Raw genomic sequence first — 288358 nt, 5'->3', positions numbered from 1 at the left:
GTGCACAGAGGAGCTGAGAAGAGGACATGGATGAATGTCAGGAGAAAACAACATGAAATAATGAGGAGAAATGTACCCACGTACAGAAGGGTTTAGGACATTCATTACTAATGTGTAACAAAGACAGTTAAACATAGATAGATGGAAGCTTTGATGAGCTTTTATCGCATAGCTCTTTGTGCCTCATTAACCATGAGGAATAAAAGAAGAGTGCAGGACTCCAAAGACCAACCTACACAAACTGCTGATGAGTGATGGACTGGAGGAGAAAGGACGTGGTGCTGCTATAGGCTGTGGGGCAGTGCAGCAGTGCAGTACCTGGGGGAGCCCCTGCCCTGCCCTGCCCTGCCTTGCTGCCACCCCAACCTGCACCTGGCACAGGGGACCGTCCCCATCACTGCCACAGCAGAACGTTTCCCTGCACAAACAGCTCCATAGTTAGACCTGAAGGTTTTAATTTGAATGTGAGAGGGTTTTTTTTTATTATTTATTTTTTGCATCTGGAGTTCATTTGTTTATTTGCTTGAGAAGATTAGAAATGTCTCAGGAGAGCGTGTGTTCTTACTCATCCCCATTTCCTACCTGGAATTACATTACCAACACTTCCTGCAGCCTTCCTGGGGTTTAGAATTAGGCCATGAATATTGATACTGATCTCCTTCGTGAACCAGGGGCTGGGAGGAGGAGGGTGGGTGCAGGGGGTGGCAGGGCCGGGCTTCCAGCAGGGTGGAACAGTGTAACAGGTCACTTGCAGGATTAAAAGCACACCAGCAAACCAGAAAGTTGGCAGCAGGGACAGCTGATGCTGTGCTTGTGTTGTGTATCTGAGTCGCTGCAACAACGTTTCTGTGAATCACTTTGGCAGCTAATTGTAGCAGGCCCTGTTCCTGAAGGGAGGAGATAACCGAGCAGCTCCAAATAGGTGCTTTCCCCTTTACCTCTATGTTTACCTTCCTCCAGCTGCCTGGTGGGCTCCCACCTCTCCTTCCTCGCTCCTCCTCCTCGTTCTGCTATTCTGTTTGATTTGCTCATTCTTCTGATAATGCAGTGAAGTCCTCACTGTGAGGGAGGGAAGAAAGGAGCTTCTGATTTTCCATAACCTCCTGAGGGACTCTAAACCCACTGAGATAGCTCTGCTTGCTGTGGCTCTGCTGTTACTCAGAGAGCAAGGACAAGGAGCGGCCTCACCCCCAGGCTGCCCAGAGGCTGGAGGACAGCTTGCTGTAAAGGCCAGAGGTGGAAATACTCTGTTTTTTTTTTAGCAGACAGAATAGCTGTCAACTTTCCACTTCATATGACTCATACATCCATACTGGCTTTCTGTTTCATCCATTTTCTCTTTCTTTGCCTCCACCTCATTTTCTCCTTTGTGTTTCTTCCATGCATACAGTGCAGCACCTTTTCCCTGTCAACTCTCCAAGGCTGGTGCCCATGGTGCCATTGCAAGGCACTGCCATGCTGCCCTCCCATTGCCTGCTGTGGCACTCAGCAGGCTCCTCCAGCAGTGCATCACCCCCTGCCAATCCCTCCTGGAAGGAACCACCTGCACGCACACAGCTCTGTGTACTTCTTCCTGGAGAGCTCAGCCATACCAGTGCCCACCTGTTTCTGCATTCTGTGCATTTCCCATCTCTTCAAATGAGCATCATGCTGGTATTAAAGCAGAATGGCCACATTTTATTTGTCCTGTCTGCTTTCTGGAAGGAGAATAAAAGGGAGAAGAAACGTGGGAAGTGAAATCTCTGCTGAGTTCATAAAAGTGTGGAATGGAAATGTAGAGCATCTCTGGTCAGGGAGCTGTTCTCCATGTCCCAGCCATTGAGATGTTGTAAGCATATGTTACATCATGTGGAGCACACCCACCCTTTTGCTGCCTAAATTATGTATGGATATAGAGACACAGTGAAAGCTCCCCATGAACTGGGGAAGCTGGTAAAGGCTGGAAGAGCCTGAATGCTCATTAAAGGAAAGTAATGTGAGCAGTACCTTCCCCTCTGAGGGATGCCACTCAGATGGCACAGGGTGGGCTCACTGCAGATACACACAGCACACACGTACCAGATTGCTGCTTTGTCTGCACTCAGCTTTGTGGCATAACCACATTTTGGTGCTCCTGCACATCAGCACTGTCACTGCCCTGCCCTCACCCTTTCTCCCACCTGGGGGGCAGTGAGCCCACATGCAGCACAGCTTCATGATCAGTTGCAGGCTCCTTCGTTTTGCTGACATTAAGGCTTAAGCAATAAACTCCAATTCTGTATTCTGTCAGTAACTAACAACTGCTGAATTATCTTCTTCCCGAGGCATACATCATTGGAACCCATTTAAAGTGCCTAATGATATATTAATGGAGCATGATTTCCTAGTACAGTTTCTGAACTCCAGACACTGGCACCAGGACCAGTGCTGCCAATCAAACAAGTGTGTAAATAAAGGTTAATTGGATGTGCAGGAGGAAAGAGCCAGGACATCAGGTTTGTTCCCACCTGAAGGATGCCCCATCCCTGGAGGCATTCAAGGCCAGGCTGGATGTGGCTCTGGGCAGCCTGGTCTGGTGGTTGGAGACCCTGCACATAGCAAGGAGTTGGAACTGGATGAGCATTCTGTGATTCTATGACTCTGTGAAGCCCAACATCAGCCCCGCTGCCCAACAGACACAGCCCATTGAGCACACCCCTCCTGTGGTCTGAGGAAAGTTCACAGAACCATTGGATAGCTCTGGCTGGTTGGGCCCTGAAGTGGTGGGGGTCCCAAATTCTCAATTCTTGCCACATCTCCAGGAGCCCCCTCTGACAACGCACCCCCGTGTCTGCATGAAGTGCTGCTTTGCATGAGCTAGGGCTGCATCTCGGTGCACGGGGGATTTTATTACAGAAAAACTCCACCCTGTTTTTCTAAATTCATTAATGTACCTTAAGTGCCTCTTCTCCTTCAGAGACTCTCGTTCTGACTCCCGGCTTTTGTTTAGTCTTTCGCTGCTAATTAACCCTCCTGAGCCATTTGCTCCCCGTTCTGCTCTGAAGGCCTGACCTTTCATTGGAGACATCTGATATTTTCAAGCTCTGATTAAAATATTTCCATTAAGTGCTTTTTCAATGAACAAAGGGCTTTTGACATGACGAAAAATGCATTAGCTGAAATATTTGGGTTTGCTAAAAACGTATCAATTCCATACAAAATTGCATTAATTACACAGGCAAAAAATATCCTCAATTAAAAAACTGTAACTCCACAAGGAAAGGGTTTTAGGTTTTTGTTTCTTATTTATATGTTCTTCTGAAGTGACAGCATGGCTGAGGCTGGGACACCCCAGGTTCCTGTGTGCCCAGAGCTGTGCCCAACCCCACCCCCTTAGGTTGCAGGATGAGGGGAAATGGTTTTAAGTTGAGGGAAGGGAGATTTAGGTTGGACATCAGGGGGAAGTTCTTTACAGAGAGAGTGGTGAGGTGCTGGAACAGCTGCCCAGAGAGGCTGTGGATGCCCCGTCCATCCCTGGAGGTGTTCAAGGCCAGGTTGGATGGGGCCCTGGGCAGCCTGGTCTAGCATTAAATGAGGAGGTTGGTGGCCCTGCATGTGGCAGGGGGTTGGAGATTCATGATCCTTGAGGTCCCTTCCAACCCTGGCCATTCTGTGATTCTGTGATTCTGAGATCCTCATAGAGGAGCCCTCAGGCTTTGATCTGCCTGCTCTGGCACTGCCCAGCCCAGCAGTGATGCTTCATGCTCACATCTAATAGCAATGACTGCAATTCAGAAAATGCAACTGAAATTAAACCCCCCATGGAAAAACAAACAAACAAACAAAAACATTGGTTTTGTGTGTTGTTATATTTTGGCCCAAGATCCGAAAGGAATCACCACAACAAGGCAGACCTGTGGGGGGTATGGGGACAGAGATATTAGGAGGAAGGTCTTCAGCCAGAGGGTGGTGAGGCACTGTTCACAGGTTGCCCAAGGAGGCTGTGGATGCCCCATCCCTGCAGGCATCCAAGGCCAGGCTGGATGTGGCTCTGGGCAGCCTGGGCTGCTGGTTGGTGACCTGCACACAGCAGGGGGTTGGAACTGGATGAGCACTGTGCTCCTTTGCAATCCAGGCTGATATGATATGACTTCCCATGGCAGGGAAACAACCTGGATTCTTGCCCTTAGCTCTGGGTGTGGAGCTGAGCCCATGGGTCTGTGCATGGTGATGTTCAGTGGTTAACCTTGCCTCCAGCAGCCCTTCTCTTTTCCGCTTTCAGGCACGCATGTGCAGGGCTGCTCTGCAAATCTAACAAGCTAATTTACAGGAAAAGGAAGCCCTTGAAAAATGATTGGTTGGCACTAAAACACCCCCAGCTTTATAGTATCATAGAGTGATATCATTAACCAAAATGAGCAAAAGTCTGGGAACAGAGCAAAAACAAAGGGACGACTCCAGTAACAAAGGGAAGAGACAATGAAGGCACTGCTGCTGGTTTGTAACACAATGCTGACATGGGCCGCTATTGTGTGCTAATGCCATACCATCAGTATGTCTCATTGTCAGTGCTGGTATTGTGACAAACACAATGCTCATCAATCCGCAGATCCATGGCCATTTGAGAGGAACTCATGAGTCTCCCATCTATTTTTAATGGAAGATGTAACTTGTCCCACATTTTCCATTCCACATCTACATCTATGGCCCTGCTTCCTGTCTTTGCCTCCTTTCTTCTGGTTGAGCTGCACATTTGGGTGAATTCCTAGCCATTTAGAGGCATGAACAAAATCTGAGTTTTGGGAGCAGAAAAGTACGCATGTCCAGGACTTAAGGCTTCTCCAAAACCTGCTCAGAGAAGAAGATGAGCTCCAGCTGAGCAATAGGGCAGTGTGTGGGGCTGCACCTCTGGCTGTCTGTTAAGCTGCCCTAAAATCAACTGTATGCCTTTACATTTTGCTTACAGAAGCACTGCAGCTTTTAAAATACTTGTATTGATGGTAACAACAGCAGTTTCCTCATGGGTGAGGCTTGTGAGGTGTCCTGCTTATGGATGTAACTGCATTTTGATACTTTCTCATGCTTTAAAATATGTATTGTTCGTTATAGACATTGCTAAAAGCCCCCTCAGGCACGAACTTCTTCCCTTTCCCTTTTGCAGTATTTCCCCATCGATGTCTGAGTAAGAGAAACCTGGCAGAAGTCTGCCTTGTTTTCGGTTCTCCGTTTACCCACAGGAAAAGTCAGTTCTTGTTTAGCTGGAAGAGATGCTGTGATATGAAAGCCCAGAAGAAGAGAGCACACAGCAGTCTGGTGTTGGGGCAGGGCTGGGATGGGTGCATAATTAACACGCTAATTGTCTTCTGCTGGAGCCACCTTCCCACCTCCCTCACTGACTCCAGGGCTCTTCTTGGGAGTGCATCTCAGTATAATCACAGTCTCTGCCTCTCTCCTTTAAATTTATTTATCTGGCACTCCCAAAGCAATAGGATTTCCCTTGCATATTTCAAAATCTGTTTTAAATAAAAGTGGGTGGGTTTAATCTCTTTAGATATCTATTTTTTTTCAGCATGTGGTAAAATAAAGGACAGATAAAGAGGTCAAACTCTTTATGGATTTTCATGTTATTCAAGTCATACCATTCCAGAGAAAATAAATCACAGTCAACAGAGTGTCATCTACTCCTCAACCATCATTTCATGATCATTATAAGCATGCTCCAAGCATATCTCTAACAGCTCAGGGATTGTCATCCACAGCAAATTCCTACCTGGGATGTGCTCAAATACAGCAATCTGCTCTTCTGGATCATATTAGACCAGGGAATGCTCACAATTCCTTGGAGTTACATTACTATAAGGAAAGATTAGCCTCGTATAACATTATGTCACCCTTTGTTGTTCTCAGCTACACTAAATGTAAATCACGTCTCACTCACAACAATAATTCAAACAGAAAATGCAAAAGAAAAAGAAAAGACATAAATAAAATAATAATAAAAAAAAGATAGGATATATAGGGACACAGTGCTTTTGAAATCTGGTTTGAAAGTTAAATACCTTTATATCCAATGCTCCGAAACTACTCAATTACCCAAAGAATTTCTGTGAAATAATTCCATATACACCTTGATGAACAGCACAGCTGTTACTCAGCTGTAGTAACTTGGAGCCATTGGAGGAGCAGCCCTTGACAGAGGTGCTTCCTTACAGCTACACTCTGACATAGCAAAAAGGGCATCAAGGAGCTCAAGTAGGTCTGCTCACAAGAGAGAGCCAAAGAAAGTTCTAAAATACAACTTACATCTTAAAACAATTGATGCTACTCTGTGTATAAAAAGGACTTATGATAAAACTGAATTAGAATCATTATGGTTGGAAAAGACCACTAAGATCATCAAGTCCAACTACCGACCCATCACCATTATGCCCACTAAACCAAGTCTCTAAATCAAAACCGAATTAGAACAGAACTGGAATGGCTAGATTACTTTGCAGGCTTTTAATCTGAAGCACTGAGGCAAATCCTTCCAAACAAAGGACGCTTTCTCCAGCCCAGGAGCACACACGCCTGTACTGTGACAACATGAGCCCTATACCTGCCCTTACACATCCAGGGAGCAGCCAGCTTGCCCCACAGCCTGCAGACAGAACACAACCAGCACAGGAGGGCAGCAGCATCCAGCAGCCCCCAGCAGTACCCCCTCCTAGGGGCACTCCTAGCTGCTCCCACTGAGCACAGCGCAGGGCACCTGTTGTGACCAGCTGTGCAACATCAACTGCTGCTCTCCAGGAGGCTAAAAAAGGCTGGGGGTGGCTGTTGGAGCAGGTAGGTGTCTTGTGTGGTGGTACAGGGAGATCTGGTATGGAGAGGTGGCAGGCTGGGGGCTACAGGACTCAGTGGGTGCTGGGAGGACACGAGGATGTGCCATGGGAAGGCTTCTCTTGGGTTTCTTACCAGGTATTTCCCAGCCATGCTGTGTCTCTTTTTAGACTTCTTCTCTGGGCTTAAACTAAATCAAATGGGGCAACAGCCTTAGCTCAAGCTCGAGTTAAGGTGGATCTTGGAGATTATTTGGACCTATATGTGTGCTTGAAATACTCTGAAGCTGTTATAAATTCAGCCTATGAGGTTCTTGCTGAGTTTCTTTTTGCACTTCTGCTACGCATCCCAAGCAGTTCTATTGTATGCTGTGTTTTGTACTGTGACCTATGTAGCACTGGCAAAATACCTGCTGGAGCTTCAGCGGGTGTTGTTTCTCAGAAGCTCAGTAACAGTGCTCCCAGTGGTGGTGCTCCCAGCACAGCGTGGGAAGGGGGGGAAGAGCAGGTCCCAGCAGCTCTCACAAACTGGAATTCTGACCCATCCTGCAGTGCAGTGGCACAGAGGCGGCCCATCTGGGCAGTGCTCTGCCTGTCCATTGGCAGCTGGGGGAGGGCGGCTGCAGCACTGCTGCCCTCCCACTCTGTGTCTGTCGCTTCCACCTTTTCTTAGCGCAGATTCTCTGCTACCAAGAAGTAATACTAAATGAGAGCACAAAGGTCTGGAGAGGGTCAATGGGGCTGCTGAGGGAGACTTACGGCGAGAGGAGAAACAGCTCCAGCTCTTACCCTGATGAAAGGCCAAATCCTGCTTTTTCCTTATAGCACAAATTAATCCCCAGTGGGGAACAACCTGGGTTAGTAAGAGCACTAACCGAATCTCCCGTGTACTGAGCAAATCAGCCTTTCCTTCTCCAAACAGCACTTTGTACAGATGTGTAAATAGAAAATGTTGTTTTGCTTCTCGAGGGATCTATTGTTTGGTGGAACAATAATAATAGTTTCCAAATGTATTTCAGCATTAAAGCATGTGTATTTCTGCGGAGATTGGCTTTGCTTACAGGAACACAACCTCTCCGTAATTACCAGGAAAGCTGACTCACTCTTCAAGGCTTGTCTGTGAGAGCCAAGATGGAGTGCTGCAAATTTCAGGCTGAGGAAGCAGCTCTGATGCTGCAGCCTCACTGCTTGTGGGGCTTTCTAGATTCCTGAAATCATCTTTATTTTATCCCTCAATATTTCATGGCATTCACGTGAGTTATGCTGACAGAATGCGTCCCTGGGACTTACAGTCAGAGGAATAATGGGATAGGCCAGCAGAACAGAGTGATACACAGATGTTTCTGTGCACCCAGAAGAATAAATGAGAGGTGGAATTGCTTGATGAGAAGAACGTGATACTGGAGGAACGGGATGTTTTTCATGTTGTCAAGACCAATCTTGTTTTTTGCTTGAACAAAAGTTAATATCCTGCAGTTTGCATGCAAACAGGCTGATAGCATTCTTGCTTCCACTGTTGCAACTGTCACGGCTTGGGGCAGTCAGGATGGGTCTGCTCTGAGCATGCCTGCTGAGCCTGAGCTGAGGCTGCAGGGAGGGAGGGGGAATGCAAAACCTGAATGCTACCTCTGGTTGGGAAACAATGAAAAAAGAAAGGAAGCTGTATCCGGGATGTTAAGCTGGTATCTTTTCCCTTCTTTTGAGCAGAAACAAATTGCCTAATTCTAAATAGCAAAGTATATCAAACCAGGAAATAGTTCAAGAGGCTTTTTTGGATGAGACACGGCTGAGGTGGATCATAGAATCATGCTGTAGCAATACCCACAGTCCTGTGCTCCCTGGTGCCACTGGCCCTTGCAGTGAGCGGGCCCCAGTGGTGCTGGTGTGGGATGGCCAAGGCTGGAACATCCGTGCTGTGCTGCACAGCTGTTTCACGGCAGCCACCCCTCCGTCTGCTGCTGTCTCCTGCATTTCTATGAAACTGCTGCATGTACAGGCTCTCTACTGTGTCCATTTTGCTCATGCTAGTCATAGGCTGTAATGCCCATTGCCATAGCATCAGTCCTTTTAGGAACTGGTTGAGAATGCTCTTCCCCAAGGGATGATTGCCACACGCGGTCAGGCACAAGCAAGGAAGTGCTCAGTTCCTGAGTTTATCCCACCCTGCTCACCCATCTGGTTCTGGAACACAGAGCCAGGACTTGTCCCATCTCCACTGGCGTGAGGCACAGTCAGGTGCCTGGTGTGGGAGTCTGGAATGTGGAGGGCAAACCATCTTATACCAGGTCAGCGTGGCTCCACTCCTCTTCCATAAGAGTGGCTGATCTACTTGAGCAGGATTAGAAACATCCATTTCTTTGACTCTGAAAGAATCATGGAACTGTAGTAGTTGGAAGAGACCTCGAGAGGTCATGGAGCCCAAGCCCCTGCTGAGGTGGGTTCCTACAGCAAGCTGACAGAATCACAGAAAGGAGGCAGTTGCTGCCCTATAACTTGAAACAAGGGCATGGAGCAGTTCCCCACACCTGCAGACAGGACAGAGCAATGGAAAAGGCTGTGGGTACCACCCATCTCAGGCCAGAGGGATGAGCAGCAGGAGGCTGTCTGCAGAGCAGAGCCTGCACAGGGCTCCAGGGGGGGCAAGTCAAAGGGTTGCTGCAGGGCCATGAGTGGGGATTTAATTTGACACTTCCTGTGCTTCCTGAGACTGGATTATACTGGCAAGAGTGTTTTCTGAAGGAAATGAAAAGCTGATAACTGGTGAGATATTACTGTAAAAATCTGCATATAATGAGTCCTGCATCGAACGAACTGCTTCATTAATAGAAATGATGTCTGAGCCAACGTAATGAAATTTGTATGTCTTGAGTGTTTGCTCAGCAATAATTTATCCCTTAAGGAAGACAGCACAGAACAAGTGTGGTGAGACTGTGACCACCCTCTCCTTCTGCTCATTAACAGAAGATGAGCCTGGTGGGAGGTGATCAGGAGTTGCCAGGCCAGGTGTGCTGGAGGACATTAGGAGATTTGTGCTCCACTTCCATGCAGTGACGTGAGATGGAGGTGGGGACACATTCAGGCTGCTGAGTGCTGTGGGTGCCTGAGCTGCAGTCCTTCATAACCAACCCAGTCTAGGGTGTGGGGAGCTGAGGGAAAAAGTGCCAAGCATGCAGTGAGAGGTGTTGGAGTTCTCAGAGTTTAGGAAATATTTGCCAGATATGTGTTCTGGTGTTTGGAAGACAAGGAGTGGGACTGATGGCTTATTGAGGCTAAGGAGTTCTGGGTGCTCCTGAAAACAACAGAGGGCAGCTCCAATGGCTGTGGTGCTTTTGCAGTGGTGGAGAGATGGGCACCCCCACGAGCAGAGCCTGGCCAAGTCAGCCTGATTCATTAGTAGACAGTGCAAAGATAATAAATGATACTGGATACAACTTCATACCAGCTAGCTCATAAGTTCATTGGGAAACTTATGAGAAAGACAGCTCTGTGTTAATTCTTTCATAAATATCAGAGAAAAACATAGGAAAGCTTACAAAAACTCAGAGCAATCCCTTTCAATGAGCTTGGCTAAGCATGAAGACTATCTATCTCTAAATTCTCTTTCATTGTAAAGACCAAAGCAAGTCACAATTTATGTTCAGGATGCACAGGAAATTCAGCTTGCTGAGAAAATGTGCAAGGAGGCTTTTATAATGCACCCAATAAAAACATTCATATGAAAAATGAGATAAACATAAACTTGAAGCTAAGGTTGTAGGAGTATTTTTACTTCCACTTTTGAAGGTGGTCCAAGTATACTCCAGCAGAAGATAATGCTTTCCTATCTGCACCATGTCTATCCACGCTTGGCTGATGTAAAAAGCAAGCCAGTTGCAGGAATCGAGTAACAGCTGTTGTCAGGGGAAAACAGGCACGCACAATTCTGAGCTGCTAATGTAACGTGAAACAGCAGTGGGTTGTGAGCAGTGCTGTTGTGCTCATAGCCACATGAAACCCTGCATGGTCGTCTGCAGGGATGCAGAGTGGAGTCCATCTCTCGGCCCCAGGGGAGCGGGGCTGCAAGGTGAGACAACCCGAACAGCTGTGGCCATGGAGGTGAGCTCTGTGTCACCGGGCTTTCATGTCCCCTGACTCGTGAGCACACGTCCCTCCTGGCCTGGAACCCTCAGTGCTACACCAGCCTGCAGGCAACGGCCTTGGTTTTATTTGTTTGGTCTGCAGACAAGTTTTCAGTGACTGTGGTTTCTGAGGCCAGGAGGTAGAATTCACCTTTATGACTGACAACAAACAGTGATTTCTTGGGGGAAAAGGCTCAGGTGAAAGTGGATGGTAGTTAATGCCAGTCATGGAGATGGTTCTTAACGACAGTAACCACTAGTATTCAAGGAGGAATATGTAATGCTTAAAAGTGCTTTAAAAGGGAAGCCTTGGGTCCTGTTTTAGAGCAGTCCTTAGCTCCTAAGAAAGCACTGCTGGTGTCTGTGGCTGGGCAGGCTCTGACATTGTGCTGGGGAGCTGGTGGGTCTCAGAGCAGTGCTGTGCTTGCTGCAGGGCTCCTGCTCCCCCTGGCTCCCACCAGCACTGGTTGCTGGTTGTTAACAAGGATGGCGTCAAACCCGGAGAGGTCAGTGGGCAGCCTGGGTAATGACCCTCCCACCTCTGTCACAGCCAGCGCTGAAAGCTGGTTTATGGCTCTTATTTGTAAAGCTCCTCATGAAAAGCAATTTCATAATATTATAAAGTATACGCAGTTTCTTTTTTTATCCAGACAGAATATAAAATGTAATCAGGACTGTTTAACCTGCAAAGCAGTGCTGATCTGTATTAAGTATATTTTTGCCTTTGGAGCACTTGGAATGTAATTGCGTAGCAGCATTGCATGCACCATCCTGCTCTGATGAGAAGTGATGTGGGTCACTTAGCTGGGCCCTTGGAAGTGCTGCTGTGATCCTGGTGCTCTTGCATCATAGAAATCTGCCTGGCATATTTTAAATGTTTATCTATGTAATATATATATGCACACATACAAAGCAAAGTTCTGTGGCTGTGCTGAGTATGCCTTCAGAGGTGTGGAATTTACAGTACCGGGATCTGATCCTCTTTCAAAGCCCTCCCAGGAATTTCTGCAGTGACAATGGATGCTTTTCTTGCTATTTATTTTCCCATTTCTAGTTCAAGGTGACATTTTATTGCATTCCTTCTAGTTGAAAATTTTCTTTCCTGATTATGGATTTTTCTGGGTCTTTAATGAAGTAATTTTAAAATAATTTGCTTCTTGTGTCTGTTTCCACCACTATAATTCAACTTCTCCTCCCTTTAAGAAATAATGCCTCGATGGGTCTGTACAGGTATTTATTTGCTAATTAGAGCTGCTCTGTCCGCCTGCATGGAAAGCATGATGTCAGGCAAAGGTTCCTAGGCAACAACCAATAATCACAATAGTCATTACTTCACCTGTATCATCACTGCCACCAGGTCCAAACTTTTTCCTCCAGGTTTCCTCATTATATTTAAAGAATAAAGATACTTCATTACTGAATGGAGGACAACAGTACTTCCCTTCCCCTGGCGCAGGAGGCTCTCTGGGTGTGAAATGTGACAGTGTCTAGGGGGGATCCTTATGGCAGCTGCTTGTGTGGATTTCATCCCTTAATTGAGAATAGATGTAAAAGCTCCATGCGGAATCACGGAGGCCAGAAGGGACCTCAGAAGATCATCACCCCTGCTAAAGCAGGCTCCCTCCAGCAGGTTGCATGGGAAACATCCAGGTGGGTTTGACTATCACCGACTCCATTTGAAGTCTCAATTTAGGGAGGGTGTTAGGTTGGTACTCCTGGGCTACAAAGCTCATAACTCCTGGGGACTGATGAATAATTAAACAGCCTTATCAGAAAACAGAGGGGTTTTGAATAAAGGGTACCCAGTGAGTTATAAGTCAAGATATTACTAAAGAACATTTTTCCTCTTAGAGGCAGTAAGTGAATGTAACCTGGCATTTCAGGGGAGCAGAGCAGCAGTAACAGTACAGGTAATACAGACCTCCTGCTGTGCACTGCGCTGGGCTCACAGCCTATGGCTGGAGCTGCTGGCACTGGGCTGTGAGCAGAGCTCCTGCGTGCCCTCCCTGACCTGGGCTCCAGCCATGCGTGCTTCATTAGATTAAATCCACAGGCAAAGCTGAAAGTTTCTGTTGTCATTTATTCCCTGTTACCATTTATTCTCCAAATGTTTTGAAATGCAGGTGAAAACCAGCAAGTCATCTTCTGAAGCACAATCTGTTCCCGAATGTTTTGGGTTACGTCAGCTGACTCAGCAAAGCCACACTTTCCCTACAAGGCTTACTATTCTTTTCAGCCTGCAGAGCAGTGGGTGGATTCTCCTTTATGTACAGAGCCCCCTGGGCTCAGTCTTACTCCAATTCACACAGAAAACTCGCACTTATTTCCAAATGGCATGATTGAGCTGCAAGTTCCCATTACGGAGCTGGCTCTCATCCACTCTCAATCATCGCCTCAAGCCCTGGCAGCACTTAACCCTAGAAGTTCAGCTCTTGGTTTGACCAGAGGGCAGAAAAACATCGCCCACGTTTTGAGCCCAGGTTGAATATTTATTTTTGTGATGAGCAAAAGAGCCTCAAAATGCTATTCGAAAACTGCTGACCTCCAACAGCCACTTCATGCCTGGCATCTGCATTTAGAATGGATTTCCTGAGTATAATTGCAGGTTCAATCAAATGCTGGTTCCCGTTGGGGTGCTGGTCTTGAGAACAAGACCCTGGTCCTTTAAGGGGTGATAGGAAAAATAACTTCTTATATAGTTTTTAAAAGAACTGCGTAACGCGCTCTTTAATCTGCCAATTTCCATTTTCATAAGTCTTTTCTCCACAGTTATTAAACATCTTTAAAATATAATTTAAAAAATGTAATAACCTTTGTCATCTGTTCTACAGCTTGCCTTCAGCCACTGCACTACTTGTGAGTACAGAATTTCAAATTAAATTTACTAATCTCGCGGAGAAAGGACACTTTAGAAAATATTGCATTCACAGTTTATACTGCTGGAGCAAGCTAAGAACAACTAATTCTATCGAGTAACAAAATAAATTATGCATTCTCTCTCCTGCTTGAGCTAGAATATTTCACAAAATCATTCAGAAAGCTCCTCATGTAAAACCAAAGGAAAATACCAATTAACCACAGGTTCCAGCTATGGATGAAGAGGGGCTGGTTGTGCTTATTTCTAAATAGCAGGACAGAGGCTAATTATTTCTGAGAAGGGGCTGTTGAGAGAGACTGGAGGAGATCTTCCTCTCCTCAGTGCACATTCCAGCTGGGTCTGCTTGGTCTGTGCAGGCAGGGCCCCATCCATGGATCTTCATGCAAACACATAAGAAATGGAGCTGTTAGCATTTGTGTGTCTTCACACGTTAAGTTGAAAGAAGGAATACAGCACGAGCAGGTGTGATTTTAAGATGTTGCAACTGAAATGTACTGTGACCAGAAGAACCTATTCCCAACATTCAAATTTTCCATAATTTGAATGGCTCTGAAAGCAAGGTGCCAATCCAGAGGAGCTGAGCTCTTCAAATAGCAGTTCTTGTGATTTCTTTTCCTGTTGCACAGATTCACTCTATGAAATGTGAAGAAATGTGTAAGCCTGCTGCGAAGCCCTACTCTGCATGGGTGCCTCTGGCACCTTGCTGGGCTGGGGGCATGCTGGCTGTGGTAGCCACCTGAGCCTGTGCCCTTTGTTGTGGGGCCCTGGGGATGTGCCCTTCATTCCAAGTACTTGCTGTCAAGGTTGGGGTGCTTTTCTGTGGACAACCCCAAATCTCCCCTTAACCTGAGAAACATTCCCAAATGTTACCGAAGGATGCCCACAAGGCTATGGCAGATTTGCTAGCAGTGAAATTCTGATGAGTGGTGGCCAAAACATTTATAACATCTGGAGAGAAGTGCAGGAAACGGATTTGAGACCATAAGTGACATCTCCCTTCCTCCTTGCTTTTGTCTCCACACACCAGTGTCACTTTGCCTCTCAGAGTTAATGCTCATAACCCACGTGGTCCTGCTGACACAGAGCGCTCAGCTCCCTGTGTGCTCTTTCCAAGTCAGGCTCTCAAGCTGGGATAGTGCTTTGAGATGACATCAAATCCACCCAGGAATACACTGGAGGCATTTATTTTTGCCATCATATCATTTAACAAAAATAAAAATCATACGTATACATCTTTTCCATGTAACAGGGAAAAAAATAAAAAGAAAAAGAAGCCCCCAGTGCTTTGAAGAGCTTTTTATAAGAATGAAGTCAGAAAACACAATCCAGCATGGGAAGTCTTCCCCGATGTTGTTCTCACGACTCTGTTTTGATGTGGCTGTCTTTCTGTCCATGCTCTGAGTGGGGGGCTTAGAAACCAGGCAGAAATAAACGGGGAGGAATCAGCAAGCTGCAAACAGTGCTTTGTTTTGTCTTCCCATTCAGCCTCCACCTGTTTGGCCCCTGGAGCTGACCTTTATTTAATTGGGACGAGGCTGGAATGATATTAGAAAGCATTAGGTTCCCGTGTCTCTTCCCTGTGCTATTTGTGAAGAAAGCACTGTCCATCTGCAGGGCACATCCCTAGTTTGGCCTGGTGGCTGCTGCCTCTCGCCAAGGCTCTGACTGAAGCTTCAGAAGAAGGGGAAATAAAATTCTCACACACCCAGAAAATTGAGCAGTGTTTCTCACCGAGGTGGCATTTGGAAGTGTAATCTTCAGGTACTCTGTTCTGAAGGAAGAGATTTGTAAGAGGCAATTTCCTCACTCGTAGCCCCGTCCTGCAAGCACACCGCACTGAGCTGGGAAAGGCAGAGCTTGTTAATGGAAGGAGGGGAGACTGTGCATCAAACGGGTGCTAAGTGCAAGTGAGCAGCTTTTGGGACAAACAGTGCATTGCTGGCTATAAATGCAGCTCTCATTTGTGTGCCAGTGATGATGCACAGTGAGCGTATTCACAGGTGTGTGTGCTTCACGCCGTCAGGGCACAGGAGGAGGGCAGCTTTTCACAATCAGCTTCCTTTATGTTCCCCTGTGGCGGCCTCAGTTCTCACAGAATAGGGTTTTTTGCAGAAAAGGTGCTTGAAAAAATACTCTTTAATGAAATGCTTTGGGGTATGTAATCAGAATTTTTTAATGATTCATGTCATAAGTGCAAAGAATTTTGGCTAAAGTGAAAGGTAAGATTTTTTTAATCATCAACATGCTCATTATTCACTTCCCACTCTAAGCCAAGACAAGAAAAACAGCAGCTTTCTGATGAAAAGGAGAGAGATCCATCAGGTCCCACTCACTTTTCATGAACTAAGAACTGATGTCAGTGACTGTCAGATTCAAGTGATTTTCTCCATAAATCTCCTCTTTACTTGCAAAAAGGAATCATTGTTCCCTAACACTGCACAAGCTTTTTGTTCAGGTTTGCTGTGTATAAAATTTAATGAGAACAGGCACAGAACACATCAAGAGCCGAGCATGTGTCAGTTAGGAAATGTGTGTGTTTGAAAACCTTTTCCTATAATTATCTACATTTCCACTTACCTACTCAGGGCTGATGAGGGGAAGGGGGCTGGGCATCTCCTGGAAACAATGGAAATGACAGCACGAAGTGCCTGGCTGCAGGAACTGTCAGCGCGTGGGGAAAATGAGAGGAACTGGAAGGAGCTAAGACAGCTCCTAAATCAATTGTCCCCACGGCAGTGTTATTTTTTTGGTCTGAAGTTTTGGGGTACCGTTTCTTGACTGACTGCTGCTGCTGACTGCACTAATTGTGATCATCCATTTTGCTGCCTGTTTGCTGTGCCCATCTGTTGTACCTGCTTGCACTCTGACCCCATCCCAGGGACACTGCAGTCTATCTTCCTGTTGCTGTGCCTGATGCGAGTGTGGTGGGCGGGCGTGTGGGGTGGGACAGTGGGCTGGGACACTGGGCTGGGATGCCTGGCTAGAATACTGGACTGGGATGTTAGGCTGGGACACGGCTGGGATGCTGCTGTCTAGAATGTTGGGCTGGGATGTTGGGCTGGGTGTAAAAGAAAAGAGATGTACCAGGCAAGAGGAGGCTGAGCAGCTGGGAGCCCTTCTTGATGGCCATAGCTAAAACAAGGAGCACAAAGAAGGGTTAGCTGGTGAATGCTCACACAGGAGTTCTTGAAGGCTTGGTGTTCTTGTTGTATGGATCGTACAAGTATAAAATTCAGCTTTTGTTATGCTATGTTTCATCATCCTTACTTTTATTTGTGAATGTTCTTACAAAAACATCAAGATTCCTCTATGTTCTTAAAAGACAGAATGCAATCAGAAAGCAAAGAGTACGAGCAAAAGGAGGCACTGTAATTTTTAGATGATGTTTGAAGCAATTAGAAATTCCTCCAGTATCTTGATTCTACATGAGCCTTTTCCAAGGAATTCATTGGGAACAAAAAGTCACCTGTTGGCTGCTCTCTTGATCTCTTGAATCTTGATCTTGAGCCGCCCGTTTGTTGTTCACCTTGAAGTGGTTTTTGAAATGTATACCAGTATTGTGTTTTAAGCACAGCAGTGAATTAATAAAAAAAGAAAGAGGTCATGCCCATAATTTGTGTTTGGCATTACAGAACTTGCAGCTTGTCGATAGCATTTGAAATATTTCTTTCCAATCTATTAAGGTATTTAATTTAATGTTAACCTCAAACAGTTAGGGCTGGTAGTCACCACCAAAAGTAAATTAATACTGCTGTTTTGCAACTCATTAATTGCTATGGCTGAATTGAAACAGTAGCTCAATAAAGTCAAATTTTGATTTTCACATTTCCCAGGCAGGTTACAAAGCTGTGTGAAATCTTTTGCAATTAGAACAGAGTGATCTTTATGAAGAGCCCTGCGCTATGCAAAGCAAAACTGGCCTTGTTCTCAGGTCTCTGATTTACCGTACTTCATTTATCGAAGTGTGTACATCAGAGCAGAGGTAATTTCCCATAACACGAGCAGGGTGTGAGTACAATGAAGCCTAGAAGGTAAATAATTGCAACCTTTTTGAGATGCTTTTGTGCAGTGACGTTTTATTGATGTTTCTTCATCATCACTCTTAGCCAACTACAAGAAAAATAAAAGAGGTGACCAAACGCCTGGGAAACCATTTCAGAAAGATTATCTGAGCATTTCTGCCTTCCATAAATTTGACAGAGTGGCAAATGTGTGAGGGATTTCTGCTTCCAAAGGGAAGGCATCGTAGTAAATGATGCAAATTGGCAGGATTACAGAATATAATGAATCCAAAGAAGATTTTAAAATATAATTGGAAAGGGTGTCAAAGAAAAAAAAACTTGTTAGTCTGTTTTATCTGTTAGTGGGACTTGAGCTTACATCCTATTAAGAATTTGAGCCGTGCCAGAGAAAAAGAAATGAAATGTAGCGCCGACACTTGTGAGCACTATTACTGAACAATAAACTGTGCAGGGGTGACTGCAGAAGATTTGTCACGGGTTTTTCATTGTTCTTTTACTCCTAAGGGAAGAGAAAATCTGTTTCTTAGAATTTTTTTCTCTGCATTTTGACTTCTGCATTTCCTTATGCTAATCAGACTTGTGTGATGTGAAGTACGATTATGGAGAGTGAATTACCGCTTTCAGCTGCTCCGTCTCTCGCCTGCAGGAAGCAGTGCTAACGAGCAGCACCGCACGGCCTGGCAATGAAAGTGGCACAGCCTGCAGCCCCTGCCCCACTGCTCCGTGCTCACCCACACAAAGCGCCCCTTCCCTCTGCAATCTTCCTTCTTGCGTCACCAGAAAAGTGCACTGTCATTCCCTCTCCTCCTCCTTTTTCCCAGCACCCACCCTAAACCTGTACTAGAAAACCTGTCCAGAAAACAGGTGATGCCTCCTAGGAATGTGAATAAAGACATGGGGAGCCCCAGGCTGAAGCTCTGTGTGCAGCACAGATGGACCTGTGCTCTGAGAGCGCATCAACGGTGTCACTGTGTCACTGTGATCAGCGTGACAAGGCGTGATGTTCTTCGTGCCAATGTGGCCATTTTGGGTAAAGAAACTGAGAATGAGGGTGGGCTTCAAAAACATTGCTTGAAATGTTGCTGTGCTCTCAGCTTTGGACAAACAGGTGTGGTGTGCTTCAGGCAGGCTCTGCAGTGCCCTGCCAGCCAGTGACCAACTACAAGCAGGGCAATGCTGAACGCCTGGAAGCTGCAAGTTGTTCTGCTGAAATCAGGAGGCATCGTAGAAAAGGGCGACTTCAGTGGGAGTACTGAAGGTGCTTAAATAATAACATGAAAGTGAAGGTGAAAAAATGTGTCTTGGAGAATTGTGTACTGAATCACTCACGCAGTGAGTGCTGCTTCTTGCAGCGCAGAGAATTTTAACTGGTTAACATGCTCCAGAGATTCCTTTAAAAACAGTTATTCTTTAGCTCAGGCCAGGCCTGAGATCTTGTCAGAGAAGACAAACATGCAATTTTTTATGGACAATATTATTATAGAGTCTGCTATGACAGAGCAGCAAAGCTGGATGGTAATTCACACAGGGCTCAGTGTACACCTGTTGATGCTAGCAGCTGCTCTGAACACAAAGCCGGATTCCCTTTTCCCAGCAGGTTTGGAAATAGGGTTTGCAATCTGTGAGAATAGGTTGGTTGGCTCCTGTCATGCCCACTGTTTCTCCCAGCGCAGTCCCAATACAAGGGAAAGGTCAGAATGTTTGCACCATCCCCTCCTTGGCCCCGGAGGAGCTGCCTGAAGCTCCTTTCTGATGCTCATAGGAAAATACAACTCTGAAAAGGAAAAGTGAGACCTTTGTCATCAGACCATTTCAGAAAACTTGAATCTATTCTCACTGTTTTTTGCCAAGGGCAGGAACGCTGCCCATGCACCTGAGGCTGCTGCTATGTGAGAGCTGTGCCAGGCACCTCATGGGCAGCAGGAAAAGCCCAGGTGAGACCAGCATGTGTTTCTTTGGGAATAAAAATGAAAATGAGATAAACCTTTAAAACAGTTCGAAGCGAGAGGAAAACCGATGGCCAGCGAGCTGGCAGAAGCTTTGACCTATAGGGATCTTCCCCCCAGTCGTCTGCAATAGTTGAAATGGTGAATGTGAATTAGTTTGTAGGCCTGTAAAAATTAACTGTCTCAGAAAAAAAAAAGGCCATGTACTTAATAGAGAAAACTCTGAACAGGGAGATGATGCTACTGTGATGCTGCCTTAGCAGTAGCTGATGCCATTGCAATCCAGTGTTCTTGGACTGCTGCGTCTGTTTAATGAATGGATGCATTAGTTCCCTATCAGACTATTTTAGAAATATTCTAGAGATAATTCCTGACAGAATTCCCATCACTATTGCCTTTGTCATGTGTTCATTTGTTCGTAATTCTGCTCGTTATATGTAATTCCGGTTCCTTTCCAGTACAAATCTTGGAAAGAGTGGAAACAGAGAACACAGAATGTTGGAAACCTCTCTGCAGCATTTCTGTTATGTTATGTGGGGAGAAGCAAAAACGGGCACAGCAAGAAGGAAGATCTGGATGATGTTCATCAGCTTTGGGGCAACATCAAACCTTTCAATGAGCACAAGTCTTCAAATGATGTTGAGTAAGAAACAAGTGTTTGGCCATGTAAATAAATCAACATCACAAAAGTCTTAATGGAGAAACGAGGGTGAGAGAAGTGTAGAAAGAGGTGGGACTGGCTGAGAGTGGTGATGGTGAATGTGAACATAGCAGGAGGAAAGCAGCTCTCAGGGCAATGACAGCAGTGTTTGTGGGGCTGGGGACGATGAATCACAGTGGGATGATGAAGAACATTCCAGTTGGCACCGCAATGCAGTCTGCACCCACTGGGCCAGGAGAGCCACAGGGAAAACTTGGGCTTCGTGGGGGCAATTTGTTCCCTTGTGTTGAATCTTTAATTCTGACAAGAAAACACATGTGCTGTAATACCAAAAGAAACTCGTATCAAAGAATAATTATTTCACTTTTTCTTAAATGGTTGGGTTGCAAATAGGCCCAGGCCTATTATTCCTGCTGAAGAGGTTGGAAAAATTAATGCCTTAAAGCCAACTTTAACTTCAGTGCAAAATATGCAAAACCGATATGTAAATGAGTATGTAAATTGCTTAAGTGAAAAAGGTAACAATATAAAGTTGAATTTGACCTGGCTGTCATTTGTTACGAGTGACGGGTAACATTATTAATACACCATCAAATTTAAATGGTAGTAATATTTATTCATTGTGTCTCTACTTCTGAACCACCTACTACACCAGGTCTTTAGCTCTGAATTATCTAAGACTGTAATCATTTCTACAGAGCACGGTAAACCACTCGGACTGTAATTAGTGTTGTAACTGCTGCCTTGGAAAAGTGACAGCAGTAAGCATTGTTGCTGCTTTTAAAACAGATCGGGAAAAATGATCTGATCTACTGCAATCAGTTCTGCTCTCAGTGGTTTCTGAGTACGTTATGAATCAGAAGGTAATTCTGATATGCTGTCACGTATTCTGTTGCAGGGCTTGTTAGCCACAGTGCGCTCCTGGTGCTGTCCCCACATGGGGCTCAGCCGGGGCAGCAGGTTGGCTTTGGGTTCAAACCAATCGTTCACTGCCGACTGCCTTCTCACTTCCCCTCCTGCACAGCAGCAAGGCTTGGTACGCTAAGTGGTTGTAAGTATGCTGTTTATACACAGAACAATGAGCAGCAGATGCCCATTGATAATGGTAGTGTTGATGCAGAGGCTGCGTTGGAAATGCGTCTCGAGTTGCTGAAGATGCAGAAAAACGTGTATTTCTTATTTGAATGAGTTTTACCTTTTTATCTAGAGACGGTGTAGAGCTGAGGAGTCTCTCAAAAATGCCACGAGCCCGAGCAGCACCATAAATAGAATTCTGAATCAAATGTAAATTAAGCTTTCTGCTGCAGTTCTGCAATAATCCATCCAAAGAGGAGCAGAAGCTAAAAACTATAATAACAATGGGATAAATTATACAGTCCCACAATTTTCCTAGCGCTGCTGTTAGCATAACACTAGATTGATGTTGTACCTATTTTTATTTTTTTGCTGCTGGAACAGTCTTTGTCAAAGCAAGAGGGCATATGGCTTTTAGTATCTAATGTATTTTGTGCAGTATGTGGTATGCTGCATTCATCTGACCTTTTCAGAATTTTTCATTTCCTTGGTCTGGTCACCCTAGTCCTTTGCAACAGGTTGGACTCCTCTTTTAATAGGAAAAGGAGGAGAGCAATGGTCACCCACTCAAAATACTGAATATTAAAAAGGTCAACAGAGTGTGGCACAGCAATGAGAAAATGAGACAATGCAATGCCAGATACCTCACTGCAGTAACAAAAATTGTTGCAAGAAGAGAAAATGTCACAACACGAATCTATTTTTGGGGAGGGATGGGGCCTGCTGTGGTGTGCATCTGTCCTCACTGCATAGTTACAGCCACATTTGTGCAGGCTGTACGAAATCTTGAGCAAAATGAGGTTGCGTGTGCACCAAAGATATTTCCTTGTGATCAAGTTATAGTTGTGCAAATTATGCTGGGAAACATGGGAAATATACAAATTCTGGATTGTTTTGCATTTCCTTTTCTCTGTGCACTGTCTTGGGAATGACTTTTTCCCAGAGCTCAGAGACAAACCTGTTTAATGGCTTGCCCTGCTCCTGCTTTCAGGAATATGCCCACCACAAGCAGCTCCATGGAGGTTCTGGTCCTGGTCCTGCCTTCTGAACATGGGGCCATAGAGCCCATTGATGGAGGAGGTGACCACCTGCTCCAGAATGATCTGAGCAATGTACTTTCTTGACCACACCTGATGGACACGTGGTCTTCAGCAGGCTGCCTTCCTTGATTGGAATTAGCTTTTTTCTGTATTAATATTCACCAGGTTTTCATTTTCCATTTAGAATATTTGAGAACCAAGATGGCGTTTATAAAAACCCACTTGTAAAATTTGTCAGGCTGATTGTAAATGCACAAACAGGGTTTTATGTGTTTCCAGAGAGAAGTGCTATGGTAACTATTTATTTTGCCTCGGAAGGATAAGTCAGTATGTGATAAACATAGATCTGAGGTGCCTGTCTGGCTGCACCCTCACTTGTAAATGGAAGCCCATGGCTACAAGGGATTGCTATTTTGAAAATCCAAGTCCCAGAATTAACATAAATAAGCTACAATTGAAAATGGGATTTCTTCCCACCTGAGGCAGGAAGAATTAACTTGCAGGAATCCTATCTGGCAACAAAGGCACTTCTCCTTTGTGTTCTCAGAGAAAGAAACAGCATCACAAATAAGTTAGACGAAGACGTCCGAGCCGTGTGGTTTTATTAGAACGTAATGGGATTGCGCTGTAGGGCTGTGGCAGACCCAGCACTTCTTTCACTGCACTTTAAGCTTGGCTGCTTATATTTCCACTCGGGCAGTTATAGCTTCCAGCCATCCTTGATGGAGGTCATATCTTGTCATCACTTGCATGCACAACTCCTACCATCACCAGTGAGGCCTGAGTAAAATGGAGTGGCATGGGTAGCCCCAAATTTGGCCTAACAACTTGGCAAACCGGCGTAATCACAGCTCAGTTCATGCTCCTGAGCAAGTGCCATATGCAGCTGCCTCTTAAAAGCAAACAAAAAATCCCAGCAGCACGAGGTGCCTCCTGTTCCCACCTCTTGAGCAAACCTGCTGGTGTGAGCCCAGCCCAGCAGCAAGTGGTGCTAACAGCATGCTTTGGTAATGCTGGGCACACGGAGTGCCTTGGCAGGTGGTAAGATCAAAATCATCAGTAGAAGAGTTGCTAAAAGCATCCCAGCTGCCCAAGGCCACTCTTACTGGGAACCGTGACAGAGCTGCACTGGGTGTTGTATGAAAGTTGGATGGGAAGGGCTCTTCCTCATGACTTCAAGAAGTAAAACTGTAAGCAGGTGGTTAGGAGAAGACCAGATTAAGTTTGAAACGTGCCTGGCCTCACTTGTGTGGAAGACATCCTGGACCAGGCCCTTACGCTCTGCCTGTGGGGCTGAAGGACCACATGGCACTGGTGGGGACCAACCAGAGCTAGCAGAGCTCAGGGTCAGTGCTGTGGGATGTTTCAGAAACAGCATTCCCCAAACTGCTGAGTGCAGCATTGTTAATTCTCCTTGCTATTCTAGCCTGCATTAGTGGGTCTTTAAGTCCTTTTACATTGAGTGCACTTAGCAGTGGCTGTAGGTTCTCCAGCACAGCACTGATAAGAGCCGTACAATCCCCAAAGCATTACAACAGCAATCAAAAAGGAGTGTGCAGGTTTCACAGAACACAGCCAACACTTCAGGGCCCACGTGCAAACTGACGATCAGAGCACGCACACCCTGAGCTCTCCCTGCACTGCACTGAGCTCTCTGCTGACCCAAACCTGGAGGGTAACGGCACACGTGCTTCTAAAACACAGTTATAGGAATCCAAAACACTGCAGTTTACACCGCCTCAAGAAGTTTAACTATATAGATCCAAGCACAAAAGAGCAAATGGCTTCCGATACGATCACTGGCTTCCCGTTACTACAGCAGAGAGGGAAATGGGAAGATAGATGTGTGCTGGATGGCAGGACGCAGGCACAGGGCTGCTCCTGGGGTCTCTGCACATCAGCCCACAGGATACCAGGACACAGCAGGGAGCTGGCTGGTGCAGGGATCTGGCTGGTGCAGGGATCTACCTGCTGTAGGGAACCTGCTTTGGCAGGGGGGTTGGACTCGATGATCTCTGGAGGTCCCTTCCAACCCCTACGATTCTGTGATTCTGTGATTCTGTGATTCTGGCTGCTGTCCCCGAGGCACAGCCTGCTGCCTTGCAGCAGGAGGGCAGCATGGGCGGTGCTGCATCTCCAGGGTTCCCCATTTATTTCCTGTACATCTCCCGCAGCCCCAGCTACTTGTTTATCCACTTTCAATCCCATTTTCCAGACTCCAGGCTAATCCTAAGCAAGTGCTCTTATTTTAAGAACATCATTGCGCTGAATGACACATCCTTCATTTCCTGTCATAATAATTTCTAATAAGCTTTTTCCATTATAAAAGTTATGTGAGCTTTTCCCTTCTTGCTCAAGGTATTTCTGGTTGCTTATTATAGCTGGGAGATGGACCAGGCAGAGGTATGGGGAGTGAGATGGTGCCCAGCACCATGGGTTGGCTCCAGAGTTTGGCCCTTCCCCACTCCCACCTCTTGCCTTACCCTGTGCTCTGTAGGCATACGAGCACCCCTCACCCAGCCCAGTGTCTCCTGGCAGAGCTGCTGACCATGCTGGCGGCCACAGTATTTTGCAGAGGTCTTACTGTCCTGCTTTTCAAATGCAGGAGGACAGTAAGGAATTTTTCACAAGGTGGGTCTGATCCAAAGCCAAAAGGCAAGCAGAAGCTTACCAGCCCCTTGGGAGGACTTTAGATTGAGCCTTTCTAAACTTTTCTCTTCCTTCCCTGCTGGATGTTAATTATGACAGCTTGCAAGTGAAGAATTTTGTTCTCAGTCATATCCCAGATTCATTCTCAGTATAGATGAATGGCAAATTATTCATTCCCTCTCATCACAGTGGGGTTAGGATCTTTGGTATGCAAGTGATAATATTAATTGCCTGGCGTGTGGTCTTCTGAAGAACAGAAGTTAGAAAGAGTGAACCCACACCCAAAGTCATTAGAACAGTGCAATTCATTATCCGTGTGTGATTATTCCTAATGACACAGTAATAGACTCCATACTAACAACAAATACCTTTTTACAAGCTTGGTGTTTTTCTCCATCACCCTTTTCCCTCTCTGGAGCTCAGTGCCACCCCAGCACAAGCACCCCGGGGCAGATGGGTGCCCCTAGAGCTGCATGGCCACGGCTCAGGGCTGCGGTGGCAGAGAGGCCAATCGCGCCGCCCGGCTGCATGCATTTCTTGTAACTGCAAATGCTCCATCTCCTTTCAAAATCCAGAGTGTCGCTGATTAATTATAGCATGGCCGCGGCATTTGCAGCTCGCCTTGCTTCCAACGCCCCGCCGTGTTGATGCGTCCTGTGGGAGCGCTGCTGCCCCGCCGAGCGGTGGGACCATGGAGCGCTGCGGGACGGCACCTGAGCAGGGAGGTTCTGTTCTTTCTGGAAGTGTGTGCACGGACACTGGGAGGGGGCAACGCTCCCGTGGTGAATACAATGAGTTCTTCAAACAGCTCATAAATCAGGAGTCACTTGGAGAGGGAGGCACTGCATCTCCTGTTTCCCCTGGGCTGCCAGCTGAGGCTTACATGAACGTTCTGCCAAGAGGAGGCTTTTCTTTTCTTTTCTTTTTTTTCTTTTCCTTTTATTTTTTTTCTTTTAATTTTTCTTCCTTCTTTTCTTCTTCTACTTTTCCTTTTCTTTTCTTTCCTTTTTTTTTTTTTTTTTTTTTTTTTTTTTTCATTTTTTCCAAATGACCAACTTCTTGCTCTTAGTATAAAGACATTTCTATTGGTAAGGGGGATGAGGACAAAAAGGAGTGGCTTTGAACTAAAAGAAGAGATATTTAGGTCAGATGTGAGGAGGAAATTCTTCACCCAGAGGCAGTGACGCCCTGGCACTCCTGCCCACAGCTGTGGGTGCCCCATCTTGGAGGTGCCTGAGGCCATGGGTGGGTGCTGGGCTGCCAGAGTTGGGGGGAGCACCAAATCACTGTGAAACCCCAGAACTGAACCACAGCTTTGCATCCTTGCAACAGGAGAGGAAGAAGGCCAGAAATATTGCTGAAATCAGGGAAAGGGTTAGAGCTACTTCATTTCTGTTGGCCAACTGGCAAGAAATTCATTTCTGCCCCTTCTGATCTTTCTGGAGCCTCAGCTGCTCACCAGGGCTCCTCACTGCGGAGCAGCCCCCATCTCACCACCACACGTGTTGGTGAGGAGCACACTGCTGCATTCAGTGTCTCTGGGCCAGTCTCAGGTGGGGGAATCTGCTCTTGGAAAAAAACATCTGGGGATATTTCAGCACTGTGGTCCTTTCTGTACAGTAGGGGCACTGAGACAATTCTGGTATCACAGTGGGATACAAAATGATTTATTAATGCCAGGAAAATCTGCACCCTTGAATATATCCCAAAGCTAGTTTGAAGGTATCGCGGCAGGGTCATTACTGCCTGCTCTATTAGCAGGACCTGGAAATAGATATTTTAACTTTAATTGAATTTCATATAAGTTGAACCTGGCCTTTAAGAGAGGTTCCATTTTAATTTATTGCAGACCCCGACACTTGCTTTAGGCTCACTGATTTAGCCCTCAGTGCTGCTGAAGACTTTTTACCCCAATTGCATTCTAGCACTGAATACAGAAACCTTAACTAGAAAATCAGCATGTTTTTGCTTTGGTGTTTTCTAATTTAGATGTGTCTGTGCCCGGTAGGAACCAGGTGTCTGACTTCTATTGCCTGAAGTTATTCAAACTGTCTAGCAGCTAACCGGGTTAAATTGGCAGTTCGGTGTAGAACAGAAGTGTGTGTCCTTGTGAGTGCACAGTGCAGTGCTTCCACACAACTGGGAGCAACACTTCTGGGATGACCTCCAGTCCACCGCCAGAGGCTCTGTGGATGCCTCCCATTCCCCAGACTCATGTTTTGGGGAAGGCTGCTGTAGGAGCCCTTGGGACCACAGGGTTTCAGATGTGGAGAAGAACGGGAGATTGAAATTGGCAGGAACTGAATAAATGGTTTTATTGGAATGTTTTGGCAGTTTAAAATTTTTTCTTTATGGAAAAGGGAAGCACGAGGTTTGGGTTTTTGGATGCAAAAGTTTGGTGGACCATCCCTTTCAGTATGCAGGAATGGTGGGGAGGTGAGGGCTCAGAAGCACGGTCAGAGCTGCAGGGGACTCACACCTCTGCCACCTGCCTTCCCTGGGCTCGTGTGCCTCCTGCTGGAGCTGGGCAGGATGGGAACCCCCTCCTTCCTCCTGCCTGGATGGGGCTGACTTAGGGCCTCTGTCTTTGGTCAGTGTAAATCATGGGGTGATTGGTTTTGCATGACAGTGCTGACTTCTGGAGAATTCCCTTCCCTTTACAGAAGTTTTCCTGCTATGGACAGCCAAGGTCATGCCGGAGAACATCTGAGTCCTGCTCATTTCGGTGGCACGTTCTCCAGCACTGAGCAGTGATGTGAATTTTGGGCTATTCACACAGCAGTTCTTCAGCTGTAACACTGAAGCATCCTGGATGCTCAGCGTTCTTCCAGCTTTCCCTACATTTCTCAGCTGGTAAAGGGGGATTCAGGTGGGAAGAAACAGGTGAGGTTCTGAGGAAACCTGTCAGTGCACCTGCAGCTTCACAGCGAGCTCTCAAGGCACTCCGTTTGTGGAAGGCGCTCAGCAGCAAAGAGCAGAAGGATGTATTGCTGCTGTCTATGCACACGTGTGCAGCAGCATCCAGCCCTCTCCCCACCGCCTTGTGTGGCTGTGCAGAAAAGCAGAGCAGCCAGCGGGGGCTGTGCCATGGGGAGCAGCCCTACAGCACCCGTCTCATGGCACATAGCAGCAGAGCAGGGTTAGGGATGCTGATGGTGCCGTGCAGCCTCTGGGCATGTGAGATGTACGTGTTAAATTATGCCACAGAAAAGCAAGTTAACGCATTAAACACACTGGAACTGTTTTTAACTTGTTTGTTTAGAAAACAAATATCTATTCCATATTACATTACATTGCTGAATTATTTATTTACAGCTCAAAATACCTGTGTTATTTGTGCCGGCTGCTATTACAAACACCAAATTAATGTTCATTTATTTCTCCACTTACGCCGTGGAGATTGCATTATGACTTTATCAATTGGCTTTTCTTTTTTCAAAGAAACTTATTTCAATCCAATTTCTAATGTCATGTTACAGACAAATGAAAGCAAAGGCCCCCCGTATTGTACGTGAAATCTGTAATGCCGTGGCTCTGGAGTAATGCCTTAAACAATCGAGCTAAATATGTCAAGGGACTTTTTAATGCGCCGCGCTGATGAAGCAAGAGTATTAAATTTATTCAACCATGAAGAAGACTTTGATTATCATACACCTCAGCTGTGCTGTTATGTGTTGACCACGAGGAAAAAAATAATAGAAAATGGAATGTGATTAGTTCCTGATGGGCTGAAATGCCTTTAATACACCTAACATGGAGGGAATTCATATTAAGAGCTTCCATCAAGATTTTTTTTCATATCTACCCCGCAACACAATGAATCAGTGTCTCCAAAGTGTGATAATGTTCTTATCAATATCTGAATGGAAACATATGGGATGCTGCAATCACTGCGATTTTATTGTTTGCTCCGTTAAGTGAGACGTGCACTGAGCTCCCAAGCCCTGTAAATACCCACACCAATATTTACTTTGGAAAACAAAAGCCGTGATTTCTTTGTGCCTTTTTTTTTTTTTTTTTTTTTGTCAATAGATTTGATTGCACAGATTTGGAAAACTGATTAAGTCACAAGATATTAAAAATTATTTTTGAGCCGCAGCTTAACAAAAGCCTGTTTTTAAGAGCTTAGTAGAAAAATGTCTGTTACACGTTTGAGTGAGACACGATTATAAAACGCATGAACCATTGTCAGCACAGGGAAAAACTACGAGAAAGTTTAAAAAGGTAATTATGAGTCACCTGGTTTGGCAGCACTGTGGTACTGGTTTCTGTTTCCCAGGCAGACGCAGAGCCAGAGAGCTTTGGAATTACTGCTAATGAAGGGCCCAGCTCCTGCCTGCATTTACATGGGGATGGCTGCAGCTGTGTGGTTTGCTTCCTTAGCAAACTTCCTTCACACATATTCTCTGAGTGGAGATGTGAGGGACGAAGCACAGAAATTCCACAACTCATGAAGAAGTGTGAAGTCGAGTTTAAAATGTTGAACGCTGTTAATTGGTGTGCATCGTTTGTAGAGGCAGCAGAGGTGGGATTGCAACGGGAATGGGAAACCAGAGGAGGAAACAAAATCCTGTGTTCAGGGCTCAGAGCCAGGCTCTGCCAGGGATGGGAGGCCCAGGGGGAAGATGGGGTCAGGATGGCTTCCCACAGGTGTGGGGAATAGGGCAGAGCTGCCATGTCCTGCAGCCATGGGGCTCTGGCTGGAGGTGGCGGGTCTTCGGGAACTGACTGGGAGCCCACTGGGTCTCATGTATGAGCGATGGGAAAGCACCAGGATTTGTGTATTTTAATGGCATTTGTGCTGAAGATGATAAATGCAGTCTTCATCTAACAACTCCCAGGTTTGCTTTTTTTTTTTTTATGAGAGACATGCTTCTGGTTAAAAACGCTTGCAACATTAATAACACCTTGCTGTAAGGAAGATTGATATACGCAGCATAGATACTCACACGGTGTACATTGCCTCTGGTAGACATGCAATATTGCTTTTGCCTTCAATATTTGGGCTGAAGATTGGAGTTCATGGTGTTCTTTCCCTTTCCCTTCTCAGAAGAGAAGTGGTTTCCTTGTGCTTTGCTGTTGCCTGCACAGATCCCGTGTGGCTCTTCACCAGAGCAAGATCCTGTAGCTTCACATACTTCGGGGGCAAAGTCATGGCCCAAACATCTCTGTGCAGCCTTGAGCTAATGGGAAAACTGTGGGGCCGGGTTCTCACCAGCAGTGATCCCACCTGCAAGTGCCCTCTGCAAATGAGCAGCACAGCATGGCACGGTTCAGTGGCACGCAGAGGAGAGAGGCAAGTTGTGCAAGACTGGTGTTGTACTTTATTCTCTGATGACAACAAGAAAAGCTTTCTTCCCTGGCTGTGACAAAGTCCCTTTGAGATTAATGAGGCTGCTGCCCCAGCATGCAGCCCTTGCTTAGCAGGGGAAACCAGCAGTGGTGCTGCTCGCAGTGCCCCGTGCCACGTCTGTGTGGTGTTGGTGTGCTGCTGTGGTGCTTCGCTGTGCTGAGCCCTGAGCAGCCCCTGTGCTGCAGAGCAGAGCCTGTGAGCCCCTATGGGATGAAGGCGCAGGGAAGCACCGCGCTCAGCAGGGCGAGGGCTTTCTCCTCTGAGAAAGGTGCCAGGCTCTCTGAGCAGTTTGATGGCTAGAATCATAGAACTATTACGGCTGGGAAAGACCTCTGAGATCACCAAGTCCAACACCAGCCCATCTCCACTGTGCCCGCTGACCACATCCCACAGATAGCAGTTAGGGCTATGCTGGGGCATCCTGGGGCATGCCCAGCTCTGGGATTGTTGAATTCGTGTTGTTGGATTTTGCAACAGGGCTCAAGACAAAAGGAGAGAGAAAAAAAAGGACAAATCCACAGCTCACAGAATAATATTTACTGATTGAGAGGCATGCGGCGTTTTTAAAAAAATATGGGGAACATCATTTGCAACTTGTTCTTGTGAAAAGAGAAGTCCCATGACAGATTTCAAATATTTGGCACAGCTTTGTAACTTTATCAAAGAAAAGCTTCAAAGTGAGAACTCAGTTCTGAAAAAAAGGGAAAAATAGAAACCACAACAAAATCTGAGATCAGGATAATCATGTTGTACCATCAAAAAGGTACAGTTTTTGTGCTTTTTGTGATATTTTCTGTGTGACAGTTTGGTCTCAATGGCACAGTGAAAATAACTTTCTTGTGCTATGATTGACAGGAAATTTAAATGCCAGCAAGCAAATGCCAGTAGGGAAAAACCTCTCGGCTCACATATTGCACACCTTCATGTTAATGCCATATTGGATCCAACAGGTTTCCTTGTGAGTTGATGGGTAATTGGACCCATATGGCACCCAAAAAGTGCAATTTTGGGTTTTCAGCATGAGAAGTTACCTGGGAAACTGTCTTAGTTTGGATAGTTACCAGCATTCAGCACCGCTGCCAAAGAGGGAGAAAGGAGTAAGCCACAACTTGAGGACCATGGGCAGCACGGAGCAGTATGTGCACTGGGAGAAACCCTGGTGCTGGCCTGGCACCATAATAACAGATGTCAGCTGCTTTCTGCTGCAGCGGCGCTGGGAGCACTGAACAGTCCATAATTAATACCACTGTCTTTTTCAGTCTTTCCACATTTGACTTAAGGATTTATAAGTTGTTATTTCTCTGACCTCCTCACATGACGTGCCCAGGCGCAGGCAGGCTGCATGCATTGGGCACAGCGGCTCGGGACAGCACAGAGGAGGGCTGGACAGCACAGGAGACACCGAGAAGCAGAAATATCTGCAAAGAAACCCCGGCCTCATTGCAGGCTGCTGACTTCTGGGCTCCCCTGGGCACACTGGGACACCTACTGTTTGGTCATGGAGCCCAGTGCTCCTCGCTATTGCAGCAGTGGGACGAGACCTGTGCTGGGCGCTGTGCTGGGGTAATGATGTGCCAGCTCTGCGTCCCACAGCTGGGGAGCAGACTTTGGAATGAGAGAAGAATAATTTTCCATGTGTGTGTTTCAGTGTGCTCATTAGTCTGCGAGCAACAAACAGGCAAACATTCCTGCTTTTGGCTTGTTTTGTCTATAAAACAATAAAATAACTTTAATCATAAGAAAGGAAGGGCCTACAGCCTACTTTTGTGATATGGACTTTTTTTATTAGGTCTGAGGCTGAGAATTGCTCTTGTTAAGAAATATTGGTTTATTGCGGAGAGCTCAGAGATGAGATAAGGGTGAAATACCAAACGTGCACACATGGCTATGGAATGTGTGAGAAACTAGAGTGATAAGGTCTTGGGAGTAGGTTCCTGTTAAGGTGATGGAGATGCCACCCTGTATCATATTCTCTGGAGAAGCTGAGGAAAATTGTGGGATAGTCAATTAAAATTGGTGCTGCTGTGCCCAGGCTCAGTTGTCTAAAAGCAAAGTGTAATAAATAACATTCCCCTTTGCTTTCTGCCAGCATGGTGTGACTTTGCACACAGCGTTTGGGGGAAGTGGTGCTGATGGGCTGGTCTGGCCCCACAGGGGCAACTGCGTGTCAGGAGGTGATGGCCCCACGGAGCAGTAACTCCGAAATGTGCACACGTCCTCCTGATGAGCTGAAGTTTTGGCCTGGGCATGAGCTTCCCTCCCTGTCCCAGCCGCCTTCCCAGGGGCCATCCCAAGGACATGGGCAGGATCGAGCAGTGGGCCCAGGAGAAGCTCATGAGGATCAGCAAGGCTAAGTGTGAGGGCTTGCACCCTGGTCATGGCATCCCCTGCTATCAATACACACTGGAGGACAAAAGCATAGAGCACGGCACTGCCGAAAGAACCTGGCAGTACTTGTGGATGGCAGCTGGACAAGAGCCAGAAATGTGCCCAGAAAGACAAACATATCCTGAGCTGCATCAAGAGCACAGCCAGCAGGGTGAAAGAGGGGATCAGCCCCATTGCTCTGCACTCTGAGACCTCATCTGGAGCACTGCTCCAGACGTGGGGTTCTCAGTACGGGAGAGACACGTGGAGCTGTTGGATCATGTCCTGAGGAGGGCCACAAAAATGCTCCCAGGGGTGGAACATCTCTGCTATGAGGACAGACTGAGAGCTGGGGCTGCACAGCTGGAGAAAAGAAGGCTCCACGGAGAGCTGAGAGTGGACTGTCCTTATCTAAAGGGGCTGTAAGAAGGAAGGGGACTTTTGGGTAGGGTCTGTGGTGATGGGATGAGAAGAAATGGTTCCAAACTAAAAGAGGGGAGATTTAGATTGAATATAAGGAAGAAGCTGTTTGTGATAAGAGTGGTGAGGAACTGGCACAGTACGTCCATAGATGCAGTGGTGCCCCGTCCCTTCAGACACCTGAGTTCAGGAACGGGGCTCTGAGCACTGCTGGAGCTGGGGCTGTCCCTGTTCACCCAGTTCATTGCAGGGAGTGGGAGCAGATGGTCTTCAAGGGCCCTTTCCAACCCAAACCATTCTGTGACTTCCTGACCCACCCCACCGCTCCCACCTGACGGGGCTGCAGGCACTGTGTGCCCACGTTCCCACTGGTGCTGTGGGTGAGCAGCTGGCGCAGGGCAGGATGCAGGCACGGAGCAGCGGTGCCGGGCTGTGGCTGCGCTCCGAGGACGTTTCCGCATGTGCTGAGAGAGAACCGCTGTGTTTGTCCTCAGCCCCCACGAGCACTGCAGCGGGCAGGTTTTGTGGCGAGATGAATTGGGCACTTTAGTTAATGCTCCCATTATGCCCACACAAAATGCTGAACAAAGCCTCCCCATCCCTGGTGCTGCACTAACGTTATTTCTCAATTACTTTTTGTTAAGCAAATATGTAGTGTGCTTTAAGTGCTGCATCCAGTAATTATGTTGAACTCTTCAGTTCTGCGTGATGGCTTTCTTACAAACCCCTTCATTATACCTGTCATATGAACTTTAAACACTTGGCAAGGCAGTAAGATTAGGCTTGAAAAACACAGAGATTATTTTTACGCACACCACCTGCTCAGGAACATTTGGGAGCGCAAAACTCAATGGAATGGAGGCATCCCACGTGGAGAAGATAGTACTCAGAGTGTCTTTGGTAAATAGCTTTGTATTTCTTATAAAAAGAGACAGAAGTGGAAATGTTTAATACCCGTACACACGTAGGTTGTCTGGGAGGCTTTGCTGTTTGCACCCAGCTGCAATTTATGTGCCAGGAGCTGCTGGTGTTACAAAAACTGTATCTCGGTTCTCCTTATGTCGAGGCACAATTTTAGACACAATTCCAACAAATAATGCCATTTCTCATTCTCAGTAGTTTCAGCAAATAATTTTAGGGATGACTGAGTTCTTTCAATAGGACGGAGCCACTATACAATGTGACTAATTAAGAAAGCTAGCATTTAAAAAGTGTTAAGGTACTTTATAAGACTAACTTTAAGAGTGCGACCAACTCTATGGAGAATTTCCTTCTGTTTTGCAGACGTACATCTCACTCAAAATCAGCTCTTCTTGAGGATGCTGTTCCACCGTAGCAGGGAAGGACAAACACAGAGTGGTGGGGATGCAGCACTTCCAAAGAGCGCAGCTTGCTTTGCAGCTGTAATGACAGGAGAGGAGCTCCATCGGCGTGGCCCTTCTGCCCAGTTCTCTCTGCCCATTAGAACAGCCCAGCTCAGAGGGAGGACACTGCCTGGCTCCCTCTGTGCAGCCCACGGGCTCTGAAGCACTGATAGGTGCACAGCTCTGTGTGTGGCTCAGCTGTGGCTAATTCAGGGGATTCAAACACTTCAAAGCTGCAATTTGATTATTTCCTGTATGTTAGTTACATTTCAAAGCCAAATTATTTTTCAGTGAAAAATCCTATTGTCATTTAAATGGCGTTCATTTTAAAACATCAAATAAAGTTCAAAAAGTTTTGTGTTTGAAACACTGAAATCAAGTATTTCACTGGAGCTGACATGTTTCATTTCAGTGTTTGTAATGGAACACTTTTGATCCTTAATTTCCAAAGAGCTTGTCCAAATAAAGTCATTAGTGCCTGTTCTCAAAAAAAAAAAAAAAAAGAAAAAAAAAGAAAAAAAAAAGTATGACTTATAGAGATTAACATTCTGACAACATTTCAATTACATGAAAGCAAAATATTTTTGTTCACTCTAAAAGACCCTAAAATGCATTGCAGATTTCAATTTCCTTTAATTCGGATTTGAAGGAGGAAAAGAGTTTTGTTGAAATAGAAAGCAGGGGTCCTGCGTGGATGCTTCGGAACAACGACAGGAAACTGGGCCAGGGGCAACAGTGCCCTGCACTGCCCTTCCTGCTGTGCTGCCGGGTCCCATGGGTGCTGTTGTCCAGAGGGAGCCTGCAGTCAGCTCCCGGGGCAGGGGGATGGAGCAGCTTGCTTCCCCTGTGGTCCATGTGCAGCTGCCCCGTACCACAAGGGCAGCATTGCACGTACAAGGGGAGGGAGCTGGAATTGCAGCTGGAACTGCAGCACTTGCTGCTTGCAACAACAGCTCGCTGCTGGAATTAAGAGAGGGTGAAGAAGTTCGGGGTGAATGAAGTCCTGCCCGAAGTCTGTGAATGCTGATCCAAAAGCAAAGCCCTGCACCCTGCAGGTCGCTGCCTGCACTGTGCTCTCCCTGCTCCCCACGCGCCGGGCGGCGTCAACTGAGCGAGCGGCTCCCTGCGCAGAGCTCTGCATTGCAGTCTGCAAACTTAATTTAAACAAGTGTTTCCAAGAAATTCCGTAGCAGGAAGGGACGTTCCTCTGACTAAAGTGATTACATTGGCAAAGTCTGAAATCAATTAAGTGTTGCTTTGGGTCTTTATTGACCCAATCCACCATAAATCCGGGCCATTATGCAGGCAAATGTTGCGCAGCGAAGAGGTGGGAATGGCCAGTAGTGCCCAATAGCACTGCTCAGATGGGGGCTAAGCTGAGTGCTTGAAGAGGAGCCCCTGTCAGCCTCAGGAGATGCATCTGGCAGCAGAGCAGTGCCAGCACAGCGCACATGTCGTCCTAGCACAGAAGATATTCGCAGCAATGACTTAATCCAGCAATCTGACAAGCACAGCGTGCCTCCTTGGTCTTCAAAATCTCACAGCTCCTTAAATAATAAAAATTTATCTTAAAATATTGTCTGATATCTCTAAATAGGGATCACTAGTTTAAGCTCCTACAGGGTTTGGTCTGTGGCCTTTGCTGCTGCAGTGATGTGTGAAGTTGGTTGATGAAAACTGGTGGTAACATTTCCATTGGGAGTTGTTTTATGAGGAACTGAGTCTTCTATAAGAAACAATACGCTGTTTATTCATCTGAAATCCTTCTAAAATGTACTTCTGCACAAAAAGAAAGCCAACGATTTCTCCAGGAGTTGTTTTCTGTTACATTTTCTAGGGGAAATGTTGATAATTGTACTTTCTTCTGTTTTTCAGTCACGCATCCCCCACACGAGGAATGTACTCTTTTAAAATGTATGCCGTGTTCCTGTTAAATACATTTTAGGAATGTGTGTGCATGGAAACATTCCTCTGCACTGATCTATGTCACTGTATGGTAATGATGGAAAGGGAACAGCCTCCTGAGCACCAGAGGTGGCTGTGCACCCAACGCACTGATGGAGCATTGCTTGCAGCGCTCAAGGCAGAATTACCCAGCGGAGTCAGGCTGGGGCTGGAAATTGATCCCCAGCTCTCCACTGCGGCATTTGTGCCATTATGTAGCTTCCTAACTTAATTAATGGCTTGAACTTTGAGTTCTCAGAACCTCATTGATTTGGAGCAAATGCGCTCTATCAGTTTACAGAATACAAATCACACCTGGCAACAGTTTTTATTAGATGTCTGCAGCCTGGAAGCCTACCTCGTGCCATGCCAGAAACAGGAGCAGTATGCACTCGTCTGAGCTGGGGAAAAGGAATAGAGAAATTTGGCCAGCAGTGCTGGAGGTTGGCCTTTGTTATAGAGCTGCTGGTTGGGCAGGTTGTGATGCCCTGCGGTGAGCAGGTTTGGAGGGATGTCAGCAAAGTGGGTCTCCTTGCCAGCAGTGGGCCGTAGTGAGGCTTCAGTCCCAGCTGCTTTGAAAATAATAATTGTTATACAAAACACATAAAGGAAGATTGTGTCCTGAAAAACACTTCAGAAAATGACATCTGTCTGAGTGTCAGGAAGCCTGGAATAAAGATGTACAGCCTACACCTACTCATCTCAGCATATGTATGTGGCACCTGGCAGGTCTGGAGATATGAGAGTCCACCAATGCTGGCACAGACTGTGGAGCCAGTCCCATTTCTGAGACAGTGATAGAATCACGGAGTCACTGAAATGAAAGGGACCTTTGGAGGCCATCTACTCCCACTCCCCACAATGAAAAGGTACATCCCCAGCTCACCTGGTGCTCAGAGCCCCATCCCTGACCTCAGGTGTCTGCAGGGATGGAGCATCACTGCCTCTCTGAGAACCCTGTGCCAGTACCTTGTCACCCTTGCCATAAAAAACTCTTTCCTTGTATCCAATCTAAGTCTCTCTTCTTTTTGTTTGAAACCACTTCCCCTTGTCCTGTCATCACAAACCCTGCTCAAAAGCCTGTCCCTTTCCTTCTTTCCGCCCCTTTTGGTACCGACAGTCCACTCTCAGCTCTCCCTGTAGCCTTCTCTCCTCCAGCTGCACAGCCCCAGCTCTCAGCCTGTCCTCGTAGGGAGGTGTTTCATCCCTGGGAGCATTTCTGTGGCCCTCCTCTGGATGTGCTCCAACAGTTCCGTGTGTCTTCTGTACCGAGGACTCCACATCTGGATAAAGAACATCAGGTGAGGCCTGAAAGACCTTGCACTTGGTTTTAATGGCTCTCATGAGGTTCTCCTGGGCCCATTGCTTGAGCCCATAAAAGGGCAGAGCCTGGTGACACAGCCCGGACAGCTGGGTTTTCTGCAAGCTGCAGCCAGCAGGAGACATAGTGGGAATGCAGTGTGGGGCAGGGCTGTGTCGCCATGCCCTTGGTGCTGGGCTGTGCAGCAGCCACCTGCCCTTGGGCTAGCCCAGTCCTGAGCCCTACGTACCGGAGCCGCCAGCTGCCAGGGAGGGAGAGAAAAGTCAATTATACAAGCGAGCGTTGAAATAATCAAATTATTTTTCACTTAATTACAGCTATTCTGGAAAACTATCAAATGATTGCCCTACTTTAAAAATCTTTGACAGTACTCTTTTATGAGGAAATTCATGTATATTAATGCCATTAACGGGAATGATCAGTTAGATAAGGACACATTAATTATATCACCATGAGTGTCAGGCTGACCAAGAGGAGAGCACATATCCATCTCACAGGGACAGGGATGGGGCCATGTGAGACCGCAGGATCCAGGCAGGGTCACAGCTCTGCCTCTGCAGGGCAGGGACACATGGGGTACCTGAGAGCTGAGGCACTTCAGCTCAACGAAGGAGAATGTTTAAAATACAAATCATATGTGCTTCACACGTAAATGTTTTTTGGAAAGATGCCCTAATGGCAGTTAACCACAGGGCATCACCATTCTGGATCAGCTTGGAAGAACTAGCACTGAAGCAGAAAATCGTCAATGGGTCTAGAGACTGGAATTAATGAACCAACATGCCTCAGGGAGCTTGTGATGGGAACAAAAAGTTCAATACACAGACAAAATACAACCGGCAGAATTCATTTCAGATCCTGGGCACCTTGCCGTCCCCTAACCACCATCCAAGGAACCCCCTTTCTGCCTGTTGCTGTTGATGGCAGACTTGTGCTCTGCATGCTGCTGGTGTGTGCGGCAGGGCTGGGATTCCTGGATGTGCAGCTAGCAGTGCAGCCAGGCTGGGCCTAGGAATGAGGCTGCACTGGGCTGGGTGCTTGGTGCCAGGTGCTGGGCACTGTGTTCTAGGCATAGGGGGCTGATCAGTATATGTTAGGCACTGGGAGCTGGGCACTGGGAGCTGGGCGCTTGGTGCTGGGAGCTGAGTGAGTGCCCCACACTGTGGATGCTCAGCACAAGGCAGCACAGCAAGGACAGCAGCTTCCTTCAAATCATGCATTAGTCACCATGACTTCGTTATCCACACATGCTTCTGCTCCCGAGTAATTCAATTTGATCCGGAGTTAAGGATAGGAAATAGGCTGATGTGCTAGCTTTAGTGCCTGCGTGGTGCGGAGATTGGGCTCTGCAGTGTTTCCACAGACTGCTTGCTTTCTTCTATGTGAGCGTGGGGAAAAATAATGGAATTTGCTGCTGCATTTACTGCCCTGTGTTTTTAAATATAATCTCTTAGACTCCATTTGTGATATTTGGCTGGAACTCAATAGCCCGGGCAATTCTAGGAGCGAACCAGACCTCCAGCCCCTTCCTACAGCATGCTGCCTGTGTGCCTGGGCCACAGCTCTGCCACTTCCCACCACCGACCTGCAGCCCCGCAGCTCCCAGCTGCCATCACCTGCCTTCCTTTCCTCATGTTGGAGATGTTCTATATCTGTAAGCCCATCACTGCGCCTATCCCCATGGATCCCAGCACAGAGGATCTCCAAAGAAAGACAAGAGGTCACACTGGAGGTGAAAATGCCTTGGGTCCAGCGGTCAGCAACACGCATATGTTCCTTGCAAGGCTCTGATGTCTGGCTTCCCTGCGTCCCTCTGCTGCAGGCACCATAGGGGACAGCTGGCCTGAAAGCATCCTCTCCATTAACTTCACCCCATTACTCCTACTGATTTCTCTCTTCTACCACTGTAAACAAATCTTTCACATCCGTTGTGTTTATGCCCTTCCAATATATTTGTTGGCTGCTGTGCCCCTGGAGCATATTTTTCAAGTCAGTGCAAGTCCAAGTTTTCATGGTTAAGTAAGAAATGAACGATGAGTGAGAGCAAAGCCTTCTGTTAGGAAGTAGACCAAACTGTGTACTAATTGCTGCGCACAGGAGGTGAGGTGAAGTGATGTGGACATGCTCTGCTGTGCCCTGGCCATGTACAGCCCATGCACCCAGCAGGGATGGGCAGAGGAGTGTGCAATGGGTGCTGTGAGGAGTTAGAGCAGGGCTGCATGGCCCAAAGAGGGGATGAATGTCAATGCAAGCAGCAGGATGTGTGCTTCAAGTGCCAGGGGCCAGCACAGTAAGCAGTGATAAAATCACATCTCTGGGAAAACTGCACTGTGTGGGGAATTATATCACTGCTTCTCCAATAGAAAATCTGGGATGCAGAGTGTGCTCTTGGCTCTGGGCTGCTGATGGCTGCAGCATCTGCCCCAACTGCAACTGCGGCGCTCAGCAGGTTCCCCTGCAGCATCCCTTGCCCCACTCCCAGCCCCACTGCATGCCAATGGAATCCCATCCTGGTAATTTTGGATTTTTTTTTACATTATTTGGTAGAAGCTTTCCACATAGCAGAGGAGGACCCCTCCCTGCCAGGACAACGCACGAATGTGGGGCTTCAGGGCTGGCTCTGGGTCAATGCTCACTGTGTGCTGGTTGCTCCATAGCTTTCTTGTTTCCCTCAAACACCTGAGGCTATTGCCATGGGGTAATTCTTCTCTTATCCTCCAAATTCTTCTGCCTACAACAAGTGGCAGCTGCTGATGAAGTGACAACAGAAGCCAACCAGTGGCAGCTGCAGGTTGTCAGCTGGGGTGACGGAGGGGCTCAGAAACTTGAATTTCAATTTGAAATTATTTTACATGGAGAAACCATGAGTGATGGGGTTATAACAGCAGCTGACAAATATGACCACATCACTTCACGTTTGTTTCCCGTTAACTAACTCTGTCTTTCTCCCTTCTAATGCCACATACAATTTTGGAGTCATGTTTCAGCTAAAATCTTTAAACTTCCTGAAGAGGTACTTCCAATGTTTTGTTTCTGCACAGCAACTAACACAGAGGGTCAGCAGCTGACATCGCTATCTGCAAACTGTAATTCACTGCTTTGATTTAATCTCAGGAAAAATGGGTAAGCGTGATTGCACATGACATCCAGCTTCCCTCTGTTGTCAGGAGCATCCAGAATGCATCTGAGTTATCAGATGGATAGAAGTGCAGTGGGCTGTTCAGCACAGCCATCCACTCCGTGGTCTCCGGAGTTTCGCAAAGGGCCTTTTCATGGGGTCCCACTCATAGGTCCAATGTGAGACACCTTTCTGGGTCTGCTGCTAACATGGAAATTCGTGTTTTTCATTTGAAAGTTTGGTACAGCCTAAACAAAATGTTGCCAGATTTAAGTATTGCTTGTTTCTGCTCTGGTGCGTCTCACTTCTGTTCCTCCTTTGCAGTTTTTAAGGGTTCCTCCCATTTTGCTTTCACTACCTAGAAATCTGAATTCTGGAGGCTTTGGAAATGAGTAGCGTTTGGGCCCCCGCCATTCTCCTGTTGCTGAGTGCCCATCCCTGCATTTCTCATCAGCAAACATTTAGCTAATATGACATTAATTATAATTAGAAAATGGTGGAGCCCACAAGCAGTGACACCGTTCTCTCTTCACAACGTGGCAAATATTTCTGATGAGAGGGCTCTCATAGTTCATTACTGAGCAACTTTCAGAACAATATTTGTGTTGAGAGACTCTTCCTTTCCTCCAGGTAGTTAATAAACAACAGTTCATTGTCACAAGCTGTGTTTTAAAAGGTGAGGCTCCTCCTCCAGATGAATGTTGCAGATAGGGAGATTTGCTATTAAAAAGTAATTGGTGATAGTTGTGATAGATAGCCACAATAATCTGCTCTCTAGAGGATAAGAAATCAGCAGGCCTGTATTTTGCTGCAGAACTGCTGCCATTCCCCACAGGTGGCAAGGCAGCACGCTGTATGCTTGTGAACCTGATTTTATTGGTGATGTGTCAGTTGTGTCCAATGAAGTGCTGCAATATTGCCATGCTTTCCAATCTGCAGTGTAAAGCCCACCCACCTTGCTTGCAGTAAGATGCTTATTTGTGCCTTGTCCTTAATTTGTTCAGAAGTCCCTGTAATCCTCTGGAGGTTATAATTCCTGACCTTGAGTCCATCTGGTCCGTGGCTGTTTATCTCCACAACAGTAGAATCATAGAATCATAGAATTGCTCAGGTTGGAACAGACCTTAAAGATCATCAGGTCCAACCACAACCTAACCATACCACCCAACTCTATCAACCCTCCGCTAAATCATGTCCCTGAGCACCACAACCAAACAGTTTCTAAACACATCCAGGGATGCTGACTCAACCACTTCCCTGGGGAGCCTATTCCGGTGCTAAACCACACTTTCCGTACAGAAGTTTTTCCTGAAATCCAACCTGAGCCTCCCCTGGTGCAACTTGAGTCTGAACTAGACTAGTCCTGCAACTAGAGCAGAAGTCTGTGCAGGTAAACCCATCTGAAGCCGATGCACTGTCACCTTCCATTGCTTTTTAGCACAAACACTCCTCAAAACAGAAAAATCAGAAAATATTTTTTGTCAGTGCAACAAGAGAAGCAGCTCATTAAGAATCAAATAATATCTGTTTAACATTCCAATTAAAATATATTTTGACATAAAACCAACTCTCTAGTTCACTCCGGGATGACAAAACAAGAATTCAGAATTAATTATGCTTCTCTACCATATTTTGTCTCATTGCAAATTGAGGAAAATCCGATAAAAACTGCGTTTTTATTAATGCCCACATTTGGCATTTCCTCTGGAGGTGCCACAAAGCAGTGAGAGGGCCGGTTGCTGCTCATACAACTTCCCTTGGCTAACTGTGGGCTGGGAGCAGTGCCTGTGTTAGCTCACACTCCTGGGCTGCTCTGTGACACCTCACGCTGGGCAGTGCATGGCATGCAAGGAGCTGCTGGGAAGCGCTTCGCTCCGTGAAACGAATGTCTCGCCTTTTAAGTCCTCCTTCTAGAGGCTGAGCAAATGCAATTGAAGTGATAATCTTTAGAATTTAAATACCACAGAGAAACAGTAACTAAATTATCAAATTATAAGTGAAGATCAGTTATTCCGCTTCAACCTTTATAGTGAAAATTATTTTCTTGTTGAAAAAAAAATCAAAGAGCCATTACTATTTTCCTGTTTTTTTAAAGAAGTAATGAGCAGTAAACTCAGGCAATTATTCACATGCAGTTATTAAATGTCACTGTTAAACAACGGCATGCTATGAAGAAACATCAATTCATGGCAGAAACTTGGGGCTGCTTTCATACTCGGTGAGCTCTCATTCCTCCATGTGATGCCTGAATAATTTTATGCACAGCATTTCAAATAAAGGCAGGATTTTTGTGCTATCTGTTTGACGATGAGTTTAATTGAACTTCTTCTTGCTCCATCTCATGCGCTAATTCAACCAGCGAAACCCCCCGTGCGCTCCTAAATGATACGAAATTAGATACTCTGTCACATGTTAAACTTGATATATAATGACACTAAAGAATTTATATTGCTTTTACCAATTCACTACCTCCGAGTTTTCAGTTCGCTTTCCCACAACAGCAATTACTCCAGCAAGAGCAATTCTAATGAAATGTCACTCTTAAGCACCAAGGAAGAAGGTCAGGTGTCCAAGGAGAACCTGCCCAGATCCGCAGAGGGGGAGGAGGACGGATGACCAGAAAGTTTTCTGCAAGTGCTTTACTCTGATGTTACCTAACAGTAATCAGAGTGATGACAAAAATCATTACTGTATTTATTTCCTATTTAAGCTCTGACGGAGATTTCGGAGTCCAAAACAAGGAGAAGACTGGTTTTGAAGAGCAGGTGATGACTACACAGAGTTCACAAGGAAACGACATGAAATGTCAGCTCAAAACAGGGAAATACTTTTAAAAAGAACATGCTGAAATCTGCTGGTGTGTTTCGTTGTTTGGAGGGGAGAACTGAGAGCATGGAGAGTGGCAGCAGAACCAGGATCCACTGACCCTCCCTTAGTGCAAGCAGAGGGAAGAGAGTAAGAGCCTGGCATGGTTGCTTTTGGAAGTCACTAACTGAGCTTAAAAATGACCTGAGAGACCACTGATACCAAACCACAATGAGAACCTGAATGTCTTCTGCTGAGTACTCTGCATTATTATGAAGAGCTCCAGTCTGAGGGACATTGCTGAGAAATCTGATGCTGGTACAGTTCTGGGCATCTCTAATACTTCCAAGGTAGAAGAGGGTGTTTTCCAGTTCATCCACGGCAAACTGTATCAGTCCACATTACCATTAGGGTGGTCAAACAGTGCAAGAGGTTCGTAGCCAAGTGGATGATGCCTCATACCTGCCAGTGTTGGACAGGCTTTGGGTAATACCTTCCATAACATGCGTTAACTTTTGGTTAGCACTGACAAAGTCAGGCAGTTGGACTCAAGGATCCCTGTTGGACACTTCCAACTGAACTGTCCTGTCCTATCCTACTCTATTCCGTTCTGTTCTGTTTTGTTCAGTTCCATTTTGTATCAGTTAAGGAGTAATTTATAACCGAGCCAAACAAATGATGGTAGCTTGGATTCCAGTGATCACAGCCTGTTTACAATAACAAATATTATGGAAATGAAGTTCAGACTTCATAATGTAAACAAATCATTAAAATTCTGAAGCCAGCTATGATCCTTTAAATAAACACATCCCAAAGTACTTCAGAAGGTCACTATGGGGACACAGTGATTCAGGAAGAAGGCTACACTCCTAAAAGATACCTGAACCAAAGCAGTCTCAACTGACCATAGGAAAACTGCAGATGGAAACAAATGGAATAAACGGAGTTGCCAATTTTCTGCTCAGAATAATTCCAGCTTTGGAATTATTGTATTTTGAGATGGAAATGGAAACCTTTTCAAGTGGAAAAGGAGGAGTAACTGTGGCAGTCCACTTCTGGGATTAACCCAGCCAGCACAGCCGTGCTGCGGGAGGATGCAGCACTTTTCATTCTGATATCAAGTCAAGATACACATTAAAAGACACTTCCAAGGTTGCTCTTCAAGAAGCCTGGCTATCCCAGTCCATCAAAATATCTCAAGAATTTGAGCTTCCTGGGAGGTGTGGGGCACTGGTGCTGGCCATGCTGCACTGGTGCTGCAGAATAATGGCAGTGCTGATAAGGGCCTCTGCTCACGGACTGATGGAGAGTGGTATAAATAATGCCAATTAAGTAGTGTGCACATGTAACAGATCCTGTCAGACCAGGCTGACGTCTTCTTTTAATAAGATTATGAACTTGGTTGATAAAGGCACTGGCGTTGGATGTCTGCACAGCATTTGAATTGGTACCAGATAACATTTTAATTAAGAAACCAGAATAATATAAAGTGCACCTAATAAATATGCAGTTCATTAGCAACTCGTTTACTGGTGGCTCTCAACGTGTAGTTGTGTGCTTTCCAACCAAGGTGTTCTCATTCAGGGCACGATGGCTGGCTCAGCCCAACCAGCCATGTTCCTGCTGAGTGCAGCCCCTCCCAGTCTTCTGATCTCTGTCACACTATTAGGAAAAGATTTTAGGACTTTAAATATTTGGGGAAACTGTTTAGAGAGGACTGTGATCTTTCTTTCTCAGATGTCATTCTTGCACAGATACTTTTTATGAGGACATTCAGGGCTGGTTGCTCAGGTAGCAGTGTCAGTGTGGGTTCAGCTGCCAGGGCTTTGGTAGCTTTGGTACCGGTGGCATCCCATCCCACAGGGAGGGGTTACTGCTGACCACCAGAATGTGTGCATGAAAGCCACAAGGCTGGGTGCTGCACTCATCATTCGCCTCCATCTGCCCAGAAGGGTGGGGTAGAAATGAGTGATGAGAGCACGGACTCTGCTGGCTGCTGAGGAGTACAGGCAAAGGGGTGTTGTGTTCCTGTCCTTGCTGGAGAAACCCTGCACAGAATACAAAAGGATTGCAGAAGAGCAATGTGTGAGAAATGACGACGTGGCTAATTTTCCTCCATTTGTTTTGTTGTGTTTTAGGCAGTGACCCATATCATGCAAATATTACACTAACCATGAAAGATATTGAATGCAAACTGCTCTTACACAGTTATTTTGATATTGTACAATATGCTTAATAACAGATTCATTTAGAATTTGATTGATGCAAAATCGTTTCATCTTCTTGCTGGTTGTTTCCAGATGATGAGTGCGAGTCTGAATCTATTATTATGGCAATCCATTAGACACGCCCCAGCCTTCATTTCTCCCTTTCTGAAGGTTTGTCTGTACATCCAGCTATATGCACACATACTGACATGGATGCTCTGCACCTGAGCAGCCCTGTGGACTTTTAAAGAAATACACAAGGAGTGGGGTTTGGTAGCTGCGGAGGTTTTGTCTCTTAGTTCAATATGACAATTAGACAAGGATTTATGGGATGTCTCTTGAATATTTGCAATTTTTTTTTTCATTTTAAATACAGCACATGAGACTATGATTTAAAAAAAAAAAAAGGTGCTGTCATTTAATCTGATGCTACAAAGAGTGGTTATGAGTATGGCAGCACGTTGCTGGAAAAGGCATTAGATCGCTTGCTCTTTTTGCAGAGATGCAATGTGCAGTAGCTTGCTGCAATAAAACAGTCCAGGATTGCTAAGGGATGAGTAACACTATCCCCAGCACCCAGCACTCAGCACCCAGCACCCAGCCCAGACCGCCCTGAGGTGCTGCTTGGCACGGGCACTCAGGGAATCTGAGGTCATTCCAAAGCTTCTGTAGGCTCAGTTCTGTAGGCGCTGCCCTTCAGGACAGTGGCAACAATGAAGGTCTGATTTTCAGTGTGACAGCATAAATCATAGCCGGAGGCAGTTGCTTAATTAAAGCTGTGCAAATAAATGTCCTTGGTATTCTGGCAGTTCCAAGACATCCAGGAGTCATCTCAAGCCAAATGAAGTGGTTCCTTTAACCCTTTGATACTCTTTGGTGTATTGTGTGACAGTTTTAGGCATCCCTTAAGCACTGAACCAGTATGAGTGTGGCTCTGCAGTATGGAACAGAGCAGGAACTGGGCAGATTGTCATGGAAGAAAGGAACAGATGGGGAAGCTATATTTAGAAAATAAACAAAAAGGGGTGGGCAACGAGGTGCTTATGTGTGAGAGATTTGTGCGATGTTGAGCTCAGCAGTTCTTCTTATTCCCAGGTAAGTAGAATGGCCACCCCATATCAGCCACCTCCACCATAGAGATGGTCCAGGGCTGGGTGGTGAATTCTGTGTGCTCCAGAGATGGTGATGGCACTACTGAGAGAGCCTGGGGTGGGCAGCACACATGCGACCTTCTGATGCTTTCTGATAAATGTGCCGCTTTCCTGCGGCCACCCTGCCAGCCTCAGCTGAACATTTTGCAGTCTCTTGACTTCCTGATGTGCAGGGGGTGGCTCGTGTGGTCACCTGTCATCGCCCCGTGTCATCACATATTGTCAGCACGTGCCACTGTGTGTCATCACTTGTCACTACTTGTCATTTTCACGGGTCATTGTCACGTTATCATCATGTGTTGTTATCATGTATCATCACGCTTTGTCATATGTTAAGTGTTGTCATGTGCCACTGTTATGTGTCATCATCAAAGGTCATCACATGTCATTGTCATGTGTTGTCATGTGTCGTTGTCACGTTATTGTCACATGTCATATTTCATCCCATGTGTAATCACTCGTTGCTAAGTTTCATCATTACGTGTCATCACGTATTGTCACATCACCACATGCCAGTGTCACGTGTCATCACATTGTTGCATGCCATCACTGTGCGATGTCACGTGTCACCATGCATGTCCCCATGTATGTTGTCATGTGTTGCCACTTCTCAGGGCACAACAGAACATTTTACTCTCTGTTGACTCCCTGATGCGTGGGAGGAGCAGAGGAATTCCCCAATAACACACCATGCATTCCTCCCAGCGCTGTGTCCACGTGCTATTGCAGGCAGGCTTCCCCGCCCATGCTGAGGGCGGACCTCTGCCCTGTGCTTCCTATAAGACAGCTCAGAAAAAGCAGCACTGCTATATTTATCCCTCACCGCCTCTCAGCATCATCTTCACACATGAAAGCACAGTATGATTTGAAGCAAAGTGCTTTCATTTTAAACAGTTTCGAAATCAGAGTTACCAAAATGTGCTATCATTTGACACTCGCAGCGGCGTCTCTGAGCCCACTGCTCCTGCTGGCGTTTGCTGAGCTCGTCTTTGTCCCCCAGTGTGACATGGTTGGAGCAAGGGGCTCATAGCAGGCTGTTGCACTGATGAGGGGCAGGGCAGGGAGAAAAGCTGCCATCAAGTATTGGGGTTCTGCTGAGTACCGTGAATGCTTAATATTTTTCTGATCAGTGATGCCATGTGATGGAGCTCACTCCTGGGATCCTGTGCCCTGGGACTGCAAGAGATGAATGGCACAAGCATTTGTGGTATGAATTTCAAAGTGATCTTCTCGCCCATACTCCGTGCATGTGCTGGTATGGATGGTGCTACATTTTGTCACAAACTCTTTTGCAAAGCACAAATTCGCTTCCATACAGTGGACTTCAGTTTAGCCTGCTGCATCTTAAAAGGTTTAATTTGGGAAAATTAAGGAGTTGAAAGGAAGTCATATGAAAGACAACCACCGAGCGTGTGACTTCATGTGGGCCATCTCCCACATCCAACTCACAGCTTCATTTATCTCCTCAATTCGTAACACGCATTTGACCTCAATTAAACTCAATCAATCCTATTACACTTCACCTCTGCATTTGGCTCTTTGTTTTACAGTGCACACCGATATATTACAAAGAATAATTCCAATTATTCTTTGTGTGTGCTGATGGATTAGAGATGACACATGGCCCAGAGGAGGGCGTTTGGAGAAAAAGGGGCAGATATGGGAATGTGGCAAACTCTCTCCCATAGTTAAGAACCGCTATCTCTGCCAAGTTCCAGAGCCCGAGCGTGCTGCTCTGACTTTAAATTAGGGAAGAAACTGCTGTAAACTCAACTGTGCTCTTAAAGACAAAACCGAGACATTCATTCCAATGGCCCAGTGCTGCAGGAGCACACCGTGTGTGTTCCCACCAGCACTGAACCCAGCAGAACACAACTGCGAGGGCACAGACGGAAAAGTTTCTTCACAACAACATTTAACTTTCACTAGTGAACATTTGCAATGATTTCCTTATTAGTTCTTCAGAAATACAGTAGCTCTGAGGCTGCCCTCTCTGGCTTAAGGTAAAGCAAACACAAATAATAGCGTTTTCTTTTTTATGGTGCAGGCGAGTACAGATTCACCGGTGGAATCACCGTGATTTATGCCAGCTGTAGTTCTCACCCACAACATTTAGCAGCTTTTATTACATATTTAATCATCCCTTTGAATATTTCCCCTGATCACTGCCCTTCCCTCCTGGGATGGATTCCTGGGCAGCCAGCACTGACACTTCTTGCACAAGAATATCAAATGTTTATAGCCATTTTTATATGAGTCGATCTGAAGGTACTTAATGCCTTGGAAAGGATTCGTCACCTGGCTGTTACAACAGAGTACGTCCTCTGTTCAGACCTGCAAGCATCATTTAGCACCAGTTTGCCACACACAGCTACAAACACAGCGGAAATTTAGGCAGAGCCCAGAGGACATCACTCCTGCTGGAGGCGGGCTTGGAGAGCTGCATTCACTCACCCCTTCCCTGGGGTGTCCCACTGTGTGCACACACTGCAGCATCAGAGCTGCTGGTTGTGTCTCAGTATGAAGATGGGCTGTACCTACGTTGTGGGGTGGGCTCGGCCTGAGATCCCACCATTATGGGATGGACTCAGCCTGAGCTTACGTGGAGCAACGTGCTCATGCGTGATTATCCACATCCTTCTTCTCCTGCAATTTGCTACTTTGGGTTAACTAAGTGAGAAGCTTTATTTTTCAAAGACATAAGCCAATGTCATGCAATTAAGAAGAGAAATATTTCCCTGCATTGCAGCGTGTGTGTAAGTACGAACGGAGCTGGCCATTTCCAAGGCTATTTCCAAGGCTTTAATAGACTTATTTCATGGTCTTTCTGACTATTGAGGGAACGCAGCCTAATAACCCAAGGCAAACAGCAGAATGTGTTTCTGATAATGGCTTGGTTTGGAAGCTGTGATGCCAGCATATGCTGTTCATCCAATAGACATACATCGAGGGATTTCCTCATGTAAAAGTAGTCATTAATTCCTGGCTTGTTTTAGCTAGCTCCACTTTGTCATAGTATCCCAACATCTCCGGGAGTTTCTAAAGAACTGAAATGCATTTTGCCACCTGGAAATGTCCTCATATTTTCTTTCAACAAACAAAATACTTGTTAATTTTCCTATATGCAATATGCGTTTATACACCAGGAATACTGAGAAAAAATTGCTCTCTGTTTTTTTCAGCGGGGACTTCTGGGCAGAGTACTCTGTGTGGTACCTTCCGAGTGAACATCTTGGATTCTTTCTTAATCTTCCATCTCTAAGGTTTGCTGGGTTGAGGCTGTAGGGGCCTCTGGGAGCCAGCAGTGCTGCAGGGCAGCTTCAGGAATGCAAAGCAAAATGTGGAGCCAAAGAGACACTGCAGCCATCGCGATGCTATTTTGTGACATTTCTTTGCCAGGTTTATAATAATAAATGGTCTATACAGAGCTGTTCTGTTCTATGAGAACATTTGCTGAATGACATAAAATTTGGAGCCTGCACTCCATCCTGTGCGTGCACATCATGCAGCTCTCAGAGCAAATCAGGCAGCAAAAATGTGGTTCAGTCAAGGACCTGTTCTTGTGTTTTAACACCTCTCATTTCCCCGATTCCCATCCTCTCCTCATGTTCTCTCTAATCTTTTTCCCATCTCACACCTTTCACTTTCAGGAAGGGCCAATTTAGCTCAGCAACACTCCTACAAAGTGAGTGGAAAGGAGAAATGAAAAAGCCAGTCATAAAGATGGAGTTACATACATTCAATATGTAATGACTGTACTTAAGATGTACTTAAAGACAATGGGCAGCACCTTCATTACTGGGTTATTGCTTTTTATGGCGAAGTTGCCCTATTGCCAGGAAATAAATCCCAGAATCTCATTGTAAAATGACTGTGATTTTTCTTTCACGAATATCACAAAAATAATCTCAAAAAAAAAAAAAAAAAAAAAAAAAGATGAAAAATTTTAAGCAGAACTGAGAACAGTAAAGAAGTTCTGCATTCAAAATTGGCAGGTTTTTACTCTTGGAAATATCAAGAGATGTCACGGGATCTCACTCAGCACGAGAGCATTTGTGGCAGGGCAGGGAAGTGGAGCTGGAGCGGTGCTTTACGGACCTGCTGCTTTCATCCTTTCCAACTCGCCCCCCATCTCCTATTTCAGTTTCTCGTTCATTTTTAATTTAAACGTGTGCTTGACAGAAGTGTTAAAAATGTCATGGAAATAAATTGTCACTGATACATTTTAAATTTATGTTTGCTTTAGGAGAGCTGTTGGCAGGCTCCGAGACACTATGACGCTCGTCTCTCTTCCGAAATCAATCAGTGATGGCAAGGCAGTGCTGGGACCTTCGGCTCAGCCCCACTCTGTCCTGCTGGGGGAGCAGCCATGGGCTGTGGGGCAGGGCGGGGGTCAGCACGGAACAGAGATCATTTTCATTGTAAATACTGGGACATATGGGCGACAACTGGAGAACTTTTAAGTGGAGATTTCAGCTGCATCTCACCGTAGCACTTAGTGTAGCCAAAATGCCGACAAATGAAAAATAGCACTGCTTCTCACAACTGCAAGGTCACCAGCAATTGACAGTATGAATATATTTACATACGCTTGCCTCCTTCCCTGTGAAGAGAACGTCTCCATGTGGAGGTGATTTGTCGCGAAGATTTGATGGTTGCTGCCCCTAGAGGGAAATGAGGTGTGGGCAGCGACATGCCAGTGGCCAGGGAGGGGGATGCTGTCATGCAGGTAGGGCACACCTTGGTCACAGGAACCTGCATGCCTGCACAGTGCAGATATATGCAGGAAGGCTGGGATGAGCAGTGAGAAGGGCCTGGGACAGGCTGTGTGCCAGAGCTGTCCCTGCAGCCCTGCAGAACCCTACTCCAGTGTGCGCTGTGCAGTGCCAGCTGGGGCTCACCATCCTGTGCCACGCACAGCTGCTCCATCACCGCCTGCATGAGACTCATCTCTAAGGATCACACGTGAGAACCACCTGAAGGTGCAAAAAGACACAAGCAGATATTTAGAAAGGTGGCTGGAATAAGAATATTGAAAGCATCCCTATGAGCGAGCTCACAAAGTGCCGCGGGAAATTGCTGCCACAGTCTCTGTCCGCTTTTCAGAGCAAATCATAATGAAATGTAAAAGAAAGGAAATTAGAAAATTTGAGGGGTAGAATTTGCCTTTTGCTTTGTAGCTCATACCTATAAAAGTGGTTAGCACAATTTTGTGCGTTACCCGGGGAATGTGAGCGTGCATGTACTTTACCTGGTTATTATTATTTCTAGCAGAAGGCAGCCGTGCCACGCTGCAACCCACGAGTCCCAAACGATCATTATTAGCAGATCAAATCCCAGCCCATGAGGAGCATATTAACACCACAATTTTCTGGTATGTCTCTAATAACACTGACAGACAGTGCAGTGCACAGAGCAATACAGTACTGCTGCTAATGCCCCAATAAATTTAAACTGCTTCCCAAGTTGTCTTATGGAATATTCATTACTGTGCAAATTATACAGCTCTCAAAGTATTGTACCCACCTTTTCCTTTTGACCTTCTCCAGGCAAGGGGTTTTGTTCAGACTGGATCTCAGGCCCCCCTGCTGACCACAGGCTGGCTGACAAGATTTGGCAATGCACAGTCTGTCTCCAGGATATAATGCACCTGAGTTTTAACTGAATGCCTGAACGCCATGCTCTGGACCACCTTCCCTGCCTCCCTACCCCTTCTCCATTTCCATCCCCATCCCCATCAGCATCTCCTTCCCCATTCCTTCTCATTCCCATCCCATCCCCATCCTATCCCCATCCCATCCTGTCCCCGTCCCACTCAGCTGCAGCATCTCATGGCAGTGGCACGAAGGGGGGTGTCTCCTTCTCCACGCTCTGTGTCTGCCAATCTCTCTCATTTCCAATTCCTTGTCTCTGCACTGAATGCAGATTTCCTCTCCAGCTAGTGAGGCCCACACAGAGCCATGATACATCCTCGAGCTGTCATACCTTTCTTGTCAGCGCAGATTGGTGTCCTCACAGCTTTCCTACACACACCGCCAAACCGTGCACTGTGCCTGTCCACTAGGCTGAGTGTGGGACCTTAGACACAAGCCGTGATGCATTGTGCTGCTTATTTTCTCTGCCTTGAATTTCATCCACCGCAAAAGTTCAATTTCCTGCCATCCCTCCCACTGCTGGAGCTTTATGCCTCAGGTGAACAAACACTGGCAGCAGTGACCATCGGCTCTGCTTGAGCCCAGGCATGGCAGCAGGGCCTGGGGGCTGCCCACATCTCATCCTGCTGCTGCCTGCAGAGGGAGCGGTGCTGGCATTGCTGCGTGCTGCTGCTGGGCATCTTTGTAATCCATACAAAGGCAGAGCAAGATGAAACCACCAAATTCCTTCTCATTTGTGGCCCAAATCAAGACCTGTGCCCCACTCCTTGCAGACAAAGGACAACTGTCTGTAATCACTGTCTGTAATCACTGTGTTGCTCAGTCGCTGCCACTTGGTAATGAATAGTCTTTCAATGGCTTCCTGGTAGTTTATTGTAGATTATTTGTCAGCAGCTCAAATCTAGTTACTCACTATTGTGCCATTCTGCTCAACGCTCACCAACAAAGAGCTCACAGAGCCAGCAGGAAGGCTGAGTGACCGCTGCCCATCACAAGTGTCCATGAACTCTGTGATTTATCCAATGCAGTCAATATCTCAGCCCAGAGTTCTTGTCTAATGTGTTCTGGAGTTCATGGATGAATTATATATGAAAAGTCTTTATTCTAAATATGCTACCTTTGTGTGTCTATGAGAATAGCTCTTTAAAGGCATGAAAAGCAGAATTGAAATCATCCTAATACTAAAGTTTATGAGAAGTTTGATTTTTCTCTGAAGAGCTGGCATGTCATTATTGCAGCTGAGGTTCTCTGGTCTACAACTCTTTGTTTTCATTAAACTGTAACTGAAAAACAATGCCTTGGTGGGAATCAGTCTTTTCTCCAGCTGAACGAATGTCTGAAGCACCCTCTTATTAAACAGGATCAAGTGGTTGTTCCCAGTGTTGTAAAATGGTTCGTGAAGCTTGAGCATTTTTGTCAGGATGCGTAGTACTTCAGGGATTGTTAGCCATCACAGGTAGCCCAACCAAGATGTTAGCCACCATTTGAAGTGCCAGCTGCAGGATGGGTGCTCCCACAGCTGTATTTTCACCTTCCCATTCTCACTAATTTGATGCTGTGTCTATGGGCATGCCAATGGAAGCGCTTCCCTTGACTTGTTGAACAAAAATCTACCTTGACAGAAAAGCTTGTGTGAAAAGAAAGCATTCTGAAACCCAAGAAGTATTAAAATAGAAGCACTTTGAATTGTCTGTTTTGTTTCTTCTCCACGCAGAGAGAAACATTTGAATGGCAAATGTTTGAGTTCAGTGAGGAATGCAAAATCTACATGCTAAAAGAAAGTTCCCTTTCTTCCCCAAACCCGTAGGTAGAATATTTCATTGGTTGTGCACACCATTAGCCTACACATGTTGAAGTCAAGAGGCATTATATGATATACATTGTCATTTATTTATACATAGACTTTTAAGTTCTAGATTTCATAGAAAGTTTCACGTAAATTCCTGGCCATGACTTAAGTTACAGGGGCAGCTCTGGAGGTGCTGCAGTGGGAGCCACGCGGTGCAGGGCAGGGCTGCAGGGGATGATGCCCTGCAAATGCTATCTGACCTTCGTGCCAGGGCTGAGCAGCGCTCCCTGGTGATTGCTGGGCCCATAACTCAGCTCCACACTGCTTGGGCTGCTCGTTATCCCACCGAGCAGATCTTAACACCAACGATCTGAATGCTTGTCCAGTCCTTGCCATTATATAAATTATTTTCCAATATTATCCCAGGCAGAAATATAGTGGCATATAAGGAAACACGGATGCTTTGTAGGAGAGGGTCATGATAGATAAAAATGATAATGGGCACTGTAGTGCCATAATCAAAGTCTAATTGTCTCATTAATTAAGAGCAATATTCGGTTATGTATTGGGTCCTAGAGTGATTATGACTCAAATGCCTACTCAAATGTGTGAATTTATCTTCTGGCTCACGGTTTTCAGCCAGGCAAAGCATTTGGTAGAGGTCAAAAAGTTCAATTGCTGCTTTAAAATGAAGTTGAACTTTAGGCATGAATAATCACCGATCTGCTGCTCAGCTGCATGGGCTCGGATGCCTGTGCAGTGTGGGGAGTTATCAGCTCAGCTCTCAGCCTGCCCTGGGAAAGAGCTTTGCTCTCCTCCATGCATGGCTGTGGTGTGGTGTGGACCCCCTCCTCACACAGGGCTTTACCATCTATGTGTCCTGAGCCCCACAGCAATAGCTGTCACCTCTCTCCTCCTGTGTCATTGCTTGGGGTTCTGCTCTGACACCTGGCTCTCATTTGGGTCCCATCTGACACCTGGCTCTCACTGAAACACAGGGCTGCCAAAAACTGGGCTGCAGACAAACTATGGAAAGGACCCCGACCACTCACCAGCCCACTTCTCCATGTCTGCACCAAAATTGCACGGACAAATTTCAGTGCAAACACCTGAAAGTTCTGCCTCCACCCCAATTTTCTGACACTGACCAAGCTAATTTTCAGAAGTTCCCTGCCAAATACGAAAAGCTTGTAACATGGGATGTTCTGAGGTAATTAGATCAAGATTCAAGCAATTTGCTGTAGGGCCTGAACTCAGATCATCCTTCATGTGTCTCTTTGCTGGATCTGTCTTTAAATTAGATTATAATGAGCTTGGAAGCACTATTAATAATACAGCAAGTCGTGGTAGAGCAGCGTTTTATTTCATTGGTATAATATGCACCAGCACACTGCTTTTGCTTATATGAAGTTGGCAACTGCCTCAAGTTTATACCTTTTTTAATCACAAAAATCAAATAGATGAGTTTCTAAAAATTAAAAACACCTGAACTCATTTAAAGTAATAAAATGGGCTTAATGCACAAAGTTTGATAAATTATTCTGAAGCAGCATGACTTCTGTTTAGATATCAGCAGGGTGCTGTCCCGGGAGGTTAATTTATTTAAGGAGTGAAGCTCCTGGTTTTGATGAATGTGGTGGAAGAAAAGAAGTTCTGATGCTGCCCCTGTGCTTCCCAGACCCACCTGGAGTGCTGCGGCGTGTTAACAGGGCTGGGCTGTTCTGTGATTCAGTGACTATTGCAGTGCTTTACTTCAATGCTAGTGAGAGCGGAGGTTTTGCTTATGGACTGGAAGCTGTGCTGTGGGGCTGTGCTATGGGGCTGGTGGGGCCCACAATGAGGGATCAGCAGTTCTGTGGTGTGAGCGCAGGAGTCGGGCAGGAGAGCTACCCATGTTCTGTAATGAGGTTTAAAGTTTGATTAATGACCTGGGTACAGAAGGAAGGAGTTTGCTGATGAAATTTGCTGATGACACAAAATTGAGAGGAATTATCAATACAGGGGAGGGCTGAACTACTATACAGAACAAACAGGATGACCTTAAGCACTAGTAATATAATTGGGACGAAACTTAATAGCATGCAATGCAGGATGTGCACCAGGGGTCTGGCCAGCTGCAGAGGGAGCAGAGCCTGAGCACAACAAACAGCTGTGCAGTGCTCAGCGTCCTCCCCCTCTGCAGGGTGGCACTGCCCTCCCCTTGCTCATCCCCTGCAGCTCCTGGGGTCTCAGGGGGACCTGTTGGGAGAGGAAGGGCAGCAGATACCAAATCTGCAACCTGTGGTGCGACCACCACTAGCAATGGTGACTTGACCAGCACTGCGAGGTAAAGTACTTGTGATCAGCTGCACACCTGTAACCAACTCTGATTTGTATCGTGTTTATAGTTTTGCCTATTATTTTCTGTAAATGGAGAAGAACCACAATCGATGTTGATTCTCCTATTTTCTTTTATTCAAAAAATTAAGCAGGGCTGAAGTTGCTCTGAACTGAAGCTTCCTGGAGCAGCAGAGAACGTGGTGTCCTTCCGCACGGTGGTTCCCTCCCACTTCCCACTGCCTTTAGAAAATGACCATTTCTCATTGCTTTCCTCCTAATAAAAATGTCAAAAAGAGAAATAGACCATAAACAAAAATGCTCTTGGTTTTACCGCTCTGTAAAGAGGAAATAATTCAAAATCAAGTGTTTGCATGTCACAGAAGATGGAGATCACAACATGCTCTCTGTCTGTGCCAGGAGATAAGGCTGGGATGATGGTTTTCACTTGGTGTGTATCTGCTGCGAGATCAGGAGAGCACGGCCAGAGCTGGGTCAGCAAGGCAGGTCTGAGCATGGCTCAGCAGCTGAAGAGGGGCTGATGACGGAGCCCTGGTGGGTTTGTGCTCACAGTCATTCCCAGGGAGGGTCACAAGAAGGCCTCCATCAGCTGTCTGAGCAAGTCCTTATGCTTTGCATACATCACCAGCACAAACTTACTCCCAAGGATTTCGAGTGACATAAACACCAGCATAAGTGATCTTGCTGTTTCCTTTTTCTCACATACGGGAATAAATATAGATTCAGAGAGGGTGAGAGACAGTAAATTAAAATTGGTAAAAGAAAATGTTTCTTCACAAGTTGTGCCACTCATTGCTGAGAGAAAACATTAGGAGCATCCAATAGCAAAGAGAAAATGGTGGCCCTGGCAGATCTGGGGCAGCTCAGGAGCCAGGGCTAACAGCAAAAAAGAGAAAAACCTCACACCTCAGACACGATTCTGGGCCAGCAGAGAGCCCTGTCTGTGGGACAAGTGGTGCAGGAGGCTGTGGGGCAGCATGTGGGTGCAGCCTGCTTCACGGAGCACTGAGATGGGGACTTGTCCTGATGCACACCCTGCCTTCAGCTCTGTCCCCGCTATGCTTTTATCTTACCTTTCATCGTAGAGCCGGTAAAAGATAACTCAGGCTTTCACAGTTTGACCTGAATCTGCAAGACTGGCAGAAGCACGCATCTTCTGATCTCCACTCCAAACAATTTGATATGCAGCTCTCAGGGAGTCTAAAAAAAGAATCCTTTCATCTCAGTTTCCTGAGGTCTTTTTTTTTTTTTTTTATCATATTCTAAATTCATAGATAAAACTCCAGACGATTTTATTGGATTAAGAGTGACCACAAACAACTCGCAGTGCCTCACTATGACGTTAATATGCTCATAAATGATAAATTTGTTCAGTATTTCTCTCATTACACGGAGATCACTGCACTTAATCTCGCGCAGACTATCTGTCTGCATTTCCCTACACACACGTGTGTGCAGGTATGTTTATCTCCAATAGCAAAATTGAGCAGAACAGTGAATTATCCTTTTGACCAGGGGATGAGTCCACCCACGGTGTTGTGCTCTTCCATTGCTCACAGATGTGAGTGGCCCAGTCCCCAGGCACTAATTCAACTTTGGTTCCTAATTTCACTTTGCCAGGCAAAGGGAGGTTTTTGTTTTCATTTTAAATAGATTATGGCTCCAACTTTTATTCTGCTGTTTAAGAGCAAGAATAATTACTATAGTAACCTCACAACCCGATGGCACTCTCTGCCTGCAGGAGGAATCAACCCTGCAATTAGACGTGGGGCAGAATAAGGAACTTCTTCTTCCAAGTGTCAGTATTTTGTTCAGTACGTAGATTATGATCCCTACTTCAGGGAAGAAAAACTGGGAAGAAAGCTTTGGTTTTTAATCAGTGACATTATCTAGCGGGGTATAAAAAGGAGCTTTTAAAAACACATTATTTCTGCATCGCTTTGACATGACCCAACCTAATGGCACGAACATCTCAGCCATAAAGTGTAACACTTTGAAATAAACCTTACCCTTCTTAGGGCTGGTCCCTCCTTCCTGAGTTCCTGCCAACACGAAAAAGCATCCTGCCAATGTCTGCGGACAGGAACGTCACAACCTCCTGGGTTATGAGCATTACGCAAACACATTGCATGATACAGAGATCTTCTGAGAAAATGGAAGGAGATCTTCCTCCAGAACACATACAAGTCTTATTCACACCCATACGCCTCATGAGCAGCTGCCCTTTCTCCAGGCTGGCAGGATGGCCGACTCTCCTCCCATGGCAAACCTTGGTGAAAGTTTGGATGCAGTTTCTCAGGGTGGCTGGAAGCTGTTGTGTTGACTGGGGAGTTCTGGTTCACTTCTTTCTCTCTCTGAGGAGGGAACAACATACGATTTGCTCCCAGGGGCTTCCCCTCCTTGTCATCTGTAGAAAAAAGGGGAAGGAGTTTCCTTCTGACACTGGTGGTAATTAATCACAACCATGAAGATTCGTTCGCCAGCAACCCTGAGCAGTGACTGCAAACGATCATCTAGAGATAGGTCTGGAATTGCTTTATTTTTCTTTACTCCGCAGTGGTGTTCCTGGCCGACTCTGCCAGGTGCAATTACATTTGTCTTCAGCGTCTTGCATCTTCACAGCACTGGAAACCGAAGAAAATTAAAGGATAGTGAGTTTTGCCTAATTTCACTCCACTAAGAGTTTCCAATTAGAAAAGCATAAATTGATCCTCTTTGCTTTAATATCTTGTTGGGCTTTATTTTTTTTTTTTCTCCCTGGATACAGATAACAGCTGCATTTTAATTCATTTTAATTCTATTACCATACATAACCATCGTGCACTGTGATAAGTATCTCTCCCGTACACAAATGCCTTTAAGAACCAACCATCAAGTACTTATTTAACCTCATTGCCAATTGAAATAATAGCATTTACTGTATGTGTTTATTTTGTCTCATTTCTGCAGCAAATTAACTTTTTTACACAAACACGCCACTGTTTCTTTTCCCATTGACATGCTTCCCAGCAAGGCTCCACTCTCTGCTCTCATTCCCCAAAGGATTTTGACGTCTCCATTAGCGTCCCACTCCACTCATGTTACCAGATTTTTATTTTCAGTATTATTATTAAATATCATTAAAATGTGACAGAAAGTTTTACTGAGCTGAATGGGATCGGATCCCTACATGAAGTACAATGTATTTAAATTAAGATGTGGGAGAAAATTCTATCTTTTAGAAAATAAATGCCAAGTTTTTACATAGAAACATGTGTGCTGCATTATACATGCTATATAAATGCTAAAAAGAATAGAAGGTTGTTTTTCTCATTTTCCAGCTCCAACTGACAGATTCTTTCCGAGTTTGGCTGTAAAGTTAGGCAAGTTAAACCAAAGTATAATAAAGAATCTTCCAATACCAAAACCGCCTTCCCACCCCCATCGCCCTCGATGATTTTCTTGGTGAAGCAGCTCCTGCAGAGTCCCAGCTGGTTCTCACAGCTGGGCAACGGAGCAGCCTGGCTCCCTGTGGAAAGGAGGGGCCCTTCAGAAGAAGGCCTTGTTTTTGTACATTCCGCTTACATCCAGCAAAGTTTATGTCTGCTTTCAGGAGATCATCACTGATCTTTGCGATTAATAACTTGCAATCACAGCACTAGCCTTTTCCAGCTGCCAAAGGAGCTGATGACAGCAAATTAGTTAATTACCGATCTAATTAAAGTATTAATATCTTCCACGTTGGGAGGGGATGCACTTGTGCTCTGCCTCTGCACTTATTGCCCCCAGGCTGTGCACAGCCCATGTGCTCCAGCAGCAGCAGCAGATGGCCCTGCTGGCACTGCAGGGGCTCAGGCCCTGCTCCCTGCAGCCAGGGCCAGCATGGGGCTGAGCACCAACATCCTGGGTGCACAGAACTCCTTTGTACCTTCTGGGAAAGAGCATTTTCCCAAAGAGCTGGAATTCATGGCTTGGGTGGTGAAACAGAAAGTGCATCTCCATTCCCCTCTAGGAGGAGAAAAGTCATACCAAATCAAAGTAGGTCCTACTTCTACCCAGAATAATAAATATAATTGCTAACATACAGCTGAGAAAAGTAGCATGAATGCGAATACTCAGAGTAGGTATTGACCCACACAATGGGGAACAGATTCTGATTTCTGCATGTGGAGACACGGAGCTGCTCCCATCTGGGATACCAAACCTGTTCACATTTTCTTGGTGGTGTAACATTTTCTCTGTTTTGTGTTTGTTTGTTTGTTTGTTTGCTGTACTATCACCAAGGGAAGATACTCTTTGCAGTAAGGGTGAGATGGTTTATGGTCAGGGCGATGGAGCACTGGAAAAGGTTGCTCTGAGAGGTGGTGGAGTCCCCTTCTATGGAGATATTCAGTACCCATCTGGACACCCACCTTTGAGAACTATTGTAAGGAACCTGCTTTAGCAGGGGTTGGACTCAGTGATCTCTTGTAGTCCCTTCCATCCTCTGCAATTCTGTCATTCTGTGAAGATGAAGTGTAACATAGATAAGAATAAAGCACAGCATCCTCAGGGAGCTCAGGGCTGAGGGTGGGGATCCTGCAGGCACCGTCCCTGTGGTGGTGGTCAGGGGCATTGGCCATCCCCAGCCCAGCCCTGCTCCCACTGACGCCCAGCAGAGGATACGGCTCTCACCACAGCAAAGTTCTCCTCTTCAGTTTCGCTATTGCCCTTCTTGTCTTCTGGAAGAGGTTTGGTTTTTTTTTTTTTCCTCTTTCCATTTAAAATGTAAAAGTTTGTAAAGTTTTTCTGCAAATTACTAAACATGTTCATGCATTCCTGGGTCTTCACCTCTTGTCACAGAAAATAACGAAATGGAAAATATAACCATATGGAGGAGGCAGTAATAACGGGATAAAACACAGCTGACCTCTTATCGCTTTCACTGGAAATTAGCATTTATTTTTTTTCTCATTTGATGCACTGTCATTACAGAGTATGTGTGTGTTTTAGTATTTTTATTAATAAACATGGTAATTTAGCAGCCAGGTTAATGGCAGTTTTAATGAGAAAGAATATTAATTGGAGATGCTGGGGGATCTTTGGCGGTGAGGCTTTCTCCTTAGCATCTCCCTCACCCCGTCCTCGGAAATCCACAGCATATGTGCCAGGGGCTGGGGGTTTGTTTCAGTGTTGACAGTTAATGCACACAGCTTGTACTATTTTGTTTCATTTTACAGAGCCTTTTGCACAAATACGGATTGGTGCCACCCCAGCCCTGGGATTTACAGATTGCTAAATCTTAAAAGGTTTGCATAAACAGGCGTCTTGCTATTGATAAGACAGACAATGTGACCATCTGTCTTTCTTCTGCAGCCAAATGGAAATGACACAGAGTATGGGTCTCGTCATTTAGAGACGAGTGATTTCCCAGCTCCCGTTAGCACTGACTTCAGCTCCACTGCGCAGCGCATCGCTCCCATTTCCCGCTGTTCTGCGGGCTGCCCATCCTGCCTCGTGTGCCCCACTCCTACCACAGGCCCTGCCAGCCCACACTGCCCCACAGACATCCACCTTCCAAAGGCAAATAAAAGCCGACAAAGCAGATCTGTGGAGCTGCTGGTGCTTAGGAGAGGCTGAGTGCGTGGCAGCAGGTCAGACGTGCCGTGGAGATGCGCTGTTGAGCAGCAGGTTTTCTCCAACTCAACAGGAAAACAGAAGTGCTTTAACCAGTATGCAACGCGAGCAGATTTATGGTGATTGTGTGATAACAATCTACACTGTACAGCCATTCTGACAATATTGCCTTAATGCTGCCGTCAGAACATTACAGACAATAATGGTGTTTTCAGGCTCTCCGTAAATCTCGCCTGGCTAATAAAGTGAAGCTGAGAATGCAGCACATAGCAGTTCCCAGCTCGCTTCCTAATTGGTGACGCTGTTTTACGATCCCAGCATTGCTGTGCACACAGAATACTGCATTCCACCTTCGGACCGCTGCTGGCACCACACTTACAGCTCCGCCATGCTCCCAGCCTGGCAGCCCTTGGGCACACTGTCAGCTCCAGCACTGCTATTTCTCTTGTCAGGTCCAAAGTCAATCTTATTTTCCTATTTATAATGGCGATTTAACTTGTTGTTTGCATGCTCCATTCTGCCAATAGCTTCTAGGCCAGAATTCCTTTACGCTGAAGATCAGCAGTGTGACAGCTCTACAATGGTGCAAGCAGTTTGTGGGTGGTTACACCTTTGGGTATGTGGAGTGCATAGATTGCTAAAGATATAGCAAAATACATAAATAATCAGATAGAGACCTCAATAGATACATATATAAAGAAGTAAGGAAATGGAGAAGCTTTGAGTAAGAAAGAAATTGTTCAGAAATGCAATAGATGCTCCCAGGTGAGCAGGCTGAAGGCTCAGCCCTGTCCATGCTCTCCAGCAGTCCCCACAGTGCGAAGCCCACCGGGGCAGAGCAGGGCTGCAGCAAACTCCCATCTACAGCACAGGCACTTCCCAAAGCAGTGACACCACCTTCCTCTCCTCTGCAAGGCTGCAGACCTTCAAAGTGCTGATGGATAAGGGCTGGACTTCCTATCCAAGTCTTTCTGACACCCATCTCCAGGGATTAATCAAACAGCATTACATGTTTCCTTTAACAGATTTTTGAAGGAATAAATGACTTTAATTGCCTGACTCGTTCCAAATGACATAAGGGCAATTGTGGATACAGTCGGCTGGAATAATCAAGCTTACTCGAGCTTTTTTTTAATCTCCCATTTCTAAACTGCTCTGTTCCCTGTTGTGGTGGTAAACTTCAGGAATAAGGGTGGGGGGAACAATGCTGATGCTCTGTTATCCAAAGTCACGCACAGCAGCACCTCAGCAGGAGTTCCTCACCTCACAGCTCTGCAGGTGCCACCAAAGGCAGAACCGTGCTAACTTTCCAGTGCCAACGAGCCCTGATGTGCAGCCAGCAGCTCAGGCAGGCTCTGCTTGGCTTACGACAGGATCACGGGCTGTGCCTGCTTACTGCTGCAGCCCCCACAGCCCCCGCCCTGTATGGTGCACCCCAACCCTGCACAGCAGTGTGGGGGGGAATGCCTGGCTGCAGCTGCTCATCTGGTTTTACATCTCAGGTCAGCGTTTTCTTTTTCATCTCACAAGGTTTTTGCTGACTTTTAGCTGTGAATTAAAGCAAGGCAAAATGATTAAATCAAGCAGAAAATGGCATGAAATCTTTTTAATTTCTCCAAAGTGAAGCGGATCTATTTCGCTTCAACCTAGAGCAAGTTTTTGTTCAGCTGCAGAGATGAAAAATTGTTATTTGCTCAAAACTATTTTAAATCTTTTTCTGTTTCCCACCTCTGCTGACGACTGCCTCCGTAGCACAGCTCATCTCCGGGGCGACCCAGCATCCCTGCAGGAACCATAGAATCACTGAGTTGGGAAAAGCCCTCTCAGCCCCTTGCCCAACCTGTCCCACCATGCCCACCATGATCACCTCCCTCAGTGCTACACCTCCACCTTCAGGTGCCCAAAACAGGGACTGCACCACTGCCCTGGGCAGTGTTTCTGATCTGAACCACACAACTTGAATTCTGAGGAGAAGACCTTACTCCTCCCAGGTCTGTCCCTCGGAGGCTGTCCTGAGCTCAGCACGCTGCCCACTCTCTGCAATTCAGGCTCAGAGAGAAGTTGGGTTTCATTTTTGTAGGTTCAAACAGGACATTCAGAGATATCTGCACTGTAATCCAACAGAGGACCCCCTTCAGAATTGGCTTTTTCTTGAGCCGTGTTACCAAAGCAAGCTCACAATCCCAGCTGAACAGACGCCAAAAGAGAAGCTTCAAGTGAAATGCCCAGAAAATTAGATTAATCAGAGTTGATAAGAATCAAGCCAGACAATTCTGCAGCGTGAATATGACTGAAAATTGTAAGATAACAGATAAAGCATTCCAACGACAATATCTGATTAAAATAAACAAGTTATTATTTTCACAATAATTTGTTTAGCAGTGTCACACTGCGCTCTGAGCAAGAACCGACAAAAGCATCTTTGTGATTGAATCACTTTTTAAAATCCTATTAACATAATTTGATCTAACTGTTTTTGAGGTGTCCCTGTTCAGGGCATTCATCCCTATGACAACAAGACTGTTTTTAAATGTTTCAATTATTTTGGGATAGAACATCCTTAGCGGGAAATGCTTTGTGTGATATGCAAAAAATTTCAAGAATCATTTCAGAGAAAAGTAATGTTCAGATAATCCTCTACAAATGGCTTTGGGCTGACAAATGTGAAAACAGCCTTCAGGCTTCACTTACAAAACATGAAAGCCAGAGGTTCCCCAGAAGCAGGACTGAGTAAAGCATCATTTGGACGTGAGGTCTGGGCAGCGCCCAACACTACCATGTGGGACAGCATTATCTCCCGTGTGTCTGCAATGGAAGATGCCCAACATTTCCCATTCTTCATACTTCCCACAGAAGGCTTCTGTAGGCAGATACTTCCTGGCAAATCTGAAATATGTTGATTCAGCACTTGATTTCTGAGGTAGGGATTTCCAAAGGGGAAGTTCAATTTCTTGTTGAAGATTAATCATGTCAATTCTTCTTTGCATAAAGACAAAATAAAAGGCAAAAATGACAAAATGCACTTTGCAGCCCTTCAAGTACAAATCCTAAGTTCCTCAGCTGAAAAAAAATGTATAGCATACTACAGAATTAAAGTGTAATTTACTATGGAATTAAATTAAGCTAAACTAGACAAAGAAAACTTGCGTACTGAACAAGGCTCCACAAATTGTTTAATGACAGCTAATTGGCATTAAGAGATAATTTGAACTATATTTTTCCGTCTATTTCTGTATGGATCAAATTTGAAGAGCACGTCAAGCTACTGTGGGTGTTTCCTGGAGAACCAATCCCCTCCAGGCATCACCACGTGCCTTTCTTCCATAGCTCTGTGCATTCCCACCTGTTTGGCTTCCACTGAGCTGCGCTGGGCCCCAAGGCAGTGGCACAGCAGCACCGCGGCTGCTTGGACGTTGGCCTGGAAGCTCCACACCTGGATGTGACCATGCCTTTCCCAGCCTTCCATCCACATTTATCCAATGGTTGAGGGTCTTGTTCGGCTTCACACGTGGGGCCTGGAGCTGCACGTGTGCTGTGCCTTTCTTCTTCTGACCTTTTCCACAAATCAGCTCTCATTAATTCCTCTGAGCTATGATGAGGTGCAGTCATTAATTGTCACATGTAGCATAGTACCATGCATTCCTGGTCTGCTGTTTTGCACCTGACCACAAAGGACAGATTGCCCGTCTGCACAGACAGAAATGTCAAGCCGTAAGTTATCCTTGGATTAGCATTCAGATCTAGGGATTGTATCCATATGAGTTAGACAAATTGCTTTGTTTGTTCTTCAAAGAAGAGAAGGACTGGTGACAAGCAGCATAAATTGAACCAGGAAGATGCCTATAAAATGATCAGTGAAGTACCAGAAAGCATTGAGTGAAATTCATGGAAAAAAGTTTATGTTAATAGTAACCCAAGGTCCCAGGGCCACGCTGGCTGCACTGTGGGATGGCAGCTTCACAGCTGTGAAGCTGAGGGACAGACAGGAAGCCAGCATCCCACCAGCACCATCCCACCCCTCTGCCATCACCGTGAGCATCACAAGAGCTGCTGGCTCACAGTGGGGCCGGGGGACGACCTGACTGCATCCCTGTGAACATTTAAGGACCAGCATTATGTATTCACTTCTGCTGGATTAAGCTGATTTACAGTGTGCTTTAATGAAGTATGTTGCTATGGTGAGACTACTTTCAAGGGCATCTGTTAAAAAAAAACAGCAGAAGAGTAAAGTGTCCAAATCAGATCAATGAGAAACCAATTCCTGCAGTGTTGTGCTCACTTTTGGCCAGCTCTGGCTTACCTGGGCCCAGGCTGGGAGGGCAGACAGAGCCCTTCACTACTGTCCAGCTTTTGGTGACAAGGAGAGGTCAGATGGAGTGGGATGTGAGGCCAGCAGCCACTGAGCCGTAAGGAACGCGTGGTCCTGGCCAGGATCTGAGGCTGAGAGCAGCACAGGGTGCTGCAGGTTCAGCCATTTCCTTTATCTTCCTCTCCAAGGCTCCTTAATTAACTTTTCCATTATGTACCTTGATTAGATTACTTCTCTGCCTCTAGGCTACTTTTCCCACTTTATCACCTCCTTAAAATGCAGTTGCGTAGCTTTCTAAATCATATAGCATAATAAACATTAGTTTTAACTATTTCTTTCAAGATTCTAACACCTCTGTTGCTAAACACAATGCACACAGAGGAAAAACAGCTGTTTGTCCTCCCCACATCCACTGCTCTCACCCCACTCTGCTGCACAGTTCTCCTTCAGAGGCATTTGTCTGTCAGCATCCAGAAAGGGGTTTAAGGAAGCAATGGGGATGGCTGCAGTTAAGCAGAGCATCAGCCCTGAAGCTGAAGCACAGCTGCCAGTTGAGGACCAGCAAACCCCAATAGAAGAGGTGGAAGCTGCTTGTCTCAGACCCAAACACACCCTCCTCTCCAGATTTCTTTTTCAGCTTTTTCAAGACAGTAAAAAATGTATCCCACTAAATGGGGACAAAAAAATGTACTCTTGAATACTATTTGTAGAAGAGAAGGAGGAGGCAGAGGTGGGGGAGGGCTGCAGCCCATGGCGTCCTGCAGTGCCAGGATCCATCCAAGGGACCCCACCTGAGCAAGGGCCATCCCAGCTGATTTCACACCTGAAGGAAGCATAGCAGTGAAACGCAGAGCACGGAGCAGCCTGGCCGCCTCCTACTAGGGCCAAGTTTAGCTCAGCCTTTCCATTTTTTAAACCTTAACTGCCTTCAGTTATTTAGAAGCTCCTGAAAGGCTCTCAGGCTGAAAGCGGCTGCTGTGGGTGTGGGCAGTGGAGCACCCGAGCTGAGCAGACAAATGACTCCCACTGGCCCTCCTCCTGTGCTGCCCCAAAAGGTGCCGCTTGGCCAGTCTGGAGCAGTCACTTCAGCATAAATCACCCAAACGAGGTCAGATCCCCAGCTCTGCACCTTTGTTTGGAGGCTGAGAGCATTCTCTGAGTGTTAGAAAGAGCACAGGCACTTTAAAGAGGAAGAAAAATGTGAGCGTAAAGCTGAAACATCAGAGCTGCAAAACAAAACAGCCATTTGGGCAACGGGGCTCTGCATCACGACCCGCTGGCTCACTGGCTGCTGGGAAGCACAGCTGCCGGGTTTCGGGTGCTGCTGGGCAGTCCTGCTCCCTTTCCAACAAGTGCCTACTTTTTTCAGCAGCTATTTATGGGACTTTTTGATTCAGCTCTCAAATTTCCATCAGAACTTCATTACATGATCAAAGTAATTAGAAAGGTCGAGGTATCTGCAACACAAAAGAGCAAATATGAAGGTCCTCTCCTTCCTGTCACGGGGAGGTCGCAGCTGTGCCACGCAAGTGATGAGACCTCAGTGAAGGAGTGATGTGATGGCCGTAGGTGCAGCTGCAGAAGGGCATCTTCCTCTGTGCTCACAGGAAAAAAAGAGAGAGGGAAAGAAGTCCTCAGCCCCCTTAATAGTATCCCTGGTGGCCTTGGCTGTGCTGCAGACCTTACTCAGCACTTCATTACAGCCCTGCTGAACCTGTGCAGGGAGCTGTACCCAGCCACCGCTCCGGGGTATTTCTGTTATTAACGCTCACTCCTCTTGCTGCCATTGAGACTTCAGTAATAGTCATATCCTTGACCAACTAATTTGGAAAGGTCAAGCCCAAACTCAGAAATGCTCATTAAGATTTTATTGGCTATACGCTCAGAGCAAAGAGCGGGGCAGAGCCAAGTGTTTCTCCTCAATGTGGGCGCCGTGCGCTCCGGCTCAGCCCAACCCGCTCCTGCAGGTGTGCGTTCTCCCCTGGCAACGTATGCTATTTCTCTAGGTAAAATTGAAAATCCCACTGATGCATTTGCTACCTTGACAATATAATTTCTCACTGTTTGACCACAAATTCCATTTTACTCATTGTGGTTTCAGGATGACATGTAGCACTCCATAATGAGGGCTATTTCCAAAGGTGCCCTGAACTCTTTTCCCCTTGCCTCACTGCAGAACTCAGAAGAGCTGTTACATATTCCCTCTCACGCTCTCTCTTCCATAGCAAAACCGGTCCAGAGGATCCATCCCTACCACCTTCTACTGGCGGTGTGGGGCCCTGAGCACAGTGCAGAGAGACTGCTGTGTGCAGCACAGCGGGGCACCGAGCCACTGAGGGTATTATGCACACAGGTGATGAATACTTTGAGATTTGTTTTAAGAAATATTATGGATTGGTAGGGATAAATGGATATAAAGATCAGAGAGTTCCAATGAGAAATAACTGAGATTCCAAGGATAAATTAAATACATTAATTGAAATGTATTACCCACTCTTAAATAATACATGATTTAGTTGGCTGGTGCCGGTACATTGTCTATCGCAGCCCTATTTTTCACTCAGCCCCTACTGGTTCCTCAGCTTCCCCTCCGCCATAGCTTTGCTACAGCAGCTCTGTCCCATCCCTAGCAGTGGCACAGCTGTACAGAGCAGGTCTCAGAGGAACTTGGGCGGGAGGGGACTGGGCCTCATGGCAAAGCAGCTGGGAGAAGGTCAGGAGAGCAAGCACACAGGGCTCCTCTCACTTCTCCCTATTTATCTCTGTCGTTTCCAGGGCTGGAGGCCCCTGTTTGTTTGCATCCCCTATGACTGGTGTCTGACACAAACAGACCTCTATGCCCTGAAGATGTGAAATACTGAGGGTACATGGTGGGTGAGTATAAAATGCAGTGTGCCATGAGCAATAAAATGAACCCAGAATGGGAATAACAATTAAAAAAACAAAAACACCTAAAACTGTTACTATTTATTAGGAATAAGAAAATAAAAGCTACTAAATGAAGGCATTCAGGTTCCACATGTGTAGAAGTGGGTGCTGCTTTAGAAAACTGGTCTTGGATATCAAGCTGCTGCAATGAAAACTTGCTATAGATCTTGGAAAATACATCTCAAATTCAGCAAGAGATGTGGGTTTCCTATCAAGCGCTATGATTCCTCCACTTAGGGATAATAATCTGCATTGTTCTCTGAAAGGAAGATGTCAGCAGCATAAACCAAGTAAGTAATAGGCACTTCTTAGGAGTCACAGGGATAATGGCCCACAAGACAAAATGAGGTGGGTTATTTTTCATCATGAAATACTCCTGAGAGTTAGGCAGTCGCTTGGGCTTTCATCCAGACATTGCAGACCCAAAGGAATTTTGTTTGAGTGTGACAGGGAGCGGGAAAGGTTTCTATCTCATGAAAATTCATTGGAAATTACATTAGTGTTGCTGGGAAGGCAATAGCATCTAGCTAGAGTAGCTGCACTGCCTAATTCATATATTCCCCATTTTACTTCAGTCTATACTATACTAATGACCCTACCCAAAAGACCGCAGTACACTGAGGAGTGATTATACCACCTATGTATCTTGGCTTTATCGTAAGTCAAGCAGCAGGTGCTTACATGTACATCCTCTTTTGACAGGAGAAATGAGGACTTGAGTTGTTTTCTCCTAAGAAAATCCTTTAAGAGCTGCAAAGACTGAGGCACTTCCCCGTAAGTAGGGTCTTGGAGTCAAATGGGTCAGGATGGGATGAGGTGTGGTGTGGTGGAATGGGATGCAGTGGGATGGGATAGGATGGGATGGGATTGGATGGGATGGGATGTGGTAGGATAGAGTGGGATGAAATGGGTTGGGATGCAATGAATAGAGTTGGATAGGGTGGCATGGCACATAGCATGGCATGGCATGGATGCAATGTGATGAGGTGGGATGGGAGGTCAGCCAATACTGTACGGCCTGGGGCTCCCAGCATCTTCAGGCTGTCAGATTTCCACCCTATCTGCTTTGTCCTTCTGAGTTAGCTTCAACAGAGAGCATTTTAATCCACACAGACTTGTAAATATTAGCATAGAGTGATAGCAAAAAGCCTTGGAAAGCATACAATATCAATAAATTAGTATTTGAAAAATAGCTTGCACATTCTCAACTCTTTTAGTAGAGCAAGAATACTAATTTTTAAAATGCGCGTAGCTTTGGGTTTGCTGTATACTTAGGAGAACGCTGAGGAGGGTGGGAGCCTTCCAGAAATCTGGAGTCTTCAGAACACAGCGTTCCTCAGCTGCTCTGCCCTAGCTGAATGGCTGTGTGCTCCCCGTGCTCTGCCTCCCCCTGCGCCCTCTCTGGCACAAGCTTCCAGCCCTCCCTTTGGCACACACACCCCAGGCACCCCAGCAGCCTCCCACAGCGTGTTCCTATCCATCACTTCAAACCCTCATAGCTCTCACAGGAGAGAAAAGAGAGCCCTTCTCAGTGTGTGCGTCCTGGCACTGATTGGGTCAGCATCCTTTCAAGTCCCTCACCCTTCTTTTATCCCATCCCTTCTGATCCCACTGGCTTTGCAGAGGTGAAAAGTTCCCCTTCTTTGCAAAGGGGAGCCACAGCCCTAACCCACAGACATGCCTTGAGGTGCAATTTCTGGATCATGATGGAGTCGATTCTGAACTGAGATAAAGAATTTAAATAACACTTTTTTGTCTTTATTTCTTCACAAAATAGCCTGTTCATACCAGACCTTGTGCAGCTGTGCCTGGCTGTTGCCTGCCCAGGCACCAGGGCACCCCAGTGCTCCCCGCACACCGACCACATGGGTGGTGACACAAACCAGCGAGAGGTTTGAGGGACTTCTTGCAGCTAATGGGCAGGCTGCAGTTATTCATTTGATAAAGACACCCCTTCATCTCCAAAGACCTTCCATTTGACACCTGTTGTGCCCACACAGACCATCTTCCTTCGCTGCTGCTATAAAGAGTAGCTTTATAATTGACTTCAACAGGAATCAGACCACCTTACATCTACACACACAAATAAAAGATCGAAAAGACAAGTGATGACCTCAATCTATTCTCCAAACTTTCATCATTGCCCTCTGCAGCTTGAGTCCTCCTCTTTCAAAGCTCACCCAATATTTAAAATTCATAGCATGTGTACACACACACACGCACACACACACACACAAAAGCAAAGCCTTAAATGGCACAAATCAACAAATATGGTGATGCATTATCAAATTAAAGATTAGAAATAGAAATGTTTCTTGTAAAGTATAATCCTTGCCTTGATCCATGCATTCAAAAAAATCAATAAAATAATGTGCAACAACCATGCAAGGCTTCTTTTAATGACTTGTGTCTTAATAAATACCATATTCATTACAAACCTTCATCAAAATATATTATCTACACTTGCCCATGCTACTTTTCCTTGATTAGAAAGCTTCACCTTGCTAAAGCATGAAAAATGGATAAGAATGGAATGGAATACAAAGGGGCTGCTTCTTATTTGTCAGCCGGCAGGTTTGCCCTTTTAAAGCAGATATCAAAATTTTAAATGTGATCTTATAATAGTAGCAAATTTCTGCTGGAGCCATCTGTGACAGATGCGGGGGAGCTGCAGAGTGTTTGGACATTCTCATATTGATATCAGAAACGTCGCGTGTCTTCCTGGGCTCAGCAATGACTGTAATTCTGCCTCAGGGAACCTAGCGCAGGAGCTGAAGCCAAGAGGGAATCATTAATGCTTTGCTCCAGATCTGCAAAGCTGTGGGCAAAGTAGAAACTGTGGACTTACGTTTGGAGCACCCTGGGCATGAGGCGCTGCCACCAGCTCTGCTGTGCCCGCAGCACTTCTCACTGCAGCCAGAACCTGCGAGGATGCGTACCTGTGGGTTTGGGGTGCGGGTTTGTTTGCCTTCTGGTCGTGCTCTATCCTCTGTGAGACTGAATGAACTCTGTGTTTGCTTACCTGAGAGCCGCCTGACTCCATTTTCCCTCTGTGATCCATGAGCACAAGCACCAGGAGACCTAATTTCTTCAAGATATTTACCAGAAGATTTAATAATGATTGAATTGGCTTTATTGAAGAGAGACAGCATTTTTTATCTTAAACAGTACCTGAGAACCTTCACCCCAGCTGCTTAAACCAATTGATCTGATAATAAATTCTACAAAATGAGCAAACAGCCAATATCAAGCTAAGCAAAAAAAGCACATTACCCTCCTGAAATGTTGTTACCTAATTAAGATCAAACATTATTGCCACCCACCAATCTTTTCTGCCTTCCTAAGTGGGGCCTTTTGGATCCATTCTGCTCAGAGAGCCGCTCTGTTCCTGCCTAGGGATGGAGACCCCAGGCTTTCTGCTATGGAAGGAGCCCCCCATCCTTGGGGATGGGATGGGGCTGTCCAGGTGGTGTGTGGATGGGGCTGTCCCTTCACCATGTTTCCTCATCGGAGCTCAGCTCACAGAGGTGAATAGAAATGAATAACCAAGCTGAATATTGCAATGAAAGGTTGCAGCTTTCCTTTTGAAGGGAGATAGGTGATATTTTGATGCAAAACGCAATTTTGCCTCCAGTTCACCGTGAGCAGATTCCCCCTTTGCCAGCCTGCCCCAATGGAAGGGATGCAGCCCCGTGAGGCCCAACCAGCTTCCTGCACACGTCCAGCTCACACTTTTGCTGGGGTGTTTCTGATGAGCATGAGAAAGTTACCAAAAAAGAAAGTGCAAATCAAGTTCTGTAGTGCTTTTCTTTAAAGCCAGAGGATGGGATTAGTGCAAGTCACACCCCCTCTCCCCACATTTGCATCTGGAGTCCTGATGGCACTTGACTCTGAAATCATTCCAGTAAAGCGGAAAATTAATATTCTAATATGCCTACTTCTCCAGCAACAAGAAATAAATAAAGTGGAAGTAGTAGAGAAGAAAATGTTTTAGTATCAACAATGTATATGAATATTTATTGTAACTTGCCTTCAGACATCTGCCTACCAGGGTGCCTGTTCACTCCTGTGTACTGACAACACGGTGGGATCCACAGCAAGAATTATTTCCATATTATATAGAAAAGTGGAAGATAATTAATTTTCCAGTCTTCTGGCTGATGTTTCCCAGCAGGGTTTGCCTGAGTACTGGCACACCCACACATCACACTGTGGGGTCAGGAGCACTGCAGGGCAGGACCCGGACCCCTGAGCCACAGCCCAATGGAGCAGAGGGCAGAGAGGGCTGTGGAGTGACACCCATGGGCTGCAGTCCCCAAGGCACAGCCCTGGGGGTAGGCGCAGAGTAGGTGACAGCTGGACGGATAAGGATTGTCACAGGGACAGCCACAGGGATGGAAAAAGAGGTAAGGCAGCAGTGGGGACAGCTACTGGCACAGCCACGGGGCAGTCACAGTCACACGGACAGCCTTGGGGACAGCAGCGGGCATCATGCCCAGGGTATGATCTGCGCAGCATGTTGTGCACCCAGAGATAGGCACAGCCCCATGGCATCCAGCAGCACCATGTTTTCTTGGTTCTTTCACAGAATCATAGAAATATGGAATCATTCAAGTTGAAAAAGTCCTCTGAAATCCTTAAATCAGCCCCTGTCCACCCCCCAGTGCCTACTGCCCACATCCCTCAGTGCCACATCCCACAGCTCTGGAACACCCTCAGGGATGGTGAAGCCCCAACCCCTGGACAGCCTTTGCCAGAGCCTGATAAAAATAATTCGTTAGGTGATAACTTACATATCTTTGGAATACACACATAATCTCACTTTTCAGTCTGAAAGTCAGATGTTTACAAATGCGTTTATTAATAGTAATGCCTATATTTAGATTTCCATTGGTACAGATAAAGATGTTTGGTTAGGGCCTACTCCTTTCTGAACCCCCCAGCATTTGGCCGTGGTCACAGGGCATTGGGAGGAAGGAGTTCCATCAGGGCTGGGACAGGTGATGCTGTGTGCTGCCATTCTGCGCTGGCTGTGGGGCAGCACCTCTGGGGCCCACGCCTGCAGGGTTTGAAGGAGACACTTCTTCCCTCTCCTGCTTCTCGCACCACACAGCTCTGTGGCTCCCAGCAGGAAGCACTTCCTTGCACAGATTCCTCCCCGGCAGCAGGAAACCCTCATGCAACCCTCCACGCTGCGCTTTTTTGGGAGCACGCGGGCTCCCTTATAAACCCAAGGCACAGCACTCACGCTGTAAGGTACATTATAATTAAAATACAATCTAAAAATTCTAATCTTATCACGCCGCTAAATAATTATGGCTTATTCACATTTTTCCATATTTTAGCGTCTGCACTTTGTGATGACTGAATATACAGTAGGAGTGAATCACTCGTTTCCAAGTATAAAACTTGCATATCGTACGGCTGAATAATTCATATTATTCTTGTTCAGCCCAATTTCTATTTACATTCTCGATACTGAAAAATATTCTTCAAAGATGAATTTCAGCAATTAAAATTTAAAGACAGAATTTGACAGTGTGCATTATTAAATCATCACAGAGCTGTAACAATGCCGGCAGTGCCCGGTAGCAGCTGGCAGTGATGCCAGGAGGTGTTTCCAGGGAGGTCATTGTTTTCCAAAGCAGACTTAGCAGGAGTTTTGCCACCTACTTTTATGACACATGAGAGCTGCACGCCATGCTCTCCCCTGTGATGCTGGGGGCTGCTGCTTCTGCCCCAGTGCTCTCCTTGCGGGGCTGTTTGCTTGTTGCTTTCCTGCCCATGCAGAGAGGGACCAGTGCAATAAATCCCAGTGCAAGTGTGAAATGATGCCAGCAAGCAGGGTGCAATCTCTATCTGCTGTGTTTGTAAACAGAAAGAAAATATCTGACATAACAAAGCCATTCCTGATTACATGTGCGTTACAGTGTAGGTGTAAATCAACTAAAGGGACATCAAATATTTGAAGTCAGGAAGCTGGGGGTGCAGCACGGCCAAAGGGGGGCCCATGAGCAGCCCTGCTGCACTGGTGGCTGTGTGAGCACACACTGACACGTGGGATGGTGCAGGGGGTTATCCCAAGGAATGCCAGCCCCCATTGCATGCAGAACAGTGGTACCAGCAAGGCTGGGCACTTCTCTATGAACAGCCTGTGGCAGAATGAAGCTTGCCACGATCCTTAGTCACCAGCAGGTCCACGCTTGCAGAGCGGGGTTCTACATGTTTTATGCATGCTTTTGCCTTACGCACAGCCCTGGTGAGCACATGAGCACCGTGATGTGCTGGACATTATTCATCAGCTGTTGCTGAGACCCTGCTTTTCACTGTCTGCTGATAACAGATTCTGGAGCCCTCCTCAGTGCTCACTGCACCTCTGTCCTCAGCGTGGGTCGGAGCTGGGACACCTGCAGTGCCTGAACCAGCTGCAGCACATGGCGTGAGCAGGGGTACGGGTACATGGGTACATAACACACTCTGGGTTCATTCTGCTTCTCTTCCAAAATTCAGCCAACATCACGGCCAACTTTACTGAACTGTTTGGTGACATCTGTGTATTTCCACAGGAGTGGATCCTAAGGGTGAGCTCAGCTGGGATTTTGGCGGCTGGGAGCCCAAAGCTCACGGTGTGCCCCGGTGGGATGTGACTCTCCTGTCCCCCAGGCTTCTCGTCCCTCCTTTTCCCACCCAGAGAGGCTGTCCCACATCTGCACTGATTGTCAGCAGAGATATTTCCTTCTATTGCTTTATTATCTCCATAATAACGTTAAGAAATACCGAAATCTCTATATTTAAATTGCTCTGGTAAAATATAATACATTAATCATAAATAATTTATACCAATCTGTCCTTTCTTTTTACAAATGGAGACACCGCACCTCTCAGCAGTGTCATAGTAACATCCTTTCCATACACTGTTTCTTTGTATTTCCTTATAAAAGAAAAGGAGAAAAAAAAGGGAGAGAGAGAGAGAAGGAAGAGGAGCTGAGCATTTCTCTTCTCCTCGCTCTCCGGCAGGAACAATCCCCAGCAGATTTCCTCAAGCCCAGCTTTTAATTTTACGTAGCCCTGGCAGGTGAAGCACAGAGCCTGCTGCCGGCGGCTCCAGCTCCTGTCAAAAGCACTGCCATTAGTGGATCTTGTTTTATGCCGCTCAGCTTACAAGAGTAATGACAGCAAATGCACTCCTGCTTTCAAGAGCGGAGTTGTATCATACACAGCATTCTACTCCATTTCATGGAAGTGGCTGGGTGTAATTTTAATTCATTTTCTTCCATTATATCTTTTTCCTGGATTGTTTATAATTCGCGGCTCCTCTACCCCCACCTAACTCCCTGTGCAGAGGAGGCCCTGCTGCTGGCACACCAGCCCTCAGGACCACACTTGGTCAAGCAACAGAAGAATGCTATCAACATTAATGATGATTTTTTTCACTATCCAAACAGCTGTTTTCATGACATGTGTTAAATCACTCGCGTCAGTGTAAGTGATTCTGCTTTATCCTCAGCACTGCGAGGTGGAAGCACTGACTGCACAGCAGCACATGCCAGCAGGCGGTGGGCAGGAGGCAGCAGACAGCAGGCAGTGGGCAGCAGTGCTCCTGACCAAACTGCTTCCTCTGTCTGGGGCCCGAGGTTGGGGTGCTCCAGAAGGAGGGGAGCACAGCCCATCCAGCTCTTGTTGCACTGAACCACCCACTGGGACAGGAGGAAGCAATTGTACAAACTGCACAGAAATGCAGCTAAAGTCAAGTGAGCAGCTCCTCTTGCTCCAAGGGATGCTCCCTATCCTGCAAAAAAGGGCTTCTTTATAACCCACACATCCATAAAGATTACACAACACAAAAGAAATTCCTTTTCCCTCAAACACAATCAAAGGTTTTATTTTGGCATGGGACATTTTAATGGAGTGAGAAAATTTCTGAGAGCCTGGCCTTCCTTCAGAGAAAAAACATCCCGTTTTTGGCAAGCTGTAATTGCAAAGCATCCACTGCCTTTATTCCACAAAACCTTTGGTGACTGCGAGCCCCTGTGGGGAAGACAGGGATGGAAATTTCCAGCAGAGCTGGGGAAGAGCAGAGTTTTTTTGTACTGTAACTTTCAGAGACACTTTGACAGACCCTAAGCTGGAAAGCTAAACTTTGTTTTCCTTTTCATGCTCCCCACATTAAAAAATAAAAAAAAAATCCTGCCCTCAAATGTTGGGAGCTTGTTTTCACCAGCAATGGTAGGAGTTGCACACTGATGTGAAGAATAAAGTCTGATCTTACAGTACATTTAAATAGCTTCTGAAACATAAGCAACCCTAATTAACATTCTTATGGTACTGGAATTACAACAAGAAAAGCAATTTAATCTGTAAAACCCTATTTGCCACAATGACAATGACTAACAGAGGAAGAAAACGTTCAGAGGAAAAGAGAAGAGGGAAGGGTAGAGGAGAGGCATCTCTAGAGTTATGCCGTTAAGTGGGAGATAAAAATATTTTGGGGAATGCTGGAGGCAAAGCAAGGCAATTGGGAACTCCTTTCTCAAGTATTTTATTCTATGAGTTCTGTCAATTCGGGCCTCTGCTTTCTCTTAATCTTTACTAAAATTGAAACAGATAAGAAAAGAATAATGCTGCGATACAAACAAAACCAATTCTTTTGATTTCTGCCTCACCTAAATTAATGATCATCTTTATATGTGCTTACAAAGTGGCAAAGATTTTCTATATCATTTCTGAACAGTTTCCAGGGCGCTAACGATACTCAAAAACTAGGAAACTGTCTAAATGGCGATCATTTCTGCACACCTCCACCAAAGCTGGCTGCAGTCAGAAGGCCCAGGAGGGAGGTGCTGAGCAGTGGGCTGCAGTGATCAAAGCAGCAATCTGAGGGAAGCACAAGCAATTGGAGATCAATTTTCCAACCCCAAGGGGAAGGAATTATGCTATTAAAAAATAGTTCCCTTCTTTTTTTCCCCCTGAACATGATTTCAATTATTTTTTGCTTTCAAGCTTCTCTGCCCTGGACTTTTCTCACCCAATGCTTGGTCCCCAGAAGAAAAGTCATGGATTCTTATGCAGATTTTGGAACATTCCTTTTAAGCCCAGGTGTAAAAATGCATTGAAATAAACCAGAGCTTAGAAAGACATGCTAGCAGCTGTAGGAAGGCTGGCAGTTACCATGCATCCTTCCTTCAGGGGTTCCAAATGAAGTTGGAGCGTGTACCTGAAATGAGGGCGGCTCGTGCTATGGTTGTATGGGCTCCACATACAAGCTGGAAAACTATGGCCAAAAGTTGCAATTTCTACTGTGCCGTTTCTGTCGTGGATGAAACTATTTGGGTACAGTCCCCCAAATCCTGGACAGAGGAGAGAAGCAGCAGCTGCACACAGACAAGGCCCACGAGCATCCCCACCCTTCCCGCACTGCTTGCGGGTTCTGCGCTCGCTGCCCACCTGTCTTCATTTGTTGACTCCGGTCGGCCCATCTGATGGAGACCCACAGATTTAAGTGTCCCAATGGTTATTTTTAAAGTTAATTCTCCGCAGAAGGATTTCTTATTAACGGGAGCACCTGGCCATGGAGGCCTTGCTCATTCTTCTGAAATACAGATTGATGATGATCGCGTTGCTTTGCAGATGCCACTGTGATATTTATTCAAGTGATGTCTTCCATGCACCGTGCATCATCTCCAGCTAGAAAACTGCATTACTCTTTAATAAATACTTTGCCTCTGATGTTTTGGTGTGAGAAGATTTGTGCACTGATTACCTCTCTGGGTGATTTGTTTGAGAACCACTTGCATGCAGAGCCATGCAGAGCTGCACGTGAGGAGCAGCGCAGGGTTGCTCCTGATGACCACCACCCACCCCTGCTGGATTTTTGTTACCTGCACGCTGAGCCCATCACTTCTGCACCTTCTACTTGTTGATTTTACTGATTCAGAAACTTGTTTACTCTCCACTGGTGAAACTTCACAAACCGTGCAGAAAGGGTTTAGGCTGAGTAACAAGAGGGGAATATGTCCTGGAAGGTGAGCCCCACAGTGCAGGCAGCCATGCTATTCTTGCCTTGTGTGTTGACCTGTTGATTTTCGAAAGGCACACGACATTCATTTATGAAATGGCAGCCCTTAAGTTCTGAATTAAATTGAGTAGGCTGAATTATCTAACCATTAAAGAAACTTTCTAACATGCTCCTTGCTATATACTGGTTTCGGTGTTGTTTTCTTTTTTTTTTCCTGGTAACAGAGGAGACATTATATTTCCAGTTTTGGATATAATTCAATAGCAAACTCTACATTTTGTCAGGGAATATTAAGGCAGAAATAAAGTTATGACACCTATGAAATACGAAAGAATTTATTACTGCTACTTTAAAATGTACTGTCATATTTAGACCATCTTTTCAATCCCAGCTAATCAACTCTCGTGGTGTTCAAGGAACATTTAGATTTTGTACTGAGAGACACGGTTTAGTGGGAAATACTGGTGGTCGGAGGGCGGTTGGGCTGGATGACCTTTTTCCAGCCTTGGTGATTCTGTGCCTGCGTGACAAATGCTGCATTTCAGCAAATCAAATAAACCTCTGTATCAACCCAGCCCTGCCTGTCTTTGTGAGGCTCAGGAGCCTGTGACAGCAGGACCAGCAGGGCGTGCAGGATGCCCTGGGGAGACAGGCACCTGTGCTCATCTGTCTGCCCACAGAGCACCCCTGTGTCAGATGGGATTTTTGTTTCCTGCCAGCTAACAGGTAAAAGCCACAGTCAGGTTGACTCACGTGAGGAAAGTGCTCTGCATGGGTGCTGCTGGGCACAGAGGGTACCTGCAGGGCAAGGCCTGGCCAAGGCGGGCCCAGCACCAGGCACACCACGAGCTGAGCCCCAGGGCTGTGCACAGAATGGGCTGGAGCCTGAATAGGGGCATCCCAACACCCGGCAGCCCACATTCCTTGGGGTGCCATGGGCCTGCTCTCCATCAGCAGGAGCCAGGGTGGGCAGCAAGGATCGGTGCTGCACGGTTGCAGCCAGGACGTCCGTGCTGCTGCAGGTGGGCCACAGCTTGCAGCCAGTGGTGCTGCTTTGGATCAGCTGCACAAAGCTGGTTCTGTTCCCCTGCTGCTGTGTGCTTGTGGCCAAACGCAGCCACGGCCGGTACACAGAAAGTCGGTTTATATTGCTGTGAAAACCACAGAAAAAAATTGTAGTGTTCACTGCTAAAAGGAAACCTTTATTTCAAAGAGCTCAGAAGTGGTTTGATGTTTATGTCGTGAGATATGTTGGGAGCTTTGTGAGTTAATTAGAGCTTCAGGTTTCATTCTGTGGCCAGTGATTTTTCTTTTTAATCTACAGATACAGAACAATATTTGTCAATGTAAAGTTGACACAACGATGAAAAATCAGGGATATTTGTAGGTTGGCCAGCAACCAGGTACTCACTGCAGGGATGGCGAGGGCTTTAAACATGCCAGTAATCCCCAATTAATGATCTCATCCCACCTTTGGGTTAATGGCAGGGACAAATAGCAGGGCACATCTGGCAGAGCTGTCGTGGTTAAGGTAGCAAAGGAGTTACAGAGCTGGCACAAAAATATCTCACAGGGACACTTGAAAGCAGAACTTCCCTCTTTGTTTGTTTTTCCATTCTATGTGTTTTAATGTAGATTAGGCATCCTAGCAGATTTTTATATTATTTATTGTTTTGTAGGATGGAAATCAATTCACACAAATTACTGCAAGGAAGTCCCCATTGGTAAAGCTCTTGCTAGGAAAAGGTTATTTGTAATGACCAAATTCGTCACTGTTTGGAATCTCATAAAGGTCACAATAGAAGGTTTTCACTTGTTTTAAATAAAATTCTGTATTTTAAGAAGAAACGTGCTTAACTTTCATTTCATAGAAATATCAAACCTGTTTGCACTGTAATTTACTTTTTGAGCTCTTGACATTTACCCAGCTGCCTGTCTTTGGAGAACAATCTCTTGATTTGGCTGGGAAGCTCTCACAAGAAAACTGTCAATTACAAATTACAGCACGACTCTGCAAAGAGCCCATCTGCACCGAGGCACCCTGCGAGCCTGGGCTGGCTCCATCCATGGGGAGCAGCTCAGCCCACGGGGAGCAGCTTGATCTGTGCTGTGCTCCCAGCTGAGGCCGCTGGGCAGAGTTTGTGTCTGGTAAACACGAGGTCCTCCTGGTAGGCTTTGCCTTCCTACTAATTAAATGTTGCTCAGAGTAACAGAGTGAATGGGACGATCTGTTAATTTGCACGGTCATCCTATTTGCCATATGAGGAAGGCAGAAAATGGTTTGTAGGTAGGGGAGCAGCCTGGAAAACCCCACATTGCACCTCACCCAGGGAAGGGCAGCTCCTGAAGTCCTCCCTGTGCAGGAAGGACTTGGCAGGGACACGAGAGCTGCTGCCCAGGGAACCATCAGCCCATTACAGCAGTGTTTGTTTTCATGGCAGACACACAGTGCAAGTATTTCACATCTTGCACAGATAAAATTCAGCCCTCTGAACCACAGGTGCAGCGTCGGGGACCACAGAATTGAGGATGGTGCCAGCATCCCTGGGGCACGGGATCAGCAGCCACCACAGGGCCGGAGTCACAGCACCACGTTGCTGCTAAAGAAGGCTGCCTTCAGCAGCTGAATTACTTTCCCAGCGACCTGAGCCTTTAAGTAATAGCCTTTCAAATTGCATATCAGAGTATTGGAGGTGTATGCATCAGGGCTTAAATCACATTATCAATATAGCGATGTGCCTAGGGAGCAGAGTTACTCACACTGAAGTCATTGCTGTGTTAGGAATAACAGTATTTAAAAATCTAGTGCTAGATTAAGAAAACGACTGAGTTAATAGGAGGCTTATTTAAACCATGCAAGCCAGCTGAGAGAATAGGATCATTCCAATTAGCTCCAGAAATACATCTGTGTAATGTTTCCATCAGCTAACAAAGGAGAAGATAAAACCATTCTGTCACCACCACACACGCTGAGTACCTAAATAACAGTTATTTTCTCAGGATAAGTATTGGAGGGTAACTGTCAGCAGCTGCTAATTAACCCCCTCACGTGCCTGCACACCCAACTTGCTCCTGCCCTCTTTGTGCTGCTCCCCCAGGACACAGCCTGCACTGCTGGCCAGACCCCTGCCCTTCCTCCTCCTCAAAGATCAGGGCTGTCCTTATACCATTGTACCACCTAAGAGAAGTGGGCCATCTCAACCGTTTGCCCTCCAACTTGCTCCTCAACCACAGCCTCTCTGCTCAGCTCCTTGCCCCCTTCTGAGCAGCAGGGAACACCCCTGGGCCAGGTGCAGCACATCAGCATTAGGGCCTGCAGCTGGGTGGGAGCAGTGCTGGGCTGATTTATTCCCCACCCTGTTTGGGGGTGCCCTGCTGGGGGAAGGTGTGAGTGTTTGTGCTGAAGAAAATGTGGCATGGAAAAGAAGAATGTAATGAAGCTTACTCCAAATATCCCCAAGGTAAGTGCTGTATGTGTTTCTATTATTTTTTGTGCTGGCTGCACTGGTCTAAAGGCTCAGTAGAATTCTAAGTAATGAGTAATGTAGGAAATATCCAAATAATTTTCTGGGACGGTATCTCTGATAAAGCAGATTTTATTTGCAGTTGCAATGGCCGGCCTCCTGCAAGCAGGAGAGCACACAGACAACAGAGTTACCTCTTTTATTCCCTATTCCCTGACGCTTCTCTCGTACTCCCCCAGTTCCTGATCAGCTGAGTACTTCAGGTTCACAATCTTCTCAACACTTCACTAAACATGGAAACACTGGACAAACATAAGTTTTTGCAGCATAAGTGTCAATCTGCAGTTAATTAACTTATTCCACATCTGATCGTTATTTTGCAGATACCTGCTTGTCCTCCTTTCTACAAAGATAAGCTTGGGAGAGAGGCAGGGGAGGATCCTGGTGCCTGCCTTCACACCCCAACCTTCTCACGGAGTGAGACAGTCTGGCCTTGTGTAGAGGCCCTGACTTCTTTGATGTTTGCTAAATCTGTCTGTCTTTTGCCGAGTTTCTTATCCTAAGAGAACAGCTCTACAGTATGTTTTCTAATCCTTAGCACGCTATACTCGCATTGTTTGGAACATTTGACAGCTATTACCATTTTGCAAGAAAGAATTAATCACATAATTCAGTAATAATGTTTCTAAAACACGCCGCTAACATATACAGTATTTTACTTCTTAGATCAACTATTCCTAAGGATAAGTTACAGAATACAAATGCATTATGTTCTACTTCTTCAAACCAGTTGCTGCTTTTTAATATCAAATGCAGAAACAACATTCCATTCCCACAGTAATGTTAAAGCTACCTTTTTCTTGCTTGAAGGAAGATTTTTCTGGTGTGTGTGAGTGGAAGCTATAAGAAAAATGAAAACCATTGCTTCTTATTTAAAGGAAAAAGGCAAGATTGAGGTTGGTTTGGAACAAAACTGCATTGCATAAACATGGAGGGCCTTACATTGCTGGTGAAACACCTTTTCTGTTGCTGGAAAGACTGTAGGAGCACTGGTGTGATTCTCTCCTGACTTAACATGGTGGTGTTCTTGAAGATATATTGGTTTGAATTTAGGTGATGTATGGTGCAAAAATCACACAAGCGTATGCTATAATCTCAGAGTAGTCACTGCTATATGCACATCATAATGGATAAATAACTGATGTCAAGTGCTTGTGTTCAGAATTGATTTGGAATTGGGCACAACAAGTGGATTCTCGGTCTTTTATTCACAGTTGCTGATGGATTTCAGTACGAAACGGGGCGGTGCTGGGGTTAAAATGTTGTGCACGCTTTTTCCTTCCGCTGCCTCGTGTGACGCTTTCCATCGCTATAACAGAGCCGGGGGGCTGCTGGGCCGTTGTGCGGGGCTGCCCGGACCCCCAGCCAGCACTAAGGAGGGGTCAAGGAAGGCGTGTCGGCACTTTGTCCGTAACAAAAGCGTTTGTAATCTCTGCTCGCCGTCGGATAGGTCTTTCTGTCTTGATGCTCGGTGCTTGCGGTCCTCTTCCTTTTTATAATGGAAACAAACGGAGAACAGTTTCTGCTTTGCCCTTCCCTGTGAGCGTGCTTCCTATTCAAACTGGTATTCGCAAGCTCTGTGCGAAGATATTTTTCTTAGCTGAGTCTAATCCTCCCCACTTGACTTTTTGAAATGCCAGGCATCTCGGTGATTGAAGACAAAGAAGCTGAAGGTGCCACAAGTGTCTCTAACGACTGTGCTTTACCAGGCAGCGGCGGCTGCGGTGCGCGTTGGAGATGCGGGGCCTGCGGCTCTCCGCGCCGGGTCCCGCTTCCTTCGGTGCTTAAAGCTGCTTTGCTGGGTTGGGTGGAGTGCCGTGTGTATCTCCGCGATGCAAATTGCCCTACTTATCAACCACAAGACTTCATGAATATAGCTATAAAAATAATAACAAAAATGTCAGGAACTTGTTCTTCAGCAAGCTGGCTGAACAAACGAGCAATCTGTTTTCCACCTGGGAGATATCGTCTACATCTAAAGAGAGCTCGCAAAAACGTTTTGTGCGTGTATCTAATTAGCTTATTCTTTCCTCCAGAATGCTCCCGTTTGGGATGGGAGAGATACGCTTTGACAGCTCATTTGCTGTAAGTTAAGTCTGTGCGTTATCTCTTGCAAATGGTGAGAGGGAGCTAAGGGGAAACGGTGCTCCTCAGGCTGGGGGATGCCTGGGCAGAAGCCCGTGGTGTGGGAAGGTCTGTGTGGGCTCTGCTTGGAGGCTGTGATGGCATCGAGGCTCTGGAGGCTGGCAGCCCCACGTCCCCCTGTATTCCTGGCAGTGCTGCTCTTGGCTGCGTGATGCTGGGTAGATGGAGGAGGAGGGGGTGAGAATCCTTGGCTAAACTGGTTGCTTTCAGATGTTTCTCCCTATGCTTTCGCTTGTTGACAAATGCGCACTATTGTTTGTTACAAAGGCTGTGAGATGTTAGAATAGCATGGAATCTGCTCTGAAAGGGAGAAAACGTTGCTTGTCCTGGGTGTAGGTGTGCAGCAAGCTGATTGTCCCAGAGTGTGATGCTCCTTGGTCACTGGCATCCAAGGATTTCTCTTCAGGGCCCATGGGGTATCTGCAGAGCCATGGTCAGTGCTGCTACTTGGTCTCTGTAAGAGTTGTGGCAAATCTTGAAACAAAGCCCACGGGGATGAGAAGCAGCAGCTCTCCTCTCCCAGTGATGCTTTGCACACTGTGGTCCCTGCACCCTCAGACACTCGAACCTGGTTCAAAGCACAGTCAGTTGGTGGGGGTCACTCCTGAAGTGGGTGCAGTTCAGTGGGTACAGCTTATTCAGTTTACAGATAGGAAGGGCAGCCATTCTTAGCCAAAGCGTTAATTGAATAATAAAAGGATGATGCTGTTGCAAGGAGAACTTTGCTCTGGTGGAAGTTCAAGCCCACAGCAGCCTGAAAGCATTTATCTGCAGCGTGTGGTGGTTGCAGATAAACATTTTACTTTAGTTTTTTCCCTAGCTTCTCTCCTGTCTCTCTGGAGCATTGCTTTAATGGTAGCTGGGAGGGGGGTAGGGCACAGCTGTGGCTTGGGTGTCAGCCCAGTGCACACCTGAGACCCCTTAATGATTACTTCCAACCAAAGGAAAACTGTTTCAGAAAAGGCGAGTCTGCCACTTTACAGCAAATGTATCCTGTGCTCAGCTTGGTGCTTACAGAAACAAAACTAAAGGCAAGTTAGCTGCTAGCAGAGGAGAAGAGCCCTTGATTTCCGTAGCCATTAGGCAGTGGGGTGTTCCAGGAGCACAGTGAGTGTGTCACGAGCCCGTGGGTCAAATTCCCAGCTCTAGTGTGGGGCTGTCAAATGTGATGTGATTTTTTTTTCCTTTCTAAATGGTTTCAAAAATCTGCTCTGTTTATCGCTACCGAATCACATCTATGAGAAACCCTGGTAAACTACTTCTTAGTGACCTGCTTAATCTAATAATGGTGGGAACAAAGCCAACAAAAAGAGCCTTTTGTTTTGAACAATGGGAATCTAACACAGTGGTTTGAGCTTAATGACAGAAGTAATTTAGGTGTAAATCGCCCGTCTGAGGAGACCACGGTGCATCACAATGAGTGCTTCTAGGACCTCGGGCGGTGCCCCAAAGGGAGTCCTGCTCTGCAGTGCAGGTGCAGGACATGGCCTTCCTCAAACATGATGTGCCCTCTGCTCTTTGGGCTCTCACCTGATGCCTTTCATAGGCTACCTCATTTAACTTTCCTAAATTAGCATGAAGTACATAGAGATTGATATATTTATGATAAAATGAATGCAGCATGGCACTGTATTCACGGCTCACTCCTACTTTTAAGTGGCCCAATTGGAAATTATAGTGACTATTCATGCCCAAGAAGCTTCACTTTCTCATCTCCTTCGCAGTAGAGCTCATTGGTGAGGTGTGTGGAGGAAAGCCCATTTTTCCCCAGCACAACTAAACTTAAGTGATGAACTTAAACATCGAAGTTCTGCACGTAATGACGACAGGCTGGCACGCAGCTTGCACAGAGCTGGTGTATGGCATGGCCTGAAGGCTCTGTGGGCAGCAGTGCCATATGGCTTCCTGCAGCTTCAAGTCATCACCTTTCAACCAACGTATGATGCCTATGTTTGGATATCAGTCTTATTTGAGTGGCCTAGAACTGAGGCTTGATGTTGGTCAGTGGTGGGAAGCAGCTGTGAGCCTGTGAATTCCCACCCACGTCCCTCCAGTTCCATGGGAGACCTGCACTGTGGCTGGGAACCCTGCTATCCCTTCTGTCAAGCCAGCAGTTTTTTCCACTCATTATTTTGGAGTGGGGAGTTGAGAACAAATTACATGCTAATTATAGCACTGCTTAGCATCTACCTCTTCAGACTGTTGTGCTCAGGAATGAGGCTGTCAAAGTGATGTTAACAAATGAGGATGTCTCGCAGGAAAAGAGCTCTTCCTTGTACACATCTTGTATGAAATCTATATCTTCTAAGGTATTATTTTGGCTAAGAAAATTATTCCTTTAGTTTACCCGAAGGAAAAATATGTAAACGTTTATAGTAGAAGCCTACAACAAAGCATCTGGATGCCAGGGTGAGGTGCGTGGTTCTGCTAAGCACTGCTTGCTGTTGTGTGAATACTGTCACGAAGTCCCTGGAAAGAGTGGTGTGAAAACGCCGTGTTAGCAGTTCAACGGGTCAAGCTGAGTTCATGGTCAATACCGTATTGTTTTTCTGGGTAGTATGGTCATAATTACAAGGTCAAGGAAGACTCATTTGTTTTTCTTCAGTGTAAGGCTTTTTTTCCTTCCATTCAGTTAATTGGTTTTAAATTACACGTGAATCTAGCAAAAGAATTAGGTATGTGTGGAAAGGTTAAGAAAAGGTTAACATATCTTCGGGTGGAGTTAAGCCTTTGTCCAAGCACTTAGACACTGCTGGGAAGTGCAGAACCAAGGAAGGGCTGCTCGGTGCTCACGGCTCCTCTGGGTTATGGCTGGTGCTGCTGCCATGGCAGAACAGTGCAGCTCGGGGCAGTGCTCAGTCGGTCTGGCTGTGTCTCATGGGGGTGTGCAGCAGCCTGGGGAGCAGCAACGTGTGTGTTGTGAGCGTGGAATTCTGGGCACAAGTGGGCATGATGTGCCTGCTGGTGCAGGATGAAATGCCTTTGTTTTGTTGCACGCAGTGAGGAAATGGCCATATGAACTAGTTATGCCTTTGCAAATGTTTTTCAGTTCTGAATGATGGCACACAAGGAAAAATGAGCGGTGTTACATAAAAGCTCTTGACTGGGAGGTTTGCTATCAGTTCACACAGAGGCATTTCCCGTTACAAAAACACAGCAAGGTGGAGCCTTGTACCTATTAAACATGGCAGTGGGAAAGCTGTTTGCTAGCAGACTCGAAGACAGATGTGAGAAGTGTGGCTGCTGCAGGCCAGCTGGGCCCGACTTGTTCTCTGAACTGCATTACAGGCTTTGGATAAAGGCTTCATTTCTAGTGCGCTCTGATCCTGGTTGAGGGGACTGGGATAAAAAGTAATAAAAAATGGAAAGGTGAGATGTACTGAATGTCTGCTTCCAGGCTCTAAGAGCTAAGAATTAATGTGAAGGTGGGAGTTTGTCAATTGCCATAAGTTATAACAGTTTACTTTTCCTTCCTTTTTTCAAAGGAGAAGGTGGGGGGAAGGGGAACCTCACTGTGGCCTTCAAGTGCTTGAAGGGAGTGTATAAACAGGAGGGGGGATGGCTGTGGATAGTGATAGGACAAGGGGGAATGGTCTTAAACTGAGACAGGGGAGGTTTAGGTTGGATATGAGGAGGAAGTTTTTCTGCCAGAGGGTGGTGAGGCACTGGAACAGGTTGCCCAAGGAGGCTGTGGATGCCCCATCCCTGCAGGCATTCAAGGCCAGGCTGGATGTGGCTCTGGGCAGCCTGGGCTGCTGGTTGGTGACCTGCACACAGCAGGGGGTTGGAACCAGATGAGCATTGTGCTCCTTTTCAACCCAGGCCATTCCATGATATACAGTTCTTTCATTTGCAAATTGAGTATTTGACCAGGAATGAGCTGTGGCTTCTAAGCTTCTGTTTGTTTTTCCCCAAGATACAGTAAGTGCTGCAAAAGGCTTTCATGGCTCAAACCTCAGCTCAGCAAGTTCACAGTGGGCTTGCTCTATTAGCTTACAAGCTGCATGTAGTGAGTGAGCTCTGGAGACAAAACTAACAGGTACTGCATTAGGGTGGCTGAGAGTGAGCATGAGCTGAAACCTTTTCTGGAAGGCACGCAGGGAAAGCTGCCCCGGAAGTGCAGAGCTCCAGAGGTAGTGCTGAGGGCACAGGGCTGCACACCTCAGGTCTATGGGAGCCCTTCTGGAAAAAGATGGGAGGATGGAGGTTCTGAGCAAAGCTGCATTGCCTCTTCCTGTGCCAAGTTAAAAGCAGATTGCTATCAGTTTGAGTGCATCTGATGAAAACAACCTTATTCAAGTGAGTTCCATGGAATTATTGCAGCAATCATTGCTCACTTTGTAAGGCAGTGCTTTGCCACACTCTGAACTTCAGGTGTAGTCCTTCCAGTGTTTAGAGACAGATGAAGCTGGCTCCCATGCAAACACCTTGCAGTGGTCAGTCAGAAGGTGTTAGGAAGAAAACATGCCCTTAATTCAGTGAGTTCTTTGCTGCCAGCTGTTACCGTAGAGTTGGGCTGGGTGTGGAGCTTCTGCTCACCAACATCGAGCTACCAGCAGAAACGTGCCTGTGTCAGAGCAGGGAGCAAAGGCTTTTTCCTTGCAAAGCAAGCCACTGTGCTCCTGCATTTTCAGACCTGATGTGCACTCAGAGCATGCCATGGTCTGTTACATTTGCTAAAATTTCGCTGCCTTTTTGTTAGGCTGCAGTATTCTTCAAATGCAGGGCAGAGAAAGCTAATGTGCTGTTGGCTTTTTTCCTGAGAGGTGTTAAAGTGCCTTTTGGATGCCCCATAAGTACTCTGTGCTCTCGCTTTTGCTCAGTACCAATCCCAGCTTGACCCTGTGCTGCTCAGCTCCCAAGTTTGACACTTGTAAAGCATTTTTCCAACCAGGAATTTGTGCTTGTTGGTAATTGTGCTTGGTGCACCTGGGTGCACGCAGGCTGAGCATTGCTCCCAGTGCCTCTCTGCCTGATCCTGTTCTGTCTGCAGCTCTGCAGCTGCAACCCGGAGTTGCAGGAAAGCTAAAAACATAGCTGAGCATCCAGCAGATGACAAAGCACACAAATGAAACCTTAGGAAAACTATCGTGCTAAAGCTGTTCACCCAGTTCTACAGGCTTTGTTCGCAGATGGTTTTATTTAGATCTATGAGCTGGTGTAAAGTGATGAAAGCAAAACACTTGTTGGATAAATCACAGCACCAGAGCTGGGATTGTGTGAACTCTCCAATTAAACTTGACAACTCCTTAAAAAATTTAATCCCACAGACGCAGTATGACAATTCCCAAAGTGCAGAACAAACGTGGTATGTTGGATTCAGCTGTTTCCTCGCAGGACTGTCGAGTCAGCATCATGCTTAACTAGTAGAAGGTGGAGGAAAAGCAGTTAGCATGTTGACACCATATGTGCAAGTCTGTGTGTCACTAGGGTGCAGATTGAAGTAATTTGGAACTTAAACGTTTACCAGTGGGCTTTGTTCTCCTTCTGTCTTGTAACTGATAAGGGCAGCCTCAGCAAGGTTCAGAAAGCCTTACAGTAACCGACAGCTTCTCCATTTAATGGATAATTTCAAGGGAAAAATAAAGCCGGGAGGTCAGTTCTTACCTGCTACTGGACAATGTCCTTGTGTTTCAAATACCTCTCCATTTAGTTCAAGTGTTTAAATTAAACTTTCCAGAAACTGTGGTTTGATTTCTCCCCAGGTATCCGAGGCGTTCCATGCTGCGGTGAGTTGGGCAGGCAGGTTTCTTGTATTTGGAGAGCTTGTGAAAAGGGAAGTGAGAAATGAATCGCACCAGAGGGGCTCAGTCTATTTTTATTAGCAGAGCAGCATGTGAATACAAAGATCTATGAGAACCTTTGAGTCATTAAGGCTGGAAAAGCCCTCTGAGATTGCTGAGCTCAGCCCACCCCACTGCACACATCCCTCGGTGCCACATCCCCACAGCTCTGGAAGACCCCCAGGGGTGACTCCTCCCCACCCCTGGGCAGCTGCGCTTTGGAGAGGTTTTCCCCCAGCGGCCAATTTGACCCTCCCCTGGCACAATGTGAGGCCATCACCTCCTGTCCTATTGCTGATCCATGGGAGCAGAACAGACCCCCTCTTGCCCCTCTTTCTGGGAGTGAGGGGCAGAGCTGCAGCCCCAGCAGTACAGAGGGATGCTCACCTGCTGCTCTGCTGGGTGGACAGCAGGCTCTGTGCTGTGTCCCTGTGCCCACCTGTCCCCACGCAGCCCCCAGCCCCATCCTGCACATGGCCCTGGGCAGCTCTGGGGAAATGGAAGCAGAGAGGGAGCAAAAAACATCCAATATAACTTTCTATATCTAAGCATTATGAATTGGAGGGAATTGGTGTACTCAGCAGGCTCTGCCAGCTGTCTGGAGCAGGACATGTTTATTTTTTAGCAGTCAGTGTGCTTTTGTGCTGAAACAGAGTGATACCGAGGGCTGGCGAATGGACCCTGTTTTGCTTTTCATTTTTTTATTTCTAAATGGTCAAACCTCATAATCTGAAATCTGATGATAAACGACTGCAGAAACATGCTCTGTGGGCAGAAACCCCTCGCTTTTCTTTGCTTGGGTGAACTCGTAAGGATACATTTGCTGCGGACTTGCAACTACATGATAAAATAAGACACGGAGCAACTGTTACAGTTCCACGTCCTTCCCTGTCCTGTTTTCTGAAACAGCCGTTGCTCCATAAAGAGATTGCGTGCAATGGGGAGGATGAATTTGCTCGTCTGCCTCTGTGCAGTGCAGGGATCGATGCAGCAGCGCCTTCCATAGCTGAGCTCAGTGGCTGGGGAGGTGATGTGATGGGGGCTGTCTATGGCTTGGGGTGGGACCACAAAGTCATAAGTGATGCTAATGTCATGGCATTGCCACGTCCGAAAATGCTCTCAAATTTTATGTGCTTACTAGATTTAAAAAAAAAAAAAAAAAAAAAACACTTGCAATTAAAAGTTCATTATTTATCGATACTTGCCAACTACTTCGAATAACAGCATCTAGAGCATTGTTTTCATTGGAGTTGGGTACAGATGCTGTTTTAGTTGGGGTTTGCCATTGTGATAAGATGTCTGGAATTTCACTTTCTTTCCTCACGTTGGTAGCAGTGCAGAGACAGGAGGCTGTCCCCTAGCTGGCAAAGTAGTGTTTTTCTGTACCTGATGAATAGTTTGGTGCAAATCATAGTGAAAAAGAAGAGAAAATGCAGTCTATCAGAGCAGGAATCACTGCAGGTTTGACCTCTCCATGTGGCTGTGCTTGCAGCTTCCAGGTGTGCTGCTGAGTGCTGTGGTGGGCACAGGGCTGGGGGGGGGGGGGGGGAGGAAGGGGGGGGGGCACCTGCAGTGCATCCTCTGCTGAGAGTGCTCAGGTGCTGCAGGGAAGGGCAGACTGGGTCTGACACAGCTGATGTGCTCAGGTGGCTGGCACCTGCCCCAGCTGGTGGTGAAGATCCTGCTTGCATAGTTTATCTTTCCCATGCTTACTGCACTTGCTGGGATGTGATGTTGGTGTTGGAATGGGATCATAGATTTGTTAGTGCTGAAAAAGAGCTCTAGGATCCCTAAGATCAACCTGAACCCATACCTCCATGCCCACTGACCACGTTCCTCAGTGCCACATCTCTACAGCTCCGGAACTTTGACACTTACATGCAGTTCAGTGCCTGCAGCACACTGTAGGTCAGGCTGGCACTGCATGAACAGGACATTTGTGTCTGTGCTCCAAGTGATTAATGGCTGTAACCTGCGCTTTCAAAATGCAAAAGCAATTAAATCTTTTTATGTACGCTCCTTTTCATAGGAATCAATAGACACTGAAGTGTCTCTAAAGCTGTGTTTATATTGTATTAAATCAGCTGTAATTGTAAAACCTTCCTGCAGCACCTGTTCTCAATTTGCTGCTGTCCTTTGGTGGCAGCTCAGAATGGGTCCCCTGCCCCGCTGTCAACATGCCTCTGCTGGGCTGTGTGTGTTGCTGGTGTCCTGGCTAATGGTGAAACCTGAAAATACACATTCCCAGGGGATTTGTTTGGAGCACTGAGCTTCCAGCTTCTCCCTCACTGACTGTCCAGGCTCTGGGCTCAGCTGAAATATCTGCATGTGGTGCTGAGCAACCTGCTCTGATGGGAGCAGCTCACGGGTGGTTCCTGGATCAGAAACAGTGCCCTGGGTGTGGTGGAAGATGGGAGTGTTGTCTCCTCCCTGCTGAGCTGCCTGGCCCTGCACATCACAGTGCTCCATTACCTGCTCGGGGCTCACCAAGCACTTGTTGGAGAGATACCTGAAATAATGGAATATTTCTGAAATCGCTTACTTTATAAAACAGCCAATATGGATTTCTTTTTTCTTTTGAATGCTATTTTAGTGTGAACTGGAAATTGCATTTAAATGAATGTTTAGTCTGTGAGCCACTGAGAAAATCAATAGCAAACCTAACAGGATCTCCTTTATTTTTCATCCAGCTCTCTCTTTGGAGATAGGGCTGGAGCTCCAGAAACAAACACCATTGGAGCTCTTCCCTGAATTCTGCTGACAGCTTTGTGTTGCACGTTGGAACTTGTGGTGCTCGGCTCCCAGGTTGCTCCATACAGCCAGGCTCTGGCTTCCCTGAGTGCCATTCCCAACCCCTTCGCTGCAGACACTTCTGCCCTTTGTTTTGCCCTTTGCGACTTTCTAGCTCTCCTCAATTCATAGGATCACAGAATGGCCTGGGTTGCAAAGGAGCACAATGCTCATCCACTTCCAACCTCCTGCTACGTGCAGGGTTGCCAACCAGCAGACCAGGCTGCCCAGAGCCACATCCAGCCTGGCTTTGGATGCTTCCAGAAATGGGGCATCCATGAACTACCTGGGCAAAGTTACTTCTTTACAACATGCTTAGGATTCATTTCATTAGGCTCCAAAAAGTGCTTCATATCTTTCAAACGTGTTTATTTTCCAAATTTGGCAGGGGGGGCTGAACCTCTGCTGTTACAAGTAATTGTGTTAAGCATCTGGTCCTGACCCACAGTTTTTCTGTGGCAAGTTAGGTTAAAACAAACAAAAAAAAGAGCGCTCTGCTCTGACCCTCTCTGGGCCACCATCCAGAGGGCAGCAGATCCGTGTTTCCCTTCATCCTTCTCTTCTTGTCCCCTGTCCCCTTCCTCAGCAGTGGGGCTCCTGTGCTGGAAGCAGGGCACACACAGTGCTCATCCCACATGCCTCTGTTTCTTGGAGTGAACGTGTTGCTATTTAGTAGAGTGTCTGCTTCAGGAAAAAGAGAACACAGCGCTGCCTTGCCTTAGCAAGTGATTCCCTTCTTCATGGGATGCCTATAAACTGCAGTGAGATCTCTGCAGCCCTGCGCTTGGTTTTGTGCTGGCTCTGGTCACAGTAGCAGGGCTCACTGGGGGCAGCTCGCTGTGCTGTGGGTCTGTGCGATGGGGCAGAGGGCCTTGAACTCAGCTCCTGCTCTGCCCACAGGGAAAAATGGCATGGGGCCCTGGTTGTTGTTGTTTTGAATGAGAAATGCTATGTTACAGAATGCTGTTTGGTTTTGTTTTTTTGAGAACTACTTCTGTGTTTATTTCTCTTCACATGGCGACAGCTTTGTGCAGATCTGAGTTCTGGCACCCAAAACAACTCCAGGACACGGGAGCCTTCACATGATTTCCATTATGTGCTTTTGGCATTGTATGTGACATGCTTATTGGTTGTGTCTTTTTTTAAAGCAATCCATCTTCAGTTCTGTTCAGAAAATGTTTCTATATAGAGATAATGTTGATAACATCAAATGCATTTCTAAACTCTCAGAATATGAATGCACATATCACTTTCACTCTTTCCTGACGTTCCTCTTTGAATGGCTGAAGGCTCACAGGAAGCTCGTGACATCCCCCAAACCTATATGAGCTGACTCATCGGGTGCCCTGTTCACTGACTCCATAACACACATGGTTGTCATGAAAGCATGAAGCAGCAGCTCAGCCCAGCACCCAGGGAGGTGGAGCAGCCGTCTCACACAGCTGGGGATGGGGCTGCCTGAGCCGTGCTGCAGTGGGGAGCACACAGCAAACACTGCCATTATGGTCCCATGGAACGCCCTCCTCTGAAGGATAACTGTGTGCAGGGTGCTTTGAAATAGCTCTTCCATGTTGCTGTTGCATTGCTTTGATAAATAATTCTTTGTTTTTAGGAAATGGTCTGATAGCTCTGTATCTCCAGCCTTTAAAAGCTGAATTTACACCCAGTGGAGTGGGCTGCGGGGCTGTGGATTCCAGGGTTTGTTGGTAGTGGGGTTAAAGCAACAAAGCCAGCTGAGAACTTATGTCTGAGAGTGGGTGAGCTCACTCCGTGGTGGGAAAGCTGCGAGACAGCATCTTCAGGGCCACATAGAGCAACAGGCTGAGGTGCAGCAGTCGGAGCATCTCATCTCATTTTCTCCATGTCCAATTTGCATGAAGGTGTGACAGGACCCAAGTGATTTGGACGTGACTTTTTCAATATGTAGTTTATGTAATCTAGTTCATGAATTCAGCAGGAGAACCTGGGAGGAGTTGGTTTCTTTGCAGTCTGAACTCTTAGAGACTTCTGCTTTGCATTACTGCATGCTTTTGTGTACTGGAGGCTGCTGAGTCTGTTTGTACTCCCAAAATACAGCAGAAATCCTACAAGTCTGAAATTGGAACTGATAGAAATATCAGTGGCTTAAAAAAAAACCTGCTTATACATCTGTACTACTTTGTCCTGGGTAATTAGTAGACTCCTGGTAACAGAGGAGGAATACATGAAGATTGTGTCCATATGTTGCTGTAATGAAGCAGCTCTGCAGCCCAAGAAGTCCTTGGGCTCTCTGCCTCTCATTTGCACCCACCAGGCCTGTATTGGGTTTAGGTTTCCCCACTCACCAGGGGCTCCTTGCAGCAGCTCAGCTCCCAGCCGGGGGGGCTGAGGCTCTCCCCATGGGTGCTGTGTTCAGTCTGTAGGCTCATCTGCACCAATGACCCGATCATGTTAACTTGCTCTAACAGCTTATGCAAATGTGACAAGATTCAAGTTGTTGACTTAAAGTAAGCAGTGCAATTTTGCTGCTTTTCCCTGACTGCACGTCACAAAACGCTCTTTTGGGGTATTTATCTTGACAGTTATAATCCAACAGATATCAGTTCTTCCTGTGTTGTTCAGAATTCCTGTTTCTTTGGGTCTGTTGGAGAGAAAGGACTGTGCCTTACTGAACTACTTAGAACACGTTCAGTTGCTTTCTGTAAACCAGTTAAAATCTTTTTCAACCAGTTCTGAGAAATAAGTGATGCTTACTCATTGATGGAAACTGACATTTTTATACCAAAGTGTGTTTTAGATGTGTTTGCCTCGGATGGGAGTTCTGGAGAATGCTCAGCTGACTTTACTGGAGTTGTCTTGAACACTCTGGTTGCTTTCTCACTTTAATAACATTAAGGGAGCTTACAAGTTAATGTTGCTGTGAAAGGAAAGTGTTCTGCATTTTGTTGGAACGATGTGCAAGTCCCAAAGCTGTGTCAGCAGGCAACAACGCACATTTGCAGAACTGATTGTTTCTGGTTCCATTAGCTCTGAGTGTACGACATCTTGGGTGTCTTCTCTGGCAACACTCTTGATGTTCTTAGTTAATAAGTTGCATGTGTTTGCACAGATAAGTGTACAGACAGCACGTACGTTCTTGCTGAAGCACAGTTGCTTTTGGAGCGCGGACTGTGGAGAAGAACTGCTGGAATTCAGCCTTGGTGCAAGCTGCAGTCACACAGGCTGACCTCTCCTCACCCCAACCTCCTGCCAGGAGCCATAGGGAGCAGTGAGGTCTCCCTGAGCCTCTTCTGCCCTGCATGAATGCTGCAGCTCCCTCAGCTGCTGCCCACAGTTCTATGCCCCAGACCCCGCACAGCATTGCTGCCCTTCCCTGCACAAAGTCCCTCTGAGACTGCAGCAGATCCCACCCCCAAACCCTGGGCCATCCCTGCTGCTGTCTCCTTGGCTCTCACATTCCACAGTCCGACTCTTCTGCTCTTTTACTGAATCCTCCAGCTCCAAGCTGGACCCCATGCCTGCTGCCTTCCCCCTGCTCTCTCCATGCCCACCATTGCCCTGCAGGGTTGCTGTCAGCAGCATGGCCATGGGAACATGGGAGCAGTGAGATTCCACTAAAGCAGGTAGCAGGCAGTGAGCAGGCCCACATATGGATTGCCAGAGAGCAGACATGGGATTGTGCTTGCCTGCGTAAATACAGCCCATTTGCCTTGATACTAATGCTGTTCTTAATGGACATGGGAGGGACTCTGAGAAGAGATGGGGAAAACAAACAAAAACAGAAAGGCATGGCAGTAAATCAGGAAGTAAATAATTTACTCTTCTCAGAAATAGATCTTAAAAATTGCATTTCATTTTTTTTCAATAAGAGAGATGGATGCTATTAGGCCTAGGCACCTGTTACTCAAAATCTAGACTGGGAGAGAGCCAATCCTGGACTTGCACTTGGTCTATATGATACTCCTGCTGCTGCCAACAATGAAAACAAATTACAGTTTCAACCAGCTGCAGGAATTTACTGAGGAATAGAAGTTTCTGTGCTCTGTATGCGTTTCTGAGCTTTATTTTAAACAGAAAGCAAACAAACAGCAAGCCAGCTCTATTTCCTCCTGCCAACCCTCGCTCAATGTGAGTCACACTTGCTTTCCTTCTCCTACTCTGGTATAGAATCACAGTTACTTTTTTACCTCTCGGGTCTCCATGATGGTTGCAGAGGGCAGCATCTAAACCTTGGAAAAGTGTAATAGCTGAATGATTCAAGCTAGATAACACAGTTACTGTTCTATTTCAGTGCTGCAGAGAAGCAGGATGTCTTCGTGAAAGACCTCTCAAAATTTGTATATTTTACTGTTTTTATTTTTCATATTGAGCATGTTAGCTTTGTGTGGCCAAGGACACAACAGAATGTGCTGTGGGCCTTCACTTGGTCCCCTTCTTGGTCATTTTAGGGCAGCACCCACAGGCAGTATCTGCTGGAGCTAGCTGCCCTTTTGAAAGCATGTGCTGCAGAGGGGTGTTCTCAGGCCCGTGGCTCAGCATGGTGCCGGCTCCTGTCCTGCTTATGAAGAGGAGCAGACAGGGTACAGCTCATGTGAGGCTGTCCCTGAGGGCTGGTGGCAGCCCTGCAGCTGTGGCAGTGGGGTGGTGCTGGCTGAGCTCAGCAGCAGCTCATTGTGTCTGCTTTGGCACACAGTGACTGTGAGAGATGCAGCATTGCTGTTCAAAGAGATTTGCGTTCTTTCCTTCCCTAATTATAATAATTAAATGATATTTAATTACAAGACTTCAAGTGAATATTTGCTCCATCTCATTAACTGATGAGATGAATTAATGGCTGAGGGTTGGAGCTAGGTGATCTTTAGGGCCTCTTCCAATCCCCATCATTCTGCGGTTTGTTGCAGGGCTCTGTTCTGTTTGGAGCACTGTTCCCGTTGTGCACAGTGTTGTGGATGGAAGCATTCTGGGCTCCTGGATTTGGGTATTGCTGTGTGCACCTCAAAGCTGCTGAGCAAACAGCAGCTTGCTGCCACATGCAGCTGTGAATGGCGTTTCCCAGTGTTCATTATGCAGGCTGTCATGTGCAACGTTCTCATGTTTTGTACCTTTTCCATTTGTGCCTGAGCTATATTCAATAACTTTACAAGTGTCTGCAGTTCTAAACATTATTTCGAGTTTTATATTCAAATAAATGTGTTTAAGCATATAAATGTCCTTGTCTTCTATTGCATGCTGCAAAACAGCATCAATTTTCTCCCCTTAGAGGCTTGGTGGCTCACAGGCTCTATTGCTGAAGGCAAGGTCCTTCCATAGGAGCTCACCTCTGACCCTGTCCCTCTGCCTGCAGCATCCTGCAGTGTGTGAGGAGGGTGAGCCTCAGCCATCCCCTGCTAGAGCTCAGCCTGCCTGCAGCCCCTGCTTAGATTAACATCACCAGAGTCCATTGAAGGTGCTAATGCACAGACAGGAGCAAGGTCACCCTGCAGGGCCCCAGTTTTCTCTTCTTAAGGCCGTATTTGCTAATGAAATATGCTTGGTGCCAGTGTCTCTCCTCTGGGCTCTGTGTCCTATGGTCCCAAATTCCTCCTGCTTCCTTCTGCTGTGGCCATTAGGTTGATCCTCAGCATCCTTCGCGAGAGGTGTTGCATGCAGTGGGACATCTCCTCTGTGTGGCTTTTTGAGGGTGGAAGCAACGCCTAAGAGGGCAAGAGCTGTGCATGTGAATGTGGATTTGCTTTCCATCTCCAACTTGAAGGCTGAGGATTTTCTTTGGGAGTCTCACTGCTTTGGGCAGACAAGGCTGAAGTGCCTTGTAGAGTCTGGGGAGAAACTAGGACTTGTGCTAATGCTTCTAGGATTAAGAATAGATTGAATGAGGGAGTCAAGGGCATAGATGGGGGTAGTTATCAATGTAACCTTCTCAAAGCCTGACATGGGCAGTTCCAGTCTTTCATCTCCCTTCTCCATTGGTTGCCCTTAAGAATTTACAGCACAGTTAAAATAGCATGTTTGCTACTGAAGACCTGCAAGTTCAGAGAGCTGGATTCCTACCTTGAGTACTGCCCCTCCAGTACTGTGCAGCTGCTCTTGGGGCATCTCTGTATCTGAGCTGCTGCGTGGTACAAGTGGTGAACTCTGGCCTTCCTGTGATTTCCTGCGTGTGTGTGTGCTGTCAGTGTCTGTACTCCCCCAGCACTCCCACTATCAAACCTGAAGGCAGAGCCCAGCCAGCTGGTGCTGAGGCCAGTGCCACTGTGTGCCAGCCTGGGGATGGGGCTCTGTCCTGACTGCACACAGCTGTGGAGGGGGACGTGTGTGAGCTGGAAGCGTGTTATTAAACTGTGCTTCTCTTCTGTACAAGAAATGTCCACGAATCTTTCTATATCTTCAAGAGGAATGTTAAATCTCTCTCTGTATTCATATATATATATATATATACACACACACACACACAGATATATATGTATGTATATCTAAACAAACGAAAACCAGGGTATCAAAGTTCAGAGAACTGTTGCGTATGGATAATGAATGAGAACTGCAGAAGAAGAGTCTATTCTGATCTGCCAAATCTGGTTTTGAGAAGCATTCCTAAATGTGGGAAGGAGCTAGAAGAGAAATGTTGTAGGAAAAGCATAACTGCCATCAGGGTTTCAGATGATCAAAGCCTTCCCTTGAGAAGTCTGTTGTGAGATGCTGATGCTGTGTCACATCTCTTTGTGCCGTTCCTGAAGTAAAACCAAAGTATCGTTGATTTTTGGGGATATGAACAAAATTTTGCTTTCTTTAAGTAAATCTAGAAGGTAGAAACATTGCTGCTTATTAGGAGTTTTCCCCCTAAAATATGTATCTTAACTGTCGAGATGCAGTGTTCATTACTGCAGGCAAAATGAAACCTGCGCGCACTGAATTGCCTCTGGCTAGCAGATACATTTCTAGGGTACACAATATTTTAAGCAGGTAGCACAGAACAAGTCTGCAGGCCAATCTGTTTGTAACTAATGAAGTATTCACAGAATGCTTCCAGCAATAGGATTGTAACAGAAGTCACCTGCCACTCAATGAGAAGCATGCAGGTAAATTTTAAACCGTGATCTCTATGGCAAGATATTTGGAATGCAAGTACAGATAAACTCAAACTGAGTTATTGCGAAGATCTCTGGACTGAAAAGTCCATCGGTTGAGTATGCTTTTTAATAAGGTGATAGATTTGATGTCTGAGAACCATGGTTTGTGAAGAATTTGAGTTTTAGATGGCCTTGAATCTGAGCTCGGTCAAGGTAAGACTTTAATTTCATTTCTCTGTCTGTAGTGCAGGATTGGTGAGAAATGCTTCTTTTCTGTAAAGAGCTGTAAGATTTTCACAGCAGTGTTAACAAATACTCCCGAGTTGGAGAGCCCTGCCTTAAATAATGCCTTCTTTCACACCTCCCAAGGACTTCCTTTGAAATCTGTGGCACAATACCAAACAACAGAGACCAATCTTGCTGTAGTGTGTGGTCCCTATAAAGTGCAGGTCTTCCTCCATTGTACAGCCTATTTTTAGCTGAGTCTCAGTGTTGCTCCGCACCAGAAAGGCGGCTCTGAATCCCAGTAGCTTCAGAAAAGCCTCTTCTGTTTCTCTTGCTTGTGACGCCAGCCCGACTAGATCACATCTAACTATTACTGGTAAGAGCGGCCCCAATAAATAGGAGAGAGATTTCTTAGCTCATACGGGTTAGAAGATTAAGTGGGAGAAAAGAGAGTGAGTGACCTCACTTGATTTGTTCTCCAGCTGCTGCTGATCAGATTCATTGCTGCAATTCATGTTGTAATGGCTGCTGGGCACAACCTGGAGGAAGCCACTGATGACTTCAGACTGAGTGAGGGTGTGTGTGAATGCCCAGGCTGAGCGCTCCAGTGGCAGAGGAGTTCTGTCCTCTGTCAGGTTTCACTGATGGGGGCATTAAAATTCAGAATAGATGCAAGCATCTGGAACCGTGGAAGCTGAAACCCAGCTCTTCTGATTCCTCCCTGCCCCCTTTTGATATCCTGATCCCTTTCTTTTCACTTGGAACTTTGTTCCAGACCTAAAGCAGAGGTCATTAGGGAACCCAGCTGCAGATGTACCTCTGTGATTTGCTCTCTTTGAAGAGGAGCTCAGCGCTCCTCTGCAATGCAATCCTGAGTGCTGAGATTGCCTTGGCTGCACAGAGGGCAGCCCAGCCCTGAGAGTGTTTGCTGAATATTCTGGGGCACCCAAATAACCCGAGCAGAAGTTAGCAGCGCTGAGATTTTTCTCCAGTGTTTATAATTATGACAAGCAAGATACGCAAAATACCTTTTGGGGTTTGAAATAAGGTATTGTTATTACCATCGGTTATCCAGCTGTATGAAGACAGCTGAAAAAAGTACACATTTCTGTTCATTTTAATAAAAATATATTAAAACACTCAGAGGAGATGTGCCTCTAACCTGAAACGCTGCAGGAAGCCATGCAGATAGCTTGTTTTTAAATTTAAATTGATGTGGCTTCAGTATTAGGATGGCTTGGCATTAATGGCATCTATAATTATTAATGTTTCTATAAATACACAGGCTTTTTTGCTTTTATCCACACAGACACCTAATGTGAAGGCAATCGGTTTCCTAATGCTCTCTTCACCTCATCTGCCAGTACTCTGTTAAGTACTGATAGCATCAGAGCAGGTAATGAACTCAGCTTTGGAGAGATAATGGTGTTTATCACACTGACAAATGCGAGGACCTTATGGACAGGTCTGTGTATTGCTGCACAGTGGCACAGGCATCTTGGGGCAGAGCTCCTGGATTCTCAGCCTGACACCCAGAGCAGATGAGTATTGGGGCAGTGGGATGACAGGGCTGTGGTGTTTGGGGAGAGGTGGAAGTGCAGAACGGCAGCAGCCTGGAAACAGCACGTTCCAAATGACAGCAGAAGACAGAATGAGAGCTGAGGATACGGCTGCTCTGTGCCTCTTCAGAGCCTGTGAGCTCTTGAGAGGTCAGCCAAAACCTGTCTAAGTGTTACTGCAGCCTGGTGATCTGTGTGTGGCCCTGATGCATGTTGCAGTGTGTTGTGCTGGAGCTGTCAGTGCTCCTCAGTGCCCAAACTCGGCTGTGGGTTGGTGTCACCAAGCAGTTGTACGGCCCTTTCCTGCTGACCTTCCTATTCAGATGAACTCAGCTGCTGAAGTGTTGCTAATTGTGATTTAAAGACATTATTGCCGGTTTAAACCTGGCTGTTATGTAGGCAGCATCGTGCCAAGAGATGATTATCTCCTTTCTCTCCCAGTGCCCGGAGCGTAGATAAGGAGATCTGCTTGTTGCCTGTCTGAAGGATGGCGCTGCTGACGGGAAGCCGATTGTGCAACGCTCCACCTAGCACTGAGCTGTTGGTCAATAAAAGCCAACAAATCAGATTGGAGTTTTATGGGATTAATTTCTAGCAGCTACCACTAACCGCTCCACCAGATCATGTTCCACTTTGATTGCTTCAGCGTATCTGAGCCGCTGCTGTGGCAAGCGATCTGTTACAGCACTGTGCAGTCATTTTACCTCACCTACCTGGTGGGAGTTTCTCTGTCCTTGTCTGCATCGCTCTCCCCTGTCCTGCTGCAGAACTTGCTGCTGTTGCTTGTACAGTTTCTGCAATGATGTCCTTCGTGCTTCACAAAGTGCTGGGATGATTGCAGCGATTCTCAGAGGGGCTGCCTGCTAGCGAGGATCACACTGTGTGTTTTGAGCATGATTTTCATCAGCCTCAGTGCCGTGGCAGGAAGGGATGCTCGGGGCTGCTGATCCTGCCTGGCAGTGCAGCATGGGCAGAGCCATGGGAAGCACGAAAACCTGCTCTGTTCTCATTAGGGATCGTTATCGGTGCTCACCTCCCCACAGCTGCACCCAACCTGCCCACACCTTGAGGACTCTGTGTGCCTGGTGCTGAGATGAGGGTGTGACCGTGAGCGAGGGCTTGCAAATCTGTTCAGAAGTGACTCTCAAACTTCAAAAATAAATTAAAAAAAGAACAGAATCCTGTATTGATTGCTTTCACTTTATCTATTGCATGTCCCTGCAAAGAAAATATCATCAATCAAAATGGTGAGATGAATGCAGTGTTGGGTTAAATTCCAGTGTTTTCAGTTTTACCTCGTTGGGATGTTTCCAGAGTGAGGTGATTCTTCTCATTGCTGAAAACTGCTGATTCTTTCTTAGCTTTTAAAGCAATAATCAAAGCCGCTGGATCAGAATCTTTATTACAAGTATTGTTTTGTAAAATGCTATTCCTGGGTAAGTCCTTCAACATAAGAAAGGAATTAACTCGTCACAGAGCTCATTAAATGATGGATATTTTCAAAATGGATTTTGCCACTTATTCATGTTTGAAATACATATTGATGCCAAAGATGAAAATCTTTCTGAAATCTGAGGAGGAAAAAATCCATCGGGAAATTTGCCGTCAGACGCTCGGTCTCTGTGGCATCCCAAAGACTAACAGAATGTCACTGGCTGTTAACCCAAAGGGGCCCAGGGAGAGTCTGGGGGCCTTCAGGCACCTCCTCTACTGGATGGGGAGCGCTGGGAGGTTTGGCTGCAGTGCCCTGCATCTCAATCTTGACATCCAAGGGGATATGTAAAATGATAGCAGTATACTTGTTATGTTTCAGACAGAAACACAAATGACCTATTCAAGAACAGTATAACATTTTTCTCAGTGTCAATTCCTAATTAATGAAAGTGAGAAGACAATTATAACAAGTTTTTTCAAGGGGAAGAAGTGGAGGATTTTGCTGTTTGTAAACCTCTGGCTCGGATGTGCTGCACAAAGAGTAGTAAGATGATGGTGTAAAACCAACAGCAGATACAGCTGACCGTGTGATAGAAGAGCCAATTCACAGGTTCATGATACAGCTTGCTTAATTAGATTACATACAAAGTACTGCTTAGGATCTGAATAGAAATAAATATATCAATATTGGAGCTGTGAACTCAGAGCATGTTACATTGGATGATGCAAATCATATGGCAGAGCACTGCCAGCCCATCGTGTGCCACCTCATCTGTGCAGCACTGGTGCATGGTGCAATGTGTGCAAGCTGTGCTGTGTAACCAACACAATGCAGCAACTCTCCACAACAGTTTTACTTAAAATTATGGTGTTTTTCCTACAGATGCCAATAAGGTGTTTTTTAATCAAATGCCTGTTTTTGTTGAAGCCAGCTCTACTTGTGGGACCCGCCTCTTGTTTCAGCCAGTTCTTCCCACTGAATCACTCTGTGCAGCCTTTGGAAAAGGGGTTTGATGTTTCTGTATCTTTGCAGCACTGGCTGTTGATAACTATTGCTGACTTTAATATTTCATAAACACATTGCAGTGACAATATTGTGCTCAGGTCATCTGCATGGTCACAAATGGAAGATTTAAATGTCTCCTATCAAATATGCTTTGGATTTATTCAACTGAAATGTTAACCAAACTCGAGTGTTTAACTAGAATAATGAGAAAGGTGAGAGGCTTGGGTTTTCTCTGCCTATAAAAACCACACTTAGAACTCTTTTCTTCTTTCTCATGGCTTTACTGCAGTATATACACTTGCTTTTTTTAAGTAGTACAGCACCCTAATTTAAGGGCTGACAACCTAATCATATGTGATTGATAAGCTTATTTTGGGTGAGTTACCAGAATGCACACTGGAAAGCTCTTCTTTTTGGTGTGTGGAAGCAGCTCCTGCAGTGCAGCAGTGCAGGACGTGGTGCTCCTGCAGCAGCCAGGACTGTCAGCAAGCAGCAATAAAGCCATCGTCCTGCAGCAGGAGAGATGCTGCTCAGAGAAGGACTGCAGCTGAAGGTTTTGAAAGGTCTTGTATAACACATACTGAGCTTTTCTCAGCTTTTCTTCATTACGTGATAAATGGTGTCAAGGAGGTTCCTAATTCCTGGTTGCTTAAACCCCAGTTATCTCTTCTTTAAAGTTTCTGTGTGATGCTGCTCAGCAGCAGCAGCGCAGAGGAGGTAGAGTCGCACAGTTTGGGTGCCAGGCTCACTGCAGATGTGTCACTGCTCATCCATCCCATCTCGCACACAGGACAATATTTGTGACATGGCTTTGTCTCCTCACAGAGCAGCCAGCACTGGAACGCTGGGCACGGCTCCTCCTGCTGAGGGAAGCAGCCCGTGAAAATGAAGGAACTGTCTCAAAATAGTCAAGGCTTGCTGCTCCAAGGCCTTGCAGAAGGCATGGAACGTGCTTTGTTACCCTGCATGACCTTCCTTCTGCCTGTCACAAACTTAGGAATGAAATACATAACTTTTTTGAGAAGCTGGGACAGCATTACTGTTTCTCACTATAGATTTGCTTTGGCACACTGAGCTGGCCCGGCCCATCACCTCCCCTGCCCTCCCTGTTCCTCGCTGTACTCACGTTAATTTCTCTTCTCCAATTGTATCTAGGTTTCCTAATGCTGTGCCACCTTCAATTTAAATTTCACAAATAAACATCCCTGTACGTCCGTGCTGATAATTTAGGAACCAAGTGCTGATTATTGTATTTCTGCTATGCCTTAACTTCTGGAAATTGAGTGTAAATGACACGACATTACTTTTGCAGCAGAGGTGTTATTTCAAATCGCTTGACTAATTATTAACAAATGATGAAAATTAGAATATCATTTCCCAGATTTTGCCCTGGGCAAACCCACTTCTCCCAGCCTTTCAGTGTTTGATTTCCTGGAGGTGTTCAGATGCTGCTGGTGGTTGTGGCAGCTGCTTGTTCTTCTATCCTTCCACACAAAGGAAGGAGCCATGACCAGGATTTCTAGGATTTCAGTTAAGCCTTGAAATTAAGTCTTAGATTTCTTACAGTTCTAAATGCTGCATTGTTTAGGTTGGCTCTTCTCTTGCTGGTCTGTCAGTCTCCAACATCAGAATATGTCTATGTGCCAAATAATCACACTACTGCGTAAGTTTGCTTCGTCTCTGCTTTATTCTTGGCTAGGTTCATCTCACCTATGCATTAGAGCTAATTCTTTAGGCCATAAGTTTGTCCTTCCTTTGTGATGCTTTCCAAAAGCACCACTCATGAAAACCAGTAGTTCTTTCTTCAAGCCAACCAGGTTGACTGAATGCTGAGTTTGAATATACCTTCTAAATTGAGTTTGTGTGTCTACGAAAAAAAAAGTTACTGCTGGTTTTGTATCTGCAGACATCCATTCTTTGAATACACAGCGAGAAATCCACGGTACGAGGAGGAGATGGAGCAGTACTGGGGCTGCTGCTGCAGCACGGATTGCTGCGCTATGTCGTGGGTTTCTGTACTTCAAAATAGATACAAGAAGTTTGGAAAGGCTCGAGGAAAATAAAGGCTATAGTGATCTGAGGTCTGAAAAACATGTCTTTGAAAGCAAGGATGAAGAGCTGATCATTGCTACCAAGCAGTTGTGTGGGAAAGGCTTCTGATGCCATTGAGATTCTTTAGCTGAAGGCATACCCAGAGCTAATATAAGAAGCAAAGCTTCTTCAGAAAAATGCTGGAAGTGTTTGACATTTCCAATAGGAGCAACCTACCTGGAAGCATCTTAGATTCTCAGACGTATACTTTTTGTTTATTTATCTTTAATTAATATTTAATTTGGTTTTGAGCTAGCCTAGTTTCCCATTATTTTGCATTTCAGATTGAATTTTGGTGTCTGAAAAAGCATAAGCTCATGTTGCAGGTTATTTCTCAGAAGGAGCACTAGTAAGATTTTGGTTACTTAATGTTATGACATCACTAGGAACATTCTGCCATTTGGACCTTTGTCTTCACATCAAATACGATTGAAGTCACAAACTGTTTCTGAAGGTGTTTGTGGTAGAAGCACGTGAAAATATGAACGTATCTGGTGATATAAGCTTAGAAAAAAAAATGAAACCACCATGATTAAAAAAAACAAAACAAAATCATGCTGAGGCTTTAAAGGTTTACACTTGATACAAAGCACTTCATGGCGCTGTGGTCAGGTAAAATGATTATGCTGGTATTTCAGGTTGAACACAGCGCTTTTAAACCTTCTCGCTAAGTCAACAGAGATGTTCACTTTTAGGCTAATAACGTCTATCTCGATCTTCTAAAGTTCCTCTGCTTGTTACTTTAGATTTATTGTTTGAGAATCTGCACAGGAGTGCTTTGTTGGCAGGTGTTACAGCAGCGATCGGGTTATTTGGAACAACTCAAAACGTTTAAATGATGTTGAAAAGCTTTTCCTCACACCGTAGCCTTGCAAACAGATTGATTTATCTATATCACCCTCAGTAGCAGACCCCACGTTACATTTGAGTAAAATTTGTTAAGAGTATTTCTTCCGACTGGCTCTGCACGAAGCGTCTGTTTGTGTGCGTAAGCGTGCACAGGCAGATGAGTTATGTACCAGAAATAAAAAGTGTGTGCGTTGGCAAGATGCACTTTTTTGATGCGTGAAGCTTATTTTGTAAGCCAACCATACATGAGCAGATTGTGGTTCATTTCTCGCGGTTATTTCAGTTTATTTGACGGATACCGTAGCTTTTTAAAGTGCCACATTGAGGATGGACTGTGAGTATTCAGGATACGAGCCATGCAGTTGGCCTGAGATGGGTCAGATAAGTCATGCTTTGTGGTGGGTATTCTGCTTGTTCTGCTGTTAAATCTCATACAAATTCCTTATTGTTCAGAAGGATAATTGGTCTCTGATAACATGACCATGAAATTCCATTTCCTCCCTCGGCCATAAGCGTGGTCAGAGTTGGATTCATTTTCATTGCGTAATTTGTGTGCATTTCCTAGTGATGTCAGAACTCTGTTCTTATTATTGAGTACAAATGGAGCAGGTGAATTTTCGGTTAATGGCGCCACGAGAAGCAGAGATTGATTTCCCAGGGAAGTGACCAACCTTCCTGATGGCTGATCTGCATCCACCACAGCCTCTCCTCAGTGGCTCCGAAACCCCTGTTGTTAGTTGAAAAAAGTGACTGATATGCAAATATTGTTTCCTCCGGACTCCAGCAGTGCTGTGATTTGAGCATCAGTGATGGAAGTGCTATAAGGCACTTCTTTGTAACAGCTCTTGGAGATTTACAAAGTCACTATCCGGAGGTTCCTTGGGCTTTTAATCCTAATACCTGGGGAGAAAACATGCAATCCACACAGACTTCCCATCTGATATTTTATTAATGAGATTAAATGAGTAAGCTAAATTATACATGTAAATCAAATAGAGAACAGAGAGGGCTGATACGAAGCCAGCACGTTAATCAGGTTATCAAGTTGGGTTATGTGATACTCTGTGATCAGTGGCCTCCGTCTTATCGCTCAGAACAGAGGCTGGGAGCCCTTGCAGAGGGGATTACTGTGGTACTGGGGGAAGGTTGTGCCCTGCCACCAGCCCCACAACAGGGATTGTACCATCAGGCAGAGTGTCCCAACACCACGACCCCTCCCTCTCTGCATTTGCAGCCTGTCTGCCCACTCCACGAGCTGTGGGAGCTGCTCTCCCAGGGCTGAAACGTCTGTGCGAGTGTCGGAGGTAATATAGACAAAATGCTCCCTGGTGAGCAATGAGATCTGAACACAGAAGTATGGCCGGGGCTGTCGAGCACAGATTCACAGGTTGTCCGCGCTCGTTAGGCTGCGGCACGTAGCACATCCCGTCTGCTGCAAGTTGTAAACTCAGGCTGTGATAGCGAGGGATCTCCGTGCAAGCTGCTGCAAAGCATGGATCTCTCGCTCAGGGAATGTGGTTTAGATCTGATAGTTTCAGCAATGGCTCATGTGTACATCTCCTGTCTGAAAAATATCCAAGGAACAACTGTGGTTTGTTTGTAAGTTTGGAATATGTCGCATATAAAACAATATTCATTTCATAAGCTGACCTTCTGTTAGTAGCAAGGATGCTTACCGCAGTAACAATTTTGTACTTCCCTGATGCTCCAAATGCATTTGTTGATAAGCACTGCATCGTGCTGCTTGTGTACCTGCCTTGAGCTGGCAGAGCTGCACGCTCCTGCAGGGTGCACCACACGAGGTGCTGCCAGGGGGCTGTGTGCCAGCTGCTTAGCTTCAATTTATGTCAAGTGACCTCTTTGCGTAATGGTTCACTGTGATCCGAAGAGTTCTGAGCAGTTAAACCATGTCCGTGCTTTTCTACTTTCTGCAGAGTTCTTCTCTGTGAAGCTCCTTGTGGGTATTTTCAAACTGCGCTTACTTGTGTGTCTTAAAAATAGGAAAATGTAGGCTGATCACAAGTTGACAGTAATATCTATGTATTTGGCATCAATATTAGCGAGCTTCTGTCATCTGGCAATTATTTCCATAGTATACCATATGGCGAAGAAAATGTTTTCATTCACCCACATACGACTGCAGTTATTGATAACCCTGTGCTGCACACAGCCCTATCCCACAGCACTGCCTCAGCCAGCAGGGCCCCCAGGAGCCCACGTCCTCTGCCAGGGGGAGCACCCAGGGCTCAGCACAGCACCCCGTGTTCTGGGGTCCTCCAGGGATCTCCTTGAGCTGATCGGTAGGGCCCTGGGCCACTGCTGCTCTTCCTGCTGTCTCTCTAAGTGCTGATAAAGAAATAGTTCCACCTCTTTTCTTTACGTTCCCCTGTGCTGCTGTGTGTCCCTGCTCAACTGATGGACACCCGATGAAAATGACTTACACCTCATGGCCTCAGCTTGCAGCAGCATGCACACAGAACCATAGAACGGCCTGGGTTGCAAAGGACCACAATGCTCATCTGGTTTCAAGCCCTTGCTATGTGCAGGGTCGCCAACCAGCAGACCAGGCTGCCCAGAGCCATGTCCAGCCTGGCCTTGAATGCCTCCAGGGATGCATTCTGAGTATTTTATTGAGCAGTTCTGGACATAATCACAGTCTGGACTATGCAGAAAATGGAAAATGCACTTTATGGAAATTTCAGCATTTGCTTTCAACCGTGTCAGCAAGAAACACCCACCTGAGTACCATGGCTTCTGAAATTATCTGCGGGAGAGATACTTATTTAAAAAGACACCTCTGTTATTTCAGTACTCGACAAAATCATTAGTTCCATTTTTTTCACATAAGATTTAAATATAAAAGGTAGATGTTTGAAAATAGACATACGAATATCTTTTGTTTGAAGATGTGGAAGTGGTGTCTGTGTTTTCTCAGGCCGATCACTTTCTTGGCTCTCCCTGCTCCCACCCCTCAGATGGGATTCACAGAGGCTGCATTCTGTGAAACCTCCTCCCCACTGGGACTGGTGGCCCCAGAACCCAGGGAGAGCTCTCATGTAGCGCTGCACAGAAACACCACAAAGGGCTCTTTGGAATCGAAAACTGACAGATTATTTGTTGCCTTCTGTTGTTTGTTCCAATTTTAGACAACTTGAGCCACGTGTGAAGGATGCTGAGCAGTCTCTGGGTGCTTCTCGGGAGGCTTTGCGCTGTTGTTCTGATTTGTGTGATGTGTTCGTGGCAGGAGAGGGAGGCAAAAAGCAGAAATATTAGGGAAGGTTACTGGAGAAGGTTCATACAGCAGCCTCGAAGCTTTTCAATTAAAATTTGAGAACAAGGATTACCTTTGGGAAGGCTTTATTCATTACCTGTCAGTTTCTAAAGTTCTCTGACCGTTGTAAACCTTCCAAGGAATTTGTGAATTTAGACACAGAATCTGACTTAGAATACAGAGCAGAGTGGGGAGGGGGTGGCTTGTTTGTTTCATGTTGTTGGTTGGAAATGTTCATTTTCTGAGGTGTTTCCCAAAGTTCCCAAGCTGCCTGCCGTGTGCTCGGGAAGCAGGAGCAGGGCTTTGCTAGCATGGATGGTGCCAGGGCAATGAGCTCCTGAGGATGGTGCTGGACGAGACAGCCAGCAATGAGGTGGGAATAAGGCAATAATTCCCAAAAGGTATCTCAAAAGGAAAAGTACACACAGCAATGGCCCATCTGATTGTCACAGAGCTCTGTAGAACGCTGTGACTGGGGCTGTTAGCAAAGCTGCCCTGCTGCAGCACAACTCCTGGGCCAGGTATGCCCTGGGAGCACTGCTGCCATGGGTGCTGCTGGGAACCTTCACAGGCAGCACAGAGCAGTGCCAGCCCCCACAGAGCCTCCAGTGTGGCTGCAGTTGGCAGCCAGCTGTTGTGTGCGAGGAACTCCAAAGAAGGAAACCAACCCGGACTCATGCAGCACCACTGCTGTACTGGGAGTGCTGTCCTCCTCCCCCATGGAGCCACTTTTCAATGTGTCCACGTCTGCTGCCAGGTCACTGTTTTCTACTGCCCTCCTGGGCCTGGGGGCAGGCAGGGACGCTCAGCTGAGGGAATTCAGCTGCTATTGCCTTCCTGGAGTGCTCTGATTGCTGTCAATCAACAACCAGTGTGAAAGCCAGGGCACAGAAATCCGAAAGAGAACAAAATAATATGAAAATTAATCTGGGCTGTTGTTGATTGAGATCTATGTGGTCTTTTGTGAAGTTAATAGAATGTTATTCTAGACATGGCTTTTGTCCTTATTCGAAGAGGAGCAAATGATTTGTTTGTTCATTAAGGTCAAGCAAAGATGACATCAAATGACTCCTCAAGATCACAGTGCTCTCCCTAAAATCGGCTCTGAGCTACCACAGCGAGCCTTGTGCTGGGTGACCCAAGCAGGGTATGGCTGTGGCTGGCTGTATGTGAGCTCCGTGGCCCCGCAGCTCTGCCTCCTCCTGCCAGCAGCCCCACATACTTGCAAAGCTCATCGTACCTTGGGAAGATCTTTTCCCCAAAGTCTGAGAAATATCACTGATATCACTGAAGATCACAAACGCGTTTCAAAGTGCTCTGTTATAAATACTTGAAAGAAAACCTCAAAGATTAGCAAATGTTAGAGCAGCTGCAGGGAGATACTTGGCGTGTGTGTTGCAGCAGGAGCGGTGTTGCATTTTGGGCTGCATTCGATGGATCCCAACTCCGGTCGTTCCGCAGTTGTTACAAAATGCCGGCACGGTGCACTTCGTTCGGGTGATCCCCCGGGGGGAGCGGGGCACCGCGGGGCTCCGGGGGCCGCACGGCGCCCGCAGCCGAGCCGTGCCGAACGGCTCCGAGCCGATGCGGGCCGGCGCGCGCTCCCGCCGCCGCCAGGACGGTTGCCAGGCAACGGCTGCGTGGCAACGGGCTGCCAGCCCGGGGGCCGCCCGCCGCCGCGGCGCGCAGAGCGCAGAGCGGGCGCGCTGCCCGCCCGGTAGATGGTGCGGCGGCCGCCCGGGAGCAGCCACGCGCCGCGCTCGGCCGCCGACCGCGGGCAGCCCACGGGCAGCGCTCGGCCGCCGCCGGGCCCAGGGGCAGCGCGGAGCGGCGCGGAGATGGTGCCGCTGGTGCGGGGCGCCGGGGGCTCCCACCAGTGGCTGGCGGCCGTGCTGCTCGGCCTCTGCTGCCTGCTGCCCGCCGGGCGGCTCGCCGCGCCGGGAGGAGACTTCCCCGGGGCTGCCGCGGACAGCCTGGTGGTGCGGAAGGGGGACACGGCCGTGCTCAGGTAGGAGCGGGCGGGGGGTCGGGGCTTCGGGCCGGCGGGTGCTGAGCGCGGGGCCGTCCCGAGCCGCCCCGCCGTTCCGTCCTCGGTCGTTGTGCCGCTCCGTGCCCGCCCGGCGCCGCTCGGTCCGGCTCCGCTCCGCGGCCGCCGCGGAGTTCCCGCTCTGCCCGAGTCCCCGTGCGACTGCCGGCGTTACCCCCCGCCCTGTCCTGCCCTCGTTGCTTTCCCGTTCTAACTCTCTGCCCGTACTTTTGTCGCCGTTCCGCTGCCGCACGCGATTTCTCGCTATTCTCGGTGCGATCGCTGTGCCGCTTTGCGGAGCTGCCCGAGCCGCGCTCCTCCCGCGTGTCCCTCGGCCCGCCGGGCTGCGTAGCCTTTGAACGGCTCTAAACCCGCTGCACCGGGCCGTGGGGCATCTCCTACGGAATTCGGGCTCGCTGGCCTGTCTGCCGCTGCTGTAGCGGCTCCCGAAAATCCAGCGGCTGTCCGCGTAGGGCTGCCGGCAGCGCTGTGCACGCGTGCCCCGCTCGCGCTCCGTGGCCGAGCCGAGAGGTGGCCGTGTCTGCGCGCTGTGCGGGGAACGAAGGCAGCGCGGAGCTGCGGGCGCTGCGCGCTCAGCCGGTGCTCGATGCCGTTAGCGCGCAATGAATCGCCTTGAGCAGCACCTCGGTGCCGAATCGAACGGTGCTCTAACGGTTCTCTGCCGGAGGTTGTCAGCTGGAATCGGTGCGGATTTCTGGGCCTGCGTTTGTTGGAAACTCAGTGTTTGTGCAGCTGGGTGGGTTACATAAATAGGATCGGGCTCTGGGGATCAGAACATCGCTGCTGTCTCATGGGCGAACGTCTGCTCAGTAGCGAGATGCTGCTGAACGGAGCGCAGTCGCTGCTCGACTCCGGAACAAAGCAGTTAGAGGGAAATAGCACGGTGTTGTGTCTGTGGGTTCTCGTTCTTCTTGCACTAAGATTAATTTTTTCATTTCCTGCGCTTTCTGTGGGCTTGCTCTCAAGTAGGAGTTTGGTTTGTTTTCAGCTGGTAATGCAGCTTAAAAGCCACTTGTTTTCAGGTGTATCACTAGAAGAACAGATCGTTACACTGTAAATTGCTGAGAGTACAGGGCAGCGAGCGTGAATCCCTCCAGAGAAGTGCTTTCCGAAGAGCACACTGGAGATGTGTGGGGTTGGGTAGGGCTGTGTGTCTGGAATCTCTGGGTGCACATCGCTGTGCTCCTCAGAACTGTTCCTTGTTGCACATCTGTACCATAGATGTGTATGAGAAGCAATGGAAGCAATGCTGCTGGTTCCTGGAGCGCTGGACGCTGACAGCTGATGTAGGTGCAGGCTTGGTGAGCCGGCAAAGCAGTGCAGGGGCTGAAAGAGGAGTGTTTCTTTACAGCTCCCAGCCCAGCTCCTCTTGGTTTCTCCAGCTGGGGGATGGCAGTGCCCCGTCCTACCGGCACAGCTGGGTTCCCAGCACCGGGCTGCTTTCCTCTCTTCCTCCCCTTGCTGTGGGAGTGAGGGCTGCAGGGAGGCACCTCTGGCCCACACACACAGGCAGCTCTGCATTGAGAGTATCTGCCGATTGTTTTTTAATTATTAATGATGAAATACGGGAGCCCTTAGAGTGGCTTGGAGTCAGCGTTTCCTGGTTGAGGGAAGGTGGCAGTGGTTTATGGGATGCATGCGTGACCCTGTTGTGCTGTGGATGTGCAGTGACAGCCTGTGGGACAGAGGGGCTGCTGCTCCTGCGGGTCAAAGCACAGAGGGAAGCATGCAGAGCGTGGCAGGGGTGCTGTGAGAAGCTGAGGGGAGCACACCTGCTCCAGCCCTGGTCCCTGTGTTCGCTTCTCATCGTCTTTATGAGAAGTGAGGGATGAAACATCCTTCAAATGCTGAGGCTTTCAGATAGAAGCCTCCAAGTGCTAACGTGAGGTAAAGCAAGTTGTGTGGATCCTTGATTGATCTGTGCTGTCCCAGTGCTGTTTGTTTCACTGCTGATTGAAGTCTTAAGGAATCCTGTCTGTGATGCAGCTGTTTGGTACAACAAACTAATTTTAGGAAGCCACTTGTTTTCAGGTTTATCGCTAGAAGAACAGATCGCTATGCTGTAAATTGCTGAGAGTACAGGGCTGCAATTTGTGTCCCATGACCCGTGTTTCTCTGGTGACTCTTTTAAACATGTCCTGTGCAGGGAGGGGTGCAGCCCTGGGTGTGCAGTGACCCTGTGGCACTGACAGCACTGTCAGTGCTTCAGGAAGAGGTATACAGCCCAGAGGAGCTTGGGTGAGGCCCCATCCCCTCCACAATTTGTAAACAAAAGTTGCTTGAAGTGTCTAAAGTGCAGAGCTGAAAATGATCAAAATGGCTTTTTCAAGCAAGCAGCTTTTTTCTCTGCCTTTTTGTTTTTTTACAGCTCACAAACGATTAAAGCAGATATACCTGATAGTCCTTTCATAGTGTGCAATCACAGAAAATTAAGCTTCAGAGCTTGACATCTTTTAAAAACAAAAGATACGTTGCTGCTGTCTGATCATAGAATAATTTATTAAGTATATACTCTAGAATACATGACATGATGCAGCTTTTTCCCTATAAATGTTTAAGTCCCAACGCTCCTTAGTGGGATGGATGTTCCCAAAGCATTGGGTGAGAAGCTGGGTGCTGGAAGTTGGCAGAGCCTCTGCAGCCCCGCGAGGAGAGATGCAGCACCCCACACCCAGGAGGAGCAGCCCAGCACCAGGACGTGCTGGAGGCACCCAGCTGGGAAGCGGCTTCTAGAAGAGCAACCAGGAGTCCAGGTATCCCAGCAGTGCCAGCAGGTTTGAGGTGATCCTGTCCTCTGCTCAGCACCTGGAGAGCTGGGCTGGGTGCTGGGCCCGCAGTGCAAGAGAGACCTGGAACTGTGGAGAAGCCTCAGAGGTGCTGCAGGATGTGGGGGAAGAGGAGAGGCTGTAAGAGCTGAAGCTGCTCAGCCTGGGGCAGGGGTGGTTTAGGAGGATCCCACCTACAGCCATCAGGGCTGCAGGGAGGTGCAAGGGAATGGAGCCAGGCTCTGCTCAGCAGGGCCAGAAGCACTGGGCACAACGTGGGGCCCAGGAGGTTCCCATGAATATCAGTGCTGAGCACAGGGTCAGATGTGACAAAGGGCTGGGGAGGTTGTGGGTGTCCTCCATGAGATGTGCAGAAGCTGCCTGGGTGGATACTGGGCACAAGCTGCTGGAGGCTCTGCTGGAGCACGGCTGGAGGAAGGTGGGCACAAGGGTCCTCGCCAACCTCAACCTTCTGGTTCTTTGAATGCTGTGCAGGAGTGTGGTATGTAGGCAGCGTAATGAGTTGACAAACATGGACGGCGTTTCACTGGATCTTAGAGCAGCAAGCAGAGGCAGAAATGTCCCCACTCTGATATTTATGAGCGTAGCTGTAATTCTGAGGAGAAGAGGCCCACTGAGCAAGATCCTCAGGGAGCCGCAAAGGTCGTCATGCAGCCAACAGACCTTGCAGGCAGCCCTTGGTGTGGGGAGGCAGGAGCAGTGCTTCTCACTCCTGGCTTCTCCATGTGTTGTGGTTTCTCCATTTTCTCTACAACTGGTCTCTTGTTGGCATTAAGAGCACAGACGTGTAGCAGGCAGCCCATCTGAAACACTGCCCATCTCTTTTGGTGGCTGCTTCCCAACACGTTTTAAAAGAGATCCCTTTGGAGTACAAAAGAGAGCTCTTCAAATTAGGTAGTGCCTAAGGTACCTGAAAGCTGATGTGACCAAATATTTGGAGTGGCTTCTGTTTTCTTATGGTTCAGGTCATAGATTCAGCTTTGTTTTCCTTTATTTTGCTGATGTTTTTCTCTTGGACACACAGTGCCTTTGCTGAAGAGTGAGTTCCCTAGGTGCGGGCTATTCTCTGATTAATCAGTGAGAAATTATACATGGACAGAGGTGTGGAGATGCGTATAAAGAAGTCATCAAAGAAAATGAAATGAATTCTAGCAAAGAAAATGAATTTATGCAAGTGCCTCCCAAGCTTGTGTCCAGATGTGAAGTGTCACAGCATTCTATAGCATAGGCTTTGCAAAACAAGGGGTTTGCAGTTTTCTGTCTTGTAAAATATGCTTCGAGGTGTGTTAATGGCTGTCAGGCTCACTGATTTCTTTATCACCATTTGACTGGTGCAGGCAGTTGCTAGCAGAACACGTGTTGTTCTGTGTTTTCTGCCCTCCTGCTTGCCCTCTGGATGCGCCTCATGGCAGTGTCTGACCTGCTCTGAAGTCATTCTGGCATAGGGATGGATTCTGCCTTGGCCAAGGAAGGTTGGCAGCAGCAGCATCTCAGCCCATGCCTCCAGTTCCTCTGGCTTCCCACACATCCTGGTTTTTAGACCCTGTATCTAAGTGACTGGGCTGGGGCTGGTGACTTCTGGGCCCTGGGGCTTCATGGCCCTTCTCTTCTGACAAGGGCTGCCCTTTACAGCAAACAGTCTTTGCGAAAGAGCCACAATGGTCATGGAAAGCTAGCAACAAGTCTATAAAGTGTAGTTCATCTGCCAACACTCACACTCCTGAGAAATGGGCATTTGGAATGCTGGGTCTGCGGTTGAGTAGCAGGAGCATATAAAGTGCATATGGTGTGTTTAAATATTAAGAGGCTACATATTTTAACATTCCAGTCCCTCAAATTCACATCCATGCACCAATGTTGAATACAGTTGTCTGCATGCATGTAGAGGCACAGATTTAGGGGGGCAGGTAATGCAATAAATATGAAAGATTTCTTCTCTCCTTTACGATTTCAGATGGTCCGTTTCTGGCTTTCATGCTCTTTTGGTATTCTTGTGCATCTCAGGATCATGAATTATTTGGCTGTGTGAAGCTTTGTTCCATCTCTCTGAAATATAGCTGTGTTATGTGGAGATCCACAGACGCACACACAGACACACACAAACATCCCTGTAAAAGGAGGCTGTTCTTTGGGGACGGCTCTCACGTTCTACAGCCCTGCCTGTTATTAAATAAGCATATGTTGGCACTTGCCTCTTGTCTGTGCAGTTAAAATAAGTGCATTCAGAGTCAATTGAAATAATTATTTTAAACCATTGTGAGTGTTTCAGATGTTATGCAGAGGAACTAACAAAAAAAAAAAAGGAATGAGTAAAGAGCGAAAAACAGAGCTTGTTCTAAAGAATTTTCTGGGAAACAAAACACAGACATGAACTGCTTCTTTTAGCCATCCTGCGTGAGAGCTGATCTGGTCCCACGCTGTGTGGTGCAGGCAGGGCTGGGCTGGCTGCAGGCCTTCAGGTTGCATTGGCACGGCAGGGCTGAGCCTTCAGGTTGCAATGGGCACAGCAGGGCTGAGCCTTCAGGTTGCAATGGGCACAGCAGGGCTGAGCTTTAAGGTTGCAAAGGGCATGGCAGGGCTGAGCTTTAAGGTTGCAATGGACATGGCAGGGCTGAGCTTTAAGGTTGCAATGGGCACGGCAGGGCTGAGCCTTCAGGTTGCAATGGGCATGGCAGGGCTGAGCTTTAAGGTTGCAATGGACATGGCAGCACTGGCTGCAGGCCTTCAGCTTGAGGGGGGTTCAACCAGCAGTGAGCAGGAGCAGGGCAGGTTGCTCTGGCTGGGTGCAGTTCTGGACAATGCCGTGTGCTCTTGCAGGTGATGGTGGCAGCCTGGCTGTGGTGACCTGCCTTCTCACAGCTCAGGAAGGCAGCTGGTGTTCAAGCGGGCTGTTCTTGGGGCTGCATCTCCCTGCCTCATCGCCTGCGAAGATAAGGCTGAAAGAGCAACCTTTGTCTTCCTGTGAGAGCGCTGTTCCTCACAGGAATGGGGAATTTCTGTTAAATAACGCTCTGTTAAGGCTCTGCGTGTTGGCAGGGTGGGGGTGGGCTGCAGGGCCCTCTCAGTTCTGGCTGTCTTTCAGCCTTTGAGAAGAGACGATCAGTACGAAATCCACGTCCTTGTGGGAACAGAAAGGTCCCACTTAGAAGCACAGGAAGCGGCTCTACGAATCTGTAAATTTTCCATTTTCCCCGACTCAACCCAGACATCAATTCAAGGTTCATTCTAACACAGTGTTGTGCTTGTTTTAAGTTATTTCAGTTTGTAGGCAATTGGTCCCTTCTTTGCACTGATCAGGCTCACGGTATTGCTGGGTGTGTGGGGTGGGCGTGCGGGGACATCCATTGCATTGCTGGGTGTGTGGGGTGGGTGTAAAGGTACATCCATCATATTGCTGGGTGTGTGGGGGTGTACAGGGACAGCAGCGTGGCAGAGGCTGCACAAGCTGTCTGTGCTTGCTGTGCTCTGGAGCCCTTCCTGCTCCCACCCCAGGATCTACCAGGCTATCCACCATTTTTCAACTCTGCAGGAAGAGCCTTTCCTCCTCCAACCAGATGCACGTTGTTTTCCCGAGATCAGAGCTGTGTGAGCCACCAGCACAGGCTGGGTTCATAGCACACCGCACACTCGTGTAGATGAAGATGGAAAATAGCCCCAATGAAACGTTCAGCCCTCCCAGCGGTGTCTCATGGTGCTCCTTCAGTAATACTTCCTTATACACAACTGTAGGGGGCTCAGTAGGTGTCTGCAGTAACTCTGGCTTTGCACGGTGCATTACTTACAAAGCCAGCAGAGATTTGGTGGTGACTTCATCGTGAGTGTGGTCCAGCACAGAGTTCAGCCTGAAACGAGGCTGCTTCAGCTGCTAGCGGTGATTCTGCAGTTTTTGAGCATCTTTGTGCTCAGTGTTGTCTCTGTCTGTGGGTGGCTGTGGGCATATGTGCCAGGGTTGAAGTCTTATGTCATTGTGAACAGCCAAAGTTTTAGTTTTTATATCCACATCACTCTCTCAAAAATATGAGTTGAACTAGAACGCGCTCTGTTTTATAACAGAAAACCCGTCAATCTGTTTTAAAAGATTTTCCCTTGGCAACAGCAGACAATCTGGTGGTCAGACAGCCAAACAGCTATCATTAGTCATGCATAATTAAAACAAAGAGAGTATCCAACTGTTAGCAGTATCAGTTTTGTCTCGAAAAAATCTAATTAGCATACAATGCATGCAGAAATCTCCCGCAATTTTTCTTATGCAAATATAAATGTAAATGATGGAAATTCTATATATTCACATACAACAGGCTGGGTTTTTTTCTCTGCTTATTTAAATATACAGGAATAAGATATCTGTCCGGCTTAGTACAGCATCTCTGGTATGCCTGCTACATTTACATAATGCAGTTCTGTCAAAAGGATGCAGGAACTTCATTCCCTCTACAAAACACAGGCATACATAATTTACTATACAGTTGTATGCCTTTGATACTTCGCTGGGCGCATCCTAGAAATGTTTTTAAGCTGAATATGATTTATCCTTATCAATCAGCGCTTGAGGACAAAGCCCTCCTTCTCTGGCCCCCTGATTCCCATTGGGCGCAGACACGGTTGTGGGTTTGTTCCTGATGTGGAGAAGTGCTGCAAACCCTGGTCTATTGGCTGCTGGGGAAGGGCTGCTGTCTCCATCCCAGGCTGGTGCCCACGCTGCTGGCTGGGGGCCGCGTTTCCTGGGGGCACGGCCTGCCCAGGAGGTTGCACAGAGCTGGGAGGTGCTGGGATGGCCGCAGGCGGGTTGGCAATGGGAGCTGGTGGGAGCAACCCCACCCACATGTTGTAACAGCAGCTGAGGAGCAAAACAGCGCTCCGACACAACGCTGCTATTTCTCACTAATTGGAGATGGTACCGTCTATAAACCACAGGTCTAGAGGCACGCTGAGGCTTTGCTGCTAGCTACAGGCTCGGTGTACTTAATTAAGCATGAGTGACACAAGGCAGTTCTCTCTAAGGAAAACACAACTGAAGAAGGGAGGGAGCAGTTTCAAACAAAGTTCTGGTTGATTTAATGTGAATAAGGTGTGTGTGGCTGTGCGGAAAGCAGCAGCAGCATCCCTGCAGGAGGCTGGGCTGGAATCGGGCTGCAGGACGTGCCCTGCCCTGGTGGGCTGAGCTGAGCACAGGGTGCTCAACCTGCTGGTGTCAGTGGTGTCTTGCTGTCCCAGAATTACAGAATGGCCAGGATTGGAAGGGACCTCACGGATCATGAATCTCCAACCCCCCTGCCACATGCAGGGCCACCAACCTCCACATTTAATACTAGGCCAGCTGTGTTGTGGAACAGGTTCTACATTCATCCACCTGGTAGCTGTGTGCATACAGGAAAGCCCTTACCTTTTCTTCAGTAAAATAGTTTCATTTCTGACTAAGATAATGGATATATATGTAGGCATGCATCGGAACTGTTCATAGACTCAGTGCTGGGTTTCTCTATGAAAGCTGTTAATTTCATGTAGCAGTTGGTAGTTTCTCTGATTGTATTTTGCTCTCTGGGCTGTGGTGAGGGTGGGTGCCATGTGCAGGCAGGAGGGATTGCTCTGTGCTGCTGTGGAACACCAGTGCTGCTAGAGGAAATGAAGCAGTATCACTTAAACCAGTTCTTTCTCTGTTTGCTGTGCCCAGTTGTCCAGAGATTTAGAGTCACAGAATCATAGAATGGCCTGGGTTTCAAAGGACCACAATAATCATCCAGTTTCAACCCCCTGCTATGTGCAGAGTTGCCAACCTACTAGACCAGGCTGCCCAGAGCCACATCCAGCCTGGCCTTGGATACCTGTTGTAGAGGACAGCCTGCATTCCAGCAGGTTCTGTGTGGAGCAGAGTAAGGCTTATGGAACAGTGCAGTGCGCCTGCAGTCTGAGCAGGCAGGCCGGTGTCATCCTTGTGAGAAAACTGCCACAGCTTTTCCAGCATGTTTGAATAACCAGCTGTAGTGCTGAGATGTCCATGGATGAGCTTTTGCCTCCGTTTTGTGAGTTCAGGTCTTGACTAAAGCAGTGACAATTTGCAGGGACAATGCAGTGGAGCGTTTGGTTGTCCTGGGGCAGAAGGCATCCCTAGGAGACGTGGAGGTGTGCCCACTCCCTGCCTTGCACATCCAGTGCATCCAGCTGGGAGCAGAGCATGGGGAAATGGCACCCGGGTGCTTTGAGCTGTGCTCCAGAGTTCACAGAAAACACGGTGGGGGAGGAGGCAGCTCCACACGTGGTGTTTGCTGGTTCCGTGTGGCCGTGATGCTGCTCACTCAGGATGTTCGGGCTGACACAGGAGCTCCAGGCGTAACCCCGGCTTTTGATAAACTGTGGGCTCACTTAATTTTAGAACAGAGCTGCGAATGCGTGATGGGAAAATGAAAATGTTAAATATCAAAGTCAATATTTTAAGTGAGTGGTACATCGCAGTTGGAATAAACACATTTTTATGTTGTGTGACATGGTTCAAAATAAAGTGCATTTCATTACTGATGGAGTTCAGTACCAGATGAGGCCATCCACAGGCACAGTGCAGAGCAGCAATGAGCTGCTGCTGGCTGGGAGGGCTGTGTGCTGCCCAGATGTGCACATTGGCTGAGTGAAGGTCAGCAATTCTTTCTGATGCCAGAGAAGAGGAGAAGAACTCCCTGCTGTTGCTGTTGTGTGATGGAGGACAGCAGAGGTTTGAGTGCCTCGGGTGAAGCACTGAAGGATGCTCATTTTCTATAGTGGCTTTTCTGCCTGTTCCAGGAAACCCAGAACCAAAGTGCAGAGGAGATGACAGCAGGCAGTGGCAGGGCTGTGTTCCAGCTGTGAGGCTGCACTGTGCAGTGTGAGCTGTAGCATGGGGTGCTGCCTCCATCACTCCTAGCCCAGGGTGCTGTGGGCTGTTGCAAGCACACATGGGGCTTGGACAAAGATAGCTACGTAGCCAAGAACAAAGACCCAAGTGACTCTGCTTGCAGAGAGCTTATTGGCTTCGTTTCATTCTCAGAGTTGTGCTGACTTACCTTTGAGTTGGTGCAAGAATTTTCTACTGTTTGGCTTCGTGCATGTATGTGGGGCTGAGCTGACGAAGCAGGAGTGACAAGACTTGCTCTAACATGTTAGTTTGATAAGGCACTCTTTTAGCTTAATTGTAACAGAAATTGGGAAATGTCCTAAAGGAGTTTGAACAGTGCCAGCTGACTTGGAGGCGAATCACAGGCGAGGTTATCCTGGGGTGTGACTGCCTGACATCTGTAGGAGCTGACTGCTGCTCAGTAAAACCCCCAAATAACGTGATTTCCTGGGCTGAAGCAATCAGCAGTTTTCAGAGGCAGAGGGAAGGACGGATGTCTTGGCAAAATGAAGCAGATAAATAAAAGTGCTGTCTTCTTTCTTTGTTTACTGTGTCACAGAATCGGAAAGGCTGAGTTCTTCTGTGAGATAAATGAGTGCAGCCTTATTTAAAGCGTGGTTTAAAATCGGTAACTCTGTCAGGTCTGCAAGCAATTATTTTGGTTATTCTGTTCCTAACCATGATAGAGTAGCAGCTCTTAATGAGGGATTTGGATCAGATGAACTAAATTAGTTAAAAATGAGCACAGCTGTATATGAAGGTCTCGGAAAGGTCTTACATTATTAAATTGACTTATTTTGGAATGTATTCTGATGAAGTATTGAGTTATGTATTAAAGTGCATAACTAAGCTGGGATGAAAAATGCCATGCTGGTGACAGTTATAATTACAAGGCTTTTTGAGGATGTGGTGTTGTTTGCAGAACAAAACACCACATAATAAGATAGCATTAAGACATTGATGTGTACAATATTAGTTCTGATTTTGTTATGTAAACTTGATATGGTCATATAATATTTAAAAAATTGGTAGTGCTAAAAAGCAGTTATGTGCTTATTTTGATGTGTCATGTCAGAATTATCTTGGGGATTATGCGTTTATAGCAATTAAATCAGTAAGCTGACGACACTACGTACTTTTTGTATTTGTTGTATTTATAGAAATGTATAGAATCATATCATAAAACCATAGAATGGCCTGGGTTGCAAAGGAGCACACTGCTCATCCAGTTCCAACCCCCTGCTGTGTGCAGGTCGCCAACCAGCAGCCCAGGCTGCCCAGAGCCACATCCAGCCTGGCCTTGGATGCCTGCAGGGATGGGGCATCCACAGCCTCCTTGGGCAACCTGTTCCAGTGCCTCACCACCCTCTGGCTGAAAAACTTCCTCCTCATATCCAACCTAAACCTCCCCTGGCTCAGCTTAAAACCATTCCCCCTTGTCCTATCACCATCCACCCTCACAAACAGCCGTTCCCCCTCCTGTTTATCCGCTCCCTTCAAGTACTGAAGGCCACAATGAGGTCTCCCTGCAGCCTTCTCTTCTCCAAGCTCAACAAGCCCAGTTCCCTCAGCCTTTCTTCATAGGAGAGGTGCTCCAGCCCTCTGATCATCTTAACGGCCCTCCTCTGGACCCACTCCAAGCGCTCTGCATCTTTCTTGTGCCAGGGGATCCCAGGCTTGGATGCAGTACTCTAGATGGGGCCTCAATATATAGAATATTTAGAAGTGTTTCGCTGTCTGGCTGTTACTTTGGGTCATCTTAACACAAGTGGAGCTGTGCTGCAGCACTGAAGTCATTGTTTAGGGTTGGACTCATCAGCTCACTTCTCACTTCTATCGTACCCCCACCCCAGCAGTGCTATATTGTTAAAATTCACATTTGAGAGAGTTATTAAGTAAATCTGCAATGAAATATTAGAAATGTCATTGAAATGCTCATATAAACAGTCAAGAAATCTTTGATTGGCGGTATTTGAAAGTCTCTTGTATGACTGTTCTCATTGTATGGTGTGTAATGAGATTTTGGGTAGTGGGCAGTGATAGGAGGAAGCTGTTCCAATCCCTAAATCCTTTGAGTATGGTTCATAAAGGCGTGAGAGCCACCTCTGCTGCAGAAATGAGGGTCAGATTCTCTTCAGAAAGAGAATTCTGTCCTTTCCTGTTCAAGTTGATTTAATTGTTTGGAATTTTTAGTAAGAATTTTTATGTTCTAAAGTTACACAATGTCTTGAGAATTGTAGCTTACAGCATCCAAAGAATTTGGAAAAGCCCTTCAGAAGATTTCGGTGTGTAGAATTGCACCATGTCCCATTAACTGCGAACATCCTTGAGGGCTGATTCTGGAGAAGAGGGAGCATGAAGCAAACTGTTGATCAGACATTTCAGCTGGAAATGAAATGATCGGCGTCCTGTTCCAATTCCTACGTGCCTCTGCCCCCTGGGATTTTGGAAACCCACATGTAACAAACCAAACCCCGTCTACTACTGAGATGTTTGCTGGCACCTGTGGGGGCTCTCATGTCAGAGGGCTCTCTGCTTTTTTCCATTCTTTAACCTCATGATGCTGCTTTCTCATTCTGCTGCTTTCTCATTCTGCCTTGCCCTCCCCGGGTTGGAGGACCAGCAGGGCACACCCCCATTGCTTCTCTCAGCCTTGCACTGCTGGCTTCAACCCCAGAGCGGTCACAGGCCATTCCCAGGCTGGGAAAAGCAAATGACCCTCTGCATCTGGTGGTCATCAATGGCTCCATGTCCAGGTGGAGGCTGGTAACGAGCGGCGTCCCCCAGGCGTCTGTCTTGGGACCGGTGCTCTTTAACATCTTTATCAGTGACATTGATGGTGGAATCGAGTGCACCCTCAGCAAGTTTGCTGATGACACCAAGCTGAGTGGTGCAGTGACATGGTTGAAGGACGGGATGCCATTCAGAGGGACCTCGAGAGGCTGGAAAGGTGGGCTGGGTGAACCTGATGAGGTTCAACACGGCAAAGTGCAGGGTTTTGCACTTGGTCCGGAGGAATCCCAGGCATCCATACAGACTGGAAGGAGCGGTCCTTGAGAGCAGCCCTGTGGAGAAGGACCTGGGGATCTTGATGGCTGAAAAACTTAATATGAGCCAGCAGTGTGCCCTTCTGGCTTGGAAGGCAAATGGGATCCTGGGCTCCATCAAGAGAGGGGTGGCCAGCAGGGACAGGGAGGTGATTGTTCCCCTCTACTCTGCTCTTGTGAGGCCCCGTCTGGAATACTGCATCCAAGTCTGGAGCCCCCAGTATAAAAAAGACAGGGAGCTGCTGGAGAGGGTCCAGAGGAGCCACAAAGATGATCAGGGGACTGGAGCACCTCCCTATGAGGACAGGGTGAAGGAGCTGGGCTTGTTCAGCCTGGAGAAAAGAAGGCTGCGGGGTGACCTCATTGCAGCCTTTCAGTACCTAAAGGGAACCTACAAACAGGAGGGGAATCAACTCTTTGAAAGGGTAGATAACTGCAGGACGAGGGGAAATGGTTTTAACTTGAGGGAGGGGAGATTTAGGTTGGACATCAGGGGGAAGTTCTTTACAGAGAGAGTGGTGAGGTGCTGGAACAGCTGCCCAGAGAGGCTGTGGATGCCCCGTCCATCCCTGGAGGTGTTCAAGGCCAGGTTGGATGGGGCCCTGGGCAGCCTGGTCTAGCATTAAATGAGGAGGTTGGTGGCCCTGCATGTGGCAGGGGGTTGGAGATTCATGATCCTTGAGGTCCCTTCCAACCCTGGCCATTCTGTGATTCTGTGTGATCTGCCCCATGGCTGCAGAGCTTGGTGTACAGCCTGGGCCCACAGTAAGGGCTGGGGAAGGGCCATTAGTGTGGGGCTGAGGAGGACTGCTGGGATGGGGCTGCGGCCGCAGGTGCGGTCAGTTGCAGGAGCCTGGCTGCTGAGCAGATATGTTATGAAAGCGGCCTAATTATGATGAGCAATTTTCCCCCTGGCTGGAACAATTGGACTAGAAAATTGTACTAGACTTTTCATTCTGAGACTATTAAATAGCAGAAGAAGAGAGAGGGAGATATATTTTTGTCACAGTTACCATTTTTTTTTTTTTTAGGGTAGAATTTAATTTGCAACAAATTTAATTATCGGGTTTGATTTGTGACTTCTCCCCCTGCACGCTGTTTCCAGGGGCAGGGGGTGCTGCAGAGGAAGTGGAACATGGGGATCTCAGAGGTCTTTCCAACCACAGTGATCCTGTGATCCATGCACACTGATCTGTCCCTAGGCAGTGGTTTGAGATGGGTCCTGGCTTTGCAGAGCGCTCCCTGTCATGTTCATCAAGTGCAGCAGTTTTGTTTAATTATTTCAAGTTAATATGCGTTTTTTGATAAATATCAACAGTACTTAAGTGGTAATATAAATAACGAATGCTGTAGTTTGCTTGGTATTACTAACTACAGCCGCACCAGTGTGGCTTTGCTGCCTGGCATTTATTGCCTCCCTGTAGCAACAACCTCCTGTCCCCAGCAGCAGCTCACCTTTCCCTCCCACCATCATTTTACCATTAATGTTTGCAGCAATGGAGCTCTTCATGCCCAGAGAACACATTATTCTGTTTATGAAAATAGTAATAACCCAGAGCACTGCACATATATCTGGGACTTAATTCAAATAACTCTTGAAGCATTGCTCTTCCAATGGATTATGCTGATTCCTGCTTTTTTATTTTTTATTATTATTATTAGCTAGGTAAAGTGAACAGCAAAGGAGATGATTTTATAGAGCAAAATTTATTCCTAAATCACTCCTAGAATTACTGTCCTGGAAGGCACACTTTTTAATATTTTAGAGACATCTGAATGCATTTTCTTTTTACAAGATTAACCAAGTGAAGGATCACAGGGAATCATAGAATCACAGAATGGCCTGGGTTGCAAAGGAGCACAATGCTCATCTCATTCCAACCCTCTGCTATGTGCAGGGTCACCAACCAGCAGCCCAGGCTGCCCAGAGCCACATCCAGCCTGGCCTTGAAGCACGCAGGATGATGGCATGGAGAACTGCAGAGTGAAGGTCCATGGGCAGCACATGGGCAGCAGTGAGCTCCTTGGTAAGGGCTGAGTTCTGGTGCTGAGCCCCAGCTGAGCAGGGGCCCAGGGCACCATCCAAGCTCTGGTGCTGTGTGTGGGTAATTAATGTGTGCACCAGGGCTGCTGCAAATCGCAGAGGGAGCTGCTGTCTCAATAAGATCACATTTCACTGTCAAATATTTTTGGGGCACAGTGCTTGGGAACCGTGAGGACGTAGAGCAGAAGCAGCCACCAAACAAACGTAGGCATGGGGCTTCTGATGTTGGGTGAACGTGGCCGTGTTTGGAAGCGCTGTGCTGCTCTGTGGGCTTTGGCAGAGCTCTGGAATCTGAGATGAAGGGAAATGCATCGTAATAGCTCAAAGCAATATTATTTTGTATAGTGGCAAACGATGTGCGATATTTACGGTTCATCAAAGTTTATGTTACTTGGAATGCAATTTCTGTATAAACGTTTGCTGTCTTTGGAGGAAACTCGACGTGTTATTCATAAGCTCGAAGTGGGGAAATGACAGTATCCAGAGCACATCTGCCAGCAAAAAGTTTGTGCACGGGAGATCAGTACAAATACATTCACAGCAGAATAAAAGGCTTTTTTTTTTTGTTTAAGAACATTAAATTGACTACATATGTGTGCTGTTTAATAATGCACTTCTATACCTCTGTGCTGGCAGAGTCAAGAATGCTCTTTCCTGTATCTAGCTGGATAAGAGTTGGTGATCTTCACCTGTAACACAGCAGGAGTTCTCTGGGCAGGCTGTTGAAGATGCCAACCCATTTGTTAAGTCATAGTGCTTTCTGTTTCCATTAGAATAACTGGTTGATGATAATGATTCATAGAATCATAGAATGGCCTGAGTTGAAAAGGACCACAACGATCATCTAGCTTCAACCCCCTTTCCACAAGCAGGGCCACCAACCACCAGACCAGGCTAAACTTCTTCAAGCTAAACAAGTCCAGTTCTCTCAACGTTTCTTCATAGGAGAGGTGCTCCAGCCCTCTGATCATCTTAGTTAATGAGAACGCCTCAATTAACTAACAGACACCTTGAGCAGCACTTAGGTGTCATTGGGGCCATCCTCGGTGAGCGATGCCTTTGTTGGGTTGGGACACTCATCAGAAGGAAGAAGGGCCAGGAGGGAGCTTTGCCCTCAGGGTTGGGGCTGTGCTGAGGTTCTCCATGCCAGGAGGAGGGCACACGTGCTGCACTCTCATCCCACAGATGCCGTGTGTGTGTGCAGACGTGCATGCTGCCCATTCTGCTTTGGCACTGGTTTGGTTCTGCCAGCAGGACTCAGCACTGCAGTACAAAGCTTGTGTCTGCAAAGCACTGGCTGCTGCTTAGCCCAGCAGGCTGATGGGGAGAGCCCCATCCAGAAAGCTCAGTGATTCTGGGATGGTGGGCACAGCGCTGGGCCGGGGCAGCCGCGCTCCTCAGCATCCATCCATTCTCCAACCAAAGTAAGTGACTGCTCTTATGGCTCTGGAACATTTCCACCAGCACGGGTGTTCTTTAAATAGCACTGGCTGAGTGAAGCTATGAATTTGTGTGGCAGCTTGATGAAGTGTAACCTGGTCCCACACTTAGTTTACTTTGAAATTGTCAAACGTTTTCATTCCGTCCCATTTATTTTAAATTAATATACAAATCCAATTAGATTATTTAAGGGAAAAGGCAATTTTTATTATCTTCATCGGTGTAAACTCAAATTCATATTTGAAGTAGTTGTAAATGACGAAGCTGTTTGTGTCAGGATGAGAATCTATGGTACTTGTTAGAGTGATGCATCATGGAATGAAGAATTTGATCTGTTAGCGATCATCTTTAGCAAAAGTTTTGTTGCAAACTTCCTGACTGCATGGTTTCAGGGAGGAAGGAACCAGAAAAGACAGTATGTGTGTGCTTTGCACAGCTTTCTGGGAGGACTCCATTCTCAACAAAGAGGGATTTCAGCTGCAGAAAGTGCTTCAGAGGTGGTTCTCAACTTTGTGAGAGATGGCAAGCGAGCTTTGTTTCAAACACTTGAAGACACTGAGCTGCTCTGGGGTTTTTCTTTTCTGACTTACTGGTGGTTCAGATCAACCCTAGTGAAGATTTCAGAGTTCTTTAAGCACTCTGTGCTGGGCACGGCTCGCTCCGTGTCAGTGCAGTGCTGGTGGAGCAGCACCAAGGTTTGTGTCCTGGGCATCAGGAGGTCAGGAGGGGTCGGCAACTGCTTAGCTTCTTTGAAACTAACTGAGAACACAGCGTAAGGATGTTTTGTGAAGTCGTGGTTGAAACAGTTGCTTCTTCAGGAAGTTGCTGCAGTGAGTTTGTTGGGGAAGTTGGCCACAGCGGTTTGTTTTCCATCACAGTGGAGGTGGGAGCATCCTGGTGGTACCATGTTCTGCGACCACAGGGCTGGGCAGGAGCTTTTCTATGTCACTTCCAGACTCGTCTCATTAGCTTCTCCTGGAGCAAGGCAACTAAAGAACTACTTCAGGTTGGGTGTAAGAATGGACCTGCTGGTTGGGGTTATCTGCCTCTGTTCCAAATGGGGTTTCTTTGGGGTACATCTGAGTATCTTTCCAAAGTAAAGATTATATTAGTCTTCATCAGATATATTCTGATCACTGCCTAGAGCGCTGTTATCATCGTTAGTGTCTCATCACAGGAATAGATAACAGGTGTTTGTTATGAATTATACTTTTGCTGCATCAGAAACAATGCAGGAGCATCAGTTTGCATTATGGCTATGGATTTACGGGCAGTGCTAAGTTATTATTTATTTCTTTTCTTAGACCCACACTGTAGCTGTTTCAATGATTCACTGACTATGCTTATTAATTTTAAAAGCTTTTCTTAAATTGTCTTTTAATAATATCTTGAAAAGAATCTAAGTGACACGGGAGCCTGCAGCCTATTTTCTGGAGTAGTTTCGGCAATTAGCAGCCTGAGTGGTTGTGAATCTCCTGCGGCTGAGTCACTGCTGATGCTGAGAGCAGTTCTGTGCACAGGGCTGTGGGGTGTGTGGGGCTGAGGCCGGGCAGCAGGCATGGCTGGGGATGTGGCTGCTCCATGTCCGCCTCCATCCAGCTCCTGCAGGTAACCACAGCTCTTCTATCCCCAGCATTTTTCCTAAATTGATGTCCAAACGCCCTTGGGGCCGTTCATTTTCCAAAGCAGCTAAAAGTTCTTGTGCTGTTCTTGAAGGTAGAAATGATTATAGATTGGTCAGTGTACCTGGATATGCCAAGTGTTGATTATTCTGTTCTGTGCATAGTAATTTTCTGTCAGAAATAGCAAAAAAATGGCGACTAACTGAAAGGGCCAGAAATGTGAAATATGATTTATGTTCACTCTAATATTTTATAAGAGAGACCTGATCTGATCCCTGAATGTGTTTAACCCATCCTTGAATGTGTTTAAAAACCGTTTGGATGGTGGTGCTCAGGGCCATGATTTAGCAGAGGGCTGTTAGAGTTGTGTGGTTGGAGTGTGGTTGGACTCGATGATCTTTAAGGTCTTTTCTAACCTAAGCAATTCTATGACTATGATTCTAGGATGGGTTCACCTATGTTCACTGATGGAGATGAACCTTAATTTGCTGCATTAGCTGCTCTAATAAAGGGAGAAACAAAAAGTTCCAGAGGGCAATCTGGGTCCTGGAAACTGAAATTGGATGTCTTGGGATGCACGGAAACATCTACATCCTTAAATTAAAGTAATTCGTAACCGAGGAAAGGCTGTTAATTTATGGCCTGTGGGACTGGCGGTGTAAACACGATGAACCAATCCAAAATACACACAAATGCTCTGCAGACACTCATTTCCCACCATGTGACACATGGGGACGTCAGAGCCGCCGAGTGCTGTGTGGGCAGAGCTCAGCGTGTCCCATAGGAGCACCCACACTGCGTGTGCAGGGGGAGGGAAGGGCATGCAGCCAGTTTGCACTTTGTGTGACCTGTCACCCAGCTCCAACATCACCAGCTGCACTCACCTCAAACGCTTCTTGACTTGTAGATCTCAGTCCTCTTTTTGTTCATGTTCTCCCCCTCAAATATGTCTTGTTTCCTCTCCAGCACCTTCACCTGAGCCCGTGTTATTTGTCTTAACACTCAGGTCATCAGGTAGCAATAACCAGCCATGAAAATGAATGCTTCAATTTGGCTGCTGCCCGCTGTAACGGTGACAGAGCCCTGCTGTGCCTGCATGGCCCCTCGGGCCTCTGCTTCCAGCTCTGCTGCCACGGTTGCAATTATGGAGAGGAAAACAATGAAGAGGGAAAGGAGAATGTTTCACCATTTTAATGAAGGCCAAGGCACGTGGCACTCCTTATATTTCAAAGAGATAATTTATTCCCTAAATCACTTTCCCTTTTGAATGTGAGTAGTAGTTGTGCATGAAAAATGCTTGCATCTGATGTGGAGGTGAATGAGCACTGGGAGAGGTGCTGTGGGCGTGCTGGTAAATATGCATTTTATGGTGGGTGTGCCCACGTGAGACTTCAGCTTTCAGTAAGGTTGAATCCAGTTCATGCTGTAATTTATAAATTCCAAATGTGTGAATTTATGTATGAATGGCCAGAGTTAGACTGTGCTTTGAGTACCAGTTGAAGGTCATGCCATATTTCACCGGAAAGCTAATTTTCCTGATGTATATAATAAGGTTTCACATTTGATCTCAAAGTAGTGATTACTGTGGCATTTCAACAGTCTATTATTGTGTAAATAAATGCAAGTATGTAAATATTTTTCTTGCACTTGATGAAGCAAGCACTGTTTCTGTTACATAACGGAGAGCTGAAGATGTAGGTGAGCCCAACAGCATCCAGCTCAGAGGAACCCCAGGACAGGCTCTCAGCAGGATGAAGCACAAGTTGGTGGTCCTTCCCCACGTAGGTGCCTGGGCAGCCTGCTGGAGCCCTGCTTGGGGCACTGCCACATCAGGGTCCTTCCATTGCCATGCACCATGTAAAGCACTTCAGTGAAGAATCCGATAGATGGGAGTAATCAACAAAAGCAATGGATTCTTTGTATACTTTTATGAGGAAAGAGCTGTTCCAAATCTGTGCCGGTTCCTTCAGATGTGCCTGGCTGGCTGCGCACAGTAAACGCTGCCTGTTGCTGCTCTTTGCTTCAGTACTATAAAAATCATTGGTTTTTCCTTAAAAAAACAAAAAAGTAGGTCAGGTTGCAGTATCAGTAGGGCTATGTTAAGTGGATTAAGGTCATCTGAGAAAAATCATCAGTGTGGGATCAATACTGAGTCTGGCAGGAAAGGGTATTTCCATCGCTGCCCATGGAGTCCACCTGGTAAATAAAGGCATTCAGGTGCTTTTTCTCCCCCACAGCTATTTATTCACGTATCCTCTGTTTGCAAACCCACCAATCCTTTCTATAAATAAACAGGTGAATCTACCTTTAATCACCAATTTTATCTTTACGCTGGGGGAGGCAGTACTTCTTAGGGCTGGGAACAGAAGCGATGGTCTCCTGGCCTGGGCACGTATCTGAATGCTGCCAGTAAGGCAAAAAATGCCTGGAGCAATCACTGTTGCTCTGTTTTCATGTTCTTCTGGGCTCTTCCTTAGCTAGACTTTCACTTTGTCACCGACCTGGATAATGAATGCTAGGAGAGCCGTTAGCCAAGCAGGCTAATTGGAGGGGACTGCATTGGTGGCAATTAGGGAAGAACAGTGGAGCAGATCGATATCCTCCAGAGCAGGCCTGCTGTCCTCTGGGGATCTGCCACAACAGGGCTGCTGTGTCACAGAGATTCAGGTATGGCCCATTGCTGGCAGTGATTTATTGCTCTAGCTTATATACTTAGCTTATGCACCTGCTGGCTATCAGATGTATATTTTGTACAGTACAGTGCATTAGATATCCAAGTACCAAATCTTGACTGATAACCTTCCAGCAGTTTCAAAATGCTGCAGTGGTTGTGTGTGTATGCTGTATTATTTTCCCCTGTAAGAATGCAGCACGCACATACATGATGTGGTGTTACAGTTGTTAGGAAGGTGCTTACACCTTGGTTTGGAGGATGAGCACCATGATGCCATGGGACAGTACCTTCCTGGTCCTGAGGGCACTGCAGGGATTGGGCAGGGACACCTGGGGACACTTTGAAGCATCTCTGCAGAGTGCTGTGATGTTTCCAGTGCTTCTGAGACTGCTGGGTGCTCATGAAGCTGTTCTCTGTACTGTCGGGTGAGAGATGGGTTCCCTGCCTGCTGTCCGCGTGGTGCAGCTGAGAGAGGGGTTCTCTGACTGGTGCTGGTGTGGCTGTGCCTGCACAGCCCTTCCTGGCATTACCTAGGGTTAATGAAGATATCCCATAATCCTGAGGATCCAATTTACTAGCTGTCACCATTAATGTAATCTCTATAGAAGTAAAACTCTGGGTTTGACATTAATGTGGATGTAGAGAGAACCCATTTCAGGTGAGAGTAGCAGTTCAGTCTGTGAGGTACCTGTGGCTGTCACAGGTGAAAATAGTTGCTAATGAAGTGTGTATTAGTCTGGGGCAGGTAGAGAACTCCCCAAGTCTCTTAGTTTGTTGAATAATTCATTAGCTAGCACTCGTCACCCACTGACTGTCATAGGTAAATCCCACACTGGAGCTGCTAATTAAAGCTGTGAGATCAGGGAAGCTACTAACAAGATGCTAGGCAAGTACTCCAATAACTCAGAGGTTCAGTTTTAAGTGTATGAAGTTTTATCCTTGGTTTTCAAACCAGAGTAAGGGAATGCTGATGAATTTACCCTCGTTATGAGAACTAATTAGCAGCTGTTGCTGCTGATGATGCTGCAGTGAGGTGCCCTGCAGAGCAGCCCCTAGGGCTTGGCCATCTCATGGCTGGGTGTCACATGGATGGCTTCTCAAGGAGGGAAAAGCACTGAATTGTGGGTTTTATTGGCCAGTTTTGGATGAGCGCGTAGCCATAGACTTGTGTCTGCTCAAGAACACTTGTTCCCGTGGGATGGGACATGCGCTGTTGTGAAGTGAATCTATGGAGTGTGCCTATGGAATGAAAACACGGCCGTATAGCATTGGGTAGCAGGAATTAGTTCTTGTTGTTTCTCCTGCACGGTGCTGCAGTTTGGCAGCAAGGACAGCTGGAGGTGACCCCGGCCCCTGCTGTTCCTTCTGCCCCATGCAGCTCACAGCCTGTGACACTGGGTTGGGCACAGGACTGGCTTTAGGGAATGGGCAGTGAAGGGCAACACCTCGGCTGTGCTTCCCGGCCTGGCTGTGCTGCTAATGTGTGGCACAGCCCCCAGCTGGGGGGGGGGGGGGGGGGGGGCGCTGAGAGGCAGCAGCGGGTGCTGAGGTTATGGAAAAGGGCTCTGTAGCTGGCAAAGCAAGCAGAACTTTAAAGTGCTTCAGCTTTCCAACCCCAGCAAACCCTCAGCTCAGGAAAAACAAAGAGATGTAAACTACCATATAACCATTCTTGGATCATAGGCACCATCAAGTAAATCTTTTGATAAATTCTCTGTGATGCAGTGTGTTCTCAGTTTCCTGAAGGGATTCGAGCTAATTCTGTTTGCGGCTCCCGATTGAGCGTGCGTGTGCCTTGTGTGCTATCCCAAACAATTACAGCTGATGAACAAACGCCGTACTGCAGCGCTCAGTCATCACGCAGAGCAGCTGGCCAGCTGTCAGCCCCTCCAGATCCCGATGAAACCGTGAGTTTGGAGAAGTTGAGCGCATAATGGTTCATCATTTTCTTTGGGATATCAGCAAATGCAGAACAATCAGCGAGGTGATGTTAGGCAGGCTTCCGTCTGAGGCTCTCTGCTAGTTGCTGTCCTGACTGATTTACAAGTTGGCCCAGGAAAGCTTTGTGTTAGCAAGCAGTACTCAGTGATGCGTGAGCAGATGCTTGCTGGAGGACTAACCCAGTGGCGTGCTTTCCAGGAGAATGTAATTCCTGATTGCATTCATTCAGCAGGTGACTTAGCACTGACTGAAAGCCATCTGACCAAAGCCCCTTTACGATTCGTTTCCTGTCAGTGTTCAAGTAGGATGACAAGTAGGATCAACAAGGAGCAGGTTGGCTGCAGACCGTCTGCGTGCTCCTAGAGTTTCCAGCTGCAGGTTGTTGAGGTGGGGCAGGACCACATATACCCAATAAACAAGGTGCTATCAATTCCCTGTGTATGGAAACTGTTGAGTCACGGCCTTAACCACTGATTGAGCACCTGGGGAAGGGACCCAGTCAGCCTTGGGAGCACAGGTGAAGGCAATTCACTGATGTGAGTGGAAGGAGTGCAGCCTGGCTGCACCTCTCCTAGAGCTCATTGAAGGGCTGACTGACGGGGAAAGGATCCCTGGTTGGAGATCCCTCCTTTGTGGAGCTTTCCCTGCAAACTTGGAATCTTCTGATACAGCTGAGCAATTTTCCTTCATAGCACCTTTCTGTTGTGCTGGTCCTTCCATCATCGCAGCTTTGTTGTAACGCCTTTCCCGTGGTATCGCCCTGCCCAATTGCAACACTGTGTGCCAGAAGAATCAGCAACACAACCAAAAAGGTAAACAAACTATCGTGTCTGCTAAAAAGAGACATCAATGGATCAGGTTTGGCTGGATATGGAAAGTTACTTGTGTGAGGAGTTTAAGGATGAGTGGTTTTCTGCTGCAGTTCTTGTGGCAGAAGTTCAGAAAGTTGGAGGGAAAGTGAGCAATGGTTACGTGCAGGATGGGATCAGCAGTGCATGATGTAGTTGTTGTCTGGGTCTGTGCTGTCAGGAAGCCAAGCATCCTTTCAGCTCCTGTTTTCAACGTAGGAAACATAAAAACCAACCGAACAGCTCTTGCTATTAACAAAGAACGTGCAGGATCCAATTATTTTAATTATGATAAAGATGAAGGAGCTAAAAGCAGCAAGCTGCAAGTGGTCTTCTGGTTTTGAGTTTCAAAATATCATTTCATGGGGTGTTCTAATAGAAAAAGAAAAGAAACTTCAGTGGTGTTTATTTATGCCTGTAAAGAATCTTAGAAAATTATAAAGTGCAGTTTTAATAATGAAATGGTCTCACAAAGCTGAGGGAGCCCGATACCCCCCTGCTCTGCACAGGTGCCTACGTGTGCAAAGTCCTGCCCTCATTTTGCAGCAGTTTCCATGCCTAAGGCACAAAGAAACGGGCCTCTTGCAGAACCCCTTTGTTGTCCCCATGACTAAATTGCCCTGCAGCAGAGATGTGTTGCAGAAATGTTTAAATCATGGGACAGATGCAGTTTGCTCTTCAGGACTTTTATGGCTTTCATGCATCTCCAAAAAGGAGCGGAGATGTTTTCTTTCACTTTGATCTGCTGAGTTTTTTCTCAATAATGAAGAGATTGATAAAGTCCTGATGTGTTCCAACGCCATGGGGATGTGGGCTGGGCAATGTGGGCTGGGGGTGCATTGTTGATCTCAGAGGTTTTCTCCAACCTGAACGACTCTGTGGTTCTCCAGATGTAGGAACTCACTGTATCTCAAGCTTTGTTCTAATTTCTCTGGATCACTGATTTTTCAAAAGCAATGAAGGCACATCAGTTCACGCTCACCCTGCACTGCTGCTTTCCATGGAAGCAATGTCTCATCTACCGAGCCCCGCTGTTCAAGCCTTGTTCCTTCAGTTGGAGAAGTTAAAATGAGTGCTGAGCAGTGCTTGTGGTGTGCTTTGCTGCCACAAAGCGACCCATGCAGCTGGCTCTCAGTGTGAGCCAATGCCCAAGGGGTGGCCGTGCTGCCCCACAGCAGGCAGGGCTTTCCTTGGTGTGGTGCAAGTGTTATTTGTGTGCAATGAGAAAATGTTACCATTGTGCCTTTGTGATAAACTACATTGAATTGTAAATGAAACGCATGTAGATGTGATTTAAAATGCAAGTAGCTCTCAGAAATCAATACTAGCTATATAAAATGATTTCCAAGTGATAATAAGAAATAATCCTTCAGAGAAATATTCATGACAGTCACGACGTGCTGATTTCTGCCAGTCGCAGCCTGATTGCATTTACAGTTACACTTGTGGTGCTCTTGATAAACCCGCAGTTGGAAGATGGCACAACGGTTTGAGCCAAGTACCCCTTTGAAACAGCCTTAAGAACACAATGCAGGGCAAAGCCCACACCTCCTTCTCATGGCTGGCCCCAGGGCAGGGATGAGGGTCCCTCTGCTGTCGAAGCATCATCCATCAGCAGTGCCTGGTGGTGGATGAGGCTGTGGGGCAGGAGATGGAAGCAGGGCCTCTGCCTTACTGCTGCACATGGGGCCGCCCAGAAGAGCTTTGCAGCCCGTGCTGTTGTTCTCCTGCCTGGCTCTTGCCAGTGGAAGATATCTGTGCTTGTGGATCCAGGCCCTGTGCTTTTGAGAAGCACACCATCGTTATTCAAAGCTGTGGATTCAAACAGAGCTTGGCTTGCTCGAATGCGTTACGAATAGCAGATCCATGTGCCTCGTGCTCTGCTCTGTTCTAATTCTATTAGGTTTTGAGAAGACCGAACGCTTGGGTGCCTATATTATGAACATTTATGTTGTCACATCTGCTCCATTTATTTTTTTAATTCTTCTGGCAGCACAGCATTAGGCTGTTCCTTCTCACCTTGTTTCGTGCTGGCTCCGGAGACTTCAGCTCTTCTTTGTGGAAGCTCCTCTCTACCCAAGGACCCATCTCTGCCCCCCGGCACACGACTAGGCAGAGTTTTTTATTTCAAGATTACATTTAAAGCACAGAGTAGATTTTAAACATCATTCTTCATCAGTAGCAACCAAATGGTGTTTGGAAAATGAATTAAATAACTGCAGAAACCTTGGAGGGGTGTGAAAATTTGCAGATGTTTTCACACGAGAGCTTCTTTTCATACGATAACACATTATTAAATTTACACAGCACCCCTAAGTGATTTTCAAAGTGAAGCTTCATTGCAGAACAGATGCCTGCTCCACTTCCCCCACGAAATCCAACCTCTCGTGAATATTTGTATCTCATCCTCTTTTCACCACATCCTTCTGAATTCTCGTCGCTTACATCTTACATGGAAGTGCTGACCCTCTTCCATGCATGTGTTTCTCTGGTGGGGCATTTGGTGCTGTTCTCAAGATGGATGTGTGCCTCCCAAGGGCTGTGGTGCTCCAGTGACCCCAGCGTGCTCTGTTTGCCAATGATTCCCTCTTTAGGGCACTGCAGCCAGGCATGGTGGGGTGGGGGCTGTGTGATGCCAGGATGTGGTGGAGAGGAGCTTCCACAGGCTGCTGCTGCTGGAGATGAAGTTGGTATCTTCTCCTTCTCTTTCTTCCATTCTTCTTCTTAATATGAGGATTTTTATTTTGTTGATTCATAGGTTATCTAAATATGAATAGGTTCACATCAATCAGCTCTGCCAGGACTGCAAAATGAATATAAATATTGTGTTCGGTACTTTGCGAGAAGAATGAGTGTGTGTCTGAAATGTAAATCCACGCTCTGCAGCCTTTGCTCACGAATCCTGAAGCCGAACTCTTTAGGGTTGGTTTTTTTTTTTTTTTCTTTAAACATTTATCAATTATTTTGCTGTGAGGTTCTAAATTGGTTTGCTAGAATTTGTTATCTCTGACTTTATGTTAATTTCTCAAGGATGGCAACAATCAACTGTTACACAAAGTACAAAAGTTGGAAATGAGAAATCTTCCCTCCTTCTCTGGGAAGGTTTGAAACGTGTCTGGTCTGTTCACCTTTCCCGTTATTCAGTGACCAAGTCTCACATCATATAAGCAGTGACTGTTCTTCATACTAATGTACATGGAGCACTGGGGAGGTGGTGGTGCACCCATTACAGTGCAGGCAGGGCAAAGGAGGTGAGGTGCAGGAGGGGCTTCACCATGCAGAGGTGCTGGGATGGAGAAGAACATGCGGAGCCATACAGGTGCACACAGAGCTTATACAGAACATACGTGCTGCTTTGTAGTGGCTGCCATTGTCATTAATTAGAGGTTTCAAAGCTGTAATTAACAGCTTCCCACAATTCCTATTTGTGAGAACAGAAAAAGATAACTCCTTGAACCTAAAATCTCCCTCTACAAAATGGGGCCCTAAATGTTGATTGCAGAAGACTGGGAATGGAAGAGGCCCTTTGCCCCAGCTGGGCACAAGGCACTCCCAGCACTGCTGTGCTGCTCCCATTGCTGGGCATCCTGCAGGGTCTCACATCCATGGTGCAGCATCTCCACAATGCTCCTGTTTAATTTTTCCCATTAGGACTAATGACAAACAACGCGCATAAGAAATCATTAGCAGAAAATACGGCTGTTGTGCCTCACGTTTGAAATGATTGAAGTTGGTGTTCTCGACAAATAAGGCGGCTGACCTGTTACTAATAGAGATGATTGGTGTTAGTAATTAAAAGAAGATATGAAACATAATACATCCTCAAAGTACCCCTGCTTAATTTCTCTTCCCTCATTTGAAAACCTTTCTCTCTTGTTCAGATTGTAAGAATTCTAATGGAAATATTTTACTGCTTTTTGAACTGAAAAATAATTTCCTAACCTTAACCATAAAAGCTCTTGGAGATATATGGGCTTCTTTACGGCGTGAGAAATCCACTTTATTGCTGTACCTTTGTCATTTAAAAATTCCTTGATGTTGGAAAGAAAAATGATCATAGATGGTGCTCTAGAAATACCGGAGCTGCCACACTCAGCCTCTACCTCTGTGCCACATCATAAAAAAGGGGCTTTCCATTTGTCTGGGCACGAGGTCTGCCCCTTCCCAGCCATGCTGTGTGTGTAGAGGGGTTAGGATTAGGGTTCCTGCTGCAGGATTCCTGCTTCCAAGCAGAGGAGAGGACCCCACACAGGTCGCATGCAGCACGAGGCCAGGAGCTGCTGAGCTGGTCGTGTAACATCGGTGCTGTTTGCTAATTATGTGCTGTTAATCAGGTCAGCAGTCTGGAGTGTTTTGACTTCCAAAGACTGGAATATCAGGATGATGATTTTATAATATTTACCTTTTGCGGTGTATTTAAACTTATTTTTCCTATAATTTAAATTGCTATGGGTAAAAGGAAGTATCAGCGACACGCACTTGTTTTACTGATCTGTAACACAGCCATTCTCAATGGTTCTCATGCTGCAAACCAAGTACACTTACAGCGTGTTTGCGCATGTGGATTAATTCCTTTCGATCTGGAGCTTGTGGCAGTGTGATAAAAGTGGTGTTCTGTAATCGGGCTTCTCCCTTACTGATCTTCAGGAGGTTCATTCCATTCCCAGGCTGAGCTCCGGGCTCTTAGGGCTTTTCAGCTGCTCCATCCTTGCTCCATGGAGGCTGATTCCCAGCAGTGTGCTCCAGGCCCTCCTTTTTGCCCCCACATTCACACATAAATAACTGCAGTTGTTGTAAGCCTTGGGTTAGTCTGTGAGGGAAGTTGCAGTAGGTGACTTTCTGAGCAGCTTGCATTATCTGATGGCTCTATTCTATACAGCTTTCTCTTCAGAAGACTCATATTTTAAAGGACTCATGTATTTTTTTTCATGTAGTAGATGTTTATTGAAGTATTGGAAGCAGGAATTTATATTCCCTGTTATGTTAATGTCAATGTGAGCTTGTGGTTGCTCGCAGCGTTTGTGTCATGTTTATCAGCTGAGATGACACGTTACCACCACCCTTGGTGCAGCATCAAATTCTAAGTGCTGTTTCCCAGCAGATTCCCCGAGGCTTTGCTGGGCTATGTTGGAAGAGGCCAGGGCAGCAAGGTGAAGGTGGGCAGCTCTTGCTAGCAGTGCAAATAGGATGGTGAGAGCAGGGAGAAAAAGCATTTGGAGAGTCATAGCAGGGGGTGCGGGTGGGGTAAGTCCTGAAGTTGCTGAGTCTGGTCCCTACAGGCAGTGAGAGCTGAGCATCTCAGCACTGCGCAGCAGTTGGTTTTGGTTTTGGATAGGAGAGCTGATCTCTGAGTGCCCTCTTGTAGTATTTTTGGTGGTTTTTTACTCTGCATTAATAGAAAAACTGTGTATGTTGAGTGCTGTGCGTTGTGAGAGATCAGTCCGCACAGCCTTGGGCACTCAGCTGCCCAGACATCAGTCCTACGCTGTTCTCTCTGTCAGCCTGCCCAGCAGAGCAGCCCGAGCTTGTATTTCAAAGCCTTGAGCATAAAGACAGATGGCTGTTTCTCTCTGTGAGGATCGTCTGAGCAGCACACAGCTTCCGTTTGTTTCGCTGGGGATTGAATCTTGCTGAGGAGCTGCTTCCTAAATTTGGCTTTTGTCTTCGGGCACTTTAGGTGTCGTGTTTAACCTTGCTGCTAATGCACCCTATGCAGCAAAAACTGTCAGCAGTGGAATGGGCTTTTCTCTTACTTAACGCTCACTGAAATTTCCTTAGCACCTGAATTTTCCATTCCTTCATACAAATCATCGCAGTGATTTTTGTAACATACCCAAAAGTTTTGACTTGTGTCACAGTAGAGAAGATGCAACCAATCTTTATGATCCAAAGTCAAAAGTGGGTACTCTTGATATTGTGTTGCATTAATTAACATTTGGATTTGTTCTCTTGGATTAATTTTGTAAGTAATACTTGAACATCCAGAGAACATCATGCTATGGGTTGGGCTCAGCATCTCAAATGCACCACTGCAGACCCACCGTTTTGTTCTATGGTGTATTTTTCAATGCTGCCATTGGAACGCACTTGCATTTTTAAACCTCATCTTCTGTACATCAGCCCATGGATTGTGGCTGATTTGAAGGTCCTCTGTCATGTTCACAAGCCTGAAAAGTAACAGTCCTTCTGTTGCCTGGCAATATGTGTAACATACACGTGAAAGCAAGAAATCTGTGTGCTTGCTCAGCTTCAATTTGACACCATGGGGGCAAAATTTCATTTGGAGATCTTACCCTGTTGTTCTGAGGGAATACAACACCAGTCTGGTTTGCCATGGGCTGGAAATCAAATTATTTCACCCATGATACGAGCAGAGTTGTGCTTTTCCTCCTGTTCTTCCAAGGCTGCATGCGATGTGGGAAAAGCATCGTGCACTTTGGATTTTCACATCTGGCATTGCTTGTGCAGTTAGGAGCTGGGTTTGCTGATTGAAGCTTGCACCTAAGCCTCCTCTTGCACTCTTAATGAGAGCAGCACTCACTTGGCTGTGATGTTATAGCCAAGCACACCCTTAGGTCATAAAAGAGCCCTTAGTTGTGGTCTGCCCTGCGCAGGTCCATCAAAACTTTTCTTTGGGTCCTCTGTGGCTGTGCCAGGCCAGCTGCACTTCCTGCAGGTACAGCTGGGCTGTGGATCCATGCTGGTGCAGATGGGCTGTCCTGCAGTGTGGGCTATGGGCCACAGGCAGGTTCTGAAGGCTGCATCCCAAGTGCCCCATCTTCAGGCAGTTCTGAACCCATTCTGACACTTAATTGTGACTTTTATTAAGAAAGAAAGTGCAGTGGGACAGCTCCAGGATGCAGGACGTGGGGGGGGCAGCCACCAGGGCTGTGGGTCACAGTGCTCCTCGTGGGGAACGTGTGCTGCTCCAGCACCAGCAGGAGGGCCAGGAGGGCAGCAGCCACCCCAGTGGTTTTTTTCTTCCATTGCTTAAAGAAGTCAAAGGCTTCAAAAATGAAATACACGAGTCTGTGTTCACATCCACTGCAGTCAGTGCAATTGCAGCAGTTTAAAAGAGTGAATCTTACTTACTCAAAGTACAAAAACATGTATTATACATTACTGCAGGGCAGACCGTTCTTTTTCTGGGCAGAAATCTAGATAGCTTTCCCCAATTTCATCCGCTTCAGAACTTGTAAGAGAAAGATCCAGCAGCACAGACATCTGTGTGGGAGGTGCCGCGGGGACCCAGGTGTATCCCTGCTGAATGAAGGCTGCTTCTGGCTGCAGGAAATGAACAGTCCTTCTCCTTCCTCCATCTTAGCTCTTTGCCTTCTGAGACTTTTGTCCTTTCCCATCACAAAGTGTTTGCAGTGAGCCTGAATTCAGCACGCTGTGAGCCAGCAGCAGTGCTGCTCCTTCCTGCTAGCTGGAAGAGAAGTGTGCTCACAGAAATGCTTGCCTTAAGAGCGAGCTTTAACAGTATTGTTTGTGTGTTCAGAGGATCTTCATCCATCTGAGCCCCACCACTCAGAGCCAGCTGCTGGCCCTTGCTGTCAGCAGGGCGGCATTGAGTGCTGCAGGGGGGGTAGGGCTGGGGATGATGTGCAGAACACCAGCAGGAGCTGGGGCAGATGGGTCTGGTGAGAGGGAGTGTGTCAGTGTGGTGTGCGGTGCCCTGTGACAGTGCAGAGGGTGCTGAGGGCTCCAAAAGTGTCCAAGGAGCTGCAACTACAGCTTCTCCTTCTACCAGCACCATTAATAGATCCTCCTCAGCCTGTCAGATCGTTAGCACTGCATGGATCGGTTTTCCTTTTCTGATTGCCGGTCTTATTCTCCTACCTCCTACTTTGATCTGGGTTTTCACTTACGGCCTAATCATTATTAAGTGAAGACAACTGAAATGCCTTGTGTTATCTTCTTTCAGTGCGAGCTCTCATTTGCTTTGAAGTATTTTATCAAAACCAACAAATTTGTAATTGGGCATCTTTACTTCCTGTAAGGCTTTTTTTTTTAAGAAGCTTTGCTCAGCAGTTTTTGCTGCTCGCTCCTCCCAGGCTGTGCAGGGACAGAGGGATGGCGAGCAGGAGGCTGTGGGTGCCTCGTCACTGTGGGTTCACTCAGCACAGAGCTGGGCTACACTCTGTGACCCTCTGGGCAGCAGCACAGGGTTTGACTGGGAGATGTCCGAAGGTCCCATCCAACCAAGGTTGGTGTTCCTCGGGGGTGAAACCATGCTGCTTTTCAGCTGCTTCTTCATGTTAATTCAGATGGCTTTCATTGAGAAGTTCACTTATTTTATTCCTACACCATTATACAATGGAACAATGGTGCTAGCTAAATAGCCAGGAAAAAATAAGGTGTGGGGAATTGGCTGTGATTGCACAGTGGCGGAAGAAAACTGTATTTTATTGGAAAAATAATAAGTATGGATTGGTTCTGCTGCATGGAGCAGGCTAGCCTTATTAAAGCAATCTAACTACATATATATATATTAAAAAAAAAAAGGTAAGTATTTGTAGAAATGCTGCAAAGAGGAACTGGGCTCGTATTGTCCATCACTGGCAAAATGCAATTTTTATGCCTAATCCTAATTCTCCTTACGTGCCTGAGAAGTTGCTCAGTGTTTGTTGGGAGCCTCAGTGCTCTGCTCAGAGCTGAGATCTGCCAGGCTGCTTTCACCAGTGCTGGGCTGGGGGTGAGCAAAATCAGGGGCAGTGCTCAGCAGAGCAAAATGCTTTTTGTGAGCGGGGAATTTTGGAGTCTGCCACACTGGGGAAGATTTGTGGTTTTCCTTTTTCCAGAACAGCTTTTGGCTGCTTGCTTCTAGTATTGTGCCATAGCTGGTGCTGCCCTGTGCAACTCCTGCCTTTGGCCCCTGTGCTCCCCACACCCCAGCATCGACCCCCATGGTGCATCCATCCGTGCCCTTTGCCTGGCCCCCTCCCTGGCAACACAAGTTGTACAAGCTAGTGTAGCTGCCAGATGTTAATTATTGAAAATAAAATGGAACTGCCTTTGGATTATTGGCTTAGCAACTAATTGCTAATTGAGTTGTTGTTGAAACAATGTCCTTTAAATAAGTGCTGGTTTGGTTGTATTCAGTGAATTATTGTCCTTTCCTGAGAGGTGTTATTAATCTCAAATCACCATTTAAATGCCTGGATTTGCAGCGAGCCGTTCCCAATATTCTGGATATTATTCACGTTGTTAGGTCTTAAAGCAGGATTTCTGTTGTGGACACCTGATGTGTGTATCTATCAGTGCATTAATTAGCACTCAGCACCAAAGAACAGACACTTCTGGCTGCGTATCCTCCATGTACCCTTCACAAATCCACAGCCATGTTTTCTCCAAGTTAACCTGGAGTGAAATAGAGAGCACGGCCCGAACTTCAGCACTGAGAGCACTGTGCTTCGGGAAGCTCTGAAAGCACGAGTCTGACAGTGAGGATTCCCATTGATTAGGCAGATAGTAAAATAAATTAAGAAATCCTTCTCGGCACAGGGGAGTGTCTGCAGAGTGAAACAGATTATTGGACATAAAGACCAAATCTATTGGGTATTGATGATGGAGTTAAGGTACTGCGCTTCTGCAAGTGAGAGCACAGCTGCAGATGAACCCAGATACCTGCAGGCTCAGCATGCCAGTCCAGGCTTCCTCCAAATCCTGTCTAAATTGTATCCAGTGTTTAGATTTGTCTTAGTATGGTGTATTTTGCCCTTTTAACTTCTGTGAGGAATGCAGACCTTTTCTGCCCTTCTTGTGTTTGTGCAGCTCTCGGCTATGCAGAAGGTGAATAACTTACTCCCTCTGTCTGCACTGTAGCGCTGGGATTGATGCACAGCTGCTGATACAGCTCTCTCTTCCACTTCCACCTGGTACTTCATTGGCAAAAATGGGGAAGGATCCGGCACGTGGTGGTTAAAGAATGGCACTGCCTGTAGAGGAGCTGCTGTGTGGTTTCTGCGAGGAATGTTGCTGTTTTCAGTGGAGGAACTGATGTGCTGCTTTGGAGGATTTGGCCCTTCGTAACTGTAAAGGTGTCACTGAGATTGTGGTAACTAAAATGTAGCTTCTCAGAATCATAGAATGGCTTGGGTTGAAGGGACCGCAAGGATCACTGAGCTCCAACCCCTTGCTGCTTGCAGGGCCACCAACCTCCATATCTAATACCAGCCCAGGGCCCCATCCAACCTGGATTCTTCCTTTAACATAACAGATTAAAGAGAATAAAAACTGCAATAACCTCCTTTCCAGGACGTACTGCTTCATGTTAAGTAACTCACCAATGTGACGTTGTGCTATGTGTGTTTAATTCTTGGATTCCTGGCCTGGAAGTGAAGTCCTGATGGCTGTGGCACTGCACAGTGCCAGCCCATGCTCCATACCTCAGCCTCAGTTGTGCTGTCCTTCCTGGCATGGGCTCTGATGGCAGCCAGATGAGAACTGCTCAACACTTAGATGGCTTCCAGAGGCATGCCAAAGTTCTCCTGTGGGACTGAAGTACAATGTATTGCCTTTGAAGTATTGTACTTAATGCCATAAAAAGAAATTCTGAGCTGGGAAATTGGTGATGATCAAGCAGCTTGCTCAAAGGAGACCTGAAATTTTCCTAATGGTCTCAGAAAATTCTGTCCTTTTAATCCAGCTCCCTTTCTTTGCAATTGCTTTTAAACATGGCTTCTGCAAAGGTTTTTCTGTTCCAATCACTTAAAGCCCCATCTCTAACGGAGAGCTCAGCCAGGATCCTTTTTTCATTATGCATTCCTTTAAAAAAAATAATAAATTGCTTTTCTACCCAAGTCAACGTGTGTCAGTTACAAATTCACGGTATCTCTGGGTTGAAAGGCTTGTTCCTTGTGACAGGTGTCAGATCTCCGGTGATGCAAATTAATATTAAAGAACAATAAATGAATGGCAGAGGAGATCTTCAAAATCTTCTTGCCTATGACACTCAGCCGTGGACCTTTGATGCCTATAAAATATGAATTGCAACGAGGCAAATTATGGGAGGATGGAGTGCACTGGTATGTGAGCAGCAGGAGATCCAGCTGACAGGCTCTGAGAAACTGACCCAGGCGTTTCAGCTGCCACCTGGGTGTGCCAACAGCCTCCATGCAGGAGTGGTACCCTGCAGCTCAGTGCAAGAACCGAAATCACTGTTGTTGTTGCTCAGCTCTTACTTACTACTCTTAATTCTGTTTCTCTTAATTCCACTATTCTCCTCTAAGGAACCTGCCCAAAAGGGATGATCCCCAGTGTTCCCTTCTGCACAGCTGCACTGTGCTTCTGTGTAAGTCAGGGCTGCATCCTTTTACAAATGTGTGTCTCTAAATACTACTGTTAGAGAAGACAGCTTTTATAGTAAAAAACATAGAGGCATAATGAGGACTGGAAGCAAGCAGAGAAAACAGCACTAATTATCACGATGAGTCCAGCATCTTAAGAAGGCTTCCACTTCCCAGCTCATCGCTGCTGTTATTTCTGATGCGTAGCACAGGTGTTGGCACCTCTGTCGGTGCAGGCCATTGCTGTGGTCTTTGGGCTGATTCATCCTTTTTTCTCAGGCGCTGGCATTTCATGGTCCCGTTCACCTATTTGCAATGAATTCTTAGTATTTCTCTCAGTGTCAGTGGGAAAATCTGTCGCTGTGTGAGTACTGCCTATAGAGATAGGTTAGATATTAACAGGAGGTTTTTCACACAGAGGGTGGTGAGGCACTGGAACAGGTTGCCCAAGGAGGCTGTGGATGCCCCATCCCTGCAGGCATCCAAGGCCAGGCTGGATGTGGCTCTGGGCAGCCTGGGCTGCTGGTTGGTGACCTGCACACAGCAAGGGGTTGGAACTGGGTGAGCATTGTGCTCCTTTGCAACCCAGGCCATTCTATGAGACTTGCTTCTGTTGGAGTCTCCCCGAGCTCTGTGCTGTGCGTGCTGCACCGTGAGGTAGCAGAGGTCTGTCTGAGTAGCGTTTTGGGGTTGGTAAGTGCTGGCATGGCTGCGTGCAGAGCTCTCAGGATGCCACATCCATCACCTGCACGGGGCTGCAGGCACACAGGAGGGGCCTCTCAGCTCTGCTCTCCATGTTGAACTGCTCTTGCCCACAGAAAACACTTTTACTGACATCTCCCTCTGCATTTCTAGCAGCTCTGCCCTTCTCTGGGCTGATGTGAGGATACTGAGGGTAGCAAGCTGAAGCTCTCAGCACCTGGCACATCCTGAGGTCTGTGGCCAGCGTGCCTGCAGATCTCCATTTGACTCACAGTGTGTGTGAGCACAGCAGGGATGGTCCTACGCTGCGTGGCTGGCAGCGCTTCCCACAGCTGGGTTTCTGGATGCCAGTTGTACACAGCGTACCTCTGAGCATTCTGTTTAGCTTCTCCTTATATATTTTTAATGGCATAACTTCTGCATTGCTTCTGGTCAATAACCCCTTTACATTGTTGGTCATCTTTTATATATGATGCAATGAATTAAACATGGAGGAAAAAAATCTTTTGAAATATAGTTTCTATATGTGCTTCTCAAACGTAGATCTGTTTAGTGAAACGAAATAAGATAAAGTAAAATAAAATATGAAATGAAATCTCCCTGAGGGGACTACATTGTATCGCAGAAGTTCAGCATAAATGTGTGTGTAACTAAGCCCAGACGTTGAAAGAAAGAAAAGGAAAAATAGCTACTGCTCACCGTAGTCCTAATTCTACTTTATTTGCAATATCAGCTTTATTCTATCTCATAACTGTTTGATTAAATAGTAGTTAATGGTAGGAAATGAAGTCTCTTTAGCAAGAACTCGGCTGCGCTGACTGGGCTGCGTTTTGTTCTGGCAGTAGTAAAGGCTGTGCTGGTGTGGGAAGTTTGGGTGTTAGGAGAAATCTCTTCTCCAAAGAGTGGTCAGGCAGTGGCACAGCAGTGGGGGTCACCGTCCCTGGGGGTGATCAGAGCTGTGGGGACGTGGCACTGAGGGACGTAGGGGGGTGGGCACGGGGAGCTCAGAGGGCTTTTCCAACCTGAATGATTCCATAGTTCCGGGGCTGCTGCTGTTGGGTTTTCTTCTCATTCTGCTTTCATGCTGGTGGCTGTGGGCAGCGCGTTACAGAGTGGGTGTTTGGGGCGCACAGGGCAGCGCTTGGTTGGTACAGAAAGTCTCCCAGGTGCCTTGGTCCTGGTACAAAACTGAGTTATTTTGTCATCCTTCTCTGTTCCTTATATTTAATAAGCTTGAGGTCTGGGTGGGGAGACGTGGGAGCTGGGATGTGTCCCCAGCCTGGACAAAAGCCCTCCCCAGGGCATCTGCATGACTGCTGTGTTCCCAGCTGAGGCAGAGCCAGGCTCCCACTGCTCACTGCTTGCATTCTGGTGCTCATCTGAGCACTGCGTGATGTTGTGCCTGGTGTCCATCCCCTTTCTGCATGACAGACCCTTCTGTCACTGAAATTCTCATGGCTGTGGTGGCCTCATCCTTGGTTCTGTATGCAAATTAGGCAATTACTTCATAGTATGCAACTGCACACGTGTTTTTTGCATGGATAGTTCCAAAACTTCTGCCTCAGGTGTTAAATGCTAATCTTCTCCCACACATGCCACTGAGGTATTTATTTTAATGCACTTTCTCACATATGTTAAGGCATACACAGACACATAAGCAAAAAATAGCATCCCTTGAAAATCCAGCTCCACATTGATAGATAATTGCAATTTCCCATAGGAGAGAAGCACAGTTCTTTTTATTTTTATTTCTGCTCTGTAGTTTGCTTTGTAATGGGAATAAGCTCTTTTTAGAATATTTGCAATAAAAACCTTTGAGATTGATGAAATGCCTTGGGGTCCTCCTGGCCATTAATCAATCTTGGCAGCCCCTTATTGCTTTGAACAGCGTAAGGCAGGAGTGATAATCCTTTAAATATAATATGTCCCTTCAATATAATGAAGCATAAATACTGGAACGGTGATGTAGAAGTTAAGTCTTTTAATGATGGCAAAGTAATAATATATTACTCATAACCGATGTGCCATTTCTAAACTTCTGACAAGCACGGATGCTTTATCACTTATGTGCAAACAGTATTTACTCAGAAAACTATTTACCATTTATTTCTAGTTAGAAAAGAAAAAGAAGAGAGAGAAAGAGAATGAATTGGAGAAAGGATGGAGGAAAAAGCACACAGCCTCACTGTGGTGTGGTCATGCAGCCCAGTGATGGTCTCAGGTGCTCCATGAGGACCTGGCTTTGCTTTATCCCAGCTGTGCTGGAAACCTCACACCCAGAGTTTTGCTGATTTTTATCTTCTTCATTTCTAATTATCTGCTTATCTTGATTTGTTCTTCTATCAATTATTATGTTTTTCATTCTTCTACTCCAAACAGCACCTAAAAATATAGAATTCAGCCTTTTCCCAAGCATCCTTTGACATACAGGCACCCCAGATCTCTGAGGACAGTGCACCCTTCTATTCACTTCATTACAGAGGCGCAATCCCATCTGTGTGGGACATTGCTTCCCCCCACAGCAGAGCACAGTGCTCCCTCTGCTGCACCACTGACCCGAGTGCAAGCTGCAAGGGGGACAAGAAGGGGAGATGCCGGGCTCCGTTTTACTTTACTTCAGTTAAAAAGTGCATGGCTGATTGTTTGCACTGGTCAGCAGTGCCAGCACAAAGTGGCCGCCAGGGAGATCTGCTCTGCTGGCAGTGGTGCTGACCGGTCTCTTGTCGTGGGGTGTCTGTCCTTCCATGGCCAGGCTGCTCACAGCACACAGTGCCTGGTGTGAGCACAATTCTTGTATGCTCAGAAGCTGAGGTCACAGAATCAGGGAATGGCCAGGGATGGAAGGGACCTCAAGGATCATGAAGCTCCAACCCCCTGCCACATGCAGGGCCACCAACCTCCTCATTTAATGCTAGACCAGGCTGCCCAGGGCCCCACCCAACCTGGCCTTGAACACCTCCAGGGATGGACGGGGCATCCACAGCCTCTCTGGGCAGCTGTTCCAGCACCTCACCACTCTCTCTGTAAAGAACTTCCCCCTGAGGTCCAACCTAAATCTCCCCTCCCTCACGTTAAAACCATTTCCCCTCATCCTGCAGTTATCGACCCTTTCAAAGAGTTGATTCCCCTCCTGTTCGTAGGCTCCCTTTAGGTACTGAAAGGCTGCAATGAGGTCACCCCGCAGCCTTCTTTTCTCCATCCTGAACAAGCCCAGCTCCTTCAGCCTGTCTTCATAGATGGTGCTCCAGTCCTCTCTCTGAGAGAGAAATGCCATCTCAAAGGCAAGCAGCTTCCTCAGTTCAGCCTAGTGAGGTTATTCGTGGGAAACACCAGGGCCTAAACGTTCCAGCTGAGGAACTGGAATGAAAAGGCAAAGAAACGCTCCCATCTAGTTCCTGCTGTGCAAACAGTGCTCTTGGGATGGATGAAGGAGGTGCTGGCTCAGCTCACCTATTCTGCCCCAGCCTGCAACCGCACAGCCCAGCTGGCTGGATCCCTGTGGCCCCACAGCCTGCCAGGCTGCTCACCCCCAGCCCCACACTGCTGTTCACCGTGAGTTCAGCCTTTTGGGGTCAGTGCAAAACTGTAATGCAGTGTTCAGAAAGATAATCTGCACTAGGAGAGGGATTAATTCCCCATTAACTGCCTCCAGCTTTGCCACCAGCAGGGAATTCCCTAACAACTTCTGCTTTCACCCCTGGGTTCAGCGTAGCAGCAACAAAAAGGCCATATTGATGGGCTCCTTTTTCAGTGACTTGTGTGTTTATTTCACGTCTTGCTGCCCTCTGAGCTGCAAATCGTGCATACCTTTGCTGTACCTCAGGGAATGCTGGCCTGCCTTAAATGCTTATAACATTCCCAATGAAGGCATGTATGGTAGTAATGACTGGAACAGTAAAAACTGCAGTGCTTTGTTGTGGGTAGAATTACCTGTATTCAGCTAAACTGAACAAGCCAGATACTTTTTGCAGCTGTATATTGATAGTGGTTGAAATACTGGATAAAGCTCTGCTTGTTGCTGTTTAGTTTCTCATCTGGCAGTTTGTGTTCTGTGCTGAAAATGGTTAAACCCAAGAAGTTATATGTCTCAGGAATTCTGGACTTGAGCAAGGCCTTTGACATGGTCCCCCACCACATCCTTCTCTCCAAACTGGAGGGATGTGGATTTGATGGGTGGACCACTCGATGGATAAGAAACTGGTTGAAAGGCCGCAGACAGAGGGTGGTCATCAATGGCTCTATGTCCAGGTGGAGGCTGGTAACGAGCGGCGTCCCCCAGGGATCTGTCTTGGGACCGGTGCTCTTTAACATCTTTATCAATGACATTGATGACGGAATTGAGTGCACCCTCAGCAAGTTTGCTGACGACACCAAGCTGAGTGGTGTGGTTGACACAGTTGAAGGACGGGATGCCATTCAGAGGGACCTCGAGAGGCTAGAAAGGTGGGCCCGGGTGAACCTGATGAGGTTCAACACTGCAAAGTGCAGAGTTTTGCACTTGGGCCGGAGGAATCCCAGGCATCCCTACAGACTGGAAGGAGAGGTCCTTGAGAGCAGCCCTGTGGAGAAGGACCTGGGGGTCTTGGTAGACGAAAAACTTAATATGAGCCAGCAGTGTGCCCTTGCGGCTCGGAAGGCAAATGGGATCCTGGGCTCCATCAGAAGAGGGGTGGCCAGCAGGGACAGAGAGGTGATTGTTCCCCTCTACTCTGCTCTTGTGAGGCCCCATCTGGAATACTGCATCCAGGTCTGGAGCCCCCAGTATAAAAAAGACAGGGAGCTGTTGGAGAGGGTCCAGAGGAGGGCCACAAAGATGATCAGGGGACTGGAGCACCTCCCCTATGAGGACAGGCTGAGGGAGCTGGGCTTGTTCAGCCTGGAGAAAAGAAGGCTGCGGGGTGACCTCATTGCAGCCTTTCAGTACATAAAGGGAGCCTACAAAGAGGAGGGGAATCAACTCTTTGAAAGGGTGAGTGACAGCAGGACAAGGGGAAATGGTTTTAAGCTGAGGGAAGGGAGATATAGGTTGGATGTCAGGGGGAAATTCTTTACGGAGAGAGTGGTGAGGTACTGGAACAGCTGCCCAGGGAGGTTGTGGATGCCCCGTCCCTGGAGGTGTTCAAAGCCAGATTGGATGGGGCCCTGGGCAGTCTGGTCTAGCATTAGGTGGAATGGTGGTGGCCCTGCATGTGGCAGGGGGGTTGGAGATTCATGATCCTTGAGGTCCCTTCCAACCCTGGCAATTCTGTGATTCTGTGAATTGAAACCCTAATTCTGCCACCTGGAATGGGCAATATTTGCCCTATCTCTCCAGTTTTATTTCACAGCTGCAGTGTAAGCTTTTGCTTCCTTATAAATTTGTTATTTACCTGTGTTGCCAGAGCCCTCGTCTCACGTTATTTATCATATACAGTGTCTATGATTATATTTCAACTTCACATTATTACTGGCAGATATGTCTGTTTGTTGTCACCTCCCTTTATTACACTTTGTACCAGGCAATTCATTTTTCCTGATCAAGTCAGGGTGTCAGACGTGCAGGTTCCATGATTTATTACTGCCCTTCAGTACTTTTTGTCTCGAGTCTCCAGCTGTTCTCCAGCTGTTATTTTAGCGCACACCTTTTGAAGGGTTTTAACTGTGCTGTAAGGCCTCTAATGTAACCCATCTCCATAATCCAGCGAGATTATATTATGTACTGTAAACACTCCTGGTGATCTTTCTGCTCTGCTTTCTTTGTTTTGAACATTTATGCACCCCGAAGCAAATTTCTAGCAGTTCCTGCTCTGCTTAGTTGAAGCATCAAAAGAAACTGTAATTTTAATTCAGGTGGTTCAGAGGTCAGACAAAACAGCGGCTCTACTGCTGCGTTATTATGGTATGCCATACAAGTAAATATTAAGCAGTGAGCTTATCTGCCACAAGAGGAGCTTATGGCAGCTTCTTGCATAGCACAGCTCGACAGCACTTGTGTAAAGACACATTAGTTGTTATGAACGTTACAGGTGCATTTCTTTCAGCAGTAGTGCTGGGTTTGGGATATACTCGGATACCACAGCCTTCTCTCTCTCCCAGAGGTGGCCCAGCTGTCAAACCTCTGTGTGGGGCAGACCATGGTCCTGCTCTGCCGGCACCTCCCTGCTGCAATACGCTGAGCCTGGGGTCGGGCTGCACAGGTCAGTGTGTGCCTGCCCTTGGTCAGGGGGTGCTGATGCCCAGGAGCTGGCTGCAAACGTCTTAAGGAGTGTTCTGGAGAAAGAAAGTGTTGGCTAAGGCTGTTCTGTTGTGCTGCTTCTCAGCAAGCTGTTCCCGGCACGCTTCATGAAGTAAACACAAACATACCCAAACTTTGTTTTGTCTGTTATTTCAGCTTTTGTTTGATTTCAGCTTTTGGGTTACATGGGTGGATGTAATAAGAAGGGATTTCTGTAAAGTCATCTATTCATTTCTGTAGCTTTTGTTGTTCGTAACAGGAATGCTAATTGTTTTTAACTGAGCAGTCTTTAAGGAGCAGGAGTGACACCTTCCAGGTCGGTTTTGGACTCGGTGAGCTCCAGGAGCTCAGGGCCAGCTGGGTGCAGGCACAGCTGTGCTCGTGGTGCTGTGCCTGGAGCGCCGTCCTTCTGCAGAAACCGGGTCAGTGGATTCCCTCCAGTTTCTGCCAGGCAGTAAATGGTTACTGTGTCTCTTTGTGCATATCAATATTTCGTGTGATAATTTGTATTTGACAAAGGTGTTCTCTACGGACTGTTGTGTAAAGTTCCTGCTGTTGTTTGGAATATTCCCTTTGGAACAGCTCCCACTGAAGGGTTTGTTCTGCACCAGCACCCAGCCGGGTTCCCATGGGTCACCATGAGTGAAGGAAGGCATCGTCACACCTGGATCCCATCGCTCCCACCAGCACTGGGCAGCTCAGCTTCAGGTCCACCTGAGAGCTGTGGCTCAGCGGAGGCTTTTGGTGCACGTTCAGACTTCCAGTACCACTGAAACACTACAGGAAGGTTCATCTCATAAGTTGAGGGAGGGGAGATTTAGGTTGGATGTTGGGGGAAGTTCTTTACAGAGAGAGTGGGGAGGTGCTGGAACAGCTGCCCAGAGAGGCTGTGGATGCCCCGTCCATCCCTGGAGGTGTTCAAGGCCAGATTGGATGGGGCCCTGGGCAGCCTGGTCTAGCATTAAATGAGGAGGTTGGTGGCCCTGCATGTGGCAGGGGGTTGGAGATTCATGATCCTTGAGGTCCCTTCCAACCCTGGCCATTCTGTGATTCTGTGATATTCCCATCTGCCTTGCCAACCAAAGATAATCTCGTGTTTGCAAAGAAGAAATTCATTACATTGAACGTCTTAAATTAGTGGGCGGGCCAGCCTGTAGTCTGATGCTAATTAACGATTTGGTGCTGTGACACATGGCAGCAGCTCTGGATATTGCCCAATATTTCATGCTAGGTTTTTTCTTTACCTCTAAGTATAAGGAAATATGTTCTGTGGAAACAATTCTGTTTTACCAGATTGGAATTGACTTGTGTATTAAACTGAGAAGGGGAATCTTTCTTGTATTTTAATTATACAAAGGCAGGATGTCTGCAGCGCTGTCACATTGCGTTCTCCGCAATGGCTCATCTGCATCCTATTTTACTAAATGGGAAGTAATTGAGCAGGGATTATCCACGGCGCTGCAAACGTAGCCGTTCCTTTGCTAAGCCATCTCCACAAAACCTTCTGGTGAATGAGCATAAAGTTTTGTAAAAGGACTGGGACTAAAATCTACAGCTTCTCTGCCAAATGCTTAAACCGCATAGCTCTGCATGTGCTTGCAAAGGCCTTTCCTGTACAAACCGGGTCCTGAGGGATCGTTCACTATAGATGAAGGTTTCTGTAGATTCCCCAGCTCTGGGATTTCCTATTTGCCAGCACTCTGAGAGCATTGTACTCTAAACAAGAACAGCTTGCCGAGCGCCGTGGTTTCGCGTTGGCTGAAAACAAATGAAGCCAACACGTTATGATAAATGTGCACTGAAATGTACGAGCGGCTGCTTTCCCATGGAATGCATCCACAAAGGAATCTGGTGTTAGTGATGACTTCCATACTGCACTGAAGCGATCTGTAAATGTGTTTTGGTGAGATTCTGTGCAGCAACTTATGGACACAGAATGAATCGCAGAATGGCCTGGGTTGAAAAGGACCACAGTGCTCATCTAGTTTCAACCCCTGCTATGTGCAGGGTTGCCAACCAGCAGACCAGGCTGCCCAGAGCCACATCCAGCCTGGGGACATTTAGAAAGCATATTGGAACATTTTTCCAGGAATGAGTGTTAGCTTCAGGACGTTATTATCAAAGTGTGCCTGCGTTTGTAATAGCCAGTTCATGTGGTTTGAGGAAGGTCACAGAAAATCCATGTAATTAAAACATTCTGTACATCCCTGTGCTGGGACTGGTTGTGTTATGGTGGAGGTGTCTGCTGAGATCCAGGGCTGCAGATAGTGAGTTGCTCCTTGGGGATGGCACGTCCCTTGGGCACTGCTCTGCTCTGGTTTCACAGCGTTAGTATGTCCTGAAAAGTCTTCCAAACACCACGTGGTGCTTCTTTTAAAGGATATCACGGGGAATTTGCAAGAAAAACTGTATAAAATTTAGGTAAGGTGCTGCCTGTGGGGTAAATCTACAAGGCTTGTGTTGGTTTGCTAAGCTGAGGACTTCACGTAAGGCACATAAGGAAACAAACTGCAGCCCATAAAGGAAGTTCTCCATAACAGGTAATTGTTTCCTTTCAGAATTAATTCAGTTCTGTATTCTGAAACCCACTGGGAAGGGGATGGCCTGGCCACTGAGCTGCCTGGGGATAGGGGAGGGGCTGCCTGCGCCTCACACCGAAAAATGCAGCACCAACCTATATTCGTATTTATAATGGTTATTAATTGCCCGGTTTATAACCCAATTTTCAAATCTCACTGGAGTGACCAGCTTAATTAATCAGGTTATAACTGCTCTGTGCTGAGAAAGATTAAACAGGGGGGAAGTAACTAAACTGAGCAGCAGGACAGGGTCTCTGGTGCTGCAGCGTTTGTGGCCGCGGCGGTGTGCAGTGCTGGGGCTCAGCAGGATGCTCAGAGGCACGATGGGATCTTGTACAAGGCCTCCAGAAACGGGCAGGCTTCCTGCATGATTCTCCTTCCCCTTCCCTATCTTATTGTATCTCTGTACAATAAAATAATTAAATTCGAGTATTTGGGGCAAAGCAATGCCTCTCCCTTTGCCTCTGAGTATTCAAAAATTAGGATATGATTTGCTCTTACGGAAGCGCTTTTCAAATGCGTGTGATTCAGTTTCATTGAACTGCGCTCATTTCTGCACTCTGCACCTGAGAGCTGTGCTGTCTTCCTACATCAGGCTGCTGGTTTCCTCAGTCTGAGATACTTTTGTGTGCTGGTAGAAACAAGCTATTAGGTTCATCATTGGCTTTTTGCCATAATTTTAAAAGTGACACATCTAATAGTAGGAAATGTGTCTCTTGGAAGTGCTATTTAATTCCAACCACTCTGTTCTGACTCCTGCACAATGCACAGATGGTTATCCTTTGCTGTGCTACATCAGAACAGGGCTTTCCATAGGCTGCCCACCCAGAGTAGCAGGGCAGCCCTTGGGGCAAAGCACAGCACATTCAACAGCCTCGTTGCGTTTAGCTGCTGAGGCCTAAGGTAACAAACCTCTGTAGGGTTTTTTGTAGTTATTGTGGCTTCTGACCCCAAATGGCCTTTCTCCTTGCCGTGTAAGGCTGTATTTCAAGGAGGGCTCCAAGCCTTGTGTTTGGCAGGTCTGTTATGCATGGTGCCATCCCCCAGCGAGCACCTCCAGGGCACTGAGCATCATCAGCAGGCTGATGGAGACCTCTGTGATGGCCGCTGGGATGTCTGATGTGCAGTGCTAGTGCTGTCGATGGCTCTGACGGAGCGCAGCGTGTGCTGCCGGGTGTCCTCAGCTGTCCTCGTGTGGAATGAGGTGAAATAACCGGGTAGGGAGAGCCGTCTGTGGGATACAGTGACAAAACTGTAGAGGATTTAAGAGAAATAACACACTGTGCACTTTCAAATTGGTTATTGGTTCTGACAGCTCCCTTTGGAGCATTTCTAACCAGCTCCACATTACTGCCCAGCTCTGTCCCTCCCCGAGGCCGCCGCCAGCTCCCTCCTGCCGTGTGCCTCCCTCAGGGGAAGCAGGGGAGGCAGTGCCATCCACTCAACTTCTGCCAGGCTCTCAAAGGATGTGATTCAGGTAGAACACAGTGCCACACTGCAGTGTTTGCATTTCAGTATTCATAGGAAGACTTGGAGAACTTGTTTCCTGTTGTGAACTATGAAATATCCCTGCAGTGGGATAATAATAATATACAATTGCTGAAATATCCCTGCAGTGCCTCCTTAGGTTTTACTGTGGAAATTGCAGTTAAAAAACAACAACAACAACAATAAAAAAAAAAAGCAGAAACAGAATGAATCAGCCAGCAAAGATATTTCTGTGATGCCAACGTGGAATGTTTCCCATTTTCGTTCCATAGCAGAAGAATGTAAAAATGTGATATTGCACGTAGAAAAAAAAAAGAGATCGCTTCCTGGCTGTGCCGTGTGATGGTGCTTGGTGGTAGTGCACAGGCTGCGGGGCTGGGCTGGCATCTCTGGGCAGGCAGTGCTCACATCTCCTCAGGAAATCCTCCTCAACCCCTCATTTTTGCCTCTTAGACACCGTTTTCCAAGCTCGCAGGCTTAGCTGCGGGGACTGCAGCCACCTGTGGGATGCTGTGGAGTTGTGCTGAGACCACAAGTGCAGGAGCTCCTCAGCAGCGACTTAACCGGGGCAATGCGAGATGTGGTTTTCTCACGTGCTGTATAAATTGTGAAGAAAGTGGGCCTGAACAATGAAATTCAACAACAGCAAAGTCAGAAAAGTTTAATGTATCTGTTGCTTCCATAGCAAAGCTTTGCTTACGTAAAAGCAGTGTATTTGGGACAAAAATAGCGTGCTCTGACGGGGATGTGGTGGCTATACAAATGTAGAGTGCATTTGATTACAGCAAAATCTGTTAGTCTGCATCTACAGCGTCCCTGCACACGTGCAGAGGTGATACAGAACTGGTTTAAAATCCTGCAGAAAGGCAGCTCTGCTCCAGTGGAGGGACTATGCAAAGAAAGGGAGAGAAGGCAGTGAGAGGCCGAGTGTGGGGCAGGCTCCTTTGGGCTGGAACCTTCCAGTACCCATTGCCCTCCTGCTGCCTGCTCAGCCTCGCTGTCCTGGTGTTGTCTCGTGGCTGTTTTTGGAGGGGATGTTGCTAAAACACTTCTGTGTGGGTCATGGTGACCATCGGTATTTGCTTCAAAAGGGAAGATTCCCATGAAAATGAGAAAAATGTCTTCAGCGTGCCATATCCCAAAGCTTTTTGAGGAGAAAAATCCCATTTTTATGATGGTTTAATTGTTCACAAACTGGCTGTTTGTGAAAAGGTAATTCAGCATCGGGAATGACTAATGGGAGTGAATTGCCGTGCTGAGCACAGAGCAGTTATTTTCCATGGTTACACGGGGAGATGCAGAAAGGTGTAATTATTCTGAGAGGTGCTGCAGACCCTGTTTACTTTTCATTCTTATCGTCTTTCAAATGTGCTTTTTCTATCTTCATACAAACAAAGAACAATTAAGGCTATTTATCCAATTTTGGTGAATGTGCGTGGAATGAAAGGCCTGGGCTGGCGCTGGGCTGTGCGGTGCCAGGGGGATGGATGGAGTGGTGGGGGGACATGTGGGGTGCTTGGCTGAGACAAGCATCAGGAGGGAATGCATCTCAGTGCATCTGAGCACACCGATACAAACATGGTGCGGTAAATTGGCTCCTAATTGCTGCTGCAAATGATGACACGGCGTGTTTTTCTTGGGTGATTTCACAAAGCATTCTGAGAGTTATGGACCACCAGCTTGGGTCCTGGTATGCCTTCAGGGACCCTTCTGGTGCCCAGCTCTTCTATACGAAGGCTTTGTGCCTCCTGCTGTTCCTCACAGCTCCAACTCGGGGCAAAGCAGCAGCAAAGCATTCCTGCTCCAACCTGCCTCCCTGCCCTCCCCTTCTCCTGTTCTGCCCATCCCTGAGTGCACGGCCAGGCTGCTGGGGGAAGGCCTTGAGCCCACGAGGTACCACACGGCTCTGAACAGTCTCACTGAACGTGCAGAAACAAAGGGATATTGTAGGTTTGATCAGTCTCAGTGAATATACAGAAACCAAAGGATGCTTTTTTTTCCTGAAAGAATTTTTTTCATGCCGTAGTAGCAGGTTAGGTAACACTTCAAAGGAGTGCTCTCTTGGGTGCCCCTTCTCGCTTGCATTGAGCCTGTGGCAGTCAGCAGAAAGGAGAAAAGGAGGAGGAATTTGTCACAAAAACACAAGCTCTTCGTTACCGACTTTTCTGCAGCCGACAGGGAGGTGATGGCCAACACGGTCGTTACTCTGCTTTTTCACAGGCGCCAAGGCCATTCCTGCTACAAAATGTTTGCAGACAGAATTAAGTAAAATAATGGAACGGTTTGTGGCTTTTGCTTCTCTTTCATCTTTAAGAGGTTTTGTTTTAATATTTAACACTATTTTAATATTTAATACTACTAGAGTTTTTACACAAGCTTGTTATTCTGGACCCTTGGGTGTGATGCCAGGGAACTGCCCAGCTCTAGGATTATTAAAACACTTGATAAATGGTTCTCTGGCTAGTCGATAGCGTGCCTGGCCGTGAACAAAGCAAGTCAGACAATCGGATATCTGCTGTTGCTTTGCAGACAGTGACCGATTGGCCGGTATTGTATGCACAGATCGGCGCTGCTGTGCTCCTGCTCTTCAAAAGCCAACAACAAAATACGCTTCCCGCTTCCTTCTAAGAGCTGTAGGTGTGTGTGGCTATTGTCTGCCTGGAAGGTTATGATAACTTGTTCTCCCAAAGGTTTTCTGAGCTTCCTGAGCAAAACTCAGACCTGCACGTGGTTTTACCAGTTGTTCATTGCCTTAAAAAAATAAATTAATTATCAACTACCCCCCCCAGCAACCAAATTTGAGTGATAAGACTAACTGACTTATTAGCAGCTATTGCTGTTTTACTGTCATGAGAAATGGTTCTTTGGAAGTAAACTTTGCTCAGCTGAGGAGACGCTGCAGTTCTGTGGTGATAAAATGATAGATGAAAGCAACTGCACATTCAAGCAATGAAATTCAAAGTCTTCTTGGCTTTATCTGAGCAGCGGTTTGTATCAGATTATCTTCATGCCAGTGGGCGTGTTTGGGGGTTTATGCATTTAGTGGAGATTTTTGTAAGGCAGGAATATTAACACCCCTACAGCCCGTTTTTCTCCTTGCTGATGATGACACTGCGTTCTGTAAACTCGTGCAGAATGCTGAGAAAGGAAATTTATCACATAAAAGCCAAAAACAAAACTCAACCCAGATTATGTTCTGTGCGTTCCACAGATACTCGCACGTTTTTGTTTCACTGCTTGTATTTGGGTCACTGAGATGCTGAATATATTTTCGACCATTTGTTTGAAAGACAACACATGCTGGCAGGCTGTATGTTCTAGCATCCATATTCTCTCTTCTTCTATCACTGATACTGTAAGGCAAGAAAAATTCTGACTCTCCTTCAGCCTCATTAGCAGCAGCAGATGGCACAAGGTGTTCTGCTCACCCAGCGCTCCGGGCTGTCCCTGGCTCTTTTCCCAAAAGGAGTTCCATGAGCTGCTGTTGTAGCTCCTCCACCGACTTCCTCGTTCCCTTTTTTCTATTTCATTTTCAGAAGTGTCAGGAAGAAGTGAGCGATCGCTCCTTCTGAGATACACTTCCTAAAAACCTGCCCTTCAGGACATGGAGTGTGTTTGTTGATTTTATTCTTTCATGTTTGGTGAAACCAGCCAAGAGCCAATGTGGGCTCATCACAGCCTCCCATCGTAACGCACCTCCCCCATGGAGTGACATTTCCACAATGGATGTGCATAACTGCTTGCAGAAATTGCGTTTGCTCGAGCACATTTCTGCTTATTTCTGTGATAGAACACAGCGTTTGAAAAAATGTGATATCAAACTCATTATAGAATCATAGAATTGCTTGGGTTGGAAAAGACCTTAAAGATCATCAGGTCCAACCACAACCTAACCATACTGCCCCAACTCTAACAACCCTCTGCTAAATCGTGGCCCTGAGCACCACATCCCAATGGTTTTTAAACACATACAGGGATGGTGACTCAACCACCTCCCTGGGCAGCCCATTGCAGTGCTTAACAACCCTTTCTTTAAAAAAGTTTTTCCTGATATCCAACCTAACCCTCCTTGGTGCAACTCGAGGCCGTTTCCCCTTGTCCTGTCACCACTTTGCAGCATATAAAAGATGCATTTTTCTCCCATGCTGAACCATCTTGGTTTTTTTTGTAGGCGTCCTGGTGTTATTACTTTTCACATTAAGTAATAGCTTGTCTTGTGCTAATTTTATTCACTGCTTGTGGTTGTGTTGGTCCTCATGCTGCCCCTCATCTAGCATAGGAAAGCCCTGATCCATTTGACTGTAATTTGCTACGAGAAACCCCAGGACTCAACTGCAGCCGACATTTTTAGCCTCAACTCATTCTGTAGTTCAAGCATATGTTCTTCATGAGTTCTTCCAATGTATTAGAATTCCTCTTTGTGTATGTTCCTGGCTTTAATTTTGGTAAGTTCTTCTTTGTGAGAATGGCAGTTGTTAATGATTTTCCTAAAAGGTTTTGGCGCCAGGTAGAAGCTGCTAACAGCTGCTCCCCATAGCTTTCACAAACTGTTGTGTGTCCTCTTCGCCTCCCTTCTCCCAAATATAACGTGGTTTTCCCACTTCTCTTGTAAAACACTGTTCCTAAATCACCCTTCCAGTCAATTAAATTCATTAATTAAAGAAAGATAAAGATCAGTGAGTAACGACTGAGCTAATATATGCTTAATGCATTGTTATATCATGCTTTGTCAAACATACTGGTAATTGCTCATTTAATTTATTCATTTCAGCATTACTGATTTAAGCATCTTTCTGGACTTTTTGGAGTCAGCTGTCATTTTTTCATGTCTGCTGGCTGCATATCAAAATGTCACTTTATTATGCACAATACATTATCTATGACTTCAGTTTCCTTAAAACCTCTAATTGATATGACAGTTTTCACAAAAATTTAGTCGTAATCTGAGAATTATTTCAATTCTGATATGAAAAGGCAGCTCGGTTTGCCTGGAGGTTTTATTTATATGTCACCTTTGCATAATTGCAATGTCATGGGGACCGTTCCCTCTCAGCTACTTCACTTCTCAAAGCATTGTTGAAGATAGTCACAGCTCCTATATATGAGGTCAAGTTGTGCAGTCCTTCACACAACTTCTCCTGGCACGTCACATCAAGTCAGTTGTTTCTTCTGCCTGTTATCTGTGTGCAGAGAAACGTGAATCACCATCCTGCAAAAGAACCCGGTGGTCTGCAGCAGCTCCCACCAACTCCGAAGAAGCCGCTGATCTCAGTGGCTGTGGGTGCGCGGCTGAGGAGGGGAGAAATGGAATGTTGTGGAAATGATTGGAATCCTCACAAGTCAACTGAACGGCACTGGCAACTGTTGAATAACAATGAATTTGAAAAATGTAATTAAAATATATAACTTGGGGAAATATTTGCCTGGTGCCCAAGAAGGCGTCCTGCTGAGCACAATTAGCTCAAATGCCAAATCGGATCCCATCTTGGGAAAATATCTAACAAAACCTCATCCTCAACAAAAGACTATTCATAAAATGTTAAAACAATTATTCTTTCAGAAGAGAAAACAAAACGGATGAAGTATTTGATCAAACGTCAATTTCTTAAAGGTCTTGAGACAAATCAATCACTGGAGAGCAGTGAGTGCAGTCTTTGGAGCCAACGGTGAGGAGATTTGGAAAGCAAGTTTGTAGCAGAGTCAACCTCAGTGATGTGTTTGTGAGGTTTCTAAAAGGATTTCATTCTGCAGTAGTTTATGGTTCCTGTGTGTGTGTGCATAAATGTGTGGCTAAACCTATATAGATATAAATACAGATGTTATTTTACAGCTGCTCACAGAGGTCTTTTATATAACGAGAGCTCAGATTGTCATACAGTCTTTGAAACTTTTTACCAACAAGTTTAGGCTTTTTAAACAAAGAAAACAGTGGGAATGGTGCAACTGGTAGCAGTGAGAGCAGTGTCTTAGCTCAGAAAAACACATAGGATGGAAATAGGAGATCAGCATCAGAGAAAGATGGAGGGACCGCTCCCTCAGCTCAGCGCAGCATCTGACTGGGGTGAGCACTATTCAGCTGGTACAGCTCTGCTGCCAAGGTCCTGCTGTCCACTCTGAGTTGTATCCCACTGCAATGCCACTTGGACTGAGGGCTGGGAGCAAGCAGTGGTGTGCTGTCCTCCTGGAGCTGTCACAGCACACCACACAGAACAGGGTTCTGCAAACTGGAACAGGTTGCCCAAGGAGGCTGTGGATGCCCCATCCCTGCAGGCATCCAAGGCCAGGCTGAATGTGGCTCTGGGCAGCCTGGGCTGCTGGTTGGCGACCTGCACACAGCAGGGGGTTGGAACTGGATGAGCATTGTGGGCCTTTTCAATCCTGGCCATACTGTGAAATTCTGCAACTGTTTTGATCCACCTCTGCCAGGTTTGTGTAGTTCATTTGATCATAGAAAGGATGGACATGGTACATCTCAACCTTTATTTTCATGGGGGACTACTCTGAGGGTTGCCTCAGCACTGAAGGCTCCAGTTTGAGGGTATTTTCCTTTTCTACCTCTGACCCTTTTATTTTTTTTTTTCTATTCATCCAAAGCATCGTTACTCAATTGCTGCTTTTAAGAATAGATAGTAAACTCCCCCTGGAAATGTAAGAGCATTCAAAAATCATCATAGAAATGTGCATACTTTGTTCTCTCATCTGCAAACACAATGCGTGTTATTTTGTTCTAATTCTCACTTCACTCCTACTAAGGAGCAACTCAAGTACGACAGCTCTTTGCTGCTATCAGTTTCACCCACACTGGGTGCGAAGCCTTGCAGGAGCTGTTGCAGCAGGCAGAGGGGCTGCAGGAGCTCTGTGCATCCTCTGTGCATTTCTGGGTCGTGGCCCAGCAGCAGCACAGCCTGCAGGGACCACTGCCTGCTGTTGAGTGGGGAAATTCTTTACAGAGAGAGTGGTGAGGTGCTGGAACAGCTGCCCAGAGAGGCTGTGGATGCCCCGTCCATCCCTGGAGGTGTTCAAGGCCAGGTTGGATGGGGCCCTGGGCAGCCTGGTCTAGTATTAAATGTGGAGGTTGGTGGCCCTGCATGTGGCAGGGGGTTGGAGATTCATGATCCTTGAGGTCCCTTCCAACCCTGGCAATTCTGTGATTCTGTGAGTGGCCTTTCTGTGGTCACAGTGCTGGGGCTGGGCTAAGAGTAAGTGTGTGAGAGAGCGGTGTTCTGACTTGTGTCTGTGGATGGCACACAGGATACTTGCACACTTCTTACCTACTTTGGGTTTTTGCGGTCTCTGTGGAAATCAGGAAGGCTGCAGCCGTTCTCCTCATTTGTGTGGCACCTCCATCTGCTTGCAGGAACGTGTCCTGCTCCACAGCCACGCAGCGCTGTTGGTGCCAGCACACAGTGCACAACACCGGTCTGACAGCCCCGGCTTTTATCCAAGCCACGTGCCCTGTTGCTTCCATCCCTTACAACAGAGAACTTTCAGGTTTGTAATCTGCACACAGAGCCCCAGAAGGAGACATCTTCAAGCAGAGGGGTTGTGTTGCTGCAGAGGTGTGCGAGCCCTGGCCCATTAGTATGGCACTGCAGCAGCCTGAGACGCTCCACTAACCTGCCCCAATTGTCGGTAATTACTGCTCTTCTGATTCATTTACTGATATTGGATTTATAAGACAGTTTGTCTATGGTTCCCATAATGAATTGTAAAGCGACGCCAATGCCTTTTGAAAAAGATGTGAGGTTACTAATTATATTTAGCCAGTGAATTGAAATTGCTAGTGTGTGTGTTTGGGAGCATTCTGGCAAGTTGCTTATTTGTGAGTAACAAGAAATGTGTATTACTGGGTTTTTTTTTTTGGTTTTTTTTTTTGAATTACTCCCTTACAAAGAGAAGTTGTTATAGGATGAAGTTGTAGTTAGGTTGGAAAGAAATGAACACGACAGCCACACTGCAAGCACAGTGATTGGTATAGATTAGAGGAAATGAAAAATGATAGGATGCAGAGTAGCAATTCAACTTTTGACAGTTTTTATAATAAAAAATCAGCTCGTCTTACATTGAAAGTCTCTGGTAAAATTTTTATAAGGTCTGGAGGGAAACCGAATGGCATCTTGTAAAAGAACGGGAGGTTCCAGCCGATGTGGATGAGTGCAGCCATGCCCTGAGGGCTGGGTGCAGGGCCTGCGTGCCCTGCTGTGCTGGTAGTCCAGCAGTGAGCAGAGAGCTGGAAATGGTGCCCTGGGTGAGGATGGATGGGGCAGGGCTCAGCCTGCACAGATGCACACAGAGAGCTGCTCTCGGGGCTGCGGTCATTCTCCCTGAGATTAATGGTGAGACCAGGAGCAGCCATGGGGACTGTGAGCACTATGCCTGCAGGCAGTGAGAGCCCGGGCACAGCAATCCTGAGCAGCAGTGCTGCGCTGTAAATTGACTTCCATAGGTAGTTTCCAAGGTGTGTTTGGATGAAGCTGTTCAGCGCTGATCAAAGAGTAAAATTTGGATGCTGTGTATGGGGTATGGGTGGTAAGTCCATTTTACGTGCTCACACAGAACAGCTGTCCTGCAGACCATGGGATTCAGCCATCAGCATCACAGAGCAGAACAGCTTGCACCTCTTTGAACCTTACAGTTAGCTTTGGTTCACTCATAACCAGAGAGTGATTGAGGAGTGCGTTGCGTAGTTTGAAATGTTTGCTGAGTTATCCACATAGTGACGTTATGATTAAATCATAATGGGGAAGAAAAGGGTTAATCCAAATATACAAAATCACATACACTTTGCTGGATTGTGCTGTGCGTCCTTGGGTAATAACCGTCAGTATTACAGCTATTAGATGCTGCCCAAAGTGTTTACTACCACTGCCTGGTAAATGAATTGCTGCTGATTGAAAACGCGTCATCTTTGTGTTACATGGGAACAACAGGAAGCTGCACAGCAGGGTTTGGGCCCAACACAGCTCTCCCTTCTGGAGCTCAGCTCCACAGCCCTGTGCTCACCATGCCCAGGTTCCTGCTGGTCTGCAGGCTCCCAGGGCTGGAACAGAAGCTCATTTTTTTACACCTTTAAAATGAATCGAAATCCTTTTATCTCTGTACTGCCTTTAGATAGATCTGATGGTTCACACATATCTGAAATTATTCTCATTCTTACAAAAGCACAAGAATTTTAGGTTTGTTTTGTTCTTCTGTGGCTCCTTTAGCAACGTCCTCCACACCTCCGAGCGGCGCAGTGAAAGGCATCTTCCAAAGTGAAGGGCTGATTGGAAACATGAGCTCGCCATGAACTTGCTCAAGGCTTTACAAAAGGAAACATCTGATTTAATTCTGTGCCAAACCATCAAACTGGAAACGCACAAAGCGATTGCTGGGAGGCAGAACCTGGGGTGCTTTCTGAGGGATGGAGGTGATGGCAGCGGGATGCGGTGGGACCTGCGTGCCCCCCTGCTCTGTGGGCATGGGTGGGTGTCCTGTGGGTGACAAGTAACAGGCACACAGCAGGACATGGTGCTCAGGGCTGCACTCACTGGCGTGGCTGTTCCATTCAGCAGAGTGAGCCCCAAACCCTGCCAGCATCCTCGTGCAGTTCATTAGCAGCCATGTAAATGTAACTTGATTGCTTTTGTTTAGTTTTAGTGCCAGAACATGCTTAGACCTGGCCCAAGCACGGGGCCGTTATGCTAATAACATACATTAGAAACTAATTTAAAAAACAAATAATATATTATTGACCATCCCATGGCACTTAAGCCTGGATTTGATCTCTTCCTTATCTTGCTGAGGGACTGATGTTTGGAGGCTGTTTGCTCTGGGCCACACAAACGTTGGCTTTCTCTGTTCTGGGGACTGCAGGAGATGATCAGCTCACGTGTGGCTGTGTGCAGAGCTGGCTCGTGTCTCAGTACCTGCGTGCCAGCACTCCTCACGCTGCACAGCTCCTTCTTCGGGATAATATTTAAGTTGAATTAGAGAATAATAAATTAGCCTTCATACTTGATCTCAGGAGTGAGGATCAGCCAATTAGCGGGCAGGATTGTCAGTGTAATCCTCCCAGAGCCACTGTGTCCGTAGCTCCAAGTGAGCGAGCTCTGAAGGTCTATCCCTGCTGCACTGTTTTGTTTATTACATTCCTTTTTGTGGTGAATAATTGTCACTGTTTATCGCAGCCATTTACTTGTACTGCGTCGGGCTGTGCAGACATTCACTCATCGCTTCCGTTGGGCAGCACTGCCCATGTTTGGAGTACAGCCAAGCACTGCCTATGGCTGGAGTGCAGCCAAGCATCCCCCATTCCTGTCATGGTGGCCAGAAGGAATTCCAAGCAGTTTCTTTCTCAAATAGTTCTTGAAATGTGAGTTCACAGCTTTCTCACATCTGTCCTGCTTTAGCAGAAGCTGATGCCCTGCAAAGCTGGGCCCTGTCGTGGGGCTATGCACTGCTTGCTGTTGCTCCAGTCTCGTGACACCACGGAGGAAGTTTTGGAGCCTGGTGCACAGCACTGCTGCTAGAGAGAGGAGCTCAGGGCTTCTGCTTGTCTGCATGTTAATACAAGGGGAAGACAGGCTGTCAGAGCGAAGAATTAAAAACAACTGTTGATGATCTTCGTTAGCAATCAGTGCGTGTTGCTTTCTGTCAGATCTCCTTGTTCTGCAGACTTCCAGGGATGTGTTGGATCGCTGGGACAGCACACAGGAAAGCTGTGAGGGCTGCAGGCAGCAGTGTGGCCCTGAGCTTCCTCCACCGCTCTCCTTGTGTTCACAGGGTGGAATTCAGAAGGGCTGATGCTTTGGGCAGTGAGGATTTGTGTTTTGTGTGGGCACAGATGTGGATTTTTAAAACATGGAACCATAAAATCATAGAATGATTGGAAAAGCCCTCAGAGCTCCCCCAGCCCTCCCACTGTGCCCCCTGCCCACATCCCTCGTGCCGCATCCCACGGCTCTGAACACCCCCAGGGCTGCTGACCCCATCACCCCCTGAGCAGCTGTGCAGTGCTGGCTGCTCTTTGGAGCCTTACCTTTAGTTTTTGCTAAATAGCATAACAGTGAAACAGCACAGCAGCTTGTGATTAAAATGTTGGGTCCGTGCTGTCAGAAAACCCTTTCCAGTCACTACAAGATACAAAACAGTCATTGCTATTTTTTCTTAGTAAAAAATCTTCATTTTATTCTTTTCCAGGAAGAGGACCAAATGAATACTCTTTGCATAGGATATTTGCTTGTTTGTTGGCACATTTTTGCTGGTACGGTATTTGCTAAACCTTTCCAAAGAGCCAGCTGTGGTTGTTCTGGCAATGTGTTAATCTCTTTAGCAAATCAATTTATTTTATTATAATGAAATTACTTAACTCTGAGCCTTGCAGGCCTCGCAGTGTTGATCTGTGGTAACTGACTGGTGATGAATGCAGCCCAGTGGCCCTGGGGTGAAGGTAGTGCTGCCTGCACTGCACAAAGTGTTGGCATCTCATTTATTTCTTACCAGCATTACGTGGGTGCTAGCAAAGAACTGTCTGAAATTTCTATGCCATGGAAGTTATTTGCATATAGAACCAGTATGACTGTTTAGAAAATCAAACGTGTAACACTGTGAGAACAAAAAAAAAACCCAAACTAATCAGAAGTATAAAGTTGTGCTTAATGGAAATCGTTGACACATTTTGGAGTGCTGGGCTCCTTCTTGCCTTTTGCATTTCCCTACAAGCCCAGAACAGTGTGTGGCGTTTGTGTCCCACTGCTCTGCAGGTGACAAACCTGAGCAGTGCCCACAGCTCACCAACGGAGCAAAACCCATCTGCTGTGACACGTTTGCAGGGGTGTGGGTGAGCAGGCAGCACATCGCTTGGGTCGCATCTTAACTCTTCAGCTTTGCACATTTCTCCCTGCTGCTGGGATTTATAACTTAAGAAGGTTCAATATTCAGTGTGTTTAAATAGAAAACACACAGCTAACAGCTGCTGGAACTGTAACCTTTCTTCTCCTGTGCTGCTCCCTTTCACCTTTTGTTTTGAGATGCTCCCATTCAGAATGGTTTGCATTCAGCTCTCCTCCCCTTGCTGTAACAGTGTCAGTAACCTGGGCTGGTACTTGCTGTCATTTTCCTCCTGTTTAGATTTTAAATTACAAGAAAAACACTTTTCAATTCAGTATGATGTTTTAAATCTTGCAGAGTAACCCTAGCTGCAGTTTTTTGGGCAGTGAGGACACATGGGCATAGTATGAATTAGTGTTGCGCTCAGCCTGCATCAGCAGGGTGCAGGAAGGGCTGGCGGTTCTGTTCAGCTCAGGCAGGAACAGCCCCTGTGCTTCCTAAATACACCATTGTTGATAACTGCAGTCATTATCTGCACATGAGTGATTAATCATTAGGTCCATGGGGCCTCAGAGGAGGCTTTTTCTGTGCCTCTTCATATCACCTTGTGCCCATCATACCTTGCTGCCGCTGGGCATTCTGCAGGGCTGGTGTTGAGCGCTGTGTTGTGCACCCTTGTCTTTGTGTTCAACAGGCTTTGGTGGACTTCTCTTCCATTAATTTGTCTAATTGCTTTTCGAATCCATTTGCGTGTTTGGCTTCCCCAGCATCCTGTGGTAATGAGTTCCACAGTTTAATTATATACGATGTGAAAAATACTTTCTTTTGTGTGCTTTGCACCTACTATCTAATTCTTTTCTGACAGCCCTTTGTTCCTGCCCTCCGAGGAACAACAAATAGCTGCTCACCACTCCTCACTTCTGCTGCCACACGTGGTTTCCTGCACACCCTTCTCCAGGCTGAAGCGTGCTGCATTTCCCCTTCCTCTGAGCAGAATGCTTCCAGGCAGCTCACCATCCTTGGTGCAGCTCTCATACCTTCCTGGGTCTCCTAAATCCCATGCTACCCCCCATGGTGCTGTGCAGTGGTGTGGGGTGGTTTGGAGCAGCTCCTGCCCAGCTCTGTGCTGCCCTGTGCTCGCTGAGCTCTGTGCTGATGCCTGGAGATGCAGCTGCACATAGGCAAAAGTACGGCTCTCTTTGTCATGAGGAGTACAAGGAATGCCATTAGTTTAGCAGAAATTGATCGCTTCAGATGGCAAAGAAATTCAGATCAGGGTTCCTGCAAGGATTGGTTGCTACCCTTTACATCCAGCTGCTGCAGTCTATTAAGCATCCCAGCATGGAGGTGCTGTGCACCTTGCAGACCGTTCGGTGCAGAGAGAGGAGGGGCACTCTTACAGCTGATAGATACTGCAGGAAGATCACACAGAGCCCCAGTGGCTCTCTGCAGCCCTGCACGGCTCTGCAGCCCTGGGCAGCTGGCTGGGGCGGTACAGGAGCAGAACCCCCACGTCTCCCAGCCGGGCCTCTGTGTCCAGGAAAGGCTTTCAACACACTGACATTCAGCCTTGAGTATTTTCTGAGAGGTGCCAACATTTCTGTATGCTCCTTTCGCTTGATGAACTTTCTGCGTAATGGTAATTCTGAGTTTGGCTGAAAACTCTCATCAGGTTAATGACTCACCAAGAGCTGCATGTTTACCTGCAATTCGTTATTTCAACTCGAGTGCCTTTTAGCTCATTTCTTCTTTTACTTTTTTTCCTTTCACTCATCTCATGCATCTGCAGATGTTCTCCGTTCCCCTCTCTGTCCCAGCTCAGCTCTGTGCAGGCACTGCATGCAGCGGAACCGCTGCCTCTGGGCCATGCACAGCCCTGCTTCTATGCTTGCCAGTTTGCTCTGCCACAGCACATGTGTGCATCTCAGCTCTTCTGCAAGCAAAGAGTTAACTGCATGAATTCCTACTGACAACTGTAAACAAAAGGTTTATTTAATCAAGTCCAACAGCCAACCCATCCCCACCATGCCCACTGAGCCGTGTGCCACATCTCCATGTTTTCCTACTTACAGGCTTAGGATTTTCCTACTTAAAATATAGGAGATGCTTTCCTTGCCCTGCTCCCGCAGAGGGACAGAGTGTCCTTCTGCACTGCTCTTAATCTCTATTTTAATCCTTGGTTACAGCATGATCCTAATGAGATCAGAGACTTGAGATGGTTTTGTGCTACATTATTTAACATACAAGGCAACTTCTGTAACCATGGTTTCCTCTGGGTGCCTTTTTCACCAGAGCGGGAGCTGTTTCAATAGGGATAAATACATTTGTCAGGACATTCTGATAAAGCCTGAATCTGATCTTGCTTACATTGGTGCAAAAGCAGCCAATTTCTATTAACGAAGCAGCAGTCGGGTCCATGATGAGGGCACTGCAGCCCCATGCTTTGTGCTTCTGCCCCAGGCTGCTCCTTCTCTGTGGACTGTGCTCTGCATCTTTCCTCTGCTGCTTGACGGGCCAGTTTCACATTTAGTGCAGGTTTTTGCAATCATGATCCATATTCTTGCAACCATTTCTGGGCAATACAGAATCATCTTGTTTTGCTTTGCTATGGCAGAGAAGAAAAGCACTTCAACTTCTTCCATTCTAAATTTGAGATCAAGACATACTGGAGCAGTACTTTACATGGGGTTTAGATGTTTGCATAGAGTTTGTATGGCATAACAGTGCCTGATTTCAGAGAGATCTGCAGTATGTGCATCTTCAGCTAGGGAAAGAAATACTGGTGAAAATGGTGACACCAAAAGCAAAAGCAACTGCCCACCCACCAACTGAATCATAGAATGGAATCATAGAATGGTTTGGGTTGGAAGGGACCTTTAAGATCACCCAGTTCCAATCGTCTGCTGTGGCAGGGACACCTCCCTCTAAACCAGGTTGCTCACAGCCCCATCCAGCCTGGCCTTGAATGATTCCAAGGAGGGGGCATCCATAACTGCTCTGCCTGTAAGCAGGAGCTGGGAAACCAACACGGGCAGGAGGGTCGTGTGCTGCCCTTTGGGTTTCCATGGATAGCATTGGAACCTTGGAAAGTTCTAAAAGCTTTGTGTGGCCATCCTCAAACTTTACTTCTTTCACGTCGTTCTTTCTGTAGAAAGCTAAAAGCGCAGTTTCTCCTGGCTAAGCTACACTGCCTGTAGGTTGTTGTCCTGCTGTCGCTGGGTGTCGCTTCATTTTGGTTATTGCTTCACTGCAGAAGGCTTTGTAAATTGTCGTGGGTCTCCAGCAATTGCACCAAAAACCTCCCAAGGCCCCTGGAGATTTCAGGGCTGCTGTTGGCCTGCAGGTCTCCATGTGAGGTGTTAATTTCTTTGTAGTTCAGCACCGTTTAAGAAAAGCAACAGATTCTGGGCTAGTTATCTGCGCAGATATTTTCTGAAGATGAAAATGTCTGGCAGGGGCTGATGGTCCTCGTCTGACAGCTTTCCTAAAGCATATATTTGAAGAAGAGAACATGGCAGGTCCGGCTGGGTCTGCCAGGTGCTGTACTGTTTGCTAATGGATTTCCCATCCCAGACCTGTCAGCCCAGAACTGGGCCATGTTCCTAAACTCACATCCCATGAGCAGCCTGGGGCTCCCCATTGCATTTCTTCCACCCTTCCTGGGGCTGCCCCGTCCCCTTTCCCTGTCTTGTGCCACCGCCATCGTTGGGTGAGCTCTGTGCTGTTAATTGTAGCAGACCCCAAAACGTGCTTGGAAATCTCCATTGCTGGATCTCTGTTGTTGTAGTGGTTTCAGGAGTCGTCTCCTTGCAAAGACACCTTTCTTCAAGTGCTCTCGGGTACTTTTTCAGGTCATCACATTCTATCGGCCCATTCTCATGACAGATTCAGTAAAGCCTGACACATCCATTTCAGATAGCAAATGGTAGGAGTGCTTTTATCGGTGTGATCTCACCTTTTCTTGGTAGCCCATCCAAATATACATAACAACTTTGTTACCATGACATTCTTATCTCTGCTCATTTAAAGAAAGAAGAAGAAACACGGATAACCCGGAAAAGAAGTTGAGATAGGACAAAAACACTATGAATAATAAGCTGGAGGACTTAAGGCGCTCAACTTGAGCAAAGCAAACCAAACTGCAGAGAGGAGTGCATGGCACACACTGAGCTCTGTAGGAGCCCATGGGCAGCGGTGGGTTCTGCCTGCAGGGAGGTTTCCATGGGGCTGGGTTTGTGGGAGCTGTGCTTGTGCTGCTGGAGGTGGGTTCGGTTCCCTCACCTCTTTGCAGTGTTTGTTGTGTTACTACCTGATTTCTATTGTTGTGTTATTACCTGATTTCTATTATTGTTAGCATCTGAAGAAGCGCTTACACATCATAAAACAAAAAAGGTCTTCAAGTAGACTGAAGCCAGCAACTATTTTTTCCTGGTGATCAGAACCAATTAAAAAGTTAGTTGTGTGTGTTGCTGTACTTCCATACAAAGAAGAAAAGCTAAAGTACCTTTAAGATCTATTTCGGTTCCAGTGCATGCGTTATTCCAATTCACTACAAAACCTTCTAGTTAATTCGCTTTATCCTCAAAGGCTTATTTCTTTACAATTATAATTAAATTTCACTTTGTATATGACATTCATTAATATATTCCTTTAAAAGTATTTATAATATCTTGTCCTTATCCGCTTTACGATTAGGAATGTTACCGTGGTTTGTATCTCAGTAAGCAGCCACACACCCTGGGCAGTGCTGCAGAGGCCCTGAGCCCCCCAGCCCCATCTCAGCATCTCCTTTCCCTCCGCCCCACTGCGTGCTGCATCGCTGGCTTTGCTGCACAGCTTCTGCATTGGGTCCTGTGCTGGTGGGGAGTTCAGATAACAGCTGTAGTGGCAGCTCCTGCATTTCCTGCAACCTGTAGGATCCTGCTTTAGTGGGGGTTGGACTCGATGAGCTCCATATGTCCCTTCCAACAGACTGTGACTGTGAATTCCTCAGGGCCATGATTTAGCAGAGGGTTTTTAGAGTTAGGGCAGTTTGGTTAGGTTGCAGTTGGACTTGATGGTCTTTAAGGTCTTTTCCAACCTGAGCAATTCTTTGATTCTATGATTCCTTTCTTTCCCACTTGTCCCAGCAGGTTGCTGTGCTGTGAGGGTTTACCCTGCGCTGCCTGGCTGCACCACGTGCAGGAGGAGCCACCCCAGGGCAGTCCTGTTTTAAAGCAGCCTCACTCCACTGTCACTTCTGATTACACGAGCATATAAACAAGTACCAGTGCTGTGTTAGACACATGTATTGCCTTAGGTTGCAGTGCAGGAAATAATTTAATTCCAACAGTAGCATCAATTTGATCGGTGCTCTAAATGGACATTCAATTTAGTGTCTTTTCTGACATGGAATAATTATGCTAGCCATTAGAGAAGAGATGCCAACGTGTGTCTGCACCAAACTGGCAGCCTGGGGCACAGTGTGGGGGTGCTGCCATCCCCCTGGCTGCACCAACACCCACCTCCTCCCAGGACCACCCCTTTATCATTGTCAGACCCCAATCGGTGCTGAGTCACGAGGGCTTTCCATTTGTGTTGATGTCAAAAAGTTCTTCCTTCCATTCTGAAGGAGTGAGACTGCTATTAAAACCTTAATGTTCTCTGGTCCCGTAATAAGGTGTTTAGTAGCAAACGAGTGGTGGCAGCAGCAATGATGTAAATTGTATTGCTGTGCAATTCCAGCTGTGTCCTGCCTCTGAGTGCACTCTGTTCTCCTCAAAACTGCTAAATACGGAGTTCCTTTTGACCTTGGCCTTCCTGCTTAGTGACGGATGTATCATTTTAGGCTAATTTTGTTACTAGCCTTTTCTTTCTTTTCTGTAGTTCGATACTTGGGAATTAGGCATTCCATTTTTGCAGACAATTCATTAAACCAAAAAAGATCAGAATCCTGACTGTCTGAATTCCACATACCTCCATGGCTGCCATTTCTGTATTTACAGCTGTGAGGCTATGGCAGTGTCTGTGAAAGGACTTGGATTTTCAGGTTTGAAGAAGCTGAGGTTGTGTAGTTTTCATTGAAGGTAAAAATTTGTGGAGATAACTTTTGGTTATTTTGCTGTGTTTTAGGTCAGTGTTGTTGAGCAAGTCTGGCTGACTTCACCTGAGGAGTTCAGGAGGTGCATGGGAGCAGTCAGTGGCTGTCTTTGCAGCTTGGTGGCTTGGAATGCTCTTTGCCTCTCTATAGCTTGATATTCCTTCTTAAAGAACTGGGGCTTTTCCAAGATCTGCGAATACTAATATAATTTTATTATTGTGCCTAATGTTCACCTGATCTGAATATTAAAGTGGAGTGAAGGATATTTGCTTAACGTGACTACAGCAGAAAGGCAGCGGCTGCAATGCCAAGGGCAACGCTGCCAGACAAGGCTCAGCCCTCACCCCAACCTCCTGCCAGAAGCTGTGGGGAGCCATGAGGTCTCCCCTGAGCCTCCTCTGCCCTAGATGAACACAGCAGGTCTCTCAGCCTCTCCCCACAGCTCTGTACTCCAGACCTCTTGCAGCATCGCTGCCCCTCTCTGGACATTCCAGGGCCACGCTGTCTTTCTGGTAGTACATAGCAGAGCAGGATTGAGTTGTTTTAATGCAACTCTCAAGTGGCACATTGCTCCAGCAGCTCCATGCACAGCCCCACTCGGTCTGGCTGCCCCACACACAGAGCAATTAATGCCACCAGTGTGCTGATGTGCACGGAGATGTGGGCTCGCTGCTCGGGTACCGGCGTGCATTGCTCTGTTAGAGCAGCGAGGTCGATGTGGTCAGACTTTGCGTTAACACTGATGGGCGACAGCTCTGCCATTGTCATATTTAGCAAGCAAGCAGTGTCCGTGTGTTCCTGCTGGGAATGGAGCATTTCAGACACCTTAGCACTGCGGTGGTCCGGTGGGTGCAGTTGTGCATCGCTCTGTGCTGTTCCCGGTAACCCAGGAAATGCTGCCTGGAAAGCTGCTCATTAGAAACTCAGTACGGAGTCATCTTGCTCGCCTTGCTAATAAAATGTTCCAGTAAATATGTGCTTTAACCTCAGGTGCGTATTTTATAGCTTAAAGTCTTTAATAGCTTTGTGGCACCGCTTGCTGAGAGGTGTTAGTTTATGTCGCAGGGCTCAGGTCAGAGGGATTCACTCCTAAGACTGAGCAAAGAAATATGAGCGCACTGCTGGCGAGAATTCACTTCAATTGACAGTTTTATTTAGAATGAAACTGATCACTGCCATTTAATATCGTGTACAGGTGCTTAAAGTCTTGGTGTTGGGGGACGTATTGCTCAGCTGTTGGTGTGGCTGTGCCCACAGGAGGAGCCATCCTGGCTCTGCTTGTTGTTGCTGTTATTTTTCCTTCTGGATTATGTTTAGGTTTTTTTTCTCTTACCTCTCATCAAACCCCCACTCTTATAAAGCTTTTCCCCAGACTTTTTTGTTATTTTCTCCTCTGGTGCATTAAGATGCAATTATGTACTTTGCTTAATTGCTAGTTACTTAATGTCAAAATGCATAATGTGTCTGAAATGTCCTCGGTTTTTCTCTGTCAAAATCATCTGTAGCTCAGGAAGAAGAGGCGGCGATTAAGGTTATGTCTTGTCAAGAATTTACCTGAAAAGCTGTTTTCTTCCCAATGGAACATGGATCACGTTTTTGGTTATGGTGCTGTGATTACGAGCATCCAAGTGCATAACCTGCTTCTATCACATATTCAGAGCTCTTGAGGGACTTTATGTGTAGGATTTATTTACTCAGAATTATAAATTCCTATTTGGTTTGGCACATTTTTATGGGCTGATAGAGCTGGAATCGTTTAGCGGCTAATGTGACTGGACAGAGGCAAGTGCCAGATAGCATTAGGAAAATGGAAATCTGCTCTGCTCACAGCTGAGCGTACCCTTTCGTAGACACTGAATGTGTTTGCATATTTTATTTCAAATCTGTGTGTGGTAAGGGGAAAACGGTTAAAATTAATAAATGGCATAATTAATAGCAGAAATAATAGCGGCACACCTGGTTGCCTACTGGAAATATGTTTTCTTCTAAAAATGAGCGTTGTGCAGCTCAGCCTGGAAGGCTGTTGTGTAGGAGCTGTTAAGGCACTCCACGTGTAGCTCATAAACAGTGAAGTGAGCACTGGGGAGAAGTGGGGTTGGCAGTGGGGATGGGGCCCAGGATGAGTGGCCCAGCATTTTGTAGCATGCCTCAATTATACGAGAACAGAGATGTTCTTTATAGAGATCGGTGCACGCGCTCAGGTAGGAGCTAGTTAAAACAATCACAAAACCAGAAATATCTCAATCTCTTCAGCCCTGCTGCCCCCCATGCTCCCTCCTCGTGCTGCAGCTCCCTCTTTGCCTTTTCCCTCTGGCACTTGATCCCTCCTCCTTGCCCTGTTCTCCTTTCCACACCCTTCCCAACTGTCCCCATCCTTTCCCATTAAACATGCACCACTGCTCTCCATTCTGACCGGGCACGTGCAGCCAGCAGGGCACATTTCACTGTGCAGTGTTTTGTCAACTTGAAGCACAAAAATATTGATGTTTACAGAGCTTGTTCTAAGAATCAATACTGCACGAGGCAGAGCAGAGCAGCTCTGTGTTGTGAAGCCAGCCTGAGGGCTGATGGAGTATTGCTCAATCGGGGGGCAAACAAGCCCCAGGCAGTCGCATCCCCACTGTGCTCCATCCCCGGTGGCTCACCCGTGCCCCTCCAGAATGGAGGTGATGAGAGCTCAGTGTGAGAGCACTGCAATACCACGGTGCTGCCTCTTCTCTTGCTTGCAGAGATGAGCTGTTATGGAGAAAGCCCTTCTCCACACTTGGCCAATGCTTTGGGATGTATCGCCCTCAGTTCAATCTTTCTCTGTACGTATTCTCTTGGGATATTGGCTGTCTGGTAACACAGGCAGGAGGAAACAGGGAAGGGAATGAGCTCACGGGTGACACTGATGGCTGCTGCCTCTTTGCTTGGGAGCATGAGGTCTTCCAGTGCTCCTGGCAGGAAGGCACAGCAGCCCATGGGGTCTGCCCATGGCCAGGGCATTGCAGGCATTACCTTCACCAGCGGTGTCCGGGCAAGCTGCTGCAATTAGCCACCCTAATGAAATACAGCAGTGAGACCGAGCTCGTTTCGTGTAATTATCACGTATGAAATAGTTTCAGAATGAATCTTTTGGGGATCTTTCTTGAATCTCAGCAGCATTTTTAAAGCAATTTCTAATTTAAGGACTCTGCTTTCAAAAACATTCTTTGTACATGCCAGAGGGAAAAAGCCAGCAATAAAAAAAACTGAGTTGATACCAATGCAAATTCCCCATGAATTTCACAGTTTTGCGAACCTCTAAGCTCTTAAACGCCTTTGGAACCTCTTGATCCTGGTTTCTTGGCAAATTATAGTCAATATCTTGTGAATTTCTGTTCCCCTAAGCACTGGTTTGCCATCCATAAGCATGATTGCACCAACATACTTTCCTTTGGAACTGGAATATTTTATCACTTCTGTTCCTTGAAAATATTTTGACGCTTTCAGTAGAATGTGAGGTTTGGTCCTTAAGCCAAACTTTGGTCAAAACAATAAATATATACGTATGTATTTCTCCCACTGAGAGTGGCAGTGCAGCCAGTACCAGCCGCAGGGACACAGCAGGGTCCTGCTGAGGTTGGAACTCCATTTCTGATCTCGGTGATGCCTTTTTTTGCTCATTTATTTTAAGCAAGGGCTTCGTGACGGAAGCTAAGAATTCTCATGCACAATGATTCATTCATTTTTTTATCCATGTGGGAAAAGGTTAACTGTTGATGAAATGTGCTTTTTTTTTTTGGTTCTATCACATCTTCGAATTTAGAAGGGGAGGAATAGCCTGGCCTCTGAGCAAACCATTAATAATTGCTAGTATCACAGTATATGTAAAATTCAACTGTGATAATTTGCTAAGTAAGTCCATATTTCTCCACTTGAAGCAGCCTTAGGGAAGCTATAACTAAGACATCATTTTTTTTCCTAATTTCTCTCAGAAGTCTATATTCAGGGATAGGTACTTCTTGCTCATTCAAGACACTTTACAGAAATTGGATGAAAGTGCTCTAGCCACGCTTTTCAGTCTACGCTATGAAAATATGATTTATATAAAACCCTTCCCTTAGGAATCGAGTCTTAAAGTAAGAGGGATGTTTGCATCCCTCCTTTCTTCGTGGGCTGGATGCTGTGAGCACAGGAGTGCAGGGGATGTGGGCACTGCCCTTGTGTGTGCAGGGTTACGGGAGAATCCTTGGCGTGCTCCTGTGTGGCACTGCAGAGCACGAGATTTGAGTAATAGTTATGGGTTCTAAATGTCATTAAAGCAGTTAAAATGTAGATAGTGGTTCAGCGCTATGAAGTGCTGCTGTACATTTGGAAATGGCTTCTCTGGTTTGTTTATATTTTCTCCTTCTTGGGTCTGTTCTTTTCTGTTCCACTCCACTCTGCACGGCTCCATTCCATTCCTGTGTGTTTGCTTTTTCTGAGCAATGGCCGTAGTGGATACGATGGAGATAGCTTCCAACTCCTGTAAGGTGGTTTTTGCTTCATTCCCTGCCATTGGTCATTCAGTGCTGTTGATGAAGGATTACTGGGATTTCTGCACTTGCTGGGAATATTTGCTTTGAGTTCATAGAGTTGCAGTCCCACAGCAGTAAGGAGTACAGGTTGGATGTGAGAGAGCATAATACGGTGCAGCAAAAGCAATTTGATATGCTGTGGTTTGTTTTCTTTATTTTCCCTTTTCCTCTGCTGATCTTTGAGTCCTGACAGAGAAGAGAAAGCGATGGCAGTGTGTCTCAGTGTGAGCTAACATGGCTTTACCCACGGGTCGTGCTATGTCCTGATGTGTCCTGATGTCATCCTTGGACATCATGGAGGAATCCAGAAGCATCACGTGAGAGCGGAGGGACATTTAAACAACCAGGCCTCCTTTCTCAGAAGACATTTGCTTGCTCTGTCTTCTATGTGCTGTTGGTGGGGCTGCCCCAGGGAGATGCCCACACCAAGGAGAGCTTGCTTGGCCCTGCACAACTCTGTGCTCCGCCTCTGGCCTTCCCACAGCAGCACCTCTGGGGCCAGGGAGCCCCAGCGTGAGCAGCCAGCAGGGCAGCACCTGTATGGGACACATCTCAGCATGGTGAGCTGACGTGGGTCTGGCAGGGTACTGTGCAGCTGCCCTGGGAGGGGAGAATCCATCGCTCCCTTTGGCTTGAAAGGGCTTTTAATCTGAGAGGCAGGCAGGCAAGAACTGCTATCTTAGTGGGAACGGTGACAGGAGGAAATAAAGTTTTGTGGCATTTTAGGTAAGGAAGTTTGACATTTGTACAATTTTATGCAGAGAAAAGTTTTTGATGTGCCAGTGGTGTTTGAGAAATTGTTGAATTGCCTTTTTAATTATTTGTCAAGGGCACCTAGAGTCTTGGAAATGTATTATTTTATGTTTTATAGGTTGGAATCTAAATAAATAAATGTTGTTGAGAGCTCAAATGACTGCGTGCGCAGTGTGCAACAGCAGTTAAAATGCTTTAGTGCATTAAAAGTATGGAATGTATTACAGCAGCATGTTGAACAATGGCACAGCTCATCTGGAGCCACGCAGCCAATTTGGTTTGCCTACCCTAAGCTATAATTAAGATTGACAAGGTTATCCAGAGCAGAAGGATAAATATTACGGAAATTTTTGATACGTTGACACATGACTGAAGTACTGTAAAAATTAAATTTCTGGACAACAAGTGCAAACACAGCTATGACAAGGTTACTGCTGGAACCTTGGGATACCGGTGAAGGAGTTCTGGTGGGCTGCAGGCTGGTTTCTGCCCAGGGCTGTGGGGGCTTTAGCTGCAGTTCTCACCTGTGAAGAACACTTTTAGGTTAAAAATGCCACGTGATGAGCATTACTGTTGTGTGTAGCTTGGTTGACGGCTGCATCAGCGCTCACAGAACTGTGCACTTGTGGTATGGCTACGTCTGCACCGTGTGTGGGGCTCACTGTATTGGTGTGGGCATGCTTTGGCTGCAGTTCCCTTTGTAAGTGAAGCTGCTCTCCCCCCCTGCTCCCACCTGTCTCCAACTTCTGCTTCACTTTTTCTGACCGTAGCCAGCATCACACACAACGTATTTCATTCCTCTTTCCCTTGGGGCTAACCACCTACATCCTATTTTAAGATCTATTTTCAGCTCGCTCTAGCAATTAACATGCAGTATTGGAATAAGTCTGGCCAGCAAAATTATTGGGTCATTCCACTGAAATGCCCATTATAGATAAACATGCAATCAGGCATCTGTGGCCGTGCACAAAGTCAGGCCTCCATTATCCCCCCATACACGGATAGCCATAAACATGCTTTTATACACACAAACAGAATTGGTATTAAAAATACTGGAAATAATTAAGTCTCACTCTTCCCTGGGTGTAAACACAGAGTTTCACTGCAGTTAATTGGAGCTGAGTATGTGTAACAGTTGAAAGCTAGGTCATTATTTTTTACAATGGTCTGCAAATATGTAATTTATGTGCAATTATGTAGGTAAATTCTCTGTCTTCTACTAACAAAAACAAGAAACAAAGGCCAAGCATGCTTACTTTTAAAAACTGTGAGGCTCCCCTTCCCTGCTCCCTTGGCAGGTGGTTCCATCCCTCAGAGCCACGAACAGCGGTCTCTGTGATCAGACCCATCACTTTTATTCCCACAATATATCTGAGCTCGTTGTCGCTGTGTTGGTGCCCATCAGCACGACAGGATGTGGCCCTGGGTGTCACCTGGGGGCTTCACTGCTGCTCCATGCCCGCCAGCTCCTGCAGCAGCACGGCCAGCTCTCCGTCACCCCACGCCTCGTCCAACCCAAGGGCAGAACACAGCAGCTTGTGAAATTTGATGATTCTGTCAATATTCTGAGTTTCGTGTCTAGAGTGGCTTCCACTCCTTCATGAGTTTGCTTAGGAAGCCCTCCCTGTGACGGGGCCAGGCTCCAGGGCAGTGGCATTGCTGATGTGGTTGGAGAAGTCTAACAAGCTCGGCCATTTGCAGATGGCAATCTCTTCGATAGTAGGATTTCATGTAAGGTATATTACTTTAACAAAAAGTAGAACATACTGCAGATACATCTACCTCACAGCAGTGAGAGGAATAACAGTGCTGGTACCTGAAAGATACCAACTGTCACTAAAATTTATACAGTTAATGAAAATAAACAGCATTTCTTGCGGTAAGAGATGGCTTTGATCCATTTCTTGGTGTTTTCTGTTCCTCGTAGGCAAACAAACAAACAAATAAGCAAACATGGGATGTGGCCATCCTGGCCCCAGGGGTGCATGGAGGTACCTCAGGGTCTCCCACAGCAGATGCAGGTGCTGGCAGCCCAGGGAGCCTGGAGCTGGGTGCAGGGATGGCCTGGCTTTGGATTCGTCCTGTGCCCGGCACCGAGACAGCCTCTGTTCATACATTCTTAATGGGTCAGCAAATTCCTGTTAATTACCTTTCCTGTGTTATAGATCAGACTAAATCATTGATGTTTGCCTAGTTGTTGTAAAAAAAAAAAAAAAAAAAAAAAAAAAGAGAAGCAATACTTTAACACCTTATGCTGAGGATGTGACTGTGCAAAAAAGAGGTTAATGCCTATTAATGCCTATGTGTGTTCTTTAGAAAGTCTTTTCCTTTGTTATTCCGGAGTTGCAGATAATGTTTATGAGAGACAAGTTGATTAATCTCAGATATCTGTGGCTCCCAAAGATTAATAACCTCATTCTGAGCCACACTATTTGTGGTGCAAATGTGTATTTTAAAAAATACCGAGATGTAGAGCCAACATCCTGCAGCCATCCCAGCTCACCACCCCAGGCTGTGTTCCTCCCATCGCTGCAGCACATTCTTAAGCCCATGCAGCCCGTTCCTCTTGCAGCCTGCAGCAGTCCTAGCAGCACTACATACAGCTGTGATACCGCCTGTGGGGATCAGCCTTTTTTCCCTGCTTCCTTGATGAGTTGCTAGAGAAAGGTCTTTGACCCTAATTCTCATATGAAGACATGTTTGGGAGGTTGCTTTTGTTGGGGTGAACTCTCTGGTCCCATGCAGCACTTGCTGAGGCCGAGCAGCCGAGGGCTCCCCTGCAGGAGGAGCTGCTCTGAAGGTGATGTTAGAGCTCCAACTCGGCGCACACCTGAGGGCAGCGCTGCTCATTGCTCCGCGGCGCTCTGAGCATTTTTATGGTGTGTGAGCGCGGCGGCTGCATTAATAACACAGCAGATAAAGGAAACCCAGCAATCTAAAAATGGCACGGAGTGGGCGGGCAGCTGGAGCCGTTCTGGTGAGCAGCGTTCGCTGTGTTTGTCTGGGCAGGAGCAGGGAAGGTGGATTAGCAATCAGAGGCAATGTAGCTGTTTTTAATGAAGTCAGACTTCACAAATGTCATGGTGAGGTCCCACATGGACTTTCAATTATTTCTGCCCAGAACACAGTCAGCTTTGCTGCTTGTTTGGGTGGTGTTGTTTTTTTTTTTTCTTCTTCTTCTCCAGCAGTCTGAATTCAGTTCAGTTCCTTGCAGATATACTTAATCAAAAACCACACAGCTGTTCTTCATGCTGAAAGGCTCCCAGGCTCCGTGGGGCCGTCACCCACTGCCATGCCTCGTTCCCACTCTGCTCGGGGTGCGAGGGGCTGTGTGCTCAATGGTTCTCGTGGGGCTCAGGGAGGTAAAGAACGAAACGTATTTCATCCATTAATTTAAATAAACATTTATAAATACATGTGTAGGTGCATGTGTGGGATGAATTTCAAACGAGATAGGGCTGCTGCATAGCTCTTTCCCGTGAAGTGTTCCCATTTCTACTCTGGGACATTCGAAGACCAAGGGAGAGAGACCAGAATTGGGTTGGCTGGCTGGGCAGCCACTGCAGGGACACAGCATCTGGCTGCACAGCTGCATTACTGGCATGGCTGCACAGCTGGCACAGCTGGCACGGCTAGGTGGAGCACTGCTTTCGGTGGGGACTCCTCATGCTGCTCAGTAGTCGCCTCCCACCACGTGCAGCACGTTGCCCTGCTGTGTTTGGGCTTGGCCGTGACCGATTTTAACTTCAACTTAGGCAGCCTCCTGAAAAAAGGTGTCGGAATCATTGTTTTTATATAATGACCATGTAGCAGTGCATATATAGAGCGATGTAGTTACCGATTCAGTTATCATCTGATATGAGCACAGACGTACATAATGACCTGGTTATGTACATTGGATGGTCAGGCAGTGTCTTATGCAGTGTTTTGTGCTGTGCGGTGCAGAACCCGACTGCTTGGGGTGGAGAAGGGCAAAACTCCACTGACCTGGTCTGGTTGTTCACTGGGTGATTTTTGGTGCCACCCGAGCCGGCGGGATGGGGATGTGCCCTGTGTGGTTGGTAACACTTCTAATTCTAGTTCTTCAACTGTTTATAAAGCAAATGCATGCACAGCTGTTCTCTGACCAACGCTGATTTTATGAGTCAAAACCATGCAATAAGGCACCATTTAATGTCAAAACATACAGAGGTTTGTTTGCAGCTGTTCTATAGAAATATGATTTTTAATGCACCGTGTATGCTTTGCAGTGCGTTACCTCTAATACACTCTACATTTTAATATACCACATATAGAGTTTATCAATAATTGATTCAGTTTTGAAAAGTCTATTTGTTTCGTGACACTGGAGATGTGAAATGGTTAGCTTTCAAACAACGTGGTTCTGTCATTCTGCCTCTTTTACAAGTAAAATATCAGCTAACATATTTTGTACATGAATAAGACGGCTGGATATTTTTTCAAAGAGAGAATATAAAGTGAAAAGAAAAAAGGAATTCCCACTAGTTATTACTTAAAAGCCTGTTTATGGGTAATGTGCTAAAGGAAACTACGCAAGAACGTTTCATTCCTACACAAAGGTTATGCAAATGTTGTCAGGTTGCATCAAACTTTGCCTGGGAGCACTCATGCAAGCTGCAGTCATCTCAGAACAGATTCAAATGACACAAAGGATTTCTCAGGACTTACACAAATATTTGCATGTAGGTACTCACTGGATCACTGGATGGCTTTGGGGAGAGTTTGTTCATCCTTCTGTGTGCTCTAGTCCGTTATTTATTTCTCCAGAAAAGAAGACCTGTAGTGAGAAATGCCTTTTATAGCATCCCAAACGAGTGCATTTAATTTCTGTGGCTTTTCGTGACTTGTGTGATCCCTGCCTAACCCAAACCATGGCTATGTTCCACCATAGGTGTCAGCCCAAGGGCCTGATTCTGCACAGGGACATCAGACAGCCATCAGACATTGCACGTATCGCTGTGCGTAGTGCATGGGCTTCTGAGCTCTGCAGAATCCGTGCTGAGCAACTGGTCACAGACAGTTGTCTGTGCTGTCATAGGTTGGGTTGAGGACTTGTCTGTGCTGAGGTCAACCAGGAGCATAGAAAGAAGGCTGCCATGTTTGCAGTCCATCGCCACGTCATGGTTGCAGTGTGGCCACTAAGTTAAAGACAGGAAAACAGAGTTGGAGGTTACCCATGTTTTTCTTCTATAACAGCTAGAAGGCCAAGCACTAGGTGAAACCAGAAACCAGCGATTTCAAAGCCTTTTTTTGCTGTAATTTGCCATGCTAAAAGCAAACACTTTTCTGAATCTTATCCATTATCATAGAAGACAAATGATTTGTTTAAATTTTAAACGTTAATGATAGGGAAGACTTGGATATGGGATATATCTTGTAAGAGATGAGACTTCAAACACACCTGAGCCCACCTGAGCTTGGGGTTCTCTGGGGCACTGCAATGCGTGAGCCTCACCAGCCTCACGTCCCTCCTCTGAGCACAGAGCTCATCCTCCCCTCCCAGGAGCTCCATTACAGCGCAGGGTTGCAGCACAATTGGATTTCCCTGATTTTTATTTATTACTAAGATTCCAAACAGCAGTATATCAGCAAACTAAATGTCCCGAGAGGGAAGCACAGATGGAACCTTGTACTGGCCCTGATAGCAGTCACATGAATTATTTGGTTATTAGTTTGGGTGGGAAATTCTATTTTATGGAAGCCTCTGAGATTTTAAATTTTAGTTTCCTTTTGCGGTGGGATGAAAATAACTTCTCAGGTACTTCCACTGAAGTGGAACTGGTGGTGGAATGCCCCCTTCTGCTTGTTGCCCTTCCCTGGCATAGCAGGAGGTGTCTGTGAGTGCTGCATCCCCATGAGGGCCGGTGTCCAGAGTCAGTGCTGTGCTGAGGACACATTTTCTGCACAAACCACATGTGTGCCCAAGGATGTGGACGTTTGCTTTGCTCCCTGTGAGCAGCTCTGCAGCATTGCTGTGACAGCAGCGAGGCCACGCGTGCACGCTGTGCTGGCTACTTGTTTCCCAACTTCCGTCTCTGCTATAAAAAGATTTGCAATACCCCAATAATAAATGCATTCATCACCACATCTTCTGTAATCACTGCAGTTCCTGAGCCGCTATTTGGCACTCATTAGCTGAAACTCCCATTCACCTGTAATTTATGAGAAGCATACAATTATGTGTTATCACTACTTCAAGTGATTACTACACTGTATGTTTTTAAGATAATGGCACGAAGCACTCCGAGATGAATTGCACCTCTCCAGGTAGCTTTGCTTCTGTCATTAACTCTATTATTTTACTTAAACCGCCCTGGAGAGACCCGTCCTGCAGGGCTGCTGGAAGGAGCCTCGGGCCAGCACTGATCTGATGAGGGACACAACACGGTACACGATTACCTCCTGTCCTGTGTGTCCTATTTATCCGTACAGTAGATGTTATTGTAAGAAAATCCTAAAATCCAGCTTGCTTTCACTCAGTGTGAATGTTGGTTTTTATTAAGTCTAAAGTGAAAAATCGCCTGAGAGAAAGATGTGGAATGTAAGAGCTGGACATACTGAGATCAGCTGGCAGGGCAGCAGTCCAGTCCTGTTATCCATTTCAGAGCATCACGTTCTGGTTGGGCATTAGGACAAATTGCTCCTACTAGGAGCAGTGTGCCCAGATTCGGGGGTCACCGCAGAGGCACCCACTGCTCCCACACCAGCAGCGGGGCTCCCTGCTTCTTACACCACATAACACTGCTGAGCTGGGGCTGTCACCGACAGCATGTCCTGCTGTGGGCAGGGCAGGGTGTGCAGGACATGCTGCTCTCTGCAGCTTTGTTGCTGAAACCATCAGGCAATGCAGGCTGGGGCAGAAGGAGAGGCTCTGCCCAACTCCCTGCGCTCTGCCTGCTGGCTGTGCATGAGGATGGGCTGGCTGGGGAACCGCGGATCCCAGTGCAGTGTGGGCTGAGAGTGCAGCCTTGGTGGCACTGCAGAGAACATTGCTGCCGTCCTGAGATCACCCTTCGTGTCCCGCAGTCCGAAGGGATTTCATTTAATCCTTTAATTAATCCTTCATTAGTCATTTAATTAATAATTAATTAACCACCCTTTTCGTCCTAAGATCACCCCGTGATGCAGATAGAGATGAGCACAGAATGAGAACAGTGTCTGCTTAAATTAATGCAAATGTTCTGACCCTTGTTTGGGAAAATATTTTGAAAGTAGAATTAAAATATTTTCACAGAAAAACAAACAAAACAAAGCACTTTTAGTTAAACAAGTCACACCGTGCTGTGCAGCACTGATTCTCTACTGGTTTTCCATCAAAGTGTTCACATGTAGAGGCTCAACCATCCCTGCCCTGAGAGTGGTGAGGTGCTGCACAGGCTGCCCAGAGAGGTGTGGGTGCCCCATCCCTGCAGGAGCTCGGGGCTGGGTGGGATGGGGCTCTGGGCAGCCTGAGCCAGGACTTCATCTGGTGGTTGGCGGGGGGTTGGAACTTGGTGCTCCCTGAGGTCCCTTCCAACTCAGCCATTCTGTGGTTCTGTGATTCTATGGTGATGTGGGGATGTGAGACATGGTGACGTGGTGGTGATATGGTGACCTGGCAGAGGGGGTCAGGCCTGAGCAGCATGGGTAACCAAAGCAGTGCTTGCATGTCTGCAGGGTCTTGAAGTAAAATGCTGCAAAGTTCATAAACGTTTGTTGGGAGCTGCTGGTTGTAGAGAGAAGAAGCTGAAATCTCCATCCATTAGCTCAGCTTTGCTTTATTCCTGGCTCACCCAGTGCCGCTGCAGACATGTAGCACAGACATTTGCAATGGATTTTCTGCTTGCTGCAAGGCAACAGAGGGCAGGCAGCTCAGCATGCAGGGTGAGCTGTGCAGGAAGGAGCACTCACACAAAGCAGCCGAGTGCTGCTGCTGTTGTTAAGCAGAAAGCACTTTTAGAGGTAACTCCAAGGCACTGCCTGTACAACGGGATGCTATTCGCTGCCACTGGGTCTGCTCCGCTGCTGCAGGATGGGGCCCTGAGCTGGGATCCCAACCCCAGCACTGCTGAGCTCCTGCCCTGCACAGCTCCAGGCTGCCAGACCCCCAACACTTCCTGCGCATCATTTTGCATCTTTGCCCATCCATGGCACAGCAGGCTCCCTCTGCAGGCTGTGTCCACATCTGCACATTTCCTAAGGACTGACTGTTGGCTTTTTTAGGGAAGAAAATATTAATCTTGCTAGGATTTAGATTTAAAAGTCCCTTCCAACTCTCAGGATTCTATGATTCTGTGACTAAAATGCTACTGGTATTTCTTGTTAATCTCTTGTATGAACGTGACAAAGACCTGGGGACAGCAGAGGGACCTGGGTGGGTCTGAGACTGCTCTGTAAAAACTGCAAAGCTGTGGGAGACACAGGGGGGTCTGATCACATCTGGACTGGGAAAAAAGTGTCTGTAATCACAGAATTATAGAATATCCCGAGTTGGAAGGGATCCATAAGGTTCATTGAACCCAACTCAGTCCACCTGAGCTTTCTGTTCAGAAGTTACTCCATTAGGCAGATGTTGAGATGTTCCTCAGAGCAGCCCATGGAGAACCCAGAGCAGCCACTCAGCAGCTCATGGGTGGAGGCTCTGCAGAAGCTCTCGGCACATCTCTGCACCACTCCAGGTCTGCAGCTCAGCTGCACCAATCTCACCTTCTGCTGTTCTCCTGAGCTGAATCCCGACCCACTCCCCTCCTCTGTGTTGCTCAGCTCAAAGCCAATCTCTTTTTAAAGCAGAGGAATTTTGGCAATGCTGTTTTTTTTTGGCAAAGGTTGTCTTTGAATCCAAAGCATCTATAGCTCAGTCCTAAACCAATTTCACAGGAGATGCATCAGTCAGTGCACTCCCAGCCTGTGCCCCTCTGCCCTGCCACGGGGCAGCTCACCCACTGCGGGGTGCTCCAGGGGGGTTTAGCTCCACTCTTTCAGCACCCACAGCTCTGCCTACACCCGGCCATGAGGGCTCTTCAAGCCAAGTTCTTCTTGCTCTTCAGGGAACAGGCAGGATTCCAGGGCTTCTGGCATAGAAGTATTCACAGCAGGGCTGCTGGTTTCAGAGAGGCAGCCTACACCAAGGTGGAGCCTGTTGTGATCCTGAGTGTTCCTCACTGCTGGGGGCTGGACTCTGTGGAGGAGCATCTCAGCGGTGCCCCCCGACACTGTCCCTGCACTGATCCTTCTGCTGCCCGGTGCACCCCAGGGCCTGGGGCTGAGGGGTTGGGGGGAGCCCTGCGTGGGGGCACTGGGGGTGGGTGGTGATGTGGTGACACGCTGACATGGTGATGTGGTGACATCTGAAAAGGCTGCGCGGGTAGAATTCAGCTCCAGATGTATGAGCCGGTATTTAATGCACTTATCCCTGCAGCTTTGCAATTCAGGTCAAGTCAGTAATTGCACAAGAGCTGAGGATAATGGTAGCTTTCGGTCTTAATTTAATGAAGATTGTTTTGTAATTTTTAAGTACTGACAAGTGCTATCCAGACGCAACCCTCAGAGCGTGTATTTGAGACTGCTGGAGACAAGCTGGTGTCCAGCACACCGAGATGGGGGTTTGTGTGCAGTCCCAATGGATCATCAGGAGGAGCTGTGTGCATGGAGATGAATAGCTCTGGGCTTTAATTACTGGGAAATGTGGCTTGAGAGCTGGGGAAGGGGGAGGCGTCACAACAGAGGATGAAAAACCTTGAGCAATCGGGGTGAGAGTGTGCTTCTCCATACTTACAAATTACAGAAGATCGGCCCCATTAATAATGATTAGAAAAATACTAAAGTAGTAAAATACTTTCATCCATGTGACAGCTAGCATTAAAATCTAGTTCTTGTGCTTCCTGAGTAGAGAACTCCTGATTACAATCATTGGTTAAAAAATGAGTAGGTTTTATCCAATCTTCTAAGTATAAAAATAGGAGAAATATCTTTTGAGTGCAGCTATAAATTAATCATTCCTTCTCCAAGCAACGCAAAGGCAAAAAGAGCAAAGAGCTCTTTTGCTTAAGGATTGTGGCATTTGCCTTAGTTGTGCTACAGCGCTCGTATTAACTTACAGGAACAGTGGGTGCTGTGCACAGACTGATGGATGGCACTGCGGAGTGTTGAGCACAGAGGAGGGGGCAGGAGGGTGCTGGGCAGTGGGGCACGGCCGTGGGGCAGCTGCATGTGAGAGCAAACTCTGCTCACACTCATCACAGCATTCTCAGGTTTGCTGAGCACTCCGTGAACTCTTTGAAAGGGTAGATAACAGCAGGACAAGGGGACATGGTTTTAGTTGAGGGAGGGAAGATTGAGGTTGGATGTGAGGGGGAAGTTGTTTGCTGTGAGAGTGGTGAGGTGCTGGAACAGCTGCCCAGAGAGGCTGTGGATGCCCCGTCCATCCCTGGAGGTGTTCGAGGCCAGGTTGGATGGGGCCATGGGCAGCCTGGGCTGCTATGAAATGTGGAGGTTGGTGGCCCTGCGTGTGGCAGGGGGTGATTGAGCTTCACCATCCTTGAGGTCCCTGCCAAACTGGGCCATTCTGTGATTGTGAGCACTCGCACTTCTCTGAAAGGCTCACAAGCCTCAAGGGCAAATATTCCACAGTGCAAACCCAAATCATCATTTTGTAACGCTCAGCTTGGCGGCTCTGGTTGGCTGTAGGCTGTGCATGCGGGGCAGCAGCTCTGCAGCAGTGCCTGCTCTGAGCGTGGGGATGTGCAGCCCTGCTGCCCACCAGCTGATCCAGAGCTGCACGTGCATTTGAGAAAGAAGTGAGTGGTGCTCAGAAAGAGGTGCAGTTGGATGCATTAGAAACGATTTCTGAGGTGTATCACTGGATTGCTTCTTCCATGGAGTCAATACACACTTCATCCTTCACACACGGCACGTGTACCAGGCTGTGTAATGTAAAGGCTATCCTCTGCAAATGGTTTCAGCCGCATTCTGCAACATGTTGAAATCACTTCTTGCACAGCGAGGGAATTCAAGTGGGTTCTGACATAGAGAAGGGGTTGCTTTGGGTACAAGGAATGAAACTGTTCCCAAATAACACTGTTTGAATCCCATCTCTGGTCGGACCCGGTGTGCTTGCACACCTGACCTCCTCGATGCATTTGTAGAGATTCTGTTGAGGGATTTTTTCTTCAAATGTGAAAATGTTCCTCAACAGCTGAAAATCAGCTCTGTCTGTTCCTTGGCTTTCATGTTTCACACAACAATTATTTGCAGCGTTCTGTTTTTGTTAATTAGTACTACACAAAGGAAAGTTGGCTTTAGCAGGTGTTTGTGTCTATCTGTGACACCTGTTCCCTACAGGAGCACAGGTATTAATGGACGATGCTACTCAGCTGTTTTAGAAGGCTGTTGGACCAGACTGGAATCCCACTGCCGTCTTCATCAGCACCACAACCATCAGTGCCTGCAGCCCTTCAAGGCAGGGCACATTGCTCCCACAGCTGGGGGGGCTGCCCTCTGTGGGGGGGGGGTCACACATTCAGGCATATTTGTGGCTGTATGTGCGTGCACCAGTGAGGGAGCAACGTGCAGCCGTCCCTCCAGGAGCACTGATGTAAATATAAGTGATGCTCCCAGCTGCTGCAGAAACACCCTGCAGAGGTTCAAGGGGGCTCCCCAGCTTCCCCCGGCCTGCTGCTCACTACCATCCGTTTGGCAGAGAGCGGCTCCTGGCACTCTGAGCACATCCAGATCCCCCAGACCCCTGCTGGGATTCACAGCCTTCCGTGGAGCCCTCCGCCCTCAGAGGGACACTTCCCTCTGCGACCCCCCTTCATGTGCCTTACACCTCACACATGGTTTCCATCTGAGCTGCCTGTCTATTCAGATTCCATGATGAGACCCTTAATTAAATGACTGAATAGTTATTTTATGATCATTTGTGAAGAATTTCAGCCCGACGCTTTGGTTTCTTATTTCTAATGCGAATGTCACTTTTCCCATTAAACAATGCCGCCATATGCGTAAGCTACTAAATCACCATTTTCTCCTACCTAACAGTTTCCATAGTTGCACTATTTAAATGCTTTATCAAAGAGATTTACCGCATTATCTCCTTCTGTTGGATTTCCTTCATGTGAAAAACCTCTTTATCAAATAAAAATGTCCCATTAGTCTATTGCACTTTGAATTACGTTCCTTAAACTTTTAAAGTCATTTTAAAGCCTTAAGTTCTATTGTGCTCCCAGTGGTTAGCCTAAAATTTGCCTGATTCGCTTTCCTCATTTCCTTAAATACAGATAATACAGTTATTATTTTCCAGCCACAAAGTACCGCTTTCTCTATTTTTCCTGCACCAAACCCCCCACGCGGCTGGATTTGCGGTATTTCGCTCTCAGACCATTCCAGCTCTCTCTGCTGCCATCTCCCTTTTCTGCTCTGCCTTTTCTGTATGTTTGATGTCACCCGTATGGAAAATGGGGAGCAGACCTCATCTAGGTTTTGAGCCGCCCCTCCCAGCCTTGTGTTCCCTACCTGAGCTGTCACTGTTCTCTTCTGCTCAAGTCTCATCTCCTCTCTCCCGTCCTCTTCTTAAGACCAACATTTCTGTGGCCAGGAACTGTGCTTGTGTGTGTTTTTCTTGTATCTTTGTACATCATACAGCCATGCTGTGCTGGTGTTCACTAGTTTTCTTCTCACTGTTGTGTTTTCTTTCTCACCTGCTGCTCCTTCAGGATTTCAGTTGCTGCTCACAGAAGTCATCCTGCTGGCTGAAGGTCAGGAATGCATCTCTAGTTTAGAAGACTTTCAGTGATCCCTTGTTGCTGACACATGGAACATAGGTTGTATGCCAGGATCTCAGGCTGGATATTAGGGGAAATTTCTTTATCCTAAGAGCAACTCAGCAACAACACAGGCTTTCCGGGAGGTGGGGGTCACCGTCCCTGGGGTGTTGCAGAACCATGGGGATGTGGCATGAAGGGATGTGGGCAGCAGGGGTGGGGTCAGGGGTTTGAGAGGGCTTCTCCAACCGCAGTAATTCTGTGATTCTATGATAGTGGCACTGTCCAAGCAGCGGCTAAGGAACAGCCACAACGTGCATGGGGCTGAGGAATAGCCATCAGTGCCCTTCTTGTCCCCTGCTCTCCCACCTGTCCCTGAGATCCTTAATTTCAAACAGAAGAGCCCAAAGCTGTTGGGCTCCATATCGCTGCACCGCCACAGCTCACAGCAGGGCACCTCAGCCCCACGCCCAGGGGATGGTGTGAGCTTTATTTCCTGCATCCTTGGGCTCAGTGGTTGTGCTCAAGCCAGGTGCTGGGACCTGCTGCCACAATTCTTCAGTGGCTCCTTCTGCACAAAGCCAAAGGAGCTGCCCTGGGTGCAGTGCTGCCCTCAGGACTGGTCAGTGACATTCAGGGGCATCCCTGAAAGAGCATTTCTGCTCATCCAGGTGTGCAAGAGAGCGACGTGAGATGATAGATGGTATGATCTATTTTGGAGAAAATTACAAACATTTTCTAATGCGGAGCGCAAAATACTGACAACTGCAGTGCCTAATTGCCTTGGTGGAAGGTTATGCTGCCGTTACACCCAGCTGTTGGGTTGGTGGGTTTTCTTGGTTGCGTATCTACAGAAAAGATTTTCAATTAATACTGACCTTTAATACTCCAACTCGTTTTTGAATCTGGAGATGGTAGAGCAGACTACAGATGAGGTTTCCCAGCACGCCTCGTTCTCCGTGTTTTCCAGCTGATTGCTTTTGGGCAGCTGGCAATACCTGCACTGCTGCGTGCCGCCTGCAGCTCCAGTGCTGTGTTCAGAGCCTGGTGCATTGGGCAGGAGTGCTGCCTCACTCCTCAGGCGGATGTATTTTCAGTCTCTGGAGGAATATTCATGAACTATGATTTAGAAAGAGAGGAATCTGTCTGGGGTGCATGTGGTTGTAGGGCACTGGTGTCACTGCCCCTGATCAGAGGGACTTTGCCCTGAAAAGCAGCCTTGGTGGTAACTCTTCTTATGAGTGATTATTGCACAAAACCCAAGGTAACGTGGACAAATCGCACCTACTTGTGTCAGTACTGTGCCACTAATGTTCTAAACATATTTCATGGAACTGTGCTGTGTTTTCACGGGCTCTTAGTTTTAGAACAGTTTGTGAATTAACAAATGCCCCATATGTCTTGAGGTTCAACTCTGAGACGTTGCAGCTGTTTTCAATCTAAAAATCAATAGCAAGTTAATCGTATTCAGGAAGTCCGAGTTTTCACACCTACGGTTTCCCTTTCCCCCCCAGGTGTTACTTGGAAGATGGAGCTTCCAAGGGCGCGTGGCTGAACCGCTCGAGCATTATTTTTGCTGGCAGTGACAAGTGGTCGGTGGACCCTCGAGTTTCCATCGCGACAGCAAACAGGAGAGAGTACAGCCTGCAGATCCAGGACGTGGATGTGACAGATGACGGTCCCTACACCTGTTCTGTGCAAACCCAGCACACTCCCAGAACGATGCAGGTGCACCTAACTGTGCAAGGTACGTGTTTAAGCTAATTGCAGATGGTTGTTGGGGATGCACTGTAAAAACAGCACAGTGCAATAACAAACATTGGACTAAAGAAGTCAAGACAAAGGAAGGCTGATTTTGCTGTACCAATCTGTAGCTTTCCTCTCATCTGCACCACAGCTTCCTCATGGAAGTATTGCCTGTTGTTAATTAGAAAAGTCCATTTATTTTCACAAGGTGGTTTTCTGTTTCGAGCTGGGCTGCCAGCTTTACGCGTGGAGGTAATATTGATTGTGTTGTTCCAGGGCGAGCAATCCTTCCTTCTGATTGTCTGCATGATACTTAATGCCCTCGCATGAGGGGCTAAGAAAATAGTTGGAAATTAATTGCATTTATAAAACATATAAACAGGAGCTTAAAATTAATTAGGCTAACTACGGGAATATAGAGAAATAATAACTCAATAGTTAAAATATGCATAATTATTAAGCGATTGCATTTATATCTTCAGAAATGCAAAGTATAACCTAAGGCTTTAATTTATTAGTCTTTGGTGTAATCATCATTAACATTTTCTTTTGCATTTTTATGAGTGATAAAGCAATGAATATAAAACAGAGGAATTGAAATGGCAATCTCTATTAATCCACATGGCACACGTACAAATGATGGGTACCTAATGCTTCTCTGGCTAATTGTTCTTAACCGCCGGACCTCCAGAGCGGGGTGCTGTGCGTGTCAGCTGGACTTTGTTGGCTCTGAGGGCGTTTGTTGCATGAAAAATCTCAGTGCCACCAGAACGCCATCGCTGTGTGGTCCCCACAGAGTTCCCCAGAGACTCCTGAGTGTGCAGAGCTGTGTGTGTGCTGCTCCTGGGGGCTGAGGGGCACTGGCACACAGCTGGGCTGGGAGGCTGAAGGGAAGAAGCAGTGACAGCATCAGTTATTGTTTTGGTGGTATGTATACTGCATTTATCCAAGATTATTTCTGTTTTCTGTGATCTTTTTTCTATCTAACTCCTATTTTGAAGTACATATTGCCAACAGTATTAACAGTTACCAGCTGTGCAGGGAGGGTTTTGCTGTGCACACCTGGCAGGTGGGCTGTCATCATGGGATCCCCATGTGGGGCATCACAGGCTGAGCGTGGGGCTGCCCAGCTCTGAGCCCTTCCCCTCGTGCTGCTCTATGCCCATGCCTCACCGCCATGTGCCGGGCTTGGAGGGCACAGGTGGAGGATTTATGTATCCTGGGAGATGGAGACAGGGCTGCCTGAAAGTAACAGGCTGTAAAGGGAACATCAAACAGCTAATTGGCGCTGCAGCTTGCGCGTGCTTTCCTGCAGCACGGGGTTCATGGGGATGACATCTTAACATTTCATGGAGGTGGTTTTATGTTTCCTTTTAATACAATGATTTTGTATTGAAAGATTAGAAGTGACTTCTGCTATTGGGGAAAAATAAATGAAGGGCAAAGCAGATCTTTAGCCAAAGTGGAATCATTCCATCAAAGGGCTGGGTTCCCATCTGTGCTGTGAATGAGTGATCAGCAGCAGCTTGGGAGCAGCACATGAAATAGAACGAGCGGAGGAAAATGTAAAGGCAACAGCACAGCTCTTTATCACTCCCCTGCCCTACAGACTGCATTCCATCGAATAACACTGAAAGAAGACCTTTTCCTGCTGAAAACAACAGAAGTGGAGGAGCCAGGGGTCGTAAATTGAATGGACAATACTTAGGTCTGATCATAATAGGTTAAACTGCAGACTGTAAAATTGTTTGCTGTGAAACCCCCACTTCAAAAGCTGTGTCCGTCCAACTCAGTCTCTCTCTCTCTCTTTTTGTTTTGTTAGATCTTTACACGCACAGATGCAGTAGGTTTCGTTTTGAATATCCTCTGCTCTGCTCCTTGGGCTGACAATTTCCAATCCCATTTATCCAAGTATTTCAGAGAATGCATACATTTTAGTGGGCAATCTAAAGTGCCTTGATTTCCATCAGTAAAACACAGAAAGACAAAGTGGTCCAAGCTGCAAAATGGCCATAACCTGGCTAAGTGCGGGCATGGCTCCTGTTTTGTTGTTGGCTCCAGTGTTCAACAAGTTCATCATGCCTCCATTACTCCCCTCCTGATTTGATCTATTTTCTGGCTCATGACAGGAGCATCCCCAAGCACGGCTTTGGCTGTATTACCCCAAATGCTGTGCACTCGCAGATTAAACCACGGATCTCGTGCACACAGTACTGTGCCCTGGGATGTGCTCAATGGCTGTGGGCTGCAGGGAAGCAGCTGCTGCCCCATGCCTGCCCAGTGGGACGGGTGAGCCGTCCTCCAGCAGAGCCTGATGGGGGAATTCCACCTCTCCAGCCCCCGCTCAGGGCTATAAGGAAATAATAAGTCAAGCTGTGGTCACTGCTACTGAGTGCGTGGGTGAAGTATTTTGTACCAAGAAAACAAACTGAATTAATTGATTAAAAAAAAGAAGAAAAATCCTAACATGTTTTAGCCCCATTTACATCAGAGAAAGGAAACCTAGATGAAAGGGAGGAAGATAATCTGATTTCCTTTATTTCGGTGACCTTGTTAAATAGAAGTGAGAATTACAAAATAATTAATTAAAAGTTTAGAAGGTTGGAGTTTGTAATCAGCATAATCTACATCAGATCCAGGTGCTTGATCTGCAGAGCCGTGAGCTGCGGATCACAGAATCACGGAATGGCCAGGGTTGGAAGGGACCTCAAGGATCATGAATCTCCAACCCCCTGCCACATGCAGGGATGATGTCACTCTCAGCTGTTTGCCAGATTGAAGTCAAAAACTGAAATACCTCTCACCCTTATGTATTAATGATTTAGTTCTTTAGTTCTGCCTGTGCACAGAGCTGACCTTTGGGGGAGGCAATGCGTGGCTCACAGTGCAGCCATCAGGGAGGGCTCAGGTGGGTGGGAGATGCAAGGTGAGCCCCAGCCAGGTGCTGCTCCTGGCACATCCTGCCATCTGTGGCATCCATGCCCACTGCACACACCGGGCACGCAGACATCTCAGCTGTCTCCCTAAGTGCAATTTACAGATCTGGTTGGAAACCACAACCTATATTTTAAATTTAAGAGTGTGTAATATTTCCAAAGTAATACTCAAGGCCTTTTTTTTCTGCTTAATAAACCTCTTTAATGTCCCCTAAATATTAATGTATTGATTTAGTCTTCGCAATGTTTGCAAAGTCTAATTTGTTTCTTCAGTCGGGCCAAGAGGGACTTGCATTTGAAGTTAACGAGATAAATCTTACCCAAATTTATTTAAAGTGGGACAAAATAAATATGCAAAAGACTTCTAAACTCACATAGCAACCACTCTCCAGCTAAAACTGACAACACGTTACTCTTTGAAATTGCCAGCACTCGAGCAGGATGTCAGCTCTTGGTAGAAGATTAACTCACGACTGCCAACCGCTGTTCAGGACTCATCCCTGCCCAGCACACAGAGCAAAGGGCTGGGAGAGTAGGATGGGGGAGCTGGCCCCATATGGAGCTGAGGTCCCTCGTCCCCTTGCAGGGCTGATGGCAGCAAGCAGTGCAGGATGCTCCCTCCAGGGCTTGTTCTTCTCATCCATTCACTGGATTCCTTCCACATCGGTAGCTGTCGGGGCTCGTTCTGTGTAAGATGTCTGTGTATGGCTTTCTGCCCTCTTTAAAAGCCTTAAATCATGGGAAGTGTTTGCACTAGCAGGTGATCTCATTTACTGGGATGTAAGTCTGGAATATTTCATCTGAAATAGAACGGGGCTCTGCCGGTCTGCAACTCGTAATTCCACATGCTGGAGCTGCTTTATGGTCACGGCTGCAGCTGAATTTCCATTATGAGCCTGAAATTTCCATCTTCTGAAATCTGCAAGCAAAGGGTAATCAACACAAAATAATCATTTGCTCTCTGGTCCAAAGTATATTAGTTCTGATACATTTGAATTAAGCTGAATGAGCTTTTTTGTGACCTGTGGGAGTCCGATGGAAGAGCCCGAGGTGACTTTCAGCAGCTCCTCGCGCTGTGCAGCGGTGCCAGAAGCAGAAAGGAGGGAGGGAAAATAAGGGAGGAATGGGGGAAGGATGAGGAAAAAATGAAGCCTCTCTTAGTGCTGCCCGAAGCTTTGTCCCGGTGAGCTCCCACCCTACAAACACAAGGTAACAAATGCAGCCAGCTGGCAGAGCTGTGTGCACTCCAGTTGTCAAAAGAACGATGAACCCTTTTGAAAGAAAGATTAAAAAAAGGGGTTTTGGAAAGAAGGCAAATTCAGAAAGAGAACGTATCAAAGTGAGCCCGTGGCTGTGGCAGCTCCTCGGTGGGTGTCCTCTGGGGCTTATCAGCATTGCAGCAAATAGCAGGCACATCCATGGCTTTGCATAAGAACATCTGAAGTGGATGATGAGAATGAAAACTGCCTGGCAAGCCTTTTTGTGACTGAATCGCAGAGTTCCCCAATTTGGAAGGGACCCACAAGGGCCGTGCAGTTCAACCTCTGACCCCACGCAGCAGCACCCACACCCCAAACCTGGCTGAGAACACTTCCAAGGGTTTGGTTCCCTCTATGTATGTGTGTCTGATGGCCATTCCTATGGTTCTGCCATCCCTTGTCCAAATGCAGCCCTGTTATTTCAACTAAAGGCAGTGGCTGCCCTGACACAACTGAGCTGCTAATTATTTTGTTATTCATTACCATCACTGAAGCACCCCAAGCAGTTTTGGTAGTCTGTGCCCTGAGTAAACAGTGTAATATTTTATTGAGCTCTCTGCTGCCTGTCACTGTGATCACTGTGATTACTGTGATTTACCTGACTCTTTTTTCATTGCATTTCCCATTATTTCTGCTTCTGTAATTTCAGTCTCTTGACAGGAGAAAATAAGGCATCCTGAGCTTTAAACTTAAATTTTTCCTTGGAGCATTGTTAACAAAGACAGAAAGTTGAACAGATGTGGAAATTATCCCACCTGATGGAGGTTACAACTAGAATTATTTGGTTTTGTCTTGCAAAAAAGGGTTTCACCTGAATACTTAGTGAAGTGCAGCCTGGGAGCTGCAAAAGCTCTTGTTTTCCTTAGGTGAGTCCAGACAGTTTAGAAAATCCTTATCTTCTGCTCTGCTGAGATTGAGATGGGGTCTTCTGCCCATTGGAGCCTACTCTGTTTGACAAAGCTGACGCCCTCGTGGCGTTGCCAGAGTATTTCTTAAAGCTGCCTAAGTGATCCATAGCAGAAATGTGCTTCCTCCACTAACAGGAGCCCATCAGCAGGAGAGGGTGGAAAGATCTCATGAGAAAAAGCAGATAAAGAGTGGAACATATGGAGTGTAAGAACTTCAGCCACTGTGGATTCTGCCAGAGCCACCAAGCGCTCGGTCTGGGAGGAGAAGTCTCTGCCTCAGAAGCAGCCATGGACTGCACTGGAAAACCTGCAGCTGCTTGCTGGAATTCGTAGGGCCCTCAATCCATACACAGCCCCAAAGTGTAAAATAAGGATGGGAAACTTTTCCGGTTAATTACATAGGCTGTGTCTGCAGGTATTTAGATTGTAGTTGCAAAAGCTCGGTCCTGAAAAAGTGCATGTATTCACCGTCCTGGTCTTGGTACGTTCATATCCAGGCTGCTTGGTCTATTCCAAGTCATAAGAGCTCATTAGGATTAAGAGAATTGCCATCCCTCCTGAGCAGTGCACAGAGGACTGCCCCTGGCTGTGTGTGTGTTGGTACATCTCCCACTGAGCCAAGGCAGGAGCTCCCTGCGTTGTGTGATGGTCCAGTTAAACTGGAAATAGGAGTTGGGAATGAGCTCTTCAGTTCCCACCTCCAGTTGGTGCGGGTGCGATTCTTCCCTTTGAGCTTCTTTGGTGAGCATCTCTGCGTGCTTTTGTGAGCTCAGAACTCAAGGGGAAGGAATATTTAGTGCTGGGAGTTTGTTGGATTTGTGGCCGTGAGAGAATTACCGGGAATGAACAAGCATGGGGAGGGATTTGTAAAAGCACATCCTTCTGATACGGTGCTTTCCTTTTTGTATCCTCTGCAGCTTAGTTTGGGTTTTGTAGCTTAGGCGAGGGAAAGAGGATGATGACGATAGCTGATGTTCTCAAGCAGCAAAATCACCACTTGGAAGGAGCAAAATCAAATGCATGTCTTTAAAAAGAGCTCGTGGTGTGGATTTAGGAAACATTCTGGGTAGGGCTGAAAACAGCTGAAAGCAGAATCACAGGATCCCGCTGTAATACGGAATAGTAATGTGAAAGAAAGCTCTCAAGGACAGAGCTTGAACGTTTCCTGCCTGGAAAATCTTTGTTTGAAAAAGTTTGTCTTTCATTGTATGGCTTTCATAAGGATGTAAAGAAAACTTGGCAGCTTTCAAGTGTCAGAGAGCTGTGGGCCAGCAGGAGCAGAGCTGACATGACCTGAGATGCAGCACATCTCAGCCTTTGGGCAACAAAGGAGCCCTCAGGTGCAGAATCACAGCCAGAAGGCCCCATTCCTAACGACCCACTGTAATCAAGTCACTGCATGGCTCATCTGGAAAGTGCCTGCATGTGGTGTATGAAGCCATAATTATACTGTCATTAACGAGATGCAAAAAACGGTCCAGCAGTTACTGAAAGCACGGTCTACTTTGGAATCTCTTAACTATAAGTTCCGAGCGTGTGTTTGTTAGCACTTCAATCGGTTGTCCCATTCATGAGCTGAACCCATCCCATGATGGCTGGGCAGCTGCTGCTCCTCTCCATGCAGATTCAGCAGCATCACCCAGCTGGGGCCAGCAGCCCATGCTGGCTGTCCTGTTAAGCACCCCATGTCTCTGTGCTGGGGGCTGCAGGGTGCAGCACTGTGGGGGGGGGGGGGGGTCTGAGGGTAGAGCAGAGGGTGAGGGTCCCCTCCCTGCCCCACTGGGGCTGGTTTGCTGATGTGGTTATGCCAAAGACCAGCATGTCCAGGTGCAAGGCAGCAATCGTCCCAAAAAAGGGTAGGGAGAATTGCAGGAGAATGGCTCCGTGAGCCCCAAATATTGCCATAATCCAATGCTACCTGCCCACTAGGATAAGCTAAATTAGAATGCAGTTAGCAGCAAACAGTAAATTGAATCCCACCTTGAGGCAATTAGCAAAATCAGAGCCTCCTCTGAAGCAAACAGTCCTGAAAATGCCGTTCTTGCAGTAATTTCTCAGATGCTTGATTTTTCAACTTCCTGGAGCATCACACAGTGCACCTGGAGGGCAGCAGAGCCCCCTGTCCCACACAGCAGTGAGTTTCATAGCATCACCACGGATAGAAAAGACCTCCAAGGTCATTCAGGCCACTTGCCAGCAGTCCCCACTACACCGTGTCTCACCATCCCTCTCCACCACGAGTCTGGTGAGTGGCTTTTTATTCACTCAGATAAGGGTGTTCTCAGTGAAAGGAGCCATGGAGGAGCCACTGAAATAAGCCCCACTTTGGGGTGAGGTACCAAGTGGACTTCCATCTCACATCTGCTGGGCAGTGACACCGTGGGGATGGGGAAGGTGCCAATAGGAGCAAAGAGGGGGAAGAGTGGGGAGGTAACCACGGCCCCATCTGGAGCTGTAGAAGTGTGTGTTGCTCTCCTTCTGTGATGTTTAATTCCATCCAATACATCCAACAGTGGTTACGAAGCCAACATTCATACTGTGCCCTGCAGTTGTGGTTCACATCTCCATCCTTCAGCACTTGAGTAAAACTGTTTAATTTTTAAAGGACGTTATGTTCACACTGAGGCTTCCATCAGATAATGCCTGAGGATTGTATCTCCCTTTATCCTGCGTGACTAAGTGGTGTGTTCCCTTCAAAGAACAAGTCGTATGGCACTAACTGCTCATTTATAGGAACAAATCCTTCATGGAAATGTTCTGAAGAGTTTCCTTAAAGAAACCGTGTAATGGAAACTGTATGACTTAAATTACTGGGGCTGCACTTCTTGTACATTATAATTTATAATCAAGTAACAATGATAATGAACGGTACAAGATGTATTACAGCACCATATAAGAAGGTGAAATGAAAACTGCATAACTTTGATTCTTAACACAGTCCCATAGTGTGACTCTGGCTCCTGTCCTGCTCCTTATAGAATCATAGAATCAGCCCTTCCAGGGCCTTCACTCCAACTGTTCAGACCAAGGCTTCGGGGGTTTGCAAACAGAATAGCCTCATCCCACGAGGAAATGCTGACCCCTGTGCTTCAGGAGATGCACGTATGAAATCTGTTCATTTCCTGCCAATTTTTGGCATGCATGTGATGTTTTGAAGTTATGTCTCTGGCTTAAGGTGTTCACTGAAAAGAAAAAAGGAAAAAACAAAACCTCGGAGGAGAGATGTGGACTTGAATTTGAGTTTAGAATGGATTATAGAGCACTTTAGGAATTGGTGCATTGATAATCCTGTGATTTTCAGACCTACCTCGGGCCAGCACTGCTAGACATTACAGAGGGACAAAATAAACAGTTAAATGTTGGCTTATCTCTAAAGCTTTGAGATGGACAGCGAAGAGTAACAGTTATTGCGTTGTCCCTAGCAGATCACTGGTTTGTGGTCTTTGGGATTCAGAAATGTTCTTATTTTCCTTAGGCTGAAATTTTAATGACCTCCACTTTGCATTTGAAATATAATATTAATTCCCTTTCTGTCATCTGTTAGGGAAAATGGGAAAAATTCCTTAAATGTTGGCAGATTTCCTTTGTTATGTAAAATAGACCCTTGGGAGGAGGAGGGTGGATTAAAGAAAAGGGGAAAGAAAAAGTTAATGAATGCAATAGTTCCATGATACAATAAAGGAGTTGTTTCTTTATGGCCATGAGTTCAGCATGTGAAAGCATTTTGGCCATAGGTATTCCAAAATCTACATGTGTGATAGCAGCCACAGCTTGGGCTGCTGCCTCTCCACTCATACACGCTGTTCTTTGGAGGGCTGCTGGTTGCAAGACACTGATGGCTGTATGACTTGCTTAGACAGAAATGCTTTTTTCTCACTGGGACTGAAAAAGCAGAAATGATTTATAAATATTACATTTCTGTACGTGATAGACTGCAGGAAATATTGGTGAAACAAATAGGGGTGTCTGATGGCCTGAATTAGAGAGATGGAAAGTAAGAACTAAGTGGGGCATCACACGAGGATGGTGAAGCCAGAACGGTTCACCCACAGGTGTGCAGTCCTTTTTGCCAGGGGTAACGCAGCTCTAAAGCAGCTGATAAAATCCAGACCCAACTCAAATCAGTGTTAAAATTTAAATACCATCATCTCAGCGGGATCACGTGTGTTATTTTCTTATCACAAGGTACGACCCTGTGGGTCTTTTAGGGATGGTGTTCCCTGAATTATATGGAATCATAGAACCATAGAATGGCCTGGGTTGCAAAGGAGCACACTGCTCATCCAGTTCCAACCCCCTGCTGTGTGCAGGTCACCAACCAGCAGCCCAGGCTGCCCAGAGCCACATCCAGCCTGGCCTTGAATGCCTGCAGGGATGGGGCATCCACAGCCTCCTTGGGCAACCTGTGAACAGTGCCTCACCACCTTCTGGGTGAAAACTTCTTCCTCATATCCAACCTAAACCTGCCCTGTCTCACTTTAAAACCATTCCCCCTTGTCCTATCACTATCTACCCTTGTAAACAGTTGTACCCCCTCTTGTTTGTACGTGTGAGAACTGACAATGAGAATAGCTCCTTAGAAATCAGTGTCTCATGCCTTCAGCTTTCCAGCTGTCCTTTCAAAACAACTTTCTTTGAGCTACTGATGGGGAGTCACATCTCTGGAGGTGTTCAGAGCCATAGAGATGTGGCACTGGGGGATGAAAGGGGGTGGGCAGGGGGGGCTGGGAATCTCAGAGAGTTTTTCCAGCCTGAATGATTGTATGGTTCTGGAATAACCAGAGAGATAGCTGTCTTCTTCCTCACAGTGACGTATGGGGATGGTGATGAGCTGACACAGAACACAATTGAAACAGGCAAAATGGTGATGTTTTGTCCCTGCAAAAGGTTGGCTTGCAGTTCCTGCCCTCCCCTCTTCTTCCATGGCCCAGGATGATGGGAAACACCTGTGTGCATTGCTGGCATCCTTGAGATCTTGTGGGGACCATCACTGTGCACAGCCTGCTTCTGACATTTATGTCTTTTGCTTTAGCCGTGATCTCATAGTCTCTTCTAAATGATTAGAAAAACTTAAATCCCAAGTAAAAAAATCCCTGATTCACAATTTTGTAAAGTTATCATCCTGGCTGCTCTGCAGTCGTACAGCCACAGAGGCCTCAACTGGTGATGTGCTTCTGCTCTGTGTGTCTTTAATCTATTTCCAGCATGGAGAAATTCATTAAATGGAGTCCCAAAACTAATATTTTACAGGATATTCTTAATAACCTCCACTGCCGAGCAGTGGAAATAACAAAAACAGAGCAGAGCAAATCCTCCAGCCTTGCAGTGCAAATACCCAGCTCATCCTGGCAGAAACGCCCACTGATGGCAACGTGCTGCCATGGGGTTCCTATATCACAAAGTGCCTTTTGGCAGCTGGAAGAATCTCGTTGAAAATAATTGTTAATTAAAACTGAAAGTGATGGTGGCAGCCCCCAGCCCTGGAACACCCAAATGCACAGCACTCCATCACGTGTGAGCATCGTGTGCTCACGGATGGGCGGTGTGTGGCTGGGAGCAGCAGGGCTGTGCCTGCTTCGTGCCCCTTCTCTGCTCCTTTTGAAGGAAGGTGGGTGGCACAGATGTGGGCAGGTGGAGCTGCATGCCCCTGCTCTGCACACACCCAGCGTCTCCCTTGGAAATAGCACAAAGCTGGGTGCCTTCCAGGCGCTGTAGGACGTCGGGGGGCACTTTCTGGTGGTGCAGCACTGTGTGTGATGGCTGCAGCCCCCCCTTGGCTCCCAGGGCTGGCCCACCCTGCCTCAGCTCCATGCAGGGAGTGCAGGACATGCACACGGCCGTTCCTGAGGTGTTTGCACTGTTTGATGCTGATGTATTTGGATTGGAATGTTTGTGCTGTTCCACCCGTCGCTCCTTTCTTCTTCAAATACCATTCCCAAGAGCTGGCATGCAGCACTGATGCTGGGGCAGTCTGTTTTTGAGCTAGGCTAACAGCTGCAAAATTTTCACCTTTACTCTTTTCAGACTTATCCGTGTTTCTCCTTTTGGTGTTCCTATTTTCTGTAACGATGCACCATTAATACCACGTTATCATCCAGGTACGGATGTACTACATGTTTGAGTTCACTGCACCAGAAAGGATCTTCAGGAATGACCTTGTGCCTAATCTACATGTGAGTTGGGTACAGCAGCACCGATCTCCTGCACTGCCTGCAGCACACTGCAGGTCCTGGCTGATGGCCCTACATCCATGCACTGCAGGTCACAGCACCAGGCAGAGCGTAGGGGAGTGGGGGATGGGGGCAGCAAGGAGACCCTCCCAGAGTCAGAATGGAAAGGAAATTGAGTGTCATTTGCCTGTGAAATCATTAAATGCATCATCTACTTACTGATGCACGGAAAGGATCCCTGATTTCTCAGAGTACTTTTCTATCAGTGTGTGCTAATTTAGCTTAAACAAAGCAGCTAAAATGGAATGTTGTTTGTGGTTCAGACCTTTTACTTGGCTCGCAATCAGTCACCAGCTGGGAAACCTTCAGTTTTAGCCATGGATTTTTGCTTTTTTTCTCTTTTTGCTGCTTTTCACGCATCCGCCTGGGGCCCCCAGCAGCGGTACAAGGTCAGAGCAGCAGGTGGGGGCTGAGCCATGCCCACCTGCATGGGAGGAATTCCCCAAATTATCCCTTTTCTCTCCACACCCTGATAGAATTTTGCATGTGCAGAGCAGCACGAAGCCCCCACCCGCACCACCCCAGGCACACAGTGGATCCTTCCAGGAACCACCCGCTTACAGAAATGCTGTTTTCTCTTTTCTCATCGTTTGGGTTTCCCATGCAGTTTCCAGCTGCTCTGCTCCATGCATGCAACAGCACATGGAGCTGTCGGGACCCGGCACTGGGCTGCCTGGAAACCCACCTGCTGGCTTCAGCCCGATGCTCAGCATGCAGGGCTGCCACCAACAGGGGACTCAGTGCCCCAGTGCCCCATGCCCTGCAGCATCCTTCTGCCAGGGGAGAGAGGTGGAGAGCTGCAAAAGAAAAAGAAAAGGTCGTGGGACTTTTTGGTGCGGTCAGGTTTTTCTGATTTGAAACTACGTTTTTGCAAATCAATTAACAGAAATAGCTACTTTATTTTCTACATTTCTTCTGCTTTACAAAGCATCGAACCGCTGATAACAAATCCATCTCAAGGCAAAGAATATAGCTTTTCTATTTCTGTATTTTCTCAGTGATAAATTGAGTACAGTAATGAAAAAATGTAGGAGAGTGATGAAAGGGCTGCAGAGAGAACAAGCGCTGTCCTTTCCCTTCTCTCCACATTTACCGAGAGAACAATATGAGTCACCAAAAATAGGGAAAATCTATGGCATCAGAAATTGAAGAATGATTATCTGCAGAGAACCTGCTTCTTCATTGATGGAAAAATGGTTGCATGACAAAATAACTGCGGGTAAGAGATGAAGATCCTTCGATTTACCTGGAAAAAAGAGAGCTGTCACGCTCGGCGCTCAGAGCGCTCTCAGCATTGGAACTGCCAAAGGCCATCAGCGGGTCCCAAGGTGAGGCTGGGGCTGCCCCCCCTTCTGCCCATGGAGCTGGGTGCTGGCTGCTGGGTGCTGGGGGTGGGAGAGGCATCGGTGTCCTTGATCACCTCACGGTCCCATTTGGGCCCACTCTGGGTGTACGGATGCGGTCGGAGAGAGTTTTTTGGAGGTCTTTTACTCTCCAGCTTTGAAGAACATGGGTGGACGTTGAACTTTAAAGGCTTTGAGAAGTGCTATGTTTGGGTTTTTTTCCTCACACTTTTGCATTGACCTCGGATGAAAATTCATGATGAATCGAGAAATAGCCATTTTTCTCCCCTGCCCACCAAAATCAGTTCTATCAGAGCCAGTGCCCGTGCTGCATCCGCACCCACGGCAAAGCGAGCTCAGGAAGGGGAGGTGGGGAGCTGTGTGCAGCGCTCCTCAATCAGCCGCTGCTGGGATCTAATCACATCAGTGCCCACAGAAGGATATTCTTCCTCTTCCCAGTTGGTGACTGATTGCTCCATAAGCAGAGTTCTGCGCCATGCCAGAACAGGCTCCTATCTGCTTCTTATATTATTTGGTCTGCGGGTTAAATATCCGTGTTAATCATCTTAAAGTCATCCATTGGGGGCTCTGTAAGCTGCCAGACATGGGGCTCAGTGCATGGCCCTGTTCTGTCCCCCTCCGTGGCAGGAAAAACAATCTCATGCCTTGGGTTGGGGGAGGGTCTGCATCCCAGTTTTTGTCTGTGGCAAAGCTGAGCAGAGCACAGTAATATTTCTCGAGTGGCAATTCCAGTCTGCGTTCCGAACAAAAAGTGGAGCTTTGTTCTGCATGTTGGCAAATGATTTCAAACTGTAAAAAGCACAACTACCTTTACTTATGGTAGAGACTATGGTACAATATGTTCAACCACAGCAATGGCGTCGTAGGGGAGGGCTTTGTTGTTGTTGCTGTTGTTGTTTAAATATGGTGTTTTAGAGATGGCATTTGGAGGTGTTTAGAGGAGGTGTTTAGAGGATGGTACAAATTTTGTTGGCAGGTCTGAGGATGCAAATTGCGCACGTGTTCACTGGAGAGATGGAGGGTGTGTGTGGATACAAGTAATTACAGATGCTGACAAAATTAAGGGCATGTTTGGGCAGCAAAATGAATTGAAATATTGAAATATTCGAAACAACCTGACCCATGACCCCTAGAATTGCCATACGTGTGGTGTGGTAATGCTGCGACCTCCTTGACTTCCACTTTTGCTTTCACTTTCACTTCTTTTTCTCCATGCTATGGTTGTGCTTTGTCATTCCATCCCACATTTCTTCGTCTTTTCTATCACTGAAAGAACAAGAGAGGGAAAGAATGGGGAATGGTGGCCTTCTTACAAGAAGTCTTCATGCAGATGCCTGGGCTACAGTTTTTGGAAGGCAGAGCCGTTTGTCAATGAGGGGTGCTCCAGATGCTGCTGATCTGCTGCCTGCGAAGTGAAGAGTCGTATAGATTCTCAATTAGTGGCAAATGGAGTTCATCGCTGGTTTTAATAACCCTCATAAGCACATTTTAATTTTTCTTTATATTTGTCATACAAACGAATTATTGTGTCCAAGCCATAAAACAATAATCTATTTCTTGTGTCATGTTGGTGATTTCTAGATACTACGCAAGATAATGAAATCAATATGCAGATTAGGAAAGCAAAGCAATAAATCACTCTGGCTGCAGAGAGAAATCAATTCTTGTGTTTTGCAGCATCTCCATCAGTGAGCTCTGTGCGGGTCAGCCCAACGTGTGCTCCTGCATGTGAGCCCAGGGCTGGAGCTGTGCACAGAGGCTCTGTGCAGCACAGCCATCCCATGCCCCAGCACTGCCTGTAGCCTTTGCCACAGATCAACAGGTTTTTATCATGAGTATTTTGGAAATTTTGGAGTTTTTTTAAATGGCAGAAAATATTAGGAAATCTTAGTAAACCAGCACACGTGGGGGAAAAGTCAGATATTGAAAGGCGGGCTCTGGGAAAACATGGAGCTGCCAAACTGCGAGGGTGTGGGTGCTGAGTGGGAAGTGAGCTCCTGCTGCCCCATGCTGTGCCATGCAGAGCCATGTTCTGTCATATTGCGCCATGCTGTACCGTACTGTGCCATACTGAGCCTTACTGTGTCATGCTGTGCAATGCTGTGCCATACTGTGCCATACTGAGCCATGCTGTGCCATACTGAGCCATGCTGTGCCATACCGTGCCATGCTGTGCCGTACTGTGTCATGCTGTGCCATGCTATATCATACTGTGCCATCCTGTACTATGCTGTGTCATGCTGTGCCATGCAGGCAACAGAACAGAGGGGAAATGGCCTCAGGTTGCACCAGAGGAGGTTTAGGTTGGGTATCAGGAAGAATTTCATTACAGAAAAGGTTGTGGAATAGGCTCCCCAGGGAGGTGGTTGAGTCACCATCCCTGGATGTGTGTAAGAACTGTCTGGATGTGGTGCTGAGGGACATTTAGTGGTGGGCTGTTAGAGAAATGTGGTTAGGTTATGGTTGGACTTGATAATCTTTAAGGTCTTTTCCAACCTGAGCAATTCTATGATTCTTTGATTCTATAGTGCACCATGCTGTGCCATGCCATGCACAGGCAGTACATCCCACTCATAGAGAACCTCTTGAGCTGCCAGTTGGGTCTCCATGGTGCTGCAGTGAGATGTTCATCCCCTGCTCTGTCACAGTTTGCTGCAGCCCTGTGCCACTACGGGGTGCTGAAGGCTGGAGCTGGTTGCAGGGGTGAAAGATAAAGATGCTCATAGATCAGTGCTGAAAGGCCTTACGGGACACACGCATGCAAAATGAGTGTGTTCTTTAGGTATTATGTATATTTATGTTCTGGTCATAAAACATTCCACAGATTTTAGTGATCTGGATGTAATGATCCCTAAGAGCCAGTAAATAGCAGAAAACTGAGCAGCGTACCAACATACCACAGAGCATTACTCGTCATTGAGGGTCCAGACATACTTCAAAGAGGAGCTAATCCTTGCCGTGGGAAAGACATTCTTTCCAGAAAATGATTGATAAAAGTAGAATCTGTAGTTTTTCACAGGCATCAGATCATAGTGAATAATTTCTGTAATTTTACAGAGGCTCATTATATAGCAGGGCTGCACTGGCGTGTTTACTTGTCTGTTGTTTTAGTTTGTGCATTGCTGGTGTTCATTTATTTTCTAATTCTATTTTGGAAATGAGTAAATTGTGCAACCTGTTTCATTGCAATGAGACTTTCAGACATCTTCTGCGAGATTTTATTTAATTTCCCCATTATAGAGCCCAGATTAAAGCAGAACCCAAGCAATTAGAAAACAAACAAAGCATGTAAGTGAGAAAAAACCACTTAATCTGCACTCCCTGAGCCTGGAGAACTCTTCATCCTGTGCTGTGTCACAGCTGAAATCTCCCCTTAAAATTCTCACTCCGTGATGCTCTGCTGCTGTGCTCCTGCATTGATGCTGTGCCCCTGCATTGATGCTGTGCTCCTGCATTTGTGCTGCTTCCCTCCTGCAGCTCTGCTCACAGGCAGCACTGCTGCCCTCCATCACAGTGCTGCAGAGTGTGGCACGGAACAACCCGGAATGCAGTGAGTGGAGGTTTTGCACACCCCTGTGCCACTGCTGGTTGCCTGCCCACAGCCATCGGTGTTTGCACAGATGGAGCAGTCAATGAATTAATTCCGGCCACTGAGCTGCTGAGAGCAGCATCTTCCCTCCCCCTGCTGTATTATTGCTAAATTATGAAGTTATTACCAGCAAAAATGGTAATAACTTCACTACTGATAGAGAGGTCGGGTGTGCAGCCAGCGTTTGGCTGAAGGACTTTGGGGTACTGGGGATTGTGGGGACTCCTCAAATTCCGGTGGCAAAATCCCTCTTCCCAACTCCCACATGTGACACTTCTATGCTTATAACCAAATTCTTCTCATAGTTTTTATATATTCTACTGGAATTGTCAATATTCTGTATATGAGAGGAATTACTACATTATAATCTCAAAATGGAGTCGATGGCCTCAATTTAACAAACATCACTAAACCAATGTATGCTAGGGCTTGTCATCATCCTTCCCAGGGATGCTTCCCAAAGCAGCAGGGCTCCCAGCTGGGTGCAGCTGCAGCCCCATGCAGACATGCAGGCACTGGGAGCTGCCGGGACGTTCCAGCAGAGAGCAGCATGGCAGCACATGCTGCAGCAGACAGGCTGGATGCACTGCTTTGACTCCAGGTTATTTGCCTGATGACTCTAAATTGTGATGGAGATAAGTCATCCTCTCCCACGTTCAAAAAGCAGCAGCATCTACAGGAGCAGTTCAGTCCTACAGTCATTCCCATGACAGCAGTAAGCTTTATTACGTGGCATCATTTATGTGCACTTGAATGTAACTGAGAATATAATTTCAGTCCTTGAAAATGAGAAATGAGGAACAGTGAAGTACAGACTCGCTGTCAGTCCCCTGCGCAGTAATGGCTCGTATAACTCTGGGCTCTGGGGAGAACTATGAGCTCAAACATGCTTGTAGTCTGTGGCCGGAGAGCCCCCTCTGCCTGCTGCTGCTCCAGGCACCCCACATGTCTGCATGGTGTGCGGGGAGCAGAGAGATTCCTATGGGAGTGCTCAGGAGGGAGGAACACACTGATGTGCAATGGGGCCAGCAGGAGCCTCGGGATACTTCGTCATTCCTAAACAATTTAGACATTTATAAATAATTTAGGAATAATAATTCAACACTTGGGTCATTTCTAATCACACATAAGTTTTTAACAATGCAGGAGAGTGCAAGAAGACCCCACATCCAGCAAAGCCACCTGCATCCCCCTAGACCTGCTGTCCCCCACCAGTGCTGCCAAGGGCCAGAACAGGAGGGTGATGGGGCAGTGGTGATAGGGATGGCAGGGATGGCAGGGATGGCAGGGACAGTAGCCTGGATGGTGAGGATGATGGGGATGGTCGGGAAGGCAGGGATGATGAAGGTAGTAGGGACAATAACCTGGGTGGTGAGGGTAGTAGGGATGATGTAGATGTTAGGGATGGCAAGGACAATAGCACGGATGGTGGGGATGGTAGGGGTCATAGGGGTGGTAAGGATGATGGAGCTAGCGGGGATGGCAGGGACGATAGCCCACATGATGGGGATGGAAGGAATGGTAGTTTGGACGAGGACAGCAGCACTGAGAAAGAGGAAATAGAGCAGAGATAGCACAGTGTGCTTCTTCAGCACCGCTAAGGTTCTCAATAGACCGTTACGCTGTGTTCCACTGTTCACGTGTCAGGATGATTCAGACAGTCCTCAAAAGAGAGAAACAAATATTATCTATCAAGCCTAACGAAAATTAAGCTTGTGGTGCTTAAATCATCTGCAGAGAAAAATGAAGAGGTGATTTATCATGTTTTATGGGTCCTTAGTCATAGAAAAGATACTTGATAGTAAGGGGAATGTTCAGTCTTGCAGACAAAAACATAATAAGATCTGATTTCTGAAAGCTGAATTTAGTGAAATGCAATTTTGAAGAAAGATGCTATTTCCCAGCAGTGAGGGGTATTTAATTGCTGGAAGCGCTTCCCTGGAGTGGCAGTGTGAGCATCACCTGGAACTGCCAGGATAAGCACAGAGTTCTGCAGCACAGCCTTCCAGCCAACTCCTGGGAAGCTGCTGGTGCTGGGAATGGCTGAGCTGAGGCCAATGGCCCCGAGCTGCCCCTCTGGCCAGGTGCTCCCCAGCCCTGCAGCATTTCAGTCCCAGCACACACATGTCCATAACCGCAGCTTGCACGTCACATTGATGGGAAAAGCTTTTCTGATTATTGGCCATTGGAACACATGGTTTTGTTAAAATTAAAGCACTTCGCAAAACGGTGTGGATTTGGGATGTGAACAAAGCAGCAAAACCTCCAACAAAGAAGGCGACAGCGGCGCTCAGCCGTGGCCACCCCCAGACAACAGGGCTGTGTTCTGAGCTTCGTGTGAGCACAGCTGGGAGGCGCTGGGTGAGAAGCAGCGCTCAGAGCCTCGTGCGAGGGCAGGGGCAGAGGAAGGCAGTGCTTGGATGAGCAGCGGTGGAAAGAGCAGACTGTGCTGATCTTTGCCTTGGAAAGGAGATGCTCATCAGTGCGAGCTGAATGAAGCCCTGTTGTTTCAATGCGAGGTTCCTGCCGATGGCAGTGCTGGCAGTGTGTTCTCTTTGGAAACCTGTCCTTTTGGAAGTTTGATTACGAGAGCTGATATGAGCCGGCTCTTCTGCCTCGGCGTTATGCCAAAGGATGGCAATCGAGCACACCTGAAATTCACATTACTGTACTTCTAAGAGGTTTTTACCCATCGGCCTCAGCTCAGTGCACTGAGCAGTGAGTGGGAGGCTCATGCATCCACTCTGGCAACAGACGTGAGGTCTGGTCTGACCCTGAGCCCGACATAGGCTGAGCACCAGGGGACTGCGGTGTCTGTGGGCACATGGGTGCCACGGGGGCAGCAGGGATGTTCCAGCCAGGGCCTCTCTGTGTGGTGACCATTTACAGCAAATAACTTACTGGGGTAAACAGTACTGTGTAGCAGCTATGTGAAAGCCCACTTACAGCACTGCCAAAGCAGGAGCCAATCCCTATTTTTCTACCATCAAGGGTGCAGAACCTGGAATAAGAAACTGTTGGAAATCTCAGGCTGTAATATTTACTGTATCTGGAAGACATTCCCACAATTCCAGATAGACACCACTTGTACGTATTCAGTTGTGAGAAGGGCTGTGCTGAGTTACTGAATTCCTTCTCATAACTTCCCACAAGTATGTTTTTTTCTGAAGGAATAAGAAATACGTGGCTCAGGCTTAGGAGGATATTTTTCAAATACTGTAGGCTGGATAAAGCCCCAGTATTTGCTGCACTGCTTGTGATATTCTTCTCTCCAAAGGATTTCTGCGTCTCAGCTGGGATGAGGCTCAGGGCATCTGGGAAGCAGATCCATCCCTCCTGCTGTGTGCTCAGCGCATGGAGCTGCTGCTCAGGGCAGGGGCTGCTCAGAGCACAGGGCTGTGTGCCCCGGCCCTGCAGCACCAGGCTCTGCAAAGCGGGGTTGGGCAGCGCTTCCCTGTGGGGTGAACTCTGATCAGTGAGCTGTCAGTGCCTGGAGGTAACTCTGGTGTATGGTTCAGCTCCGCTGTGTGAGGACTGTGTGCTTTCCCTGGGCACCAAGTGGGTAGGAGGAAGGGACTGCTGAGCTCAGGCGGCTTCTGCTGTTTCAGTGGCTGTGTGTAGACCCGTTTGAACTTCAAAGGATAGCAGCACCGACCTTCACTCTCATAGGAAGTGGGAAAGGCCTTTCCCAGACCTTTGGACTCCCTGTGGACAACATTTCTTTGCTAATTAACAATCCGCTGCACAGACTTTTAATTTTCTTTGCTCACAAACGCGTAGCCATGGGCAAGCACAGGGAATTTCCACCTTCCTTGAAGTTTTCTGCCCCCGACTCATTCTGATGCACTATCTTCAATGAACCCATGAAAGGGTTGGAGAACACCTGCAGGTGGGGATCCCAAAGCACCGAACGTAGACACATAAAAGCACAGAACCATGGAATTACTGAGGTTGAGAAAGCCCTGCAATACTCCCAGCCCTCCCCATGCCCACTGCCCATGTCCCTCAGTGCCCCACAGCTCTGGAACACCTCTTTCTTTTCTCATTTCTCTGGTACTGCAGGCTCCCTACAGCTCTGTGCTATTTTTGCTCCACGTGGGGCTCTGCCTTATGACCAGTGTTGTAGTGAGGGTCTGGCGCCCGGAAGATATCGCGTTGTACGGGAAGACAGGGTCCCCCTCCCGATAGCCAATAGCGTTCAGTGCCCAGGTTATATAAGGCTGTTTCTCCCGCCAATAAACGCCATTTGCCGTCCACCACATTGGTGTCCGCGAGCCGATGGACCGAGCGACCTGGGATTGGTCGCCGTGCCGTTCCCGAACCAGGTCGCCACGCCTACGATAGGCAACAAGTGGTGCCGAAACCCGGGATTCGCCTGGACGGGTGAACGGCGGCCGGAGCGGCAGGACCAGCCCGGCGGGGAGGACGCTCCCGGACCAACAAGGAGGATGGAAGTCCTTGTGAAGGTCGTATCGCAGTTAGATAAGCAGTGGGGCATCGATTGTAAGCCCAAAGATTTTACTCTCGCTATTGCGAGGCTTTTGCGAATTGGGGTCATTGACCAGCCGGTGGATATTCTCCACCCCGAAGTGTGGGATAAATGCACTAAAGCGTTAACTGAGGAGACGATGTCCTCGGGCTGTGGGAGAAGCCTAGAGTCGTGGGGGAGAGTCGCGCGGGCCCTGCGCAGGGCCATGCGGGAGCGGGAGAGCTGGAGGGCGGCAGAGAGCCGTTTGTCGGCCGCCCCGGGACTGGGAGTCGGGGCGGCCACGCGGAGTTTGCACCCCTCTGACGATGACGTGTCCTCTCAATCGAACCCCGACCCGCCCACGGAGGGACAGAAACGTGCTAAATCCTTCTGGGGTGGGTTAATCGAGGAGGCCAGGGCTGCCGCGGAGAAATCGGAGCCCGAGGAAATTTGGGCTCGACCGCCCCCCTATGCGCCCCAAGATGGCGCCGAGCCAGGAGAGGGAGGGCGGGGGGAAGGCGCCCTTGGCGGGAACGTCGAGGAGGTGTTAGATAAAGGCGGTGGGAGCGACCGGGAAGGTGAGGGGAGCGTGAGTGAAGGGTGGAAAGCCAATCAGAGCGGCCGTCCGAAGAAAAGCCGCTGTGGGGCGAACATCCCGCTGGGCAGAGGGCGGGACGAACCAAGAGGGAGGGAACGGCCTGCCCGCAAGGGAGGCGGGCGGGGCCGGAGCCTAACAAAAAGGTACGGGAAACCGGAAGTGGCCGCTCAGTCGGGCTCTGACTCCGGGTCAGACACTAGCTGGGACGAGTGGTTCGCAATTGACTTAAACTCGGAGGAGGAGGGAACGAATACGAACAGAGTTAAGAGCCGAAATATTCCCATCCAAATTAAAGAGAAACCGCGAGGGGGAGAAATCCCTCTTACAGACTGGAGAAAAATAAAGATTGCATGTGCTGACTGGGCCCCATCGGCCACACTAGCGTTCCCAGTCCGGGTGATGGATGGGGGACAGAGGGTCCACTCGCCGATAAACCCTAGGGATATACAAGCAATTGTTAAGGCAATTGCAGATAAAGGGCTTAACTCAGCTATGGTCTCCACCCTTATAGATGGTGTTTTTGGGGGAGACAATATGCTCCCATTTGACATAAAACAAACCTGTAGACTAATTTTTGACGGAGCAGGGATGATTGTTTTTAAACAAGAATGGGAAGATAACTGTGCAAGACAACTAGCTCAAGTAACTGGGGCGGATCACCCGCTACATGGTTCCAGCCTGCAGCGGCTGATGGGTACAGACCCAACAATGATTACCCCCCAAGCACAGGCCCTGGGCCTCCAGGCCCATGAAGTTATGACAATTACTTGTGCAGCCAGGGATGCTATTTGCACAGCCTCTAAAGTTATTGTTAAGCCATTGCCATGGTCCACCATAAGACAAAATGGAAGCGAGAGCTTTACACAATTTGTAAATTGCCTCCAGGCAGCAGTCGACTCCTCAACCCTGCCTGCGGAAGTGAAAGGCCCGGTTGCCACCAAGGTGGCCCACAAGAGCGTGCTGGCCACAGGCGGCGTGACCAGCCCGGCACGGTGGTGCTGCACAAGATCCGCCGCTACCAGAAGTCCACGGAGCTGCTGATCTGCAAGCTGCCCTTCCAGCGCCTGGTGTGCGAGATCACGCAGGACTTCAAGACCGACCTGCGCTTCCAGAGCCCAGCTGTAGGCGAGCGAGGCCTACCTGGTGAGGCTCTTTGAGGACATCCAGCTTACCTGGCGCATCCATGGGGAGTGCACCTGAGGCCACAGCCCATCCGCTTTTTTCTTCCGATTAACATCATGTTGGTAGAGCACCAACAACTGTTATAAGAATGTTCTTGTTCAGAGCACCTTATGTTTTCTATTCGAGTTTTCTATTGAAGATTGTTCTATTTGAGTTTTCTATTGAAGATTGTTATATATTGTTATATTTTACCTAATTTAATTGTGCATAGGGAGGGGGGATATGTTGTAGTGAGGGTCTGGCGCCCGGAAGATATCGCGTTGTACGGGAAGACAGGGTCCCCCTCCCGATAGCCAATAGCGTTCAGTGCCCAGGTTATATAAGGCTGTTTCTCCCGCCAATAAACGCCATTTGCCGTCCACCACATTGGTGTCCGCGAGCCGATGGACCGAGCGACCTGGGATTGGTCGCCGTGCCGTTCCCGAACCAGGTCGCCACGCCTACGATAGGCAACAGACCAGAAGGACGAATAGTGGGGTTTAGGGAAGAAATCTTTCTTTATGAAATACCACAGACCTGGAAGAAACACAATAGAAACAAATGTGTTTGTTTTGGTCTCCTTGTTGAACAGATATGACTCCCTATGTATACATGGATGTAAACACCATTGTTTTTTATAGTACAAGAAAAGTTTAATTACATTTTCTTTCCAAGCTGTCACTAGTAAGCTCAGCCCTATCCCAAATGGGAGCATCCATCCGTCAGCAGCACTTTACTGAGGTCTCATAGCAATCCCTGTTCTGTACAAAACAGAGGAGACTGCTGCTTTCCTATTTGCAATATTTCAAGTCCCCGGGCTGTGCTGCAGACGTGATTGAAATGGCTGTGGTCACACCTTCACAAGGCTGGTGTTGTTTCTTTCTGCACTGTGATCTCCCAGCAGGTTTGTGTGGTTCTGTGGCCATGGCAATGCACAGACACAGCCTGCTCAGCCTCCGCTCTGATGGCAGCACAGTCTCGGTGGCACTGACTCGATGGCATTCCCTTACAACCTCTCCTGCTTTCCTTTCAGTTTCTCCGAAGATATTTCGTATTTCGAGTGACATCGTTGTGAACGAAGGCAGCAATGTTACTCTGGTGTGTCTGGCCACCGGGAAACCAGAGCCCTCCATTTCCTGGAGACACATCTCTCCATCTGGTAAGTGCCCGGAGCTGTCGCTGGGAGCTTCCTGCTGACTTCCAGCAGTAACAGCTTTCCGAGGTGGGACAGCAGTGCTTTTGCATGCCATCCAGGACGTCTGTCTGACCAGATGTGTGGAAAAGGAAAGCGTCATCAGATTTAAGCTCACAAGAGTGAAAGCCAAAATGCAGCTGTAACATGGGAAGGGACAAAAAAAGGCACCTGAAAGAGGATATGCTTTTCACTGGGGCATGGGTGGCTCCCCAGGGGTACAGGACAAGGTAGTGGGTGTCTCAGCCTGAAGAGCTGAAGCTCATCTGAGCAGGAGTTCTTTTTAACAGGCTGCAGGGGCAGTGACTGCTTATAAGGGTGGATAGTGATAGGACAAAGAGAATGGTTTTAAGCTGAGACAGGGGAGGTTTAGGTTGGATATTAGGAGGAAGTTTTTCAGCCAGGGGGTGGTGAGGCACTGGAACAGGTTGCCCAAGGAGGCTGTGGATGCCCCATCCCTGCAGGCATTCAAGGCCAGGCTGGATGTGGCTCTGGGCAGCCTGGGCTGCTGGTTGGTGACCTGCACACAGCAGGGGGTTGGAACTGGATGAGCAGTGTGCTCCTTTGCAACCCAGGCCATCCTATGATTCTATGATATGATCAGCTCACACTAAAGCCAGTCCAAGGGCTCTGTAGAAGTGAAAGCTAAAACACATCATAGCATAGACTCGAGGAGATTTCCCTCCCATTCAGCCTTACAATCTGCAGCCCGCCCTGGGGGATCCCCATTGCTGTGCCAGTTTCTGTGGAGCAGCTCTGTATGAGGGGCCCTTTGCTCACAGAAGCTCTCTGACAGCCGTGTGCTGCAGGGAAGGCCGGCTCCATGGGCTGCTGCTTTCTGCAGGCTGTCATCGTCCAACAGCATTTCCTGTTCGAAGCGAGAGTCAGAAAAAACCCTAACTTCTGACCTTTAAGACAATGACAGTGAGTTCTGCTGGAAGTATCCATTGGGGGACAAGGGAAAAATCAGCTGCAGCAAAAAATGGATTTTAACTAAATGTCAAATAAAATTTTATTGGAAACTGCAGTGATACTTTAGAGTAATAGCATAAAGCATTAGGGTTTTTACAGAAAGGAGCTGCTGAAATTGTCCTATAGAGGAAAATAGCAGAAGAGGAGAATGAGTTCACCCAGACTGATGAGCAGGACCCCTCACTTGAGTCCAGGCAGAGCTGGAGAACAGGGCTCTCAGTGAGCCCACTGTGTTTGTGTGTTGGCACAAGGGCAGGGGAGGAGAGGAGAGCTGTGAGCTGTGTACTGGACGGCTGCTGATGGCTGAGAGGCCAGCTCTGGGTCCCTTTGGGCAGGAACACATCGTTGGTGTGTGTGCCATCCCTCCAGGATGGCATCGAGGCCATATGAGGTTTGCTGCCCACTCGCACAGCTTTGCTCCTCGTTGCTCTGCAGCTGCACATCAGCCCATGGCTTCCAATGTGCTACTGGGAGCAGGCGTGCAGTGAGCAGAGTCTGTCCATGCTGCAAGTGTTTCAGTCACACCATGCTGTTCCTGGCCTCAGCTGCATGCCCTGCTCTACCGACAGCCATAGACAGCACTGAAATCCAATTAAATGCAGGAGAGCTGAGAACGCCAGGTTCCTATATGGGCTCGTATTATGCCTGCAGCAAATTACCTTTATCTGCACGTGAGCTTCATCTGCACTTTGTAATTTCTATCAGTTTCCCTCCATAATTCCCGGTGGCACTAATGAGGATTACACACAAGTGTCGCATCTAGAACACAACGCTAAATTATATTAAAGAATTGTATTTGTAATATTCTGAAATTGTTTGTCAAAGCTGCTGCTGGAAGATAAGAAATGGAAAACTCGGAATACAAATGATTCAATGTAGACTGATGCCAAAATATTATCGTGATTTGCATCGATGCAGCCTTTACTCAGATAGGGTCAGATTCCATTTTTTCGAACAAGAGATAAAATGAACCTTTTGGAGGAATAAAAATAAATGTATTTAGAGGTGATTTTTAACTTAGTACATAAATTATTGCCCTGTAATCTTTACAGTGCATGTTTAACTTGCAGTCATTATGGAAATGCATTCATTATATAAATATTCATTATGCAAAACCATTATGTAAATCCACCAAATCTACACATTCAGCACAGCACCGTAAGGAACGCGGCGCCGCAGTTTGTAATCTGAAAATCTGGTATTGTTGAAATGTCATCGGAATAAATTGCAGGTATTACTTATTTTGTTCTGACATTTAGGAGCAAAGTGCAGCATCAATAGTTTAAGAACGAAACCAGAATTTTAAAGAATTAAGGTCTGCTAGAAACATAATTCCAGCTCTTCACACTTGTTTGCGCAGCATGCTGGTACAGTTCCATTTTTGAAAAGCAACTCTGCCACCAGCAGTAACAACAAAAGCCATTCCGAAGACAGGAGATGTTAGTGCTGTGCACAATTCTGGTGCCATACACATGCATGGAAGCTTCCTCCCACCTTGCTCCTGGCCAGACCTTCCATGGGGAGGTTCCTGACGCAGCTCACCCTGCGCTCCAGCACTGCACTGCCGCATGCTTTGTGGCTGCTGGGGAGACGGGGAAACCCAGGGTTTGTCTAAATGCAAAGCAGGTTACGTGCTTTAGAGAAGCAGAGCCGTTCCCCTGCTCAGCCTGTGCTGGGCTGCAGTGTGCAGGGCCTCGGCACATTGGCATTGTGTACACATACGGAGAGCAGCATCTGTAACTGCAGGAGCAGCTTCACCTTCAGCTTTGCTTGGAGTGCTCAGCTTCACAGTCGTACTTAGCACAAGTGGCTTTAGATGAGGCTGCACACATCTCAGACAAACACCGTAACCCCGGCTGGGTTGTGTGTGAGCCAGCACTGATAAGCACTGTTGGCTGTGCACAGCACTGCGGGACCCAGCACTGCGCTGCACAACGGCCACCCCTGCCTGCAGCGCAGGGACAGAGCAGCAGCTCAGTGCAAGTGGATGTGGTAGTGTACGTTTTGCTAGCGAGTTTCAGAGCTGTGGGCAAAAGGAGTGACTGAGTATAGGAACCTCCTTCTTCTGCGTAGTTCTATGACAGTGTTGACTACCCCTTCTTGATCATATGCAACAGTCTCATCCGGCTTCCCACTGCAGTATGCAGCCCATCCCCTACCTTGTCCCACCCACTATAAGGCAGATTATTGCAGGATCAACTGCAGAACTTGTAGAACACTGAAGAAATATGAATACTGAGACAGTGGGACTTATGTATACCTCTTCATCTCTTTCATCTCTTTCCTCCTTCCTTCTGGTTTTATGTTTTCAGTGTTCCTCAATTGTCCTAACATTCCTCAAACGCATCTTAGTAAGGAGAAATGGTTTTAACTTGAAGGAGGGAAGTTTTTGGTTGGATGTCAGGGGGAAGTTGTTTGCTATGAGAGTGGTGAGGTGCTGGAACAGCTGCCCAGAGAGGCTGTGGATGCCCCGTCCATCCCTGGAGGTGTTCAAGGCCAGGTTGGATGGGGCCCTGGGCAGCCTGGGCTGCTATTAGATATGGAGGTTGGTGGCCCTGCCTGTGGCGATGGGTTGGAGCTTCATCATCCTTGAGGTCCCTTCCAACCCTGGCCATTCTGTGATTCTGTGATAGTAGCTGGTTGTAGACAATCTAGTGGCAGTGAGATGCAGTGAGTAATTAAGTTCTCCTCACTGATGTAGATGTTACCTCCCTTGGTTGATTCTTCCTCTGTCCTATTGTGGTGGCCAGTGGCACCAATTCACACTGCTGTCCCAGTGAGAGAGCAGTCACCACTCAGGTGCCATTAAGAGACATGTTTACTGGGCATGGTAGTGATGGGTTTATGATTGGACTTGATCTTGGGGATCTTTTCCAGCCTTTATGATTCTCAGTCTGTGGTCTCTGGTGACTTCCAGTTCCACCCTTTCCAAACCTTCCCTACTGTCCTGCCCTTTCCCACAGCTTTGTCACCATCACTTCTAGTCCAGTTTCCATTTTTTTTTCTGAAATATGAGGATGAACATTTCATACACATGCACATGTTTGGGAATGTAGGTTTGGGTACTCTGTTCATTCAGTCTCATTCCTAGAGAAAGGTGGCACTGAAGTGTCTCCCAAAAACAACCATCCAACCAAAGGAAGAACTGTTCAGCACACACAGAATAACAGTTTTTTTCATGAATATTGAGGAGATCTGCACTTTCCTAGAAATTACTCTGATGTTAGGGTGAAATGTATTCATGTCTGCCTCCTTCTGCTTCACACACACATTTCACTTGCCCTTGGGATGTGTGCATGAGTGTGATAGGACTGAGTGGAGCCTAACGCCAGTCCTATCGTTCCTGGACAGCCCCAAAGACACAAAGATGTATTGCATTAATGTATCATCATAGCTCTGTCGTTCTGACGAGGTATTAGTGTAATACATCTTCGGTGCACTCATATGATAGGGCTGTCTGGGAGGAAGGGGTCTAAGAGCTGGTTCAATTCAATTACAGGACAAAGGCAGCGCCAGCCCTGAGCAGGCAGTGCTATTCCTGCAGGATGCAGACTGCTATGCAGCGCCGAGATTTGAAGGGGGTGAAAAAAGCAAAAAGGCTTTTTTTAGACTTCTAGCTAAATCCTAAGAAACAAACAGAAGCTTGATATGAGCTCGGCTAATGTCAAATATTTTGTTCCATTTGCACTTCTGCTAGAGAAACACTATTTTTCAGATGTTATCCACACATCTGCACGTGACAGAAATAAGAAGTGTTTTGTTGAGGTGCGAGTGCTCTGAGCTGGGATTTGCAGGCTGATAATACCTAACTGACATGAATTACCAGGGCTTTGCGAAAGTACAAAGTGCGAACTTGTCTTTCTAAACGTTCCTTCTACTGATTCAAAATGGTTTTAAAACTAAAGGTTTCATAAAAAGGAAAGAAAAAAAAAAAAAAAAGGGGTTTCTGGCTTGTGTCTCTTGCCCTGCTAAGCCCTGAGAGGTAGTGCTGCTGGTGGGGGTTATCTCACACGCACCGCTGCTTCCCTCTGACGCATTCAATATGTTCATGGTAGCATTGCTGGTGGGCATGGAGCTGCTTGTACTCCTGCAGGGTGCCACGAGCTTCTGCCCCATTGGAGGTGTGGGGCCACGGGTGGCCCTGGCACAGCTCCCTCGCTGCTGGCAGATGGATGGCTGCAGCACACCAAAGGCGCAGCTCCTTCCCTCCAGGTGTCCAAGCAGCAGAATGCAAAATAATTCAGCACTCTAATCTGATAAGCAGCGACAGTGATGTGCCTCCCTTATGCCATCATCACTCATCTCGCCAGCAACAGCTTCATTACGCTGAGCTCCTCGTTCAGGTGAAGCATTACCGGGCTGAGCCGAAGCATCTGCTCCTCGCAGCTGGGTGGGAGGGCTGGGAGAGCAGCCAGCAGCCCCCAGACCTGCTGGGGGTGGTGGGCTGAGGCCAGGCAGGGGGCCCAGGCCCTGTGTCTGCGTTGGTCCCTGCACAGTGCTGGCTGTGGGGACAGGGACAAGCTGTCAGATCTCAGCCATGAATGCACTGTGCAAATGCAACTCTGCTTTGGAAGCGTGGCACCAGCTGGAACCAGAAGTAATGTTTCCCTTTGTGCTGACAAAGGCAATGCCAAATGAGGCTCAGTGCCTCTGGACTCTACGGGGCCTTCATTTGCTGACCTTTGGTTGGGTTTGTGGTTCAGACCCTTTCTTCTTCAGCCCTGACTTGATCTCTCCTGTGCCACTCCAGGAAGCTCTTGGTTCTCAGTGCTGCAGTGCTTCGCACAGCCCCTTGCTCTGCATGTTTATGGAACAACACAGCGCCTTGCAATGGTGTCTGTGGGACAGGAAAGCAGCTTGAAGTAGCCACTTAGCCACTGGGAACCAGGATTCCTCCCTCCTAGTGGACCTGTGCCTTTCTGTGGGGGCTGGAGCCCCAGCAGGCGCAGCTGCTGTGACACGCATCACTTGAAGCTCATTCTTCATCAAACAGCCCCAGCACCACATCACCCCCAGCCTCCTCTTCTGCTCCAGATGTGCTGTGTGCCCTGCGGAGGCCGTGCCCTGCAGTGGGGCCGTGCCACACTCCTCTGCCCACCACGGTGAGGGTGTGAATGGGACAGCAGCCCACGGGGAACCCCTGCTCTTACACAGATAGATCTGACTGCACTGCAGCCACGTGGGGATTGAGAGTTCTGTGATTAATGTTTCATACAGATTTAATGGCCCGGCTGGTGATTCTGAAGCGGAGTGTTCCGTTGTGAAGGCATCACGTGCCGTTCCATCAGCGCTTCCTTCCTATTAAACATGCTCCTGGCAGCATCCCAAGGACTCGAGAGGAAATGGTGTGGAGCTCAACGCAGAGTAAATGAGGGGATTAATTAGCAGTTTAAAGACAGCAATGCAAATATTAGTGCTTAATATAAACGGTTTGTTGCGATTCTTTCCTTTGCCTTTGGATACCGGGAAAATAATGATCCTCCAAAGCCACACCTCTCCCATGCGACATACGATGTCTTCCGATTTCAGGCCATGGGCCTTCTGGCCTTTCTTTTCCTTAATGGTGCTCCTAACATCATTGCTGGGGGATACGCGGAGCATTAGGATCCAATTAAGTGACATCCAGTACACGGTCTGTCGCGCCAGGTCGAGTGACATTACACCGGCTGCGATCAGTGGGCTTCTGAGCAAGAATTCTTAGAAAAATGTCATAATTATCGAAACCAGTCCTGAACTTTGAGCATCCCTTCAGGAACAATTAAAGATATTCCTAGAAATCCTCAAGCCTTCTTAAAATCTTTAAACAGACTGAAAAAAACCCTCTTGTTAGATTGTGGTTGTCAGGAGATGAGTGCTCGCACTGTGCTGGTCCAATAATTGGGTCTTTGTGAAGGAACTGAGGATTGAGAGTAAGATTCCAATCTCAGTGAGTTAGAGATGGGAAAACGAAAACCAGACAAAAGCGTTGTGCAGAAATAATAATGAATTTTTGACAATTTTATAACAAGAGGAATGTATTTCTCACTTTTCAATAAAAGTAGATGAACTCATTAATAACTCATAAAATGCCATGAAAATTAAAGTTTTAAAACAGGCTTAGTTTATTCCCTCAGATATTAGTTCATTTTTATTTGAGAAACACTGCATTTGTGAGTGAGCGATTTATGAATCATTAAAGATATTTCAGTGAGACCAAGCCTTTAGTGCTGAAAACCAAGCCAAGCAAGTGCAGATTTCCTTCTCTCCCCTTCCTTTGGTGTAGCATCCTTCACAACTGCTGTGGAGATGTTCATCTTGGAGCAGAGCATGCCAGTGCTGGGGTGTGCACAGATCTTTGGAGAAAGGATTTCCAAAATCCAAAAGATGCCTCTTTTCCATTTAGCGTTTCAAATCCTCTGTTTTTTTTAATGCTCCCTTATGCTTATTGTTACTCTTTCTCCCTTCCCCCAGCTGGGCACAGGCTGCAGGTAGAAATGGAGGCTGGGCACACCAGTGATGCTCAGGAGGGGATAGCAGGCGAGCTGCAGGCACCATAGATCCATAGAATCACAGAACGGCCTGGGTTGCAAAGGAGCACAGTGCTCATCCAGTTCCAACCCCCTGCTGTGTGCAGGTCGCCAACCAGCAGCCCAGGCTGCCCAGAGCCACATCCAGCCTGGCCTTGAATGCCTGCAGGGATGGGGCATCCACAGCCTCCTTGGGCAACCTGTTCCAGTGCCTCACCACCCTCTGGCTGAAAAACTTCCTCCTCATATCCAACCTAACCATGAAGGCTGGAAAAGACCTCACCACATCTAGCTGTTGACCCCTCACCACTATGCCCATTAAAGCCTGTCCCTAAAACACACCTTCACGATTCTGGAGCCTGGAGCCTGCTTCCATTTATTTCCCAGAATCATCTCTTCTGGCCATGTTTATGAATAAATCCTATTTCAAACATATCAAGAATTATTTTAAAATGCACATACTTTATAAAAACCGTTAATATCTTTTGAGGGATAAGAAGAAATATGAAAAATATATCATTAATGATTCATTTATCTTCAGCAATGCCTCCAGTTTCAACAAACTACAGACAAAAATGAATGTGCGATGGGAGGGATCTGCAGATGTGCTTGAGTCAAAGAGCTCTCTCCAAACAGCTCACAGGGTGCCTACTGCCTGCAGAGCATCGTCCTGAGAGCAGGAGGGTTCCCACAAGAGCATGTTGCTGTGGGCTGAGCTGCACTCCCCAGCCCTGCTCATGCTCACATACAGTTCCCTGGGTAAGAAGATCTCCTCCAACCCCCTCCTGCCCAAGGGAGCTTCACATCCTGCAGCATGTTGCCTTCCCTCTGGCTGTGTGTGGGACCATGGGCCAATGGGAAAGCTGGCGCTGCTGGCAAGCTGCACTTACTGTGCAGAAGTAGTCATTCTTGGAGAGATCAAAAGAGATCAAAGAGTACACATGAATCTGTAAATATCCAGGTGACACAGCGTGCAGGTATCTAAGAATACTACCATCTCCAGTGGGTGTGTGCTCTTCCCTAATAGCAGTTGACTTTCTTCTCCGTGAGCACTGACGTGGAGCGGGCTCTGCTGTATACCAGTGCTCAGGTGCTCGAGCAGGAAAGTCAGAATGTATTCTGGGTGTGCTCCCTCGTGTGTCTGCAATGGAAAACATTCAAAATTGCTCCAAATACTGTAACTTAATAACTTAATGTGTCTCAGATACGTAGTGCAGTGCGGCAGCACTCAGTGCAGACAGAAACAAATGTAACCTCAGAGAACGCAAACAAGGAAATGTGCCTCCATCTCCTGCAGGAGCAGCCTCTGCTCTGCTCAGCCTGGGAAGCTCAGAGGAAGCAGTGGAAAATGAAAGATCTGTGTGTGGTTTCTAAGTTGCCCAAGGAGGCTGTGGATGCCCCATCCCTGCAGGCATTCAAGGCCAGGCTGGATGTGGCTCTGGGCAGCCTGGGCTGCTGGTAGGTGACCTGCACACAGCAGGGGGTTGGAACTGGATGAGCATTGTAGTGCTTTTCAACCCAGGCCATTCTGTGATTCTAAGTTATTTCCCCTGTGAAGTTATTACGTAGTGTCAAAACTAAGGAAAAAAATGATTGCTTTTTCCCTTAAAATGTTTAAAATTTGCTGATTTATGCTTTGTGTTGAAAGAACACTGTCACACCGTTTGATGGGGACCCATGCAGCCCTGTGACATGCAGCAGCTCCCAATAGCTGGCTGAGATGTGCGCTGCCCGTGCAGCTCCCAGTGCTCCATACCTATCTATCACATGTACAGATCTGACCTTGTTTGTCTCCACCTCTGAAACTTTCTGCTTTGTCAGCTGCTGTTCGCAGACGTTCTTTTATCAGCACACCTTTCTCACCAAACTGCTTTTCTTGTTTCATCTCTTCAGCGGGGAGATCTCCTTCAGCCCTCAATTTATCTGCCACTTTCAGACATTTTTTCTTTACATTTTATCTGATTTTTCTTTACAAATGTGGAGTGTGGCATCACTAAAGCTAAATGGCCTTACGCTGACAATGTTTAAATGGTGCCTAATGTGGTAGGCACACTCTCCTAACAGACAGCAAGCTGTTCTGCTAACCCACAGCCCCTAGGAGAAGAGCACATCCTGTACGATTACAGCATTTGATGTCGTTTGAAACCTTGAATGCATGGCAAGTAGTAGGAGCAGCTTCAGATCACTGTCCTGGTTGAATCCAATTGTTTAGGCTGCTCTCAGCATCCCATGACATCTCCTCTGCAGGAGAGAAGAAAGATGCCTCTGTGATCCCAGCCTATGGGACCTGACAGGCCGTGGGTACTTATGGCACAGCCGGCACTCAGATGGCATCCTGATGGCATTGCCACTGGGGAGCCCACCTGCTCTTAGAATCACAGAATCACAGAATGGCCTGGGTTGAAAAGCACCACAGTGCTCATCCAGTTCCAACCCCCTGCTGTGTGCAGGTCGCCAACCAGCAGCCCAGGCTGCCCAGAGCCACATCCAGCCTGGCCTTGGATGCCTGCAGGGATGGGGCATCCACAGCCTCCTTGGGCAACCTGTTCCAGTGCCTCACCACCCTCTGGCTGAAAAACTTCCTCCTAATATCCAACCTAAACCAGCCATCTCAGTTAAATGGTTGCTCACACAGAATCCATATGAGACAGCACACATGCGGGTGAACCCATGCTGGAGCTTTCAGGCTGCATGGGGATGCTCCCCAGGCTGTGACCTGGAGCCATGATGCAGCAGACCTGCATAGCTGAGCCTCCTTGCACTCCCAGATCCATGCTGGGCTCCTCATGCTGACACTGGCTCAGTGGAGCACCATGGAGCTGGGCCAGTCCCACAGACCAGTGGGACCTGAGGCTCCTGAGCTGGGGCTGCACTGTGGTTAAATATCCCAGGAGATGTAGAAAACAAGCAAACAGACAGCAAAACAGCCTTGGCTCAAATGAAGACCTCAGAGTTTTTCAGAGCCCCCCTGGACTTGCACCAGATTTTTCCTCTTACTGACTTATGTTTAGCAACGGGAGAGGAAGATACAACCTTTGTAAAACCCATCCATCCACGCCTTGGAAAAGCTGTCCATATGGTGAGGTGTACTCACGTTCCTCCTGATGCCAGAGACCATATGTGAAACACAGTTCTCTTGTGCTCTCTCCCAGGAGCTACACATGCACTGCCTTGTTGGGCACCGTGTCACCACACAGCAGCAGGACCTGGGCATTCCAGCTCAGCTTCACAGCTGCTTCCCTCCCATGCTGCAGGACCCTCTCCTATAGCCCAACATATCCCCAGCAGATAATTACATATCATTACACATTTCAGCATGTCTAGTTTTAGCTTGGAGAAGAGAAGGCTCCGGGGAGACCTCGTTATGGCCTTGCAGTACTTGAAGGAGGAACGGCTGCTTACAAGGGTGGACAGTGATACGACAAGGGGGAACGAGGCAGGGTGCCAGGGTGCACTGCACAGCTGCCCAGGGGTGGGGGTCAGCATCCTTGGGGGTGTTCAGAGCCATGGGGATGTGTGTGCACTGAGTGATGTGGGCAGTGGGCATGGGGAGTGGGCTGGGGGTGGACTGGGGTTGTTTCCAACTGAAATGATTCTGTGGTTCTGTCTTTAGGTAAGGCTCCAGCAGCTCTGCTCAGCACTGCTCCCATGTTCTGTGCAGCCCATCCCAGGGGTGGTGCCCAGCAGCTCTCCCATTCAGCCCTGCAGACCTCAGTGACCCTTCAGGTGCTCTGTGCTCAGCCTCATCTAATTGCTTTCTCTGATTATTTTATTTCAGCAAAACCATTTGAGAGCGGGCAGTACCTGGACATCTATGGAATTACAAGAGATCAGGCTGGGGAGTATGAATGCAGCGCAGAAAACGACGTCTCAGTCCCAGACGTGAAAAAAGTAAAAGTCACAGTAAACTGTAAGTCACGTTGGTTTCTAATCACTAAATCCAATGGAGGAGAGGGGCGTTGCTGGGAAGAAAAACGCAACGCAGAGAACTGCTGCTCGTGATGAAACTGTAGATCTGGTTTTTTGGTGGAACAGTAGCAAAAAGCCTGCGGTGTCTGAGGTGTGAGTGGTTCTGACCAGAGGTCGATAGGAGAGGACCAGGTTCCAAGCTGACTGCAGTGCTGGCAGCAGAGCGGGGCCAGCGTGTGGCCTGGTTGGGCTCTGCTGCAGGCTTTGGGCTTGGTGGTTATTCACTGAGTAATTTCTGTGATTGCTGGTCTGAAACGTTTCTGGTTTAACTTGTCGTGGTTGTGCAACAGGATAAGGAGATGAGAAGTGATATGGCACTCTGTGTGGGTGTGCGAGTGGATCCCAGCACAGGCAGTGAGCGCGGGCACTGCTGACACAGGGAGCTGTGCTCTGCCTCTCCTCCAGTGCTGGGGGCACTGCTGGGGGTGCCAGCATGGCCTCTTGCGGGGCTGCAACCCACAGTTCTGCCCTCCTCGGGTGTTTGCAGAAATGGAATGCTTTTTGGTTTGGGATCGGATTTGATTTGACACTCAGTACAACATGAAATGTTCAAAATGGTGTTCTTTTCCCTTCCAAAAAACGTAAAAAAAAAAAAAAAAAAAAAAAAAGGAAAGAAAATGGAAATAATTACACTAATCCACTCTAGCTGTGAATTTTCTTAGGTTAAGTGCAATTACGCAGCTTGTGATTTGCAGCAGTTCCTCCTCTGAAAATCGCTGTGGCATCATTACTGATTTACAGATGCTGGAGGCCCTGGATTTGTGTCCCCCCTGCAACCCACAGGCTGAGTCCATCACAGTTCTCTGTAAAACCTGTGGGCTGAAAACCACAGTGCTGGTGGAACAAATGACCTCTGGGCTGTGTGCAGGTTGTTGTTACTGGAAGACTGTCAGGAAGAGGCGTTGTGCAGATATATGTGCATAGATGGAACATTTTGGTCAGGCTCTGGCACAGCTGCCCAGGAGTGGGGGGTCAGCATTCCTGGGGGTGTTCCAGAACCATTGGGATGCGGCACAAAGGGATGTGGGCAGTGGGCATGGGGGGGTGGGCAGGGGTTGGATTGGGGTTCTTGGAGGGCTTTTCCAACCTCAATGGTTCTGTGATTCTATAAATGCGAGGGGGTGTTGGGGGTGACACCCTTCACACAAGCTGTACCCCAGAATGTGCTGTGTGGTTTAAGTAATGGGAGAGTCCAGGAGGGGCAGCGAGCTCTGCTTGTTTTATCAAAACAAAAACTGCCTCTGAAAACTTTATGTCATGGGAGCCTTAAGAAGGGTAAAACTCACTGCCTTGGGAGCTCTCAAAATGATCATAAAAAGGGAGAAGACGATAGCCCTGCTTGGCACATTTTATTTAAAAAAAAGAAAAGAGGAGTGGTAAAAATCATGAAATCAACCATTCTCCCTCATTTTCTGAGACAAGATCAAAACTTGCACAAATCCTTATTTAGATCAATCATCACGTTCATTGGCCAAAGCCAGAGCTCTACTTTGATGTCAGCAGAATTTGTGTACCAGCAGACTTGTGCCTATCAAACTGCAGTTGCTTCTGGGATCAGTTCCCCAGTTTCTTAGGGACAGTTGGGGTTTGTCACTGTGTATGGAAAAGGTCAGCCTTGTGGCACTGCTGGGAGCACTGAGGCCAGTGGGACCTCCCCACACCCCACGGCCAGAAACGTGGCTGTCAGGCAGCCGAGCTGCAGGGGTTGGGATTTGACCTCCCTCAACACCAAGGCAGGGGGGCTGTGATGACGGAGGTGTGTGAGTGTCGGTGCCAGCCACAAGCAGGGCAGCTCGGGTCTGACAGCAGGGCACTTCCAGTCATGGCAGGGGGAAGTTATCAGGAAGTGTCCTTGGCTGTGCCATGGGTGCACCTGGCACTGGGTTTCTGTGCCAAGATTGAGGCAAACTGCTAGGTCTGCACTGGGACATGCAGAGTAGTTTTTCTCAGTTTCTTGCAAGTAAAGAAGAAAATGTGCAAAAAAAAAATCAGAAGCGATGCAAAACTAGGATCTGTCTACGGCATGGAACTGTTTGTATATGTGAAAGATGTGTCACAGTCAGCGAACTGCACACGCGCTTCAGTGTGCTGAGTGTGCTCAGCTCCGCAGCCCCTGCAGGGCACATCTGCAGGCAGGAGCCCTGAGCTGCACCTCATTGCTGCTGCTGTGCTCTCCCTGGCCACTCACCGTCACCCCTGTCCCCCCCAGCAGAACACCATCGAACCCTGAGAGGTTCCAGTGAACATAAGCATTAATTCTGAATATGGTATTCATTTCATATAGCAGCTGTTCAGTCACCTGAGCAAATATAGGGAAATGGCCAGGCCTGGCTTACTTCTGAATTTCAAGTTTGGTGGCTGTGCAGCCCTGTATCCCCAGCAGACACAACCACTTTGCTGGCCACCACACTGTGTGCGCTCTGCAGCTCTTAGTGACTCTGCTCTGGGACTTTGAGTTTTTCCTTTGTGCCGTTTCATATTGTCTAATCCACATTTTGTACGTAACTTAAATGTCTCTGCATGGTTTCCCTTTTTAAAGAGGTGTTCCGAGAGGCTGTGGTGTGTTTGTGTCTGCATTCTGAGCAGGAGAATCATTGGTGAGGTCGCAACATTAGGTGGTGGGAGGGAGATGGTTCCTGAGAGGGGAAAATTATTCCCAGTCATGTTAAAATCAATCAAACAGAATATGATTTCACTTCAAAGCAAAACTTACTAGCATTTTTTACTGTGTTTTATAAAGCAAATGCTGATGGATAGATGCTGATCTCGAAACCACTGCCTGCTTAGCAGGAGCTCAGCAGCAGCCCCGTGCCCCACGCCTGTCCCTGCAGCCGCACTCACGCTCTGGTTTATGGTGACACACTTAGAAAGATTAAACACAACCATCTCCAGAAGCACTGCAGCCATGCTGAGATGATGAAGAATGAGATGTGTGCATCACGAAGCCGGCATTTATCTTAATTTAGATAAAATTTTCAATTACCCAAATAAATAGTCAACGTGGGCTTCTAAAGTCGGGCTGTGTTGCAGCGTTCTTTCTTTTCAGATGCCGCATAACTGGTCTCAAACAGCTTTGTTATAGCTGGATCTTGTGGACTGTACTGAATTAAGTTCTGCTGCCTTTGGAGAGGAAAGGTTTAATTTCAGCCTTGATGAACCCCATCACGTGGCAGATTGAAGGCCAGGTGCACTGGGGCTTGCTGGGGAGGTGCAAATTGCAGTCGCAGTGCTGAGGATGTGCGGCTGCAACAGAGGAGGGAACTGCTCTGCAAATTCGGTGGGCAGCTGACAGAGCAACAGGGAGGTAACCCAAACTGCTCCTGGGATGGGATGGACCACTGCCTGCTTGCAAAACCTCATCCTTGCACAAAGATCCATTTGATCTGGAAATAATAAGGAGAAAAGAAAACAGACATGAGCAGATGACCAGACAACCTGTACCCAGCCACGCTTTGCCCCTGCCTCGGTGTCACCATGGGACACAGCCTGGTCACCCTGCAAAGCATCCCCAGCTTTTTTTTTTTGTGGGGGGTGGGTAATAGGGGGGCATTAAGCAGCACACAGGCAGCACATGCTGCTAATGCCAACCTGTTCACTGTGCTCAGCCCATGGGTTGTCCCAGAGCCTGATGGCCCAGCACGCCCTGCTGGCCATCTCTGTGTCTTGGCATCTTCCAGGTGCTTTCACATCTTTGATTACCTGAATGGCATTTTTATGGGGAATGAGGACAAATGGTCTGGTTTTTAATTCCCTGGCACCTGCCTGCGGTTCAGGAATGCTGTAGTTTTTGCACTGGCATCATCCAGCCCTTGGTGGCACCCGTGTCTGGTGGCTGCCCTCCAGCCTTGAGTGGAGCAAGCAGCGTGGAGCTGGGAGTTCAGTGTGCAGTGAGGAATGGGAGCTCAACAGGCACCAAGCACTGCTACAGGTGGCTGTGTGTAATTCTACACCACTCCCTTCCTGCTCCTTTCTTTCCTGCTGCAATAGTTTGATAAGACATTTTAGGTTGTGTTTTTAGTAGGGTTTTTTTGGTTTTTTTTTTTAATTTATTTTCTTATAGAGGAACATGTGAGTTTCTTGTATGAATTTTAAGTGCTGTGTTTGTTTTTGCTTGGCCAGGTTAGGGTTTTGCAGAACAGCTTAACTCATTAGCATTTCTTAGAAGTCTGCCTTACTGTTGCTATGACATTTGCATAATATTATGCACAGTGCTCTGATTTTACTTTGAAATCAGACATACTGTACAAGCCACTCTAACCTAATTACATCAGTAACCTGAGACCTACCAGGAAACTCAAGATGGGACTCAAGTGTGTGCTGGGGCTCCCAGTGCCTGGACACAGGGCTGTGACTTTGTGCTCCCAGAGTGTGCCTTGCTGCCAGCCAAAGGAAAACATTTCCTGGGCAAGGTTCTTTATGTACAGTCAGCAAAGAGATTTTCCTTTCATCAAGGTACGCTATGGAATAAAAAGGCAGTGGTCCCTTCCAAGCCATGCTATTCTGTGTCAGCTCTTCGACCAGAATCACAACCAAATTGGATGAACACATACACTCACGTCTGGCCGTGGCACAGAAGCTCCTTACCTCGAGGTGCAATGGCTGATGCTGTCCCTGTTGCATCACACTGCTCCTTAATGACGAGGGCCTGCAGCACTGCCCAGCACTGTAACAGCACAGAGCAGCTTGCAGCCCCAATTCCCACTGACCATTCCAAGAGGCACATGTGCACAGCGCCTCAGAGGATTTAGCTGCACAGTACTGTTTTGAAGTATCTAAATTACACTTTAAAAGTTAAAAGCACTCTGGAGTGCCAGTTTAATTGACTTCCTGTGAAACACGTTTCTCTGAATTCTCTGGTTACCTTTCAAAAATGGGATTTTGGCTTCCAAGTCACACTGGGGACTTGTCAAACTCTGGCTGCTGGTGAGTATTTGATTCTGCTCGCAGATCCGTGGAGCTCAGTGAGAGTTTTCCTGGAGGCACTGCTCTGTGCACATCCTCTGGGTGCCGGTGTGCAGGCGGTGCCGGCGCAGCCATGGCCATGCACTGTAAGTCGGTCTATGGGCACAGCAGAGAATGTGGCCGGGCACGAGCTGTGACCATTGCATGGCTTCAGGTCTCCTCATTGGTTTCTTTGGGATGAAGGCTGAGAGTGTTGGTCTGCTTTCATTTTGCCCCACCAGCGTTGCTGCGAGCACGTGGCGTCCTCCCTCCGCTCCACTGTTTTCTGTTTCTGTTCTGGAAAGCTGTGCTGAAAGCACCGGGGGAACCTTGTGAGTGGTGGATTGGGGCTGCCCCATGGTGTGCTGCCACGGACCAGGAGCTGGCAGGGCACGTGGGCAACATCATGGCTGTGGGGATTCCTGTGCCCTGACCTGTGCATCCTGTCGGTGTTAAATGTTAACCTAATCATAAAGATCAGATTCTCTGTGCTGTCCAGCTGATCTGGTTCAGTAGCTGTACCACTTATATCAGAGCTGCTATTGTAATAAGAAGGATGTGGGAAGATTTGTAGTACAAGGATGGAGAAGGTGCCTTCCCTGCAGCACTGCATGCACAGCTGAAGGCAGAGGGGTAATGGTGTGATCTGCTTCTGTACCTGTGGGCCAGCTCTGGAGGATGGGCAGCCAGCTGCCCCAGCTAAAGGTGAGGCAGAAGCTGATGCAAAATCACAGGTTATCATTGAAGTTGATAATAGAGCTTCCCTTCAGGTCCAGCCCCCAGAAGAGGAGCTGCCTGCAAAATATTTTACATGAAACCTGTGAATACAAATAGTTAAGTGGTTCTTTCATCTTAAGGTAAAGATCTTTGAAGAAATTTGTGCTATTCTTTAAATAGAATTTTTGGTCGTGTACAACGTAATCAGAGTCAGGGTCTCTAACGTTTGTGGCTTTGTTGGGCTTTTGGTCTGCATTAGGGCTGAACTCTGATTTATTTAAGCTGCAAATTGCCCTTATGTCTGAGCTCACGTGTATGAGATATATGACGTACCATCTCACAGTAACACCTAATGAAAAACAGCTTTTTACCAATTCAGATCAATAAAACTGGCCATGTATTTAAATCCATCTCAATTAGAGTCGGGAGAAGAATAGAGCTGATACAAAGAAAATGGTTTTCTCCTCATAGGTGTGGAAAGGAGCATCTTCTGAAGGTAATGTTTGTCATTTTTTGTCCTTCAGGTATTTTTATTAGCATTTCAGAAGTCAGATTAAAACAATATAGTTCAGGTTACTGACTCGAGAGCAATTTGGCTTTGGAATTAACATTGATTTCTTTCTGTAGTAGTTTACTGTTGGGTTCTGCAAACTGCTGTGTGGTGGCTGCTTACCCTGGAAGGCGCTGCTCATATCGAAGCGTGACAGAATCGGTTATAACATTCCTCCATGTAGATGGCATTCCATTGCCACAGCACATAATCAGGGGCTCTGGCAACGTGAAACGAGGCGCTGTGTTTGGAGGAGTTGGAGTGTTGGTGCTTCACATGGCCTTAAGGCTGCCGGGGAGTGCATCTCTTGGTCTGGGCTCCTCTGGGCAGCCCTTGGCCTGTTTGGGATGCGTGATGGGAGGGAAGAGGTGCCCAGTGTAATGGCAGCACCATTGCAGCACCTGTTGTGGCTCCAGTGGGAAGCAGTGTGTGTCCAGCACAAAGCTGGGAACCTCGCTGGGAGTCACTGTGCTGCTCAGCTGTGTTCCAGCACATCTTCGCAAGTGTTCTTTCCTCGGGAAGCAGCCTTTCAGACTTGGCCAATAACAGATTCTTTCTGCAGCTCCAAACTGGAGCTGGCTGTTTCAGAGGCACATGGGCGCTGGTAATTTGTCATTGCTGCAGTGCTAATGCTGGGGACTGCCATGAAAACCCATCTGAGAGTAATTTGTTCCCCATCCCCAGGAAAACCCCCAGGGCCATGGAATAAAAACAGCTGCACTCATTTGCACGTATCTGTGCTCTGCCAGTAGTTACAGGTCCACATCTTGTGTCATTATGGTGTGCCAGTAAATGCTATACAGCGTGTTTATGCATCTCCGGGAAACTGTGCTGCAGCAAATAATAGAACACCCACCGCAATGCTTGAAAAACATCACCAGCAGGATGCTGTAAGGGCACAACACAAATGCTTCAGGCCACTGCTGGGAGAACCTCTGGGCAGGAGAATGAGTGGCCAAAAACAAATGAAGAGATTGTTGGTTGTTTTTTTTTTTTTTCAATAACTGTTTAACAGTAACAGATTTGGTAACTGCCGTGCCACCATTTCAGAGACAAAGTAGGGTTACAGAAAGGTTCTGGGCTCCTCTGTGCATTCTCTTCTCACATCTCCTGGAGGTAGCAGCGGTGGCTGCAGCAGCAGCACTGACACCAATGGCAGTGAGAGCAGCGCCATCAGCACTGACAGCAGTGGCTGCAGCAGCTCTGCTCAGGGCTGCTGCTCCGGGCCTATTTGGTCCCAAGGGCTCTGTGTGCAGCCCACCAGAGCCATGAAGGTCCCCACTCACAGGCGGGAGGGGCTCCTGGCAGCCGGCGAGATGCAGTGAGGGAGGGATGGCAGTGGCAGAGGAGCAGCCCTGTGGGCAGCCATGCTGGCTGGAGTGAACGCTTCCTCCCAGCTCTGTGCCACTGCGCTCCTCAGCCTCCAGGTGATCCCACTCCAAACAGTAGCTGAAATACAGTTCATGAAAATTAAAGTATTAATAGAAGATGACTCATCTGTAAAGAGCTTATGCATTTCAAGAAGCAATTTAAAGTATACAGCAGGCTCTGTAATACTCCAGACTAGAACCAAAATTAATGGAGAGCTCTTCAGCTCCCAGGAGTGTTCACTTGCCCAGATTGCTCTTCAGCAAAAACAATTACTTAAAATATTTCTTGTAATAGTCTGTACATTGCGCAGCAGTATTTCTCCTGGTGGCTGCAGTGCTCTGTGCTGCTGCAGGCTGTGCTCCCTGGCTCTGCAAGGTGGGAGCTGGGAGGCGTTCGGGTGCATCTGGTGATGCCAACTGGACCGTGCAGGAAGAGCCAAGCCAGATCTCCCAGTCTCTCAATTGTTTTGTCTTCTTCTGCAGCCGTGGCACCCCTGAGCTGGTAGAGATCTGCTCAGCACAAGCAGCGTGCATGGCATGGCCACGATGCCAAGGTACCCTGCACAGTGCTCCATTGGGGCACCCGGTCCTGGTGAGGCTGTAACGACATTGACACAACCTGCTCATCCCCAGTCAGGTTGCTAAGTGAGCTTTTAATAGCTTGTGCATTTGGCTGGTGTTAGCAAGGTGTGTGTGCGGCACAGTCACACAGAGGCACTGGATCTCAGCCGGAGGAGCTTTGAAAAGCAATATTCCTGTTTTTATGACTTAGAAAGATATTGACACGAGAGAAAGGGAAAACTGCCCATGTTGTTCTTTACGTGTTATAATTCATAAAGCTTTTGTCTGCTTCTTCTCTTGCTTTCCACCCCTCCTCAAACAGAAAGGAACTATGCTGAGGTTGATTTGGATGTTGGAGCTGCAGAGCTGACACCAACACTTGCAATGAAGCTCTGGAAGCCAGCAGCAAGGCTGTGCTCAGGGTCTGAGGATGGGGTACGGTTATGGACTGAACTGCTTCAGTGCTTCAGCAGCACTGACAGGGGCTGCATGCCATGCAGTAAGATCACGGTCGTCGTTTCTAAGCTGAAAGGCCAGGAGTTCAGTTCAGAACACACCGTCTCCAGTGTATTTTGAGCAAAAGTAGGATTAATATCAAACTCAGCATTCAGGTTCTCACTGCTTCTGCACCTGGTACGGTTAATGGCAAAAGAGCATCACAGGAATTATCTTTCGGTGCAGCAATTGAATGTGCAAGTGGAAAATCCCACTGATCCAGACCTCCGGGGAAAGAGGTCACATCTGCAGCCCACTGTTGAATTGAGAGATGTTGTCTGCTGTTAAGAAGCATGCAGACGTTCTTTAACAATGAGCAATTCTAACAAAACCACCAAATGTTCATCAGGAACAATCTGCACATCCCTATGAGTGTCCACCCATGGCTCTCTGGTTTCAGCATTGGTCTTGCTCAGAGCTGTGTGTGCTTTGCTTGAGGGTTAGGGCATCCATTGCACTCAGTCTTTTGGCTGTTATCTGTTGAAACGTCACAAGACTGAGGATGAAGGAATGATGTTATATGGGCAATCTTATAAGAAAATGCAGAGGGAGGCTCCCGAGGTGCTCTTGCTTCCACGAAAGGCCTCTGCAGAGCAGCAGCTGGGCTTGGTGCCCGCAGGTGGCACAATGGGGGAGGCTCTGGGCTGCTGCAGAAGGGATGGTTCCAGCCCTTAGCTGAGATAAGCCACCAATCCCTGCCCCATGCTACCCAGTGTTGCCCTGGCCCAGCTTCACTCCTGCCCTTGCTTTGGTCCAGCGTGGGTTTTCAACACCCAGCGCTTTGGTGACTTTGCTGCTTAGAGTCAGAGGATCGACTTTGAGCCTGACCTGGTCCTGTCTGTGTGTGTGCTTGCTGCCTCTCGCACGGATTGCCCTGGGAATCCAAAGGGAATAAGTTTGGGAAACTTATAGCTGCTGCAAACTGCTGAGGGGGAAAACCTTTCTGTAAACTTCATTTCTTTTTAATACAGAGCAATAGCTCCTGGACCCTTTATGGCTTTCCCTCATTCTCCATGAGATACATATGTATATCAGCTCTAGCACGCTGTCAGCGAACAGTGGTTTTCAATCAAAAAGACTGTCAGTAAAGCTGATTCACTAACAAGAAAGCTGTCAAGCTGTGACAGCTGCTGTCTTTGCAACCCCAAACAATCTGTTCGGTGCTAACTCTGACTTATGCTTCCATTTATTATACAGTAGTAATGAGTACTGTCCTTAGAAATATCATTTTGGAGAGTACACCTAGCTGCTTTGTTATGTATGTAGAATATATCAAATTGGATCCAAGCTGCACAAGTTTTTGACAAAAAAGTGCTCCTTGTCATCCGAATCATTTTTTTCCCCTCAATTTTAAATGTTGTTTCAGCATTTGCGTCATTTTTGTAGTTAAGCCTCAGCCTGAAAATTGTATTACTATTAGAAACTGAGACAAATCTAATTTCTGCTTTTCCCATCGTGTTGGAAAATGGCACCTAACCCTGAGCACAGCACTCGTACCTACAGAACTGGGTGAAGAAGGGTTGTTGTGATGCTCATGGGGGGGATCACACCTCCCAGCCCACAGGGAGAACTGATGCTGATGCTGCTGTCCAAACGCAGTGCTGGCGTCCAAATGCTTGTTAATGCTTTCTTTTGTTTTCTTTTTAATTAAATAAAGCACACTGGCAGTCTCCTTCAGCAAACTCTTCCAGCTGTAATTTCTAGCTTTGCAAACCTAGATCTCTCTTGTTTCAGTTACCATCGCTTGTCCTGCCCATTGCAGTTCTGTGATACATCTCCCTACTAAGTCAGCCTCTCAGCTCCACTGATCCCAGCTCTCTCTGCTTTCCAGCCTTGGTCCCTCAGCCCAGCTGAGCTCCTGCTGGTCCCGCCTGACCCACACTGTGCACACGCTGTGATTCCCACCTTGCCTTCCACCTGCGTTTGTGCTTCCTGAGCATGCAGGGCTCGGGCAGCTTCCCACTCGCACTGTGTGCTGTGGTTTTGTTCCAGACATTCTTTCCTTGAAAACCTCCCAGCCAGCTTTAATTCACTTTTCTCCTCAGCTGTGCTGCCAAGAGACCTACTTAGCAATTCCTGGAATTTGTTGAAGTCCATTGCTTTCATCTCCCTTAGAGGGAGAGAAGCAGCACGGTGAGAGCACTCATGTTTGTTCTCACCCGGGCATGCGGCCAATCTCTCCTTCTGGGTTGGCACCGACGTTGCCCCTCATACCCCAACTCCCTGCAGGACTGCAGCATGCTGCGGCTCACTGCCCCACTGCTCGTGGGCACCGGGTCTGAGTGCTGCAGGCAGAGCAGCAGCACTGTGCTCACAGCCATGTGCACTGGGTGCAGAGAGGATCCTCTGCAGGTGGGTCTCTCTGGGGCCAGCACCCCCTCTTGGGTCCATCAATAGGGTTCCATCAGCACCATGCTGACCTGTTTGGAGGCAAACAGGTTCAGTCTGTTGTCTCAGATGAATGCAGACCCTCCTGTGGTTTTTGTTGAAGGGAAAGCATCAATGACAACATTTCCCACAAATTGCAGTGGTAAGAGCAGCGATGCAAAGAACAGTTTTGTTGCCATCGTGCTTTTTGCCTTTGTTTTGAAGACTGCGAAATTCCCTTTCATTGCTGATCTTACAAGGCCTCGTCCACAGTCCCTCTGAAATCAACATAAAGATTTTGACATCAGTTTAATTTTAATCACGCTTCAATGGCCAATGGAAGATGAAGCCCTGCTCTGGTGTACCAAGCAGTGCCAAGCAGTGAGCACATCACCCTGGTCTTGTATGGTGCATCTGCTCCCTCCAAATGGCCCTGCATGGACACGGGGTTTGCTCTGTGCCCACCCCCAGCCAATAGCATCAGCAGGGCCAGGGCCACATGCATGGGTGGGACACAGCTGGGACTCAGCCCTGCTGGGGAACAGAAGGGTTGGGTGAGCGAGCAGCTAGACAAAGCCTGATGGGCAGGAAGCAGAGCAGCCCCCGCCTGCGTGCCCACCTGCTGTGTCTGCTGGGCTCTGGGGGTGGCTGTTGGCTTTGTCAGGTCTTGGAGGTAGGGTTGCTCCTCGTCGTTCCTGTCACTCAAGCACCTGTAAAACGCATCATTAAGCATTTCTTTCTGCTGCCTATTATTCACCCTGTGTTATTTTGTGTGGCTTCTTTTCCCCCATGAAACAATTACTTCTGGATTTTAAGCTTTCCTCTCATCTTAGCGCCAGGAGGTTTTAAATTCGGGAGGCACAGGCGGCACCACAGCCTGTGATTCTGTGATGTGCCATAATGCAATAATCCATTGGGCAGAGCTGCGGGAGAGGCACAGCCTGGGGAGCCCTGCAGTGCCTGCACTGTGTGGGATGGGGCTGCGGGCTGCTCAGGATCTGCTCCTTCCCTACAGCTCCAGGTGCTCCCATGGCTCTTCAGTTAATCCGTGCTCAGAGCACACCTTCTGGGATTGTTATCCTGAATAGGAAGGAGAGAAACACAAAAGAGGCCACATCTGGAAATGCAGGGGCTGCACTGAACTCTTAATGCAGGTTGTGTGTTTGTGTGTAGCACTTAGGCAGATGTACACATCAAGACCCTGCTGAATTCAATATGTTTTGATAACCCTTCAAGAAAAGATGGAAAAAAATAAGGTTTTCGGTTGTTTGGCAAAGGGATTGATGCACAGTGTTTGCCTGAAATGCTGCCCCAGCCCAGAGATGTTTCTGCTGGAAGGAGAGCTTTGTGAAACCATTGAGTTGGGAACAGAACAGAGGGGCTGCTGCTTGTCAGAGAAAGAGAAGTCTGTGGGCTGCTGGAAGAGCACTTTCATTATCAACAGTGTGAGTAATACTGCTTCGCTTGGGCAGATTTGTTGCTTTATTGGGAAGGTGCAATACATCTACACAAAGTGAATACATCAATAGTGCTCGTGTCTGGCTTTCTGCAAACTGAAGGAGATCTTAGGAAACCTGTTCTCTTACCTGAAAGGCTCCCTCTTAACACACCAGAGAGCAATTTTGCTAATAAAAGAACGCGTTAGGATGCCAAATTAAAGGCTGATGGAAATAAATAAAAGACTTTTTTTTGACATTTACAATTAATGCCACAAAAATGTTGGTTTAATCAGACAATACAGTTAATCACAAAGGTGAAATTGAAAGTTGCCAGCCCTGAATGCTAGTGTAAAAGTTAATAAATTCAGCTCTTAATCATTATGCACATGCTAGTTATAATAATTTACTGCCCATACCAAATCTTTATAAGCATTGTAATTAAATATAAAATGCACATTAGAATTATAATGAGTAATTAGAGCAACATAACTAATATGCATAAAAGTCCCGAAGCTCATTAGAATGTTAAAAGATGGAACCTGTTGTAGCAGAGGGCTCTGCGTATCCGCTGTGCCTGCCCGAACGCCAGCGTGTGTCACGCATTGTTGTTGCTGTTCCTTCAGACATTTAAAAGCAAAGGGAAAATATTTGGGTAGGAAACCAGACTGTGCAGAGCACTGCATCATTTCTGGATGGAGCATAAGTTGCAGAGCTGGGTTTCGCAGCCCAAAGGCTGACTCATGCACTCGTGTTGGTGGCAGCAGCCGAGCGGAGCGGTTGTAGCAGAGGGAGTGGAGGTGATGGCTGCTCACAGAGGTGCTGGGAGGGAGCTGGAGCACCTGGGGCACTCAGCACTGCTGTGTCAGGCTTTAACGTGAGTGCTTTGCACAGCCTCGGTCGTTTCACTGAGACAAAAGGGGATGTGCACACCCCGGGTGTGTGGGGGCCACATTGGTGACCCTGACATCACCATCAGGTCCCCGAAATGCAGACACCACACACTGTGCTCCTGCCCTTCTGCTCCTGAGCAGGAAGGAAAAGACAAATGCCGACCACAGAATCCCATGGGCACTTCTGCATGGTTCCCCAACTCGGGGCAGCTTCCCTCATGGTGGCACTCTGCCCCAGGACAGGGTGCTCCTCTGTGCTCACCTGTGCTGATTGTCATTGACAGTGCTCCCAAAGTGTGCCTGCGTGGTATAGTTTGTTCTAGAAGAAGGAAAACAGCCTGACAGTGAAAAATACGGTAGAATGGTGATTCTAAGCCTTCTGCCTGTTCACATCAGCATTAGCCAGGGATTTCCCAGTGCTAACACTATCAGCTGCTACTTTCCTTTCTCCTGACCTCCCAGCAAGCAGAAGCCGGGCTCCTCTGGGAGGGCAGCAGGGACACAGGGTCCCACCCCGCAGCTCATGGCTGCTGGCAGAGCTCATAGGCATGAGAGGGTTTGCAGTGCACACGCAGAAATGTGAGCTGGGATTTTCTGTTGGGATCCCATCCAGCTGCTGACTGTAGTAGATTTGGACAGTTTGTGGTTGAAATGCCTGAGCTGTCAGCAGCTCAAACCACACTTTTGGTTTTAGGAGAGCCTTCCGGATGTACTGACTCAGTACCCTGCCCTGCTTCATCTCCCAGGATTTCTCCCTGGCACCTGGGCTGGAGGTGTCTGCGTGGAGCAGGATGACCCTGGATGTGCTCAGAGGGCACCAGGCTGCTGCCACAGAAAGCACAGAATCCCAGAGCCGTGGAGGCTGGAAGGGACCTCTGGAGCTTCCCCAGCCCAGCCCCCCCCAGCACATCCATACAGCAGATGCACACAAAGCATCCAGGTGGGTTTGGATCTCTCCAGAGGAAACCCCCGCACCTCTCTGTGCCACAGCTCTGTGCCAGGGCTCTGCTACCCACACAGTGATGTTTTTCCTCATGTCCAGATGGAATTTCCTGGGCACCATGGAACAGAGCCCTGAACCCCACCCTTCAGATATCAATCAGCACTGATCAGATCCCCCTCAGCCTTCTTGTCCACAGACAAACAGCCCCAGGGCTCAGCCTGTCCCCATCAGGAGGTGCTCCAGTCCCCCACCAGCTCTGCACCCTCCGCTGGGCTCTCCAGCAGTTCCCCATCTGCCTGGCATTGGGGAGCCCTGCACTGGGCACAGTGCTCCAGCTGTGAAAAGCAGAAGAGGAGCACCTCCTTGCCCTGCTGGCCACGCTCCATGCAGTGCACCTTGGCATCTCACTGGCCTTCTTGGCCAACAGGGCACACTGCTGGCTGGTGGTCACCCAATTCGCCACCGGCTCCTCCATAGAGCTCCTTTCCAGCAGCTCAGCCCTGTAGCTGTACATCCCCAAGGGCAACGTGTCTAGAAGCACTATGGTAAGGCAGGGAGGCAGGACGTCCCCAAAAAGGGCACATGCAGACTGTGCAGGGCAACCTCTGCTCCTCTTGGCAGAGTCCCTCATCACCTGTCTGTGTGGATGTGCTGTGCTGGGCACTGCGGGATGCTGCCATGGGGTGGTGGGCACAGCTGTGAGGCAGCCAACGTTCTGTACCTACATACACGCCTCACAGCAACATCTGCAAAATTGCTTGGGAAAAAAAACAGCAGATTTTTATTTATAAGTTCCGTGTTTGGGTTTTTATAGCGTTTTATGATGCGCATAAATTGTTGTTTAAAAACAGAAAATGTAAGCGAAATTCCAGGGGGAAGGCAATTGTTGTTCAGCCCTAACTTTGATAATCTCCTTCCCGAGGAGTTTGCTGTCTTCTGTTTTCAGCTGGTGGTTGCCTTTTGCTGGCAACTGAGAGGGTCAGCTATGGCTTTTTGGCTTTATTTATATCTGCAGTTCTGAGCTTGAAATGGTTATTCCACCTTTACTGTGTTCACTGTTTCAGAAGACAGAATGTATTTAAAGAAGCAAACCCGTACCTGTGTAGTGGTGGGGCAGCCCTGCCGTGCTGTGTGGCTGTGGCTGGGTCCTGGCTGCAGGGTATGTGTGTCCTTTGGTGCCCAAAGCAGCTCCAGCACCCCGAGCCCAGTGCTGCTGAGAGGACCCAGCGCAGAGCAGTGCTGGTGGTGGTCCTCACTTTGAGGCCACAGAATCATAGAATGGCCTGGGTTAGAAGGGACCTCAAGGATGATGAATCTCCAGCCCCCTGCCACAGGCAGGGCCACCAACCTCCACATTTAACACCACCCAGGCTGCCCAGGGCCCCATCCAACCTGGCCTTGAACACCTCCAGGGATGGACAGGGCATCCACAGCCTCTCTGGGCAGCTGTTCCAGCACCTCACTGCTCTCACAGCAAACAACTTCCCCCTGGCATCCAACCTCAATCTTCCCTCCTTCAACTTAAAGCCAGTTCCCCTTGTCCCCTACCCTTTCAAAGAGTTGAGGCCATGCCTTGCCTGGACCCGACAGCCGTCGCTGTGCTTCGTTCTGAGTAACGGAGCAGAACGGATTGAAAAAACAGACTGTTCGCTGTGGGATTAATATTCTCTGTGTCTCAGTTATGTTTCTGCACCAGATACACAGATCTGTGTCAGAATCTGCTGTGTGGGATCATTTTTGCAGTGCCGGAAGAAAACACGGTTGAATGTGACTCAAGCTGGAAAACACGCGCCAGGCTGAGTAACGTAGAGAGCGCTGAGGAGAAGCAGAGTTCGGCCGTCTTCGGATTTGTATGCAAATGTCTATTTTACAATTTTTTTTTCAGTTGCCCCCACAATTCAGGAACTTAAGTCCAGCGGAGTGATGCTCGGAGGGAACGGCCTCATCCGGTGCGAAGGCGCGGGCGTTCCTGCCCCGGTCTTTGAGTGGTACAGAGGAGAGAGGAAGTAAGTACCTGCCTGCACTGCGAGCTGCAGAGCTGCCCAGGGGGAGTCGTGGAGTTTTCTTTCAGCTTTTGTTTCTGTGCTGGTAGATGAGGCATAATAGGACTGTCCGCAGCTGGGCTGTGATGGTGATAATTGCCATAATGAGCCTAGGGTTTAAAAATGCTTTAGTAATTACAGCCTTTGAAGTACAGCAGCCAGAAAATGTCCACTGGAAAAGTCTAATAAAAAGAGATTGTTTTTAAGAATATGGGTTTTTTAAGCCATCTCCATAGGTTTCCCACCGCGGGTTTCAGGGGTGGCTCATGAAGGGGCTTTGCAATGCAGCTCGGTGCCCACAGCCCTTGCACAGCAGCAGCACCTCTCTGCAGGAGCTCCCAGACTGAGTCCAGCAACCTCAGTGTGCACCCCGGTGTTTGCATCCAGCTTCGCTTCATCGTCGGTAGTGCTTGGTAAAGGTCACAGACATCTCTGTAGGATTGGTTTCTAATAGGAGGTTTTGCTTTACACTCTCACCTCACTGGAGATCTTGAATCTTCACAGAATGTGAAGTTCAAACATTGGTGCAGGATAAAATCCTGGTAGAAGCTGTGCGGGTACACCTTCTAGCTGCTGGAATGTCCTGGTTTCTGAGCACTGGGTTTCTCATCAGCTCTAGGATCCCATTACACATGGGAGCTGACATGAGAATATTAATGACCATATTTCATAGGGAACCATCTGTCAGCTCATTTCTCACTGGCCAGCTGCTCCCCTTAGGAGTGCTGCTCTCCCTTCTTCCTGACTTCCTGCTGCAGTGGCAACCATCGCACTCTGACCATGGATCAAAGCATTCTGGAAAACACCATAATCAACCTTTACTACATGTAACGGCACAGACTTTCCCTCTGTTGGAGAAATTCATCTACGTCCTATTTCCAAGGGTGCACGTCATATTGTGCATATGTCGGGGAGGAGCTGGAGCAGAAAAAACTGTTGGAGCACAGGTTTTAATATAGACCGTGGCACTCTGGATTCAATTAGCCATTTCCAGCATGATAATCACCTCCCTATTTATAAAAGTCACCAATTCCCTTCTTCTTGAGTGCATTCAGTGTCACGAGAGCAGCAGGAAAGGATAAGCAGAGCATTTCAGGACACGGAAGTTGTGCCTTCTGTTTTCCATTTCAGTTGCTGTATCACCTGAGGCTTGCTATAATCAGCAAGACAAGCACTGTCCTATTGTGTCTCGCTGCTCAAATATTCTGTTAAATCTAATGGTACATCATTGTTTGTCCAAGAGCTGTTAGCAGGCTCACAAAACGCATGTGGCCACAGAGGGACTGGGAGCCTCCAAAGCACCGCTCACAGGACAGGGAGGGCTGCACACATACTGTTCATTCCTACTCCCAGGATCATCTCATCATAAAAAAATGTCAGTAAAACTAAAAATAAGACCAGCCACAGACTATGTCCAGCTCCACCTACGAGGTGTTTGCAGGACTGCTTCTCCCTCCTCACCAGGCTTGCAGCAGTCACCGCTCATTAACTCTCCATGCACTCCTGCCATGCTTGCAGGAGGCTGTGATGCTCTGGGAACACTGAGCTCAGGGCTGAGCATCGCTTGGGGAAAACAGGGGAGGAACCCAGAGCACTACCTGCCATCCCATGGGCATGCAGACCACACAGTCTTGGAGAGCCCACATGGACTGAGGATCAGCTAAGGGAATGGGCTAGTTCAGTATGGAGAAAAGGAGGTTCCGAGGGAACCTTATGGGTCTCTACAGCTCCTGGCAGAAGGCTGGGGAGGACAGGGGTTCAGCTCCCAGGGCTTTGTGCTGTGCCAGGGCAGGGCAGGCTGGGCATTAAGAGAAATCTCTTCTCCAGAGAGCGGTCACAGGGCAGCTGTGGTGGCACCCAGAAAAGGAGCTGGGGAAGAAGCCAGTATAGGGACTGCCCTTGAGGGCTTTAAATTCTGAGCAGGAGCCAAAGCGCTGAAATGCATCACATTAAAAAGGGACTGGGTGAAAAGTTGGTAAAAGCTTCTTAAAATTATGATAGCATTTGGCTTCTAAAGCTGCAGAGGGATTCCCTGCGGAGGGGAGGAGGCTTTGCTGTGCTGAGTTGGTATCTGAAACTCACAACTGCTCAAGTATGCTGTGTTACAGGGCTGTGAAGAACTGCATCTCAGAAATTAAACAGCCATGGGGAAAAAGCCCAAAAGCCACTCATCTAAAAATATTAATTCTCTTCTACTTGATAAAGCAAACAAGACCTACATTTGAAATAACAAAACTTGTTATAATGGCTTAATATACTGCAATAGTGTGAAGTCATTCAAACATGAAACCAAAGGTAGATATCCCCTGGGACTGGCACCGACACATGGTGTTCTCTCCATGCATTGGCATAGTCTCCAAAATAAAAAGGAGATTCCATTTCCTTGTACAGCTCATGGTACAGAGCAGTGGAGTAAGGAGATGTGTAGGGTGGCTGCACATGAATGGAGATGCTATTGTGTTCCGAAATGGAGCTCCACACAGGTAGCAAATGCTGTGTGCAGTCAGTGAGCTGGGCAGGGATGTGGTTGTTGACTCAGAAGTGAAAGCATCAGGTTCCTACAGCAGCAAAATCAGGTTCCTACAGCAGCAAATGGAGGTCCTGCAGGTGCTTTCATGGTGGTTCATGGTGACCAAAGCTGACCACAGGCTCTGGCAGCCACGTGGCTCTGCGCTGTGCCCCAGGCATGGCACAGTGTCATGGGAAACATGAGGAATCCACTGTGATTTATCAGCTATGGCTGGTACTTTAATAACACGGGTACTGTTCCCATCTGACAAGATGTGGTCTGCACACAACAACAAAATTTGAACTGATCATCTTTCTCTGTGCCAGAGCAGTGGTATTCCTGACATGGCCTGGAAGCAGTGCTGAAAGCTGCACAGTTCATATGGGACAGGGCCATGGAAGGCTCGGTTCAGGGAAACGGAGCCCAGTGAAAACAGTTGTGTTTGGGCTTCTCCTGCATTCTGTTACCTGATTTCTGTTCAAGTTGCTGTCTCGGGATGCAGTGCTGCGGTAGCACATCCTTCCTAATTGCAACCACAGTTTGTTGCTATAGAGGTCTGTAAAATAAATTGCGGTTACCTTCCTAATTAGTCTCATTCTTGGCTATGTAATCCCAATCTACCAGCAGTTAGAGGCGCACAGGGTTGCAAACAACCACCAGATTGTGAAAAACACCCTCTGCAGGATTTCCTGCAACAGTCAGAAGTGCACGCAGTGCCTTCAGGACAGCGCTCTGTCTCCATGCTCTGTCCTACTGCCCACCCACAGCCTGCCCTGCCCCTGCTGCAGCAGTTTGGGTACTGGGTACAGCAGTCTGGGTCCGTGCAGGTGGGCACTGGGGGTGCTGCTTCCAGTCCTGCCATGTGCCAAACTGCCTGAGGCTGCTCCCCTCACCCCTTCAGTGCTGCCAGCACAGAAGCAGCCCCAGTGATAAGCTCGTTCAGCAGGATCACGTGCAGACTGATTACTGTGCTATCAGCCATATCTGTTAAAAAAACGAAATCAAAAAGGCTATTGCTTATGGTATATAAGTTATAGACTTTTTTTTTCTTACCTTCTAGACTGATCAGTGGTCAACAAGGAATTACTATTAAAAATTATAGCACGAGATCACTTCTTACTGTTACCAATGTGACAGAAGAGCACTTTGGCAACTATACCTGTGTTGCTGTCAACAAGCTTGGGATGACCAATGCCAGCCTGCCTCTCAACCGTAAGTAACGTGGATGTGTGACAAGTGTTCGTGCTTGTTTGTTTCCACATGCCTGGGTTCAAAAGCAGAAAGGTGTCAGTGTGCTTTTTCTTTTCCTCGTTTTTATCACAAGGCACACAAATACCGTTACATTCCTCAGCAGTGGGAAATAACACAGCTGGTTGTTTCTTCTGTGCTGCAGAAGGGCTTCTGTTTTGGAAGTAATGCCACACTTTGGGGGCAGCAACAAGTCCCAGATGTACAAAAAGACACATGAGGGCTCAGCCTGCTTTGTGGCACGGACACTTAGCATGGCACAACCTTGCTGTACTGGCTGGGCAAGGCAGCACTGTGAGCACCATTCAGAACTCCTGAGGAGGTCTCCAAGGGGCACTGTGAGCTGCAGCCCTGCACTGCACGCCTCTGGCTGCACACACCGGGCAGTGGGGTGAGCAGAGGGGATGTGCCGTGGGGTCCTTGGATGAAGACAGCAGCCACTGGGATAGGCAAAGCAGAGCGCTGAGATACTCTTTACATGAAGCTTACATAAAATGGGTCTCAAATGTCCTACTTGAAAGATATTTATAGCCGTGACTTCATAGTATTTCACATTTTTTGACTCTCTAGCCATCTGTTAGTGGCATCCAAAGATGTTCATAGCTGAACTTCCGTGGTAATCTGTCCTGTTTTCATGGCGATAATACTGAAAGACATGCATGAAGATATTCCTCAGTGGAAATCAGACTGCAGATTTTCATCTCCTTAAATCCTAGGGTTATTACCTTGCAATCACTAAGCTTTGTTCTTGCTGTGCTTCTCCTGTGTCGGTGCTATCGGGATATTTAACCCACTGCCACAGAAGTGTAATGTGCAGAAGGCAGCGTGAGCTCTTTCCTTCTGTTCCATTTCAGATTTGAGCAGTCATTAACAAAGTGAACACAATGCAGCACATCTTTTAAGCAGAAAATGCAAAAAGTGAGAACAGAGGAATTTTATACCAGAAGCAAGTGGGATTTGGCGAGTTTGCAGTTCAGAGAAAGTAAAGCGAAGGTTTGGGTTATTTTGAACAAAGCAGTTCTGTTGCTGCCAGGATTCTATCAGCTTCCTTTGCTTTTCTTTTGTAACGTGCCCACTGCTACAGTACACTGAGTGCAGAGGGTGAACACCTCAGGTAAGTGCCAAGTGCACTGTTAGAAACAACAACAGCAGGCATTCTGTGTGGTGAAAGGGTGGGATGCGCGAAGTGAGAGGCAGTGCTGAAATGGGGGTCTGATTCTGACCACTCCACTGAGATGTGGGGGAGATGCTGAGGTGTGTCTGAAAGGCTGAGATGGAGGGATCTGGTTTGTGCTGCAATCTTCTTGATTCTAATCAAAACAAGGAGAGGTTCCCGAAGGGCCATCTGGATTTCAGTTGGGAATTAAGAGCATTCGACTTGGGAGCGGGCATTTATCCTTCTTCAGAGTTTGCATTAATATTGTCTGGAAAGAGTTTCTCTTTTTTTAATATAAAAGAGAAAAAAAGTCTCCCAGGGTAAGAACCTATTAAACATGGATTCCCTGATACTACAGAGGGGATTTTCTCTCGTGAAACGCTGCTTGCATTTTATTTTGTTAGCAGCTGTAAAATGGGCAAACTGAGCTGTGTGGGAAAAACACAGAGCAGTAGTGGCTCCAATCAAGTAACGAATGGTGATTTTGGTAGTTACTCATGTCCGAGTCCTTCCTATCATCCAGATGTGTGGGGTTTTGACACTGCTCCTGTCCTGTGGCCGAGTGCACACATGCAGGATCCCCAGCAGCTGTGTTGGACGGTCCCATCCTGCCATCTATGGGCCTAATTCATCACATGCGTGGTGCTGCCCGTCTTGGCTTTTCCCAGAATATTTGGTACTTAAGAAGAATGTATTCTTTTCCTGTAAGCAAGGCAGAGACCTGCTGATTCATGAAATCCAATTTCTGCAGAAAACGCATTATGGTATGGACTCAGGGTATGAGGTTTCATTTACCAATGGAGAATGGAGTAATAATTAAGCAGATCTTGCTTTTAAATTGGTGCAATTTTAATTCAAAGCAGAAGGCAATTTCCTGCAGATAAATTTGCAAGGCCACCATGAGGGGAGTGAGCCATCATTAACCGCTGGCAGCGAGGTGAGCTCGTTCAGCCTTCACTCTGAGAAGCAGCCAGGGGTGAGGTGGTGGTCAGTGCTGCTTCTGGAGCAGCAACGTCCCCAGGGGAACATGCCCTGCCCCCATGCAGCCCCTCCATGTCCCGGTACGTGGGGTCAGGGCTGGGGTGCTGGTCTTCATCAAAGCTGTGTCACGCTGGGAGGTTGTCTGCTCTACCTGAGCATCTGTTGTATTACAGGACTCTGAGTGGCTGCTGAAATCCCGCGTTTTCAATCTGAATGTAGATTTAATCTATACATCTGTAGGAACCGTAAATCTGCTTAGAAAGAGGCTGTTCACAGGGGCATAAAATTCCCAACAATGTGTGATCTCTGTGTCTCTACAAGATAAGACACCTCAAAAGTCTGGATTGAAGCAAGCCATCACCTCACAGAAGATAGATGAAAATAATCATTGCGTCTCAAGCAGATAGGTATCTGTTTATTCTCAGGTAAAGGCATTATTTTGTTTGTATTTTAAAAGCACATCTCCTAGGCACTCCTGAGTGTTTTTTATGAGCTATGAACAGCTCACCGGGGAAGGGATACCTTCCCTTGCAATACAGGAGGAGCACCCGTGCCCATCACCGGCAGTTGCCATGGGAATGATGCCCTTCAGTGGCTGCCTTTGTGCCCCACAGGTGCTGCTGAGCTTTGGGAGGATGTGGCTTATAGAGAAATCAGACGTATTGTCAGAGGTTGTTCTAAAATGTAAATAGCCATGAAGGGCTGCAGCAAAGGTCAGCAGTGACGTTAGGAAGGGGAAGGAGAGCACAGCAAGGCATGTGAGAGATGTGGCAGTATTTTCTGTGCTAATGTAATTGCTGCAGCTAAACAGAACTACCTTATTGCATAAGCATCCAACTGTGAGCTTACTGGTAGTGCAACATGGTTATGATCTTGTCTCTGAGAGTTTGCATGCCAGGAAGCACCAGACCGTGCCTCCATTTACATGTGTTCGTTGCATTGTGTGCTGGTTCCTACAGAAAGATTCCTAATCAAACTGCTGTGCCAACATTTTAATTGAGTTTCATGTCTGAAGTGCAAAAAATTAATATTCTTTCAAAATTGTAAGTTAACTCTTTGTAAACAGCGCGTTGCACATAACAACATATGCATTCCTCAAGATAGTTGGTGTAGCATTGGATGTGTCTACTGGAGCACTGAAGATCCAGGAGCACTGAGGGTATCTGCACAGCTGTATGGTGGGCTTGCTGTGCCACGTCTACTAAACAAAATTAATATTGAGACAGACAACCATTTTCTCTGGTAATTTCCTGGCAGCCTGACTCGTGGATCTGCAAACCTTCCCTCTCCTGCTGCCCCAAGCCATAACAGTGAGGGACAGCAGGGATTTATGGGATTTGGGGGTTCTCACATCATTTCACTGAGAGCACGGCTGTAGCCACAATGCCTTTTTCCACTGCTGGCAGCTGTGGGTCCTGCTTCCCACTGCCCAGAGGGGTCCTCCCCCATCACAGTCAGGATATGGCCCTGCTTCTTTCCTCCATTTGCAACTTTTCCTTCATATTTACACCAAGCATTTTCTGACTGCAGATAAATTTTCCACTTGTCTTCTCCTTCCCATTGTGGGAAGAGATCGGTGCTCTCAGGACCAAGAAGTGAAATTGGGGCAGAAGGAGGGAAGGACAATGTTGGGTTAAAACAACTGTCTCCAGGTGCATAAAAGCCTCTCCTGGAACGAGAAAGGGAATGATCTGCAATTAGTGACTTTATGTACTGCTGAACATATTGCACTACTGTTGGCAATAACAGTGGTGACGGGTTAGCCAAGGGCTTGCTGCACAGACAGCACCTTGCTGTGACTGTGTTGCAAAAGCGGTTCATAAAATCATAGAATGGCCTGGGTTGCAAAGGAGCACAACGTTCATCCAGTTCCAACCCCCTGCTGTGTGCAGGGTCACCTACCAGCAGACCAGGCTGCCCAGAGCCACATCCAGCCTGGCCTTGAATGCCTGCAGGGATGGGGATTTGATGTGGGCTGATGTCTGAGCGGTGGTCAGCTTCCTGAAGGGACTCTTCTTGCTGCCAGGAGGATGGAGCTGGGCCTGGCAGCAGCAGTTTTTTGAGTGGCTATTGGAGATCATGCAAAGACTGCTTGGGACTTGTGTTCACACCATTTGGTGACATCATTAAACTCAGCCATTGCTTTCTGTTGGCTGAGAATTTGTGTATTTGCCCACATGAAGGGGTCTCTGCTAAGTTTTAGCTCAATAGCTTTGGCTGGCCTTCCAAATTTGACATTTCAGAAAGAAACTTACTCTCCAGGGAAATTCCCTTTGTGTCCGTAGTTTCAGCTTTCTCCAATTACCTAAGAAATATTTTACTATTTTACCTCTCAAACTCTGGTCCTTAAAACAAATCACAATTAAATTAGTGGTGTTCTGTTTTTTGTCTCAGCCAGACGGGTGACACACATAAAATTATACAGATATATTCATACAACTATAGAATGTAAGTGAAAACTCCTGTACTCATTAGAAGCTGATTCAAAGACTTCTGCAGTAAATCAAAAGACATTTCTTGATTTAATTATGTTTGGCTGAAGCCCAAATTCTCCTGTAGAAGTCCAATGCAGAGGGTTGATGCCATACACCAATGTTTTCACCGGAGGTGTCTGGTCCTGCCCCTGCAGTGCAGTCGGTGCCCCAAACACTCACCCAGCTCCTGTTGAACACACAGCCCCAACTTCCCTGCAGTGTGGATGGACAGAGAGCAGATGGAAATGCATTCAGGGGCAATAAAACAAAACATAAAGGGATATCTGAGCCAGCATGCTTTCTTGTGGTCTCTGTAAGGAACATCCAGGTCCATGCCTGTAGGGTTTTGTGGTATATCCATTATAAAGTCAGACCTTTTCATAGTGTGTTGTCACATCTGGAAACTCGTGTCTGTACTGCACCTCCCCTGTTATAGACCAAAGGAGATTTTGTTTTAGTTCTTCCATATGCTCTGTCTTGGCTGATGGGGTTTCTCATTGAAGCCCTTGCTTTGCTCTCCATGTCTAAGCTGGGCGAAGAAGCCTGGCTGCTATGAGAGAGGTGACCCACCAAGGATGGAGCCTGAGATGGCCAGCCAGCTCCTGATCTGCATGTGTGAGTTTGGGGAGTTAGAGGAGTGGGGTTACAGGTCTGGGGGTCAGATCCTTGGGAGCCTCTCTCAAAGATGAGGGTACTCATCCAGGACACATTAATGGAGTGACTGCATTCCCAATGGAAAACAACCATCTGAGAACTTCCAACCATCTCCAATGTAATTTATAGGCCAGGTAAAAACCTCTTTTCTCTCCCCTTTCTCACACAGGGTAAGACCAATGTGAGATGCAGTTGAACAGCGTGTAAGTAAAACTGAGTGCTTTCTTTACATCACAAATATGCCCGAGAAACCAGTGTCACAAAGCAGTACTGAGACAGGGAGCCAGCAGAGTTAGAGACACAGCACCTTGAATTCATATACTCACACAGAATAGGATAAACGGCCAAATCTCCCATTCATGTTAGTCATAATAATTCCGTTAGACGCTGAGCATGAGATCCTTCCATAAGGATGCTGACTGCTGCTCCAGGTAGCAATTGCTGAGAGCTGAGGAGAAGTGTTCCAGGTATCCATCCTCCAGGTTGAGCTTTATTCTGAATGATATGACAATAAGTGACTGAGATGGCACAAGGTGGGAATAGCTGCTCTGAGAAAGATCAGCAACATATGTTTCTCCTTGACATTTAGAAGCCAAAGAACATGTTTGTGTCTGAGGGGGAGCAATTTATGTTAATCTTTATTATGGTTCCTTACAGCAGTTGCCTTTTGTGTTAGCTTTTGTGAAGTCTGTGTTCGTATTCTTAAATTGTGTAGTTGTAACCATATGTTTTAGATACATATTTCTACTGCAATATGATAATCTGGAGAGGCTGAAGCTTGTCTACGAGCGTGTCTAGCAGCACATCTAAACTTTCTTCCTGTGTATCAGCTAATTATGGTGATTAAAGCATTCGTAGTCATCTATGGACGTCAGCTACAGCGCGCCCTGCTGAGGGTGAGGAGCACAGGAGGTCAGGGCTCCTTCTGAACCGGTGTTTCTTTTCGTGATACAGAAGGGGGAGGAAAATCTTGAAGTAAATTAACATATGAGAAAAAGTGAAAAATCCAAAGTCGAACATGCGTAACAAATGGGGTGAAAATGAGAAGTGTTATAAATACTGACATAAATACATTTTGTGACTCAATCTGGTATGCAGGCTGCAGGCTTGGTCTCAGGATGGAGGGGGAGGTTTGTGAAGTGCTGGTGGGAGACAAAGGATGAAAAATTCCCGTGTCAGGAGAATGGAAACGAGTGCTTCTTCATTAAAATGTACTGCTAAATGGAGAGCCGCTTTATGTAACGGGTTGCTCAGGCCAAAAATATGGGACTTTGAAAAAGAATCAAGAATATCAAGAATTTTCATGAAAACCATAGAATGGATTTTAAACTCCAGACGTCAGCGCTGTGTGCTTGCTGCTCTTTGGGCGAAAGCCCAAATCCTGCTTGTAGTACCTGATGAGAGCTTCTCTCTTCACTTTGTGTTACTTTTTGTCAACAGCGACAGAAACAGCCTTGGTTTGACAGAGGGATGATTTGCCTACTAAATTCTGGGTTATTGAACAGCAGCAGTTAGTTGAAACCAATGTTTATCTGAAAAAAAAATTGTTTGCATCTATCATGCCATGTGTTCTCTAATAAGATTACTAAAAATAATAGACACAGATAATCTCCATCGCATTTATTTACATTTCCCTGAAAGCTGCTACACAGACCCAAGCATCCAAACAGTTTGTGGAATGAAGAAAATCAGAAGGAAATATCTTTTTTTTTTTTCCCCTTTCTGCAGGAAAGCTAACAACAGATTCTGAGGTTTAAACCCCTTTTGGTGAGCCCACCAGGAGCAACAGCTGCCCCTTCTGTTCTGCCCCCTACGAAATGAAATGCTGAGGTGTCCCAATAAGCCTCTAAAAGCGAACGAGAAAATTCCAAATCTTGGGAAGTAATTTCACCTTTAAGTAAAACACACCACAGATTAGACATGATCACAGAATCACAGAATGGCCAGTTCCAACCCCCTGCTGTGTGCAGGTCGCCAGCCAGCAGACCAGGCTGCCCAGAGCCACATCCAGCCTGGCCTTGAATGCCTCCAAGGATGGAGCATCCACAGCCTCCTTGGGCAACCTGTTGCAGTGCCTCACCACCCTGTGAGTGAACAATCTTTAGCTTTTATTTATTTAGCCAATGAAATGTACGTGGGGTACCAGTCCCTTTTCTCTCTTGGTGCTGCTGTGGAGCTTTCTTTAGTGCTGCCCATCAGTGGGCAAATGCCCTTCAGAGTGGAGAAGTTGTGGGGTGAGGATCCAACAGAGTTTTCTCTAAATCAATTGAGAATTCAATGCTTTTATGAAGAGCTTTTCCAGCCTTGGTGATTCTATGATTCAGTGCTTTTAAAATTATGATTTTACAGCTGAAGACAGTTGTGTGCTGGTTGTCGTCTCCATTTTTGCTTTGAGGAAATACACCGTTGTTCTTAACCTGGAGCTGAGCTTGAAAAATAGGTTCATAGAATCATAGACTCACCAAGGTTGGAAAAGACCTGCAGGATCATCCAGTCCAACTGCCCACCTACCACCAGTTTTTCCCACTGAACCATGTCCCTCAGCACAACATCTGAATGGTTCTTGAGTACCTCCAGGGCTGGTGACTCCACCACCTCCCTGGGCAGCCTGTTCCAGCGCCCAAACGCCCTTTTGGTGGTTCCTGGTAACAGCATGGCAGCATCACACGCAGAGTATGGCCCTTCTGAAATAGGGCTTAAATGTGAATGCCTGAACGGGTGACATATGGAGGCAAATAGCCCTTCTTACAAAACAACCACCTCTGTCCCTGACTGCTTGCAAGGGAGGGGAAATGACTGTTTACAAGGGTGGATAGTGATAGGACAAAGGGAATGGTTTTAAACTGAGACAGGGGAGGTTTAGGTTGGATATGAGGAGGAAGTTTTTCACCCAGAGGGTGGTGAGGCCCTGGAACAGGTTGCCCAAGGAGGTTGTGGATGCCCCATCCCTGCAGGCATCCAAGGCCAGGCTGGATGTGGCTCTGGGCAGCCTGGGCTGCTGGTTGGTGACCTGCACACAGCAGGGGGTTGGAACTGGATGAGCACTGTGCTCCTTTGCAACCCAGGCCGTTCTGTGATTCTATGACTCATTCCATGACTGCACTGGGATGTCTGCACTGGGATGCCTCACAAGGACGGCTCCAGCTCCAAGCAGATCCACACCTCCAGGGCATGAAGGTGGCCCTGTGAGTGAGAAACTCCTGGAGGTCTTTATGGTCTCTGTAGAAAACGCCCTACTAAACGCATTGCTCTGAAGCCATCAATCCCCTGTTGTACAAAGACTTTCCCAAAGCACCTGGGAGTTTCCTGGATGCAGAGGTACACCTGCACACTGGGAGGAGCTGAGGAGAGCAGCAGTGCTGCAGGGGTGACCAAGCTGCTTGTTATTCATCATTTCTGCTCTGAGCTCAGCTTGTCCGGGCTTTGGAAGCAGGACCTGGCTGTGCTGCTGCGCGTGACAGCAGAGCACGGGGAAATTGCCCTTGTATAAATATTTGAGCAATAGCAGCTGAGCAGAGCAAACCTGGGAGTGCATTGCCTCTGCATGTAAATCAATGTAATAAAGCATTGTGAGAAGGCCGTTTAGGCCAAGGGATGAGGCCGGTCCAGGAATGAATGGATACGATCTTGTCACCAATAAATCCTGGCTGAGCTGGGTTCTGTGGCACTCTGCTGCAGTGAGCAGCAGGGCAGGCAGTCAGAATTATTTCTACACGGAAGCTTAGTGAGTTTGTCAGAGAGATTTGCCCTCAGTGCTAAAGAAATGAACCTAAGGTCTCAGGTCTACTGCACAGCAAATAAAGGCCCCGTTGCAGTGCAGCTGCAGGGCAGCTCCATGCCAGCACTGTGCAGGGGCACCCACACTCCTCCTGCACCCCAAGGGCATGTGGGTGGCTGTGCTGGGATGTGACCTTTGGCTGATTCACCTGCAACTTTGCAAAGCATTTGTTGGTGTCTGCATTCACTCCTTGGGGTGTGTGCTTGGATCCTCTCTTCCCATATGGGCTGTTTGCAGGCTTCTGCTCCTCGATCTCAGATTCTAAGAGCTCCCTGGGCAATGAAAGCATTTCATCCCACTGTGTGTCTGCAGGACAACTTGTCCTAGCAAGCAGCAAGGCGCCAGCTGTCCTGGTCCTACCTGTTTTCCAGTACACATTTGTACCAAGTGGAAAGCTTCTCTGTGACTGGGGTTGGACGTCAGGGGGAAGTTCTTTACTCTGAGAGCGGTGAGGTGCTGGAACAGCTGCCCAGAGAGGCTGTGGATGCCCCGTCCATCCCTGGAGGTGTTCAAGGCCAGGTTGGATGGGGCCCTGGGCAGCCTGGGCTGCTGTGAAATGTGGAGGTTGGTGGCCCTGCGTGTGGCAGGGGGTGTTGGAGCTTCATCATCCTTGAGGTCCATTCCAACCCAAGCTGTTCTGTGATTCAGTGACTTGCTAAGAACTGCAAGAACCCACACCGATGTTCACCACTGCACTCCTCTCCCTTTCTCGGTGGCTGATGCAGAGCACCACGTGGCACTGTGGGGCTCTGTTTTCCTTGGAGAAGTTCTCTTTCTCCAATTCTGGCTGGAGATGTGCAACTGTAACACCAGCTTAATTAAGTTTCCTTTTGCAGAAATTACAGACAGTTGTGAATTTCATCATGGCATTGGCACACACCACCATGTAATTTATATAGATTTGTAATGATTCATTTGATAGGCATTGTCTGTGGATTTCGGTTCATCAGGGATCAGTAGAACTCTAATTACATAGTAATTATTAAATAACTTATTCACAAATTGCCGTGCCAGCGAGAGCAGATAGCAGAGCAGCCGAGCAGCTCCGATCAGGGCAGCCCCTGAGCACAGTGTGCAGAGCCGGAGAGAGACTATGGCAGTGACAGTGCATTGTTAGGGGGGAGGGCCACCTGTTCTCCTGTTCTTGAGGCAGGGCAGGACTTCCACCTTCCCAGAGACAGCTTTCATAGAGTCACAGAATGGCCTGGGTTGCAAAGGAGCACAGTGCTCATCCAGTTCCAACCCCCTGCTGTGTGCAGGTCGCCAACCAGAAGCCCAGGCTGCCCAGAGCCACATCCAGCCTGGCCTTGAATGCCTGCAGGGATGGGGCTTCAGGAGCACATGTTGTAGTGAGGTTCTGTATCCCACAGAGCATCCAGGCTGCCAGCATCGCAGCTCTGCACGAGAACAAACCTCCTGTCCTGCCCAGGCTTTGTTCAATTACATATTTCCTGCTTCCTGCTTATTACCATAGACGGGGCAGTGCCATTTCTTCAGAGGTGTTAGCAGCAGCAGGCAAGCTGCCGTGAGCGCAGGGAGAGGGTAGCTCTGTGGCATGCACCGTGCTGCATCTCTAATCTCTATTTCGCCTTATTTACTTCCAGAAATACAGCGACAGTTGTGCGAATTTAAAGAATGACCTCTGAGAACAAGAATATAATTGTTGGAGTGAGCGCAATGCTAATCGTGTGTTTCTGAACAGCAAAACTGCTAACAGATTTCTGTGCCTGCATTATTCATCAGGTGCCGGTGTATACATATGAATGAAGGACTGAGCTCAAAGGATGCCAAATACTTTGTCACCTTTTCTTCATTTTGTTGTGGTCTCAACTGCTGTAAAATCATTAAAGCATTCCCTGGAAAAAAAAAAAAAACACAAATCTGAAATAGAACATAAGGAATAATACGCCAATATTGTTTGTCCTCTACGATAGTATAACTGGAACACGTAAATAAGAATATGTCCTGTAACTTTCACAATGAAAGGTGTAATTAAGGTGTTGATAGGAATGAGAAATTAGAGAAATTTCTCTGTTTTCTTCACCCAGTTTATTGCTGAAATCACAGACAGGTGACCCAGCAGCAGGCAGGAGCAGAATCACTAGCAGCCTCATTAGACCTCTGACATCAGAAGAAGTTCATATTCATTGTAGCAGTCCTGACAGTGAGGCTGTGTGCCTGTTTGTGCTTTTGCTCTCTCTGCACGGTGGTCGTGCAGCTCTCTTCTATGAACTTGGTTAGAACAGAATGGAAAGGACTTAAGGAATCCTAGAACGGCTTGGATTGGGAACCTCAAGGATCATGAAGCTCCAACCCCCCTGCTGCAGGCAAGGCTGCCAACCCCCACTTTTAATACTAGATCAGGCTGCCCAAGGATGCATTTATAAATGGCTTTCTACTCCACCATGAGTAGAGCCATTCCTTCACCTTCGTTCGTTTTAATTAAAAACACACGAGTTACTTGGAGGCTTTTCCTTTTGATAAGTGGCCCTGATGGGTTCTGCTGGGACAGCCAAAGCTGCCCTACGTGCTGTGACTGCTGAAGTACCAGCTGAGGCTTTCCTCATTGGTGAGAGCTGCTGGCAGGGCTCTGTGTCCCCACGTGTGGTGTTGGAGGTGCAGAGCTGATGTCACAGCGGGGACTGAATCAGAATCCTTCTGCTGGCAAGAACATGAACTGTGTGGCCCCTTTTAAATAGTGTTTTGAAAGTTTACAATGGAAATATAACTTCCTTTTACGTGTGGTTCTCTCTCATCCAATTAAAGAAATAAATTCTCCCACCTCCTGGATGTATTTTTTGTGCTATAAAGTATTTCATCCTGTGTAAAATATGATCATTCATTATGGGACTTAGTAAAATTTAAAAGAGGGAAAAAAAATGTAGTCTTCTGCAGCAGAAGGCCTAATGCCTAACCCAGACCTAAAGCAGTGATGGAGCACCTGGTAGGAAGGCAGGCCAGCCCAGGCTCAGGTGCAATGCAATGCAGTGCAATACACCTGAATGACTGGAAGGGCTGGAGCCAGGATTCATCCCTTTCCAGCCCTCATTTAAGGGTTGGCAGTGGAGGTGAGGGTATCTCACTGGAGATCCCTGCATACCTGAGGCCTTCCAAGGGTAAGCAGATTCTTTCCTTTATTTCTGTGCTTATAGAGGTTGTATTTGAGCCAGCCCTCACTTGCAAGCCTGGGCCCTTGTTGCTCTGCTCTCATTGCTGTGCTTTCTATCCTGTTACAACTCCATAGGTAAAACAAGATGGTATTGTAGTGGCAGTGGGTAGAGCGTAGAGGGGATGGCACAGAGGACAGAATGAGTCAACTGCTCAGCAACTGCAGGTTTCAGATTCAAAGGTGATGTTTTCTCTGCATGTCTCTTGGGCACTGAGCTATTAAATACTTGTCATCCCATAATAAGGGAACAAACGGCTTAAATAAAATAAACCATCGCTTGGCAATTAAGGTGCAATAACTCAAACCTCTAAAAGAGCTCAAATTGTAATTGCAGGATATTAATGGTGAGTAAAAGACACAGAATAAATTAAGGGCATGTCTCTCCCCAGCCCGCTTGCACTTTCCATCCAAAAGATTTATTATTAAAGAAGTTTTTCCATTTTCCATTTAGTGTTGTTCTCAAACAGTCCTTGGCTTACCCAGGCTTAAGGAGATTTATTTCAAAATAAATCATTAATCTTTAGCATAGCTGACATAGCCCAGGGGAGATGAGATTAAATAAGCCTGCTTAATTATCAAAGGCCATGGAGGAAAATAGTTATGAGGGTTTTTTTCCAATTAATACATGTGTTAGTACTAGATTGCAAGTGGTATTTTGGACCAGTTATTGATTTCTCCAGTACGTGAAAAGTCTAAATATTATTATATTGAAATCCAATGCTTTTACTGATGCAGACTGAAACAAAACAAAAAAAAAGAGCTTTTTGTATTCCCCTGCTGCAAAATGCTCTCTGTGGCCTCTAGAAGTCCTCGTCTGGTAGCAGTGTGTTGTGGCATTGTTTCAGAGTTAGGAATTGCACTCTCATTAGAAGAGATGCTCTGAGCGAGCAGCTCTCTAACCAGCTATCCTGTAGTAAAACACATTGTAGAGCTGGAAGTTCTCATGCAGCATGTGTAAGAGCCAGTGTGTTGTAAATAGGAGTATGTGTGCTCCTTTAATGCACCTAATCCAGCTGCAGCCTAATGTAGTGCTCTGGGCTGCCTGTGTTGCCTCATTTCCTTTCTTCTCCCACAGTGGGAGACCTCTCAGCTTCTTCCCACCTTCCCCCTCCTCTTCCCAGCACTCAGCAATACTGTCTCCATCCCAAGAGGCTGCTGTTGGTGGGGCATCATGCTGCTGCAAAGTGCCACGTCCTGCATGGCCACGGGATTGTTAAGATTGGAACAGACACTAAGATGGCCAAGTCCAACCATGACAGTGTGGCAGCACACTGGGTTTGGTCTATTTGGTCCCAGCTCGTATAGATATTCTGTTTTAGAATAGCAAGGTGCTGCTGTGAATGTTTGTGCTGGGCTCCAGCAGCAAGGAGCTGCTCGGCCTTTGGATTCCTTGCAGTGCTGAGAGGCAGCAGATCTGCAGTCACTGCTGCTGCTCGTGCCCTCTGCCTCCTGCAGCACTTGGGGTGAGGCTTTCGGGTCCTTCCTGGGTCCTAAATCTCATCTTGTGCCAAAAAGTGTTTTGAGCATTCATCTATAATTCAAGGAACAAAAAGCAAGGCAGCAAGTTTGCTACCGAGAAGACAGAACTGGGCTTAGGCAGGTCGGCTCCAACCTGCAGGTAGGGCTGCACAACCTCCTGTGTGCCAAGTAACAGAGCCCTTGGGTTTGAGTGGAAAATGAGACGTTGCTGGAATCAGTTGAGCTTGTCAGACATCACTGTGCATTCTTATTTCTGTAGCTCTGTGATTCCGTTTGGTACCTATGCAATATCTTATTTTACAAGCGATTCAAATGTATCGGCGGCACTGATGCATTGGTCAAGGAGGCAAATAAATATTTTTAAGATTGGAAACATTCATCTGTATGAGCAGAATTGTTTGCGTTGGTAATTTGGTCAGGAAACTGCAACTTTTTTTGGGAACGCATCCATCTGTTATTGCACTTCGAAGTGTTTGGGCATCGTATTAAGCCAGAAAGTAATTGCTTGGGGGGCTGGGGAGGGGGGGAAGGCAAAATTGGATGAGCATGGAGATCGTGCTCAGCTACTGCTGTTACCTGCCCCTCCCATGGGGCTGGCTGGCTTTTGGTTCCATTAGTTCCTTGTTACTGTCAAGATGCGGTCAATGATCTTTGGAGCTCGGTAATTTCGTTAAATCTTTTTCATTACGGTTATTGAATTGCTGCATTGAAATGTTAGCTTGCTTCTGTGCGAGATTGATTGGGCCTGGTATTTCATTTTGCATAACGCTATACATAGCTAATAAAAGGGCACGGAATAATGAATTTTAAGGTACAATTATAACAGAATCCACAGACGATTGTTTCATTAAGCTGAATGCTGGAGAGCTTTGGCCCCTTGCTAACTTTTCCCATTGTCTGTTGTGGTTGAAGTAAACATCTCCAAAATGCACTGGGTGTTTCTGGTAAATGTTTTCTTGTGGAAAGAGTTCAATAATTAAGAAGAGGAGCATTTTTAAGAGTTCGCTAAAGCATGAGACTATTCCTTAAGAACAGTCTTAGTTCAACATTGTTAACTATGCTCATATTCACCATAAGAAATTATCTTCAAGAGATGGAGCAGAAAAAGACCCTTTTTCCAGGCAGGTTTCAGTGTTTCCCGGGAGAAATGTGTCTGAGCCGGAGAGCTCCAAGGGTAGCTGTGCAAAGGGGCCAAGCAGACACGTGCACATCTGGAGCCCTCACACTGCACACAGCTGGCACAGGAAGGAGGTGCTGGGCAGACACGGTGTGCACTGGGCAGACACGGCCTGCATGCTGCCACGGCCGCCGGCTCTGTGAATAAGTTTGTGTCTGTTGCATGACTGTTTGCTGTCTCACTCTGTATTTGTCTTCCATGTGTGATTAACGCCCAAATGTTCTTTTTTTTTTCCTTTTCCCTTTTTGTAGAAATAATTGAGCCTACTACCTCTAGTCCTGTCTCAAGCCCAGGTCAGTATCCACATACATTCACAGAGTATGTTTGGGTACTTTTTCTCCAGGAACCGGGACCGATGCATTGCCATATCAATAACAGGGATTGATAGCGGGCAGTTCTGTCGTGGTAGTGCTGGGCTGTCTCCTTTCTGTCTCTGTGCATCCATTGATCTGTTTTTCCTCCGGTCTTTTGTTCTGTTCTTATGTTTCCCGTGTTGAGAAACCTTTTCCTCTTTGCATCCCTGCACTTCTCTCCCATTCCTTCTCCGCCCCAGGGCTGTGCAGTAGATGTGCACAGGGCAATGCAGCTGTGCGTGTCATTATTGTGGTGTTCTCGTTGTGATTAACCTGGCTGTTCTTTCTGTGATTGTGCACGTTTGTTTGAGGCTTGTATGTTTCTTGTAACGGCTCGTAGGATGGCTCTAGGTCACTGCTGTGAGGCCCTCTCTCGCTATAGGGTGCCAGAAAGCGTTCTCTATGAGTTGCAAATCCTGCCCTTGTGCTTGGCCAACAACCAGAGGTCCTGACTGCATGGGAGCTCCTTGTGTTCTCAGGGCTTCCATTTCACGTGGGCACCAGACATGGGCAGTGCTGGTCAGCCCAGCACAGGGGATCAGACAGGGGCTGCCCAGAGCTCCCTAACTGCTGGAGTATTGCCAACCATTTCCCAAAGGTTCTGGGCTGGGTAAGTCATGAGGCTCACATGCCCCGCTCTGGTTCCCATTCCTCTGCATTAAATGTCTTTCCAGGATGTGATTGCAGGATTAGACCAGTCAGGGGAATGTGATTTCCCTGTGCACAATGGAGTAAGGTGTGCAGTGCTCAGGCACTGGGGAGCAGAATGGAGATGGGGGGAGTGAAAATGAATATCATCCTCTTATAGCAATCCCTGTCTTTATTATGAGAGTGTGTGATTGAGAGATCTGTATTTGAGGTACAGTGTGAAATGGAGAATGTGAAATCCTCTGAATGCAATGGGGGAGAACTTCAGAAGAAGGTGGGGCTGTGATGATACGGAGCTACATGAGCCGATCTGCCTTGAAATTGCTGAGGGAAGGACTCTGAAGTCCATGTGCAGATGGAAAACATCTGTTCTCCTGAAAGACACCAGCAAGAGGTGAAAGAGAAGCTCCCAAACAGGATCAAAATTAGGGCTGAGTATTTCTCTGTGCTCCCAAAAATCAGCACGGTGTCAACAGTGGCACTGGCATTGAGCTGTGCTGCCTGCCTTATGAAATGAAAGGTTGCCGTGACATTCCCTTTACCTAATTTAAGTCTGGTAAATATCCAGATAGTGCCATCACTGTTGCTACAGAGCTATATGGATGCATAGGCAATTAAAGAGTTTCCAGTGTCAGAAAGTGAGTCTGTGTGCTATGCAGAATGGCAGAGGATGCAGTGGGGGGGGTGGATGGTGGCACGGAACACTGTGTGTGATGATGGCAGTGAGATAAGAGGTGTAACTTTATAACATCAGAATAATTTAGCAGCATTTTGGATATATTCCTTCCCATATTCCATCTTGCAGAACTGGAAGATGGTATCAATAATGCTGTTATTCTGGAGTAACACTTGTCTTTGAGTTGGCTGAGAGCAGGGAGGGCTCCAGCATGCTGGCAAATAGAAACATCACAGACCTTTCTTCCAGCTAACTTTCCTTCTCTTGTTCCATATAATTATTCTGAGTAACAACTACGACTGTTAAAAACTACTTCCAAGATAGGCATATGAAATTCTACCACAGAAGTCTTGTGGCATTTTCCAGCTGTTCGTAAGCCATGTGACAGCAGCCTCAAAATGCCTTTCAACAGCTGCCCATCAAAACCACTTTAAAGGTGTTTAAAGGGAAATCCCTGAGCAGTCTGCCCAGAGAACAAGCTTCAAACTGTTCCACACGTGTGTAACAAATGCAAAACTGAGGCTGTGATTGGGAGCCACAGTTACACACTGTGCCTTCCACCTCTGGGACGTCGGGGAGTTTACTTTTTCCTTTCTGAGATGCACACTGAGTTAGCTGCAAAAGCTAAAAGATCAGGGCCACGGTTATCGCCTTTATCAGCCTCTGCCAGGAGCTGCAGTTTGTTACAGATCCTCCATCCTTTAGTGTAATTAGTTCACAGGTGGTGTCTGGAGAAGCTTTTGAAGATGCTGCTGAATTCTTAACGTCGCCTGAATAAGTAACGGTGACAGGTCAGAGAGAATAATTGAGAAATCTCCTTTGATTAATGATTTCACGCATTATAAGGTGCTCTTATAAAAATTGGACTTGGAGAGAGAGGGCTGTGGGTTATTTAATATTCTCAAGAACAAAAGCTGTGTTTAAATGAGCACCTTGGGCAGGTTGGATGGCTCCTTGAACTTGGGTTACTTCTCCCTGATCTGCCTCCCCACATATCTAATGTGTTTTAATATGCCAGAATACCAAAATAATACCTGCTTTCAAGCATGTTCTGCTTTTTAATAGGTAACGTGTCAGCTCTCTTAATTTTTTTCTGTTCTGATGAAGTTGCAGTTCCTGCTCTAATCAATACATGATTTGCATATGGAAGATCTATGGAGTCGTACTCTGAATCTCAGTCTTCATGGCAGCATTTCACACTGTTGGTTGTATGTTTATGTGATGAAGGCACTGTGCACGTTGAGCTAGAGAGTTCTGCAGGAGGGCAGATGGCTGGAGCGGCCGTTCCTCATCTGCAGAATTTCTCCCAAAAACTCAACAAGTATGGAAACATCACAAGGTTCTGGGATAAGAAAGGGATAACAGATCCCAGCTTGTTGCAAATTTAACTTCTAACCTATATTAGAAACAGATGCGTGCTTGTTCAAAAGCTTTTGGCCACTTCTCTGCCCCATAAATAACCCCACACTGGAAGGAGGAGGGCTGAGCAGTGCCTTTCTGAGGGGATAGATGGAGAATACCATTTTATAATTCCGTGTTAGGGACAGAGAAACACATGTAGGTTTACTGAGACTTGCAGTGAGATGGCAGGCATCAAAAAGGTAAACGACCTCTATGGGAAAAAAAGTTCAGTATATTAATCCTATTCGCTAATTGTTGGATAGTTTCATGTCTGTAGTGTTGTCCACAGTTGCATTGCACTCCAGGACGGCGGGCAGATGGGGAATTCCAGCAGAGTTTTCCCTGCTAGGTAGAATCCATGTGTGTACTCGCCTGTGTTGTGCAGCACCGTGCTGCTGCAGGAGCGTGCAGCAGAGCAGCTCTGTTCAGCCAGGAATATTTTGCAGTACATGCTGGGAAATTGCTGCCTTACCAGTATTGTATTTACTGCTGTTACAAACAGGTGGACTCACGTCTCAGAAATGTTGTGTGAAAGCTGCATTCTCACAACCTGTGGAGTTAGGGAAGCATTTCTGTTTAAGTAAAATACATGTTTCGGGTTACTCACAGCGTGCTCTCCATAGCATTCTCCTGTATTTTAAGTCTGCATCGTTGCAGAAGAAGTGCATTACTCACTGCTTGCTCAGTAGATGTATCATTTCATATCAGAAGGGCTACTTTCTATCAGCTGAGAAATAGGATTGGAAATAGGTCATTGTTAGTCCATTGATTCCTTGCTTACTAAACCTGAATGTAAAATGTAAGAGTATTTCTTCTGATATTACACCTTCTTCTGCCTTCTGTCGGGGGGATTTTGGCATTAAACAGCTCTCCCACAAAGCAGCAGCACCCATAGCAGTGGTGGAGCAGCTGTGATGCTCAGTGGGGCTTCACGCAGTGATGGGAATGCTCAAGTACTGTGGTGTATTTTGCTGAAATATCCCATTTCAACCAAGCAGCACTCTGTGAAGTGCCAGGAGAGCTGTGCAGGGACATCTTTGAAACGATGCCTGCAGAACATGAAAGGGTCAGGGAGTGTGCAGGGCAGGCGGGTCCCACAGCTTTCTCCATCCATGTTGCCCAGGAGATGCTGGGAAGGCAGATGTGTGCACGCCTGGCAGGGGCACACCAGGGCCACCTGTGTTCAGTGGCTCTCAGGTTTGGTCTGTGATTTCACTCTCTCAGCATCTCCCATCTGCTGGGCTGCACCAGCACTGGAAAGGCACAGCAGTGCAAGTACAGGTCTCCCAGGCTGAGCTGCGACGCTGCAAGGCAGTAAGGCTGCTCCAGAGGAACCCACGTATACAGACATGTTGTGAACAGGCAAAGAGAAGCGGGGGATTCCAGAATGTGATTCAGTAGCACAAAGAGAGCAGTCTTTGTTTTTATTTATCAGACGGGATATGTTTTATGAGAAGGTTTATCAGCCGGAATTGGCTGGCTACAGGAATTCACAGAGGAATAAATATGCATATATCCATCTAGATGAGATGTGTAGCCATGTGCAGAACTTCAAAATGTACATATAACTGCATATATATAGCTTCAGGGAGGGTCCCAACTCTGCCCAGAATATCAAAGAGGCTCCAGCTGGCTGGGAGGGGGCTGCCAGCTCTGGGCTGTTGCAGGAGGGAGGCCTGGGGGGGGCAGGGACTTGTCAGAAAGTACTCATTTGAAAGCCACGAATATGTCAGTTTTACAGAAATTCAAATGCAGGACTATTGAGTTTCAAGTGGGGAAAAAAAGACCCTGGCTTCCTTCCAGCCTCATCCCAGGCTGCGCTTCTTTTCTCGTCTTCTCCCTGTCTGAAATTCTCCAAATGGAAACTCCGGTTTCTTGGCAGCTGCATTTGGAGTATCTGTGTGACATGGACGTTTTGATGCAGTTGCCAGCAAGATCTCCAGCTATGCTGGATGAAACCCGGCACCAGAGATAATACAGGATCAGCCACTTCCTTACTCTGAACCCAGTGATCAAAGTCATAACTGCTGCTTTATCTTTCCTTGCTGCACACCAGCCACGAGACCCACTCTACCAAACTGATCTTTAAATAGTTGGGTCCTTCTCTAAACTTTCCAGGTGAAACCTTAAGCAGCCAATCAGGCATCCTAACAAAAAAGATGGTATGATGATATTTTTCTTCCAAGTGCATCTTCTGAGTCAAAGAAAAGAGAAGAAGAAAATCACAGGGAAAAACAAACGTCGTATTTTGGCCATCCCCTGTCCTTCAAGGAGCGCGGCCATAAAAGGCTTACTCAGCAGCTCTGAATAGTATAACAAATACTGGATTATCACGAGTTGTCACTGCTCTCAGAGTGATGCCATGCTGGTTTTAGCCTTGGCTTTTGTGCAGAGCTCCACAATAGGTGATGACCTTCCTTCAGTGGGACGCGGGCTGGGCAGCCCAGGCACATCGAGGTGCCTCTGGTGGAGGCAGACGGGTGACCCATTGGTGGAGCTGCGTGCTGAATGAAGCACAGATTGTGCTCAGAGCTGCCTAGGACTCAGCACCTCACCTGCAGAGGTCACGTTATGTACACAAACCACTTGCATACTGCCCTGCAGCACTGTGACCTTTGCTTCCTTCCAGACCTGGCTGCTAATGAGAGCTTATCATGTGAATGCTGAAAAACAAACAATCTCCTTTCACAGTTATAGGGCAGCACTCAGCGTGACCGCAGTAGGAGCAGGAGTTTTGTATCTTTGAGCAGCAGGCCTTCATAGGAACCCTGCATCCATTTAGGAACTCCTACAGAAGTGGAAGGAAACACACTGTGATCTCATGCCCAATTTATCGTGTGCTACTCCACTGATCCAGTAAGGTTCAGAAGGAAAATCCACCCTGTAGTTGTTCTTATGGTTTGTATGATCTGTTCCTGTATGTGCATCCCTCTCACTGTCAGGGTCTGTCTCTCAGCTTGCGTTTCTCTCTGTCATATTCCAAATAATAAGGGTGCATCTCTTGAAAAAACTATTGATAGAATTTATCCTTCTTAATATCTCTGATTGCAGCTGCAGTGATTGCCTACCATTCAGCCTTCTTATTCAACAGGCACGGTGTATAAGACTACGCTGAATGAGTTTTCATGCCAAACTGAGGCAATTCAGAGAACAACTCCGTTTTGAAAGATCAAGAGCTTGTTCACTTGAATGAGCAGGGTATGGATTTTATAATAGGAAAACAGCACGTAATTTGAATAGTCTGCAGTAAATTGTTATAGCAAAGCACTCGAGTTACAGAGACGTTTTGGGAATAGGCAGAGCCTGCGATGCTGTTTGTTAGGTTTCCATACCTGCGGCCTCCTGCTATAGTGTTTCATTGTAAATGAAGGAGGAGGTGTGTTTGACAAAGAGGTAGAAACCCTCCGCCTGCTAAATGCAGATTATTGCTACTCGGGTCCCATTGAGTAATGGGGAAGGTTCATTTTGTAGAAACATGAAGAATTTTTGCAGCTTAAGGGTTATAAGCAGTACAATTTGGAGAAATAATGAATTCTGTGTGGAGCGTGTGCCTCCAGTAATATCAGAGGCGGTTTTAAATGGCTCCGGCCCACCTCTGTCTCCCTGAAAGCATAGCTCTTTGGAAAGACACGACTTAGGTGTGCACACAGAGCTGTGGCTCTGCAGGCACGCTTATTTCCCAGTGAGGTCATGGGAATTGAAATGTGGAACGCTTTCATCACTGCCTTCCAGCCTTTGCTACCGCCTGGAGAGCGACATACATCATTTCTCCATTTATTTTTTTTCTGAATATGACATCCATAACTCTTCGGAAGGTTGCTAGCGTTCCTGCCCAGTGCCACGTGCTGTCTTTTGCCTTTTGAAATCCTGACTCAGTGCCAAAATCAATTGCAGAGGGAAAAGTGCCCATTGGGAGCCTGTGCTGCTTTCCCATGAAACAAAGGACACGCACAGCATCGGGTTACTCTGCTTGTTACCTGAAAATGCCCCACTGCACAAGGAGCTGAGCTGCAGCTCACCTGAGATGTGAGGATGTTAAAGAACCTTTTCAGTCCTCTATTTTTCTGCTTCAAAGTGCAGCTACAGTCGAGGGGCCCTTCGCAATGCAGGCTCACAGTGCAGGGAGAGGTGGCTGAGCATCATTGCTGGCTATTGACCCCTGCCTTCCCGCAGGCATTGCTGCAGTCAACTCTTTGCCTTCTTCAGTGGGAGGCCTCCTCTTCCTCGTGCCAGCAATGCATGCAGACAGGTGTCCACCCGGGATCATTTGCAGAAGACTGCATGGTTTCAGACCCAGCTGCCTCCATGCCACTGTTAGTATTTCACTGACAGTTCTGCTTCCAGAAAAGCATATCTGTAGATCACAGAATCACAGAATTGCTAGGGTTGGAAGGGACGTCAAGGATGATGAATCTCCAACCCCCCTGCCACATGCAGGACCATCAACCTCCCCATTTCATATTAGACGAGGCTGCCCAGGCTCCCATCCAACCTGGCCTTGAACACCTCCAGGGATGGACAGGGCATCCACAACCTCTCTGGGCAGCCGTTCCAGTACCTCACCGCTCTCTCTGTAAGATCAGGATCCATCACAGTGCAGACCTTTGTTAATTCCCCACAAGCTTATTCATTAATTGGCCGGGGACCACTGATGGGGGATGAGGAGCGTGCAGTGGTGTTGAGGCTGTGCTCTGTGATGCAGAGCAGGGCTATGGGATGATGCCAGGAGTGGAAGGGGCTGCCAGAGCCACGGCCCTGTCCCACGCATTGTGCTAACGGCAAGAGATTTTCAAAGCTTTCAGCCTTAACAGGAGTTTTATTCCTAAAGCTCCCAGTCAGCTTTGAAAATTCTCAACTGTTGTTTTTTTTTTATTTTTCCCCTCTCTTTTCTGCATAATAACACATGCAGAGCTGAGCCATAATGTCTCCAAAATCCTCTGGATTAAGCTGAAGAGCAGGTGGGGAAGGCGGGTGCCTGGAAAGCCTCCGGATGCAAAATCCTCCTCTGGCAGCAAAACTGCAGCCTGGGATGCAGCAGCACTTGGAGGGCAGGGCCTGTGGGGTCCCATCAGTGGGGCCCAGGGCTGTGGGGTCCTGTCAGGTAGAGCCTAGGCTATCCCCAGCATCCCCAGGCTATTTCCAGGATCCCCAAGCTGCCCCCACACCCTCAGGCTGTCCCAGGCTGTGGCTGCAGTCACGCTGCTCAGTCCTGACCCAGGCATGGGCTCCAGCAGCTCTTCCTCTTCTCTCCCCATGCTTATGCTAACATCAGCAAATGTTCTTGCCATCTCCCACTGTATTAATGCATTACTGTGCAGTGAGAAAAAAGCAATAATAAGTACAGAGTGGATGTGGTTGTGTCCGTGGCCTGCTAGCATGCTGTTTTCAAGAGATACGCTTCTTATCGTGGGATTCACATTAATGAAAAGTGGCAAAATTTGACTCTGTGATAAGCAGCTCCTGCCTTTTTTTTGTGGCTGGACATTATGTGGTGTTTTCTAAGTCCTCAGCTCACAGATGGTGGACCCCAGAATTAAAGCAGCAGCTTTAAATAAAGGAATTAAAGCGGCAGCTTTAAAGCAACAGCTTGTGTCCCTGCACAAACAAGAGGTTGTCTGCCTTGAAGGATTAAATCTTATCACAGAGAGAGGGGGATGTGCACGAAATTCATATGCTTACAGCAGCGTTGTGTAACACGCACACGCTGAAGACAGCTCAAATTAATTGAAACCAAGTTTCCGTATCCAGTCGCACTGACAGCAGGGTGAGTTACAGTCACAGAGAAACAATTAAAATAAAGCATCGCTTCTGGAGTCAGCCAGCAGATTTCCACTCCTAGAAGCAGCATCCCGTGGGTAAGGGCTCCTAGGTACAGGGATACCTGGGCAGCTGAGCAAAAATAAGTACGGGTGTGATTTATGCATGAAAAAAGAGAAAGCTGTTGAAAGGAACTTTGCGAAGCACTTTGCTATGTGGTGCAGCGGAAGGCTTTGCAGTACGCGGAGTTGAGCGTATGCTAAAGACAAAAGGGAGATGATGTGGGTTTGGATGGGAGGAGGTGGCGGCTCGCAGGCTGCTCCCACAGCCCCGTGTGCTGCACAGCAGCAAATTGTCTTAATGGGGGTGAGGTGACAGGGGAGACGAATGCCTTCCCCTTGAGTCATTCTCTGATAAAGACACATCGCTTGGCTAGGAGATGACAAACTGTATGTTCAAAGTGACAAATCATTTAATTAAAATTTACAAGCGGTTAAATACTGTTTGACCCAAATGGAGGCAGTTATCATGAATCAATTTTGGAGGAGGAACCAGGCTTTTCAGCAGATCGATAGCTCACAGCTGCAGTACCTGGACAGTCTCTGCATTTCTCATGCAGTACGAGTCCTCTCGCTGGCTGCTGTGTAGTCTAGTTCAGAAAAGACCTCAATCAAGTTGAAAAGTAGAAACAATTTTACTTAGGCAGTGTTTGAACACTCAACTTTCATGAATAGTTAATGTGGTGTCAAGTGTTTGAGAAAAATGGTCTTCTATCTTAAGAGCAAATAGCTCAACTTTTGATGAGTTATGGTTCTTTATTGCATATACAGACCAGTGGAAATTGCAATCATCTCTCATGAAAAGGCTCAGCAGTTTTTATTGTAGGAAAGTACGGGTGGCCATTGCATTTACTAACTAATGTAGTGAATGTGAAATTGCCAGGATAACACGTTCTTTTATTTATGCTGCCAAGCACATAATGTGCCGGTAGTTCCATAAAAATATGTATTAGAGGAATTTCACATGCCAGCAAGCTGTAGATCTCTTTTATGTATATGACTTATCCAGTGTCCTTCTACTTAAGACATCCCCCATTACAAAGAAGAAGATAAGCATTACTGACAGACAGGACACGCTCAGGAGATAATACTGATCTGGTCAGTCATCAGTGGAGGTAATGCTGTGTTTAGACTCTTCAGGAATTAGAGTTTAAACACTTTGACTTTATCAACTCTTTTATCTGTCACATTATTTGAGGTCCCTTGCAACCCCTGTGCTTCTATGAGAGCGCTACTGGTGATGAATTGACCGACAACTGCTGTGCTTCAGCAGGCTGCCATGGGTTCAGCTGGTTTTTAGTCTGCCTGTAAGACCAGGGCAAGATACACACAGTGAGGAAAGGTGGCCAGGAGAAATGCCAGGGAAGTTCTGGAGAAATTCAGCAGAATAGCTGAATAAAAATTAAACATTGGGAAGCCATCAGACGACTTCCCCACCGGAGGGTCTGAGCTTGTCAGCTCCTCCAGCAAAAAAAAGTTCCTTTCTCATACACAGCCACCAAAAAGGCAAGAAATCATGTACTAACCTGTTAACTTAATATCCTTTGTCAAGAGCAGAAGAATAATGTTCAAATTGTCCAGAAACTGTAAAGTTCAGTGTAAAAAAATTATAATTCACGATGCTCTATGACATAGCTGAATGTAGCAGAACCAACAGAGTCCTCGTGATATATGAGGACTATCAAAGGTTGCCATCAAATACGTAGATTTAATATGCTGCTTAATTCAAGATCTTATTTACAGTGTCTCGCTTCATTTTGAGGAAAGCGATGCTGACAACCAATCATTTGAAACGCACGAAGAATATTTTACAAAAGGTCAGAAGTACAAATATTTTACATATTATCTACTAATAAATTCATCTCCTCTAAAAGAAAGTTAGAAGGATCAGCAGAAGTCTTCAAAGCTATTTACAATATTCCAGCGTAAGACTCAGCCTCTAATTACCAATACAAGTCATAAATAATTGTCAAGTATGCAGATGAGCCAAAAAAGTCTATCAAATTAAAGTAATTAGCTCCCATGCCAAGTTTTTCTGTCGCATTAAAATGCTTTTACTTTTCTTAATTGTGACACTTACAAATGAAGGGAACATTGTCAGGGAAGCAGTTATTGTAGGCTGTCAGAATTCCAAGGGTAAGTACCAGGTAGCACACACCACAGGTATTATTTTTGGAACAACCTGTGCGTCTGTATCTTGGCTTTGTGACCCCATAGCTGCTGTTAGAACATCACTCTTCTGAGCTGAGCCAATCCTTCAAACTCAATCTCTGGCTGCTGAGCCAGGAGTCCCCCACCTGGTGTGGGAATGTGAGCACGGTTATCTGCTATGGGCAGCAGTGGCTCTTGGCCAGGCTTCCCTGGAGACCTTTCCAGACCTTGTGTGGATGGGAACTGGGTGCCCCACATCAGGGACCATAATGCAGGCATGGGGGAGAGGTACAGGCAGCTGCATGTTTGTCTCAGAGCTTTCTCCTGTGCTTTTCTGGTTGTTGTCTCTGTGTAATCTTCTTCAAAGCTGCATTTGACACGTCCAGTGGAAGATCGTGATTCAATCTCCTCCGTTTAATTTTGGATTTCCATGCAGAACCCTCCATCAGCCTGCTCTAGACATAAGGTCTATACCCTTACTGTATTCTTTTCTATTTCATAGAATCATATCATAGAATCACAGAACGGCCTGGGTTGCAAAGGAGCACAGTGCTCATCCAGTTCCAACCCCCTGCTGTGTGCAGGTCGCCAACCAGCAGCCCAGGCTGCCCAGAGCCACATCCAGCCTGGCCTTGGATGCCTGCAGGGATGGAGCATCTTAAGCTAACGTGATGATTGCTTTCCTTGGTTGTTGTCTCTACAGATGATGAAGTTGAGGCCAGTTGTGTGCTGCAGACATGTGGCTGGGAGGGCAGGCCCATCCTGACACACTGAAACCAGCAGCATGAGCAGAATGCTGCAGGAAATTGTGGTTAATTTGTTCCCTTAGAATGATCCCTTTCTATTGCCATCCCACTCTGCTTCTACAATTGTTGCTATTCCACATCCTCCATTTGAAACAAAAGGGACTGGACTCAAAAATACTTTTTTTTACCATGGCTGTGCCACAGGTCATGCAGGGACACGCACTTCCAGCATGGCTGATGGTGAAGCAGAGCCTCATGCCATCATGGGATAAATGAAGGGGAAAGTTTCAAACAGAAAGATAAAAAAAATAAAAGAGTTGGCATATATATGTGCTTCAGAGACAGCATGTACTTTGTGCCGCAGGCAAACAAAAAGTCATCTTTCTATAAGTAAAATTTGGGAAAGAATGTGATATCCATATTTAGGCACTGAGCTCCAGGGTTACACAGCCATGTACGTCACTTAGGCCGACAGTAAATGGCGCCTATAATTGCCTGCTGTATTAAGATTTCACATAAATAGGCTCAGTGGAATTAGTTCTGGTATCAGTTACAAGGAAGGATTTTCAATTAAGGGAGGGCTTTAGGAGATGGCTCATTTACAAAACAGATCTAAGAGTGATTTCACCAGTCTCAACAGTAGCACTGCTTTTTACTTCCCTCAAAAGTTGAGGTTTTGCATACATAAGCTCAGAAAGAAATGTCTTTCTCCAAATCTGGGGCAAGAAGGGCATTTGGGAAATTGCACATCTGTCTTTTGGATGACAGCTGAAAATACACCGTAATTAAAAATCATCCCAGTCCAACCATCTTTCTTGTAAGCAGAGGCAAACCCAAGCTGTGTTTGGTGGCTTTGCTGAGCACACTGATGCTACTCAATTATTTTTCTGCTGCTGGGAAGCAGGCTGCAGTATGTTGTGCTATTCAGTTTACACAAGTCTAGATCAAGGCCTCACCTTTCTTTTATACAGCAGTAGAAATTCAAAACTAATCAGCCCAATTCTCAATTTGAGGAGTTCTGCTTTTTTAGCCAGGAAATTCAGCAGGTTTCAGGCATCCATAGGAATGCCCTGATAGAGAAACCAGTATTTCTCCCCACGATGTCACTTTCATATTTTTTTTTTATTAGCAATATGTAACGTGATGGAAAGTGCAGCAACAACAGCAGAACAGCAAGGTCCCAGGCTGCAGCAAGAGAAGATTTGCTCAAATACAATAGCAGGGGGAACAGAAATAATGAAAAGAGGCTGCTCATCTTTGGAAAGCCTCTGCAGTGAGCACTGGGGTGCTGGTGGCCCAGAGCAGCCCAACACTGATCTGAGGGCATTGCCACCCTACATCACCCATCAGCCTGCTCACACTGATCTCATTCTTATTTCAGTACAATGCTGTTGCAATGCACAGCATTAGTGGAAGCACCTAATTAGGCTGTTTGATTGAGTTTGGGTTTTTTAGCAGGAAGGGATTTTGTTTAGGGCTGGTTTTCACCCCGAGGTGCTTGCAGATAAGCTACACATGTGAACCAGCCTTGTGCAATATCTTCATCCCAGGCTGTGGCATGCTAGCCCTGATTTCTGGTTGCACGTGGAGATGGAATTGTCACTGTTTGGTGGACTATTTTTATTAAACAGGCCTTGTATCACTGTAGCAGAAATATGAGGTCATGGCTTGAAGCAGTGATTGAGCACCTGGTGGGAAGGCAGGGCCAGCCCAGGGGAGCTCAGGTGCATGCAATGCAATGCAATGCAATGCAATGCAATGCAATGCAATGCAATGCAATGCAATGCAATGCAATGCAATGCAATGCAATGCAATGCAATGCACCTGAGTGACTGGAAGAGCTGGAGCAAGGATCCATCCCTTCCCAGACCTCATTTAAGGGTTGGCAGCAGAAGTGAGGGTTTCTCACTGGAGATTCCTATGTACCTGAGGCTTTCTAAAGGTGAGCAATGTCTTTTCGTTATTTCTGTTCCCCTTGCTATTGTATTTGAACAAATCATCCCTTGCTGCAGTCTGGGACCTTGCTGTTCTGCTGCTGTTGCTGCACTTTCCATCACATTACATATCGCTAATAAAATCCTAGCCGGTCTTTCCAGCTCATTAATATGCAGTAGCAGGTCATATGAAAATGATTATCAAGCTGTATTAGACTTGTATTTATTCAACTTTTCTCATATATGCTCCGAAGAAGCAGAGTGGATCTGATTCCAGAAAGCATTCTCCACTTGGCCTTTGGGCTAAGCAATAACTTTTATTTGAAGGCAAAGTTATTTGAGTCACTGACGATAACCTTACCAAAGAGTCTGCTGCTGAAATAGAACAGGAAATAATATTAAAATACATATATATATGTATGTATATATATATATATAAAACTTTCCTTTCTTTTTTATGACACCTTGGGTAAATTATTTTTAGCACTTCTAAAGAAGGAGAGGAAAGCCTGACAGACTCAAAGGAAGTGTGGAAGCTGGGGTTTATTTCAAATTGTAGAAACAATAGAGCCCTTTGACTTATTCTTAGCTCCAATGTGGGAACATTGCTGATAATTATAGCCCTTCAAAATCCCATCCCACCAAGAAATGGGTTAGAACTGCAGGTTGATGTCAAGTGTTTGAATCTGTTGTTGTTCCTGCTCCGTAAAGAGAGAGAGGGGAAGGAGGAAGGGGAGCTGGGGATGATGGCAGCCCCAGGAATTCAGCCCTTGAGGAGGGCTGCGGGAGGCAAGCTGTATCAGGCAGCCCCAGCTGAACGCACCCAAGAACACAGGGCTCCTTCCTGAGGGGGAAACCTTCTGCTCTTTACTCCCAGTGGAAGGAAGGAACCACTTGTAAGACATCTGGAAGTACTGATGAGGGACATCTCAAGATATGTGAGGTAGCATTGCTGGATGCGATAAGCCGAGAGGTGAATTGCAGATTCTACAGCAGTGTTCATTTTTCTGTGGAAATTAAAGACCTGTTTAAAGCGTCCTGCACATTTTGCATGGCACAGGCATGTCCTCAAGGCACAGGGAAGAACCTGGAAGCAGTTCCTGGGCAGGGAAGGGGAGCCCTATGCACAGCCCTGCAGCAGACTGGGCCGGCTGCTGCCCTGTGCTGTGCTGCCTGCCATCCCCCTGTCCTCCTGTTGCGTTGTATCTCAGGTTCTACAAAACCTGGCTGTTTCAGTCATGTCTAATCGTGATGCATTTCTGGACCTTTTAAAAAAAAAAAAAAATGCCTAGAAGACTCTCTTCCCATTTCCAAGAGAAGTTGCATACACAGCATCATTTTTGAGGGATATTTATCCTCACTGTTCTTAAAAGCCTGCAGTGATCCAGACCCCTCACCCTCCATGCAACCCAGCACTGTTTTCCTCCATCACTCCTCCCAGTCTCCCCAGCTGCAGCCCAGTCCTGCTGCCCTCATCCTGCCACAAACCAGGGAACGTGACTGCCTTACCTTCTCCAAGGCAATCCTTATCCAATAGCACTCTGTCTGCTCCTTGGGCTTTAAGCTGCCTTACTGTTTGGCCTTCCTCGTGGCTGAATGGATCTCAGTGTTCTCAGGCTGTTGTCTGTATGTCCATGAAGGCAGCCGTCCCACTGCATGCCGTCCCGGAGCACAGCAGCAGCCCCATAGCAGAGCCTACACTTGTGTGTACACATCCCAGGGAATTTTTGTCCTTTTGTAGCAACACAGCACTGATGATTCACTGCAATCACAGATGCTTTTCCGAGGACTTGTCACAGAGTCAAGTCTTGTCCTCCTAGCAAGCATGAAGATGACTATTTTTGTTAAAAGAGCCATTTTGGGAGGCCTTATTAAATTGGTTGTTTTTTGGTCAGATTGCTTTTACTGGATAAGTTTGACCTGAATTCTAGCCATGCCCTCTACAGTGCTTGAAGCTCCTTCTCATGGAGCTGTTGCATTCAGTTTTCAGCTTGGCTTGACCTGGGACAGAGCTGGTGCCCATGCTGGAGGACATAGGGGATGGGATTTAGGACTTGTTGTTCCTGCTTCTGAGCTGTACAGTCAGCCTTGAGACATCAGCTCAGCACTACCAACTGTGGCTGGACTAGATGATCTTAGAGATCTCTTCCAGACTTAACAATTCTATGACTCTAAGCCCTGCTGTTCCCTCTAGACAAAGCATTGGCTGTCTTCTTCTGTCCCCTTTACTGGTGGCACCTGGAGACCACGCGGGGATGGGGTGGCATGGGCTCATCCCTGTGCTGCCGCTGCTGTTTCCTCTGTGCCAAAAGCTGTCTCTGACCTTCGAGGCTGATATACATCAGGAATTCTCAAGTTCTTAAAAGACACTTTCTTTGTTCCAATATGACTGCACATTTCTTCTGCGGAAAGAAATCTGAGATAACTTGAGCATAAAGGATGATATATAAAGCCAAGTTTTATTCTATTCAGTCTCAGTAATTTTCCTCATAAATACTTCTTGGTATTATGAAATATTGCTTGCAGCAGAAATTGGGTATGTTGGGGCTGTACTATTTTATCTTGCTAAACACTGAGGCAGTCTGTGTTCAGAGCCTGCTGCATTTATCCTATTAATGTATTAGCAGGACTCCTCTGCTTTGTGTTGTTTAATGGAAGGTTTTTATTTGATATGATCAAATCCATCTGTGTCTAAATGGAACTCCCTTAAAGATATACTGTACAGCAGTGCATCAGGGTGTAAAAACGCTTTTGTTTTTGAAGCTACACCAAAAGCATGCCAGTAATACCTGCAGGATTTGCGTGAGCCTGCTTTGTCTGGGCCCTGCAGTTCTGATGATGTGATACCCAAAGACATTTGCTTGAAGAAAGAGCCGGGCAGCCAGCAGTATGGGGGGATCTGTTATTTGCACTGATTCCCAACAACGCAGCTCAGGCTCACCAGCAGCAGCCCCTCCCAGCCACCACCGCCCCATTTTTCCTGAGTTATCAGAGTCCACAGTGAACATGTAGAGGTTGAATAACCAAAGGGACTTGTGCCTGACCCACTGGGAGGCCCACGCTGACAGCCAGAGCACATCCCCAGCACTGCAGGGATACGCACCGTGCCCTCAGCTGTCACATTGCTGGGGTCTGCCTGCCATCCCAGCAGGACACTGATACAGCCCTGCTTACAGCCTTGGCAGGGCACAGACATGCAATGGAAAAATAGTATTGCCGTCATGCAAAAGCTTTGACATAACCCCAAAACCTGCTAGGAAATTTTTTTTGGCTGATTTTGGGAATGCTTTTGTTCCAGAGGGTTATTTTGTGAGCAGGAATCAGGACAATCAGAAGCTTTCTGCAGGCACTTTGCAGCCTCCCTCAGCAACAGCTCTGCATTCTGGGCCTTTAATAGCATGCAGATGCTGAGTGCTCACCTACCAATGCTGGTCCTGACAACTGCAAAGCATGTCAGGCACGCTCCATTGCATTAACACAGAGACAAAAGCCATCTGACTTACAGTCTACATTGCTGCGTATATTATTGAGCTGTGTTTAGATCAGTACATTGCTGCTGACAACATTTAGCATGAATTACCTGGAGGTGTGTGGGTGGGAGGATGGGGAATGGCTCTGCACACTCTGGGGGAACCTGGATGGTGAAGCAGTTCTGGTGCAGGATGCTGAGCTAAGTGCCCTGTGGCTTTAACCCTACAGACAAAATATCTGGACACAGTCTGAACCAGTACCTCCTGCCAGTTCAAAATCAGATACAGAGCGTGGCACAAATGGGTCTTTGTGGCTGAGCAAGGAATAATTTGTTTTTATTTTCAGTGCATACGCTGAGATACGTGCAAATACACACAGGGCAGTGTTTCTCTTCAGCGTCGCTGATGGCATATTTATCTCAATATTTATTTATATTCACCATGCTAAGCTTTAATATTTTAATGCAACAAGTAATTGCTTTCTACTTCCACAGAGCAATTATCTTAGATTCTCTGTATTCCTATTTACAACCTCAAAAGGTTCGGATTTATCAGTTTGACTGAACAAGTGAGTTTTGCATCGTGGTTGGTCCCCTGCCTTGACAGTGACTGCACAGGACCGTGCAGTGGTGCCCTGCTGGCCCTGTGGCTGCATGTGGGCCAGGGCCAGGCTGTCCTGTCCCAGGGCTGGGCTCCTCAGGGCCACAGGGTCTCTCCAGCCTCAATCCATTGCGTTCTCGTGCAGCCTTTGTAGATGCTTCCTCCACAGCCATCCATCCTCTGCTGCCTTCAGGTATCAGTGTGCTTTGAGATGTTATCGTGGGACTCTGGTGAGCCCTCGAGGGCCGCTATCTCTCCAGCTTCTCTTGTAACAGACAGTTCTGACAGCCCAGTCTTCATCTTCTTACCGCTTTGACCTTGAGTTAGTTTATCCCTCCCTTCTCTGCATGTTTTAAATCTTGCATACAAACTATTAAGGCTTTCCTACAATAAATCATTAACCTGAATATAGTTAACTGAAATGCTTATTAACGTCTCTCTGCATAATCCATTTAACAGAATTACTCTTGCTTATTCAGACAACCTAAAGAGGTCCGTGCTTTTGTCTACCAGCTTCAGCATTAGAGCTTGTAATTATTTCTGGTTAATGCAGCCCTGGGTGCTAGCAAATGTTGGTTTATGCATTTCAGCATAGTACTTTTCCTAATCTCTTGTATTAATTAGAGATAGTGATATAGCATTACTTTGCTCCTTTATGTTCACTACCAGGAGAGATGTCTGAATATAATCCTATCCGCGCCGAGAGTGCGCCCAAACACTTTCACAACTGCTAAGTGTGACAAACCCTTAGGATTACGCGGAGTAATCGCTGAGTTAGGGAAAGTGGTGCACGTGGGCAGACGTGGTGTGGGGCTGGGGAGCTGGCACAGGGCTCCCTGGGGGCATCACCAGTGGGTTGGAGTCCTTCCCCATACTCGTGTCTGGGCCTCCTCCTCCTCCAGGTTCCTTTCACATCATGCCCCATTCCTGCAGACTTCTGAGGTCAGGGATGGGGCTCTGAGCACCTGGTGGAGCTGTGGGTGTCCCTGTTCATTGCAGGAAGTGGGACCATGTGGCCTTTAATGGTCCCCTTCTGGCTCAAACCATTCTGTGATCCTATGACTGGTCAGCCAGCTTTGGGAGCCACAGCTCTTCCTGTTACTGACACAAGTAGACGTGTCTTTCCCCATTAATTCACCTCGCACCTTTGTGCTAAAACAATGCAGTTTGATTTAATAAGCTTTACAAACATAGTGATGGTTCGTATGCAGCAAATCAGATTTACATAATTTTCCACCGGCTTTTAAAGCCACTGAAATTCAAATTATCTTTACTTGGGGAAACTCTTTTAATATGCTAAAACAAAATACCACCTACATTATGCTTGAGTTTGCTAGTTTGCCTTTTCCAGCGCATTAAATGTTGATTTGTCATGCCGGTTTATCACAGACAGTTCCTTTTTAATGAGAAGGGAGGGGAGTGCCCTGTAGTTAGTCATGGCTGGAAGTCATTGAAGGAACAAAAGGGGAAGCTTTAACATCTAGAATGAATTTGGTCGTACTGTGTTGTTTCTTTGCTTGCTGCTGGGATGGGCACCACGTTGGCTTTCTCTTGCTGCAGCTCAGCACCCACAGGCAATTTCCCATCCTTGTCCCAGGCAGGCTATGGGTCATTTTTAACTCCATGCAATAAATAAGGCCCAGAATCCCTCCGTTCTGTTCTCAGCTTTTCCACCTCGGGATATTTCATGCTTTTGTGATTCTGTGAAGGAGGTGGAGAGCTGATGAGTCAACAGATTTTGCAGCTCAGATCTGAGTTTCACCTACACAACCAATGTCTGCTTGTTGCAGGTGGCGCTGGGTGTAAGGCTCACACAGCTTTTGTGTTTTGGAATAGAAGCAATGCAGTATCAAAAGCAAGCACAGTTACCAGCATTCAGCACTGTGGTGGCAGTGGGTTTTGGGGCCTCATGGACCCATTTCTCCCTCACCTCCACTGCACACCTCCAGTGCTCGCCTTGTGTCCAACCCCACCTCACTGATGTTGGCACTCCCAGCCGGGTGTTGGGTTCCCCATCATCCCCCTGGGATTTTACAGGAGCAAAAGCAATGGTCCCTGCTTGAGCCTCCTCCTGTGGGCCAGCAGCCGGCTGCTCACCATCATCTCACAGCCCAACACGTTTCTTGACTCTGTGTGCAAGCATTCCCTGCAATATTTAATTAGGGATTTGAGAGAGGCTTCCTATTAAAGTAAGTAAATACGATCTCTTCAAACGGGTTGACAATAAATACGCATCTCTATGGCTAAGCAGAACGTTCAAGCTTTGGCTCCGAAAGTTAAGCAGAAAACGTGTTGTTGTCCAACAGAGCTAAATATATTCCCCTCTCGTTGGTATTAGTGGAGATTTTAATGCTCAGTAACTTAAAAACAGATACACTATTCAGATGTTCAAACATGAAGCGCTCATCTGATGTTAAACGGCCACATTTTGGAGTGTGGAATCACGGGCTGTGCTCTGTGTCACAGCCAGCACTGCTGCCGGGGGGCTTGGCGACCTCCGCCACGTCTCTCCTGCTCTCAGATTAACACCTTTGCTGCTCTGATGTTATCGTAGAGGAATGAATTGTAAGCATTTGGGACGTGAGGGTGGGAACGGCCCCCTAACCCCTCTCTCTTCTCTCCGCAGCTCCCAGTACGGCCCAGTATGGGATCACCGGGGACGCCGAGGTCCTGTTCTCCTGCTGGTACCTTGTGTTGACACTGTCCTCCCTCACCAGCATATTCTACCTGAAGAACATCATTCTGCACTGAGTGTAAAGAACCCTAAAAGGCTTTTAAGGATTCTCTGAAAGTGCTGATGACTGGATCTGATCTGGTAGAGTTTGTTAAAAGCAGCGTGGGATATAATCAGCAGTGCTTGCGTGGGGGATGATCGCCTTCTGTAGAATTGCTCATTATGTAAATACCTTAATTCTACTCCTTTTTTGATTAGCTGCATTACCTTGTGAAGCAGTACACATTGTCCTTTTTTAAGACGTGAAAGCTCTGAAGTTACTTTTAGAGGGTATTAATTGTGATTTCATGTTTGTAATCTACGAGTTTTCAAAAGCATTCAGTCATGGTCTGCTGAACTGCAGACCGTAGTTTACAAAAAAAAAAAAGAGAATATTGCAGTAAAATGGGCTTCTTTAAGGCTGCAATACAACATTCAGTTCCCTTCTTAAATAACATTCTCTCCACATGTACACAGGAACTTTTTTTTTTTTAATTAAAAAAAAAAAAATCAAATAATCTTGCCTTCAAAATATTTCTTCGGAATATTACACATATCTAGATTTTCTTCCAGCATGATATTCAGGTTTCAAGAATGAGCCTTGTATTATAACTGCATTGTGCAGTACTGCTTTTTGATTTCTTCCTTTTTCCTGCAAATTCAGCATGGGTGTGCCTTCATAAAACACTATTTTCCTCTTCCTTTCCAACAAATCTGGAATGTGCTTTGGGAAATGCTACAGCATCCTTTTGAGCATAACCGATCTCTAAGTGAGGACGAAGGTGCTATTGGTTAGGGAGAAGGCCTCCTCTCCCATCTCCAGTGGGTAATGGGACTGCTTCAGACGTATACTTTTAGGCAATCAGACAAGGATAGCACCGATCCCTTTTTATTTTCCCCCTACTAAGCGGTGGACGA

General features: G+C 47.1%; 2 protein-coding genes and 2 long non-coding RNA genes across 4 annotated transcripts; 3 read left to right on the top strand and 1 right to left on the bottom strand.

The window, feature by feature from the left end:
• Positions 1-83218: 83218 nt before the first annotated feature.
• LOC116236182 (uncharacterized) lies at positions 83219-104326 on the top strand. The gene is made up of 3 exons (XR_004168506.2): positions 83219-83305; positions 102664-102750; positions 103355-104326. It is a non-coding gene; the product is annotated as an uncharacterized LOC116236182 (long non-coding RNA).
• Positions 104327-113285: 8959 nt separating this feature from the next.
• Positions 113286-287833, top strand: NEGR1 (neuronal growth regulator 1). Its single transcript, XM_031604360.2, has 7 exons — positions 113286-113572; positions 196609-196841; positions 220387-220512; positions 231802-231933; positions 248151-248271; positions 251877-252028; positions 287354-287833. The coding sequence occupies exons 1-7, from the start codon at positions 113286-113288 to the stop codon at positions 287476-287478; spliced, it is 1176 nt and encodes a 391-aa protein (XP_031460220.2). The 3' UTR covers positions 287479-287833.
• On the bottom strand, positions 149572-150389 carry LOC149916926 (uncharacterized). The gene is made up of 2 exons (XR_016468995.1): positions 149891-150389; positions 149572-149808 (listed from the first exon to the last, which is right to left on the bottom strand). It is a non-coding gene; the product is annotated as an uncharacterized LOC149916926 (long non-coding RNA).
• LOC149916925 (uncharacterized) lies at positions 216465-220380 on the top strand. The gene has a single exon (XM_090146855.1). It carries the CDS (start codon positions 216990-216992, stop codon positions 219231-219233), a length of 2244 nt encoding a protein of 747 aa, XP_090002981.1. The 5' UTR covers positions 216465-216989; the 3' UTR covers positions 219234-220380.
• Positions 287834-288358: the final 525 nt, after the last annotated feature.

This window comes from Phasianus colchicus, chromosome 9 (assembly GCF_987193195.1).
Source record: "Phasianus colchicus chromosome 9, bPhaCol1.hap1.1, whole genome shotgun sequence".
NCBI classification, from domain to species: Eukaryota; Metazoa; Chordata; class Aves; order Galliformes; family Phasianidae; genus Phasianus; species Phasianus colchicus.
This window is presented reverse-complemented; position numbering and strand designations above follow the sequence as displayed.

Coding starts and splice junctions, on each gene's coding strand:
- NEGR1 (XM_031604360.2), top strand. CDS start 113,286: ATGGTGCGGCGGCCGCCCGGGAGCAGCCACGCGCCGCGCTCGGCCGCC. Junction 196,842..220,386: donor GGTGCACCTAACTGTGCAAG/GTACGTGTTTAA, acceptor CTTTCCTTTCAG/TTTCTCCGAAGATATTTCGT. Junction 231,934..248,150: donor AGTAAAAGTCACAGTAAACT/GTAAGTCACGTT, acceptor TTTTTTTTTCAG/TTGCCCCCACAATTCAGGAA.
- LOC149916925 (XM_090146855.1), top strand. CDS start 216,990: ATGAAAGGGTTGGAGAACACCTGCAGGTGGGGATCCCAAAGCACCGAA.